Genomic DNA, 207,325 nt, shown 5'->3' on the forward strand with positions numbered 1-207,325 from the left:
CTGGGGCTCCTGCTCACAGAGCTCACAGGAGGGGACCGCTGGGCACTGCGGGTTCGTGTCATGGCCACGTTCCCCCCGCTGTCGGGGAAGTCCCGTGAGGGCCCCTCTCCGTGCAGCCGGCGGCCGAGGCACATTGATGCTGTCAGGCAGCCGCCACCGCGGTCCCTTCGCTGAACTGTCTCCTTTTCCCCAAATTGAAGCTCTGTCCCCATTAAACACTGACCCCTGTCCCCCTCCCCAGCCCCTGGCCACCCACACTCCCACTCTCTCTGTGAGTTTGAACATGCTAAGGACCTCATGTGAGTGCAGTCACAGTATTTGTTCTTTTATGTTTATTTTTAAGTAAGCTCTACACCCAACCCGGGACTCGAACTCGTGACCCCGAGATCAAGAGTTGCGTGCTCTACTGACTGAGCCAGCCAGGCGCCCCCAGTACTTGTTCTTCCAGCACTGGCTTATTGCCGTCAGCATGAGTCCTCAGAGTCCCCCATGTCGTAGCGCGGAGGCAGGTTTGTCTCCAGATCCGCCGCCTGGGCCCCGTCTCCGCTCCGGCCTCTAAGCCCCGGCCTCAGACCTTCGGCTCGGAGCTCTGCGAGGGCGCACGGTCTTCGCGTCCGCATTTCCTCCGCACACGCTCACGAGCACCTCCTGGGTGCCCGGCGCCGTCCTGGGCCTCCCTGCCCATCCTGTGCCCCCAGGGTCCTGTGCGCACATGCTGGGGACAGCCACGCTCCCCGCAGGGCGACGCCCTCCTCAGACCCTTCCAGGAAACTGGTTTCTGTCCTTTCACCGCGGAGAAGGAACCGATGGGTCTGGCAGGGACGTTCAGGCTGTCGGAAGCCGCACTGGTAGCTGCTCGGCTACTGATCTGCAGCGAGGAGTGTCCACTTTGTCCCCAGTCCGCCCTGGGGTGGAAAAGTACAGGAGGAGCCCCCGGAGGAGGGAATGAGAGAGGGGATGAGCTCGGTGGATTCCCGGACGGGGTTTCTGCGCTGGTGTCTGGGGGCCGGGAGCCCTGCCCCCAGCGCAGCACACCCCCAAAGGCGAGTTTGCCGTCGGGACAGCTGCACGGTTTGGTGCAGAGTGGGAAGGGGAACACGGGGCCAGAGCTGTAGGCCGTGGGCACAGGCTTGTGAAGGTTAGTCCATTTGCCGGGAAAACCAGTGGGCAAACGAGACTTTTATTTATTTTATGTACATGCATGTGTATTGTGGATTTATTTAGGACGCCTGGGTGGCTCACTTGATGAAGCGTCTGACTCTTCGTTTTGGTTCAGGTCATGATGACAGAGTCCGGGGATCAAGCCCCCTTTGGACTCCCAGCTCAGCAGGAGTCGGCTGGAGACCATCTCCCTCTCCCTCTGCTTCTCGCCCGCTCACGCTCTCACTCTCACGCGGAGCTCGCTCTCTGTCTCCCACAGTCAGTAAATACGAGAGAGCGGGACAGTGCGTGCAGGGGGAGGGGCGGAGGGAGACAGAATCTCCTTCCGACTTTGCTAAGTGAGGAGCCCAGTGTGGAGCCGGCCAGGGGCTCCACCTCTGGCCCCTTGAGATCATGACCCCAGCTGAAACCAAGAGTCAGATGCTCAACTGGCTGAGCCACCCAGGTGCCCCAAGATTTTTATTTTTTTTTTAAGATTTTTTTTAAAATTTATTTATTTGACAGAGAGAGATCACAAGGAGGCAGAGAGGCAGGCAGAGAGAGAGAGAGAGAGGAGGAAGCAGGATCCCCGCTGAGCAGAGAGCCCGATGCAGGACTCGATCCCAGACCCTGAGATCATGACCTGAGCCGAAGGCAGCGGCTTAACCCACTGAGCCACCCAGGCGCCCCCAAGATTTTTATTTTAGAAAGAAAGCACCACCCCAGTCTGTCCTGGATGCCTTCCCAAGCCTGGCTGCGGTGGTCGGGATGTCCACTCTGACGGGAACATGGCAGGACACCTCAGAGCCACCTGCCCGGACCCAGCTCCTGCACTGTGGACAGAAGGTGGGACCTCATGCCGGCACAGGGTCCCGCTGCATCTGGCAACCTCCAGAATCTGACCGTCTGGTCATGGAGGCGTCCAGCCCGGAGGACACAGTCCCTGTGGGGGCACAGTTGCGGCCGCCTTCGCCTCTGTCTTCCCTGCTCCCACCCCAGCCTCCATGAGCTGCCTGGGCTGCCTGGCACGGTGGACCTTGGCCATTAGAGGTGCTCGAGGGATGCAGCTGTGGCCCCTGGCCCCGTTACCAGTTACGGGAACAGGAAGCAGCTCTTGCTCTCTGCCAGGCTCCATTCTCAGAGCTTTATTTACGTGGAGTCGGGGCACCCCTGGAATCTCCGGAGGCATCCTGAGGGCCTCTCCACCGAGCCCAGGGCCCCTGGCCAGACCCTTCCATCCAGCTGCAGCGTGGAGTCAAGGCTGTGGGCGCGGGCTGGCTCAGGCAGCAGAGCATGCGACTCGGGCTCAGGGCTGTGTGTTCGAGGCCCACACTGGGCGTGGAGCTGACTCTAATAAGGGTGGGGGCGCCTAGGTGGCTCGGTTGGTTAGGCGGACGACTCAATCTCAGCTCAGGGCTTGATCTCAGCGTTGCGAGTTTGAGCCCCACGTTGGGCTCCATGCTGGGCGTGGAACCTACTTTAGAAAAAATTCTGGGGGCGTCTCTCTCTCTGCCTGCCTCTCTGCCTGCTTGTGATCTCTGTCAAATAAATAAATAAAGTCTTTAAAAAAATTTGCTGAAGAAACAACAATGTGTATATATATTACTAAAGTTAATTTCACTTGCTGTACTTTTTTTTACTGTGGCTACAACGCCACTTTTTATTTATTTATTTATTAAAAGATTTTATTTGTTTATTTATCTGACAGAGATCACAAGTAGGCAGAGAGGCAGGCAGAGAGAGGAGGAAGCAGGCTCCCCACTGAGCAGAGAGCCCGATGTGGAGCCCGATGTGGAGCCTGATGTGGAGCTCGATCCCAGGACCCCGAGATCATGACCTGAGCCGAAGGCAGAGGCTTTAACCCACTGAGCCACCCAAGCGCCCATATAAGGCCACTTTAAATGACACTGTGGCTCACAGGAGTTTCCCACTGGTCCATGCTGCTGAAGAGGGGCTGGGCCAGTGTGACCCGCACGGAGGGCCCTCACCCCAGAGAGCCCTCACCTGACACCAGGACTGAGCTGCGGGAGGGCATGGCCTAGCAGGGGAGCTCCTTTTGCCTGTCAGTGAACATTTCCGGAAGGAGTCCCCCACCCCAGCCCCTGGCACCTGCCAGTCTACTCTCAGTTTCTCCTAGGAGTTTCCTCCACGGGCATGGCCAACACAGGAAAAGCAGCTCTCGGCTCACCTTCCCGGAGCAGGCAAGGCAGCATCTGACCTATCTTGACTGTCTCCAAAACAACATCTGCCAGGACGAGGCGGCGACAGGGCACGTGCCAGGCTCTAGGACGGATCCACACTGAGAACCTTCCACCTCTCACTTCCCTCATCTATAGAATGAAGCGTCAGCAGTCTGCTTCCCGGAGACAGGCTGACCGTAGTGGGACTCCCAGATGTGTCCCTGGCCTGAGTCCTTGTGCCCAGGAGCATGCCCCCACCAGGCAACAGGGACTCTGCAGATGTAATTAAGGATGTTGGAATGAGATCATTCTAGATTTAGGAGGGGCCCAACATCCAATGACAAGTGTCCTTGGAAAGGAGAGGGAGATCTGTAGCACAGGTCCACGGAAGTCTCGTGACAAGGAGAGAGGCTGTGCTGATGTGTCTTTGAGCTGAGGGGCTCGTGGCACCACCAGGAGGTGAACGGGCCTGGAACGCTCCTCACTTCGAGCCTCAGAGGGCACCAGCTTGGTCTCCAAGGTCCGGCCTCCAGAACCGTGAGAGGAGAGACAGCTGTTGTTTGGGTCCCCCTGTCTGGCCATTTGTCACAGCAGCTCCTGCAGGCCTGCTCTGACGGGTTCCCGACTCAGAGCTAATGAGCGTGGCGGAAGGAGCTCCTGGCGTTTTGGAACAAGGTGGAGTTGACGTGTAGTCCTGGAAAAGGGGAACGAGATTTATGTCTGATGGGTCAGCAGCTTCTAGAAGGAATCAATAGATGAAAATTTCCACGAGCCCTGCCAGATCTCTTTCTGAATCTCGCCTCCAGAGCTGAGGACGTGGGGGAAATGCTTTAATCTTCTCGAGCCACTGAAGTGGGCCCTCGACTTTGGTCCAGCCACCGGCCTCCCCTCTCCTACCCTCAGTTTCTCCATCTGTAAAGTGGGATGGAGCTCGTGGAGAAAGGGTGTGAGCACACAGGACAAGGGTTGTCTGTGCAGAGCTTCTGTGTTCTGGAAGTGGACAGGGGCCCAGGCGCAGCCCAGCCAAGGGATGCTTGCCCGCAGACTCTCTGAAGGCTGGGGTTTTTCCTTTTTAGCCCGTTGGGGGGATCGATGCATTTGTGCATTTCCTTCCTTGGTGTCGACCTCGTCCCCCTTCGACCCCGCAGAACTGAGCCGAGCCTGGCAGAATTCGCCCCGGGATACCAAACGCATGCTGGGCTGACAGCCAGCCTTCTCTGCGGGCGGCTGGGCCTGGGTCTGCCTGGCTTGGCCTCCCCAGGCCTGGCCTGTACCTCTGCGCAGGGGACGGGCGCAGTGACCGCCTGGGTGGGCTGGGAGTCCCCTGCTCCCAGGCTGACCCTCGAAGCCCATCTTTGGCTGGCCGCCTGCCCCCAGGTCCCCTTTGTCCCGAGCATTTCTGGAGTCATGTGTCCTGGGCTCGGCCAACACAGAGACGATTCTGGTGGGAGGTCAGTGACCAGCTTCTTGCAAACATGACTGTGGACCCACCAGAGCATACGGGCACCAGGACATCTACTAAGAGAAGAAACTTGTGTGTACGGTGTTCATGGGCGCCTGGGTGGCTCGGGGGTTAAAGCTTCTGCCTTCGGCTCAGGTCGTGATCTCGGGGTCCTGGGATCGAGCCCCGCATCGGGCTCTCTGCTCAGCGGGGAGCCTGCTTCCCCCTCTCTCTCTGCCAGGCTCTCTGCTTATTTGTGATCTCTCTCTCTGTCAAATAAATCAATAAAATCTTTAAAAAGAAAAACAAACCAGTGTTCATAATTGCACTTCCTACGTAGACAGGCGTGACGGGCAGCCGGGAGCTGCGGGAGGGAACGAGGAAGCCAGCTCAGGGTGGGACACGGGCCCCAGGGAGCTTTAACAACCCGGTTGGGTGAGCCAGACCAGTGTTGGCGTGGACAGTCTGGTCTTGGAGGTGCCCTGCTGCACCCCCGCCCCTGGGATGCTGCCCCGGGGAATAGGGCTGAGTGAGCTCAGAGAGCCGCCTGCAGAGAGGACTGTGGCTGCCCCCAGCCTCCACTCCCGTTTTCCCCACCCTGCAGCAGCCCCTTCCCAGGGTGGGCCCCATCAGCTAAGTCGAGCAGTGCAGGCTGTGCTCCTGGCCAGGTGGGGGTCCCAGTGGGCTTCTGACCTGGGACACTGATTGATGGGTGGGGGATGGGAGGTTCCATCCTTCTGGTTTGAGGTGCAAAGGTGTGATGCTGGCACGGCGGTAGCAATTTCTGCTCCCACGAAGGGGGCCAGGCTGAGACTGGATAACATACCAGCTAGAGGCAGAGGCTAGAAAGCCACAGGACACAGAGCCCCCCACCCCCTTGGCAGGATCCAGAAGTTCAAGGCCCCCTGGGGAGGGGGGAGGCAGATGAAGACCAGGATTTCCATCGGGACCTGTGAAATCCACCTCCTGGGGTGTCCTCGTACCCCTTTTCATGCAGCTGAGCTCCACTTACTGAGAAGCTGCCTAGGCCCCGGGGAGAGGCAGGAGGTAGCAAAGGGATTACTGTGTGGTCTGTGCCCCAGAACGCTGAGCAGCGGGGAGGGACCTGGTCTGAGGACCAGGAAGAGCAGGGAGGAGACTGTGTCCTGCAGAGGGCGCACCTGGAGCCACGTGGTCCGCAGCTGTCAGGCACCCAGCGATTAAAGCCCCCCCCCCCCCAAGTCTCTTACTCGTAGAGGGGGATTGCAGCAGGGCCAGGAGCAGCCTGTGCTGATTCGGGGACAGACTTGGCACCTGCGTGGCTATTTTTGTCTGAAAACTGGAAGGTGCTCTCCATCTGCGCGTCTGAAGAGCCCCGTTCTGTCCCTGAGCAGATACTGCCCCTTCTGGAATCACAGTCATCGAAGGTGGAGACGGGGTGGCTAACATATTGTGGGGGCTTGGGCTCCAGAGTTCTGCAGAAGCAGAGCCTGTGGGGTACCTGTAAGCAAGAGAATCCTCTCTGGCAAGGCCTGGTGACCACCCTCTGGGGTGGCCTTCTGTGGGGAGTGCAGAGCTGAGGCCTGCAGGGTCCCTGGGAGAGGGACTGGGAGGCTGCCTGGAGGAGGTAGATAGGAGCAGAGCCGGGGGATGACCCAACACAGTGAGGCCCGTGAGTCCATCTGTGACCTTGGAGGCGAAGGGTACAGGGCAGCTGGGGCAATAGCCCAGGCTTTGGAACCTCCTGCTGTCCTTGGGCTCTGGGCCCCAGATAAAGAGCAGCCCCAGCCTGCCCCAGTGATGCAGTGGCCATAGGAGACTCCAACTTCTGGCTGAGCCCCTTTCCCCAGAAGGCTCCCCCAAGCCTCAGCCATTGGCACAGGGCCCCCCAGGGATTGGGGTGGAACCCAGGGCCAGTTCCTGCCCACAGACCCTCATGATGTTCCTAGGAGGCGGGTGGACGGGGTGATACCCCCACTTTTCAGGGGAACAGATGAGATTCCACCCTGGACAACTAGGGCTGTGGCCCGATCTTCTGATTCCAGCCAAGTGTGGGTCCTCACGGGTCCTAATTCAGGACAGAATTCGGTTCCATTCTCTTTCCTCTGCTGCCTCCTTTAACACGTTCTGTGCCCATCACCGCACCACGCCTCTCATCAAGATGAACCTCAGAGATCAGCCTCCCCTCCGCTGTGGCGGGGAGGAAGTTGCTGGGGTTGGGGCATCTGGGTGGCTCAGTCTTGAAGTGTCTGCCTTCAGGGGCATGTTCACTCGCATCTCCGACGGTGACACTGGCTGTCAGCGGAGCATCCTCACGTGATCTCTACGTGGTCTCCCCGGGTGCCTGCATGGGCTTCCTCCCAGCAGTGCGGGGACTGACTCCCAAGAGCAAGCTTCCCCAGAGAGCCAGTTGGAGACACTGTGTCACCTTTAACTGTGCCACTTCCACTGTACGCCAGCTTACCCAGAGTCAAGGAAGGGGACAGAGACTCCACCTCTCATGGGAGGCGTTTCCAAGTCGTGTTGTAAGAAGAATGTGTGGGATGGAAGATGTTGATGGACTTGGCCCTGTTTGGAAGATGTCGTCAGGCATGGGAGTGTCGGAGCCTTTGAGCGGTCCCCGCCGGAGGGCCCGTTCTAAGTCCGCCGACTGGTTCTCTGTCTTCTCTCCCAAGACAGTGGCTGGTGGAGCATGTAGTCCAACATTTTAAATGATGGCTTTGCAGGATGCCTTAGCAAGGGCTTTTGTACCTCAGGGGCTGGGCTGTCCCTGAGGAAATCTGTCCCTTCCTAATAGGAAGCTTCCAGGCTCCCAGCTACCATATGTGTCGTCCGGGGGTGGGAACCCTGCCCTGGCCGCTGAGAGGCAGCCCTCCGAGCCTCTCCCATTCCTACCCGCTTGGGAGCCTTGGGAGAGGAGGTGCTGACTATCCCCTGTGGCAGGACATCTCTTCTAGGATGTCCCATACAGCAAGCGGCCACATGCGGACTGCTTCTGCATCACTGCCGGGGCGGAAAACTGCCAGGTGCTTAGGGAAAAGGTCTGGAAGTCTCTGAGAAAATGAAACATATACCTCCCGGTGGCTAGTAGCTCCATTCTTAGTAATTCGCTCCAGAGAAATGAAAACGCGTGTTTCCCAGAGACTCAGACAAGGGAGCTCAGATCAGCTCTATTCTTTTTTTTTTTTTTTTTAAGATTTTATTTATTGGGGCACCTGGGTGGCTCAGTGGGGTAAAGCCTCTGCTTTCGGCTCAGGTCATGATTTCAGGGTCCTGGGGTCGAGCCCTGCATCCGGCTCTCTGCTCGGTGGGGAGTCTGCTTCCTCCTCTCTCTCTCTCTGCCTACTCGTGATCTCTGTCTATCAAATAAATAAAAAAAAAATTTTATTTATTTTAAAGAGAGAGAGAGATCACAAGAGAGGCAGGCAGAGAAAGAAGGGGAAGCAGGCTCCCCGCTGAGCAGAGAGCCCGATGCGGGGCTCCATCCCAGGACCCTGGGATCATGACCTGAGCTGAAGGCAGAGGCTTGAACCCACTGAGCCACCCAGGCGCCCGGGTCAGCTCTATTCTTGTTAACCAGAGCTGGACCATATACAGGGCGGGGCAGGACGGGTGGGCACAAACGCTGCAGGCTGAGTGACAGGGGCTGGGCCCAAAAGGCACACACTGTGGGATTCTCTTTCTGTAAAACGCCAGAGCAGGCAAAACTAAACTACAGAACAGAACAGTGACTGCGAAGGGGCGTGAGGGAGGGGTCAGCAGTCCACCTCCCAATAGGCTTCAGGGACACAGGTCAGCTGGATGGTAACTTTGGACGTGTGTGTTTCACACGCGCTCATCGTGGAAATGCTCCCCGAGAAACAGACGCCGGGCTCCATTCATGAGACGCACACGCCGGGTGTAGGGGTGGAGCAGGAGGGCTGGAGAAATCAGGGATGGGATAAACGGGGCGAGATGTTGACTGTAGTGCACAGTGTGCACTTTACGTATTTTTCTACACGTTTGAATATTTTCTAATAAAATGGGGGGGGATCCCCAAGGAGAATGTCTGTTTGCCACGACCTGTGACCTGTGCCTAATCCCAGGTGCCCAGCCCCCAGTGCTGGTTTCTCATCATGTCCATCACACTAGACCCCGTTGTTTCTGTAACAGACGCTCTGCCCTCTCCCAGGTGCGGGCATTACCCTTTTAGATGGTTGCGTAAAATGGCTCCGGTCTGGGCGCCTGGGGGGCTCAGTGGGTTAAGCCGCTGCCTTTGGCTCAGGTCATGATCTCAGGGTCCTGGGATCAAGTCCCGCATCGGGCTCTGCTCAGCAGGGAGCCTGCTTCCTCCTCTCTCTCTGCCTGCCTCTCTGCCTACTTGTGATCTCTGCCTGTCAAATAAATACATAAAATCTTAAAAAAAAAAAAAAAAAAGGCTCAGGTCTGCAGGCCACGTACTGTGGGAATCCAGCACGTTTTCTCATCTGCCTCGTGGTTCCGTGAGAGGGCATGTCATAGGCTAGTCTCCTGGGCACTGGGAGTGTCACAGCTCTGGTGCAGAGACACATTTGGGCTCCCCAGTGGGTGCTGAGTGTGCAAACACACACTCGGCCGTGGCGCTGCTTCTCGAGCAGGACCGCTGCCCTTCTTGCCTGCGTCGGAGCGTCGGTCCCCATCTGGAGACATCCTGGGCCCTGCACACAGGGCTGTGTGAGGGACTGGACCATCCAGGATAGCTTCCCGAACGGCCTGGTGTCCCCAGGGCCTGCCGGAAATGGGCTCCGGGCGCCAGGATGGCTGGGCCTCTCCGCAGGGCAGGGCAGGGCAGGGGTTCACAACAGTAAAGAGCTCCTGGCTGGGGCCAGGAATGGGCAGCCTCACTCCGGGGGAAACAGGCTGGCCAGGACTGCAGGAGGGCGGGGGCGAGTCAGCAGTGCCGTGGGTCTGGGTCATTCTCTCTGGGGACCCTGGGCACCCCTGGGCAGGCAGGCTTCCCCAAGCAGGACCCAGGCCTACCTTGCCCTACATTCTGAGAGAAATGGGAGCAGGAGAGGCTCGGGGCCCTCCTCCCTGCACCCAAAGTGCTGCCCTTCTCGCTGGCCTGGCCGCACCAGTCCCGGCAGCGTAATGTCCCCGCTGGGGCTCCAGCTCCTTAAAGGAAAAACACCCCGCAAATCCGGTAAAGGTTGTTTTCCGAAGCTGAGCCTCAGGACCAGAGAGGGTGTGACCTGGGCGGAGAGCGAGGCTGCCCAGCCCAGAGAAGCCCCGGCCCGGGGTTGCGGGGTTCTGGTCCCGATGCCAGGCCAGGCCGCCCCTCCCGCGCCGGGCGTGCCGGCCACCGTGTCTGAGCCTCGCGGAGACCTGAGGGTGGTCAGACTCAGCTTGGACCGGGGTGGGATGGGGGGCGGTGGTGGCGGCTCCCGTGCTGGAGGGGGCGTGGGGGGCGGTACTCAGGCTGGAGGGGGCGGGGGAGGCCCCCAGATCCGGGGTAAGTGTGGGGGCGTTCCCCGGGCTGGAGAGGGCGTGGGGGCGGTTTCCAAGCTGGAGGGGCGGGAGGTGGCTCAGTGCGGGAGGGGCATGGTGGGGCGGTGTCCTGGCTGAAGGGGTCCGTGGGAGAAGCTCCTAGGTCAGAAGTGTGCATGTGCAAAAACAGACACATAGATCAATGGAACAGAATAGAGAGCCCAGAAATAGACCCTCAACTCTATGGTCAACTAATCTTCGACAAAGCAGGAAAGAATGTCCAATGGAAAAAAGACAGCCTTTTCAATAAATGGTGCTGGGAAAATTGGACAGCCACATGCAGAAAAATGAAATTGGACCATTTCCTTACACCACACACAAAAATAGACTCAAAATGGATGAAGGACCTCAATGTACGAAAGGAATCCATCAAAATCCTTGAGGAGAACACGGGCAGCAACCTCTTCGACCTCTGCCGCAGCAACATCTTCCTAGGAACAACGCAAAAGGCAAGGGAAGCAAGGGAAAAAATGAACTACTGGGATTTCATCAAGATCAAAAGCTTTTGCACAGCAAAGGAAACAGTTAACAAAATCAAAAAACAACTGACAGAATGGGAGAAGATATTTGCAAACGACATATCAGATAAAGCACTAGTGTCCAGAATCTATAAAGAACTTAGCAAACTCAACACCCAAAGAACAAATAATCCAATCAAGAAATGGGCAGAAGACATGAACAGACATTTCTGCAAAGAAGACATCCAGATGGCGAACAGACACATGAAAAAGTGCTCCATATCACTCGGCATCAAGGAAATACAAATCAAAACCACAATGAGATATCACCTCACACCAGTCAGAATGGCTAAAATCAACAAGTCAGGAAATGACAGATGCTGGCGAGGATGCGGAGAAAGGGGAACCCTCCTACACTGTTGGTGGGAATGCAAGCTGGTGCAGCCACTCTGGAAAACAGCATGGAGGTTCCTCAAAATGTTGAAAATAGAACTGCCCTATGACCCAGCAATTGCACTATTGGGTATTTACCCTAAAGATACAAATGTAGTGATCCAAAGGGACACATGCACCCGAATGTTTATAGCAGCAATGTCCACAATAGCCAAACTATGGAAAGAACCTAGATGTCCATCAACAGATGAATGGATCAAGAAGATGTGGTATATATACACAATGGAATACTATGCAGCCATCAAAAGAAATGAAATCTTGCCATTTGCAACAACGTGGATGGAACTAGAGCGTATCATGCTTAGCGAAATAAGTCAAGCAGAGAAAGACAACTATCATATGATCTCCCTGATATGAGGAAGTGGTGATGCAACATGGAGGCTTAAATGGGTAGAAGAATAAATGAAACAAGATGGGATTGGGAGGGAGACAAACCATAAGTGACTCTTAATCTCACAAAACAAACTGAGGGTTGCCGGGGGGAGGGGGTTGGGGAGAAGGGGGTGGGATTATGGACATTGGGGAGGGTATGTGATTTGGTGAGTGCTGTGAAGTGTGTGAACCTGGTGATTCACAGACCTGGGGATAAAAATATATGTTTATAAAAAATATATGTTTATAAAAAATAAAAAATTAAAAAAAAAAAAAAAAAAAAAAGAAGTGTGCATGTGGGCGGTGCCCATGCTGAGGGGGCGAGGGGAGGCTCCCAGGTCAGGGGTGGGGGGGCGGTGCCGAAGCTGAAATGGGGCGGAACCGGGTGGGAGCGTCGGGGAGGAAGCACAGCGGACGCGGGAAGCTGGGGGGCACGGGCCACACAACCGGCGCGCACCCTGTTCCTTGCCTGTCTCTCCGGGGGTGCGCGGCCCCCCCCCCCCCCCCCCCCCCCCGTCTCTGGCCAAGACCGCCCGGAAAGGTCGCCCCCTCCGGATTGAGGACACTCATCCAAGAATGACTTCGCACCGCCCCACGCTGCAGGGTTCGGGGACTCCTTCCCCCCCACCCTCTCCTCCTTAGACCCTAATGGACTGGGGTATCCACTGGGCAGCAGACCCCTGGGGATCAAAGGGAAATCCCAGCATCCCACTCTCCTCCAAAGGGCTGCTCCTGGATAGAGACATCCACAGACAGTTAGAGCGAGAAGCAGGACCCCTCTCCATGCTTCAGCTGAGACCGAGGACTCACTGTGCCCTTCGTTCTGTGTCCGACCCGGTTTCCTCCCTACACTTCTATCACTGGGCTTCAGCAGCCGGGTCCTTCCCCGTTGCCATGTCAATGTCCTTTTTCCAAGAAATCCCCTGACCCCTGAGGATCTGAGCCACCCCCGCAGCATCTGAGCCAGTGCTGAGCTTTCCGTCTCAGCTCCACAGCTGCTGGCCATGTAGGGGTGTCTGTTCTCCCCCTGCCCAGCTTCACACCTGACACCAGTGGGATTCAGTAAATCTCGGGAATGGAGACTGTACACTCCTGAGTCATCTCTGACTCCCAGGAGTCTGGCGTGTGGCTGTTCTCACTCTTCCTTGACCAGGGGACTTCAGCCTTGGCTTCATCTGGGTCCTGTAGGCGCCTCCAAATCTGTACTCTGTAGAGCCCCAGCCCCAGTTTCAGTCTCCAGGCCGTCTGCTGATCTCTCTGCTTTCACAACTGGGAAATGAAAGGGTCGGAGAAGGAGGGGAGGAGGGCAGAGGACAAGGCCTCTACATTTGGGGAAAGCAGGAGGAAGGAGAGACAGAGACAGAGGAGGAGAAGGAGGTGGCCCACCCATGCAGGCTGCCTTTTTCAAAAGGGGAGAGCACTTAAGGGAGCAAGGAGGGAGCCTGCTCCAAAGGTCCAGTGCTGCCTTGTGGACGACAGCCCCACCCTCCAGGACCCTGGCTGACCCTATGGGACCCTGGCTAGCCCAGCAGGCTCTTGGTAACAAGGATGCTCAAGGCCACCAGGACTGTGCCAACCGGTGTGTGCTTCCCAGGGCCCCGGTCCTCTAGGTTTGTGGGGAGGACAGAGAATGGATTTGCCTCCCCGGAGTAGCCTTGCTGAGGCTTTCCAGCACAAAGGCTCTCCTCAGCTCTGCTAGTGCCCACATAGGAAGTGTAGAGTGGCTCCCTTCTGATTCCCAGAGCTGAGTTAATCCTTGGAAGCAGCAAGCAAACCAGGGAACCTCTGTAAATGGGGGTAGCAGTGCCACTCTCGGAGTTCCTGAGGATCAGAGGATTGAAAGCCGCTGAGAATGCCCAGGGCTGCCCAGCGATGGCGGGTGATTGTTAGTGTCAGTGTGCGACTCTGAGTGAGGACGGCCCGAAATGCCTGTGCCCCAGCCCGGTGCCCTGGACGATGGGTACATGACAGTATTTCCACGGGAGAAGTAGCAGGATCCTATTCAGGGGACCCGCAGAGGCGGTGGATGAATTGGCCTTTTTTCCCTGCTCCCCATCACTCCAGACTCAACCCTGCCTAAGGACCTTTGCCTGGAGTGATCTCCCTCGCGTTTAGCTCAGTTTAGGCCCCTTCCGGTCACTTAGGCGTTCACTCCGCCCCGCCCGTACCTTACTTTTCTCGGTGCAGCAGGCACTGCGAGCTGGCGCGGGATCCTACCTATCCTCTTTACCAGCACACCTTGGCTCTTATGGTGGGGATCACGGCTGCTCAACAAGTATTTGTTGAGACAATAAACGAGCGAGAGAATAATAAAGCCTAAACAGAGTGACAGCAGTGGGGGCGGAGAGGGATGACCACAGCAATTTGCAGGAGGCGTCAAGCATCTCCGGTTTCTGCGCGAGTGGAGGGGACAGTCGCTGAGTCCAGAGTCCTAGAGAAAGGCGCCTCCCTGCTCCTCTCTTCTCTAGGGCCCCTGTTGGCGGCCAGTGCCCAGCCCCTCGGGGCCTGTGAAGAGCCGGTGGCAGGCTCCTGCCGTGGGGCCAGATCACCAAGGGAGCGTGGGAAGGTGGTGTGGCTGCTTCCCCCTCGCCGCTCCCGGCTGGCCTTTCCGCGCTGACACCACAGCACCGATAGCACCGTGGTCGCGCCCCCTGACTCGCGGAGACTGTGTCCCTCCGGGGTCAGAACGGCCGCGGGGGCCGGGCTGGCCCGTTGGAAGAGCGCAGCGGTTGGGCAGCAAGTGCGCGGCCGAGGCCTCCGGGCGAACAGTGGCGCAGGGCCCCGCACCTGGCACGGCCGCAGCGCCCGGGGGGTGGTCGGGCGAGCTGCGCCGCGCCTTCCCCGGAGCCGGCCTGCGTGCCCCGGGCGGGCTGCTGAGTCAGGCCTGCCGCGCGGAGATGCAGCCGCCGAGGCCGGGCGCGCTCTCCGGCCTGCAAGGGCTGCCCTGCAGGCGGGGGCTGCGGCCCGGGCGCGGGCGCCACGCGCGGGGGGCGGCTGCGGGGCCGGCAGCTCTGCCCTGGCCAGGCCCTGGCGGGGCGGCTCGTGCGAGGCCCGAGTGGCCAGGGGAGCGCCTGGAGGCTCCTCTGGAGCCCTGATTCTCGAGGGTCCCGGGGCAGCGAGGGACCAACGAGATGCGCGCGGCCCGGGTCTCGACCCAGACTCGCTTTCCCGGAGGGGCCTGCGGGGTAGCCGGTCCCTCAGGGCCCCTCCTGCGGGCTCCCGGGAGTCGCACGCGCGAAGACCCGGCTTGGCACCCCGTGACCAGCCCTCGCGGGACGAGCGCGCAGGCGCGAGGGGCGCGGGCGCGGCTGTCCAGGACGGTGCCGCCCCGCCCCAGCGCCCCCTTCCTGCGCGTCCGCCGCGCGCCGCGCCCCGCCCCGCCCCCCGTCCGCGGCCGGTGACGTCACGGCGGCGCGCGGCATTGTGGGGCGGGAGCGCCGAGCCGGGGGAGGGTCGTCGAGACGCCATTTTCGGCGGCGGGAGCGGCGGAGCAGGAGCGGAGCGGAGCCGGCGGGCGCGGGGCGGCGGCTGCGGGGAGGAGCCGCAGGGGACAGCGCTCGCGGGCGGCCGAGGATGCTGCGGGGCGGCCGCGCCGGGGCCCCTCGTTCGTGACCGCGGCGTCGCGTCGGAGGCAGCCGAGGCGCGGGCCCCGCGCGGTCCTGCTCCGCGCACGCGCCCCGCGGCCCCCCGGAGCTGACAGCGCGAGCGCGCGGCCCCGCGGGAGCAGCACGGTGAGTCCTCGGCCCCGTGCCCGGCCGCGCCGCGGTCCCCGCCCGCCCGCTCCGACTGCAGTCGCCCGGCCCCGCCCGGGTCCTCCTCCGCAGCCGCCCGTCCCCCGCGGCGCGGCCCCTCCGAGACCGCGGCCCCGGCCCCTTCCCCAGCCCGGCCTCCGGCCTCCGGCCCCGGCCCCTGCGCGTGGACGGTCCCTTCGGCGCGTCCCCGGCCCCGCACCCGGGCTCGGCGGCTCGCGGGCACAGCGGCGGACCCCCGGCCGCGCGACTGGGGGGGGGGGGTCCGGCCGCCCCCGGGAGCGCGGCGCGCGGGGAGGGGCGGCCGGCCGGGTGGCTTTGTCCGAGTCCTCCCTCTTCCTTCCGGCCCCCGCCCTCTCCCGCGGCACCGCCCTGGGCGGGCGCGCCTGTCAGCTCGCGGGGACGGGCTGCGGGGCGGGCGGGGAGCGCGCGGGGTCCCTGGCGCGGGGCCGGCTTCCGAGCCTCCTCGGCGACCCCGGGCCTCCCGTTGCCAGACGCGGAACGCTTCGTCCGGGCTCCACCTGGGCCGGCGGCGGCCCCGGCGCGGTGGCCGACTCGGGGCGCCTCTGCGCGTGAACCCGACAGCGTGGGAAGAGTGGCCTCGGTGCCTGGGGGTCGGGGGTTGCTGAAGAACGTGAGGTTCGTGGCCCGGGCGGGTCCGCGCTGGCGCTGAGACAGCGCGTCGGGAATCCGCGTGGAGCGATTGGTGAGGAGTGCTTGAGAAACGTCTGCAGAAAGTGCGGCAACACGGGAAATCGGGGTACTCCGGTGACACTGGCACGTAGCCGGGCGGCTCCTGGATTCCCTGCTCTGGTTAGGTTCTGAGCGTTTCTGGCTACAGCGCGACTAAGCTATTGATCAGAGTCCTTGGCTCAGCACACACAGCACCAGTTGGGTGAGGACCCGGGGGGAAACTGGGGCAGGTTCTGAAGTCTCCCGATCTTGTTACCCTTCTGGATTTGCCTCTTCCAGGGGTTGGCAGCAAGCTTCCGCTAGGGTGGGAAAGGCGCTTTCATCGTTCTGTTTCCTACCTGTGTGTGAGCGCACAGCCAGACTAAAGACTGAACACTTCAGATTGTGGGGAGCTGCGTGTGGGAGGCCAGGCCCTCCTAAGAGCCGGTTTCTCCCTCTCAGAGAATGCAACATCATGGTGCAGTGGAGCCTGGCAGCCCTGGGGTGTTAGCCAGGCGGGCGGAGGGCCCGGGGTGGTAACTTCGCCGTGACCTGGCACATTGACCTGCCTGGAGGTCCAGCCTTCTGGAAACACTAGACAGCCCACCAGAAGGTGGAAGGGCCTGCATGGGAGTCAGGACAGTACGTCCAGGAAGGATGAGGGGGCCGATGCCACTGTGGAGGGGCAGATAGGCTCTTAAGTATTTTAAAATAGATGAAAGCTTAGCTGTAGTTATTTAAGATTATACATTTTGTGTTTTAATTTTTTAAAGATTTTTTATTTATTTCAAAGAGACAGAGATCGCAAATAGGCAAGAGAGGCAGGCAGAGAGAGAGGGGGAAGCAGGCTCCCCGCGGAGCAGAGAGCCCGATGCAGGACTCGATCCCAGGACCCTGAGACCACGACCTGGGCCGAAGGCAGCGGCTTAACCCACTGAACCACCCAGGCGCCCCTAAAATTATACGTTTTAAAAAACTATATATTTTTAAGCATGTTTCATAATGTTGATAATAGATAAGCCAGTGTGTAGGTTTCCATATGGGACTATAAAAGTCAAAAATTGATAAATTTGAAGGATTTATGTAACATGGACACATAAATATGATAAGAAACCAGAACTTTATATAACAAGGAAGTGATCTGTAATAACCCAAACAGACGTAGAGGCAGGTTTTAAGTGTCAAATTTCAGGACGTAGAATAAAAATGATTAGCATGTTCAGTGGTGAAAGCATGGTCTTAAGTGGCTGGCGGAGCTCCGGAGCTCATAGTCTGGTGGGAGAGAGGACGTGGTTGGGGACCGCAGGTGAGGTGAGATACTGTGCTGAGTGCCCTGAGAAGGTGGTTTTGGGTATGAGACACAAAGAAAAGAACAGTTGGCCCAATGTGAGGGGTGGGATTTGGTAGTGGCCATACTGGAGGACACAGGCCTTGAAGCGGTGCTGGCGTAGAGGGGACGGAATTTAGGAAGGGTGAGGGTGGGAAGGAAAAGCAGGGAAGGAAGGCAAGGAGGAGCGGGGGGTTCGTTTTTGTTTTTTTGTTTTTTTTTGTAAAGGATTGGCGCATTCTTGAGTGCGGGAACGGAGCTAGTATGGCAGGTGGCTTGAACCAAGTGAGACTCGATGAGAAGCCATTAGCCCTAGTAGGCCTGAGAGAGCTCCTGACTTAAGGGAGGGACGATAGGAACAGGGGTGCAGATGGACTAGAGAGGGCCTCACGAGTTATGGCAGCCTGACTTGGGAGTGACCAGTCTGGAGTAAGGGCAGGGCTGCAGTCCAGAAGAGATGGAGAGGCCGTGTTCACAGCCAGAGCGAGATGCTAGATCTAAGTTGGAGTGACGTGTCACTCCTCTGCTAAGTTTTGGCCGGTGTCCTAAAAGCACTCTGCCCCCATGTGTTCCCTCAGGTACACACGGCAGGCTCATCCCGAGCCTGCTCTTCTGCGGTCACTGGGTCCCTGCCTCCCCGTGCACCGTAGCACTTCTCACTACAGTATTCCTTATCGTTTTACTGTTGGTCTCTTTCACTTAACGCCCCTGATCTCCACCGGGGCAGGGGTTTTGTAAATGCTTAATAATGTTTATTGAACGAATGCATCTAGAATTCCTTCCCTTTCTCTAACTTGGGCGGCTCACTGGCTGGTGACACCCATCAAGATGGGGAAAACAGGAGGAGGGGGAGATGGTGAGCTTGGTTTTGGATAGATTAAGTCGGAAGTACTTTTGGGGTGCCCAGGTGGACCGGTAGGCAGTTGGAGATGGAGGTCTGGAGCTCAAGACAAATGTTTAGGCTGGAGATCAAGATTGGGGAGACCTCATCACCTTGTTGAAAGCCAGGGGCTCTTCCGAGAGCTTCTGACACGTAAAGACGGTCGAGTTGCCCTGTTTGCAGTTGGAGAAGGAGGTCGGTGTCAAATTGGCTAAGAGGTCAAGGAAAATTTGGATGGACAGAGCTCTTTGATTTGGCTTCTAGGAGGTTATTAGTGACTTTTTAAATTTTTCCTCAGAATATTACCTCCTAAGGCAGGCGTGCTAAGGCATCCTTCTGTCTTTCGGCCCTGCAGCCTCACAGTTAATATATTCTTCCCTCAAAATTAATTCAGAATTTACTTTTGTCTTAACTATTTTTAAAAAATGTACTTATTTTGGGACACCTGGTTGGCTCAGTCATTAGGTATCTACCTTTGTCTCAGGTCATGATCCCGGGGTCCTGGGATTGAGCCCCGCATCAGGCTCCCTGCTCAGCGGGAGGCCTGCTTCTCCCTCTCCCACTCCCCCTGCTTGTGCTCCCTCTCTTGCTGTGTCTCTCTGTCAAGTAAATAAATGAAATTAAAAAGGAAATAAAAATAAAGTACTTACTTTAATTGAAGTTCAGTTGACATACAAACAGCTGACGTCAAACAGCTGTGATGTCAGGCTTCTAATTTAGGTATTTCTGCTCGCACATTTCAAGCTGAACCACCTTGCTGTCGGGAATCGCAGTAACGCCAAGCTCCAGTTGCCTTCATCTGGGAAGTCCTTGGCCAGTTCTTCCGTTTCAGAAGCCCGGGTGATGCCGCGTGGCTGCGGTGACTCCGTGGGCTTGCGGTCTCACATGGACTGTTCCAGGCACCGCCTTGTCACTGCACTTGTGTTCCTCACCGAGGCTGGCTTAGAGGAGGTGATCGGTAAAAGCTGATTGAGCCTTCATTTCTGTGGTGAATCCACAATGGGGTGTTTTCTTAAATTTACTTACTCCACCTATTTTTTTTTTTTTTTTTTTTTTTTTAAAGATTTTATTTATTTATTTGACAGGCAGAAATCACAAGTAGACGGAGAGGCAGGCAGAGAGAGAGGAGGAAGCAGGCTCCCTGCTAAGCAGAGAGCCCGATGCGGGACTCGATCCCAGGACCCTGGGATCATGACCTGAGCCGAAGGCAGCGGCTCAACCCACTGAGCCACCCAGGCGCCCCTTACTCCACCTATTTAAAAAGGATTCGTATTAATCAAACAGGGGAGGAAATGTTAATTTCTATTCTTTTACAACTGTGGTAAAAATTAGGTATATTTACAGGGTTGTGCAGCAGATCTCTAGAACCTTTTCATCTTGCAAAACTGAAACTCTGTGTCCATTAAATAACAACTTCCTATCCTCTGCCCTACCCTAAACACAGTTCTACTTTCTGATTCAATGAATTTGTCTACTTTAGATACCTCATATAATTAGAATCATACAGTATTTGTCTTTTTTTTAAGCTTTTTTTTTTTTTTAAAGTAATCTCTGCACCCAACGTGGGGCTTGAACTCACAGTCCCAGAACGAAGAGTAGAGCATTTGATCTTTTGTGACTATTTTGATTTAGCATATTGTCCTCAAGGTTCACCCATAATTTCTATTCTTTTTAACTAAAATATTAAGTTCTAAAGCTTTTGTAGTATGAAATTTGTATTAGATTTTTCCTTATTATGGAACAGATTATTATAAATTTAGTGGCTTAAAACAGTCACATTTATTCCAGTTAACTGCGGGTGAGTGGCTCACGTGTCTACAATTGTGTGTTGGGCTGCCTTTGTCTTCCGAAGCTCATAGGGCTCTCGTAGGCTGTTGGGGTTGTGGCAGAATTCAGTTCTTCTGGTTGTAGGGTTGATGTCCTACTTTCCTTGTTTCCTGGCTGTCAGCTGGGGGCTCTCTCAGCTCCTTGAGGTGGCCTCCTCCATCTTCGAAGCCAGAGTGGAAAAGCTCCCACACCCTGAATTCCTCACGCTTTGAATCTCTGACTTCTTTTCTTTTGTGGTTTCTAGACCCAGATTTAAAAGTCTTATATGAAAAAAAAAAAAAAAAAAGGCTTATATGAGGGATGCCTGGGTTACTCAGTCAGAAGAGCATGAGACTTTTGTTCTTGGGGTCATGAGTTTGAGCCCCATGCTGGGTATAGAGATTACTTAAAAATAAAAATTAAAAAAAAAAACTTAAAAAATACGTAAAGGGGCATGTGGTTAGGTCAGGTCTACCAGGATAATCTTCCTGTCTGGTTTTAATTTTTTTTTAAAAGATTTTATTTATTTATTTGACAGAGATCACAAGTAGGCAGAGAGTCAGGCAGAGCAAGAGGAGGAAGCAGGCTCCCCGAAGATGAGAGAGTCCAACGCGGGGCTCCATCCCAGGACTCCGGGATCATAACCCTAGCCGAAGGCAGAGGCTTTACTCAGGCAGCCCTAATCTCCCTTCTTAAGGTCAAGTGATTTGGGGCCTTAATTACATCTGCTACAAAATCCCTTTACAGCAGTACCCAGAGGGACTTGATGAACTGGGAGACGTATGTACACAAGGGCCTAGGAATCTTGAGGGAGACGAGGCATCTGTGTACCACATCTCATTTTATTCTGTTCTTGGAACAAAACCATTTAAAAAAAAAAATTTACTTTATTTGTCAGAGAGAGAGAAAGAACACAAGCAGGGTTAGCGGCAGGCAGAGAGAGAAGCAGGCTTCCTGCTGAGCAAGGATCCCCATGCGGGGCTCCATCCCAGGACTCTAGGACCATGACCTGAGCCGAAGGCAGAGTCCTAAAGACTGAGCCACCCAGATGCCCCTGTTACGATATTATGTTAATTTGTTTCTCATTTTGAAATAAAAATGGTGCTTTTTAACTACATAATCAATACTCTCTATATTTATTTTTTATTTATTTATTTTTTAAAGATTTTTATTTATTTATTTGACAGAGAGAGATCACAAGTAGGCAGAGAGGCAGGCAGAGAGAAAGGAAGGGAAGCAGGCCCCCTGCTGAGCAGAGAGCCTGATGCGGGACTCGATCCCAGGGCCCTGAGATCACGACCTGAGTCAAAGGCAGCGGCTTAACCCACTGAGCCACCCAGGCGCCCTCTCTATATTTATTTTTTATTTTATTTTATCTTAGTAACATATAATGTATTATTTGCTTCAGGGGTCCAAGTCTGTGAATCGTTAGTCTTACACCATTCACAGCACTCTGCATAGCACAGACCCTCCCCAGTTCCATCACCCCGCCACCCTATCCCTCCCCTTACTCTCTGTCTTTATATTTTTTTGCCCCAGACTCCCATAACACCCTGTTTTGTAATCTGTTAGTCACACTGTCCGATGAAGGTGTTTTTCCTTTTTGTTGGCTCAACCAGTGACTTGTGATAGAGACATCTGCAGCGTTTGGGTTTACTCATTCAGGACTTGGGAAGAAGCATGTTCTCTGTTTTCATGTAGTTCCCTGTAGTTTGTCATGCTTAAAATTTGCATCTGAAGAGATGGGTCTGTGGGACAGATTGAATTACTTAGTCCACTGTCTGGCTATGGCCAGGAGCCGTTGCTCAGTCATGCAGTGGTGGGGGGGGTGTTAGGCACCTGATCAACTGTGGGGGACATGGCCGCCTTGAAAACTCTTTCCTTAGGTGCAGCATGGTCATTGACAAGCGAAGTGAACTCTCTTTGGGCTACTTGCACACGTCACACAGTAGTGTGGTTAGGTTATCGTGGAGTACATAGAGGTGGCTGGTTCAGAACAGCCGCACGCAGCTGCCTCCTGAGCCTGCCTGGGAAAGGGACCCAGGGAGTCCTGCCTGCCTTTATTCCTTGGGTTCTGCAAGGGCGTTGGCGACAGACTCCTCCGAGAGGCAAAGGCAAGCTTTTGTTTTATCCAGTGGGTTATAGTTTTAGGATGGAAACAGGTTCAGAATGGCTGGTGTACTTACGGAGTTTTTAGTATTAAAACATTTTGCCTTTTTTTCATGTGTGTGCAAAAAATATAAATTTATTGCTCCACAAGTGAACTCGTATTAAGTCGCATCAGTGTTTCTCTCAGTCATACTCAAACAACTCAGGATTTCCTAATCTTTTCATGTTCCTTTGGGCATGATTTAAGTTCCGGGAACACACAGAAGGAAGGTGTTTGGCATTCTCCACTGGCATCTGCTGAGAGTTACACCTTTTTTAAAAAAAATTTTTATTTAAATTCAATTTAGTTGGGACGCCTGGGTGGCTCAGTTGGTTAAGCAGCTGCCTTCGGCTCAGGTCATGATCCCAGCGTCCTGGGATCGGGTCCCAGAGTCCCACATCGGGCTCCTTGCTCCGCAGGGAGCCTGCTTCTCCCTCTGACTCTGCCTTCCACTTTGTCTGCCTGTGCTCGCTCTCACTCACTCTCTCTCTGACAAATAAATAAATAAAATCTTTAAAAAAAAATAAATTCAATTTAGTTAACAATTTAGTTAACATAACATATACTGTGTTACTAGTTTCAGGGATAGAATTTAGTGATTCATCAGTTGAATACACCTTCATAGATTTTTGTGATTTTTAGACCAGAATGATTCATTCATTCATTTTATTCTTGTGATTTAAGTTTAGAAGAGGAGATTAAAAAGGTGAGATTAGGTGAGGTTAGGTTTGAGGAAGATGAGACTGGAGGAGGTACAGAGGATGAGTTGTCGTATTTCCATTCTGGAGCTGCTTTTGTGGCCAGCCCTGGCTCTCTGCTGCTGCTGGCAGCTTGTGGTCCATAGATGAAGCTTCTGATCAGGACTGCCCTGATGGAGCACATCCTCCCTTGAGTAGAATTTTGTGATTCTTATTTGGGAAAGAGTAGACAGTGTATAGTTGGATAAGTATGTTTGTTATTATAACACAGTGTTATATTTAGAAAATAAAGTGACTCACTGTTGTAAGCCTACAAAGGGGTATAACATTTCTGTTTTTACCCAAAAATGTCATGATTTGAAAATGATTGAGACCCCCACCCTTTTTGGATTTGGCTTAAAATATGAACCTTAACTTTGTTCTGTAAACTGGGGAAGTGACACTCCTCCTCCATACTCTGTAGCCTTACCTGCTTTCACCAAAACAAAAACTAAACATCAGAAAATTCAAGAATTGGGGGCACCTGAGTGGCTCAGTGGGTTAAAGCCTCTGCCTTCGGCTCGGGTCATGATCCCAGGGTCCTGGGATCGAGCCCCGCATCGGGCTCTCTGCTCAGCCGGGAGCCTGCTTCCTCCCTCTCTGCCTGCCTCTCTGCCTACTTGTGATCTCTGTCTGTCAAATAAATAAATAAAATCTTTAAAAAAATAAATTCAGTAATTTTTTTTCACTTTTTTTTTAAAGATTTTATTTATTGTTTTGACAAAGAAAGATCACAAGTAGGCAGAGAGGCAGGCAGAGAGAGAGAGGCTTCCTGCTGAGCAAAGAGCCCGATGTGGGGCTTAATCCCAGGACCCTGAGATCATGACCTGAGCTGAAGGCAGAGGCTTAACCCCCTGAGCCACCCAGGTGCCGCCTTTCCACTTTTTTTTTTTTTAAAGTAATCCCTACACTCAATGTGGGGCTTGAACTCACAACACAAGATCAAGAGTCACGTGATTTTCCAACCAGCCAGGTGCCCCAGTTTAACTTCTTCTTAAGCAAGTAATATTCTTCTTTTGACTTTGCATTATGTGATTTTTGTTCTGGGGCACCTGGGTGGCTCAGTAGGTTCAGTGTCTGACTCTTGATTTCGGCTCAGGTTGTGATCTCAGGGTTGCGAGGTGGAGCTCTGCATCAGGCTCCGTGCCCCTCCCCCCCAATAAAATATGTATACCTGATTTTTGTTCTGAAACTTCAGAATCAAAAACATATGTATATTTTTACTTGTAATATTACCATTGGTCACTTTGCTTTTTAGTCTCATGTATTATATATTTGGAAATTTCTAAGTAAATTGAAGAGGGCTTGAGACTTTCATTTATCAGAATGGGAGCATAGGTTTAAAAAGATTGAGAAATGAAGTTTTCTGTGATTTCATGACAGAGGTAAAATAGATTATGTCCCAAAGTTGGGTTTTAGGTTTTGTTTTCTTTGGTGTGCATCATTAATTTAAAAAAAACAAAAAAACAAAAAAAACTTTTGCATCTGTTACTGAAATATTTATATATGAAAGAATTCATCAGGTTCCTGAAACCCCCAAAAGAAACCCTGTTAGCGGTCACTCGCCACCTTCTCTCCCTCCAGTCCTTGGCGCCTCTGATCTGCTTCCTGTCTCTGTGGACATTTCGTATCAATGGAATAATGTAATTTGTGGCCTTTTTTTTTCTTTTTTTTTTTTTAATAATTAAAAAAAAATTTTTATAAACCTATAATGTATTATTAGCCCCTAGGGTACAGGTCTGTGAATCGCCAGGTTTACACACTTCACAGCACTGACCATAGCACATACCCTCCCCAATGTCCATAACCCCACCACCCTCTCTCTATGCCCCTCCCCCTGGCAACCCTCAGGCCTTTTTTTTCCTTAAAAGATTTTATTTATTTACTTATTTTGAGAGAGAATGAGCAGGGGAGAGAGGGAGGGGGAGAAGCAGGCTCTCAGCTGAGCAGGGAGACTTGGGGCTTAATCCCAGGACTCTGGGATCATGATCCAAGCCAAAGGCAGACGCTTGACGGACTGAGCCACCCTGGAGCCCCGGTATGTGGCCTTCTGTGTCTGGCTTGGTTCACTTAAGTAAATGTTTGTGAGGTCCAGCCGTGTTGAAGTTTGTATCAGTATTTTGTTCCTTTTTTTTGTTTTTTAAGGCAAATACTATTCCACTGTATGGATAGACCACATTTTGTGTATCCATTTATCAGTTGATAGAATTTGGGTTATTTCCACATTGAATAATGCCAAAGTATTGGTGTAAAAGTTCTGTGGGGCACCTGGGTGGCTCAGTGGGTTAAGCCTCTGCCTTCGGCTCAGGTCATGGTCTCAGGGTCCTGGGATTGAACCCCGAATCGGGCTCTCTGCTCAGCGGGAGCATCTGCCCCCCCCCCCCCGCCTGCCTCACTGCCTACTTGTGATCTCTGTCAAATAAATAAATTAAATCTTTAAAAAATTTTTTAAATTTATTTTTATTTGTCGGAGAAAGAGCACAAGCAGGAGAAGCAGCAGAGCTCGGAGAGGGACAAGCAGGCTTCCCATTGAGCAGGGAGCCTGATGTGGGACTCGATCCCAACCCGAGCCAAAGGCAGACACTTAACCCACTGAGCTACCGAGGCATCCCTCTATCACATTCTTTAAAAAATTGAGATGGGGCGCCTGGGGGGCTCAGTCATTAAGCGTCCGCCTTCGGTTCAGGTCATGATGAGCTCCGTATCGGGCTCCCACCTCCTCGGGAAGCCTGCTTCTCCCTCTGCCTGCTGCTCCTCCTGCTTGTGTTCATTCTCCTGCTGTGTCTCTCTCTGTCAAATAAATAAAATTTTTTTAAAAAGATGAAAAATTAAAAAATAGAGATGCAAGTCATTTAATGTAGTAGTGACCATTTTAAAGTGTACAATTTAGTGCATTTTTTAGTATGTTCCTCTGTCGGGCAGCCATCACCACTAAACTAACTCCACATGTTCCCTAAAAAAAAAAAAAAAAACAGGGGCGCCTGGGTGGCTCAGTGGGTTTAGCCACTGCCTTCGGCGTAGGTCATGATCTCAGGGTCCTGGGATCGAGTCTCGAGTCCGCCTCTCTGCTCAGCAGGGAGCCTGCTTCCTCCTCTCTCTCTCTCTGCCTGCCTCTCTGCCTACTTGTGTGATCTCTGTCAAATAAACAAATAAAATCTTTAAAAAATATATATATGTATATATATGTATTAGTGTATATATATGTATGTATGTATACATATATATATTTTTTAAAGATTTTAGTTATTTGTTTAAGAGAGAGGGTGAGCAAGAGAGAACGGGAGCTGGGTGGGGGAGAGGCAGAGGGAGAAGCAGACCCTCTGTTGAGCAGGGAGCCCGGTGTGGGGCTTAATCCCAGGACCCTGGGATCATGACCTGAGCCAAAGGCAGATGCTTTACCGACTGAGCCACACAGGTGCCCCGTTATTTCTTTCTTTCTTTTTTTTTGGATTTTATTTATTTATTTGAGAGGCAGAGAGCACGTGTGTGTTTTCACACACTTGAACTGGGAAGGGGTTAGGGAAGAGGGAGAGGGCCAAGTAGACTCTTCCCAAGTGTGGCCCAGTCGGGGGTGTGGGGGCAGTCCCATGACCCCGGAATCACAACCTGAGCCAGAATCGAGTCAGCTGCTCAGCTGATTGAGCCACCCATGTGCCCCTCTTGTTTTTAATTTTTGAGAGGGGGGTAAGGTTTGGTAAAATTTGTCACACTGTTGAAAATTGTATTGCCTGTTAATTTTTTTTTTTTTTTTAAAGATTTTATTTGTGTATTTGACAGAGACACAGTGAGAGAGGGAACACAAGCAGGGGGAGTGGGAGAGGGAGAAGCAGGCTACCCGCCGAGCAGGGAGCCCGATGTGGGGCTCGATCCTAGAACCCTGGGATCCTGGGATCGAGTCCCGAGTCTGCCTCTCTGCTCAGCAGGGAGCCTGCTTCCCTCTCTCTCTCTCTGCCTGCCTCTCTGCCTACTTGTGATCTCTGTCAAATAAACAAATAAAATCTTTAAAAAAAAAAATATATATATGTATTTGTATATATATATGTATGTATGTATACATATATCTATTTTTTAAAGATTTTAGTTATTTATTTAAGAGAGACCTGAGCCGAAGGCAGAGGCTTGAACCCACTGAGCCGCCCAGGTGCCCCTGTTTAGATAGTCTTAACCGTTTATATTTTTAGACTCTATAAATGCAGGAGCTGAGCTATGTAGTAAATGATGATTACTTTTCCTATTTGACCTTTTGTTTTCCTTTGGAGCTAATTATCTTGTTTTCTTTCTTTCTTTTTTTTTTTTTTTTTAAAGATTTTATTTATTTAACAGACGGAGATCACAGGTAGGCAGAGAGGCAGGCAGAGAGGAGGAAGCAGGCTCCCTGTGGAGCAGAGAGCACGATGTGGGGCTCGATCCCAGGACCCTGGGATCATGACCTGAGCCGAAGGCAGAGGCTTTAACCCACTGAGCCACCCAGGCGCCCCAATTATCTTGTTTTCATTTCCTTTTTAAGTTGGTTCTAATCTGTCCTCGCCTACAGCACTTGTCCCTAGGTTGGTGCGAAGCTCTGTCTTCCCCACAGTGAACCTGTGCCCCATAGTCCATGTTTTCTCTCTCTTTATTGTCATGTTTTCTTCTCGACTTACCATTTTGCTTGCATTCATTTTCCTGAACCTGAGGGAGCATGAGAGGTAGAAGTTTTTGAGATCTGGTATGTCTAAAAATGTTACTCTCCTGTTCCTACAGTTGATTGAGGGTTTGGCTGGCTATGGAATTCTTTTTATTTTTTAAAAAATTTTATTTATTTAATAGAGCGATCACAAGTAGGCAGAGTCAGGCAGAGAGAGGGGGAGGCAGGCTCCCTGCTGAGCAGAGAGCGCAATGTGGGGTTCGATCCCAGGACCCCGAGATCATGACCTGAACCGAAGGCAGAGGATTAACCCACTGAACCACTCAGGCCCCCCTTGTTTTAAGATTTGGCTTATTTATTTTGGGAGAGGGTGTGTGCGTGCATGAGTGGGGCAAGGGGAGGGAGAGGGAGAAAGTCCCAAGCAGGCTCAGGTAAACCTGACTGGAGGGGGTGGTGATCCAAGGACCCTGATGTCACAACCTAAGCCAGAACCAGGAGCTGATGTTTAACTGACTGCGCCACCCTGGCATCCCTTGCTACTTCTCTTTAAACCTGCCCCAGCTGGTACAGCCACTCTGGAAAATACTGTGGGGTTTCCTCAAAAGTTGGAAATAGAGCTGCCCTACCACCCAGCAATTGTACTACTGGGTATTTAGCTAAAAGATACAGATATGGTGATCCGAAGGGACATGTGCACCCCAGTATGGATAGCAGCAGCGTCCACCATAGCCAAACTGGAGAGAGCCCAGATGTGCATGAATGAATGGATAAAGAAGATGTGGGGTGTGGACTATTACTCAGCCATCAGTAATTGAAATCTTGCCGTTTGCAACGATGTGGATGGAACTAGAGGGTATTATGCTGAGTGAAATAAGTCAACCAGAGAAAGACAGTTGTCATGTGACCTCATTCGTGTGGAATTTAAGAAACAAAACAGGATCATAGGGGAAGGGAGAAAAAAAATAAGGTGAAATTGGAATGGGAGACAAACTTTAAAAGGCACTTCATCACGGGAAGCAAATGAGAGTTGCTGGAGGGGAGCGGAGTGGGGCAAAAAGTATATAAAATTTCTCCTGTGCAGGGGGTGGGGCATAAAACCCTCTGCCCCTTCCCATTCTTTTCTTTTTTATAAACAAAACTCCCTCTCTTCCCTTCTTTACAGAGAGAGGACACTGACTGTTTCTATAGTTGATAGGATTTAATGTTTTTTAGTAGAGTTTTGAATTTTAATTCCAGTATAGTGAGCCAGTGTTCGGCTTCAGGCATCCGACGTGCTCACTGAACACTGCAGGGGCTCCGTACGGTGCGCTCCTTAGGCACGGGTTTGGTGCTTTGCCGCTCCTTTCCTGCATGGGCGTCTGTCTGTCTGTCCAGGCCTGCACCATGCGGTCGGCCAGGGCTCGGCGCCGTCCTGGGGATGTGACGTAGTGGGACGGGTACAAGATCGAGGCCTTGCCTTTCCGACAGGGCTTGCATTCAGGGCGCTACGAACGATACGTGACAGCACGCAGGACCTCGGGGAGTGCCCAGTGCTCTGAAGGGGGTCACGGTGACGCGCGTCTGAGTGACTTCAGTGCGTCGGTCTCCCGAGCCGCGTTCATGCTCACCGTGACCTTTTCTTCTGTTTAACTGAATTAGGGGGTTTAAGACCTATTAGTTTCAGCAGTCACGGGTGTGCTGACACTGTTTTATATGCCCCTTTCCTTTTTCTTCCTCATTTTATTATTTTAAAGCCAGTTCCAGACACTGGAATCTGGTGGCCTCTCGGCTAGTGGGACCCCGTAGGCTCACCTAGCCCGCGCCCTCCTCGCGCCTTTTCCTGCCCACGGCTCTGCTCGCGCTGCTCTCTTGCCGTGTTGCCGACGGACCTAGTCCTTCTCCTGCTTCTCTGGTTGTTCCCATGTTCCTTTGCTGGTTTTCTTCCTTCCAGCTGTGACCAGTTCTCAAGGCTTTGTCTGGTAAATATGTTACCAAGAATTTACTGCCCCTTCTACTTTTTTTTAAGGGGGAAAAAGCTTGCAGACATTCAGAGAACTCCTGTTTGCGGAGGCTTTGTGCTGTAGAAATGCCATTTGGGTGTTCTGGTGCTTTTTACTCTTCGGCATTAATTTCAAGTGTTGTCATTTCTCCCATTAAAAAGAACTCAGGTATAAGCCAGAAAAGTAATTAAATTGGTCTGCAGAGGGAAAAGAGGAACAGTACAGTATTTCAGCAAGTAACAGATACACACATTTATTATTCACCTATAAAAATGTTAATCTAAAAGTTTTCACACAGTGTATTTTATAGGAGGTGTAACATAAATGACACCTGTGATGAGATGCCTCATCTGTCTTCCTTCCTCTGTTCTAGAATGTACGACAACATGTCCACGATGGTGTATATAAAGGAAGACAAGTTGGAGAAGCTGACACAGGATGAGATTATTTCTAAGACAAAGCAAGTGATTCAGGGGCTGGAGGCTCTGAAGAACGAGCACAATTCCATCTTACAGAGTTTGCTGGAGACGCTGAAGTGTTTGAAGAAAGATGACGAAAGTAATCTGGTGGAAGAGAAATCAAACATGATCCGAAAGTCTCTGGAGATGTTGGAGCTTGGCCTGAGTGAGGCACAGGTATGAATGAAGTCGCCTCCGACAGGAGTAGGAACTTGACAGTCTGGAGAACGGAGATTTTGTTTTGAAATATACTTCTAGGATAACAGAGATCAGCTTGTACAGTATATAAATGATGATTGATTTGGGCATGTCTGAATTTTAAAGAGCAGAGCCAAAATAGAGGTAACCTTGCCATTTTGGATTTGATTTGGCTGCATGTATCCGAAAACGAAATCAGTGGCTTAAACATCGTAGACATAAAGAAATACCGAGGTGGGCTACGCCTGGAAGGGTTGTGTAGCTGCATGGTCGTTAGGGACATGCAGGCCTCTGCATTGCGGTGCACAGTCTTTTTTGTGGACTCAGCTGGAGCTCCAGCCACAGCCACCTGACCCCGTTCTAGGACGGGAAGGGTGTACGTCCTCCCTTTACTTCCTCCAGCTGGTGCACAACGCTGCGGACGGTTCACTGGCCACACCCGGTGGTGAGGAGCCTGGGGGATGTGCTCTGCCTACTTCAAGGTCCACGTTCTTAGGCCTGAGGGAGAAGGGAGAATGGATATTGACCAACAGCTAATAGTTTCTGCAGTTCTCCAAGACGAGATTGCTATATATATGACTAAACCTTTGTTTTTATCATGCGGGACATAGTGGTGAAAAAATTAGAAACATCTGGGGGGCGGGGCACAGTCGGTTGAGCATCCGGCTCTGGTTTCAGCTCCGGTTGTGATCTCATAGTGAGGTCAGTGAGGTCGAGCCCTGCCTCGTTGCGGGGAGTCTGCTTGAGAGTCTCCCTTTCCCTCACCCTTCCCCCTAAGATCAGTCAGTCCGAAAAGAAAAGAAGCCTTTTGTGGTAGCCCTGCCCCTTGATAATATGTGGTTCTGCCAGCATATTTTAGGCAAAAATCACACAGTGAAATTTGGCTTCTTTCTTCTTAGCTTTCCTCTTTTTTTTTTTTTAAAGATTGATTTATTTGAGCGAGTGCGCGCATCGTTGGGTGGGGCAGAGGGAGAGGAAGAGTATCTCGAGCAGATTCCATTGGAGGCGGGGAAGCCTCGATCCCAGGACCCTGAGATTATGATCTGAGCTGCGACCAAGAGTCAGACATTTAACCTGTTGCTTCCCCCAGGTGCCCCTTAGCTTTCCGCTTGTAAGCGATGAAAGCTGAATGGGGCTGCTGGGTCACTAGTTTCCATTTTCATGTAGAGAACACCGTTTGTCACAGGAACCGTCCAGACCCTGATTTTAGAGTTCTTCATCCAGACTGTGTGAAAGACCTCACTGTAGAATTTAACTTGGCTTGGTTATTGTGAGTGTATTAGAAGGCATTTTCTGTTACTGAAAAGTGATGTGAATATGGACTTTCTTTTCAGTTGGGCAGATACTCGAGTTAAGAAAAGGAGGAGGAAACAGCCTCACCTTCTGGAGTTTAGGTCAAAGGTAGGAGGATAGTAGAGGGCAGGGCAGTTGCGTTGTCTAAAGAGAGAACAGACTGGAGCCAACTTTGCCCAGGTGTTTCTGCTTGTGCACTTCCCAGGGGGCGTGCTGATGCCTCGGCAGGTCTGGTGCACCGCAGGCAGACCCCTGGGACAGTCACCGGATTTTGTGACGTGGCCCTAAGCTTAGAGATGTACCAGTGTGAACCTGATTAGGCGGCTAGCTAAAGATTTCTTCCCTTATCTTGGAACATCAAAGATTTGTCTGCATGCCCTTCCTTAGCTCTGTCACCCGCCCCTCCTGGAGGGACCGGCGCTCTGTACAGTGCGTGCTTGTGCATACACTCTTACATGGAGAAGCGCCTCTGAGAAATGATGTCGGGGCCACCTAGGTAGAAGGAAAGAACATACAGTCTTGTCAGAACATACAGTCTGTGTCCATCACTGGTCCATTTGAGATGCTGTCAAACAAAAGAACAGCATCTAGTTTCTGTAGATGTTCTGAGCATGTGATACTCTGATACTCTTTTTTTTTTTTTTTTCAAGATTTTATTTATTTGACAGAGATCACAAGCAGGCAGAGAGAGGGGGAAGCAGGCTCCCTGCTGAGCAGAGAGCCTGATGCGGGGCTCGATCCCAGGACCCTGGGACCATGACCTGAGTCGAAGACAGAGGTTTAACCCACTGTGCTGCCCAGGCGCCCAGCATGTGATATTCTTTACCGTGGCCTCCTCTGTAGCCTGAGACTGAGGGTGACAAGGAGAGTCATGGGCATTTGTACCTGTCTGTGTCAGAGCACATGTGCGCAGTAGAAGCGAGAGCTGCCGGCCCAGGATGCCTGCGTCGGCGGGGAGTGAGAAGCGTGGGAGGGATGCTGCAGGCTGTCAGCGTTTCTTTTTTTTTTTTTTAAATATTTTATTTATTTGACAGACAGAGATCACAAGTAGGCAGAGAGGCAGGCAGAGAGAGAGGGAGAAGCAGACTCTCCACTGAGCAGGGAGCCTGATGTGGGGCTCCATCCCAGGACCCTGAGATCATGACCTGAGTTGAAGGCAGAGGCTTAACCCACTGAGCCACCCAGGCGCCCCATTTTTTAAAAAAAATATTTTATTTATTTATTTGACAGAGATCACAAGTAGGCAGTGAGGCAGGCAGAGAGAGAGGGGGAAGCAGGATCTCTGCTGAGCAGAGAGCCTGATGTGGGGCTTCTGTCAGCATTTCTGTCTCCTCAGGTCATGATGGCTCTGTCTAACCACCTGAACGCTGTGGAGTCTGAGAAGCAGAAACTGCGCGCACAGGTTCGTCGGCTGTGCCAGGAGAATCAGTGGCTGCGGGACGAGCTGGCCAACACGCAGCAGAAGTTGCAGAAGAGTGAGCAGTCCGTGGCTCAGCTGGAGGAGGAGAAGAAGCACCTGGAGTTCATGAATCAGTTAAAGAAATACGATGACGACATCTCCCCATCCGTAAGTGGCTCCGTGGGGCGCAGCGCTGACAGCTGACCGTGTTGTCGGCTGCTTTAGTCCAGCTGTGTTTCCCTCCTCTGATGATTGCCTTGAGCCACCGGAGGTTATGGGTCTTGGGGCTTACTCCCTGGGCAGGTCACATGCTTTTCACAGGTGTGTTTTAGTGCGGTGGTCAGACATGTGCACACAACCTTGTACATGTAAGGCACGATGCAGAGAGGCACCTCATGAGTTTTCCCCGCTTGAGAACCCATTGGGTCTGGCTTCCAAGCTCATCACGATGCTGGAACTTTTCCTCAGGTCGGTGTGCATCGCATCCTGTTGTCTAGAATCCAGATTTGGGACTCCCCACCTGTAGCCGGTGGTGCTGTGGACACCTTTCTCTCTGAAACTCTTTCTTCCGCTGCCGGGACTCTCCCTGGCTCTCTTGCCGCCTCACTCACGCCTCCTCCGTGGCCTCTCTTGCCGACTTGCTGTGTGTTTGGAATATTCCGAAGGAGCTTGGCTTTCTCCTTTCTCCCTTGGCTCTCAGGCTGTTCTTCTCGGTCTTGTTTTCCATCTACCATTTATATCTGATTCAGGTAAAAAACCATGTTTTAAAGACAAATTTCGGAGTAATTTTAGATTCACAGAAAAATCGAAAAGATAGTAAAGAGAATTTCCATACGTGCTTCACCCAGACTCTCCTCCTGTTACGTCTCCCGTCGCCAGAGTGCGGGTGTTCATCAGCTCGGGCCATTGCGACGGAATACCACGGTTGCATGGCTTATTTCCACAGTTCCAAGGTCAGGATGTTGGCACAGTTGGGTTCTTGGTGAGGCCCTTTATCCTGGTTGTGTCCTCATGTGGCCTTCCTTGGTGCATGCAGAGAGAGGGAGGTATCTAGTGTTTTCTTTCCTTTTCGTTAAGGAGACTAGTCCTGTCGTGGTGGCCCCATCTCCGTGACTCCACCTGACCCACGTTACCTCCTAAAGGCCCGCCTCCACATGCCATCACCTGGAGGGCGAGGGCTTCCGTGTGTGGTTTTTGGGGGACACATTAACCCACAGCACCTTGCTTTATTAGCCCGACTCTAATTCTCCCTTGTTTTTGATTTAGAAGACGTATTGCTGTGGGAATAAGAATAAATGAGCTACAGATGGCAGCCCATGATTTCGCCTAGAATACTGTGTGATGTTGTAAGGTTTTGTTGAATCAGAGACTTTTAAAACTTGTTATTTTGAGAAAATACCGAGCTTGGAGAAGAGAGCTAACAGCTAATTCTGCCTTTCCTTTTGGGGTGTACCTGGATGATGGTTTCTTCTGAATGCATTGGAGTAGGCAGCACAGGTCATGGCACACTCCGCGGCTGCTGCTGGGCGCGTTTCCGTGGCATGGGGACGTGCTCATGTGCAGGCGGGGCCGGCTCTGGTCCGGAAGTTTCCCACGGGCATGGTGCTCGTCTGCACTGTGACCTCCTGCTCTCAGCAGAGCCGGTCATGGCCTTCATTCACCACGGCAGGAGCTGGTCCGTGACCCTGTGTGGCACTCAGCTGTCACGTCTCCTCGGCTGGCTTGCATCTGAAATGGGTCCTTTTCAGACAGAGAAAACAGTCTTTCTCTGCCTTTCACGGCACAGATGTTTTTGAAGAGTATACGAATCAGGTACTTCATGGGTTGTTCCTCAGTCTGGGTTTGTCTCCTGTCTCTCTGTGTTTAGATCATGCGTCCCAGACAGGAGTAGTATCAGGGTGAGTCTGTGTCCGTCTCCCGTGACCCCTTCCAGAGGCAAGGGAGGATGGTGCTGACTTTGCACTTGGTCAGGCTGTTGTCTGTTCGCTCCCATTGTGTCGTCGTGGGTTTTATCCCTGCACTAGCCGGGGATCTGTGGGGAGACTCGAGGCACAGACTTAAAGCCAGCAGGTTTCCGGGGCGCCTGGTGGCTTGGTTGGGTGTCTGATGATTCTTGCTTTTGGGTCAGGTCACGGCTCGGGATCTTAGGCAAGGGATCCAACCCTTCATCGGGCTCTGCACTGCTCGTGGAGCCTATGCAGGATTCTCTCTTTCTCTTCCAGTAAATAAATAAATAAAATCTTAAAAAAAGTAAAAGAAAGCTGGCAGGTTTTAGGTTGCTCTTGGGAGTTCTGTGGTGGTGGTGTGCAGGGAAGAGGGACCTGAGCCCTCCAGTTCTCTGGCGCTCCGCGGTGGGCCAGTTTAGTCTGTTTTTACATATTTGGTTTCCAAATAAAATTTATTTCAAGGAAGAGTTTCCCTGCAGTATTTGAACTTCTCAGAGTGTCGTGAAGAACCTGAGGGATAGAGACGCTGTCATGGTCGTCGGCTGCCCTGAGGCCTGCATCTCGGGTGTGAGTTCTAGTCTGGCAGGCTCTTTATTACTCTCTCCTAAATCTGTAGATAAGCCAAATTGTGGTTGATTCCATATTTGATTGACTTTATTTTTTAACGATTTTATTTATTTATTGAGAGAGAAGGAGAGACCGAGAGAGCATGAGCAGGGATGAGGGGCAGAGGGAGAAGCAGACCCCCTGCCAATCCAGGACTCTGGAATCATGACCCAAGCGGAAGGCAGTGTCCATCGACAGCCACCCAGACGTCCCTATATTTGATTTTTAAAACCGGTTATCCTTTCTGAGATTGTTTTGTTAAACTGATATTTGTATGAAGGATTTCTGGTGCAGGATTTGTAGTACCGGTAAGGCTGAAGTTCTCCCGGATTGCTTTTATAGGAGGACAAAGACACTGATTCCACCAAAGAACCTCTGGATGACCTTTTCCCAAATGACGACGACGATCCCGGGCAAGGAAGTAAGTTGGCGAGGGGGAGTGGTTACATGGCAGCCCGGACAAACAGAAGGTGGCTTGTCCTACCCCCATGTGATGGCCGTAATTAGTGGGCGTCCTGGTGCCGGTAGCTGCTTCCCAGAGGCACGTGCACACCAGTCACCCAGCGTTTCCCAAGACAACTTCAGGTGTTCTTACCGGGATGCAGTACATGTTGGACCAGCCCCTACGACGAACCTGGGGCCCAAACCAGCAGTTTGCGTGTAGTGTGTGCATTCTTGCAGAGGGAGACAGGCAGAGTTGGTTGGGTGCTGAGGGGAGCCTCCCTGTACTGTTGGGGCATCACACCACCCCTGACATGTGACTCGTGGCCCCCCGCCTGCCAGGGCAGCGCTGCACGGGTTTGTGCAGCGTGGGGGCTGGGCGTCCCCCGGGAGCAGAGCTAGGGAGGAGGGGTCTGACTGACGGTGTCGCCTGGCCCGTGTCCCTTGTGTGCAGTCCAGCAGCAGCACAGCAGTGCAGCGGCGGCCGCGCAGCAGGGCGGCTACGAGATCCCGGCGCGGCTGCGCACGCTCCACAACCTGGTCATCCAGTACGCCTCGCAGGGGCGCTACGAGGTGGCCGTGCCGCTCTGCAAGCAGGCCCTGGAGGACCTGGAGAAGACGTCCGGCCACGACCACCCGGATGTGGCCACCATGCTGAACATCCTGGCCTTGGTGTACAGGCTAGTACTCCTTCTCTACCCTTGTCTTCTCTACCCGCAGTATTTCTAATGAACGTGGAGGGTTTGAAATATGTTTCTGGAAACCTGTAGAAGCTTGCTTTGCTGGCTTCATTGGTCACGTCTCTTCACACTTGCCTTTTTCCGCCAGGTCCTGTGCACCACGTTTCTTTTGTCCAGAGTAGCCTTTCCACCTTTCGAGGGCTTTGTTAGCTCCTGCCCGTTCTGAGTCCCAGGTCGCACTTGCCCTTTGCCCCTGTTGTGCCCCCAGAGCCCTTAACCCTTCCCTTTTCTCTGGCACTTCTCACTGTGCTTGGCGTTGGGGTTCTTTGAATTTCGTTCTCTTCTCCCAGAACAGTGTCCCTGAAAGTTGGGGACCAGCTTGTGTCCTGTCCGCACTTCTCACCTCACGCCGGCGCGCCGCTTCTCCCCGGAGCCCTTGGTGAACACCTGGAAGGGAACCAAGGAGTTCGCCCTGTGGCGCAGGGCGTGATGTGGTAGAGGCTCGTGTGTGTCCCCCGGCGGAGCTCAGCTGCAGTGGGTCTGGACGGAGAAGGGAGTGGTTCTCCGCACAGCACGATCGGTTTGCTCTAGCCCTTCCAGTTTTGTGGGTAGGGATTAACACATTGGTGTTTCTTCACTGGTTTGATTGTCCCCATTCGACATTTTGGTCCCCCAAGTATGGGTCAGACTCGGCTGCTTCCCGTGAGGCCCTAGAGATGAATGAGTGGGTGGCTCCTGCCCTCGGAGAAAGCAGGAGCTTGAATTTCAAGTCAGGAGAATTCAGGTTCTGTCTCTGTTAGATGGCCACGAGACAGAGGATGTTGTCCACAGCCCTTAGCTATCCTGAGCCTAAGTTTTCTTGTATCTGAAATGGAGGCCGTTGTACTGTCCACTCAGAGGTCCAGGGGAGGACTGGGGGCATGTGACATGTGGGGTTGCCTGGCAGACGTGAGACGCTCACAGGACCTTCTCAGGGAACCGACGGCCTCGTGTTGAAGAGAGCCGCTTTACATTTGTGTGCAGTTGCAGGAGCAGAAGACCGGGTTCTGCTAATAGAAGGACACAGAAGTTTTCATGGAGCAGAAAGATTCCTTCCAGTTGAGGGGCTAGGGGAAGGATTAACGGAAGGGGGGGAGCCCCACTCGGCCGGGCCTTGGAGGTGTGCGGTGTTGAGTGTGTTTGGGGCTTACTCCTGAACCTCGCTGGCAAAGCTTGACGGCACCTGCAGGACAGCGGTAAGAGATGGGGCGGGGAGAAGCGGGGCCTGACCGTGGAGGTCCTGCGGGCAGTGTTGAGGGGTGCTGGTGGGGAGCAGTGGGCCCCTACTCGGGTGTCACCAGAGTCCCTTTGGCCTTGTGCGCAGGATGGCGTGGTGACTGGGGCCTGGAGGCAGGGCAGGACCCTCGGCGTATGGAGCTGGGTCTGAGCAGGCATGGGGGCGGTGCAGAGGGAGAGGACAGAGAGGGGCCCAGGGAGGGACACTGTTGCAGCCATTCATAGAGGTGAGTGATTTCTTCACGAAACAAAACACCACCAGAAAGCAAGCGGCCTTTCACAGCATGTCCGCAGCCCTGGCCGTGGTCAGCCGAGGTCTTCTGGGCAGCGTAGCGCGCTCTGGAGGGAAGTCCGGACCTTTCGGAGGTGCCCTGCCGGTAGACGTTGAGGTGGTTTGCGGATCTTCACTGTTACCATAGCGTAGGGACTCGGGGATTTATATTTAAAATCTTGACGGATGATGCCAAAAGTTTTTCAGATGTGTCTGCGCTGGGGCACTGGCTGGCTCAGTCAGGAGAACATCCGACTCCTGATCTCAGGGTCGTGAGTTCGAGCCCTGTTGGGCTACTTGTGAGTTCTACTCCTGTTGGGAGTAGAGGTTATTTCAAATAAATGAAGCTTAGAGCAGTTTTGTGTGTGGTAACATGAAAGCTTTTGGCCAACAATAGACATTACTATTATAAATGAATTAAATAAAAAAATGCATGTAGGGTTTCTGTTGTTGGTTGTAGGTGTGCCGGTTCCTCGTTTACAGTGTCAGGCAGCGGGAATTTCCGGGCCTCGCTGCAGTGTGGCGGTTTTTCCCCTTAGTGCTCTGGCCGAGGGGCTCTGTGAGTCAGAAGTCCAGAACAGGTGCATAAGCCGTCTGCGCGTTCACATTCAGGTTCGGGACTGCGCTCCAGGGCTGGCCTGTAACCTTCTCCGCTTTCTTGTGTTAGGGCACATTTAATTTTAACTCTTCGGGGGAAGAGCATAACATACTGATAAACGTCTTTAGAAGTTTTGTCTGAGATTTTGGATTTTTTGAGAATTGGTTCCTGCAATGGGTTAGCATCTACACAGTCTACGCCCGGTACCTGTGGCCAGACTCCTCAGGCTGGGGGCGGCCCCTTTCCCTCTCTTGGTCCAGCCGCGTTTCCCGGCCGGCGGCGAGGCTTGTCCGTGCCTCAGTAACGGGAAGCAGGGCCGGTGGTTGCCTTCGTGCTTCCCTGGTTGGATGTTTTTAGTCATTTGTGTTCTTCTGTGACTCTTCCATAATCTTGTGCATTTTTCTGTTAGGCGTTTCCCGCGTGCAGTGGTATACTTCTGTTTTCATTTTCAGTTTGAATTTCCTGGTCAGTTGAGTGCAGGCCCCTGCACCAGAGTTCCTGGGGCACGGCTGGTTTCTTTGTGTTCCGGCGGAGGGCGACGGTCGTTGTTTGGGGTCACGCCTGAGAACCAGTGCTATTGCTCTTGGAGTCATCTCGCTTTGGCTAATTAATTAATAGCCGCTGACATTTTAGGGCCTGCTACAGTTTGGAAAAGTGCTCGGTACCCCTTGCCTCTGTCAGCTTACACAGGCTTTTAGGTAGTTCTTGTTAACTGGTTTTAAGGGTCTCTAGTAGTTCTCGAGACTTTGTCATACCTGCTGATTTTCACAAAATATTTGAGCCACTTTGTCATGTGTTGTAGGGTATTGGGAGAAAACTACCTCTGTACCCTTGGCCAGAGTTAGCGTGCTTCAGAGGTTCTGGGGGTGCGCTGACCCTTTGCGTGTCCGTAGGGGAGTTTGGCTTCTGCAGGGCAAAGCCTTGCCGGGCAGCTCTTAGACACAGTTATGGAACACGTGTGCTGGTCTCACAGAGCGAATAACTTCGGTCACGTTGGAGGGCAGAGGCTGGGGCTGGGCTTTCTGCCTTACTGCAGTGAGGAGCCGCCTCCTTCCTCCTCCCTCAAGCAAACAGTGGGAAGGTGTGTACCAGATGAACACACTGGGAGATATTTATTTATTTATTACTATTTTTTATTTTATTTTTTCAGTGTTCCAAGATTTATTGTTTATGCACCACACCCAGTGTTCCATGTAATACGTACCCTTCTTAATACCCGTCACCAGGCTCCCCTCAACCCCCACCACTTCCCTTCCAAAACCCTGTTTGTTTCTCAGAGTCCACAGTCTCGCATGGTTCATCTCCCCGGGATGTATTTATTTTTAACAAGGTTTTTCATTGTACGCACAGCATATCATTAGCTTCTTAGAGCAACTCTGTGAGTTAGGTAAGACACTTTCCAGATGGGTTGACTGGGACTGTGGGAGGCTGCTTAATGTCCCAAGGCCTTGCAGGCCTTCGCTGGCAGAGCCTGGGATCGAACCCTGGGGTCAGTTCTGTCAGATAGCAGGTGAAGCTCTGCCCGGCCTTCTGGACCGGCTCCTGTACTCTGCAATACAGTGTTGTGGTGCGGGTCGTCCCCGAAATCTGGACGGGAGGGCCAGGTTCCAGAGCTAATTGGGTCTGATTCCAAGTTCCCGTTTATTGGTGGAGTCTCTTTCTTCTACACTGGTGGTATTTCTGATCCTTTTAATAGTGGACTTTTATTTTTTAAATAGCTCAAGTTTAACTTTTATTTCTGTAGTTGCAAAATTGCATTTTATTTATTTATTTATTTATTTATTTATTTAAAGGATTTTATTTATTTATTTGACAGAGAGAAATCACAAGTAGATGGAGAGGCAGGCAGAGAGAGAGAGAGGGAAGCAGGCTCTCCGCTGAGCAGAGAGCCTGATGCGGGACTCGATCCCAGGACTCTGAGATCATGACCTGAGCCGAAGGCAGAGGCTTAACCCACTGAGCCACCCAGGCGCCCCCAAAATTGCATTTTAAAAAAGACGTAAGTTATATCCAAAACACTTACTGTGTGCTTTTCAATGTAGAGACCAGAATAAATACAAAGATGCCGCTAATCTACTGAACGATGCCTTGGCCATCCGTGAGAAGACTTTGGGCAAAGATCATCCTGCGGTTTGTATATCTGGTTCTTTCCTTTTTATATTTAATTTTCCCTAATAGATTTTTTTTTTACCCAACTCATTTTAATATTAAACTCAACAGGGAAGGTTTAAGAGCTGCCCTTTGACTAGAGGTGCAGGTAGGAGTCCTCACTCACTCAGTCCCCGCGCTGAGCTCCGGCCCTGGAGGCTCTGACGCTCGGCCTTTGCCTGCGCACGTTAATCTGTTCATCACCACTACTTCCCATGGATCACGTACTCTTGTTTTTTTATCCGAAATCAAATTGCATGTACTTCTATAAATTTTTTTCTAAAGAATTTATATTTTTCTTAAAATCTGGCCAGATTTGCAAGCAGATCTGTGTTTGGGTTGGCTTTGTGGCTTCCAGTGAAATTAAAAAAAAAAAAAAAATCAAGATCATGATGGTGTTGATTGTTTAATTTGAGTGTCTCCGGTTCACTTAGTGTAACCTGTAGCGCGTTGTGAACTGCCCTTTGCTTCTCACTGAAGTCCTGTCCCCTCGCGCCGTGGAGAGCACGTCCCCGAGAGCGTGAGACTGAGGTCCTGCCGCTGCCGCTGCTTACCGGTCTCTGCTGGTCCCTCCGTTGGCAGGTGGCGGCGACTCTGAATAACCTTGCAGTGCTTTACGGCAAGAGAGGGAAGTACAAAGAGGCTGAACCGCTGTGTAAGAGAGCGCTGGAGATCCGAGAGAAGGTGCGGGCAAAGACGTGCACTCAAGTATTTCAGGTTTTGTGTTTTGAGGAATGACCCCTGTGGTACGTTGTGACTGACCATTTCCTGGAAGAAACTCACCTGGTAAAGGCTGAGGCAGACAGCCCACAAAACGCAGCTGGACGAGCCCACTCCGACTGGGGTTCAAAAGGAGTGAGAGGGTGTTCAGGGACACTGCGTGGTGCAGTCCCATAAGCGTCCGCTTCTTGGTTTTGGCTCAGGTCGTGATCTCGGGGTCGTGAGATCGAGCCCTGCATCGGGCTCTGTGCTCAGTCAGCTTGCGATTCTCTGCCCTTTCTGCTCGTGCGCACCCGTGCTGCTCTCTCGCTCTCAAAACAAATAAATAAATCTTTAAAAATAAATAAATAAAAGGATTGGGGGAGTGGGTTCAGTCTTTGTGCCTTGCCCGCCTGATGGGGCCTAGAAATAACTGCAGGAGGAGGAGCCCCTGAAGACTGGACGTGGAGGGCATTTACCATTTGATAGCGGGGCATGTACTTGTGGATAAGAAAAATACTGAAATTGAAAAATGAAGTCACCAAATATGCTTATAAAGCTTAAAAAAGTGAAGTGATTTTCAGAACTGAAGTTTGGCTGAGAAGTACAGATTCCATCGCCATCCTGGGTAGTCGTCCTGCGGCTGCAGCCTGTGCTAATTAGGTGTTGGGGAAACGTGGCCTGGTAATCTCAGCAGGCAGGGGGCTCTGGTATCAGTCCAGGCCATGAATGACCAAGGGTAGTATTTTAAATTGATATTCCTGTGGTTATTTACCAGTGATACTGCAAGGTCGTTTAATTTTTGGCCGTGTGGTGAAATTGGGAAAGGGGAACTAAAAGAGGCTCCTCATCAAATTACACAGGAGAACTTTTCTTATGCCACCATCTGCATGATACCTATGAATTAAAATGGTCAGATTTTGAGTGGCCTGGGGTAAAGTCGAAGAGAACATGGAAGTATCCAGTGGAGGATTATGAGCTCTGCTCCGTCATCTGCCAGCTTTATCCATGCGCAGCTGCTTTCGTTCACTCATTTAGTAATGCGTGCGGAGGGTTCTGGGTGGTGAGAGCTGGTGGGCGTGCTCCTTCCGTGGGGCTCGGCCGCACGGGCTTCGGGGTTAGAGCTCTGGAGTGTGCAGAGCAGGGGCTCCGGCAAGCCCAGGGTGTGCGGGTGCACCGGGGACGGCTTCCCGCAAGTGCTGAGTGTTGGAGCTGGTCTTACGTCAGTCCCCCAAGCAGGGAGGGGAAGGGCGTGCAGAGAGGCATGGGCGGGCAGCAGGCCACACTGGGAACATGGGTGAGGGCATGAGGCTGAGAGAACGAACGGCTTTTTCAAGGTAGTAGGGAGGTGGGTTAGTATTTATTCATCTGTGAGTCAACACTTTTCTAGGTACTGGGGTTACAGTGGTGTAGGAGATAGAATTTGTACTGTTGTGGCTTACATTACATTACACTGGGCAATGCCGGACTACACAGGTAAGTAAGATAGTTTCGGGTGGTGATACTTGCAAAGAAAGAACAACCAGGATGCCCGTGAGTTAACCTGGGTAGAGACGGGCTGAGACTCCCGTGAGCTGGTGGAAGGAGGTGTCCCCTCTGAGGGTTGAGCAGTTCGTGGGGGGGTAGCTGGGGGGCCTGGGAGAAGGGCACCAGGCATGTGGGGTGGGAGCTCCCGGAGCCCTGAAGGTGGGGTATGAAATAGGAGGGCTGTGGTTTGGGGTGGGTGCAGAGGACCTTCAGGTCTTAGTGGGAAGGGATATGTGGGCTGAATCTCGAGAGCTAGAGATTCCTTTTGAAGGTTTGCATGCATAGGAGAGCCTGGTGCACTAGCTCGGGTCAGAAAGGGCTCTTCCAGAACTTGGGGGTCATACCAATATAATCTTTATACAGCCATTTCCTAGTTTCAGGCCATGAGTTCTATTGGCACCTGTGCCAGCCCCCATGTGGGGTCACTGTAAGGATGAAAGGTTGAGAGTGTGTAGGGAAATCCGTACAGTCTCTTTACCCAACAAGAGTATGAGTTTTGGCTGTTTCTTTCTTTCTTTCTTCCTTTCTTTTCTTTTCTTTTTCTTTCTTTCTTTTTTTTTTTTAAAGATTTTATTCATTTATTTGACAGAGAGCCCAAGTAGAGGAAACAGGGGTAGAGGCAGAGGGAGAAACAGGCTCCCCACGGAGCAGGGAGCCCAACATGGGACTCCATCCCAAGACCTTGGGATCATGACCTGAGCTGAAGGCAGCCGCTTAATGACTGAGCCACCCAAGGCGCCCGTCTGGTTTCTTTGTGTATACTGCGGGACTGTGGGCACAGCCACGGTTGTGTTGAGAAAGGGTCCTTCTCCTGGGGGGTGGAGAACGGACTGGATGGCACTAAAACAAATCGATGTTCCTAACACACCCATTTTTCTTTGCAGGTTTTGGGAAAGGATCACCCCGACGTTGCCAAGCAGTTAAATAACTTGGCCTTACTGTGCCAGAATCAGGGCAAGTACGAGGAAGTAGAATATTATTATCAAAGAGCCCTGGAGATCTACCAAACAAAACTGGGGCCTGATGACCCCAATGTGGCCAAAACAAAAAATAACCTGGTATGTGGACAGCGGTGCCCTCTGTAGGTAGAGCCCCAAATGCTGGTTTTTTGATCTCTGAGCTTTGTGTCGTTTAACCTGTAGACAGGAATGTGTCTTCTCTACGAATGAAGTTACTAAGTACTTTATTTTATTTTAAGGCATCCTGCTATCTGAAGCAAGGAAAATTCAAGCAAGCAGAAACACTGTACAAAGAGATTCTCACTCGTGCACATGAAAGGGAGTTTGGCTCTGTAGATGGTAAGGACCCTGCTTTCGCTTCTGAGCAGACACGGTTGTTAGCGTGCATTAAAAATGGTGATTCCCAGCCGGAACTCGGTAATACTCAAGTCACCGTCTCATTTTCAAGGTAGAATTTAATTGAATTTTAGAAATGATTTTGCCGATAGCACTTAGAGGAGAGGATATGACACAGTCGGAGTGTCATGGGCTCATTGATTCGTTCATCTGCCATCCAGTGGACACGGCGGGGTCACCAGGTACTCAGTGGGTCGTGTGCCTTGTGGTCAGGGGTGATAGGCCAGCTACCCCCCGTCTTTCTGCGTTGCCCTCTCCGGAGTCCAGGCTTTGCTCTTGCACAACTCAGAGCACTAACCCCAGAAAACCTCTCTGGAGGCATCGGTGCTCTCTGGATTTACTGTGATTCTGGTTCTCCCGGCGCCAGCAGGGACAGTAGCATCAGCACCACGTGGGACCTGTTGGAAATGCAAATGGTTGACCCCATGCCAGGCCTGCTGGGTTATTGGACTGTCTCAAAGAGCCAAGGCCTGTCTCCGTATTCCTCAAAGTGCTATGGGTATTTAATATACAGTTTTGGGGTAAATATTTTAAAAGATTTAAAATGTTTCATGCAACAGTTTTATTTGTGTGTTAAGTAAGGCATTTATTTCCCTCTGCGTCAGGTGTTCCTTAAGGCGTTGGGAATGAGTGTTATTACTGGTGTGCAGGAAACCTGAGGCTGCACAGGGAAAGCGGTTTTGCTTAATAAATGTTTTCGTGTGTAGAGAGTTTCTAGAAACCACTTGGGAAAAGTCTTCGGAGTGTATTAGTTTTTTCCCCTCCTTCGCTAAGTGGAACAGTAGGTCCCTTTTACTCTCCGTGCACAGGAGGCCGCGGGCTCAGCGCAGGGGTCGTGGGCAGGGGCAGCAGCCTGCCTCCAGCTGCAGAGGCCGGTGCATTGTGTAGTGATTCCAGGGCATTTCCTTGATGCTTTTTAAAAAAAGCTCTGTTCTTGGGGGATACTTGTTTCCTTAAGATTTGCTGGCTTCTTTTCTAAAAACAAGCATAGAGTCCAGTTAAGTTCTAGTGAAAGCAGCTTTCCTGTGTTTGCCCTCCATACAGATGTCCCATGCAGGACACGAGGTGCAGATGTGTCCTGTTGCCGTCTGTGGGTGCCCTTCAGGCTCCCGGGCCTGCTGCTCATGGCGCGCCCACGCACCGGTGTCACTTGGGGTCCCCGCCCGTGCGCCCTTAGCTCGCTGCGGGCTGGCCGCCGTAGCGGTTTGCCTCGCTCAATAGCTCCGACTGCGCTCTGTGCTGTTCGTAGGCCTCAGGTACTGTTCGCTCTCCTAAAGCCGCTATTGGAATCAGGCTTCAGGTTTCTCCTGTGACGTGGCGAGTCCTGATCACACGAGGAGCCGTGGGCTTGGCCTCCCGAGAGGCAGTCTCAGTGTGGGAGCGCGTGTCATTTTCCCGACAGTCCGGGGAATTTCAGGAGTGAGGACGCGGTAGCTGAAGTGGCTTGTCCGAGGTCTGGTCGTCAGTGAGGACGGTGTGAGCTCCGGTTTCTTCCTCTGGAACTTGAGATCGGTGCTCGTGGTGGGAATCATGAAAGTTCACGCAGAGAGGGCACGTGAAAGTCACCCATGATTCCAGCACCCGGATAACCTTCTGACATTTGTAGTGTCTTTCTGTGCTGGTTGATTTATGTGCGTAAGCCATACTTCACTTACAGTCATGTTTACTTCTTCCTTCATACTTGGACCTCAGGCATTTTCCTTATAAAGAAAATTTGTCAGAAACTTCACTTTGAGCTTGCTTGTGCTCCATGGTGTGGGCACGCTGGTCGGTAGAGACTTACGGAGTGTCATGGTTAAGGTTCTTGAAAGTTAAGACGACTTTAAGAGAATATTGATCAGTATCTTTCTCCACTCTGCTCCCAGCATCTTACCCTTCGCTTAGCCCCTGTTTAATGCTGGCGTTCGGAAGTTCGGAGGCCCCCCAGCAGTGTGTGAGCATTTTAGGGGCCCCGGTGTATTTGTCCACTTCCTTGACAGCTGCCTGCCCTGTGTGGGTACATGGGATTGTGAGTCTATGTGTGTGTGTTCACGGCGCTGCACGTGGATGGCCATCTGCGTGTTTCTTCCGCCCTCATAGGCTCCACCATGAACTTCCTCTGTCCAGGTCCTAAAAAGTAGCGCCTAAGGAGGCTCACGTGAGAAATGAGAACTTGGCAGTCGCTGCAACTCGACAGCCTCTGCTCGTGGGCCCTGTCATGCTGCACTTTCATAGTACGGTATTTTTTCTCCCCTAGATGAAAATAAACCCATTTGGATGCACGCTGAAGAAAGAGAAGAATGCAAAGTAAGAATAAACTATTTTGAGAAGTTTACTAAATTGGTTATATTGTGTTTTAAGGTAAATATTCATTTGTTATGACTTAGGGAAAGCAAAAGGACGGGACATCTTTTGGAGAGTATGGCGGCTGGTACAAAGCCTGCAAAGTTGATAGGTACGTCTTTTTTTTCTTTATAAAAAATTATATTTATTGGGCGCCTGGGTGGCTCAGTGGGTTAAGCCGCTGCCTTCGGCTCGGGTCATGATCTCAGGGTCCTGGGATCGAGTCCCGCATCGGGCTCTCTGCTCAGCAGGGAGCCTGCTTCCTCCTCTCTCTCTGCCTGCCTCTCTGCCTACTTCTGATCTCTGTCTGTCAAATAAATACATAAAATCTAAAAAATTATATTTATTTTGTGGGGCGCCTGGGTGGCTCAGTTGGTAAAGCAACTACCTTCAGCTCAAGTCATGATCCTGGAGCCGAGAGACCTTGCTTGGCAGGGAGTCCTCTCTGACCCTCCCCCTTCCAGGTGGCTCGCTCTCATTTTTTCTCTCTCAAAGAAGTAAATCTGAAAAAAAATATAAAATTTTATATATTTTAGATTAGATAGAGCAAGAGCAAGCAAGCGAGCAGTGGGAGGGGCAGGCAAGGAGGGAAGGACAGGCAGACCCCATGCTGAGCGCAGAGCCTGACACAGGGCTCAGTCTCATGACCCCGAGCTCATGACCTGAGCTGAAATCAGGAGTTGGACACTCAGCCGACTGAGCCGCCCAGGCGCCCCAATAGGTATGTCCTTTGAACTAAACTGTCCTGGAAGGTGCTTGTGCTTTAAGATCACCTTGTAAATGACTGAACACGGAAAGGTCCTTCGGGTGGTACGTGTGCACAGTCTCCCACGTTCACAGATTCCAGTCAGGAAACCCGTAACTTCGTAACGAGGTCATGTACCTACACACAGCTCACTGCGATGTTGGTGAAATTCAGCTTCTGTCCAGTACCACGGCTCTGCTGCCATAGCGCAGGAGGAGGAGGTAACGAAGTAGGAAGCCAGTGTGCAGGGTGGCCTCGGAGCAGACTCTGGAGACGGCCGCATTCTGCAGGACTCCGCAGTCGCGTGTCTGGCACGTGGCAGACCCCCCTACTCCTGTCCTCGCAGCCCTTGGCACCTCTGGGGACTGTGTGGCTGCAGGGGGCAGGGTGAGACCCTCCCCTGCTGCCCTGTGAGCCTGTGCTGCCCGCACCTCTGTTTCGTCTCCCGACTGGAACGCCTTCCTGGCAGATTTTTCCCTCTCATAACTGTGACTTCCCCTAGAAGACCAGTCTGCCGGTCATCTGTTCCCGGAAAGTTCTCTGAACCCTCTTCTGGGTTCCCCATAGCACTTACCATAAGAACCAAAATTTATAGGCTTTGTATTTTCCACTGCTACGTAAATGTCTCAGAGACCTGGGGTATAGCTTCTTTATTTCGGTGCCGTAAGCGCTTGTTATGAACAAAGAGAACTGTGGAAGGACGCGTGTATGCAAAAAGCACACCTAGGTGTATTTTTAGGTTTATTTCTAGCTTTTTCTAAGATTGCTGTGAGGAGTGCAGCAGCGCCACATCCCCGTGCACACTGTTCGCTCTTCCTGTGCGTGGCACTCGCCTGCCTCCGACCCTTTGCACTTGTGCTGCTTCCCTTCTGCTTGTGGACAGGAGGGAGGTGCATAGCAGTGTCACACACCGTGTCCTCTTTACTGCCCGGCGACAGAGCAACTCTGCTCCAGGCCAGGCATGGTGGTCCTCAAACAGAGCCAGCACACACGCTTCTGTTGACGGGGCTGGTGGATGGTGAGAGCAGCTGTGGCCTGCAAAGAGCACATGAGCGTGTCGTGCTGGCTGCGGGGCTCAGCACAGCGGGCCCTGGCCCTGGCCCAGCGGAGGGTTCCACGGGAGTGTCGGGGGCAGCCCCACTGCTGAAAAGTAGGCAGGTGGTCCTTTGGGAGAGAAGAACTTTAAAGAGGGACACCTGGGTGGCTCAGTTAGTTAAGTATCCAGCTCTTGATCTCAGCTCAGCTCTTGATCTCAGGGTCTTGAGTTCAAGTCCTGAGTTGGGCTCCATGCTGGGCGTGGAGCCTGCTTCAAAGAAGAAAAAACAAACTTATGGAAATTTATAGTTTAAAAAAGTACTGTAGAAATTTAAAAAGTACTTCTCACAAACTTGTTTGTTAGTGCTTTAGATTTTGTGCGGTTAATAGTAGTTCTAAAACTTGTATTTAAGAAGTCTGTGTATCTTATGCTTTCTTACAGTCCAACTGTTACAACTACTTTGAAAAACCTTGGGGCACTTTACAGACGTCAAGGCAAGTTTGAAGCTGCAGAGACATTGGAAGAAGCTGCCATGAGGTCCCGTAAACAGGTCAGTGACCTGCCTTCTGTTCTTAACTCACATGTTGGGCCTTTGAGTGTAATGACTCTCTTTTATATGACTTGTCAAAGGCTTGATTTAGAAATAGAAAATATTTTAGCTTGTGCAAGGAAAGTTATATTGTTTAAAAGGCTTAACTGTGACACCAAAAGCACAAGCCGCAAAAGAAAAACTTGATCAGTTAGATTCATCACCATGAATTAGAAATGTTGGTGCACTTAGGACACAGGAAAGTGAAGGCCCCCACAGAAATGGGTGGGAGCATTTGCAGGTCACATCTGCTGAGGACCCAGTGCCCAGAATGTGTAAGACAGAAGGATCTCCTAGTTTAGAAGTGAGCGACGGAGCTGGATAGTCATTTCTCTGCTGACGGCACACAAATGCCCACAGGCGTGTGAAGAGATACTCTGCGTCCCTTGTCAGCAGGGACGTGCACATCCGACCGCTTCACAGCCGCCGCGGCGGGGATGGCGTGAGTCCAGAGCAGACAGGAAGTAGCAGGTGTGAGGGCAGGACGGAGCGGCGGGAGCCCCCGTGCGCCGCCGGCGGGGTGGGGTGTCGTGGGCTGGTGCGGTCACTGCACACTCAGCGGTCCGCTGCGAGGTCGGACTTGGGCTGAGGTGCCGTCTGTGGAAGCTCGGGAACGGCGTGCTCGCTGCCCCGTGCCCGGGAGGCTGCCGGGTAACCAGTGAATGCGTTACTCTGTGCGCGCGCGTGCGTGGCAGCGGATGAGGCTACCTAAAGGGGGGTTTGGTTTCGGTTTGTCTTCAGAGGATCGGAGAGGCAGGTGTGAGTTTTTCCCCTTCCTTAGTGGTATGTGTGTCGGTCGTTGTGTGCTTGTTCATGGCCAGTTCTGTCTGAGATTAGAATAGCCCATATATGCCCGAGAGATTTTTTTCTCTCTAAAGAATCTGTGCAGAGTGATGAGAGCAGACCCGGTAGCAACGCTGTCTCCGCCCGTGCCCCTTTCTTCAGGGCCGTCACCCTTCAGGGGTCCTCTGGCTCTGGAGGGCTGCGTGGGGGGAGAGCGCCCTGTGGCGTCGGCAGCCTCCTGGGGCCTGGCTGTGTGCGGGCCCTGCTAGGGAGGCCGGGTGGCGTAGGCCGTCCTGGTGCCCATCCTGGCCTGGGAGTGTGCCCACCACTCATCTTCAGGAGTCTTGCCAGTAATCCAGGCTTCGTTCTCAGGTGCCGGGATAGTGTGTATCAAATGAGCCAAGTCTGGGGTCATGAGTTGCAGGAATTTAAAGGAAGGGGTTGGCCATGCTTTCCCGGGAGTGCTGCCCTCGTGCCGGCTGCGGGGCCACGGTCTGCCTTACTGTCAGAGTCACAGTGGCACGGCGTCTGCTTGACGTGTGTGCCTGTTGGGGAGGAAACTGTGAAAGTCGGTACAGGTGTCACATTTGCAGGAGCTGCTGGGGTTAAAATCCCACTTAGAATAGGGAACGTGTTGCGTCTGGGTCTTTTGAACTAAAATGCATGTGGAGAACAGTCTTGGCCATGTTCGTGGTGCGGGAATGTTTTAGCCCAAGTGTGCACGGGGCCCTCCCTGCCGAAATGAGGCGAGGGCTTGCTGCTCTCCTCACTCCCTGGTGGGAGTGTGTCCCAGCATCCCACCGTGAGGCCTGGCAAGCAGAGAAGTGGAGGGAATTGCACGCTTGCACGCCTGCCTCCCTGGGCCTGTCGTGGATGTTCGCTGCCCTCGGGCACAGCCCCCCACTGCTCTGTCCACCAGGCCTGTCCTGGGCGCAGCATTTCAGACTTGTGTGCATCACTGCGTTCCCTTGTGAATACTTAAGTGTGCAGATCACTCACGGGGGCCCAGTATTTGCTTTTTTTTTTTTTTTTTTTTTAAAGATTTTATTTATTTATCAGAGTGAGAGAGGGGGAGAGAGCGAGCACAGGCAGACAGAGAGGCAGGCAGAGGCAGAGGGAGAAGCAGGCTCCCTGCTGAGCAAGAAGCCCGATGTGGGACTCGATCCCAGGACGCTGGGATCATGACCTGAGCCGAAGGCAGCGGCTTAACCAACTGAGCCACCCAGGCGTCCCTTCTTTTTTTTTTTTTTTTTTAATTTGAGGTAAGTTTTGTGAAGAGTGAAATGTCTTAAGTGTATATTTCTGAGAATCACTCTTCTGTGTGTAAGTGCTGTTTCTGGGTTGTTTCTTCCCCGGGAGAAGCTCAGCTGTCCTAGAGTCCTTCGTCAAGCTTCCTTCTAACGGCTCCAACCCTCCCCCTTGCCTGGCTCACAGGGTCTTGACAATGTTCACAAACAGAGAGTAGCCGAAGTGCTGAATGACCCTGAGAACATGGAGAAGCGGAGAAGCCGGGAGAGTCTGAACGTGGACGTGGTCAAGTACGAGAGCGGCCCTGACGGAGGGGAGGAAGTGAGTATGAGCGTAGAGTGGAACGGGGTAAGTACAGTACACAGCCGCCGGCCGGTCGCCGGGAGGCCGCCTGGCCCAGGCGCCCAGCAGGACTGCTGTCCTGCAGCTTCCTCTGGCTCACATGCTAGACACTGTCCTTTCCTCAAATTAAGTATGAATTAAGCTTTCTGTGAGTGCTTACCTTCTGCTAATAACGAAGTCTGTTACTTGTTTGAAGTGGTCATTTTCTTCTCCGTAGGGACCCATGAAAGCTGTTTGGCTTCACTTTGAGCGCTGAAATGCTGATTGAGTGTCCTGGTTACTTAGAGCCACAGTCCGTAACCTGGTTTTATTTTAATATTAGGGTTAATGTGGCAGAAAACTAACTTGCTTTTTTCACTTACCCATTTTCGTTGCTAACTCCAGTGCTCCTAATGTCACTGACCAGTGCTGTAGGTGTGTGAGAATTGCTTTAAATTCCTTAAGGGGAGGTCCTGTTTCAGACAGAGCTGGCCTCCAGATGAGAGCGGTTGGGGCGGCCGCTCTTCACGGCCCCCCTCGGTGCTGACCGCCGTGTTCCCGCTGAGGGTCCCGTGGCTCATCTGCCTGCACAGTCCTCTGCTAGAGGTTTTCGGATCCAGAACACGTGCCCGGGTTTGGAACATGTCACTCCTAGCCAAGCTCTACCTCTGGGTTTCGCTCGTTTGCCCTCGTGGAGGTTCTCGCCACGGCTGTTTGCCCAGTGGTCGCCAAAGAGTGTGTGGCCTCCCGGACATTGTTTCTAGCAGATGTTGGTCACACAGGGCAACGCTTTTGTATGTTGAGCTGGCGTCTTTGGAATTTTGCTTTTACCAGGGAGAGTTGAATGCAGGATTAGGTGCCCCATCAAAATGTTGTATTATTTTTCTTTGAAGTTGCAGTAGGTGCAGTTTGGTTAGGTAATTTTGCAGATGTTTTGCCAAATAGTAATCTTGGGCTTTCCTATACTCTTATCTTTTTGAAGGTATTTATTTGGGGGATTTTCTGTAGATGGAGTGGTTTGGTAAGGATACAATATTTTCTACATAATATTAGAGGCCAAAATTTTAGGGAGAGCGTCTTTTTGACTGTCTTTATCTGGCAGCTGCCTTGCTTTGGTGTTTCTGTGCCAAGACAACCAATCAGCATCTGCTTTTCTATTCCCCCAGTGGGCAGTAGTCTAACACATCAACGGCGGTGGCCAGGCCTCCTCTCTCCTGCGTCTGGCCACACTGTGTACTGTACTGCCCCTGTGATTCCTGTCGCCCTGCATGCCTCGCGTAGAGGGTCACATCCCTTCCCTGGTCTGCAGACGCCAGGCTGCAGGTTTTGGTTCTCTTGAATGAAGTTCTGGAGGAACTTTTTCTTGAGACAGTATTTCTAGGTCAATCCTGTCGTGCAGTCCCGTCATAAAATAATTTACAGTGCAGAGTTCTGTCTGAGACTTGGGTGAGGGAAAGCTGGTTTCCGCCCAGTGTGCAGGGCTGGTAGGCGGCTTCCTGTGGGCTTCCCGTGGGGCCTGCTGCCGGAATCACGGATGCAGAAGGCAGAAGCCATCCTTCCTCTGAGTGCATTCTTGGCCCTGCTTCCATTTCACATTTTCTGTCTCGCTTTGGACATGCTCACTTAGCACACTCACGCGGGGGTGTGGACACCTTTTTACTTGACTCTTGGACACTGGAGGCTCTGGGTCTTCTCCAGAGGCCATCGCAGGGCTTATTGGGGGGTGGGGGTGGTCCACGGGGTGAAAAAACGTAGATCCCAGATCTTAGGTCGTTCCGGACTTTCCTTGAGCCGCAGAAGGGGCCCTTTCTTCTCAGAGAGTCTGAGATCAAGCATCAGGTGACTCCGGAACTGCCTGGGGGTAGTGCCTGGGCTGCTGTGCTCACCGCCGGGCCCTGCAGCCCCTGCTCAGACCCGGCTCAGTCCAGCCTTCGCGGGAAGGCCTGGCTCGCAGGTTCTGAGGAGGTGGTGCTGAGCTCTCCCGACCTCAGGCCGGACTTTCATTTCCAGAGCGTACTGTGATGGTTTAAGAAGAGGTGATACAGGCAGTACGCACACCAGGACTTTTTTCAAGTCTGCCCGACAGAGGTGCAGATGTCTGCTGCTGAAGGAGCCCCGTGTGGATGCTGCCTTCAGCCTGGATGCCTGCACTGCGCCCCCATGTTAGACTTTGCCCCGGTGTGAGACTGAGCGACTCAGGCCCTCAGAGTGGGAGTCCGGCGTTCCCTGTGGTGATGAGGCACGTGGTTGAGAGCAGCGGCCACCCGCAGTCGTTTACCTGTGCACGGTTTGGGTGCCAGGCCGTCCAGACCAACTGGGAACAAACTGGGAGTTTAGGTGCCGAGGCTAGACCCATCTTCTGTAGTTTCGTATTTCAACCTGGTGTTCTCTAAAGGTGGCTTCACGGTTCTGCTGGTGCGTGTTATTCTAGGAACTTGTCACACTTACAGTGAGAAAGTGCCACCTAGATTGTATCTTATATTGGGGTTCTGCATTAGATTTTAAGTTTTTAAAAAAGGATTTCGGTGCCCTTTAAAAAGTTAACTGCTGCCGCAGGGAGAAGCCTTCTGTTGCCATGTGGGGCGGGCGCTCCTGCAGCGCGGGGACGGCCGTCCCGTTCTGTTGGCATAGCCGTGTGCAGGAGCCCGTGTATGTGAGTGAGTGTGGTTGGTCCCAGTATTCAGAAATAACATGAAAATCAGAGGGCAGTGTGGGCCAAGGTCGGGCAGTCTAGGTTCTGATTGTGCCCTACAGCTGCCAGGAGTCTGGGTCCGCACAGAATCCCGTGCTGTTAAAATGCCAGAGAAGTAAGGTTACCGAATATACTGTAATCATTCATGTGACATTTCTGGATCAAGTTTTTAGGGAAGTGCAGTTCTGTTAAGTACATACCATTAAGATGGTGATTAAAGGACTGGAAAACGTAACTGCCTCACGCTTATTTTTGTATAAAGAACACAGAGCTGAAAGTCATTGTCAAGATAAGTCTGAGTTCTCTCTTCTGGTCCCGTTAAAGATGCAAATGCTGTGTGCATAGGAATCCTATTTGGCCAGATTGGATTGCCTTTACTTTACCCGCTGTGCATATGGCTGCCGTCCCCTCTGAGGGCTGTGGCCACGTGCCTGGAGTCGGGGCCCCTCGAATGCGTGGGCTTCCTGCGCTGCACCATTGTGCAGCTGTCCCACGAGGGCCCCAGGAAGCATCACATCCTCCGTTCCGTCTTCTCCACTCTGTTCTGTTTCTGACTTGCCAGTTCCCAGCAGGGCCCTTCCGGAGGAGCCCGCCCCTCCTGCATGCATGGGAGCACTTGTTTTCCCAAAGATACTGACCTCATGCCCAAGATGACTGAGGAATGGGATAGTACAGACTGTTAATTAGAAATAGAGTTAGTTTTAAAAATGGTATTAGGAAGGGGCGCCTTCCTAAGCATCAGTCGGTTGAGCGTCTGCCTTTGGCTGGGGTGGTGATCCTCGGGCCTGGGATCGAGCCCTACATTGGGCTCCCTGCTCAGTGGGGAGCCTGCTTCTCCCTCTGCCTGCCTCTCTGCCTCTGCTTGTGATCTCTGTCAAATAAATAAATAAAATCTTTACTTTTACTAAATAAAATCTTTTGAAAAATTATATTAGGAAAACAACAGGAGTATAACAAAGAAAAAGAACAAAGAATTACTGCCTTTTGTTTCTTAGCTTATATGCTACAGTGTTCATTTCTGTTCAGAAACCCACTTCTTTGATGTTAAGTATTCTTTCCTGGCAATACAGAGAAGTAGACTGTTTTTGAAAGAGTTAGAATGCGGGAGACCTCCCAACTCTCCAGCTTTTACTGAACAGAAATCCACCCGGGGTTGGGGTGGGCTTTGGGGTGGGCTTCTGCTGTTGCTCCCACTGGTTCTGGAGGGTGAGTGCGCGGAGGGGGTGGGCAGCCTGCTCCCCCCCACCCCCGCCAGCCAGGTGCTGCCTCCCGAGCCCAGCTCCTGGGCGCCTGCTGCAGGGCGAGGGATGGGGCCGGGGAGGCCTGTGTGTGTCCCACATGAAGTGTTTCCGGAATCTGGTCGCTCCCCTGTAGTCTGCTGAGTGGCCTGGGAGGGATAAGGAGCACTGCCGTAGTGTAAGCGATGAATTCTGAAACGAACTGCAGGATTGTACTGTTTGCGGAATTAACAGTTAAATGTCCTTTCTCTGAAAGAGCAACAAGAACTTGTGTTTTCTTGTCCTCCCAACATTTGCGGGAAATTGGTAACAAATCTTATTTTTCCATTTTAAAGATGAGAAAAATGAAGCTCGGGCTGGTTAAATGATTTGCTGAGCGTCCCATGGTGAGTCAGAGTGGGTGGGGGCTCGGTCCCTGCAGGCCGGGGCTTCCGTACGGGACCACTGGGGTTCCGGTCTGCTGAGACCCGGGGTGCACTGCTGCCTGTGGAAATCCATTTTCTAGAATTAATCTTATTTTGGATAATTTGGATCAACTGCATGTTTAAAATGTGCTAAAGACTAAAGTCATTGGTTTTTTTCAAGTTTTTGAACTGTCTAAACGGTTAGAGCTCTTAAGAGAAAGTCCCCTCTGATGTCAGAACTCCACAAGAGTTCAGGGGTGTCAGAGGATTCCTGATGAAGTTAAAGGTTTGATGAACGGCCTCTTCTTATGTGCAGCCTTTATCTTTTGGTCACTGTTGATGTTTCTCAATATGGAATCTCCTTTCTGTACAGTTCCTGGACCTCGTGATAGTAAGTATCCTGGAGATTTCTAGCACAGTGCTAATCCACGCTCTGGGCACGGAGTGTTACTTTGATGACACGAGTGACTAGTCGTAAAAGGCAGCAGACGGCCCCAGTACCTCTTGGTCCTGGGCTGATAGAAGCAGGCGGAAGGTGATCCCGGATACTAAAGGGATGAGAAGCACTGCCGAGATCTGTGACCTAGAAATACTGTAAGCCGCGCTGCGTTCCGTGGGGGCTGGCTCTGTTCTCACAGCGGGCTCACTGGGCTCTCTCTCTCCGTTTCTGTCCGACAGGCCTAGCTGCCTCATGTGACGCTCACACTGTCTCCTGCATGACGGGCGGCTCCTCCAGCTTTCCTTCTCTCTCCAGTGCTGACTGCTGTGTTTAGCAATCCCCTAGGATTCTTGTCAGAGCGCCACCTCTCTGTGACTGGCCATTCCTTTCGGTGCTGCTGTCCTTTTTGGGGGGTTCCTTATCTCTGTATACATGTAGCTCTGCCAGATATGTACTTAGTAATTAATATCAACTGTGTTAATAAAAACCATTTACTGTGTGATACGTGAGTTTAAGAATTAAGAGCGATTAGTCGTTCACTTTGATCAAAGGTAGTTAGAAGTCTCCTGCAGGTGTTAATGCCGTGGCATGACAGTGACCGTGGAACTAGCTAGGCCGTAGGAATAGGGCATGTGCTGCTTCTGTTGCCCTCTGAGACCCGGCGGGGCTGCCCGTGCCCCGGGCTCTCCCCTTAGGATCTCGCTCAAGTAGCATTTGCTGTGTAGTCTCTGTGACATTTTGGCAATTTTGCTTTTCTCCACTAATCTTTAAGTGTTCAGTGATTTGTGTATTTGTGTCTTTCTAACTTCTAATAAACTCACTCCAACTGACCCGTGTCTTGGTGTCTGTCTGCCCGGTAGAACGTCTCACTCTCTCCGTGGAATGCGGCACTGCGTGGCTTCTTGAAGGAACGGGGCTGCTTTAATCTCACTGAGTGATTCATTCTGAGAATAAAAGTTGCTCATACACACAGTTTTTCAAACTCTGGTTCTTGGTTTTCATACCCAGATAGATACCGCCAGATGTTTCACTGAGTACCGGGGCCACTTAGATGAGAGCCGGACACCTGCAAGGTGTCGGGGGTTCAGTTATTATATGGAATGACTGTTTTATTTAATTTCTGACCACATTTACAGTCAACATTTAATAAAACTTTTTAAAAATGTACCAAAGGGGCGCCTGGCGGGCTCAGTCAGAAGAGCGTGTGGTTTTTGCTTTGTGGGGCTGTGAGGACAAGCCCCACTTCGGGTGTAGAGAATGCTCGCGTCCATGCCTCAGTAAACATGATGGAATGTACGGAAGAAGCAGTGCACCTAAGTGCTGCCTGTGCACGAAAGTGTTAAAAAAAGCTGTCTCTGTCAGCCCTCACTGGTGTGGGTCCAGTTCTGTTAAACGGGGACCAGATGCTTCTGTTTTTATTAAATGTGGAATTTGATTTGGGTGATCTTCCAAGAAGCAGCCTTAATTTCCTTGAGACCTTTTCCATGTGTGACCTTTTGTTTCAAAACAGCGATATGATTTTGGGGGATATTATTTTTTGTTTGAACTTCATGGTCAGAGGTTTTCGTGATCATTGGATTGTCTTGACTGAAATTTAAAGTGGGTAGATTTCTATTTAAAGTGTATTTACAAGACCTGGCAAACGTAATTTCTGTAGCAGCCGTATTGCCAGCAGGTCACAGACAAGTAGGCCAACCTGATGTGAGTTCGTGTTTGCATTCAGCTTTGCCTCTCAGGAGGCCAGGACGGGCCGTCTGCAGTCTCACATGTTTCACGTCTCTTTCAGGACGGCACGGGATCTTTAAAGCGCAGTGGCTCCTTTAGCAAACTCCGGGCTTCAATTAGACGCAGCAGTGAGAAGCTGGTTAGGAAGCTGAAGGGAGGAAGCTCTCGAGAGAGTGACCCAAAGAACCCCGGGTAACTATCCTCCTGCAGCCCCTGCTGACCGCCCCACCGCGCGGCGTCCCGCTGCTCCTCGCGTCCCCGCCCCGGGGCTGGAGCGGCTCCGGCCCGTGTCCTCGGGGCCCGCAGAGAAGCACCGCGCAGCTTCGGCGCCCAGGCTGGAAGGGCGGGCCTTCCCGGCCTGTGCGGTTCTGCGGTTTTGTTGCTGCGCGTTCAGAAGAGCCCCAGCATCGACCAGTGGGAGCTTTGTATGAAAACACGGAGCACGATCACTTGCTTACACTCGATAGCTGTTCCTTCTCTTTTTAAATTAGTGTTAGTGTAAATCCTTTAAAATTAGCTTTTAAAATCTTTTAAAAATCGTACCAGTAGCTGTGACTGTGTGAGACTCACCGGCATTACTGCAGGGAGAGGGATGGTGTTAAGCAGGATCGCAGTTGGAGGACTGGAGCGGAAGCGGTTCCTTTAGGAATCGGGAACAACAGCCCACATTTCCGTGTGTTTAAAGGAGGTAGACTCATGGGTCTTAGAGTCTCTTGAACAACAATATTGAAGTTGTCAAAGGAATTTGGTTCGGAATTCTGTTCTTTGCAAGATGCAGCAGAGTGTTAACAGTCTGCCCCGGTTTCTGGGTTATTTCTGGCATGAACAGCATCTTGTTTGGGATGCGTTTCTCAGAGGCACTCTTTTGTCAGCTGTTTTGTGAAACTCTGAATTCCTAAGTGGTGCCTCCTTTTTAAAGATGGAGTCTGAGTAAAACTCCGTTGTCCAAGTGACTCTACTTCCCCGTCCATGGGCAAGGAGTCTCCTGCTGCCGGACTGGGAAGTGGGGCCCCTTCGCACAGCGTGTCAGAGACTGGAGGTGAACAGGCTCTTCTAGCTGCCTGCCGGGGCATTCTGAGGGGCGTCTCATCTTGTTCTGGTCTCTGTCAGTGAGGGCCTACCTCCTGCACCCCTGGGCCCCCCCGTGCAGCCGTGTAGGCTCAGCCCCTGAGCTGGGGAGCAGAGGCCCTGGTCTGCTTTCCGCCCTGTGCCCCAGGTGTCTCTGCTGGGGACACACACATTTTTTTGATGGCACGTATGGCAGGACAAGGAATTTGATCTGAGTAGGTGGCTGTCACCCTGCTTCTCAAGGACGTTTCCAAGCCCGTTTCTGAAGAGGGAGTCTGTGAGCGCCACATGTTTGTTGCGAAACTGCCTGGGAGATGCAGTGTTGAAAGCCAGCCGGGGCTTCTGGAAGGACGTGGGGCTGAGCAGCAGACTGCCGTCCTGTCCTGCTCTCGGCACCAGAGCCGGCCGCCCGACGGATGAATGTGCATCCGGGAAAGGAAATTGCCTTTGGGATAAAGTGCTTGTTTTAAAATATTTACAGAACTAAATGGTAGGTCACTCTGCCCCGTTTTTGTTTTCTGGCCACGTAACAAGGATCCGAACAAACCGTTGAACAGTTGCGTAGCAAATGTCCGTGGACTGGATCTGATGTGCGGAAGTGCCCTGTCCCCGCGGTCCTCTCCATGCGCCATCGATTGGCTCCTTCAGGGCAGACACGCTGTGGCCCTTGGCGGATCTGGATGTTCTGAAGCTTTTTAAATGCAGAGTCCAGTTCTGGCACTAAGTCCGTGACCTGGCCCTTCCTCCCCACGTGACAGAGCTCAGTTCTGTGTCTCCCTCCTGTGCTGGCTTCTGTCTCGGCTGGGACGTATCCCTGCGAGCGCCCTCACAGCCTCATGGGGCTGGCCGCACGCGTGCGCGCACGTCGTCACGTGTAGTGCTGGAGGTGGTCCCTCACTGAACTTGATAAAAACGTCAATGGCTCTAGGAATTTTGTCCCATAAAATGCATAAAACTGAGTCCTCTGTCAAGGTGAGAGTGACTGTATTCACTGGACCAGTGGCTCTCAGACCTGAGCATCCGCGTCTCCGGCGGGGTCTGAGCAGACCGCCGGGGCCCCAGCCGTCAGTTCATGGTGCAGTGGGCCTGCACCCCCCACCCCTCACACCACTGACTTTTCTAGCAAGTTCCCAGCTCGTGCCAGCACTGCTGGTCCAAGACCACATTCTGAGAAGCCCCAAGTTGGTGTTCTTCCTGTTCTGTCCACGGTGGTGGTGGTGGGGGTGTGGATGGAGCTCGCTGTGCCGGGGGAGACTTGCGGCAAGGTCAGGTTGTCTTTACTTGCGTCTTGTAAGGAAAAGAGTGTGAGGAGGGGAGTCCTATGACTCTTAGAAAAAGTCCGTTGGCCACTTAATAAGAATTAAGTGTGCAAGTCGCCAGTGCGATTTGGTGTGAATTTTCCTTTGTTCTTGAGTAGTGCTGTGTAGAGGAAGCTTGTGCAGAATCCAGCCGCACTTACGTAGAATTCGTGGGGTTGTCGTGTTCGTGTTTGTCCTGGCTCGGGGATTTTGGGAGTGAATTTTACTTGAGGTTAAGTGAATTAAGGTCTTTGCTTTTGGTGGAGCTCATTCAGTGAGAACTCGGTAAGTACCTGCCGTTTTCCGGACGCGGTGCCCATGGTGTTGGCGGCCACTCGGTGGGGACCTGGGCCCTCGTGCCCATTCCCGGCACACTGACACGACTGGTCTTGCTGACCCTCACGCGCGCTCGAGCCTCACGGCCGCGCGTCAGCTCCCAGAGCACACGCTCGCACGCGCTGCTCGTGCCGAAGCCGCTTCACCGTTGCAGTTCCTGTTGCGGACGTTTGGAAAGATCCCCGAGCACCCGGTTCTTTTTTATCTTTCGAAGCGAAGGTGGTTTTCTGTTGGAGGGCGTGTCTGCTGGCGGTAGGCGGGAGTGGTAGCGTGGCTGGCCCCCATTGCGCTCAGGGGGTAGGTGATGTGCAGGATAGTTCATCAGGTGTTCTAAAGGTGTCAAGTAGGAGAAAAAGTTAATACACATTTAAATTACTAGATTTCCTTGAAGGTAAAGCCATGAAATTTGTTTCAAATTTTGAGTTGAAAGCAGAGGAATCCTAGCTTCTGAGTTTATTTGGCTAATAAAAAATTTTTCCTTTTAATATAAAAACATACAAAGTACACAAGCATGTAGATATGTATCAGATCTTAACGCTGAGCTTCAAGAGGTCTTTTACATGGTCCCTTAGGGTGAGCGGTGAGTTTGGGGGAAGCGCCAGGCTCCCTTCTTCAAACTGACCTGACGTGCCCGGCAGACTCAGGCTGAGCCAGAGGGCTGGACAGGCAGAGCTGCTCAGCTCCTCCGCGAGCCAGGTGTCACATGGGGACGTGTAACCACGTGTGGGGTTTACACACAGTGTTTCAGACAGTGTGTCGCTGAGACAGACACAGGGAAACTGCTTTTTCTCTACTGGGGTTTACATACGGATACACCTGGGGCGTCCATGTTAAGAACTGGACAGACACCCCAGCCCCAGTGAGATAAAGGCCCACGCTCCTTGAGGGATGGCTCCAGGGCCTCCCGCACGGTGACAGAGGCCTTGGAGGGGTGTCTTTGCTGTGTTTGCTGCTCTCGGTTGACTGACACGCTGGTTTGTCCTTTTGCATGTCCACTGACCTGTTCACAGCATGAAGCGGGCCAGTTCCCTGAATGTCCTTAACGTGGGTGGCAAGGCCGCTGAAGACCGTTTCCAAGTAAGGAGCCCTGCCCCACTCAGTGCCCTTGACTCCCTGGCCGAGGCTCGCTGGGCAGCCGCAGGCCCTTCCCGGCACCACTGCCACCTCCGACGGCCTCGGGGACACTTCAGTGTCTCTGGGTCTTAGAGACGTGGCATAATGACATTCCCGGATTCTGTGTTAATCTGATTACATGATTGTGGGAATGTGCGAGTCCTGAGCGTTCTCTGCATATTCACGCATTTGAATGGTCGAATTAAGCCAATTAAAATTTAAATATTCTGATAAAGTAGTATCAAAACTTGGCCACTCAGTGGGTATTATTAATTTGTATGATTTTTAGCCTCTGGTAAGTTTGTAACTAATTCATTGTCCAGTTAAGCTGTTGTTCAGTGTTTTAAAACTATTAGGCCTTTACTTAATGTAACTGATGTACTGTCACTTGCACACCAGTCTTGAGCACTCGTTCTGGTGTCCCAAGGCTTGCATGAAGCTGTCCCCTTCACATTTAAAACTGTGGCCCCTTCTTCTCTTCCGATGTTCCATTTCTTTCAACATCTGGTGTGACTGTCTGGCTGTGGCCAAGGGTGCTGAGCGGACCTGGCAGCCGAACTTCCGGCCGGGAGAGCCTTGTGGCGGAGCGGTTACTACTTGTCCACCAGTGACCAGAGTGCCTGGCCATTGCACCTCTTAGCAGCCCCGGTCCAGCTGTTCACCTCTCGGACACTTGCTGGCGGTCACAGGCCACCCTCCTCAGGCCCCGCACCTTAGGCACTGGCTGTTCCCAGGGTGCTTTCTGCCAGGCCCCCGGGCAGACGTGAGGTGCTGGTAGCGCTGGGCCGTGTGCCCGGAGCGCGCCCGCTCGTGAGAGCAGAAGGTGCGGTTGTCCCAGTGGTCCTGGGCTCATGTTTCCGTGTTGGCCCGTGCCCGGGAGCCGAGCAGACTCAGGAGTGGTCCTGCTGTGGTGCTCACACCCTGCGCCAGCACCCTTGCCCTCTGGAGTACGGGTGAAGTGTAATTTTTTCATTTGTTTTCTCACGCAGGAACGAAATCCTTGTCTGGCAGACTCGCGAGCTCTGAGTGCCAGCCACACTGACCTGGCCCACTGAGGGCCGAGGCAGAGCTAGCTAGAACCCCCGAGACTAAAGAAGCACTGAGGCCCGCGGGCTTTGCCATGCCCCTCCCCACTCAGCAGGGGCCCCCCAGCTCCGGGGTTGCTTCTTTTTCTAGCTAAGTGCTGTCGCCGTCTCTTGGAGGTTTGCCTTGAATTCTGTTAAGCTGTCGGCGCTGCTAGCGACCAAGAGGGGCCAAAGTGTGAGCGTGAGACCGGCCGGGCGTGGAGGCCCGCGGAGGCCCCGGCAGGTGGCTGCAGCTCGTTGGGAAGCGGCCGCTGCTCCCGGGACACTTGTACTCTCTGCCGCTACGCCAGGATCGGTTGTAAATGTTCACACTGTATTAAGGCTGTAAATTCAGACTCTGGAACCTCACGCTGCTCCCTTCTACACTGTGCATCTGATGGCCTCTGGCAGTGCCCCCAGGGTTCAGAGTGGCGCTCGGGAGCGGGAGAGATGGGGGCCGCCCTGATGGGTTTGGGTCTCGGCTGAGCCCCGCTCCCGCAGCGCAGCCACTCCACGCGCTCTGCCCAATGCGCCGTGGGCTCCTGCGCCCGGCCCTGCGGAGGCCATGTCCCCCTGCCAGCCCCTGAGCATCAAGCACACGGGGGCGTGGGTCTTTTTTCAAAAGGTGTTCTTTGTAGTGTTAAGTAGCACGGGGTAGGTTTTGACGGGAACGTGTCCCACGCTGCCCAGGGCGGCGTGAGGCTGCCTCGTAGGTTCAGAACATTCTGAGCAGATGACAGGGTTTGTGACTCCAGAGGGCAGCAGCGGTGAGCAGGGGGACGGGCGGGAGTGGGGAGATGCAGCCTGCAGGGGAGGGGGTCTGGGAGACGTGGTGCTTCCCGGTGACAAGCTGCAGCTTGTGACTTTAATGTTATGTGGGGTTACTGCCAGGACACGTGCTTTTGCCTGTCCCCAGGCACCACCTCCTCCTGAATCGCACTCTGCCTGGGTACGTGTGAGGGGTCTTCCTGGGGGTCCCCCGGTACTACACGTGTCCCTTGGGGGCTGCGGGCTGGGAACTTGCAGAGGGTCCCATCATTTAAGACCACAGGAGCACGTGGCCTTGCTCGTCAGTATGGTGTGGCCGTGTGCCTGTTCCTGCCCAGAGATCGGTGCTCTGTTCTGCCTACAGGTGCCCATGGGTCTGGCTGGGGGGCTTCCACGGCCGCCCCCTTTCCACAGCGCCCGACTCTCCGGTGTTGCAGCTTCTGGTGGGCCGGGAGTGCTCTCCAGGGTTGGTTTGCACGAGGGATGGGTTGTGAGATGCTCAAGCCAAGAGAACAGCAGTGCCGTGTCCTCGTGTCCCTTCGAGGCTCAGGGGCTGCTGGGGCATGATGTGATCAGTGGGGAGGGCCCTGGGAGCTGTCCTGTCCCCTCTGTCCGAAGGGCTCTTCTCAGGCCATGAAACTGATCTGGTGCATTGGAAGCTTAACCTGTTTCCCTTAGCAACACATGTGTCTGGAGAACATGGGGCCGAGAACAGGATTTAATGTCCTGCTCGCAGCAGGGGGGCCTTTGTTGAACCCTCCCCGCCTGGGAGCCCTCGGCCCTTGGTTCTCTGAGGGCCGACATTGCCTTGTGGGGCTGTGAGGAAACGTAGCCAGGGTGAGAGAAGCCAGCCGGCCTCCCAAAACACACGTCATCGAAACTTCCATGTCTCTGGGGTTGTCGTCTGCTTTCTGAACTTGTACCAAAACAGAATGAGCCTGGGCATCCCTACTTCGTGGATTCGAACATTCTTGAAGAGAGCAGCAGTGGGGGTGGCTGTCTCTCTTCCACAACATGTTCCTTTCCCAGTGAGGGGACCCTTAGAGTGCCAGCCAGCACCCACTCTACGTGCTTCCTGTGCAGTTCGGGCCCCTGGCCAGAGGACAGACAGGAGCCGGCCACCGTCTGCAGGGCCCCTCCCCGGCATGTCAGAGCTGGGGAGGCGGTGGGAGGCCTGGGTCTCCTGACCTTCCCGACTTCCCCACGGCAGCCGCCCTGGCAGCTTGTGGCGCTCCTGTCGTGTCTACAACATCGTAGGGAGTCTGTTATTTCCTGTTATTAAAAAATTCCTGTCATTTGTTTGTTCCGAAAGCTGCTAGAATATCATGTAAGAGAAATTCAGCGTTTGTGGTGACCTACCAATACCATCCTTTACGGTTTCCAGAATATGCGTCCATCACTGTAACTTTATAGGTGTTTCTGGAGGCACGTTGCGTAGATGAGGCTGGGTTCTGAGATGTCTCCGTCTGCCCTTCCTCCTGACCACCGCACCGTGTAGTCCTCAGACTCCCGAAAACTCGAGTGCGGTGAAGCAGCGACCAAGGGGGAGCTTCCGGTCAGCCGAGGGAGGCTCGTCAGTGCGTACCGGCATCCTGCGTGTGCCTGGGGCAGGCAGAAGGACGTGCACTGTTCCACGTTTATGGAGGGACCCCAGGTCTGCGAGGCCTGTGCGATGAGCTTGAGGAGAGCCTGGGACGGAGGGGACGGTGCAGGGCCCGGCCCGTCTGTGTCGCGGAGAGACGCGCTGCTGCCGGGGCGTCCCTCTGGGATGGGTGGGCAGGGGCCCCAGTACTGACGAGCGCGTGTGGTGTGCGCCCCCAGGGGGAGGCCCGTCTGGCACGTGTACCTACAGTCTTCGATCGTAGTTTTCTGTTTGTGTGATTTGCTTAGAAAATGATTTGGGATTGTTTCTATTTAATTACAAAAATAAAATGGTTTATTTCCTGTTATGAAGTTCCTGCACTTGTACAAAGGCTCTTTTATAAAACTGCAACCCTAAAAGGCCTTTCTCCTATTTACACCAGTCATTCCTGACCTTTTGAGGGCCACAGACTATTTTAAAAAAATGGGATAGAAAATACAAATGAATGTTTCTGCTCTAGAAAATGTCCAAACAGAGTCTGCCCAGTTCCAGGGACTTCTGCCTCCACCTCCAGTAATGGGTCAGGCACGCGCCTGTCTTCCCGCACTAGCCCAGGCGGATGATGGCCAAGTCACTTGACTGTTCTGTGCCTCAGTGACCCCAAGACCACCCCAGGGGCGGTGGGGAGGTCTTACTACCTAGGCCAGAGCCTGGTGGAGAGCGAGCTGTGGCGAAGGGGTCCAGGGCCCACCGTGGGGGGGCCTCGCCGGTGGCTCCTCCGTGTGCACTGCCTCCCTGCCGTGGTGGGGGTCGCCCACCCAGACCCGGTGACCCAGCAACGGGTGTGCCGAGTTCCCGTCAGGCCCTTGTGCCTGCAAAGCAGGGAGGGCTTGGCCAGCACCCGCCACTGATCTGGCCACGCACTCCATGGGCGCCGTGTCAGCAGGACTCGGTCCCCGGAGTCCCTCGCACTCCCTCTGCGTTGACTGTGTAGGAGCAGGATGAGGGGGGCAGGTGGGGGGCGAAGATCACCCTCAGGGTACGGTCCGGGCGGCCCGGCGCGGCGCCGCCCCCCTCCTCCGGCCGATGCCGGCTTGCCATCAGCCGCATCAGGAGCTGGTGGGACCAGGTCATTCCGAGAGCCGGGGAGACGCGCTCGTCCCAGGGGCTGAGATGGGACAGGCCCAGTCGTTACTCACAGAACCGTGGGGGACCCAGTCCTCTCCCGCTCCTCGGCACTGCCCTCCTGCGCCTCTCTGCTCACCTCTGTGGCCCGGGGGCCGCGCCCTGCTCCTCTGTGGCTTCTGTCACCTGGAACACGCAGACCGGGGTCAACGGCTGCAAAGACCCCGCTGCCCGCCGCCCCCCCCCCCCCCCCCCCCCGGCATCACCCCTAAACGACGGGCTGAGGCCGTCCGTGTGCAGTCTGGGGTGCGGTGAGGGCACCCACCTGGTTGATGCAGAGCACCGGGCTCCGGAAGGTGCAGCTTAGCCAGCGCAGGGCCCCGCCCAGCGCCTGCAGATGCCTAGCCCTGGGGACCGAGGCCGCGCTGTCAAACTCACAGCGGAACGGGGCTGCCACGGAGTCGATGACCACCAAACGGGCCATCCCCCGAGACAGCAGCACAGGCACCTTCTTCCTCACACACTCCAGCAGGGCGTCCTGCAAGCCGACGGTAGATGGTGTCACCGCCTTTGCCACCCATGTCTCCCCTTCTGCCCTGCGCCAAGGGGCCCCTCATGTCCGTCCCCTTCCACTTCTCAAGCCCCCATGGGGTCGACAGCCCCTGGGGCCATCACCGTGACTTGCCCTTCTCCCATGGCCCCATGCCAGGCACTGACCCTGGCTGGAGCCTCAGCGGAAGGTGGACTCGTGACCGCCACGGTCCTGGGGTCCTACTGCTGTCAGGCAGGTGTACGGGCAGCCCTGCCCCCTGCCCAGTGGAGGGAGCAGGGAGACAGTGGGGTGGGGCTGCCTCAACTGGGAAGACCCCTGGGCTGTGCCCAAGCAGGGGGGCAGGTGCAGAAGGCCCCCGCCAGCCCTGCCCATCCTCCGGGGCCTCAGGCCTGTCCCTTTGGGGCCACCTGCCCCGCTGGCTTGGACTCGGGGCCAGGTGCCAGGTGACCACACACTGGCAGTCCACCCCCGAGTGAAACCCCGTTCTCTGCTTCTGTCTCTAGGGCGTCCCCAGTAGAGCCTCTTTTTGTGGAAAATGACAGCAGCAGCAGTGGTCTCGAGGACGCCAGCGGTAATGTGAGTCCCCCCTTCCTGTCCCCACGGGTGCCCCAGCCTGTCCCGCATAGCAAAGGAGGGCCTACCAGCACCACCAGCCCCCCGCCAGGCGACACAGGGCAAGACGGTGGGAGCCTTTTGCTCTGAGCTGTTTCCGGAACCACACTCAGGCCACCATGGGTCTTGGTGGCCCTGATTGCGGTCTCCTCTCGCAGTGAAGCCACATCCGGCCTGGGAGACCCAGGACCCTGCTGCTTGTGTGCAGCCAGAGCCAGCCCTGTGACGGCCAGAGGACAGCCACCGAGGCTGGAGGGCCCTGGAGCTGGGAGCCTGCAGCACTAACCTCGTCTTCTGGGTCCCCGTGCCCTGGCGCACGCGGTCCTACTAATAACCGCGCTGCTCAGCGGGGTGCACGTCGCTTGCAAAGCCATGGCCACGCTCGGCCCCTACAGGATGACCGGGGGGGCATGGCCTCCCTCCTGGGCCGCGGTTCTGGGGAGACCCGCAGGCCAGCCGTGTCCTGACCCCCCGTGGAGGAGGCTGCAGCTGTGGGCCCCGTGGGCCACAGCGACCTGTGTTACTTCCCCAAGCTATGTGTGATATCCTTTATTGTAAATTTTTTAAAAATTAAAAGTTTATATGCCTTATCCTTTCTTTGCAATTTTTATAACAATCCTTAAATGGGGGGAAGGCCCACTGGGATCTGGGGGTTCCCTCCAGTCGTGTGGACGTCCGGGGCAGCGCTGCGCTCTGGAAGCCGGGCTACGTGGGGCGGCCGCATGCAGAGGCCGCCTTACTCTTTCTTGGTGTGCGGGTTCGGTCTTCCTGCCTTTCCTCACGAGCCTTCCCACTCCTGGCCCGCTCTCCACCAGCTAGAGGGCCACGTGGAAGCTGGCCAGGCCCCGAAGCAGCTCTCCCTGCCTGCTGGACCTGCCCTGAGCTCCTGGCCCTCGGCCCTCTCCCAGAGGCTCCCGCACTCTTATCTGTCCACAGGCAGGGCTGTGTCTCTTGGGGATGCTTCCAGATCTGCCCCCCACACCTGTGCTGTGGCCAGGGGGCAGTCAGCCATCCGAGGGGCTTGTTGGGGCTGGGGGCCTGCTAGGTCCTGGCCAGATTGGGGGGCTCCCGTGTCCTGACAGGGGGCTGTCCGCTCGGTCAGAGGGAGAAGTAAAACCCAACACAGACTGCTCTGGCTGGGACGGCTGGCCGTGGGTGTCGCGGGGTGGCCGGAGAGCAGAAGGCGGTGGGAGGGGGTCCACTGCAGCTGCGGCCTTTTCAAGGGGAAGGAGCACCGTGGCCAGGGGTGCGGGCCAGGGTCTGGAGGTGGCGTGCTGGGCGTCGTCGCTCATGGGCTGCCTCCCCCACTGCCTGTGGGTGGGGGACGAATCCTTCAGGTCAGCCCAGTCTGACCTGAATTTTGGGTACCCGACCACGTGGACTTACACGTGTGGCCCGTGGCAGGGGCCTCTCTGCTGACGGCTCCATGGGGTGGCTCTCGAGTGTGGCTCTCCCACTGGACTGACTTCCCCTCGGAACTTGGGGCCAGAGAGACACTCACCACGTCGGCCACATGCTCGATGAAGATCTGGTCGCCAAATTTCATCCTGTCGACCACGTCTCCCGGGACGTCCGTCCGCAGGCGCCGCTGCTGAGCAATGAGCTGCTGCAGACGCGGGTCGGGGAAGACGTCCTCTGTGCAGATGTACACGGCCCCTGGGGAGGCAAAGGGCCCCTCCTCTCGGTCACCTGCCCCCTGTCGACAAGATGCACCCCCAGGGCCCCCAGCCCATCTCGAGCGGAAGCGAGTGGGGCCTTTCGGCAATGCCTCCCTGCACGCAAGGGGGTGCTCGCTCTGAGGCCCCAGTCGGGGCTTCTCCCGCCATCCTGGGCCATACGGTGACAAGCCTGCCTGTGTGTGACCAGAAAAGCTGGTCGGCAAACCGCAGGCCCCATGCTCCCAACAGCCCAGACAACCGGAGGCATCAGCCCGGCCCGGGCCTGGATCCCCGCACAGGGAGCGCACCCCGAGACCACAATGAGAAAGAACGGGGGCCGTCCGGAGTCAGCCCGAGCGTTGGTGGGAACGGATTTTCAACCAAGGTCCCCGGCAGTTCAACGACAGAACAGTCTCTCCCACAAGTGGCGCTGGGACAGCCGGGTCACTGCCGTCGGAGGACGGGGTCAGACCCTCCTCTCGGCCTGCGTGGGGGCTGCCGACGCGCCCCGGTCTCCGAAGACGACACAGGGAAGCCTTCGCAACCCCGGCTTCTCGGATGTGACCCAACAGCGCCGGGGAGCAAAGGCAGAAACCGGGCCTGAGCAGCGCGGCCCCGTCACGGAAGCAAAGGGACGACGCACCCGGAGAGGACGGCGCCATACATCCCGCGCCCGGGAGGAGCCGGGCGGCCGCAAGGCGCAGAGTTCTCACGCTCACCACAAAGCCCGCCCCGAGTCGAAACCGGGCAAGGACCTGAGCAGACCTTTCTCCCCCGGAGCCGTGCGGAGGGCCGGCAGGCCTACGGGCACAGGCCGGACGTCCCGGTCACTGGAAATGCCAATCAGATCCACCGGGGGACGCCACCGCCTGCTCACGTCCCGCGTCGGCGAGGACAGCGCGTGAGGGGGCTGGCGCCCGTCCGGCAGCCCCTCACCTGCTCGGACACGGCACTCGCATGGGGCACAGACCGCGCGGTCCTGAGCACGCGTGTGCTCCCGAGAGCCGCGGACGCCCGTGCTCAGAGCAGCGGTGGCCACAGAAGCCCGGGCACATGGCGAGTGACACGTTCCGACAGAACCGTACACACGTCGCTCCGGGCGAAGGGAGCCCGGGGAGGCCACGACGCAGGAGTCCACGTCTGCGAGACGTCCTGAACCGGCGAGTCCCTGGGAGCGGGAAGCAGAGCTGGGGCTGCCAGTGGGCAGGGGGAGGCCTGTGAAATGGTCTAGAATCAGGCAGTCGTGACGGAAGCATGGCTTTGCGCATTCACTAAATGGCCCCGCCTTGTACGTTTAATTTTATGGTATGGGAACCTCGTCTCCACTTTTAAAACACGAAATGGCTGTGTCCGGTGGGTGGAGTGTTGGCCGCGCCCCCCAGGACCGCAGCGGACCTTTGTGGCCCTCACCTGCGTCGGTCCCTGCAGACCCGGGCAGGGGACCCGGCCGAGCCGGAGGACCCACAGCACATACACGCCCCACGTGTGCCTGACTTTTAACTCTGACGTAACCGTGTTTCGGCAGAATCTCAGGCCTGCGGACGGATGCGCGGCGGGATGAGAACCAGTCTGTCCGGAGCGAGCGCCTGACCGTCAGCCTCTCCTTAACCTCTCTGGGCACGGTCCCGACGGTACTTCAGCGGAAACGCTGCCTGGAGACGCGGCCGAGCCCCGACCCTGCCTGTCCCGCAGCCGCTGGGAGCGAGCACGCTGGCCCGTCCACGGGGAACAGGCCGGAGGGAGGTTCTGAGCAGAACCAAGTCTGTGTGCAGCCCCGAAGCCCCTTCACCCGCCTGGGCGTGTGGCTGGGAAAGGCACGGGGCCTCGCCATGCCGACCTCACCTGCGACAGGCCACGGCGGCTTCTCTGGGGTGGCCGCAGCACAAGGTGGCGGGCTGGGGGAGGGGGCTCCGTAAGTGCAGGATTCAAAAGTCTGCAGGACCTAAGCCATCCTTTACAAGATTAGGGCTTTCAGATCTCACTGGGTTAAAGGAGTTATTTTGTCAGGAAAATGGGCATCTTGGACCCAACCTTTAATGTTGGTAACCTCGGGGCTGCCTCGGGGGACATGCCTCTCTGAGACACCCGTGTGGGCGGCCCACGGCCCGGCATCTGACGGACGTCCCCAGAGCCGCCTCAGCCACCCAGCAGCGCAGCTCCCCACAGCCTCACGTCCTCCAGCTCTTGGTTTGTGGCGCGCCGGCTTGTCTGGCAGACGTGGGGGGCTCTGTGCCCTCTAAACCCCAGGGCAGCCCATGTGATGTGACACAGCTGTCACTGAGAGTCCCTGGGTGGCATGGTGGCGACGGAGTGAGACATCCCCGCCACCACCCCCCCCAGACCAGCAGTGGACTAGGCGGGCTTCTCCAGCAGCAGGGCCGCCTCAGGCCGGGCTTGGAGCAAGCGTACAGGCCACTGAGGGGCCATGCGGGGCCTGTCATGTCTCGGAACGGGGCACAGGCTCCGCTGTGGGACATCTTCGGGGCTCCGGCGCCAGGACGGGTGCAGGTCTGGGGACCCGCCCTCGCAGTGCCCTTGCCACACCCCCAACCCGGCCTGCACCAGATTCGGACCCAGCCTGGACACAGACGCCAACGGTAACTGCTCGCGTGACCCGTCTGGGAGAGCATGGGTCTGCAGGGACCCCGCCGGGGCAGAATGGCGCAGACCGTCGCGGAGTGAAGGAGACCAGGCTGGGAGGGCTCTGGGGTCCCGACTGCGTGGCCAGCCCTGCCTTCCACCCTCAGCCTGTCTGGGGCACAGCCCCCCACTGCGCCCGGGATTGGGGGGGCTCCCAGCTCGTTTCTGAGCAGACACAAGTCTGGAATCACCGCAGCGCTTTTGTGGGGTAAACGGACGACCCACTTCTGAGGCCAAGTGCATCTACCCAGCACTGGCGCCAGGCGCCTGCCCCTTAGGCCCTCTTGGGCTGCGCCCTCGCCCAGAGACGGAAGGACAAGAGTGACACACAAACACCCGGCTCTGGTGGGAGCAGCCGCTACACACGGTCAGAGGGCCCTGCCCGTGGCCAGGGGACCCTGCCCCGCACAGCTCACGGTGCTAACGGGCCATGAGAGAGACTGCAGACCGAGCGGCAGTGCCCCGTGGGGGCGCCCGCAGCCACGTGGACCGGCGCGTGTTCCCCGCGTGTGTTCCCAGCGCCAGAGGTCTGGCCCCAGCCGCGTCCCCAACCCACCACGTGGCAGCAGGGTGAGCATGGTGGTGTGGCTGGGAGGGACCCTGGAGTGTCGGGCGGCGAGGCGGCCATGTCGCATGCACCCTGGTGACCTCACGCTTGGTAAAAACAGTGTAGATCTGAGTGCTTGGGAGACCTGCGCAGCAGACTGAAAATGTCCCCCTGCCGCTTCGCTTGTGCACGTCACCGTGCCGCGAGCAGCGTGAGGGGCCCAGTCCCGCCCCACTCCCCTGGGGCTGCAGCCCGCACACGTGCCCCGGGAGTGCTGGAGTGAAACACCGCTTGCCGGGTCTCCGCCTCTGTGCCCAGCTGGCCGGCAGGCTGGTGGCGTGCGTGTGTGTACGAGCGTGTGTACGAGCGCATGTGTGAAGCCTGCTGGTGTGCATGTGTGTGTGAGTGCGTGTGTACGAGCGTGGGAGCGAGGGCCCAGGAAGCCTCGGGCCAGGCCCGCAGCCTGCGAGGGGACGGGGCCCAGCTGGAGTCAGCCCTGCGGGCCACCAGCGAGCAGGAACAGGTGAGCGGCCACTCGCAGAGCGGACAGGCTGCCGCGCCCGTGGCCCTGGGGCCCCCACTCTCCTGGCGGGTGCAGGAGGGCAGAACTGACAGCAGGCGTGAAGAGGAAGGCAGAAATTGGGAAGACCCCGGAGGCACGTCGGGCACAGGTTCCGCGGAGTGCAGTGTGGCCTCCCCAAGAGCGACTGGGCAGGGCCCCCCCCAAATTCCATCCCCCGCCTCGGCGGCGAGGGGCAGCCACTCACCGGACTCCAGGCCCCCGTGCCGCCGCGGGAACTGCACGGTCAGGCAGAGCTGCAGGGCCAGCTGGGTCTTCCCGGCGGAGCTGGGGCCGGCCAGCTCGGTGAGGCCGTCCGAGGGCAGGCCGCCGCGGAGAAGCCCGTCGAGCACGGGGCAGCCCAGGCTCAGGCGCTGGGACTGTGCAGGGCAGCTCTGGGTCTGCTGGTACAGATGCAGCGCTGGGAATGCAGGGGGGCCGCAGGGGTCGTCAGGCACCACGGGGTGGAAAGACAGGTGACCTCAGTCACATCGGGGGTGGGGGCAGGGTGCCGCGAGCAGGGAGGAGGTGGTCCTGGCCAGGAAGCTTCTAGCGGCAGTGTCCTGTGGCACCGGTAGGCTCTGGGCCCTGACTGCCCACTCCGCCCTGCTTCTCGCACCCCTGCGCCGGGTCCCATCTCTTCTGGCCCCAGAGCTGACTCTCCGAAGCGAGGGTGCCCAAGGCTCCCCCGTCCACCTGACAGGTCCCCACCCTGACGCCGTGACCCGGCCCGGCAGTCAGTCCTCCCCAGGCACCAGGGCAGAGCAGACACTCCGCGCCCACCTGTGGAGACGCCGCGGCCGCGCAGGCGTGAGGAGGCCGTTCTCAGCAGCTGCTGCACGTCGAGGCTGGACAGGCTGGTCAGTCTCTGCAAGTCTGGTCCGGAATAATGCAAAACCTCCTTTGCCGACTTCAGTTTGGCTGAAGTTACACAAATAAATTACAGGATGGGCTCAGACTACAGTCACACAAGGCAACACAGCAAGTTTCAGGACTCCACGGTCCTCCAAATCCGCGCACCTGACAGGCAGGTCCGTTGATCCACTCCCCGAGGCTCTGGGAGCCCCTGGGGAAAGTGTGATGACAACAAAGAAGACGGAGGGGACCTGGCGGGGGGGGGTCCCACGCCACAGCAGGAGAAGCAGGCGCCAGAGATGAGGGGCCTCTCCCCAGGGCCCAGCGCAGTGGCTGTCACCCAGTTCCCCGTCCCGGAAACATCTCTCAAGAAAGGGGGCTTCTGTGGCCAGGCGGGCCCGCAGGTGAGGCAAGGCCAGAGGATGATCCCAGGGCAGGGGGAGGACCGTGCGGAGGGAAGGGGGGCGGGAAGGAGAGCCGCAGCAGGTTCCAAACACGCAACCCTGGTGCCAGCCCACCGGCCGGCGGGACAAACCGCAAAGAAGCCGCGAGGCTTACAACGCCGGCGGCGACAGCTGGGTGCGGAGCGTTGCGGAGGGAGGGTGTCCGAATGGTCTGGTGTTTGGGCAGGAGAGCGGCTAAACGGCTTTTGAGCTTGGATAAATACAATACTTCACACTAGTAGAAAAAAGTACGCTGAAAATCTACCCAATTGAAGAAGCCAAAAATGGGAAGCGACCACAAAAAGCAGCAGCAAAGACAGCTCCGCGTACGGCAGGCCCAACCCCGCACCATCAGGAAGTACCGCAGGTAAGCACGCACCGACACTGCAGTTCAGACAGACGCATGGACTGCGTGAGGGAAAACAGAGCCAAACCACACACGGGCTCTGAAAAAACCAAGAGCCAAGGATGAAGAAACAGGACCGGGGACCGCGCCCGTGTAGGGCACCGCCACGCGCTGCGCCAGCCCCCACGTGTCCTTAGGCATCTGTGTCACACGACCAACAAGCACCCCGATGCTGCGGCTTCCCCGGCGAGCACCGCAGGGGCCGGCAGAGCTGGAAGAGATCCCAGGACCCCAGCTCGTGCAGGGTAGCCGGGTGGGTGCGCCGGGAGACCAGCAGAACGGCTGAGCTGTCCAGCCCTTGGAGCCTTCAACGACGAGGGCGGGTACGTGATGGACACACCGGACAATGAGGGAAAAGTCAGAAAGACAAACTCCAAAACAGCACTGGAGAAAAGCAGGCAACTAACACCTCTGGGGGCAAATCACAAAGACGGCGCAAGAAAGGAAACCGTCCGAGCCTCCCAGCAGCAGCTGCTCCGACCCCCGTCACAACCCTCATGGCCCAAACTGTACCAGCTGTGAGGGGAGGAGTGGAAGAAGCAGGGTCACAGCAAGCCAGTTGTCAACGGGACACACGCCCCGTGAGTAATCCTGGCCCTGACTGACTGAGCACAGCGACAGACACACGTCTAGAAACCCGGACGCAGGGACGCCTGGGTGGCTCAGTGGGTTAAGCGGCTGCCTGCGGCTCAGGTCATGATCCCAGCGTCCTGGGATGGAGTCCCACATCGGGCTCCTTGCTCCGCAGGGAGCCTGCTTCTCCCTCTGCCTCTGCCTGTGCTCGCTCTCTGCCCCTTCTCTCTCTCTGATAAATAAATAAATAAATCTTTAAAAAAAAAAGAAAGAAAGAAACCCGGACGCAAACACAGAAGAAATCTGTAACAGACTCGTAAGTGGTGTGCCGAGTTCCCTCTCACTTTTTAGACAATAAACATGTATTTCCTTTGATGAAAATAAAATTAACTTTAAAAAAGGCCCTCAGTGAAACACACACACACACACACACCTAAAACCCCGCAGCGCGCTCCAGCATCTGTGACTGATGAGGACCGGCTGTCTCGGGGAAGGGGACGTGGACAGGCACCCCGAGGACTTCTTTCATGTGCCCTGTGCATGCGGCCCTGCTCGCGTCTCATTCCGCTGCTCCATGCAAACATCGGGGACGCACCTTTCTTGACCGCGGCGATGATTCTGGGGTTCAGGTCCAGTTGATCCAAATCCATCTCAAGAGCTTGACCACAAAGTTGTGTAACTTCCCAGGGACACGAATTCCAATGCGCTCGCTGTCACCGCAAAGTGCCCGGAAACCGAGCACAGTGGAGTGAGGGTGGCCTGGGTGCGCGGTCCTCCGTGAGGCGGGCTCCCCGTCACTGTCGTAGGAGAACCACCGAGGGAAGTCCAAGGCAAAGCGTTTGTTCGAGCAACCACTTGGTAACTTAGAAACCAGGAATTCCAGGGGTGCCTGGGGGCCCAGTGGGTTAAGGCCTCTGCCCTCCGCTCAGGTTGTGATCTCAGGGTCCTGGGATCGAGCCCCGCGTCGGGATCTCTGCTCGGCGGGGAGCCTGCTTCCCCCTCTCTCTCCACCTGCTGCTCTGCCTACTTGTGATCTCTGTCAAATAAGTAAATAAAATAAAATAACCGTGAATTCCAACACACAGATGGAATTGTGTGATGGATGGATGTGTTTGAAGACGTGCCCCCAGGTCACCTGAGCCACACCATCCCCAGCAGGCCTGCTCCAGCCCCTGCAGACGGGTGAAATGAGCACGTGCTCCCGCCCCGAGGCCCGGCCGGGGGACCCGGTGTCCAGGCGAGCACCCCGCCTGGACCCACCTCTTCGCAGAGGAGGGCGCAGGCAGGTGGAGATCACGCGCGCTACGCTTGCGGGAGTGAAGTGTCTTCTGCGTTCTCCAGGTTCATCTCCCCCAAGTGTGTCTCCATGGAGGATCTGGAAAGAACCGGGAAAGTGAATGTTGAATCTTGTAGGATGCTTGCAAGTCGGAAGCTCCACAACCACCAAGCCGTTTCGGCAGAGGACAGTGGAAACTGTCCCGCCCGTCCCCTGGCCCAAGCCCTAAATGCCGCAGGGCAGAAGCCCGCCCCCTCCCCTGCGGGCGGCCCCACTCAGCCCGGGACCCCAGAGCAGTGAGGCTGAGAGTGCAGCAGGGCGTGCAGGAAGGCCAAGGCCCGCAGCCATGCAGGCTGAACCCAGTGTCGACGTCTACTAGCAAGGCCTCCGCCGAGGGGAAGGTCACTGGCCCTGGCAGTGCTTAGGGTGTGACGGACATAGGCATCACCACGTTGATTTTAGAGCTCCAAGAACCACGTCACTCACACTGTCCCATGTGCAGGCCACCCAGGGAAACAGGTCTGGCACCCACAACTGATGAAACGGTCAGGGATGGCCACGGAGCCTGACGCCCAGGTGTGACCTCACCCTGTGATCATGACCGTGGCCGCAGGAAGGCGCTCCCCGCTCGGGGGCCCACCCCGGCCTGCGGCAGCGCTCCAGGCCAGGGCTGAAATTAACATGGCGGACACTGGGGAGGACCCCGCAGAGCCCCCCCCCACCCCCCGTGGCCGCCAGGACCGCAAACTGGAGAAGGATGGTTGAGCCTCCGACGGAAAGAGGTGCCTGAACCCAGGGCCCCGGGGCCGGTTACCCACAGGGAGAGGCGATGGGGACTGCGACCAGCTCCAAGAGGCGCCCGAGTGTGGGGAAGGTGTGACGTTGGATTTCTAAGGACAGAAACAAGCAAGAGTCCCGGCTGCAGAAGCAGCAGTACGTTGTCAGAGGAGCTGCGGGCGCCCTCCCGGTGGGCAGGGAGACGAGCTTCAGGAGTCCCGAGGCCTGGGGGAAGGGGAGACCCAGGGAGGCACCACCCAGAACCACCTCCGGGTCAGCAGAACACCCGGACCAAACACCCAGCCTGTTGTTCCAAATTCTGGAGAAAGTGTGTGTCCTCCCCCAAAGCCGGGGAAGCCCAGGAGTGACCCGCAGCGGCAGGCGGGGTGGGCATCCGGTGTGAGCTGGGACGGCCGGCGGGAAGGCTCTAGCTGAGGCCGCCCGGGCCGCGCCTGGAGAGCCGCGAGGCTGGGATCCAGGCTGGGAGGGGCAGGGAGACAAGCCCGGGGCGCACAGCGCCTCAGCCTCGCGATGGGGGGCGCCGGCCAGCAGCGGACCACGGGGCTGGGGGGCGGGGGGGCCCGACGCCCGCCTCCCCGAGGGGCAGGGGCCGAGCCGTGTCCGGGCCCTGTGCTCCCCCGACGGCGGCTTCGCGCGCACTGCGGTTACTGCTTCTGGGGTCGGGGGGCACCACGGCCGCCGGCTGAGGGCACAGGGCTGGCCCGGCGAGCCGCGGTCGCATGAACGTTAGGGTCCGCGACCGCGGGGAGCCCTGCGGGGAGGCCGGTCCCCGGGCTCCCTCCCTCCCGCTTCCGGGCACTCAGGGGCAGCGGGTCCCACGCGCCGCTCGGCGAGCTCGGAGCTCGGAGCGGCCCCGCCGCACTCGGGCCGCGACTCGGGTGTCCAGCGCCGCCGGAGCCTGCAGGAAGGCGCGGCCGCGGGCCCCGAACCTGCTCCAGGGCCGCCCCGCGCCCCGCCCCGCGCGCCCCCCCGCGCCCCGCCGCGGGCCCCGCAGCCCCGCTCGCGAGCTTCGCCGGCGTGGACGACCCGCGACCCCGCCCGGGGCCCCGCTCGCCGCGCGCCCGCCCCGCACCGCGCCCCGGGGCCCGCCGCCCGCTCACCCCGCGCCGCGCTCGCCGCCTCGTGCCGCCCCGCCCCTCGCAACCTCCCTTTCCAATACGAGCCGGGCATCCCGCACCGGAATTGCCAATCAGAGAGGAAGCGGCGCTACGTCACAGACTAACGGACCAATCCAAAGTCTCAATCGTCCCAGGGGGCGGTGCGTGCTTGGCCGCGTCCTCCCTGCCGATTGGTGGCCGACCGCAGGGCTGGAGACCGCGCTGTGGGGCGGATCCCGGGCTCCGATTGGCCCGCGCTCCGGGCCGGGCGTGGCGATTGGACGCGGCCCTTGTCCTCCACGCGGGCAGGGCGGGGCTCCTGGCGGGGCGGGGGTCCGGGCGGCTGGCGAGAGCGGTGGCGGCGTCATGTCCTCCGAGGTGGCCGCGCGCCGCGACGCCAAGAAGCTGGTGCGCTCCCCCAGCGGCCTGCGCATGGTACCCGAGCACCGCGCCTTCGGCAGCCCCTTCGGCCTGGAGGAGCCGCAGTGGGTCCCGGACAAGGAGGTAGGTCGCCGCCGTCCGCCGGCTTCCCGCCCCGCGCCCGCGCCCGGGACCCCCCGCACCCGCGCTCCGCTCGCCCGGGACCCCCCGCACCCTCGCCCGGGATCCCCCGCACCGCGCCCGGGACCCCCCGCACCGCGCCCGCGCCCCCTTCCGAGCCCGAGGGCCCCCGCACCCGCGCCCGCGCGCCGGGACCCGCGTCCGCGTCCCTGCAGCCCGCACCGCCGCTCTGGCTCCTGCTGGCCTCCGGGCCCCCCCACGGCTGCCCTCGGCCCCCCGCGCTCCAGCCCTGCCGGGGCCTTGGGCACTGCGCCCTCCGCCTGGTTCCCTCTCGGGGCGCCCAGGCTCGCGCGCCCCCACCCCCCGCGCGGAGGGCGCCGGGCACGGGCAGCCGGTCCCGCCCGCTCCGGGCTCTGCCCACCCGCGAGGTCCCGCGGGGCTTCCGCTTGTTGGTTGAGCCGCTGAGCGGGGCCCGCGCTCCGCCGGGGGGTGGGGGACGGCGGCCAGGCCCCTGCGCGCCCTGCGGGGGCCCTTGCGCGGTGCGAGCGGAGCGCGGCGTTTGAGCAGGAGGCTCGGGTGACGCGGAGGGGGCGTCCCGGCTAGGGGACCGCACCTGCGTGGAGAGGCGGGAGCAGCTGTGGCGGGAGGGCGAGGCCGGGGGCGGCGCTGAGCTGTCCCCGTTGGCCGGGTGGGTGCGGCACCTTCGCGAGGCCGCTCGGTGTCCCCAAGCCGGCCGCTGTTGGTTCCCGGGGCCGGGGGACAGACGTCCGTGCGTCCGGTCAATCACAGGCCCCGGAGGAAAGCTGGCAGCCCCTGATTGTTGGGAGTGCGCAGAGTGACCCCTGCGCCTGGTCAGCCCCCAGCCCCCAGAGTCGCTGTCCGCCGCAGGCTGTCCGCGCAGGAGTCAACCAGCTGTCTGGTGTGGGAGGAGGGCAAGCCGCCGGAGCTGGGGAGGGGCCCGGTGCAGGGCCGCAGGGAGGAGGGCCAGCCTGGAGGTCAGGCCGCAGGGAGGAGGGCCAGCCTGGAGGTCAGCGGCCCTGCCTTGGGCCTCCCGGGCCTCCGCCCCTTGTTGCCCTGTGTGGGCGCGTTCTTTTCTCTCGTACCCTCCCTGCTCCTCCTCGGAACAGCATGTACCTTTGCTCGCAGGGCCTGCCTGGTTAGGGCTGCGGCAGGATGAAGTGTCCTGTCTCCGCTCATTCGGGAGTGCGAAAGTTACCGCGCTCCGGGAAGTCGAAGTAGCATGGCTGGAGGTGGGGACAGGCAGGTGACCCAACCTGCAGACGGGGGAATTGCTCGCTTCTGCAGTGGGGGAGGGGTGGTCGTGACCTGCCGGAGGCCAGACTCTGCACCTGTGCACACATCACCTGCGGCCAGATCACCGGGTGGTCGCCCATGTGTCACGGAGGTGAGGGAGTGTGTGGCTACAGGAGACATTCTGTCCCTGACCAACCCCCCGTGAATTCCAACAGCACCAATAGCCCCCCCCCCCCCCCCCCGCCATCGCTCAGGGACCTGGTGGCCGGCAGTGAGAGCCATCTGGACAGAAGCACTGTGGGCGGCCACACTGGTTAGCGGTGGGGTGACTGCTGTCCCCCAGGCTCTCTCCCGCAGTGTGCCATTTCCCAGAGACACCGCCTGTGTTTTCCTGCCTCTTGGCCACTGCTGACCACAAAGTGACAGGGGGGTCTTCTGGCGGGTGCACTGGGTGGGAACACTCGGATCCGGGGAGGTGTCTCTCCTTGAGCAGGAGGTTGGTTCCGGAGCTGAAAGGGTGGTGGGCGTCGCTCCAGAGCGCCCCCTGCCTCTCCTTTGTCCCTGGAAGAGTCAGGCCAGGCCCTGGAGGCCTTCCCCGCGGGTGCAGGGTGGGGGTGGGGGTGGGGGTGGGGGTTGTCTGAGTTTCAGGAAGTAGAGTTTGCAGCCTCCTGGGGCATGGTCCAAGAGTCCCGAGTGTTTAGCAGAGAGTGTTCTGGAGGAAAAGAAAGTTGGCATGGGGCACGCAGTGTGGGCTAGGAGCCTCCGGAAGCCTTGGGAAGGGGTGTGGCTGCTCCTGCTCGGCCACCAGTCCGGGGCCTGGCACTGTGGAAGGGACGCCCCCCCGCTGCGCACTGCCCGCTGCGCTTCTGGACCCCCTTTGTGTGCAGGGGGGCACAGCTTGCGGTGCCTGCGGTGAGAAACCGGTTTGTTTATCTGTGGTGGGTGGGGCTGGGGGTGGGGAGTTAGGACAGACGCGGCTGGAAGGTGTCCCGGTGTCCCGCAGACCCTCCGCTTCAGTCAGCATTGACGTGTCAGTGGGCGGCCCCCCAAGTGTCCTCGTGGCTCTGTTTTCCACTGGGTCACGCTGAGGCCAGTCCAGTCCACATCTCTTGTACTTTGTAGCTGCCTGAGCCCGTGCCAGGTGGTTAGCTTGGGCCGTGGGGACATCCTTTAAAAGTGCTAAAGATTTGGGGGGGGGGTGTATGCCGAGCACGCACAGAGAGATGGTCTGTAGCCCTCCGCTTCCCCCGGGGGCTCCTGCGAAATAACCGTCGCTGAACCCCGCTGGCGGGGGCTGGCAGGTTCGCGGGGGGCCTGGCAGCGGCCTCGGACTCGCGTGAACGGTGGTGGAGATGGGCTTGCGGTGGGCTCTGTGGCACGCGGCCGGAGGGATTGTCACCAGCAGACGGAGATGCTGAGTTTCACTCTTAAGACCCCTGCCTCCTGGCCCCCCCACTCCCCCCGCCCAGTCTTCAGCCCCGATAACCAGTGACGATGGCGGCTCTGTGTTCTCGTTCTGACGCGGGGGTTCTCTGTAGACACGGGAGCACGCGGGCGTCAGACAACCCCGAGCTAGGAGAGGTGGTGCTGGATGGGGCTGCTGGCGGCCCGGGAAGGAGCCGCGGCTGCGGCAGGGAGACCTCGGGGTCCATCAGTGTCTCAGGCCGGGTGGGAGGGACCCCAGATGGGCGGAGGCCCACGTGGAGATGCGGGTAGTGTGACCCGACATCAGGGGAAGCGTCACCCCGGGTCAGCCTGTCTCCAGCTCAGGGCGGGTCGTCTACGGGCCTGAAGGACAGACCGAGTGAGGTGAACGCGTCTGCTCTGATCGATGAGCCCCGACAGGTCAGCCGGTCAAGAACGGGGCAGAATGCGGTGAATTTGGGGTCCGTGTCCAGCCTTGTCACGGGTGATCGGGGGCAACCGGGTCATCCAAGTTACACGGCAGGAGCCTCTCTGTGGAAACTTACCCAGCAGTCAAGGTGGGGAGGGTGTTGACACTTGCTCTCCGGGACCCAGGGGGTGCCCCTAGACCCCCCAGGACCTCTCTGCCATTGGCAGGTGCTGACGGAAATGCCACAGTGCAGGGCCCCTGAGCGAGGGCTGCGGCTGGTGCTTCGGGGTGCGCTGCTGTCGGTAGCTCTGCCTGTCTTGCAGGAACCAATGGCAGTGGGGGTCCGGGTGGGGCTCACAGATGGGCTCTGTCCCCCAGGGGTGCGCTCATCTCCTGTGACACCTGCTGTTTGGCCTCTTTGGCCCCGTCATCTCGTTCCTGTGACCTCGTGTGTTCCCCACCCCTTTGGGCGGGGATTTAACTGTTTGCCGGTCCCTTGTTAGTTAAGCAGTTAAGTCTTTAAATGGGCCAATTTATATTTTAGGAGTTACGCTTTTGCTCTTTAGAAGGGATTATTATTATTATTATTATTTTAAAGATTTTATTTGTTTATTTGACAGAGATCACAAGTAGGCAGAGAGGCAGGCAGAGAGAGAGGGAGGAGGAAGCAGGCTCCCTGCTGAGCAGAGAGCCCGATGCGGGACTCGATCCCAGGACCCTGAGATCATGACCTGAGCCTCTGCCGAAGAGGCTTAACCCACTGAGCCACCCAGGCGCCCCTATTATTTTTTTTTAATTAAACATTTTCTTTTTAAGCAATGTCTACACCCAGCGTGAGGCCCAAACTCGTGACTCCAAGATCAGAGTCTCCGCTCTTCCTGCTGAGCCGGCCAGGCGCCCCTAGACAGGATTATCTTTCAATACGAGTATTCTAAATTTTATTTTCAGGATCTGTTTGCTTCTGAGGAACCTGAGACACGGTTGCAGTGTGAGGGTCGGAGGGTCTGGTCCTGGCGGCGGGTTGTGGGGGTCATGGGGTGTGGCGCGGCCGTCCCCCGGGGCCCTGGGGAGGGGGGCTGGCCCCTTCAGGCTCTTCTTGTGCAGTCGCCTTTGTTGACATCCTTCAGAGGCTCTAGCCCCGTATTTTCTACTCTGACGTGGAGGGGACCCCCTCTGTCACCTGTGTGCTGGGACTGCTTCTGGAGTGGCCCCTCGCACCTCTGGGGGCTCCTCCCGTGAGGGTCGGGCAGCGGGGCAGACCGCGGTAGCGGGACCCTGGGGTTCCCGAGACGCACCTGTTCCAGGGCCCGGGCTGCTCTTGGCTCCTGCGTCCGCCACGGGGCCACCCAACCTGCCAGGAGTCCGAGGCCCCAGAGCAGGTGCTGGGCTGGGAACTCCGGCCCCAGCCGCCCCGCCTCCGCGGTGCGCAGCGCCCCTCCAGAGGCCACCCCCTGCCACCCGCTTTCTCCATCCAGTCCGCTGGGTGAGAGGCCCTTGGGCTGAGCGCGGGGCCCCAGGAGGCCAGGCTGGAGTCTCCTGTTCCCCGGGCTGTCCCCGGGAGCGGGGGTCACGGTGGGCGGCCCATGCAAGGGCTCAGGCAGCACAGGGGGCTGTGGGCATGTGTGCACCGTGTGCATGACCCTCCCTTAGTCCCTCATGGGGGGCCTGCCCTGGAGATCCCACGTGTCGGAGCCTCAGCCCCCCCTGGTGGGGACCACGCGGGCCGGGGCCTGTGGAGGGGGGTGAGCCGCACGTGGTTTCCAGGGCCCCGGGCCGTGGATTCGCCTGGTCTAGTTCGGTGTCACTGCTGCGGGGCTGGGCTGGTGCCTGTCGTGTTGCTTGCTCTGGGGACAGTTTCTCAGACGGGGCATCTGGCGTTTGACCGTATATTTACTTTGGTCTCTTTGCCTGTTGCTTTCTTGATTTCATTTTCTTTAGATTAAATTATTCTGCTGATCGTTTTCAAAGTGTCTTTTCTGTTACGTGGTCAGCAAACTACCTTGTTTAAGGACCAGTTTTCTCAATCTCCTCGTTGCTTGTTTGGTGAACTTCTGTGTCACTTACATTGTTAAGGAGCACGTTTTAAATTCTCGATGTGATTTAGTTCAGAAGTTGGCCCTTCAACTTGCCGAACACCCCAGCCTTACGCTCCAGCCTTACTCGGAAGCATGAAGCGTGCCACGGAGGCAGTGGGGAGGGGGAGGGCGGCATAGGCTTCCCGGGGCGCCCTGGCCTCGGGCCTGGCAGGAGGCTTTCTCCGTGGATTCTGTGGCTGGCACTGGGGGGGCACGTAGAGCTCGCGCCCCGCCGCAGGTAGCCTTCCAGAACTCACAGAAGGGAGAGGCAGTGCCGGGGATGGGCAGACGCGGCCACGGTGCGGTGAGCAGCCGGCTCCCACTCAAAGCCACAGGGGACTCCGGAAGGTCAAGGTGGACCAAGACCTGTGTCCCAGTCCGGAAGGCAGCGTAAGGGCGAAGAGGAAGCGAGAGAATGTGAGTCATGGGATCTCAAAAGGCTCAGACGCCACTCCTGGTGCGGGGCTGTGGCTGCAGGGTCGCGTCTGGGAAGCACAAGGGCCCAGGCCCCTCCCGGAGCGGCTGCACGAAGCCGGCGCCACCGGACTCCGGAGCAACACAGATTGGCAGGACTGGAATCTCCCCGGAGCTGTTTGCCCGGCTTGGGGGAGGCCGGAGCCCAGAAGGACTCGCAGAGCAGGTGGGGGGGCGTGTTGAGCCTGGGGGTGGTGCGGGCTGGCGAGTGGCCCGGCTGCCCCTGTGGCTGAGGGCGTCTGAGCAGAGTGAAGACGGTCGGTGGGGACGAGGGAAGGCCCAGCTGGGCAGCACTGGCTGTCCCCGAGCTGGTCCCGCTGGGAAGCCCTCCCCCCTGCCTGGGGGGTGGGGGGTGGGGACTGTTGCCCTGTCACCGCCCTGCGGGGCTGAAGCTCCTCGGGGGGTGCGGGACCGGCTTTCCCACTGTGGGGAGCCGAGCTTCCTCCGCGCCCTGACTGCCCTTCGGTGCCTCTGGCAAAACCGGAACCAGCTCCGTGTTCGTGTGTGTTAACGGAGAGGCCTAAGCTCGTCCCCTGTCCTCGGTGCCCCTGCAGGGCCTCCTGTCCCGGGAGTGCAGGGTGGGGGGAGGCCTCCCCTCCGTGCCCAGCGCCCTGGTCTCTGCCCTTCTGGGGCGCCCGTTGCCCTGAGCCCCAGCCTGGCTGCTGTCGCTCCCTCTGGTGCCTGCCTCCGAGGAGCGTCCGGGAGCATCTGCAGGCCTGGCCGTGGCCGCGGCGAACCCCCTCCAGCCCGCACCGTCTCCCGTCCCGTGCGGCCTCTTCCGCGCACACGTGTGGCTGCGTGCGGGCCGCTGCCGGCCGGGCCTGCCCCTAACGTAGCCGCAGCGGCTGCTCCCGGCCGTGCGGTCTCGTGGTCCTGTGACACGATCCTTGCTTCCAGCACCAGGACGGCCCCAGTGGGGCCCTTTGGGTTCTGACCACTGCCCCGGCTCCAGCGCGCTCCAGGGTCCCCGAGATGCCATCTGAGCCATTCCCTGCCCGGAGCTGCTCGGGCTCAGACCTCACTCATGCCCTCGGTGTCCCCCCATGCGCCCCCACGGCCTGCGACTGGGGGGGTGGCACCCGGCCTGTGGGGCTCCTGAGCTGGTGGCCGAGCCTATCGCCCTGTCTCCGTCACGCTGGGCTGGGAGGGGCGGGAGGGGCACTGTCCGCGCCGCTCGGAGCTGCGGCCTCACACGCGGTCGTCTTCCCTCCAGTGCCCGAGGTGTATGCAGTGCGACGCCAAGTTTGACTTTCTCACCAGAAAGGTGAGCTGAGGCCACTGGGGGGGGGGGCCCAGGCCGGATGGCGCCACTGCCGGGGGTGGGGGGGGTGGGGGGGCCGCGTGTCCGCCTGAGGAGGGCGGACTGTGACTCGGCCGGGGCCGAGCGCAGCTGGCACACCCGTGTGACCGTGCCTGGTGCGGCCACACACGCGGGTCTTGCCCTCCGAGGGGTGTCCCTTCCGTGGAGGTGGGGTGCCCCAGTGGGTGGGCAAGTGGGACACAGCGGCCCTCAGGGCGACCTCATCGCTTGGTGCGGGGGCGGCCCTCCGCCTCCTCACCGCCGCCCTGTCCGCAGCACCACTGTCGCCGGTGTGGGAAGTGCTTCTGCGACAAGTGCTGCGGCCAGAAGGTGCCGCTGCGACGCATGTGCTTCGTGGACCCCGTGCGGCAGTGCGCCGAGTGCGCCCTCGTGTCCCACAAGGAGGCCGAGTTCTACGACAAGCAGCTCAAGGTGCTCCTGAGCGGTAAGCCGGGCCTGCGGGCCTCCTCCCGCCGCCCCTGCCCCCTGCCAGCGCAGCCGGGGCCTGGCCTGGGGGATGCAGCCCCCGGGAGAGGACGACAGTTCCTCAGAGCTTTGGGGGTGCACAGAGCCTCATCCGACCGCAGCGCCCCTGCTCCTCTCGGGCACAGCCCCAGCTGTGGTCTTCCTGGGGGCGCGCGCCGGGCCAGGAGGACGAGGTGTGGGAGGAGCCGCCGCGCTCTCACGTTCGTCCCTCCGCCCCCAGGAGCCACCTTCCTCGTGACCCTGGGAGATGCCGAGAAACCAGAGACGATGGTGTGCCGTCTGTCCGGCAACCAGAGGTAAGAGGCAGGGCGCCACTCGGCAGGGACCGCGCTGTCGCTGTGACCCCAGGTGACGTGCTTTGGCCGCTCTGCTCCCTAGGTACTTGCTTCTGGAAGGGGACAGCCGCCACGAGATTGAAATCGCGCGCATCTCGGCCGTGCAGGTCCTCACGGAAGGCTTCCAGGCCGGAGGTGAGCGCCGCGCGGGCGGGGAGGGCGGTGCGGCGTGCGGGTCCAGGTCTTGGGTCTCCTCCTCGGCCTGGCTGCGGATCCCGGGGACGCCCGCCCGGTGTCCTCCTGGGCTTGTGTTTAGTGTCTTCAGGAACCCGCCGGGTAAACGGGGCTGCCCGTGTCCGAGAACGAAGGAGACTCTGCTCGGACGCGCCCCGTTGTGTTGGCCTCGCGCCGGGGCTGAGGCTCCCGGCGCCGCTGGCGTCCCCCTCGTGCTCAGAAGGCCTGAGCGGCGGCTCGTTGGGAACCGGGACTTCTGCTCCTGTCAGGTGTCTGTGAAGTGAGATCCCCTTACGTTTCCTTGGGGAGCTTCCAGAGCCTTTCGGCCCCTCTGGATCTTTCCATCTCGCTCTGCACTTCGGTAGCGGCTTTCCGCGGGAGAGTCCGCGTCCGGCCGTGCAGCGTGCGGAGCGCCCGCGCCACTGACTCCCTCTCGCTGTTTTCTGATGGGCGCTCGTTCTCTCTCCTGCCTGCCTACCTACTTGGCGTAGAAAAAGACTCTCACGCTTACACCAGCCTCCTGGGGAGCCAGCCCGTCTCCGAAGGTCAGCCTCACGCTGCGCGCAGCTCTCCCCCGCAGCCCCGAGATCGCGCCCCGGGCTCTTATATGTGCACGCGGTGACACGTGCGTGTATACGCGCCGTCTTCCGAAATAAGATCTCGTTGGAGAGAGAGTGAGCGAGCGAGAGCATGTGGGTGGGGGGAGGGGCAGAGGGAGAGGAGGAAGCAGGCCCCCTGCCCAGCAAGGAGCCCGATGTGGGGCTCGATCCCAGGACCCCGGATCACGACGTGAGCCGAAGGCAGCCGCTGCTGTCAGTTGACTTGAGAGGGGTTGGGCCCAAGACGAGGGTGTGCGCCGCGTGAACGAAAGTATCCCAGTGGCAGGAATGTAGTTCGTCTGCTCCGTTTGACAATCCCAAGGGCGCAGCTTTCCCCAGTATTTCCCAGCCGTGCATCCCCAAGCTGACCAAGTCCGGGGCAGCGGGGCGCTGGGGGCGGCCTCCCTCCTGGATGTTCCTGTGCCTTCTCGGCCTGCTCTGTGCCTCTGTGCGAGCCCCCGAGTGGGCAGTGCTCCCTGCCTCTGCCCCACGCACAGGGTGTGACGCCAGCACCACCCCGGCTACCTGGGGCAGGTGGGAGCTGCAGACACCCAGGTACATAGGGCGGGGCGTGGAGAAGCTGGGCGGGGTGGGCAGCCCAGGTGCCCCTCTGCCTGCCTCCTGCTAGGGAGCCCGGGCTCAGGAACGTCCCTGGCCAGAGCCCCGCCCAGGCCAGGGAGAAGGCCGCCCCCTAGTGGCCTGCGGAAGCCTCGTCTTCCTTGCCAGGGCCCTGGGCCTTCTGGCAGTTTTGGGGGTGCAGTGAGCCCTGCTCTGCTGTTTTTTTTTTTTTTTTTAAGACTTTATTTATTTGACAGAGAGAGATCACAAGTAGGCAGAAAGAGAGGAGAAAGCAGGCTTCCTGCCAGCAGTTTTTTCAAAGCCGAGAACCCTGTCTTCCCTGGGGGTGGGTGGCGGGGGGTCACACTTCCCAGTGGGCGGCAGTCCGAGGAGCTGCGGGCAGTCGCCGTTCTTGGCTTTGCCACCTCCGCGGATTCTCACAAAGGGCAGGAGCAGCCAGAGGCGGCGGGAAGCAGCTGGGGCCGTGCACCACGGGAAGCTCACTTGCAAAAGCAGGTGGCAGCCAGAGCCATGGTTGGTGCCCCCCTCCCCCCCACAGAAGTGGGCACTCCCATAGGGGCCCGGTCGGGGACCGGCCTGGCGACACGCACAGACGGAACGGGGCTCATGAGAGGTTCGCTGAGGTGGCCAGGACAGTGCTTGACCGTTGCCATTGTCTGGTGGCCAGGCCCCCTCAGCTGTCCAGTGCCGTCCCCAGACCTGGAGGCAGGCGCTCAGGTCTACCCCGGGATCCGTGTCTGACGGAAGAAATCTTCCATGGGCCGGACTCCTGCTCAGAACGGAGTTCTCATCCTGCATCGCAAAGTAGAAAAGCCGTAGGTAGACTTCGCCTTGAGGCTTGGTGTGCGCGGGCTTCTCTGGTCGTGACTGAGCGTGCCGGCCTGTTCATGAGTGATGGGTCCTTGAGCTGCTGGCCTGGCCTGGAGGGGGCCGCTCCCAGCCGTGGCATCTTTGCAGGCGGTCACGCACGAGGGGGGTGTTGGCACTCCTCTGGGCCTTGCTGATGGCCCGTGTGCCGCGGCCGCGCGGGACTCGTACGCGCACGGGGCCAGCCAGTTGTGGGGGCTTCCCACCAGCAGGAGTCCCCACGTGGGACTGGCTGTCGCAGTTGTGTTTCACTGGGCTCAGTGACGTGGTATGATGTATCCCGGGCCCTGGAGGGCCAGTCTGGGAGATTTCTTCCCCATCCTGTGAATCTAGGGTCATCCACCAGGGGCCGCCGGTGCCAGCGTGAGGGGTGGGAGGCAGGCACGCGAGGCCAGCTGGAATCCTGGGTGGCTGGGGTTCCCCGTGGGCATTCTTACTTTGTCTCCCCTTTTCAGGAGGCAACGCACGGGCCACAGGCATGTCCCTGCAGTACACAGCACCAGGGGCGGAGGGCACGACCCAGCTGAAGCTGACGGCTGGGGAGGACGCCAGCACCAGCCGCAGGCAGTCGACAGCGTGGCTGGTGGCCATGCACAAGGTACTCGGGCCGAGGCAGGCAGGGGCGCGCGGGGGGCTGGACTGTTCTGCTTTGAGCCTGGGCCCACCTTTCCCCGAGGCGGCCCTGCCAGCCGGGGAGGGGGTGCCCACGCCCGCTCCAACCAGGCCCAGGCCCAAGCACGCTTCTTCTCTGGTCCCGTTTTAGGCCACCAAGCTCCTCTACGAGTCACGGGACCAGTAACCACGCAGCACGGCCCGTCAGCGTGGAACCGCAGAGCCTGCTCTCCACACGCGCAGGCAACTCACCCGCCACGGGCTGGGAAGCGCAGCCCGAGTGTCGGGGAAACGGGCGCTTGCTTAGCCGGTGCAGGTTCACAGTTTACTGATGCGCTGAATGGCCTCACGCTTTAGAGTTTGTCACCTTGTCCATACTTAACTGGAGGTGGGAGAGGTTGAGTCACACTACTGCCAAACTATTTTTAGCATACCTTAAACCATGTTTTTATGGGTGCCCGGGTTTACTAGAAGGTTCTGGTCCCTCAGTGGTCCCTGGCAGCACGAGGACACACGCTGCTTTCTAGGTGGCCCGAGCCCGATCATAGACCGCTCGCTTCCTGCATCACTAACCTGGGGCTACGAGCAAACCTTTGATACTCACGGAGCGGGAAGAACCAGCTTTGCTTTTTCTACTTTTCACTTACCATTTCACTTTATTAAAGTAATTGTACAACAATTTGTATATAAAGCTTATGATTAAAACCTATTTTGAAAATACAGATCGGGTCTCGCTTCACCATGTCCCAAAGCCCCCGCGCTTTCCCGCTGCCGCCCCATCGGGCTCCCGAACACAAGACTCGTAGCCGCCGGGGAGAGACAGGCTTTATTGGGCGTCGTTACAGGGCGGCCGCGGTGGGGGGCTCGCGGCGAGGTGGGGGTCCCAGTAGGGGGGTGGCAGCCCGGCACACAGTCCGTGCTTGAGGGGGCCTGGCTACAGCAGCGGCTCTACGGTTAAATTACACACAGGACTCATACGTGGAAAATAAAGCCTAAGGGCCTGGCTTTTAATGAGAAAAAAACATTTCCAATATTATTCTGGTAGTTTCGAATGGTCTAGTCAAAAAATACTTTTGGTATAGAAAAGTCTGTACGTACAGTTCCACCCGGAGTCTGGACTGGGCCAAGGTAATCACATCACGGCAGGCCCACACTGCCCCCCTGCTGTGCAGCCCCCACCCCCGACGGCTGCCCTACCCCGGCCCGTGGGCTGCTGCAGGGAAGGCCGTGCTGCGAGCAGAGGAGGGACAGTGCCATCTGGGGGCTCCTGATTGTTTGCCGCTTGGTATTAAGGGCTCTGGCGCCTGGGCCACGGTGGCCCGGTCCAGCACCATCGGCCTGCATGAGGGTGACTGACGCAATGCCCGGGACACACGCACCAAGCACCACCACTGACAGAAGTTTCCATACAGGGGCTCCTTTGGTAGGGGAAGGAAGAGATGTGCGTGGCGAGGGTGGGCAGGGCGGTGGGGTTGCCAGGACTTCCGGTGACAGGAGGGCAAGCTCGAGCAGAGGGCACGCCTCACTGTGGTCGCAAGTTTTCCCTGTTGGGGTGGGGGTGACACGGAACAAGGGACAGCCTTGGGGCCAAGTCAGTAAGAGGGTTCATCTTCATTGGCAACCAGCCGGGGATAAATTATAGGGCTGCTTATTGGCAAAAGGGACAGTTGTTTAGAAAGCTGGATATTTATTTGGATTTACAGTAATTGGCAAAATTCAGTCTTCTTGGAGGCAAAAGTACCTCTCCCAGTTACGGGCAAACTGAAGACAGGGCCTCACCCAGAAGCTGCGGGAACTTCACATCGCGGACGCCGTCTGCTAAAGTGAGCACCATTATCAACCGTGTCCGGCTTCAGCTTTCCTGGGGAAACGGCAGAGCTACCTTTCTGGCGGCCCATCGGCTGGCGAGCCCGGGCAGTGCTCCAACGGCAAGTTCAGGCCAGCGTGCGCTGTCGGGGTTTGATCCGCGGATACAACTGGGAATCAATGGGGACAGTCAGGACAAGGCCATGGTCCCACTGAGCAGGAAGGGGTGCCCAGAGGGCTGCAGGGCCGGCCACCACCCCAGGTCCCGACTCCCTTTATAAGCTGTGCCCCCGCCGAGGGCAGCCTCTCCCAGCACCGGGCACCACCGAGAACCCGCACTGCTGGCTAGAAGGCTCCCCGGTGTACTTCGGCACAAGGAAAGGTGCACCCGCCCGCCCAGCCAGGCATGTGGGCTGAGCGCAGGGGCACCTGCTCTGTCGCGGGGTGAAGGACAGTTATCAGCACCACGGACAGAGCAGCCGGCCCGCTCCCCACCCAGGGACGCTCCCACCCAGAGACGAGTCAGGACTGCAGACAGTTGTGGCGGGGCGGGGGGGGGGGGGGGGGTGCTGCTCGCCAAAGCTCCTGTGTCAGGGAGCTTTGTCTTCTTGTGGCTCCACGGTACCGACCCCCATGGCCCCCCCGGTGTGGGGTCCCCACCAGCCAGAGCCTCCTGCCGCCACTGCAGACTCGTCCACTAACACAGATGACACTGAGGGTGGCGAATGGCCATCTCTCCCCGTAGGATCTGCCCCCACATGGGACCCCAGAGGGGAAGAAGGGGACAGGACCCCCAGGCTGCCCCGGCCGACCGCAGGGCAGCGAGCGCACAGTGCTCACCCCCAGCAGGTTCCTGGGCACGTAGCCCTCCCGGTCCCCGAGGCGAGCCCACCACCACTCCGTCTCGCTCTCGTCCTTGCGCCGTAGGATGGTGATGGCGTCGCCCTCGTGGAAGGACAGCTCATCGCTGTTCTGGGCCTCGTAGCCCCACAGGGCGTACACCACTCCTTTGTTCATCACGCCTAGCTTCTCCTGCACCCCTGCGATGAGAGAGCAAGCAATTGGTCAGGGGGCGGCAGGGGCCCCCCTGCTCTCCCCACCCTGGCCCTGCGCGGCAGGAGTCTGGCTCCTGGAGCGCTGGGGCCTGAGGCAGAGGTATGCTGCTGGACGACGGGCTCCCTAAGGTTATCCTTACAAGTCCCACCGGGGACAATTTCCAAAAGTCAACTAAGCCGTTGCCTGACTGCCCCTGGGTATGGGGAGCCCCCACAGTGGCGGCCGCCGCTCCCCGCCTCCACACCACGGCCACCAAGCCGGCTCCTGCCTGGAGGACCCCTGAGAAGAGCTGGGGGTTGACGGCCCTGCCACCTGCCGCCGTGCTCCCCCTGGCATGGCTATTACTGCAGCTGGGGCCTCGGGAGCCTGGGGCCCACTTCCCTCTGTCACGGTGTCCCGAGGGTCAAGTGCAGGGCTAGGCCCAAAGGTTCTCGAGTTAGGTGTGGAGGAGATGACCCACAGGTGTTTAACCCCAGGGCAGAGCGCTGCTCCAGATCCCAAAGTCTGACCCCCTGCTCAAGTGGCTTACACCAGAACGAGGCTTGCTCCTCAAGCGGCACACTCGTCGCCCATCACCACAGGATGGGGACAGGGGCTCCCACCCTGAAGTGCCCTGGTGCGCCCCAGAAGCAGACAGATGGTTGCTGCCCAGCCCCCTGCACCCACCAGTGGCTCCGCCCAGGGGCCCGTCGACACAGAGGGAAGTGCTGTTTGTCTTAACAGTTGGGCAAGAATCTTTCCGAAAACGTGGATTTTCAAAGAGGTTTTTAGGAACGGGCGTAAGGGACAGCGTGACCTCCATTCTGACGAGACTGGTGACGGGGGCGGGGGGGGGGACTGCTCCCCAAGCGAAACAAGCTGCTCCCAGGCCAGCAGCAGCACGCGCACGCCGGCGCCGCGCCCCACGCACCGTACAGGAACTGGGAGCACTGCATGTAGCCTTCCTCCATCTCCTCACACTTGTCCGCGGCCGTTTCGATGTCGCTGATGGTGGAGGCAAAGATCGCGGCTCCGCTCTCCACCAGCTGTTTGCAGAGGTGGACGCTATTGCAGGAGGCGGCGCAGTGCAGCGGCGTCCTGGAACGGAGAGCGCGTGAGCCGCCGGCGGCCTCCAGTCCCACAGGTGTGTGGTCCCAGGGTGTGGCCTTGGCCATTTTCATGGCCTGGTGTCTCCTCACCCAACGTCCCAGACCGCACGTGTGCTGCCCAACAGGCCGGGCACTGAGCAGCCTGCGGAGCAGCCCACGACGTGCCCTGGGGCAGCGGGAATGCGCGGCGCAGGGCTGCCCGTGCCCTCGCGGGGCAGCGGCGCAAAGCCGTCAGCTGTATTTCGCCACAGTGTAAAAGGCCCAGGCGTTCAACCCCCCCAGACAGGTGCCTGACATTCACAGCCAAATCCACAGCCAAATCCACAGGAGACCCAGAGGCCAGCCCCGTGGCAGGAGGGCCCTGCAAGCCGCAACGCACATGTGCAACTGGAGCGGGCCTCGGTGCTTCCTTTCCGCCCGGGCGTCCGGCCGCAGAGTAACAACCTGCCCAACGCGCTGCCCGCGCCATCCATGATCCTGTCTGCCCAGAGCTCGGCGAGAACAGAGCCTCTCACCCGGGGACCCGGAGGGCAGCCAGGTGGGCGGCGGCCAGCCCCTTCCTGCCCCCACGCCTCCCCGGGGCCCGAATGCAGCCCAAGCGCCCCAGGGACCCTCACCAGCCATCGCTGTCGGCGGCGTTCACGTTGACCCCGAAGTCCAGCAGGAACCGGACGATGTGGTGGTGGCCGGCGCAGACGGCGTTGTGCAGCGGTGTGATCCCTTCGTCGTTGGGCTTGCTGGGGTCTTCCACCTACGGACACAGGGCGCTGTGAGCCCCGCGTCCTGGCACCCGGGACAGCCCAGCCTAAGGCTTCAGCCCAGCTCACCTCATAGATGATCCTTTGCACCAGGTCAAACTCCCCTTCCAGAGAAGCATCAAGGAGCAGCGCCAGCGGATTGAACCGGACCCTCAGCCCGTGCCCCGTCCGCTCCGAGTTTGGTTTCTTCAGGTTGGTCCGTTTGCTCTGCTGGGAAGGAAGCACACTTTTGATTTAAAAGTCACGCACCAAGGTGCCCAGCCCTGGTGGGAAGGAGGGACGGGGACGGAAGGCAGGGCCGGGGCACCCGGTGGCATGAGCAGCCCCTGGCGTTGAGAGGAGCGCCCACTCCCGGGGCCCAGCCGGCGCGGCTCCGGGGCAGAGCGGCTCAAGGGCCGGGGCCGGGGCCGGGGCCGGGCTTCTCAGAGGAGCCGTGCTGGCGAGTGTGGGGGGGTAACAGCCACGCTTGGGGGTCAGCAGCCCATTCCTCCCAATACAGCAGACTCCCACTCCCTCCTCTCTGCCTCAACACTGACCTCCCACCAGGGAGCCTGTCTAGAAGGTTCTCCTCCTGGCCTGCCCTTCAAATTCCAGCAGCAGCTTCCTGTCCTGGGGGAAATCTGGGTCCTCTAGGGAGAGCCCCGCCACCCTGCGTGCTTCTTCAGAGCCCCTCTGTGTACTGCTGTACTATCCCCCACCTTGGTCGCAGGGAGGGAAGGCATGAGGGTCTGGCAAGCCCCACCACCCCCAGCACTACGGCTAACACAGGCAGGTGTTCTACAAACACAGGCAAGCGGACTAGGAAGCCGCGGCCCTGGTCTAGGATGACACCCACCGTAGAGGCTCCTGGTGGGGGCATGGCGGGGGGCAGTGCTGGGGGGGCTTGGTCCTCCCCCGGCGAGGGGGCCTCGGCCCCAGGGCTAGGGACCTGCTCCGTCGGGGGGGCCGTGGCCACGTTGTTGTTGTCATCTTCGGCAGGTTCGGTCGTTTGGCGGGTGCTCTGGGGACAGATGAGGCCCTCCGGTTCGGGGGAAAGGAGCTCGTTGTCATTGGCGTCCGAAGACGGGGCTGGCTCAGCGAGGGGCGGGGCTGTGGGCTGGGCCGGGCTGGCCTCTCCCAGGTTCCCATTGGTGGCGTTTCCGTTGTCCACGTCGGCCAGCGTGCCCATGAAGTCCTGCGAGGGGCTAGGCTGGTAGAAAGGGGTGCCCTCCATGCCCCCCGCCAGGGTGTTGAAGCGCTGGTACAGCAGCTTCTGGATGTTGGGCCCGCCGGGGCCCTCAGGCTCGGTGATGGAGCTGCGCTTCTTCAGGGGCCGCGGCGCGTTGGCCAGCTTCCTGCGCAGGGCCTCCAGGTCGGCGTCGCTCTGGTAGCGCAGCGGCGAGTGCACAATGGGGGTGAGCTTGGTGGGGCTGAGCGGCCGCGGCAGGCTCTCCACGGCGCCTGTGCCCGCGCTGCCGTCTCCGGGCGGCGCGGGGCTGTCCTGCTCTGGCTCTTTCTCAGCGCTGTCTGAAGGTGGTTGGGACTGCAACGTGCTTGTGGCCGATGACCCGTGGAGAAACGGCAACGGCGACGGGGACGTCGAGCCCGAGGGCAGCACAGGTTTGCCATACACTGGAGGAGACACGGAGGGCGGGGGCCGCAAAGCTCCAGTGACTGCAGGGCCGTGGCGCGGCTATGGCCCATCGTCAACCCCCAGGAACCCTCTGATCACACAGCCCCCTCCCTCTGCGGACTCCTTCTGGAAGGCAGACCGTCCCTCTCGGTGGTTTCTACCGTTGGGCTTCCAGACTCTACGTTTTTTTCAAACAAAAAGAAGTGATTGCAGACCCGGCCTCCCCACTCCAAACCAACCCTCCTGGTTTCCTGGCCAAGGAGGAAGACACCATCCCCGAACACCATCTGCCCCTCAGGTGGTCTCGTGCCGCGGAACACAGGAAGGCTCTGCCTGCCAGCAGAGGAGTGGTCGAGAAGGGAGCCAGAGCCCCGCGACAGCAGAGCTTCTGCACAGTGAGCTTCCGCCAGGGCTCAGGTAGCCGGGCCCTCCCAGGAGTCTGGAAGCTGCGGCCCACGCCCAAGAACGTGTGACGAGGTCCAAGCCCAGCTGTGTCTCGTAAGACCCTGCTGTGCAGGTCACAGTCCCCACCTGCCCTAGGATGGGAGGGACTAGGCTCTGTTCTCTGCCCCTCACCACGGCCGGGCTCTTCTCCCCCACAGGCTCTACAGCAAGGCTCCACCAGCAGCAGACACACCCTTGCCTCGTGTCCAAGGGCTTGGCTCAGTCTCTGCCAGGTGGCCAGGAGGACCACATCAGGGCAGAGCCCCCACCAGGCCCTGGAAAGCACACGTTTCCAGGAAGCAGGAGAAAATGAAGCATTTCTGAGAGCCGGGCTTCCCAAGTACAGCAGGTGCTTCGAAAGGAAGGGAGAGCTTCCCACGTGAGCCCGCTGCAGAGCGGCCTGGCGCATGCCCTCCTCCACCCCAATCCCACATGGACATCTAAGGCCACACTGTACGCAAGAACCCAAGCTTTAATCCTAAATAGTGCGTGGTCGACACGTACGGCTATGGGTTGGCATTTTAAATCTAATATGTTGGCCCCAAGAGAAGAGTACGAACCCACCATACCTGCTTTCACAGACTTATTTAAGGTGCTGTGCGCTGCTGGCTGGTAATTCTTAGGAGGTGTAGCTTGCTGGAGGTACATGGAGTATATGGAACTTGAATTCACTGTCTGGGGTCCTTTCCTGGGGGACTGTGGCCTTGACCCTTTATCAGCCAGAAAGGGCCTAATAGCCACAGTCAGTGGGAGGTCAGGTTTGCTGTCTCCAGCTGGAAAGGCAGGCAGCCCCACCGGCGGGTACGTGGGACTCGGTGGCACAGAAATCCTCTGCTGGATCTGCTGTGAGGTGCCCGGCGGGGGGCCGGTGACTGCAGGGGGCAGCGGGCCAGGTTTCTGCCGACCAGGCAGGCCGGCGCTAGGCCTGGGCAAGCTGCCTTCCTTCCTCCTCTCCAGCGAGTTCGTGGAGCCTGGGCCCACAGGCGCAGGACTCGGGTACGTCCCATAGCTCGGAGGCGGCTGCTTGCCGACACCAGGGATTGGGGGTGGCACTTTACCCATCTCCATGCCCTAAATTTAGATGTTAAGAAGAAAAACAAAGTCACCCTTTGAAAAGTTAAGCATATTTCTATCCACAGTCACAAGAGGATACAAAGTAGGACTTGTAATCCTTCCAATCTGCATGTGACTGGGCACAGCCACGCTGCAGGACTCGGAGGTGGCAGGCCGGAAGCGCGCCGTCACAAGTACTTACACCGCACGCCGTGCAGGCCCCGAGCCTCCTCAGACTGGCTCGTGTTTAGACAAGGGTTAATTTGCCTCGTGAGACCCCTCACCCCTTATGTGAAGATGAAGGCCGAACGGGGACACAGTGAGGATCTTACTGGTGTTTTGTGATAAAGACAAACAGCCTACCAGCTTCTCTGTGGCTCCTAAAGTTGACAAGGGCGCCAGCTGGCTGGAAACGGCCCCCTGCTTGAGGGGGCCCTCCACGCTTGAGTCCTTCCAGTCTGCACCGGCAACCTGCGTGGGCTTTGCCGAAGAGCTGGAGTTTTGCTTCAGTGCTGGCCAGTTTCCATCATTGGCTTGAAGAGAACACAGCATTTGAGTACAACCCTTCCTGGGATTAGCTGAACTAATCTAAGAATAACCCCTTACCAGAAGCAAAGATCACCTTCTGGGTGACCACACTGGCCGGGAGTTTCACGAGCCAGTGGCAGAGCACCCCTCCCCGCACACGGGCGGGCACACGGCAAGCGGGAGGGTGGCGTGTGCTGGCCAGCATCGCTTTCACGTGCACAGAGACTCGATGGCTGTGCACGGGGCTGCTGCGACACTGGCGAGGGGCCAGGGGACCGTGGAAACTTCCTAGGTCCCTATATAAATACAGGTCAAATCTGCTGCATCAACACCAAAAAGTAAGCATCACCACTTACTTGTCCAACTTGACTTATAAAACCAATTACATACAGCAACTGAAAAATTTTGTCTTTTGACTTTTTAACAGGTTTGACCCGTACCACATACATGGTAAAAGAAAAATTTGCCTTTAATCTGTTAGAATAATTCAAGATCACAAGAAGCCGGTACAAGTTCCCACTGATTGGAGCAGCAAGCTATTATTCCATCGCAGTGATTGGAAAGCTAACAGAACCCATGTTTTAGGAAAGCCACTGAAAAGCTGTTTTTTTTCCCCTTAAACAAGCATTTTCCAAACTGAGAAAGGCTGCAGAAGCAATCCCTCCTAGCAGTCACAGTGACATACAGTAGTGGCAGCGTCTGCAGGGTCAGGTTATAGCCTCGGACTCGGGCTCCCGTTCGTCTCCAGTGCAGGCACTGGTGTGGGACTAGACCGAAGCGGAGAAACCCCAGCTGTCAGCCACATGGAACAGAGAGAAGTCAGAAGGGACTGTCTGGGGCCTTCTAACAGGAACAGCACCTCTTTCCTCACCCCACCCGCCAGCACGAGCAGGTGGGGACAAGGCAGAAGCAGCGGGAGATCACTCATCCTCAGAACAGGGCTGTGAGAAGAGCTGTGACTCACGAGACAGGAGGAGGAGAAGCTCCCGTGCACTCTGACCGCAGGTACGGACAGCGGCTCCTGTGCAGTGAGGGGGGCAGAGCCTCAGGGCGCCCTGTGGCACCCAGTCAGGGGTGCCCTCCTGTGGCTCCAGGCAGCAGGATCCAGAAAGTTCTGACCAGGCTGCAAGGGTGCTGGTGAGGCATTCCAAGGCCCCGGTCCAAACCACCCCCTTGCTCTGCGTGACCGGTCAGCCTCTTCCAGGCAAGAAGCACGTGCCCCTTCATGTCACGTACTTTAGAAGTGGGGATATGGGGGCGCCTGGGTGGCTCAGTAGGTTAAGCCTCTGCCTCAGCTCGGGACATGATCTCAGGGTCCTGGGATCAAGTCCCACATCAGGCTCTCTGCTCAGCAGGGAGCCTGCTTCCCCCCTCTCTCTGCCTGCCTCTCTGCCTACTCATGATCTCTGCCTGTCAAATAAATAAATAAAATCTTTAAAAAAAAAAAAAAAGGAAGAGAAATAGGGGCTATGTGTGCCAGAAGCACGCGGGTCACCACAGACACTCAGCGGTGGCCATGCTGGGCTGATGGGGAAACAAACAGCGCCCCAGCAGACTCAGGAGCAGGGGGACCAGCCCCGGGGTCTCAAGGAGAGCGGCCAGCCAGCTGTTTCTGAAATCCACAGCCATGGGAGGTTCTACGGAAATCAACCACAGAGGGACTGTGGATGGAACTGGGAGTTTCCTTCTTCAGGATGAGGCAGGGGTGCAAAAGCAAAACTCTGGTTTTCCTTCTTCCCTTCCTGTTTTCTGAAAATTTTGTCTTCCTTATAAAGGATTATAAAGGGACAGTTCCCTTCAAGCATGACTGGAGGTTCTTGTAAAGGAGCTACATCCAAAGTCTTTAACAACTCAGGAAATCATCTTAATTTCTTCCAAACCAAACTGACAATGCCTTGCTGTGCTGGCATCTGGCGAACCAGTCCTGAGGAAGAGCCGGTGTGTGAGGCCCAGCCCAAACCTCACACCTGCCTGTGGAAGGAGGTGCGTGCGGCATTTCCCTCAAATCTAGATGGGACGAGCAGACCTTCATCAGTTTGGAAAACAAATGATTGCTGGGTTAGCGGCATCAGAGAGGCCGGAGACCCCACGGGGCCGGCCAGCCGACATACGGTTTGCAAACGGGTCTGCAGAGCGCCCTGAGGAGCCGCAGTCAGGCCCGACGTCGAGGTCTGATACTGTCCACGAGCTGTTCACTTTGGGCTTCCCGTGGCCATCTGTGTGACACGGAACCACAAGGACAGTCGACAGTGTGAGTCCGAGTCCCCATGGGGAGACCGCTCCTCCCAGCTCCGCGCCTGGGCTGACCTTCCCCGGCGTGGGGGGCACAGCTCGTGTCCGGTCAACCTGCACAGCAGCGGAAAGACCTAGGCTGCGGCTAAACTTCTGAGGGACTCGTTCTCCAGGTTCCGTAAGGGTGTCTCCTCCAGGCAATCCCTGTGAGGTGGCCTGGCACACACCCCCAAAGAGCGGGGATCGGGAGGTGTCCTCGGCTCGGGAAGTGTTCAGAGGGGAGTCAGCAGCGAAGGAGCCGGCTGTGCTCACTATCCACCGTGGGAAACAAACAACCCTCCACTCCCACCACAGAGTGGTCCAAACTCCAAATCACGGCTTCCCCAGGAAAGCTGCCATTAGCACTTCGCACGGACCAGGCACTCTGAGTGGCCGCCGAGACACGGCCCCAGACAGAGCTGAGCCGGGGTGCGTGGCCCCTCCTGCCTGGGTCAGAACCAGCCCCGTGGCCCCCGCCAGCGTGGGAGAGCTGCTGAGACCGGGTGCCGGCCAGGAGGCCACGGGCACACTGAAGACTGCACAGATGCACTGACGACAGCCCCCAGCATAGCCCAGGACTAGCGTTCTGAGGGAAGGAGCGCCATCCTGTCGGGACCGCACCCCAAGATTCCGTGCGCTGCTGGGGAAGGCCAGAGCCCAGCAGCCAGACAGTCTCCCTGCAAACAAGTGCTAGTGCTACCTTCTTCTGAGAAAGGAGAGCAGACTCTCGCCAGGGAGCCCGACCTGCCCTTGGCTAGGAAGCAGTCCAGCAGGAGAGCTACACTAGCACAGTGCTGGTGCCGGTCATGCTGAGGGCCGACGCGACTGTCGGCTTCTGCATCGCTTATGACGGTGCTGAGCGGGGAAAGTGAGCGCAGCTCTCGTGCACTGTTCACGGACAGGCCACCCCTCTACCGGGGAGCGGCAGGTGTGCCTGGGGTGCGAGAGGATGCGGTCTGAAGTAATTCGTGTTTTGAAAAGCCACAGAGTAAAGACGTTTGGCTCAGTTTAGGGTCATATTATTACTAGGGTGGCACACAGCTCCCAAACCGGCCAGAAGACAAAGTGCCCTGGGGGAGACAGAGTGTGGGCGGAGCCCGGGGTGCACTGTGGGGACCTCCTCCGAGGTTGCTGACCTCCAGGGCTCTCCCCCAAGACGAGGACACAGGCCACTCACCGGATTTGGATCTTCCGTGGGCAGCGCTTGAGGCAATGGTGAGAGACTGGGGCTTTATGGGGTCCCCCGGGACAGAGTAGCTACCTGCGCTGGGCACCTGGATGTAAGGCCCCACCGCAGCCACCCTGCCAGGCGTGCCCAGCGGCGACTGTGGGGACGACGTGCCATTCACCCGGCTCAGCTGCAGAATAAGAAGAAACAAGAGTTAAGGTTTTAAGTAAAAAGAAATCACACGCCTACTGGGACAGTCTGCTCTCATGTGAACCACTCATTAAATCATGTGCCCAACTGAGGAAGCCCCGTCATCTGAGCCACCGGTATGTAGAATGGCCAAGTGCTAAAAGGAGGGCCACACCCCCGAGTCCCACACGAGTGAACCTCTCTGAGCCCCCCACTGTCTGTGAGCTAAGACAGACAGCAGCTGACAGCAGGGCAGCACGGCTTCCCAGGACATCTCCACGGAGCCCTCTCTACTGGGAGATACTCTCTGTCCCCTAGGTGGGCAGAGGCGTCGGTCACAGCCTGGGCTCTGAGCTGCCTTCAAATCCTGCTTTGCCACTCACTGTGCTGCCCTGGGCCAGTGCAATGGCTTCGCCTCTCTAACCCTCTGTGCCCCTGTCTGTAAAGTCGAGATATGGCTTCTTGTAAGGACTGAACAAGCCATGCTGGGCACAATGACCAGGCCTGGCACCTGGCAAGGCTTTGGCCAGCCCCGAAGACAATTCTGCCATTCTCAGCAAGGACACGGCGCTACAGCCAACAACAGTGATCACATGATGCTGACAACATGAGGGTCCATAACAGGGACTGACCCGGAGAGTCACTGACACCTCAGGGGCCCCCAAATAGGGGATCCTATTTGGATGAGAGATCCATAACCTCTTATGATTGCAAAATTCTGCATACATGAGCATGCATCATTTTGGGGAGAGGGTCCAGGACTTTCCCAACTGCCCAAAGGTGCCTAGGAACTTTGGGTGGAGATGCATGTATGCTGTGGCACCACCTTCTTCACAAAGATCACTTGCAGAGTCCCCTGGGAGGCAAGAAGGAACGTGTACCCAGCCGTCTGTGACACTCAACTTTATGTGTCAGCTTGCTGAGGCCACGATACCCAGAGGTTTGGGCAAATGTGTCTGGAGGTTGCTGTGAGGATATGCTTAGCTGAGACATTTACAGCGACAGACTCGAGGGAAGCGATCACTCTCCATGACGCAGGCCTTTGGTGAAGGGCCTTGGGAGACAAAGACTGAGGTGCTGGGACAAGGAGGGAACCGGGCCTGCAGGTGGCCCGCGGACGGGAGCAGTGGCACGTGTGGTCCCACGTGTCCAGGCTGCGGGTAGCAGGGGTGCGCCCTCTGTGAGCCCATCACTCCGACTCCATCTCCGCACCCACCCGGCCCTCTCCCCCTGCCCCCTTGTTCCGTTTCCCCAGCGCCCCGACTGCCAGAGTGCGCAGCCGAAGAGTGCCGGGTGAGCGGGCGTGGACAGCACACACACTTCCCCTCCCACGGCCTCGTTCTGCTCACCGAGACAAAAAGGAAAACCATTATTTGGAGAACAGAGTTACCCAGGTTACCCACTGACCCTCTGGTTAAAAACACGATCAGACTGATTTCAGAGAAGAGCTTTCACCTGTCACCACTGAATAGGACACTCAAACAAGGGGCAAGTGCCCTCCTCCGGCACCTCCTAATCAGCCCCCCAGCAGGCCCCTGCCCCCGGCTAAGCTCCAGAGCCCACATTCGCTTCCTGAGAGCTGCTTAGTGCCGCAGCGGCTGACAAGAGGCCACCTGTCACCCTGTGAAAGCACCGGTTATGGAGCGTGCGTGGGGAGCGATGCTCCGCTGACAGCCCGCCCCTTCCGATCCTGATGCCGCCCGTGGAAGGCAGGCCAGGTGCCACGTCCCGCCAGACTTGGCGCACAAGGGTCCCTTCTCCCACATGCTCTCGGGGTGCTCGTGCTCGCTCTAGTGCCGACAGTGATGGTAGGACGTGGGGGCACCCGGCCGGGTAAGGGGGTTGGGGGAAGGGGCCGCAGGCCTTGGGACTTGTGTGTTCTACTGAAGCTGCAGAAGCAGCGAGGTCACGGCCGGGAAGATTCCCGTGTTGCAGTGAAAACAGCAGAGAAGGAGAACAGTGTGAGTGACACCTTCCTACAGTTCCATTTCCAGTGAAAAATGACCTTGCTGTCCGTATCAAGCAAAAGACTAGAATCCTTAAAACTATCATCCTTGAAGAATCAGAGTAGGGTAGAAGGGACTTTCATATTTTCCTTCAAGTATTTCTGTACTGTCTTAATTTTTCAGAGTATTTATTACCTTTGAAATACCACATGAAAGTTTTTAAAAAACACTAGCCCTCAGTTTGTTTCCTATGATCAAGAGAGTCTTATGGGGGCACCTGGGTGGCTCAGTCGTAAGTGGCTGCTTCGGCTCAGGTCATGATCCCGGGCTCCTGGGATCGAGCCCCGCATCAGGCTCCCTGCTCAGCGGGAAGCCTGCTTCTCCCTCTCCCACTCTCCCTGCTTGTGTTCCCTCTCTTGCTGTGTCTCCCTCTGTCATAGAAACAAAATCTTTAAAAGGGGGGGGGGGCGGTGTCTTCTGGTTTGTTTCCCTCTCCGGTTTCATCTTCTTTCATTTTTTCCTCTCTTCCCCTATGATCCTCTGCTTCCTTTTTTCTTAAATTCCACAGATCACTGAGATCCTACGATAACTATCTTTCTCTGCTTGATGTATTTAGCTTAGCAGACGGAGGGCTGCTGGAGGGGAGAGGGGTAGAGGGATGAGGTAACTGGGTGATGGACACTGGGGAGGGCAGGTGTTATTATGAGTACTGGGTGTTACGTAAGACTGATGAATTACAGACCTATACCCCTGAAACAAATACATGTTAATTAACTGAATTTCAATTTAAGAAAACAAGCACTAATCCTTTACGTAGCACTTTGCTTGGAGGTTTACAAAGCCCTCCTACAGGCTTACTCTAACATCCCACATGTTAGAATAACATGCTGGGGCAGGCAGGACATACGAGTTTACAAGAAGGACACGTGTCTACACAGGTCAGGGAGTGTGCCCACATGGCACAGCGTACAGTGGCAGAGTGGGATAAGCTGGGGCTGCAATGCCAGAGCCACAACCCCTCCATGGAGGGGACAGAACTGCACAGGGCAGGGGGCGGGGGGCCGGGGAACACCAGCTGTGGCTGCAGACAGAGGCAGTTGGGATTCCACCCACCAGGAAACAAACGCGGCTTTGGAAGGAGAGCCTTTAGCTGCTGCCATTTTTATGTACGTTTCATCGGCTGTGGCAAACGGGGCCGCAAAATGCCATCCCAGTGAAGACGTGCCCCTGCACGTCCTAGTTCATCTCACACAAATATTTTCTCTCTCACATGCCTGGATTTTCTTCCCATAGAGACGCTCACGCAGCTCACTGATCCGCTTGTCCATCACGGCCACCTCCATGTTGCGTTTGTTCAAGAGCTCCTTCTGCTGCTGGAGCTTTGAAGTCTGTTCCTGGTTAAGCTGGTTACGAATCTGCAAATTATAAAATACAACTTTTATGATTTGTATTAAACAGTCATATGCTTATTCGCAGAGAAAGCAAAAGAAAAGGAAAGAAGAAAAAGCAACATCAGACACTTATGTGTATTTATGCACGTGTGTACGCCGTCGCCCACGCGCTGAGCAGCCTACAGGTACTGCACACATGGGGCCAGGACAGAGCTCTTCTGTCTCTGCAAATACACACGTTCTTGGGAGCACCTGGAGCAACTCGTGCCCGTGATGACTGCAGGAGACCCTGGGAATGGTGTGTCACGGACACCCCCCATCCCTGCCCCGGGCACATTCTCTAGGAATCCAAGCACAGGTGTGCGCCCCACTGCACACAGTCCACTGAACGAGCGCCTTAGGCGGAGGCAGCAGGAAATTCAGGGCGGACGACCTTGCTTGTCCACTGGGATGCACGGCTGTCAGGCTCGCGGGCCGCAGCCAGCACTTAAAAATGAAGCACAGGGGCGCCTGGGGGGCTCAGTGGGTTAAGCCTCTGCCTTTGGCTCGTGTCATGATCTCAGGGTCTTGGGATTGAGTCCCACATCGGGCTCTCTGCTCTGCGGGGAGTGTGCTTCCCTCTCTCTCTCTGCCTGCCTCTATCCCTACTTGTGATCTCTCTGTCAAATAAGTAAATAAAATCTTTAAAAATAAATAAAAATTAAAAAAAAGAAGAGCCACAGAAGGCATCAGCGTGCACCGTACACACAAGGTTAAGTCTTGTGAAGCATTCCCGGGTGCACATGTGTGCTAGAACACACATTTGCGTGTGTGCACCGGACTGGAGGCAGTGCACCGTGAGGTCCAAGTCGCAGTCAAAAAGCCTGGCAAATGGACACATATGAGTAAATTGACCACACCCATCACCCAAGATATCCTTAAAAACTGCCTTTTAACAATTGCTTAAAACATAAAAGAAGTCTTAAGTTCCTGTATTTTATTTCTCTGCATCTATGTTAGAGAACTTAACAGCAACAAAAGCAATTTTACTCTTTGTAATTTTATATATATATACATATATATATATTTTAAGATTTTATTTATTTGACAGACAAGTAGGCAGAGAGGCAGGCAGAGAGAGAGGGGGAAGCAGGCTCCCTGCTGAGCAGAGAGCCCGATGCGGGGCTCGATCCCAGCACCCTGGGATCACGACCCGAGCCAAAGGCAGAGGCTTTAACCCACTGAGCCACCCAGGCATCCTGTAATTATATATTTTCATTTCATAAAGTGATACAGTAACTTCTCTGGCAAGTGCTAATATAACTGCAAAACTTGTTTCTGGCTTCTGAATGCTTGTGTCCTCCCTAAAATTCGTGTGTTGTTCTAACATTTCAGGTGATCCCATGGGAGGTGGGGCCTTTGGGAGTGATCGGGCTGAGGTGAGGTCCTGAGGGCAGCGCCCCGTGATGGGATTAGCACCCTTTTAAGAAGAAGGAGAGAAACCAAGCTGTGGGCACACAGCGAGAAGCCAGGAAGCAGACTCTCACCAGGAACCCAATCTTGGGACTCCCAGCCCCTGCGGGCTGTGAAAAATCAACGTCTGTGCTTCAGTCCCCTGGGCTAGGAGGTCTGTCAGAGCAGCCCCAGCTGGGTGGGAGACAGCTATCTCACCAAGACGCAGTGCACCCAGAAACCCTGAATATCATCTAAAGCTTAGTTTTTTCTCTAGTTCGTTACAATGCCAATTAAGTTCTGTATTGAATTTCTGTACTGAAAACATGCTAGGTGGAAGATGCCTGTCACAAAAAATGACATATTGCATGGTTTCCTCACATGAAATTTCCAGAACAGGCAAATCCAGAGAGACAGAAAGATTCACAGTTGCTTAGGGGGTAGGGGTAGTGTGGTGATGGCAAAGAGGCACGTGGCTTCTTTTGGGGATGATGAAGATGTTCTAAAGCTGATCGTGGTGGTGGATGCAGAGCTCCAGTGAAGACACTAAAGCCCGCTTCCCAAGTACCCGGCATACGGACGAACTGTATGCCACGTGAATTATTTCTCAAAGTGGTTTTAAGGATTCCTTGTACTGAGTACAGTTTGTGCCTACTATTACCCTAGGATCCCTTCGCTTGTTTTCAGTTTCTGAGGCTTCCGCCCACACTGGGAAGAAAGCCTGAGAGATGTTTGACGTCACCGCTCCCCAGACCCAGCAGGTCACCTGGAGCTCCTGGCACAGTCTCTTCAGCTCCGCCGCCGCCGGTCCCGCCAGCCTGCCGCTGTACGCCGGGAGCCCGCTCAGCTTGCCTCTCTTTAAATCTTCCAGCTGCTGACTGAGCTGATCAACTCGTAAAATCGCAGTCTGCACTTCCTGCTTCTTCTCCTGGAACATGGCGCTGAACCTTTCTATCTCAGCAGCTACAATTTTCCAGCGATAAAGAATAAAAAACATCATTTAGTTGATACGCTTTGTTTTCGTATCATTCTGTCATTTTGGCTCTGGGATTTTGTCTTCATTTCTATACATTCAACTCAGCTCTACCATCATCTATGGCCAGACCTTGGGGGGAGAACTGTGATATGCAAAATCCAACACACTTTTCAACACGCCTCTGGAGCACAATGCGACTGCCCACTTGGCCGACTCCATGTGCACTGACGACCAGTCCAGAGGCTAGCCTGGCCAGGCCACTTAGGAATCTCAGTGCACCCACAGAACAAAGAAAAGACTTCATAAGGGCAGGAATCCAAGTCTGTCTTGCCTGTCGACATAACACAAAGTAGGCACTAACTGAATTGAGAAAACAACAAAAAATCTATACGCTCAGGAAAAAAAGTGAGCATTTGTATGGTTTATCTTACTACCCAGATGAAGGTTAAGCTGTTCAATTACAACAGACCTTCATAATGCGCGAGCTCTTGTGGCCCTGCAGCCCTAGTCCAGAGGGCAGCTAATAAATGACAAATGTTACCAAGGCCCTTCCCAGACCATTTAACCTAACTGGCCCCGTCCTTTTAGATGCAGGTAACAGAGCAAAGCTTCGGGGCACTTCCTATAGCAAGATCGGACACAGGTCTGTGTGAAAGTGTCCGGAGCTGGACTCTTTCATTTTATCCGTGCCCGAGTGTGGGTGCTGAGCAAGGCCGCGCAAGCGTACACAGATTGCCGTTCATAATTTTGCTGTAGTCTACTTGTCCTCTCATGGCACGAATTTTCTTCAGCTTATTTTCCTGGGCCTCGACTCGTTCTTTCAATTTCTGAAGCTTCTCGTTCTCAGAAATAGACTGCTGCTGGCGGCGTTCCTGCTGCTTTAGGAAGTGTAAACGCTGCTCCTAGCAAGAGAGGAAACAGGGAACGGTGAGAACTGAAGACACGGTCACCGTCGCACGTGAGAAAGGTCTGTGCGGCTCGCACCGGACCGCCCATCTGAATGAACGTTAGAGAAATGCCCTCGCCACCTTGCAAACACCAGCTCACACAGAACGGACAATGCTGGGCACACATCGGTGAGCAGTGGTGAGTGTGTGAAGATGTTTCCAGGTACCGTTGACCATGCACGTTGACCTACACCGCTCAGCTAACTCAGACGCTTCCTCAGAACATCTCCCAGCAGGAGAACGCCAAGCCTACGTGTCCCCTGCGTTCACACGACTTCCTCTCCTTCCTGGGTGGGAAGCCCTGTCCAGCCCTCGATTCCTGCGGTCAGGTTAACGTTTCCTGCTGCCAGAAAGCAGCTTCCCAAGGTCCTTTAGTTACCTCTGAAAGGAAATGGGCACTGACCAGCATAGAGTCTTGTATCGAAAACAGACAAGGAGATCGGTAAGGAAATAACCCTCTGATTTGCTGAATTAACAATGGACAGTTTGCCTTTTTATTTCCTTTTCAAATATTGCCCGTTTTCTTTAGAGATAGTTTCTTCAAAACTCATGGAGCACCCTACAGTCAAATAAGGACAGGACAGGACAGTCCTAAAATAAGAGTTGTGTAGTACTCTTCGATAGTCTTTCCGGATTCACGTGAAGACACACGTTGAGGGTAAGAGTCGACATGAAATACTCATGGTCCTACTCATATGCATAGAACAGACCTGAGTAAGGAGGGGACTAAGTGTGATGATGCAGGAGTGACAGGATTCTAAGTCAGGAAACACGTACCTGATATGTAAAACACACACTTGTGCTAGCATTAACTTGTAATTCACACTGCTGAAAATGCCCAAGAATCTTTTTATTAGTAATCCTCTTGGATCAATATTTGAAAAGGAAATAAAAAGGCAAACTAGAAAATGTTGTAATTGTGTAATACTATGTACATTTCACCTTAGAAATCTTGTTAACGGGATGAGATACTTCCCAATTTACTTAACTCTTGTCTTTAATTCTTGTAAATCCAAAAAACCTTGTAAGACAACTTCTAAAAACACGCCCAACTGATGCTGTTACATACCCACGAAACAGTGGCTAGTACAATGAAGTACATGTGGCTACCTGATAAGTGAGAACATTTGGCTTTCAGGTCAATCTCTCTCTGAGAAAGCGACACGAACCCAGGCAGAAATGTTTTCATACCCTCTTGGTGTCGCAGTTTTTCATAGCAGTTTCAGAACATTTGAGATCATTACAACATGAATATTCTCCAGCACGCACGAGTAACAGATCTGATTTTTTTAGTCCATGACAAGAAAAATTTCAAATCTGGTTATAGCATTTCACTGACAAATGCAGAGCTCAGTATATAAAAAAAGCATTAACTGCTTGGTATCATAATAAACCAAACAAAGTCCGTGCAGAGTGGCATGAGGGAAATCCTGGATAACCAACGGTCATTTTCTCAGGGGCCCCTGACCCGTGTCTTCACCCAAATTCCATCACCAGTTGGAGAACAAAGGTCAACCGTTTCCTACTCCGGGTTGTCTGAATAAGCGTGTGAAGGGTCTTGCTCTGATGCCCTCCCAACTTTCAGAAGCTACAACATTCAGTTCTCATTACAGAAGAGATCACAAAGACAGAAAGACATTATTTTCAGTACTTCCCATGACATGGTCCTACTTACAAGCGGAACCCACAAATGCAGGAACTCCAATCAAAAACAACCATTAAAGAACACCCTTTCTGAAAATTTCCCACCTCTGCTTTTATAACTCACCTTGGCAACCAACATTTGCTGCTGATTTTCAATTTGCTGCTGCTGCCTGGCCGCCATATCCTGGAGCTCGGAGAGGGTGAGCTCTACACGTGCGCTTCCAACCTACAGGGAACAAAACGCGCTCAGGCTGCAATGGAGGTTTACCTGCAGAGCTGCATAACCGCTCTTCTCTAGTGTCAGAACACATAACACATCAGGATCTTAGAACAGCTTTCCTTCTAGAAGTTAGGATAATACAAATTAATTGTACAGAAAAACTTTTCTTGCTTGTTCAGCTTTTATTAAATAGCAGCTTTTTAAAATATGCCAGATACTGTATTAAAAAGGGACCCAACTTGTGGGAACACAAACTGGTACAGCCACTGTGGAAAAGAGTATGGAGTTTCCTCAAAAAATGAAAAACAGAATCACCACTGGGGCACCTGGAGGGCTCCGTCAGTTAAGTGTCCCAACTCTTGACTTCCACTCAGGTCATGGTCTCAAAACTGTGAGCTTGAGCCTTGCATCAGACTCTGGGCTAAATATGGAGCCTGTTGAAGAGTCTCCCTCTCGGGCAACCCTCTTAGTCCTCTCCCTCCGTGGGAGCTTCATACTATCACTTTGCTAGCGCTCAATAAACCTTGCCCGCCACAAAAACAAAAGCAAACAAACAAACAGAAAAGATTCTCCCTCTGCCACTGCCTCTCCCTGGCCCCCATCTCATGCTCTCTTTCTAAGAAAATAAATAAAAAATAAAAATAGAACTACCATATGATCCATCCATCCATCCGTACGTACATACATACTATTTCACTACTGTGTAATCACCCAGAGAAAGTGAAAACACTAATTCAAAAAGATATATTGACCCCTATGTTTAAAGCAGTTTTATTTACAACAGCCAAGATACAGAAACAGCCTGAATGTCCATTGATAGAGGAACGCATAAAGCTGTAGTATACATATAATGAAATAGTACTCAGCTGTAAAAAAGAATGAAACTTTGCCATTTGCAACAACACGGATGGACTTAGAGAGTATAATGCTAAGTAAAATAAGTCAGAGAAAGACAAATATTATATGATTTCACTCATATGTGGAATTTAAGAAACAAAAGAACAAAGAACAAAAGAGACAAGCCCCAAACAGACTCTTAACTATAGAGAACAAACTGGCGGTTACCAGAGGGAAGGGGTAAACAGGTGATGGGGGAAGAGTGCAGTTACCCTGATGAGTGCTGGGTCATGAGCAGGACTGCTGAACCCCTATATCCACTTGAAGCTAACATAACACTATATGTTAATTATACTGGACTTTTTTTTTTTTTTTAAAGATTTTATTTATTTATTTGACAGACAGAGACAAGTAGGCAGAGGCAGGCAGAGAGAGAGGGGGAAGCAGGCTCCCTGCTGAGCAGAAAGCCCGATGCGGGGTCGATCCCAGGACTCCGAGATCATGACCTGAGCTGAAGGCAGAGGCTTAACCCACTGAGCCACCCAGGCGCCCTCTTTTCCTCTTTTTGGACTGATTATTTAAGGATATATTTGAATAAATGGGGATGTCAAATGTTTTGAGGAAACACAACCTACAAAGAGTGCAGGTGACTCCTGAGGACAAATGTCCTCTTCACCGCAGCCTGGTCTTGAGAAGCTGAAATATATGGAACATTCTAAAAATACAAATACCTCACTAAAAATGCCATATATACGGCTTAAAGCAAGGACTGACCCATTATTGACAGAATTGTATCTGTGAAGTGAATACACAAAGGTAAGATCTAGAGGAGTGGCAACTGATGGCACTGGACGGCATGTCCCTGTCCTCTGTTCACGATGACAAGCCATAACACCAGGCGTTTCTATCATGCTCATCCTGTGTCACACACCGGACTAGGTACCCTCCATTAATGAGCCTGCCATGAGCCTCACAGGGACACTCAGGGAAGCACTGCCGGAGGCCCAGGCCAGAGATGAGAGAACAAGCAGAGAGAAGCTGGCCCCATGCGTCACAGGTGTGACGGCCCGCGCGGCCGAGCAGGACGCGGGGCCCTTGTTCTCCACCAACAGGGCAGCATGCTCCTCTGGACCGCACACACTCCCTGCACGGAACTCCCCGCGTTACACACAGCGTATGGCCTGGTTTTAAACACGTCCGTGTGGGGACAGGAGGAGCCCTGCGCTGGGTGAGGCATCATGGGGGAAGGTGAAGGGACACGCATGGGGCACAGAACTGCGAGGGGCAGAGCTGCAGTCCCAGCCGCGCATCCCTTCTCCCAGCCCCTTCCGCGCTACCCGTGGGGGCGCCAGTCTGTCCCCAGACCACACCACTCTCTGCTTCCAGGTTCATCTGGCTCTCAGAACTCTTTCACCTTCCGCTCTTTGGTGACCCCCGTTCCGCTGACTCCAGGTCTCCCCATATCTTCAGATGTTCAAGCACGTTCTTGAAAAATGGAATCCGCATTTGTTCAACAATCTCCACTGGAACCCCCCGCCCCTTTTCAAGACCAGACACTGCAAACTGCCAAATACAGAGAGTTCCATTGGACGAGAAATTTGTTTATTCTACAAAAAAACAAAACAAAACAAAAAAACCAAAAAACCAACACCTGGCAGAACCATCAGAATGCCTGAACTTTGTTTTAACTCTAATAATAGGTTGCTAATTTCCACATACTAGATTTTCTAATCACTGTAACCGAAGGTATTTTTAGAAACCTCCAGAACTTTTACTTGTTAGAAGTATTTCTGACAAAAGAAAAGCTATGTCCATTCACCAACTCTTTCAATTTACATTAATTTCATAATTTTACAACTTAAAGAGTCTTTGGGCTCTCCTCCCTATGCCGGTGGCTTATAGTACAATGAAAAGATCACAAGGAGACATTCAAATGCTCGTGTTGTGTTGTTTATGGCAACACTAAACGGCTGTAATAATTCAGGAATATCTTCCATATATACTAATATACACAGTAATTTTTTTAAAAGAAGAGATTTTATTTATTTATTTGACACAGAGAGATCACAAGTAGGCAGAGACGCAGGCAGAGAGAGAGGAGGAAGCAGGCTCCCTGCTGAGCAGAGAGCCCGACCTGGGGCTTGATCCCAGGACCCTGAAACCATGACTTGAGCCGAAGGCAGAGGCTTTAACCCACTGAGCCACCCAGATGCCCCTATACACTGTTATTTAAAAATATTGTATTGAATAGATCTTACATACAGAAAACTACATACTGTACAGCTTAATGAATCCTTTCAAAGTGAACATCCCTGTGTAACTTTGTTTTCTCTTTTGTATTTCATTTTAATTCCAGTAACAATTAACAAAAAATAAGGACCTTTTCACAAATCCGCATGTCGTCCAGGGGCGGGTCTCTGGACGGCTCACTCTTCCCGCACACACGCTGCCCCGGCCAGCACCGGCCTGTGCGACTTCCCTGTCTTTCCAGTGGGTGAGAAAACCACCAGCCACCGTCAACTTGTAAGTCACCAAGTACGGAACACATAACCTGTTAGCATATATTCCCTTAACTGTCCAATGTGAATATTAAAAAAAAGAAGCTCCATTTCAGTTATTTAAGAAAACGAAAACCTCAGTGCAAATTCAATCCTTTGAATTTGGCTGATCACGGTGGCTTCTCTCCCGGCCAACTCGGGCCTCCTGGCGAGTTTCGACGCACTCGGGCTTCAAACCTGGGGCCGAATTCCCCGCTGCTTTCTCTTCGCAGCACGCAGCTCGAAGTCAGACAGCGCTCCCTGTGCTCACGGAGTCCGTCCCGTCCCGCACGAGGTCTCAGAGGGGACGTGCGGCCTCCGCGAGCGGCAGAAGCGGCGCGGGCAACGCGGCGCAGAGGGCGCCCCGGGCAGCCGCAGCACCCCCCCCCCCCCCCCCCCCCGGCGCCGTCCGTCCGCCCGCAGGGTCGCTACCCGGCCCGGCGCAGGCCCTCCCGCAGCACTGCACGTAGGCTCCGCACTCCGGGGAGAGCGTCCGTGTTCTCCCGCGCTCCCATCGCCCCCAACACACGTGGCCCCCCACCTCCCGGTCTAACGACCCCCGCCCCCGCCCCAACAAGAGCAGAGAAACACCGAGGCCTCCGCCGCCCCGCCCCCACGGTCGCTTCTCCGGTCCTGTCCGCGGTCTCCAAACTTCCACAATCTACTCACAAAATGATACATCGAGAGACTTACTGCTGTTACAATGCTTTTACACAAAATATTTTTTAAAAAGATCATTCGTTTATTTAACTGGGAGAGAGATCACAAGTAAGCAGAGCAGCAGGCAGGGGTGGGGGAGAAGCAGGCCCCTGCCGAGCGCCCTGAGAGCCCCACGCGGGACTCGATCCCAGGACCCCGGGGCCATGACGGGAGGTGAAGGCAGAGGCCCAACCCGCTGAGCCGCCCCGGCGCCCCCGCCAGTACGGACCTGATGGAAGGCTTCTCCCAGGGCTCCTCCTGGCCCGGCCCGCTGCGGGTCCCGCGCACCCGGCACCCAGTCACCGGCCCAGGGCCCGGCCCCAGCGCCGACGAGGACCACAGCCTGCTGACCGGAGTCGTAAACCGGCCGCCCCCGCCCTCACGGCCCTTCAAGGCTGTGCAGCCGGCGCAGCCCAGCCCCAAGAGCCGGAGCCCCGCGCGCCCACTGAGCCGGCCGGCGCCCCCGCCTCGCCCGGCCTTTCCCGCTTTCCCGCGAGCCACGGCAGGGCCGTGCGACGGGCTCCCGGGAGCTGGCGTCGTCCGGACGCGGCCCACGTGCCCCACAGGCCAGGACAAGGCGCGGCCCCCGCCACGCCGGACGGCGTCCGGGCCGCGGGGGCTCAGGTCAGAAGCAAGTGGAGCGCGGCTTCTCGCTGCTCGCGGGGAGCCTGCCCGACGGAGAAACGATCTCGCAACGGCAGCCATCAGGTCGCTCCTCGGATGGACCTCGAGCGCCAGCACCAGAGCCCAGTCCCCCTTATACTCACACGCGCGCCGCGACAGCTCCGTGCCCGTCCCCGCGCGCAAGGGCCCTGACCGGAGCGGCCGAGCCGGCGCGCCTTCCCCCTCGGCGACTGGCCGAGTCGTCCCCGGAACCGCGGGGCTGCAGATAAAAGGATTCTCTTAAAACCTCCCTTCCCGAAACAACGAACCCAAGCTAAGCCCTCTGTACATTATTCCCGACTTTACGAAAATTTCAAGTAAAGGCGTTATTTCACAACACTCCAAGTACCCAAACACAGGGGCACCTGGGCGGTCCAGCGTCTGCCTTCCGCTCATGACATGATCTTGGGGTCCTGGGCTTGAGCCCTGGTCGGGTCCCTGCTCAGTGGGGAGTCCCTCTCCCTGGCCCTCAGCCCTCCTCCTGCTCATCCTGTCTCAAATAAATCATCTTTTTTTTTTTATGAAGACTTTAAAAAAAAATTTATTTGACAGAGAGAGACACAGCCAGAGAGGGAACACAAGCAGGGGGAGCGGGAGAGGGAAAAGCAGCCTCCTATGGAGCAGGAAGCCTGACGGGGCCGATCTCAGTACCCTGTGATCATGACCTGAGCCAAAAGCAGAAGCTTAAGGACTCAGCCAGGCAGGCACCCCTCAAATAACCTTAAAAAAAAAAAAAAAAAAAAAAGCAAAAATAAAAACGTTTCATTTTTTATGGTCTTAAATTTAAGATATTAGCAACTTTAAAAAATTGATAAGCATACTCTAGTCCATTTCATACACAAAACTTCAAAAATATCCATACTGTATTCTGTCCCAAAATTGGGCTTAAAAAAAATCCATACTGAGAGGTAAACAAAATGAAATGACGAATAACTAGTTTAACAAATACACAGTGAAACCAATGTTTACTTTTACTTATTATTATGGGGGGCAGGGGAGAGGGAGAAGGAGAATCTGGAACACATTCCATGCCCAGCACAGAGGCCGACAGGGCTCAAATCAAGACCCTGAGATCATGACCTGAACCAGAATCAAGAGTTGGATGCTTGGGACGCCTGGGTGGCTCAGTTGGTTAAGCGGCTGCCTTCGGCTCAGGTCATGATCCCAGCATCCTGGGATCGAGTCCCACATCGGGCTCCTTGCTTGGCGGGGAGCCTGCTTCTCCCTCTGCCTCTGCCTGCCACTCTGTCTGTCTGTGCTTGCTCTCGCTTCTCTCTCTATGACAAATAAATAAATAAAATCTTCAAAAAAAAAAAAAAAAGAGTTGGATGCTTAACTGAGCCATCCAGGCGCCCCCATGTTCACTTTCTTATCAGCTTTACTGAGGTGCAGCTCTCGGGCAATAAAACGCACCCGTGTGAGGTACACCGCTGAATGAGTTTTGTCACCAGCTCGTCCCCTGCACTCCTCACACCACCAACCCCTCCCCGCGGCCCCGCAAGCACAGATGTGGGCCTGTCGTTGTGTCCTGACAGCCTCGTCTGTTTGCGGGGGAATTCCGCACAAACGGACCGTGCAGTGTGCTGCTGTGGGCCGGCTTCTCTCATCCCCAAGATGCTTCTGGTATCATCCGTGTTGCTATGCGCATCAGTAATTTGCTCCTTTTTACTGCTGGGTAGGATCCTGCTGTCTGGATAGACCACACTCTGCCAGTCCATTCACCTGTTAATGGGCATGTGGGTTGTTTCCGCTTTGGGATTGGGATGAAGAAAGCTGTCTTGAGTATTCATGTGCCGGTATCTATGTGGACAAGTGTTCTGGCTTCTCTTGGGTAACCAGCGTCAAGAAAGCAGAACAGGTGGGGTACGTGGTACTTTTGTGTTTGACTTACAGAAACTGCCACATTGTTTTCCAAACTGAAGCCTGCCATTTTATAACCCTACAGGCACATGGGAAGTTCTAGGTTCTCTACATCTTTACCCAACACTTGGTGGTATCAATGTTTACATTTCAATTATCCTCTTTTTAAACAAAAAAACCCCTTGGCAAAGAAAGTGTTCCATAAATGGCATTTAGATAAGTAATTTTATTTTTTAATTTTTTAGAAAGATTTTATTCATTTATTTGAGAGAGAGAAAGGGCACAAGCAGGGGGAGAGGCAGAGGGAAAAACAAACTCCCCGGTGAGCAGGGAGCCTGATGCTTAACTGACTGAGCCACCCACGCACCCCTAGATAAGTGATTTTATTTTATTTTATTTATTTATTTTTTTAAAGATTTTATTCATTTATTTGACAGAGAGAGATCACAAGTAGGCACGGAGGCAGGCAGAGAGAGGGGGGAAGCAGGCTCCCCGCTGAGCAGAGAGCCCGATGCGGGGTTCGATCCCAGGACCCTGAGATCATGACCTGAGCCAAAGGCGGAGGCCCAACCCACTGAGCCACCCAGGCACTCCTAGATAAGTGATTTTAAAAAGCATAAAAATGTCCATAATTTAATGTCCAAAAAAGTGATCAACACCAAACATACTGTGACCAGATTTTCAATAAATAAGCTAACAATAAATAAGACTAGTCAGAAGTTATGGGCACCTGGTTGGCTCAGTGGGTTAAAGCCTCTGCCTTCAGCTCAGGTCATGATCCCAGGGTCCTGGGATTGAGCCCGCATCGGGCTCTCTGCTCAGCAGGGAGCCTGCTTCCCCCTCTCTCTGCCTGCCTCTCTGCCTACTTGTGATCTCTCTCTGTCAAACAGATAAATAAAATCTTAAAAAAAAAAAAAAAAAAAGACTAGTCAGAAGCTAGATAAGGAAAGCGCCTGGGTGGCTCAGACGGTTAACTGTCTGCCTCCGCTCAGGTCCGGATCGGGCTCTCTGCTCTGGAGGGTGTCAGTCTCTCCCTCTGCCGTCCCCTTCTCTGTCTCTCATGAATAAACAAAACCTTAAAAAAAAAAAAAAAAGGTAGATAAGGAAAAGGGGCTTATTTCCCAGGCTAATACCGCGTTGGTGGTATAGTGGTGAGCATAGCTGCCTTCCCAGGCTAATACCTCATTTGTACTAAGCCATGGCTCCCGAAGCTACCATATGCCTGAAAAACAGGCTGTCACAACTAAGATATTCAGAAAGACTATGCCTCACTTGATAACTACGGTTGAAATCTCTGGATCACAAGTCAACAGGTAACATGCCTTTAATCAAAGGTATTCTTTTGTCTCTTCAGGTAATGTTATAAATAGAATTTTGAAACTGGTGATACAATAACCCAGGCATTAAAAACAAACAAACCACTGCGGACAATTACACGACACATGCACGTCTCCCGCCCCACGCCAGTCACACCGTGAAGACCTCGCTGTGTCTTCCCACACACCAGCAATGCAACCTGTCAACAGGTGCCTGGTGTCTTTTTCTAACACGTGCAAAAAACTTATCAGAGGCGGCAATTTTATTTATGGAAACAAAAGGACTCAATCACCTGGCACAGTGTCCCTTCTGTTAATGACTCTTCACACAGCAGTTCCTGAAAAATTATGCTTTTGCCAGACTTTTATTTTTCTGGTATAAATGATTTTCATTCAAAAACACACTAAACGCAAAAACAAAGCAAACAAAAAACCACACTAAATGCCCTCTAAAGAGATATTTTGACATTACAGTTTCAGGCAAACAGCCAATTTACTCAACCCAGCCGCTTGTCAGAGCAGAGGATGTGCCTTGCCCAGACGAGCCCCAGTGCTGTGCTGTGAGCACGTTCCAGGGGACAAAGGGTGGCCGTCTCCTCTGCCCTCTGGTCCGCTGCGCTCCTGGGTTAACTCTGTCGGTTTGAAGTGCTCTCTCATTTGGCTTGTGCTACCCTAATGATGCTTTCCCGTACTGCAACACTTAATTTAATATAAAATAATATTTTACTTCTTGTCCTTAGGAACTAGAAAGACCATACAGGATTTGGAAATGAGACTGTACCAAGCAATGGCTAAAGGAGACTCGTCCACTCTATGCCTTCTCTGGTCTGGTCACTCAGAAACACGACGTTACCAGCTGTGGTAACGTCATTTCTACCTGTGTATTCAGCGTCGTCTCCTCTCCCTCGCACACAGACCCGGGAGCCCTTCCTCACATTCTGGCGCGCCGCATCCCCGAGGCTGGGCAGATGCTGATCAGCGCCACGCCGTCTTCTGACTGGCATCACCCGCCTGGTGTGCTTCACTCGCCCCGGACCGCCACGTCTCGCTTGTCGCTAGAGAAAATACTGTGACTGGGTTTTCCCTTCCACCTGTCTCCTGACCCACTCGCCCCAGCAGCTGCACACGGTTCAGAGATCTTTCAAGACCCAAGCTGCTAGCTATTCCAGACGCACGTCTTACACACTGACAAAACGCCTGTAAGACAGGTCTTCGAAACACGGCTTCTGTTTGCTTTTCCTACAGTCTAGTCTTTGGTCTTCCCACGTAGCAGGGAACTCCTGGCTCCCTCCCTCCCCGCTTCCCGTAACTTTATTTTATTTATTTATTTAATTTAACAGAGAGAGATGACAGCAGGCAGAGAGGCAGGCAGAGAAAGAGAGAGAGGAAGCAGGCTCCCTGCTGAGCAGAGAGCCGGATGCGGGGCTCGATCCCAGGACCCTGGGATCATGACCTGAGCCGAAGGCAGCGGCTTAACCCACTGAGCCACCCAGGCGCCCCCCCTGTAACTTTATTTTTAAGCTCAGTTTGAGTGCAATCTCCCCCAAAGTTGAAAAACTGGTGAAGAAAATGATGTGAAAGGAAGAATTTACATCTCGAAGCCATTCCACAGAGGGACGCCTTCCCGTTCCCCACCGCCGCCACCTATGCCTCGAAGCCTTCTTCACCTCCTTTGGCCAGTACAACACACTCCACTACATGACACTTTAGTTTTCAAATGTATCTATGTGTTGCTTACTATTTATGTAAGAAAGTCTTCATTATTCAACTCATACACTGTACACTTGTGAAAACAATTTGGGAATCAAGAGCCCACGTTATTCATTCCAAGGCTATGTATTAGTTCTCTGTTGCTGCTAATAGATCACATCTAAATTCAGGGGCTTAAAACACAACAAATATTCATTATGGCTCACAGTTTCTGTGGATAAAGGATCAAGAAGCAGCTTGGCTGGGCAGTTCTGGCTTAAGATGTCTCATGATCCTGGGGCACCTGGATGGCTCATTTGGTTAAGTATCCGACTCTTGATGTCTGCTCGAGTCATGATCTCTGGGTTGTGAGATCAAGCCCTGCATCAGGCTCTGTGCTGGGCATAGAGCCTGCTTAAGATTCTCTCCCTCAGGGCGCCTGGGTGGCTCAGTCATTAAGCGTCTGCCTTTGGCTCAGGTCATGATCCCAGGGTCTGAGGCTCGAGCCCCGCATCAGGCTGCCTGCTCAATAGGAAGCCTGCTTCTCCCTCTTCCGCTCCCCTTGCTTGTGCTCCCTCTCTCACTGTGTATCTCTCTGTCAAATAAATAAATGAAATCTTGAAAAAAAAGAAAAAAAAAAAAAGATTTCTCATGAGGTTGAGCCGAATGTTAGGGCTTAAGGCTTGATGAGCTGGAGAATCTGATTCCAAGACGGCACACTCACGTGGCTACCAAGCAGACCTCTTCACAGAGCTGCTTGCTTGAGTGCACCCACAACATGGTGGCTGATGTCCCCCAAAGCAAACAGTCTAAGAGAGAGCGCCGGGGGAAGCTATCTTTAATGAATTAGCCTTAGAAGTTACATAGTATCACTTCCTCCAAATTCTGTTAGGAGCAAGTCATTATGTCTGTGAGAAGAGTGGAATTAGACTCCATCTTTGGAAGAGAGGCATTTTATTTTATTTTTAAAAAGATTTTGTTTATTGGGGCGCCTGGGTGGCTCAGTGGTTTAAGCCGCTGCCTTCGGCTCAGGTCATGATCTCAGGGTCCTGGGATCGAGTCCCGCATCGGGCTCTCTGCTCAGCGGGGAGCCTGCTTCCCTCTGTCTCTGTCTGCCTCTCCATCTACTTGTGATTTCTCTCTGTCAAATAAATAAATAAATAAAATCTTAAAAAAAAAAAAAGATTTTGTTTATTTATTTGACAGAGAAAGAGACAGCAAGAGAGGTGAACACAAGCAGGGGGAACGGGAGAGGGAGAAGCAGCCTCCCGGGGCTTGAGCAGAGAGCCCAATGTGGGGCTCGATCCCAGGACCCTGGAATCAAGACCTGAGCCGAAGACAGACACTTATTGACTGAGCCACCCAGGCACCCCGAAGAGAGGCATTTTTTTTTTAATTAATTAATTTATTTATTTGACAGAGAGAAATCACAAGTACACTGAGAGGCAGGCAGAGAGAGAGAGAGAAGGAAGCAGGCTCCCTGCTGAGCAGAGAGCCCGATGCGGGACTCGATCCCAGGACCCTGAGATCATGACCTGAGCCGAAGGCAGCGGCTCAACCCACCGAGCCACCCAGGCGCCCAAGAGAGGCATTTTAAAGAATCTGCAGACATATTTTTAAAACCGCCACATCCATTTACTGTAAAGTCTGACGAAGACTCTATCCATCTCTCATTCTGTTACTGGCTACTTGCAGGAGTTCAGTTGTTATTCCCAACAGCACTGTCACCTACAGAGACAGGGAATGTTTACGTTTATGGGCCTCTGTTTCAGAGAGCTAGCTAACAATGCAATCAGTAGAGGTTTTAACCATAAATGCTGCTTTCATCCTCAAGGACTAACCTAAATTCCTTGGCAGTCAGTCAACAGGAAAGACTAGTGGATTTTGTCAGCAACTAAACACCGACCGGCTACTGGGTCACCTCAGATGTTAGCCCTAATCCTGATGTGCTGACTTTAATACTCAACTAAGTAACTTCACCCTGGCTATAACAGACAAGAATGTCATTGTACTATTACTTGGGCAAAGAAAATTCCCCAAGCTTTCAAGTCGCGATGAGACGCCGTGCTGGCGCTCAACGGTCTGTCCTCTTTGCCCCTTTCTGCACTAGCTGACGCGGAGGCCACAGAGGCACCCTTGGAGGGCTCCAGCCCTCCAGCCCTGCTCTCTCTCAAAGGAGCCCCAGAGCCGCCATTCCCCGGGTCAGATTCACATTTTGATTTGTAGGCCAAACCAGCACTTCTCCCCAGCATGTCTAAAACCAAACTCCCCCTTCCCTCCGACCCCAGCTTCCTCCCTCAACGTCTTACTGTTATCAATGACCACATTTCCCCCAGGAACCTAAGCCTCACCGGTGACTTCAGCCTACGTGGCTGAAAACATAAGCCGTTGCTCAGCGCTCCTGATCGCTCTCATAGCCGGCTTTCCTCTCCACTCCAGAGCTGACACTTCCCACCTTCCTATTTTTTTTTTTTAATTTTATTTATTTATTTGTTAGAGAGGGAGAGAGCGAGCGAGCACAGGCAGACAGAGCGGCAGGCAGAGGGAGAAGCAGGCTCCCCACCAAGCAAGGAGCCTGATGTGGGACTCGATCCCAGGACACTGGGATCATGACCTGAGCCGAAGGCAGCTGCCCAACCCACTGAGCCACCCAGGCGCCCCCACCTTCCTCTTTTTGCCCACGTTATTCCTTCTGGCTGCAAAGCCCTTTCCCCCACTTCCTAAACTCTACCCATCCTTCCAGGCTCTGTGGCAATGCCATCTGCTTCCCGAAGCTTTTCCTGATCCTCTACAGATAATCTCTCCTGCAATTGTTCTGACCCTCAGGATCTGACATCACTTCCAGAGACGTGAGAGAACTCCTTCCTAATGAGTTCCAGATTCTACAGATGCAACCGCACGCAACGTGCACTCGCACGTCGTCTCGTTAACCCAAGCTGGTGGCTATTTTACTGACCGCTTACACAGTGCCTCCGGGGGAAGCTCCGCAGCCCCCCAGAGGAGAGAGCTGAGCTCCGGAACCGGTTGAGTGGCTCTCCCGAGCCCAGCGGTGCAGGAGCAGCAGCGCCAGCAGCTCAGCCCGGGTCTGCATCTCGTAGTGGATGCTGTCCCCTCACACGGGATGCGCTGGCCCCCGCTGCTCTCAGAACAGGCTCCAGCACATACACGGAGGACTGCCCCCACTACCAGCTGTCTAGTGTTTCAAAGGGCAAATGTTCTACCAGATGCCATCTGCTGATTAGTCTGAATTGGATGAAAATGCTGTTTTTAGGGGCACCTGGGTGGCTCAGTTGTTAAGCATCTGCCTTCGGCTCAGGTCATGATCCCGGGGTCCTGGGACTGAGCCCTGTGTCAGGCTCCCTGCTCAGTGGGGAGTCTGCTTCCCCCTCTCCCTTTTTTTTTTTTTTTTTTTTTAAGATTTTGTTTATTTATTTGACACACAGAGAGAGAGATCACAAGTAGGCAGAGAGGCAGGCAGAGATAGAGGGTGAAGCAAGCTCCCCGTTGAGCAGAGAGCCCGGTGCGGGGCTTGATCCCAGGACCCTGAGATCATGACCTGAGCCAAAGGCAGAGTTTTAACCCACTGAGCCACCCAGTCAGCCTCTCCCTCTCCTTGTGATCCTTCTCCCTGCTCATGCTCTGTCTCAAATTAATAATTTTTTTTTTCAAGAATGAATGAATTAAAACCTCCTTTCTTCTAAATTGTATTACAGACGTATGCCTTTTGAGCTTGTGTCTCCATGACCTTGAAATTCTTCTTTTCCGATATTTCCTTTGGAAGTCAGTCTCTCTCTGGGACTCCAGTTGTGAGTCTACTGTCAAGTATACATTCCACAGTGACCGCACAGGCCTCCCCGTCCCCAGTCTCACTGCCAGCCCCATGCCGGACACGGAACTCTCACACCAGCACCAGAGGCTCTCTCTAAAACACAGCTGGTCCTTTCCCTTGCTTACAACCCTGCAAGAGTAAGGCCAGGCTCAGCGCAGTGAGGATCCGGCCCCTCCCCTGACCAGTACAGATCAGCTCTAGTCCCGGCTCAGCATCACCCCCACCTTCCTCGTCCCCACATCTTGTTTTTCTTTTTAAAGATTTTATTTATTTATTTGACAGAGAGAGATCACAAGCAGGCAGAGAGGCAGGCAGAGAGAGAGGAGGAAGCAGGCTCCCTGGGCTCAGTCCCAGGACCCTGAGATCATGACCCCAGCGGGAGGCAGAGGCCCAACCCACTGGGCCGCCCAGGCGCCCTCCTCGTCCCCACATGTACCCTCCACTGTTACCAACGTGTTTTGCGCTCTCTGCTGCCCACAGCGCTTCACGCTCTTCCCCGTGTCCTAGCAGATGCCTCTGATCTCCAGCTCCCGGAAATCTCTCCTGAGAGCCACCTCAGGAAGTGAATCAGATCAAATCCGATTATTTCAGTGTCTTGTTCTACCTTTCCTGCACTTCTCAGGCTGTGCTGTGATTTGTTTACCCACCTATCTCTAAAAACACCCTTTCTTTCACTGTGGAATGTGAATCAGTCTTCAAGTAGCCACCACCGAACAATGTGCCTGTATGTCTTTGGTCTAAAACCAAAATAAATTGGATAGAGTTGTTTTAAAAAGAATAAAGAAAGAAATTTTAAGCCTCGGTAGTAGTTATCTGAGTGGGTTTTTTTTTAGTAATTCTTTAACCTGTGCATATTTCACACATTCTCTGTATATTTCACACTAAAATGGTAAAAAAATAATTAGATCAATCAGCCAGGATCCTTTCTGGTAATTTAACAAGATATTTGTTTAAAACTTTAACTAATGTTTTATTTTTTAATTTTTATTTGTTGGTATAACCGATTTTTTAAAGTACAACTGGGTTCTCAGTATGACGTCACTCCAAAAATGACAAACATGTCAAAAGTGAAACTCTGACAAAATAATTAGGATAAGATCTATTTATCCCCACATAATAGTCTAGATCCTTTAGTCATTTCTCTTTTTGCATATCTCACCACAGTTGGAAATGTTCAGGTTTGGAGAGCATTTTTACTTGCTTACTTAGCAAACAAAAGAAAACACCTGATAATGATATCAAGATAGATTATAAACATGGAGACTTATTTGTATCACAAGAAAATACTTAGTAAAATTGAGTCTAACATTTCATTATATTCTGGAGCTGCAAAATTTCAATTATTAAGCCTCACAAATAGGAGTCAATTAGTATCCAAAATACTCCCCAACCCCTGTAATAATACTATGATACGCTATTTTATCTGATAAAGTGAATTACTCTTATGATTAAAATTCACCCACAGGTGTGCCTGGGTGCTCAGTGGGTTAAACGGCTGCCTTTAGCTCAGGTCATGATCCCAGAGCCCACATTGGGCTCTCTGCTCAGCAAGGAGCCTGCTTCTCGCTCTCTCTCTCTGCCTGCCTCTCTGCCTACTTGTGATCTCTCTCTGACAAATAAAATCTTAAAAAAAAAAAAAAAAAACTTCCTCTCTTCTGTTTGAATAAAAAATAAATAAAATTCACCCATATAAAGTCAAAGTTTGGTTTGACCCACGTTTATACCCAAAGCAAGTGGCCAAGAACGATGAGGGCTGGAAAGACCGGGAGGAAACAGATGACACAGACAACACTAAGGGGAAAACCACCACATTCCCCATAAGAGCTACAAAGCAAAACACCATGGGAACTGCTGTTTCCCACAGTACAGCCCCCAAGACACACGGAACGATGCTCCTGATTGTAACATCTATGAGGCAAGATAAAACACAAACACCTACTTTTGAAAGCGCCACTGGGCTGCCACAATGGTAAGAAGTTCCGGGGGGGTACCCGAAGTTCTGGGTCACAAGAGAATGCTGCGGCTGGCTTGTGTCCTGTAGGTCTGTGCCTCTCCGGCCCTATCACCTCCTTGTGCCTGGTTCCCAGGTACACAGGCAACTGCTGGTCTACCTTCTGCTACTACTAGTCAGTTTACATTTCCTAGAGGATTTTTTTTTCTTTTTTAAGGGAAGAGGGTGATAAGGGCAGAGGGAGAGGGAGAGACAATCTTAAGCAGGCTCCAGTCTGGTAAGGGGCTTGATGTCACGACCCTGAGATCATGACCTGAGCCAAAATCAAGTCGGACACTTAACCGACTGAGCCACTCAGGCACCCTACGTGTCCTAGAGTTTTATACAGAGGGAATCAAGCAGTATGTACTCCATGGTCTGGCTTCTACCTTCCAGCATAATGATTCTGAGAGCCATCCATGTTGCCGTGTGTATCAGCGGCCCGCGCCTTGTCACTGCTCGGTAATATTTCATTATATGGATACATAATGCTTTTCATCCATTTACCTGTCACTAGACATTAAGGTTGTTTCCAGATTTTGGCTACCACAAACCAAACTGCTCTGAACACCCATGTACATGTCTGTATGGCTGGCTGCTTCCTTTTTGCTTCTGTAATTACTTTGGAATAGAACTGCTGGATTGCATAATAGATTCATGTTCAAGTTTAAAAAAATTTTCACTCATTCATTCATTTATTTTAGTCAAAGAATGAGCAGAGCGGGGGGAGGGGCAGAGGGAGAGGAGAGCACCAATCCTAAGCAGCTCCATGCCTAGCATGGAGAATGACGCGGGGCTCCATCCCAGGACCTTCAGTCATGACCTGAGCTGAAATCAAGACCAACTCAGGTGCCCTGATTCATATTCAAGTTTTAAAGAAATTTGTTACACTGTTTACCAGTTTTTTGGTTTTTTTTTACTAGATTGTACCATGTTATATTCTCAACAGCAGTATTTGAGAATTCTGGGCTCTCCACATCCTCACCAACACTTGTTAGGAAGGGTGGCTCAGTTGTTAAGCGTCTGCCTTCGGCTCAAGTCATGATCCCGGGGTCCCGGGATCGAGCCCCTAATCAGGCTCTCTGCTTGGCAGGAAGCCTGCTTCTCCCTCACCCGCTCCCCCTGCTTGTGTTCCCTCTCTTACTGTGTCTCTGTCAAATAAATAAATAAAATCTTTTAAAAAAAATGTAGACATTCTAATAGGTATACAGTGGTATCTCACGGTGGTTTTAACTTAAATTTCCCTAAAGATTAATGATGCTGAACACCTTTCCACGTACTTACTTAGCATACACACTTTCTCTCCAATGAAGCATCTATTCAAATCTTTTGCCTGTTTCTTTAAAAAATCAGCCTGCTTATTTTCTTGAGTTTTAAGACTTCTTTGTATATTCTGGGTATAAGTCCTTTGTCGGATACAGGATTTCCAAGTATTTCCTCCCAGACTGTGTCTTGTCTTTTCATAACAAATAAGATTTTAAAAGCACATTATATTTACTAAATAGCCAAATAAACAGAGCTAATGACAGGATTTACTAACTGAAAGATATATAAGAAACCATGCAAAACAGAGTACAAAGAGATAAAGTAAAAACATAAAAGAGAAATTAAGAGACAAGGAGAATAAAATGAAAGATATAGCATATGTCTAATAAGCACTCCAGAAGGCAAAAATAAAAAGAATGTAGAAAAAGAAATACCTGTACAGATAATTGCAGAGATTTTTTCAGACGTGCTGATAAATGCTGATTCTCAGAATTGGTAAATTCAACAAATCCCACAGGGGAAAGTTAAAGAAATCCACATCTCCTTCTTTCTTATAGTGGAGGATTATTTAATCCTAATTTCAGGGGCACCTGGATGGCTCAGTGGGTTAAAGCCTCTGCCTTAGGCTCAGGTCATGATCCCAGGGTCCCTGGGATCCTCCCTGCTCAGTGGGGAGCCTGCTTCTCCCTCTCTCTCTCTCTTTCTGCCTGCCTCTCTGCCTACTTGTGACTTCTGTCAAATAAATAAATAAAATCTTTTTAAAAAATCCTAATTTCATTAAACCCCAAACCACTAAACTACAGTAAAGGCATTTTGACAATGAATACTAGAAAATCATAGAAATGAACTAGCAGGAGAGGAGACCACAAAAATGTTTAGAGCTAAAAAGAAAACGAATGGGAAAGGCACTCGAGTGGGCCTGTGACCACCGCAAGCTGGAAGAGCTACGACTGGACGAGCCCTGGCACATCACAGAATATTTGTCTTGAGAACTGGCAACACCTTCTGATTCTAGAAGCAGCAGAATTCTACATATTTATTCTCCAGACACTTGAAACTTTACCTGATCTGGAGACAGGAGGCACAGCTGAGGGCAGGCACCGTATGTTAAACAGCATGACCAAGTCCCCATATTAGTAACAAATGCTTCAAGAAATAAACTCTCAGGGGCACCTGAGTGGCTCAGTGGGTTAAGCCGCTGCCTTCAGCTCAGGTCGTGATCTCAGGGTCCTGGGATCGAGCCCCGCATCGGGCTCTCTGCTCAGCAGGGAGCCTGCTTCCTCCTCTCTCTCTTTCTACCGGCCTCTCTGCCTGCTTGTCATCTCTCTCTGTCAAATAAATAAATAAAATCTTTTTAAAAATAAATAAATAAACTCTCACAGTTATGGCCAGTTGCTTTGACAAAGGTACCAAGACAATTCAATGGAGAAGGAATAGTCTTTTCTTTTCTTTTAATAATCTTTTTTTTTTTTTGAAGATTTTATCTATTTATTTGACAGACAGAGATTACAAGTAGGCAGAGAGGCAGGCAGAGAGAGGGGGAAGCAGGCTCCCTGCTGAGCAGAGAGCCCGATGTGGGGCTTGATCCCAGGACCCTGGAATCATGACCTGAGCCAAACGCAGAGGCTTTAACCCACTGAGCCACCCAGGCGCCCAGGGAATAGTCTTTTCACCAAATGCTGCAGGGATAAATAGATATTAAGAGGCAAGAGAATAAATCTGGATCCCTGCTTCATACGAAAACCAAAAATCAACTCACAATGGATCATAGCCCCAAACATTGAGAGCTACAACTATAAAGCTCTTAGAAGAAAGCAGAGGGGCCAGATTAACTGGCCTTGGCAGTTCACTGCGCAAGCAGGAATAAAGCAGGAATTGACTCATAGTTGAGTGTGGCTGGCCGAGAAAACAGGAAAAGCACTTCCAGGACACCTAAGGAAAACGGTGCCCTGCAGAAGCGTTTCCACGGCAGACCTGACACCACTCTCCTTACAGACTGGTTTGAATGGAAGCCCTGGGCTGTCCTCTGGGAACTCGGATTTGGGGAGGGTTCCCTCCATTCCCAGAAGTGATGAGAGAAGCTTGCTGAACCTGAACTTGTACACTTGGGGCTCCACTGAGCTGCACTGGCCAACAGCATGTCACACCTGTTGTCATAGCCGCTGTGGCAGACAGCACGCATGATTCCACTGTATGATTCATGTATGTATGATTCCACTGGGGAAGGCCTCTTGGAAGCTGATGCCTGGGGTCCTCAGACTTCACCCCACACGCCTTTGTGCTTCACTGAGCTCACCCTATAGCATGTCACTGCAGTCCAGCAGAGCTGTGAGTCCTGCATTGGGCTCTCTGCTCAGCGGAGAGCCTGCTTCCTTCTCTCTCTCTGCCTGCCTCTCTGCCTACTTGTGATCTCTGTCAAATAAATATACAAAATCTTAAAAACAAACAAACAAACAAACAAATAAACAAAACTGCTGAAACTAGGGGTGCTCCTGAGGACCCGTGCCGCAACTATATTCTAAGAGAAATCCATTTGCTCTTCGGTAGCATACGGTCAAGCCAGATTCCCAGAATTCTACTGGACAAGTACGTTCTGAATGCTTAGGACAGTGTGTGCATGTGACCCGGAGGCCCCCAAACCTGGCAAGGCAACACAGGCATTTGGGAGTTCTGCAGGCCTGCCCAGGCTCACTGCAGCAAAGTCCGGCCAGTGGCCGGGCATTTACTTCTTAGAAAACCTGACTTGTTGACCTGCAACTTTCGTAGAGCAGGACTTCCTGAACTTCTTGCCCCAGCAGCTGCTAATGGGCATGAATCACACCAGCTCAGCTTCCTTTCCTTTTCCAACCCACACCCGCCCTCCTCCCTCAGCTGCAGCTTGATCCAGTCCTTGCTGCTGGGGCCCACAAGCCAGGTTCGGCGCCATTTACCTAGGGTATATAAAGTGTTGGGAGAAAGATTTTTTTTTTTTAATTTTTTTTTTATTTTTTTTTAAAGATTTTATTTATTTATTTGTCAGAGAGAGAGTGAGTGAGAGCGAGCACAGGTAGACAGAGTGGAAGGAAGAGTCAGAGGGAGAAGCAGGCTCCCTGTGGAGCAAGGAGCCCGATGTGGGACTCGATCCCAGGACGCTGGGATCATGACCTGAGCCGAAGGCAGCTGCTTAACCAACTGAGCCACCCAGGCGTCCCGAGAAAGATTTTTTTTTTAATATTTTATTTATTTATTTGACAGAGATCACAAGTAGGCAGAGAGGGAGGCAGAGAGACAGGGGGAAGCAGGCTCCCCACTGAGCAGGGAGCCCGATGCAGGGCTCGATCCCAGGACCCTGAGACCATGACCTGAGCCGAAGGTAGAGGCCCAACCCACTGAGCCACCCAGGCGCCCCTTGAAAAATGTTTTTAGTATCTTATGAACTTTAAAAATGCACATAAAAGTGCCTTGTAGACATTAAGAACTTTACGAACATACTATATTACTGGGCTTAACAGGCAGATGTGTGCACCATAAAATATAGCAGCGTCTTTGATGTGATGCTTCCAGGGCAAAGTTATACCTCCTGACAGCTCTCTGCCCTCCTCTAATTAAAAACTCACATAAATGCTATAGGTACACTTTTAACTTTGGTTTCAGATTTCAGCTTTGTTGATCTTGAGATATAAGCATTACCTCCGTGTTAAGAAATAACTTCATCAGGGAAAGATCGCAGACGCCTCACATTTAAACATCAGAACTCGCTTTACAGGGGTGCCTGGGCGGTTCAGCTGAGGTGGCATCTGCCTTTGGCTCAGTCATGATCTCAGGCTCCCTCGGTCTGCCTCTCTCTCTCTTTCTGCCCCTCCTCGTTCATGCTCTCTCTTGCATATTTTCTATCCAATAAATAAATAAAATATCTTTCTTAAAAAAGAACTCACTTTATGACGGGCCTCCTCTCCTCCTGAGCCCCTTCCCGCACCCCCCCAGCACACGGCGCTGTCCTGTAACAATATACCCCTCGGGTCATGGGCAATCTTAGAACTCAAAGAATCTCCAAAATTCAGTTGGACAAGTAAGTTCTGAATGCTTAGGACAGTGTGTGCATGTGACCTGGAGGTCCCCAAACCTGGCAGGGCAACACAGAAGGGCATGTGGGGAGTTCTGGAGGCCTGCCCAGACTCACTGAATCAAAAGTCCCGCCAGTGGGGTGTGGGCCTTTTTTTTTCTTAAGACTTTCTGAAGCAGATATAACTGGCAGAACCCCACAGAGGCTCCCCTACATTTGGTGTGAACAAGCATGTCAGAAGGCAGGCAGGTGAACGGGATTTGTGGAACAGTCTTTAGACATTGGAGGCTAAGGAACGAGAATTCCTAATCTTTTTTCTTTTTTTTAACATTTTATTTATTTAGTTTTTAGAGAGAGAGAAAAAGAGAGAGAGAGTGCACAAGCAGTGGGAGCAGCAGACTCCCCGCTGAGCAGGGAGCCCGACTGAGCCACCAAGCTGTCCCAGGAGAATTCACAATCTGGACATCACAAATAGTTCTGAGTGGCACAAGCACTATGACATTGGAGCCAAAGAGAAGAAAGTATAACTTAGTGCGTCACTTGCCTATGCGGTGAATAATATCTGCAAAGTCTAAAAATTATAAACCCTACTAAATGGTTTTCAGGAGGCTTACTTAGTCAGATAACAGTACAGATATTATTAAACTTGACAACATAAAAGCACAGCTGAAAGAACTGGAAGGTAGGAGGGAAAGAGGAAGTGGAAAATGCAGGACGGGTGCTGACACCGGCTCTTACAAGGAGAGAGGCCTGGAGATCCGGTTCGAAGTTGATAGTATAAAGAAACAGAGATAGAAGGTTAACATTTAAAGTCTTAACAGTAGCCAATAAAAGAACTAAACTCACAGTTCAATAATACTAAGTTGGGAAGCAGAGAGGCAAAGTCACTTGCTCAAGTCGAGCTGGCGAGGAGACTGACTACGGGTCCTGCACGCTCCAGCCTCGGACTGTGCCAAGCCCTGTGCCGGGAAGTAACCTGCCCAACGTCACACACCTGCTTAGCAGCAGAGCCGGAAAAAGAAACTAGTTCTCGGGGCGCCTCTGTGGCTCAGTTGGTTAAGCGACCGCCTTTGGTTCAGGTCATGATCCTGGAGACACGGCATCAAGTCCTGCATCAGGCTCCCTGCTTGGCCAGGAGCCTGCTTCTCCTTCTGACCTTTCCCCTTCTCATGCTCTCTCACACTCTCTCTCCCTCAAATAAATGAAATCTTTAAAAGGAAAATAAGGAAAAAAAAAGAAACTAATTCTCTAGCCTAAAAATTATTTGGAAAAGTTATTCCTAAAATTTCCAGAAAAGACCATGTTGAAAATTTCTCTCATTCGCTCCTCGCTCATTCCTTCATTCCTGCTCATCCTTTCCTCGGACACACACACACACACACACACACACACACACACACGACACTTCTTAAAAAGAGCTTCTCTGCTGAGCCCACTTCCTCTCTTCCCCTCCACATCAGGCCTGTTCTCCGGAGCGACACCAGATGACAGAGCGAGTCCCCTCTGCTGGAGGCAACTATGAAGATTTCCACCCCCAGCCATTTTGTCTTTCAAGACCCGACAGAAGGATGAGGAGATCCACACCAGACACGGGGTGAGCCTGCCTGCTCATCTCTGAGTCTAGAGACGGAGACCACTGGCTTCTGGGGGCCGGACCATGGGCAAGAGCACCAAGCACAAGGTGAGCAGCTGCTGCGCCGGGACAGGCTGAGGCCACAGGCTGCGGAGGGTGCCGAGGCCGGGGCCAGGCCGGGGACCAGAGACCGGCCAGGGTGTGGACCAGACCGCAGACCGCCAGAACCACTCAGTGGCCTGCGGAACTTCACAGAAACTTGTGAAATACTCAACAGAAATGCCAATCTACCCCCAAAATAAGACTTCAAAAATAAATTATAACCCAGACTCATTAGTACCTATAAAAAGCAATTCCAAAATTTCACCTTGATTCGCTAGTACTTACGCCATTTTCTGTGCGTTTCTCTGCAGGAACATTTATTACATTCCTCTGAGTTCTCTGCTCTTGGGTCTGACGGCCGCCTGGAGAAATGAAAGGGCCAGACTTACTAAAAGGCTAGAAAGAGGACACCCTCCCATCTCTTCACTTACTTAATTATTTATGCGACACAAGCACAATATACCAGGTTAACAACTCAACCCTTGATACAGTTGAAAAAATGCTTTATAGTTAATTTTTATAAAGTTGTTTAAATGGAATTTCTTCTTCTATTTCAGAATCTTGAAATTGACCTATATCAAAAGATTTCTAACACTTAAAAACGGTCAAGATGGCAAGTTTTATATCACATGTATTTTACCACAACTAATTTTTATTAAACATTTTTAAAAGACTTTATTATAGTAGGGACTAAAACAGAACTTAAAATCCAGCAGTAAAAACATCGGTGCGCAGAGCTGGTCTTCACTGGCAGGCTCACAACTGACACGGGGCATCAACCCAAATCAGGCAGTCTTAAGAATTCTCCCCTGCTCCAAAAAAATTAAAATACTGCCCAAAAAGGCTTCAGACTTAAACTGTAGAAGCTATATGCCCTGTCGTAGTTTTTAAACAAAATGAAGTATGCAGCACACTTCATGTGCACCTGGTGACTCTGAAGTCACAGCAGCCGAAGCCTCTGATGTGTGCAGCGCCCACCCCAGCCCACTCATCTCTACAGCCATTACCTAATGTCATTGGAGAATTATCACACCTCATAGCCCGCCTTACTACCTGAAATCCCTGACTTCAAAGGCACATGAACTTCATGTTAAAAAGACAAAATAAAACACAGGGAAACACTTTTTTCCTCTTTCCTATTACTCTGAAACATCTGAAGAAAAATGCCATAATGGAAGTATGGCTTGCTTCACCTTAAAGCACACATTCTCAAAGCCAGTGATATTGTCCCCAAGGGGCAAAGACTGGTCCTTAGGGAACAGAAAATATCTTACTCTTTTGATGTACACAGCAAAGATGTGCAGTGCATAAACAAATACATGGTACATCGGAAAAAAGGGAGAGAAAATTCAAAAGGTGTTAAACAGATATGAGGGGCATGTCATGTGGCCGAGCACAGTCCTACAGCCACAACAGCCTCTTCACAGAGTCCAGTTTCCTGGTAGCAGGATTTATATTCTCTCTCTCTCTCTCTCTCTCTCACACACACACACACACACACACACACACACACACACAGCCACAGGTTTCCCTTGGAGTATGGCATCTGTCAGTTCACAAGGTAAATTAAATTCTTAGTTATTCTTGATATTTTTTTTAAAGATTTTATTTATTTATTTGACAGAGAGAAATCACAAGTAGGCAGAGAGGCAGGCAGAGAGAGAGAGAGGCAGAAGCAGGCTCCCTGCTGAGCAGAGAGCCCGATGCAGGACTCGATCCCAGGACCCTGAGATCACGACCTGAGCCAAACGCAGAGGCTTAACCACTGAGCCACCCAGGCGCCCTATTCTTGATATTTTTAAGGAATAAGGTATTCAGGTTAATTTAATATTCTAGAATGTCTTCCCCTTCCCAACAACAAGCTACCAAGAAGTTAGAGTACTACGAAACATCCAACATCAGAGTTTTACCAAGTGCTACTCCATCTCCATAGTAAGGATGGCCTTACTGTTTGGAGTCAGCAGACAGCGAACAGTAAGGGGTGACAGGTAGGACGAGAGCTTCTGGGGCACCAGCCCCACTGAACCCTTCACGAGAACACCTCACCAGCTGCAGTCATGACCCCATGCAGCGCGCAGAGGAGGACACGGGGCGGAGGACTAGGAAGTCACTTGCCCGTGACGCACACCAAGAAGTCAGCCTCGCCTCTGCCTCTAGCACGCCGGCTCCCGGGTCCCGCTTTATGCTCTGGCCATGGCCCTCACCGAGGCACTTTACACGCCAAGCTTGCTCCCCGAAGTGCAGACGGTGGCTGAAGTGAGTGTCCTCTATGCTCTCCTCTAGCTTCCAAATACAGAATCCTCCTCACTCTGGTGGGGGGCTCCTTCCCTTCTCAGGACGGGTCCTACAGTTCTACACAATAAACCTCCAATGTCATCCCCTTCAAATGCTATCAGTCAGTGACAACTGCCTTCCACTGGGCTCTGTGGGAAGCACAGAGGAATCATGTTCTTGGATCCTCAACTCTGGCTGTAAACCGGAGAAGCTCAGTGAACAAAAGAGGGAACAAAGCACCCTTAAAAAAAAAAAAGATTTACTTACTTGAGATGGTGGGGTGGTGGGGGCAGTAGGGAGAGGCAGAGGGAGAGAATCGTTAAAGCAGACTCTCCACGGAGAGTGGAGCCTGACGTGGGGCTCGAGCCCATGACCCAGGGGATCATGACCTGACTGGAATACAAGAGCCTGACACCCAACTGACTGAGCCACCCAGGCACCCCCCGAAGGACCCACCATCTTACTCCTCGGGCTCTGAGAGACAGGCGCAGTGTGCGTAAGCACAGGCAGAGGAAAGCCGGCAGAGGGGAGAGCACTGTGGGGTCTCTTGTGAGTCGGGGCCCACAGAACATGAAGGTGCGAGAAGGGACGTGACTGAAGGGAAAAGAAGGGACGAGGAGGTCAACGAGATGGTAGGGTCCTATTACAGATGCCATCTAAGCCAGGCTGAGGAGGGTCAAGCAGGGAGGCAGGGGCTTTACTGGAAGGTTCTACAAATCAGTGCAAGCTGTGATGAATCTGGTTCTTCGGTCCTCACGGACTGTCCCTAACAGTCTCCTTCCTGGGAGCTTCCTTCAGCCTGGTATCCTGCACGCTCCCTCCACATCCTGCTCGACCCCTCAAGGTCCCCAGTCTGCCTTTTGCAAACCCACAGCTCTGTGCTGACAGTGGTCCTCTAGGCATCGTGCAGCCCAGCAGCCCCTCCTCGCAGGATCTGCCGGGCCTGCTGTGTCAGCTCCGCAAGGCAGAGCAGCACTGCGCGGGGAGGCCGCGCCGAACTGGAAGGTCAGCACTGTCACCTTCCTTAGGGCTCTGAACAGTTCTCTTTAAGTATCCCTAACGCTTTCAAACATTATAAAGTGAGAATAAGATCTTCCTCTCAGCCCACCACCCAGGACATTAACAGTTATGCATACATATTATATCAGTAAAGGTAAAATACAAAACATTTAATTCAAGTATAGCTAAGTACGGGGCACCTGGCTGGCTCAGTCAGTTAACCGTCCGCCTTCAGCTTCGGTCATGATCCCAGGGTCCTGGGATTGAGCCCCGCATGGGGCTCCCTGCTCGGTGGGAAGCCTGCTTCTCCCTTTGCCTGCCATTCCCCATGCTCGTGCTGTCTCTCTCTGTCAAATAAATACATAAATCTTAAAAAAAAAACAAAAAACCAACAGCTAGGTACAGGAGGGGTAAAGTATTTGGAGAGCTCAGGCACAGAGCTAAAATACATTCTTGGCGCTAGAATAGCACGCAGCTGTCAGCTCATCTCGCCCTCCTCCCCAGGAGGCTTTTGTCCTGAGGAGCTGGACTCCTGTCTCAGGTACAGGGAGATGAAGAGCTGGACCTGGAGCCTGGCCTCCTGACTCCAGAAGACCGCGGACGGATGGAGGCAGAGCCAGAAGTCGTGAGACGCTGTCAAAAACAGCACCAGAACAATACTTACCACTATGGAAAGATGGGTTTTTTTTTTGTTGTTGTTGTTATTTTATTTATTTATTTTTTTAAGATTTTATTTATTTATTTGACAGACAGAGATCCCAAGTAGGCAGAGAGACAGGCAGAGAGAGAGAAGGATGTAGGCTCCCCACTGAGCAGAGAACCTGATGCAGGGCTGGATCCCAGGACCCTGGGATCATGACCCGAGCCGAAGGCAGAGGCCCTAACCCACTGAGCCACCCAGGCGCCCCTGGAAAGATGGTTTTAAAATAGCTAGTAGCTCATCCTAGGGGCAAAATGTCCTTTATGATAAAATATAAATAAAAGGGGATAATTTGCAATAAAGGAACCCTTTTACAAAAGGATGTCCCTGTTTATTTTTTTAAATACTAGAAGTAAGCTACAATCACAGTTAAATAACAAGTTAAAGGTCTCGTAATGTACAATGTATATATAGGCTTTTACAAAAAGATTCTCTTATTTTGTTTAAATTCTAATTCAAAAATAGGTAGCATATTGCCATGGTTTAAAATTCCAAAGGAGCACACGAGCGTACAATTAACTATTAGTCCTCCCTCCTCTGCAGCCTTCCCCTGCAGCTAGCCATGCGACCAGTTTCTTACGCTTCCAAAGACATTTTACCCAGGTACGAGCCAATACAGGCGCAGAGAATTAGGCTTCTGTCTCCGTCACACAGAAGGCGGCAACGGGCACGAGGGTTTGCACTGTGCTCACCTACTGACTTAGCTGTTCAGGAGATGGTGCGGGTCAGGGCAGAGCCCCTTCCTTACTTCGGGCAGAGCGGCAGCCGACCGCACGCACGCACCGCCTCCTCTTTAACCTGATGCCCACGACGCCCATGGCGGCCATCAGGCCACCGCTCCTGGCCGTGCTCCGAGAGCGGCCGTGCCCCTCAAGCAACGGTACGTCGGCCTTGTTTTGTATGTATGCAGGCGTAGCTTTAGGGTAAGTTCTCAGAAGTGAGACTGCGAGGCTAAAGGTTTGGTTCCCTTGGGAGTTTAACAAAGGTTGCTAACTTGCCTCTCCGCAGCAGCTGCCACCTGGCGCGACGGCAGGGTCACGGACCCCCACCCCCCGGTCCCCCCGCCAGCACCGCATTCGTCAATGCGCTCGTGCTCACCAGCGCAACGGGAGAAACAGATTCACTGTTTTCCCTACATTTCTTTCACTAGGAGTAAGGCTGAACATCCTTTCACATAACCTAGAGCCGGAGTGTATTTGCTTTTCTGTGAACTTTAAAAAAAAAACTGATTTTCCTTATCAATTTTTAGGAACTCATATATAAATGTAGTTAGCCCTGCATACGAGCTATAAATGCTGTTTCCCAGGTTATACTTTGTCTTTTGACTTTGCTTAGGGTAGTTATTGCCACACAGGTTTTCTTTTGGGGGGGTTCTTCTTTTCTCAATAATTTGGTTTTCTAGTCTTCTATAGCTTAGTGTTATACTTAGAAAGGTCTTGTTCAGGGGCACCTGGGTGGCTCAGTTGGTTAAGCAACTGCCTTCAGCTCAGGTCACGGTCACGGAGTCCCGGGATCGAGTCCCGCATCAGGCTCCCAACTCCATGGGGAGTCTGCTTCTCTCTCTGACCTTCTTGCCTCTCATGCTCTCTCTCACTGTCTCTCTCTCAAATAAATAAATAAAATCTTTAAAAAAAAAAAAAAAAGAAAGAAAGGTCTTGTTCACTCCAAGAATTAAAAAAAAAAACATTTCTTGGAATTTTTCTAATCCTTACATGGTTTTATTTATTCTTAAAATCTTGATATTTGATCTATCCAATATTTGTTAAAAGCAATAAAACAATGTCTTTAAACAGGAGGCCTCTTCACGTATCTGAGTCTATTGCCTGACCGGCCTGCAGCCCTGGGAATGAAGCGAGGCCGGGGCGGCCAGTGTGGAGCAGCTGCGGACGCGGGACGCCAACTCTCCCTCCTGCCACTTGTGAGTGAAGGGAAAACAAAGATGTAATTTATTTTAACATTTATTCCTATTTTATTTAAACAAACTACGGAAGGAGTTAACAAATGGGGAAAGCACTTCTCTACCTTGCTCAATGCTCTCGGTGGGGGAATCCTCGTGCCGAAGGAAAAACTTCACTTCTTCCCTGCGCGGCCCCCATTTCTGAAGATGTTCATACATCATGTGATCAAAGGGTATGGGACGCTCTAGAAAAAAAACACGTTTTACTTATTCCAGAAACAAAATGTATCCAACCACAAGTAAAAAATACAGATTTAAATAAGTGTATACACACACATTAGAACTCAAAGATATTGTAAGCATTACATTTTAACTTTAATGAAGTGAAAGCAGGAGTATGAGTTCCTGGGAAATAATTTAGGTAACACGTAAGCACAGGAAGTGTATATAAAAGCGATTTTTCAACATTAACAGAAAAATGGCCTCTATAATATTTATTTATCAGGAGGCACTGTGCCTCCCACTCTTCAAAGAAACACATTAACACAGTGGCTCAGCCTCACCATTCATTAAAGGGTTGTGTGCGGCGGTCAGACCCACGCAGGACGGACTGGGCACCTGCTGGCAGCTCAGGTACCAGTGTTGTGAGTGTGGCCAGCACCCACAGAGACCAAAACTTACCCAGTTGATAATAAAAATTAAATTCTACAGAATCAAATGCACTAATATACTTCAAATAGTAAAATAAAGCTAAAATCCCCCTCGCTCACAGAGCAGCGACACCCGTCACTCGAGAAGGGCACTAACAGCTGCTAAATGTCTGAGGCACCACTTCATAGGTTTCATGCCAGGCTGCTTAGAACTGCATCACGTGTACAAACAGAAGCCAAAAACCTGGGTTGTTACCTTTTTCTTAGTTATTTGAAGAACTATTTATATTTTGGATACTAATCCAGGGTTAGTTATATTGAAAATAGGCTTGTCTTTTAGTTTCGTTGGTGTCTTCTGTTAGAAGTTTAAAAATTTTAAATGTAAGTAATTATCAATCTCTTCTGATTTTGAAATTTTTTTGTACAATAAATCCTTTCTACTCCAAGGTCAAAAGTATAGTCCATATTTTTTTCCTACAAATTATAAAGTATTGCTTTTCATTGTCTTTATGGCACTGATCTGATTTTGTGTTTCATCCTTGAATCATCAATTGTCCCAGCATTATACGCTCCCTCGAGTCTGCTTCCCCTGGAGACGGGTGATCGCCACCTCCGGCCGGCTCAGGCCCCCTCGGCCCCGGTCTCTTCCGCTCTGCTCTGCTCTGTGGGCTGTCACTCCTCCTCCACGCAATGCCCGTCTTCACTGCCACTGCTCTATCACTGCGTCTGCCAGCTGAGGCCCCCTCACGTGGCTTATCTTTAAAACTAAACTGTCTTGGCTCTGCTTGGCCCTTTGCTCTCATATATCTTTTATTTTTATTTTTTATTTTTTTTTAAAGATTTTATTTATTAGAGGGAGAGAAAGAGAGCTAGTGAGAGAGAGCATGAGTAGGGAGGAGAGGGAGAAGCTCCCTGTGAGCTGGGAGGGAGGCCAATGCAGGGCTCGATCCCAGGATCCTGGGATCATGACCTGATCGGAAGGCAGACTGAGCCACCTAGGTGCTCCTATTTTATTTTTTAAAAAGATTTTATTTATTTATTTGACAGAGACAGAGATTACAAGTAGGCAGAGAGGCAGGCAGAGAGAGAGGGAGGAGACTCCCCACTGAGCAGGGAGCCCGATGAGGGGCTCAATCCCAGGATCCTGAGATCATGACCTGAGCCGAAGGCAGAGGCTTACCCCACTGAGCCACCCAGGTGCCCCCTCATCTATCTTTTAAAGGAGCTGCTTATCAAGTTCTTTTTTTAAATGTAGGCTTTTGACTGTAATCATATTCATTTATTTATAAATAAAACTTGGGGAGATCCAAAATCTCTATAAACTGAGTCTTCTAGGGGCGCCTGGGTGGCTCAGTGGGTTAAGCCTCTGCCTTCAGCTCAGGTCATGATCTCAGGGTCCTGGGATGGAGCCCCACATCGGGCTCCCTGCTCAGTGGAGAGTCTGCTTCTCCCTCTCTCTCTGCCTGCCTCTCTGCCTATTTGTGACTGCTCTGTCAAAAAACAAAAAACAGGGGTGCCTGGGTGGCTCAGTGGGTTGGGCCTCTGCCTTCGGCTCGGGTATGGTCTCGGGGTCCTGAGACCGAAGGCAGAGGCTTAACCCACTGAGCCACCCAGGTGCCCCTAAAGGTCTGTAAATCTTAATCTATTCCTTTGTACCTTACAGATTTTTTTTTGTCTACATAATATATAAAAATAACTTTCACTTTAGAATGACTGCCATCCTCTAGAAAAGTAGCCAAGACTGTACAGAGCTCACCTCACCCATTCCTTTTAATGCTAATATCTCAACTACAGTATCTTTGTCAAAACTAAGAAACTGATGCTGGTACATTACTGTTAACTAAATTCCAGGCTTTATCTGTATTCCATCAGTTTCTCCCCTGATGTCCTCTTTCTGTTCCAGGAACAGAACCAGAAAATGACACTGCATTTATTTGTCTGAAACCCTGGGTCTCTGCTGGTCAATGACAGTTCATTCATCCCCCTCCACCCTTTTTTTAATGGCCTTGACAGTTGTGAGGAGTTCTGGTCAGGTCATTTATAGGATGCCCCTCCTGCTGACTTGTCTAATGTTTCTCCTCCCGAGGTGAGACGGAGGGGACGGGCTGGGGGAGAACCCCACCGAGCTGAGGCACCTTCTCCTTTCACCACACCAGGGTGTGCGTGCCGTCCCCATGACCGGGATGGGTCCCGCAGCCCGTGATGCTGGGCTCGCCCACCGAGCTAAGGTGGTGCCTGCCAGGTCCCCCCCACCCCAACGACTACCCGGTTCTCCAGCAGGCAGTTGGCAAATGCTGAGTGCTGCGAAGTGTGGAGGGACGACTACGGCTGAGGACAACAGCCTCTCTCCAGAAACAGTCCCCCGACACTTCCTTACATGCCGACAACTGATTCGTAAGACCCATTATGTCCTCTAGCTCTGTAATAGCAAATGGGAGGGAATTTCTCATTCTGAAGAGTTTAATACCTCTAAATACCTATTAAACTCCTCACAATGGTCAAGTGTGGAGCTATCTCCACCCCCACTGTTTGTTGTTAACATTAACAAATGTGGTTTGGGTAGGTGAAAAGTAAATTGTAGTGTGAACTATTCATATTTTGGGGGTGATTTCTTTTTTCTTTTTAAGATTTTATTTACCTGACAGAGAGATACAGCAAGAGAGGGAACACGAGCAGGGGGAGTGGGAGAGGGAAAAGAAGGCCTCCTGCTGAACAGGGAGCCCGATGTGGGGCTCGATCCCAGGTCGATCATGGGATTGTGACCTGGGATCATGACCTGAGCCAAAGGCAGACATACAAGGACTGAGTTACCCAGGTGCCACTTTGGCGTAATTTCTTGCTTAATTATTAATTATACCTTTCTGTTTTGTATTTTATTAGAGTTTGCATTTTACAAACATTCCTGAAAGGCCAAAGCGGCAATTTTTGAAGCCAAGGACCCTGAGATCATGACCTGAGCTGAAGGCAGAGGTTTAACCCACTGAGCCACCCAGGTGCCCAAACAAGAGAAATTCTAAACGTAGGCCTACACTGAAGAGAAGTAAAAACATGTGCCCACATAAACACTTGCATGTGAATGTTCACAGCAGCATTCTCTCAACCAAAAAGTGGAAACTACCCCAACGTCCATCACCTGCTGATGGATAAATGAAACATGGTCTATCATACAATCGGTATTACCAAACCAAACAAAGAAATTAAGTACTGAGATGTGCTACAACATGGATGAACCTTGAAACTATTATGCTAAGGAAAAGGCAGCCCCAAAAGCCACATATTCCATGATTCCATATAGGAGGTACTAAGAATAGTCAAACACCGAGGGCAGCCAGCCATACAGTGGTTGCCAGTGCCTAGGGGAGGAAGGAAGGGAAAGGAACAGAGTTTGGCGATGGCTACACAACTTTCAAACAGTGATTTTTATGATGTGCGAATTTTATCTCAAGTTGAAGGGGAAAAAGGAAATACTGAAATATTCCCACTGCTGCTTGTGCTGGACATGAGGAAGGAAATCAGAAAGACCAGGGGCCCCCAGGCAGTGACCCGGCAGCATGACGGGACGACAACAGCACTGTTCACTGTCAACATGAGCGTATGGCTGCACGAGAAACCTTTCTCTAAATGCGCTCTGAGAAGTGGACTTTCTCTAAATCCACCCCGAGAAGTGGACTTTGAGACGGAGAGAGAACTTGACGGGCTGCAGCCTAATCAAACATGCACGGTGTGATGTATTGCTCTGCCCCAGACAAGTTCGACATTTCTCTGAAGGACCCTGCCACTCCCGGCAACGTAACATGTCTGCGCTGCTAACTCCCCCGTCCTGCACGCGCGGGCCAGCCGTATCTTGTTCCTCAAACATCAGGGCAAAGACAGAAACGGTCTCATCTCAGTTGAAGATGATATCTGTGTTTGCTTAGCTCAAGTTCTGCACACAATTATTTGCACAAAAAACCCAAGCACAAAGTAAACTTTAAAGAAGTAAATCAGTTTTCAAAGTAACATTTCTAGGGGCACCTGGGTGGCTCAGTGGGTTAAGCCTCTGCCTCTGGCTCAGGTCATGATATTAGGGTCCTGGGATCGAGCCTCCCATCAGGCTCTCTGCTCAGGGGTGGGGGGGGCTGCTTCCCCCGCTCTCTTTCTGCCTGACTCTCTGCCTACGTGTCATCTCTGTCAAATAAATAAATAAAATCTTTAAAAAAAAAGTAACACTTTTAATGTATACAGGCCTATAAAATATTTTTAAAATATTTCCTTTCTTTCTTTTAGAGAGAGAGAGCACATGAGAAGGCGGAGGAGCAGATGGAGAGGCAGAGAAATAGAATTTCCAGCAGACTCCTCACTGAGCACAGAGCCTGACATGGGGCTTGATCCCAGGACCCTGAGATCATGACTGGAGCAAAACCAAGAGTCTGACACTCAGCTGACTGAGCCACCCAGACACCCCTGAGGATTACTTTATAACAATTAAATCCAATTTTGTCCTAAGTCAGTTATTTAACAAATTTGTTGCTTCCATTTATGAATTAAAAATTTCAAAGAAAAGATTATTTTCAAGAAAAGTAAGCTAAGCTTCACTGCCCTTGTTTTAAATAATAAAGGCTCCCTACAACATCATGTTTGAGTGAAAGGGGAAGCCAAACTGCCCTTTGCATGTTACATAACAGTGTCTCACATAATGGGAATTTATGGTAAGATTTTCAGGCATTCTTGGATAAGGCAAAAATAAAATGAGTAGGAAACTTAACAAAAGGAAAAGCTGAAGTTTCTACCTCCACACCTAGTTCACAATAGAGCTGGCCCTGGGTGGGAGAGAAGCACAGGTACGGCAGGCTAATATGATAAGCTAGCCAACCTGACAGATTGTGATAGGCTGATCTGTGTCGCCCCACTAATTCATACACAGAACTCTTTTTAAAAAATTTTTTAGATTTTGTTTATTTGACAGATAGAGAGATCACAAGTAGGCAGAGAGACAGGCAAAGGTGGGGGTCGGGGGAAGCAGGCTCCCCGCTGAGCAGAGAGCCCCATGCGGTGCTCGATCCCAGGACCCTGAGATCATGACCTGAGCCGAAGGCAGAGGCTTAACCCACTGAGCCACCCAGGCGCCCCATATGCAGAACTTTTAACCCCAGAACTTCAGAATGCAATCCTTTGGAGACTGGATCTTTAAGGAGGTATTAAGTAAAAATGAGGTCACCAGGGTGGGCTTGATTCCAATGTGTCCTCATATGAAGAAGAGACTAGAAGAGATTAAGACACAGACATGCACAGAGGGAAGACAGAGAGAAGGTGGCATCTGTAAGCCAAAGAGAGAGGCTTCAAGAAAATCGTAGCCTATCAACACTCTGACCTCAGACCGGAGAATGAACGCCTGGTGTTTAAGTCCCCGAGGCCGTAGTACCGTGCTACGGCAGCGCTAGCAAACCACTCTACAGATCTGCAGAGACACTCCCTTCTCCAAAGCACAGACACCGCCAGTGGAGCATACACTTCTGGCGCACTGATCATACTCATACAAGACAAGCTGCAGATGTGAGAATTTTCATGCAAGGATTCTCTGAAACCTGAAAATTTCTGTAAGAGTTTCTCTAGGGTAAAAAGATAAGAGAATGGCTATTCTAAGTGCTTTCCCTCTTCCTCTGAATCTTACCCACCAGAAAGTATCTCTTTGAGACCCAGCTTTGCTGTCTGTTTTATTCAGTGATTTAAGAATTTACTGAGGGAAATATGAAGCCAACAGACAAGTTCCTGCCTTCAGGAACTGTAGTCCAATGAGAGATACAAAAACTACCGTGTTCTGTTCTGATAAATACTGTGACAGCATGGCAGCGCAGGAGAGGTACACTAACACCCGCTGAGACTCAAGGAAGGGAGGAGAAGCAAAGAACGAACAGAAGTTAGCGAGCAAAGGGAGCCAGAGCTAGACAATGACAAGCGCTTACACAAAAGCCAAGGCAAATACAGTGGCCAGCATGCCGGGACCCTCTGCTGTGAGGGTCATTACCTCCTTACCTCATTCCTGATGAGGTAAAATAACATGGTATGATTTCAGGCGGGCCTGGAGACAAGGACAGCACCAACCAAAAGACTCCTGTGAGAGGGACCAGCATTCTCAATGGCCAGGGACCTTCTGGGGCAATGATACTTGCTGAAGGAGATTATTCCCTCCCAGAGAAGGCAAAAGAGGGGGAGAGGGAGGTGAAGACTTAGAAGTGGTAACAAGTCACAATGAACAAGACTGCTAAGAGGCTGGGGAAGAAGCAACAGTGAGACAATGATCAGGCTCTCAGAGCAGTCCCCCAACAAACTGTCATTACTTAACTGTCCCGCCTCCCCATGGCCAGTTTCCCGTCACTGTTATCAGTGCTATCACTGATAACTGAGGACCTACCCTCCTACCTCTGGTTTAGTAATACTCCAACATTTATCAAAGTCAAATTCCTCTCACGGTGCCCTTAAATCTTTGCTCTGGGGGTACCTGGGTGACTCAGTCATTAAGCGTCTACCTTCAGCTCGGGTCATGATCCCAGGGTTCTGGGATCGAACCCCGAATCGTGTTCCCTGGTTGGTGGGAAGCCTGCTGCTCCCCCTCCCACTCCCCCTACTTCTGTTCCCTCTCTCACTGTGTCTGTCTCTCTCTCTCTCTCTGTGTCAAATAAATAAATAAATAAAATTAAAAAAATAATCTTTGCTCTGAATTCTAAGGATAACATTAAAAGCAAAGACTTTGGAATAAAATATTTAAAAATCATATACCCAACAAGGGATTTGTGTCTAGAATATATAAAGAACTCTTACTGGGGATGTATTGTACAGCATGGTGACTTTAGTTAATAATACTGTGATGCATATTTGAAAGTTGCTAAAAAAAATAGATCTTGAAAGTTCTCGTCATAAGAAAAAATTTTTTTGTAACTGTGTAGTGATGGGTGCTAATGAGACTTACTAAAGTGATCATTTCACAATATATACAAATATCATTAGGTATGTGAAATGAATATGTTATATTTCAATTATACCTCAATTAAAAACAAAAACTCTTATAACTCAATAATAAGACAACTCAATTGGGGCACCTGGGTGGCTCAGTCAGGTAAGTGTCTGCCTTTAGCTCAGGTCACGATTCCGGGGTCCTGGGATCGAGCCCCATATATCAGGGTCCTTGCTCAGTGGGGAGCCTGCTTCTCCCCTAACTGCTGCTCTGCCTGCTTGTGTTTGCCCTCTCCCTCTCTGTGTCAAGTAAATAAATAAAATCTTTAAAAAAAAAAAAAAAAAAGACAACTCAATTAAAAAACGGGCAAAGGATCTAAATAAATACTTTTCTAAAGAAGATATGCAAATGGCCAATAAGCACGTGAAAAGACACTACATATCATTCATTAGTCACTAGGGAAATGCAAATCAGAACCACAATGAGATACAGCTCACACCCACTGCATAACTCTGAGCGCACTGACATGACTGAATCGCACACTTTCCGTGGGTGAACAGTACGGTATGTGAATTTTATCTTAATAAAGCTACTTAAAAGAAGTGTAAGCCTTCAGCGATTGTTCCTAAGTCCCCTTTAAACTCTCACATTCGGATGCTCTCAGGATCACCCCAGACTCAGCGAGTTCCAGGTGATCATTCTTGTCCTCCGGAACTCAGACCCGTCCACAGCCACCACCTCTGTTTTCCTGCCCCAGGAATCCTCCGGTACTGAAGGTCTTTGTCAAGCTAGCTCTAGCTTCTTCCCTGCTGCCTACCTTCTCTCACCGCCAGTCCCTCAGCTACCTTAGAAGCACACGGTGCCTGTGTGCTTCTCTCCTCCTGCCTTCTCATCGCCTCCCTGCTGAGTAGGGCCTATCTGCATTCCACCTCTCCTTTAGAATCCAAGCTATTCTGCGGAAATTTTTGTATTCAGTATCGTATTATTTATGCTGATCTTCTCTGCCCAGCTTTCGAATAAGAGCCAGTAGAGTCAGCCCTCGAACAACACAGAGGTTAGGAGCGCTGACCCTGTGTGCAGTCAAAAATTCACATGTAGGGGCACCTGGAAGGCTCAGTGGGTTAAAGCCTCTGCCTTCGGCTCAGGTCATGATCCCAGGGTCCTGGGATCAAGCCCCACATCGGGCTCTCTGCTTGGCGGGGAGCCTGCTTCCTCTTCTCTCTCTCTCTGCCTGCCTCTCAGCCTACTTGTGATCTCTGTCAAATAAATAAATAAAATCTTAAAAAAAAAACTTCACAAGTAACTTTTGACTTCCTGAGAACTTAACTGCTAACAGCCTACTGTTGGACTGTTAGTCTTACTGATAACATAAACAGCTGATTCACACGTATTTTTTATGTTACAGGTATTACATACTGTGTTCTTATAGTAATAGCTAACTTCTTCATTTTTTTGGTATTTGCTATGTGGTTCATTTGCAAGTTTTTTCAAATTGTTGCAAATGTCCCCAAATTTTCCAATATATTTACTGAAAAAAAAAATCCACATATAAGGGGACCTGAGCAGTTCAAATCCGTGTTATTCAAGAATCAACTGTATTTGCTCTTCACAGTTTAATAAATATTTATCAAGGGCCTACTGTTTTAACAGGTTTTATATGGAGGGGAAAGAAAATAGTGTTTCGGGATGCCTGGGTGGCTCAGTCGTTGGGCGGCTGCCTTCCACTCGTGTCATGATCCCGGCATCCTGGGATCGAGTCCCGCATTGGGCTCCTAACTCAGCAGGGAGCCTGCTTCTCCCTCTGCCTCTGCCTGCCACTCTGCCTGTGCTCACTCTCTCTGACAAATAAATAAATAAAATCTTTAAAAAAAAAAAAGAAAGAAAGAAAATAGTGTTTCTGCCTTGAAGTGTCAGAGGGGAAAAGCTGATGAACAACTCGGTACATATGAAACATGACTGCACAGTCTCAGAGGACAGAGAACTCGTGTGACGGTGGTGAGATCAAGAAAGCTCTCACAGAAGAACTCCGTCTATTTTCCCTACTTATCGCAGACGGCACTAGTAAGGGTCCAATTATACATCTTTCACAAAACGCATCTAAAATCTTATCCCCAAGTAATGTGATTTTAATTAGTCAGTTCCTCATTACCACAGATAACTAAGAACCAGAAGCAAAATCTTGCATTTCATAAATATTAAATTTTATGTACATAGTCATCCCTACAGAGCTTAGTACATACCATTTCCCCTCCACACTTCAGCTAAATGGCAACTGCCTTCTCCAGGTTCCTTGCAAAATTCTACAACATCTCGACATGTTGTCTCTGGTGTTATAGGAACTTCTGTTAGAATCTGTTCGTTGTTGCTCAAGAACACGGTCAATATCATCTGTAAGAGAAAAGATCAACAGCTACAACTCTGAGTCATCATCACAGGGATTAGTCTGTAAATCTAAAGCGATCCCCTCTATCTCCCACTCCTCCCGCGTACACCAAAATGCCTACAGGATCAGTTTTTGGAAACAGGCTAATTCTAAAATTCATGGCTGGTTCAGCTGAAACAGCAGTGACTGTTGATCTCGGGGTTGTGAGTTCAAGCCCCACACTGGGTGTAAAGACTACCTACACAAATAAGAAATAAAGTTAAAATTTTAAAAATCATGTAGAAAAATTAAAATGTAAAACAAGTCAGGAATATTCCAAAAGAAAATAACATTAGAAGGAAACTAGCATTACCAGATACAATAAAGCCTCAAAACAGTACTGCAGAAGTAAATAAATATATCAATGGAACAAATATGAAGTCCAGAAACAGGAAATGGTAAATGATGAAGGAGATACCTCAGAATTGAGGAAGGAAAAAGACTGCAATGAGTGATGTCTGAAAAACTGATATTCCCATCTGGGGAAAAAAAACTGGATTCATACTGCATATCATTTACCAGCAAAGACTCATACAAGATCAAATATTTAAATATAAATAATAAATTTATAAAAGTTCTAGAATAAAATCAGGTAAATTCCTTTTTATAACCTTAGAGTACTGAAGCTCATTCTAGCTATAGCTCAAAAACCAGGCACTATAAAAAAGATGGATATATTCAAGCAAAAAAGACAAACTGAGAGAAAAACATCCGCAGCACATATTACAAATAACAGGCTAACCTCCTTAACATACAAAAGGCCCCTAAGGGGGGCCTGGGTGGCTCAGTGGTTTGTGTTTGGCTTGGGTCAGGATCTCAGGGTCCTGGGATCCAGCACAGCCCTGAGCCCTGCCCAGCGGAAAGCCTGAATCTCCCTCTCCCTCTGTCTCTGCCTACTTGTGCTCTCTCTGTCAAATAAATAAATAAAATCTTAAAAATAAATAAAGGTTCCTAAAAATTGGTAACAAAAAGACCAAATATCCAATTTATTTTTAAAAACTGGCTGAGGAAGAGACGCCTGGCTGATTCCACCAGTGGAGCCTGTAACTCTGGATCCTGGGGTCATGAGTTCAAGCCCCACATTAGGGATAGAGTCTACTTCAAAAAAAAAAAAATAAAAAGTTTAAAAAACTGTCTGGGGATATACAACAATATATCAGAATAAAATGCAAATGGTCCTTAAACATGAAAATACAGTATCATGCATTAAAAGAAACTGTCCAGGGCGCCTGGGTGGCTCAGTGGGTTAAGCCGCTGCATTTGGCTCAGGTCATGATCTCAGGGTCCTGGGATCGAGTCCCGCATCGGGCTCTCTGCTCAGCAGGGAGCCTGCTTTCTCCCCTCTCTCTCTCTGCCTGCCTCTCTGCCTACTTGTGATCTGTGTCAAATAAATAAATAAAATCTTAAAAAAAATAAATAAATAAATAAAAATAATAAAAAAAAAATAAAAGAAACTGTCCAACATTTAAAAAAAAAGATTTCATTTATTTATTTGAGAAACAGAATGAGCAAGAGAGCACGCAGGGTAGAAGGGCAGGAGGGAGAGAGAAGCAGACTCCCTGCTGAACAGGGAGCCTGACAGAAGGCTCGATCCCAGGACCCTGGGATCATCACCTGAGCCAAAGGCAGACGCTTAATGACTGAGCCACCCAGGCGACCAAGGATTTTTTTTTTAATCTTAAAAAAAAAAATCCTACCATTTTGATCTAAGATCTAAAGCAATCATAATGGAAGGGATTTCTTTAAAACACTACTCCTAAAATACAATTTAAACCAAAGATTTTCTTTAATCAGTATTATGAAATGTTTATTCTTTGCTCAAAGTCAGAAACAAAAGCTCCATTTGTCCCCAAATCCTCCTCTCACTTAAAATTTCAGCCATCAGTTAAGTATTTTAGTTCATTGTTCAAGTAGTTATTTTCTTAGCAGTGTCCTAAATTCCTAAATCTTGAAATTAAACATCTTTAGATTGATGGTCAGATGGTACGTAACCGAAACTGGTAACAGCTTTCAACTGGTTTCCTTGCCACCAACGTCCCCTCAGTCCAGCGGCTCCGCCAGTTCACTTTCTGAATGTAAATCTAATGAAGTCATCCCCTGGCTTAAAATACTCAGGAGCTCCATAAGGCTGAACAGCAGCCTTTCCCAGAGAAGTTTTTTTCTAGTATATAAACAGGAAACAGGTTTCTTTACTGAGCACTTAGGAGCCGAATGTTCATGTGAACCTGGACTTCTTCCCCCAGAGACTCTTCTGGGGCCTGGATTTCCTTGGAAAGCCCTCGGAGAAGGCCTCCAGACTACCGGCTGAGCTCCGGCTCCCAGCAGAGCAGAACCAGTTATACAAAACTTCCTGGCCTGCCCCTACACACGCTGAGCCTTGCTCTCTGAACTCCAGTCCAAGTTCTCTCCGGCTGCTGTCCCTGCCCGAGGGCCCCACCTGCTCGCCTGCAAACTCCAATTCACCCCCCAAAATTCAGTTCACAGGCCACCGCCTGTGCAAAACCTCCCGTCACCACCTCCTCTCCCTGAGGAGACGACCTCCGTCCTCTGAGTCCCCCTCACTCTCACACCTATCTTTATCGCATCACAGCATTACAGGTCTCCCCCTGCTCACCAGGCTCCAAGCGACCAACTTCGGGACCCGTCATTTCCTCGGGGCCTAAGCAGTACCCGAGCCTGGTGGTCGACACACGAATATCCGGCTGATTGCATGAACCACACGGAATACAAAGCCCCCGCCGCACCGGATGATGGGGGCACTGCGGCAGGTAACCCACAAGCTGCCTGTTCAGGAAGCAAGCACTGCCCCTGCAGCTCCTCTTGCATATTACACGTACATTTGAATTTTACAAGCAGTTAAACAGTTACTTCTGCTCACTAACCCATAAGAGGAAATGATTGAATTGGGGGCTTCTGAATACTGAAATAGGCGGACTGGAATCTATAGAATTTGGAATAAAACAGTAATTCCTGGATCCAGTACAAACAAGTCCAGAACTGAAGGGCCTTAATGCTTTCACAGTTGCAACAAAACTGGAATGCATTTTTGCTCTTGTTTACACATATTTTATACTTCTAATGATACATTCCGTCATTTCAGAGAAAATGGTTTTCAAGATCTAATAATAGATTTTCCTAAATCATGCTTTATAAATCAAAATTTTGAATTAGTGAAACTTTTTTTTTCTTTTTTCTACTACCTTCTCTTTAAATGCTAACACCACCGCTCACCGGCAAGCGGCCAAGTTCGTGCCCTGTTTCCCTCAGCTGCTCAGAGCATGGATTCCTCACCCCCGTGCCTGCTGCAGTGGCCGGTGCTGTGTTCGCAACACCACGAGGCAGGGAATGTTGACACCATCATTTGCTTCTGGAAGACAGCAAGACCTGGGATGGGCACAGACCACGGGCGCCACGCAGCTCCGCCAGCACGCGCAGGGCCGGGCTCACTTGCTCTGAGCAGCACCGTCCCCGACGATCACGCTGTCGGAGTGAAGGATGGGGCAACGCTATTTGGGGACACTTCTGAATTACGCCGACTTTTCAGCTCACAAGTAAGATCAACATGGTGGGGTGGGGGAGGGGAGGCTGAATGGCACAGTTAGGAGTCTGGACATTCAACTGTAAAGATTTTTTTTATTTATTTATTTGTAAGAGAGAGAGAGAGTGAGAGCAAGCACAGGCAGACAGAGTGGAAGGCAGAGTCAGAGGGAGAAGCAGGCTCCCTGCGGAGCAAGGAGCCCGATGTGGGACTCGATCCCAGGACGCTGGGATCATGACCTGAGCCGAAGGCAGCTGCTTAACCAACTGAGCCACCCAGGCGTCCCTGGACATTCAACTGTAAAAGCTAATTCATCCAAAAGTCACTAAGCATTACCTCAGCTTTTAAGCTTTCTGTTATAGTCTTTAGTAAACCCTATCTTTTCTAATCTTAGCAAAATTCATTTCCTCTAATCTCCAATTATTCAATCAAAGCTAATTTCATTATAATCATGACAGATTTAGAAGCTTTCCAGATAAAAGAAGCTGGCATTGATCTGGATGGTATAGACTTCCCTAAACCATCACCTAAAATTAAACTGAAAAGGCATGTGACTGCCATTATTCTAGCAAGATTTCCTTCACTTAAGAAACTAAACGTCTTGAGGCACCTGGGTTTTGGGTGGCTCAGTCCGTTAAGCGTCTGCCTTCCGCTCAGGTCATGATCCCGGGGTCCTGGGATCCAGCCCCAGCGGGCTCCCTGCTCAGCGGGGAGTCTGCTTCTCCCTCTGCCCTTCCCCTGCTCATGATCTCTCCCTCATCTGCTCTCGCTCTCTCTCAAACAACAATAACAACTAAATATCTCCAACAAAAATATATTTTATGGATCCTAGAAGCACATTTTGTTTTGTTTACATTTTAACGTCTCTGAAACCATAACATATCTTAGAACTGATACCTGTCACAATCTGACAGGTAGTGTTATTTTTTTCTCTTAATAATAACTATAAGACAGAAAGAAGAAACGCAATAGGATTGGGAAACTAAAGAAAACAAGTACAGAGAAAAAGAAGTTAAAGCTCATCCTTCCTGAAAGATGAATATGCTGAAAAGCAGAGATTTTGGGGGTGCCTCGGTGGCTCAGTGGGTTAAGTCTCTAGGTTCGACTCAGGTCATGGTCTCAGGGTTCTGGGATCGAGCCCCACATCGGGCTCTCTGCTCAGCAGGAAGACTGCTTCCCACCCCACCCCCACCCCACCTGCCGTTCCATCCCCTTGTGACCCCTCTCTCTGTCAAATAAATAAAATATGTAAGTTAAAAAAGAGAGAGAAACCTGCCAAGGTTTTCATACTGTGCGCTGTAACACACACGGCAGGTGAGGACCGGACACCGACACCTACTGGCCCCAACCACCCTTCAGCCCAGACCACGGCCCACAGACCCTGCACGCCCTGCTTCCCCTTCTCAATCACCCACACACGTCCGCCTCCTCTTGGAAGTTTTCCCGACACCAATGTTTGCCCTTCCTGAACCAACCTGAGCGAGAGCCTCCTATTCTGCTGACAGACTGCGGCTATTTCCAGTGCCGCATTCTTACACTACATAATGGGTATTTTCTTGATTACATCCTCTACTGGAACACTGTGACTCATGGGAGTGACTTGTAACCCACTGCCAGGTTTTGAAATCAAGCTGCATGTATATTTCTTTTCTCTCTCTTTTTAAAGATTTATTTATTTATTTATTTATTTGACGGACAGAGATCACAAGTAGGCAGAGAGAGAGGGGGAAGCAGGCTTCCCGCTGAGCAGAGAGCCCAATGCCGGGCTTGATCCCAGGTCCCTGGAATCATGACCTTAGCCAAAGGCAGAGGCTTAATCTACTGAGCCACCCAGGTGCCCCTTAATATTCTTTTTAATCAAAACCCCCAGAAATATGCATAAGGCCAGTGACGGCAGGACTCGTGTGCTGGCACTCAGAGCCCGAATACAACGGGGCCTCATGGACATGCTCAGTGAATGAGGACAGGCTGGCAGGCAGGTAACTGTACAACCGTCGTGAGTAATCTGAGAGGCCACTGCATCCTTTTCAAGAACACTGGAGCTACATAAAGAAAACCAACTAATCACTAATAATAACCACAAACTTACATATCTACATACATCTACATATATCCTTTAAAATGTTTACAAACTTGGTATTTAAAGGATGATCCTGGTCTAAGGAAATCAAACAAAGCACAAAGTAGGGATGTATAAGACATTATAAAACAGGAACTATCTGCAATATACATATGTATCAAATTATCACACTGTATACAATGTTATACAACGTTACATGTCCATTATACAATGATGCAATATTCTATGTCAATTTTATCTCAGTAAAGCTGGGGGAGAAATGATCCTTAAAAACAAAAAAGGAACTATCCTATAATGGAAAAGTCAGGTAATAACCAGTGTTGAGGATGTGGAGAAACTGAAACTCTCATGCACTAGTATGGGAATATAAACTGGTATAGCCATTTTGAGAAACTGTCTGTTCAGTTTAAAATGTTAAACACAGATCTATCAGATGACCCAGCAATTCCTCTCCTAGATATCTGTCTTAAGTGAATAAAAATATATGTCCATACAAAGGCCTGTGTGGAAACGTTTGTAAGCAGCATTATTCACAATAACCAAAAAAAAGTAAATAATCCAGGGGCACCTGGGTGGCTCAGTGAGTTAAAGCCTCTGCATTGAGCTCGGGTCATGATCTCGGGATCCTGGGATCAAGCCCGGCATTGGGCTCTCTGCTCAGCAGGGACCTGCTTCCCCCTCTCTCTCTGCCTGCCTGTCTACTTGTGATCTCTGTCAAATAAATAAATAAAATCTTTAAAAAAAAGAGTACACAATCCAAATGTCCATCAGCCAATAAACGTGGTATTATCGTACAATGGAATATTATTCAGCCATAAAAAGAAACAAAGTACTGACCTAACCAGGCTGCAAAATGGAGGGACCTTAATCGCATTATGCCTTATGAAAAAAACAATGCTTACACAAAAAAATCACACATTATATGATTCCATTTATGTGAAATCTCTGTAACAGGTAAATCCACAGAGTTAGAAGCTAGGTAAAATGGAGAGATTTTAAACAGGCACAAAATTTATTTTTAGGGCGACAGAAATGTTCTAAAATTAGACTGTGGTGATGGTGGTACAACTCTGTAAATTTACTACAGATCACTGAATTGTTCATTTTTATGGTATATAAATTATGCCGCCAAATAAAGGAAAATGTCAAAACTACAAACATCCAGAAAAGGAAATGGGAAATTCTACTTATGTGATAGAAAGAAGCCTGAAATAAATGAAATTCTGTCACTGGTTCTACCACTGCTTTTGCTGTGACTGCCTGCAGAATCACCCCCTCCTGCTTCTCTGGGCCATGGCTTCTCACCAGCAGCTCAGGAGACAATACGGATAGAATATACCCTTTAGAACGTTTCTCCGAATTTGCTGGCCCTCATCCACTCAGGTAAAACCTTAGATCCCTTAGCCCACCAACCCCACCTACTTTCATATCTAGTGGAAAAGGAATGCAGAGACAACAAAGATAACAGGAGGAATAAAATGACAAGAGCTATACAACAATGCAGCTACTGTAGGTTATAAATACCTCACCCAGGAGCTTACAAGTAAGTAGCTCATAAAGGTCGCAGAAAGCACCAGCTGGAGTCAGGGTAAAGGAACATCAGAAGACCCTTTCAAGTTTTCCAGTGGGCTATGTGCCCCAGTATGAGAATCAACCTTTGCTCCCTTCTGACCCTAACACTGTTCACCAATTCACCTGTTAAGAATCTCAGAAACAGGGGCATCTGGGTGGCTCAGTGGGTTGGGCCGCTGCCTTCGGCTCAGGTCATGATCTCAGGGTCCTGGGATCGAGTCCCGCATCGGGCTCTCTGCTCAGCAGGGAGCCTGCTTCCTTCTCTCTCTCTCTCTGCCTGCCTCTCAGTGTACTTGTAATTTCTCTCTGTCAAATAAATAAATAAAATCTTAAAAAAAAAAAAAAAAAGAATCTCAGAAACATTAGGGCTATAGAGAAAACTAAGTCTAAGACCTCCCCTTGAATGTCTCATCCCACTTCCCTAAATCAGCCTCTCAAAGACTGAAAAACACATGCGAGGGGTCCCTTGCCCACTCACAAAGAGGAAGGAACAGAAAATGAAACAGACCAGGGAGGTGCCCTTGACCCCCTGCTCTCTCACCCTCCACAAGCAACACATCAGTAAAACTGTGGACCCTAATTTTAAAGTATACCCAGACTCTGACTGCTCCTTTTTGTTGCGATAGATACATCACCTCCTTCAATGTCCTCAAGTGTTTTCCTACTTTTCTCAGAATAAGATCTAAAGTCCTAAATCCTGCCTCCAAGGTCCCACATGATCTGCATCATATACACACCACTTGGATCTTACCTCTCACCACACCTCCCCCTTCACTGCCCTATTCCAGCCACAGGGGAAGAACACATTTTCACTGTTCTTCCAACAGAGGAAGCCAATTCCTGCCTCAGGGCCTTTGTACTTGCTGTTCTCTACCTAGGCCATGCTTCCCCTCAGCTACTAGCATGGCTGTATGATTCTCTTCTTTCGGGCCTCGGCTCCAATGTCACCTTATCAGAGAAGCTTTCCCTAATCAATCTAACACAACACTATTCTATCACTCAGTCCCTTTCCTATCCTGCTTTTACTCTCCTTCCTAGCACTCACCACCACCTAAACTATGTTATATATTTATGTTCCACTGGAACACAAGCTGCCTGAGAACAGAAATTTTAGTTTACTGTGGCATCACTAGTGCCTGCAGCACTGCTCAGATCACAGTAGGCACTCAATAAACTTCTCCAATTATATATAAAGTGTTTTTCAATAGGTTGAGTTATGAAGGGTAGGCACCTGCCTTCTCATCAAGGTCTCTACAGAAAGAGGCTGACAACAGTTTACCGCTCTAATCAGTGAGTTAGTAGACATCAGAGAGAAGGAAAAAAACTTTGAAAAATGCTAGTATGAAGTCAAGAGCCTATACACACACGTGATACCGCCTTGGCAGATTTCACTCAAACCTGGAGAAGCAGCGGCGGCCCTCGTTCAAGCTTCCCTCTTACCACAAGGTGGCACTGCAGAGTATCAGGGAGTGACTTCCCTGACCCTCTCAGATTTGGGAGGAGTTAGATTACCTCCAAAGAAAACAGAGGAATAGTTCAATAAGATCATGTTAAGTTCAATTTCCAAAACTGGGATTTGCATTAGTTTGGGGAAAAAAAAAAAAAAAAAACCAGAATTGGCCTTTGGAGAGCAATGAAATTTTTTTTCTAATAAATGAGAAGTATAAAACTGCAAGGATACATATTTAACTCTCTTGAGAGGACAGATACATTTGAATATCTGAGTAGCATCTATTCAAAGTTAAATGTCCAGGGGCACCTGGGTGGCTCAGTTGGTTAAGAGGTTAAGGGCCCAACAGGGCAAGGACAGTATCAGCTCTAAGCTCCTGCTGATCAGTGTAGGATTCGTTGCCCAGAATGGCGGCTGCTTTACTGACACTGTCCATGTGGACATTAGGGAAGCAGAAAAACACAGATCTTCAAACCACAGGCTGTGACCCACTAGTAGGCCATAAGATCAATTAGTGCCTCAAGGGCCATTTTTGGTTTTTAATGAAATAGAACAGAACAGTACAAAACAGTGTTAAGAGAACAAAATGACAAGCCATGGACTGGGAGAAAATATTTACAAAATACATATCTGATAACGAGCTTACATCCTAAATATACAAAGAATCCTTATAACTTGATAATAAGAAAACAAATCAATCAAAATATGGACAAAAGAGGGGCGTCTGGGTGGCTCAGTGGGTTAAGCTCAGGGTCCTGGGATCGTGTCCGGCGTCAGGCTTTCTGCTCAGCAGGGAGCCTGCTTCCCACCCACCCCCCTCTCTGCCTGCCTCTCTGTCTACTTGTGATCTCTCTGTCAAATAAATAAATTTAAAAATCTTAAAAAAAAATATATGGACAAAAGAGCCTAAAAGATCAATTAAGACATACAGATGGCAAACAAGCAGAAAAGATGCTCAACGTCACGGATCACTAGGGAACTCCACATTCAAACAATAATGGCACCATGCACCTAACTAGAAAGGCTAAGCACTAAATGCCGTGAGGAGGCAGAACAAGAGCTCACTGGTGGGAATGTGAAATGATGCAGCCACTCTGGAAGGCGGCCTGGCCGTTTCTTACGGAACTAAACATACTCTTAACATATGATTTAGCAGTGGAGCTCCCTGGTGTTTACCCAAATGAGTTTGAAACTTACATACAAAAACCTACACAGGAACGTGTATAGCAGTTTTATTCATAACAGTCCAAAATTGGAAGCCACCAGGATGTCCTTCAGTAGGTGGATGGGTAAAGGAACAGTGGTTCATCCAGATGATGGAATATTACTGAGCAATAAAAAGAAATGAGGTATCAAATCACAAAAAGAAACAGAGGACTCTTAAATCATACTGCTAAGTGAAAACCACCAGTGTGAAAAGGCTACACACTGTACAGTTCCAACTATATGACAGTTCTGGAAGAGCAGAAACTATGGAAACAGTAAAAAGATCAGTGGTTGCCAGGGGTTTTGGGGACAGGGAGGGATGAATAAGCAGAGCATAAAGGGTTTCTAAGGCAGTGAAAATACTTCATATGTTATGGTAATGGCGGAGAGATAACATTAACATTTGTCCAAATCCACACAACTATATGATACAAAGAGTGAACTGCATGTGAACTATGGTCTTTAGTTAAAAATAATTTTTCAACATGAGTTCATCAATTGTAACAAATGTAGCACATTAATGCAAGATAGTAATAGCAGGGAAAACTTGGGCGCCTGGGTGTGTCAATTGAGCCTCTGCCTTCATCTCACGTCATGATCTCAGGGTCCTGCGATCGATCGAGCCCTCGTGAGGCTCAAACGGGAGTCTGCTTCTCCCACTCCCTCTTTCCCCCCCTCAGCTTGCGTTCTGTGCACATGCACTCTTTCAAATAAATAAATGCAAACTGTAAAAAAAAACCAATACAGGAAACTGCTGGGGCTCAATTTTTCTAAAACAAAACAAAACAAAACAAAACAACAACGAAGTCTATTAGCATAAAATACAAAGTCAAACAGTACACTACACACGGTAAGGTAAGTGTGGTCCCCTAAACTTCCAACTATATATATTTACACAGAGAGATGTGTGCGTGTGTGTGTGTGTGTAAGACTGGGTCATCTTATAAGAGGTACTGTTGGGTCATGGTCAAAGGTGGGTCAGAGTTGAAGAAGATTAAAAGATACTGCTCTCAGGGCCTCCCAACACCCAACTACATGAACACTCACTGTCCTACTGCCATCACCATTTATCGGTGCTTATTATCAGGCTCTGATATGCACTTCACACATTCTCAATTCTCACACCAACTCTGCAAGACAGACACCACCCTTCATTTTACAGAATAAGGCAACGAGGTGTGCAGAGGTTAAATAACTTATCCAAGATCACTGAGCTAATTAATACCAGGGTAAGAAGTGACCCTGGTCTGACTCTCAAGTTCTGCTCTGAACCACGACTTCAAACGGCTTGCTATAAAATACAGAAGGAAAGAGCAAATGTTTTCATAAATACCCTCCTACTTATAATATATTCCCCATTATTTATTTATTTTAAGATTTTATCTATTTATTTGACAGAGAGAAAGATCACAAGTAGACAGAGAGGCAGGCAGAGAGAGAGAGAGAGAGGAGGAAGCAGGCTCCCTGCTGAGCAGAGAGCCTGATGCGGGGCTCCATCCCAGGTCCTCGGGATCATGACCTGAGCTGAAGGCAGCGGCTTAACCCACTGAGCCACCCAGGCACCCCTACTCCCCATTATTTAATATTTTCTCAATTAACTATGTTTTACCTATTGTTTGTATTTGAAACTATCTGAAATGCAATTATTATATAAGGGAACCAGAACAAAGAATCATGCATTTTTTTTCCCTAATTAATCAACTAATTGTATTGAGTATCTGGTTAAAACCATGTAAATGTTCTAACTAAATTTTCTTAAGCTTTCAGAAGTTTAAATTAGGTATACCCTAAATTTTCAGAATACAATTTCTTCCATCTCTATATTGCTTTGTAAAGTTCAAGAAAATACATTCTTATATGTATTTCTTAAAACATATCTATCTACTCCTAGGTACATATCCAACAGAATTAAAAACTGTCTTACACAAAAACTTGAACAGGAATGTTTACAGTAGCTTTATTCACAACAGCCACACAGTGTAAACAGCCCAGAATGAAGAATGATTAAGCCAATGCGATGTAGTTATAGAATGGAACATTACTCGGGCATAAAACGGTATGCAGAGAGTGCTACAACATGCATCAACTTTAGAAATATAATGCCAAGTGGGTGCAACCATATACAAAAATCACACAGATGATTTCATTTACATGAGGTGTCCAGACTAGGCAACTCTACAGAGGCATAAAGGACAACTGTGTGCTTGCCTGGGGCTGGAGGGGGGGCAGTGAGAAATGGGCAGGGACTGCTAAGGGGTACAGACTTTCTTCTTTCTGAGGCAATGAAAATGTGCTCAAATCAGGCATGATGATGGCTACCTAATTCTGTGAGTGTATTAAAACCAATGAATTGTATACTTTAAAAGGGTGAATTTTAGGGACGCCTGGGTGGCTCAGTTGGTTAAGCAGCTGCCTTCGGCTCAGGTCATGATCCCAGCGTCCTGGGATCGAGGCCCACATCGGGCTCCTTGCTCGGCAGGGAGCCTGCTTCTCCCTCTGCCTCTGCCTGCCTCTCTGTCTGCCTGTGCTCGTTCTCCCCCCCCCCGCCCCGATAAATAAATAAAATCTTTAAATAAATAAATAAATAAAAGGGTAAATTTTATTGTATGTGAATTATGTATCAGTCTAGTTGCTATTTAAGGGGGGAAAACATATCTAGCTATGCCAATTATCCAACCTATATAACCTATACAATCAGTAAAATATTTTTACCAATGGAAATAACTTTAAATAAACACATTATCTCCCTGTATGATTTTTCTTTTCTTGACTAATAAACATTTATATTTGTATAAATCTTTTCAAATCAATATCAAAAGTACTAATTCTTTTGTTAATAGGGAAAAAAAAAGCTTAAAACAAAGATATTTAGCAAAATAAGGTCTCTAAAGAACACTTTAATATAATCATGTGTATAGATGTACCACAGTCAATTCTATTCATCTCATAATATAAAATCAGAATACAGATTACGAAGGAAACACAAGTCTAATAATACTCCTATCCTTTTACAAATAACTATCCATTTTCTCTTTCAGGTTTGAGCCAGCTCTTGAATCCCACGATCCTACTTTGAATTTGCTTATAATGCTCTGAGTTACCATTCTCGAAATGTTTCTTCTCATCTTAAGAAAACTAAGCAAAAGTGAAGTGTGGAAAACAAAAGTCCCACTGCCTAGAGATTATGCCATTTACAAAGGAAAAATACTTAAATAGATGTCCCTTGGGCTCTGTGGAATCTAAATCCAGGCAGTAATGACATGAGCCATGATAAGACGTCCTAATGAGACAAGACAGACCACCGTTGTCACAGCACAGTGAGATGGTAGATAAAGTTTCACCTAATTTGGTGAGTTCCAAGGAAGAAAAGTTCAGTGTTAGCACTGTTCAATAACAACTGTAACCAGAACCTAGAAATCACTATGAAAAGGACAACTAAACTTAATTTACTAATCTCTATATAAAGCTTGTCATAAAAAAGACTGCTGAAGCTTTGTTAACAACTTTAAAAAGTGAAACCTCAACATTTTAAGTTTTCACAATAAATGCCTTGCTCATATTTTATGTTTAGAAAAACTGCTTGTTGGAAGTAGGGTACACACACACAGCTACACATTTTCTTTTTTCAAATTCTACTAGTATTTTAAAATATTGTTTAAAAGCTTTACTTTTTGGGGCGCCTGGGTGGCTCAGTGGGTTAAGCCTCTGCCTTCAGCTCAGGTCATGATCCCAGGGTTCTGGGATCGAGCCCCACATCGGGCTCTCTGTTCAGCAGGGAGCCTGCTTCCTCCTCTCTCTCTGCCTGCCTCTCTACCTACTTGTGATCTCGGTCTGTCAAATAATAAATAAAATCTTAAAAAAAAAAAAAAGATTTATTTTTTCAGACACACACACACACACCCCCACACAGAGTGGAGGGGGAGAGAGAGAATTTCAAGCAGACTCCCTGGTGAGCACTGAGTCTGACATGGGGCTCATGTCATGACCCTGAGACCATGACCTAAGCTGAAATCAAGAGGTGAACACCTAACTGAGACACCCATGTGCCCCTCAAGTACTGACCTATTTTTTTTGTTTTGTTTTTAACTTATTTATTTGACAGAGAGAGAACAAGCAGGGGGAACAGCAGGCAGAAGGGAAGGGAGAAGAAGGTTCCCCGCAGAGCAGGGAGCCCTATGTGGGGCTCGATCCCAGGACCTTGGGATTATGATCTGAGCCAAAGGCAGACACTCAACCAACTGAGCCACCCAGGCGCCCCAGTACTGACCTATTTTAAAGTTTGTTTATCTATCTATCTATGTCATCTCTATACGCAATCTGGGGTTTGTACTCATGACCTGAGATCAAGAGTTGCATGCTCTTCTGACTGAGTCAGCCAGGCGCCGTAGTATTGACTATTTACTTACTTTATGTTCAATTAGCCAGCAGATGGTACACAAGTTTTTGATATTGACTTATTTTAGATGCTTAAAATGAGAATAAGGTTTATAACAAGATATTTAACATATAAGACTTCAACAATTTATTGATAATAAGAACAGCTATTATTTCCATGCTTACTATGTTCATGAACACACCATTTGTTTACCCATATTATATCATGCGATTCTCCCAACAGACCTAGAGATCAGGGTGCTAAGATGATCCTGCCGCTGCAGACAGAACAAAGGATTGCCCAAGGACACATGACTAAGAAGTGCCAGAATGTCTGACCCAGGAATGTCTGACTCCAAAGCTTAAGTTTCTACTCTAATAGTTCAAGAATAAAACAGTGCTAAAATTCATGAACACTTACACACACACACTTTTCAAGTTCTTCATCCTGATGAAAGTGTAGGAAACAATCTTTATCCAAAAGTTATCAGATAAGAACATAAACTCCAACTACTCTTTATAATGGAAGAATTCACTTCATACATATAATTTACATGTACCTTTGAAAAGCAAAACATTATTAAGTATGAACTTCAGGGTGAATTGTAGAGATTCATTGTAAAACCCAATATGAATGTACTCAACAGCCTGAACTGCCTCCAGGCCAAAAAAAAAAAAAAACACTTACTAAATAAAGGCTAAAAGGAAAGCTTTGATGCCTTGGCACTCATATGAATTCACCTCTTTTATGAACCTGGCATGGGTTCATAAAGATGTGGATCATGACGATTCACCTGAGGTTTGGGTCTGCTTAGATACCAGAAGAGCATTTACAAAAACATGAGGACAATTTGCAAAATTTCAACAGCATTCCTTTTGAAGACAGAATTGTGTATTCCATCACTCCCTAAAAACATCAGGCTGCGCAGGAGTTTTCTTATTACAGGACTATAATTTTTACCTTTCCAAACAATATCAACAACTTCTATTTTGGAGACTGACTCAATTTCTGAATGTTAATATTGTCAGGAAGTCACGCATTTTCAAAAAGGGAAAAGAATGAGCACTCTCTCAGCACCTACTAGACAATCATACACCATTTTTTTTCCCTAGATGGGGTGGGTGAGGCACTGGAGAAGAGAGAGAGTCTTAAGCAGGCTCCATGCTGGTCATGGATGTGGGACTCAATCTCACAACTGCGATAGTTTTCAGATGGCAATTCCCTCCCCTCCTCTCTGGGGCCCACACCTGGGCAAGTTTCCAGGGAGCACAGTTATTTTACATGCCCATCTCTCTTGCTGCTGTGGGCTCAATGAAGGAAAACACGACAGAAAATGTTTTTTATTCCACAAGTATCACGGAGCACCCACTTCATGCTGGAGATTCAGTGCTGACAAAGCAGACAGGGTTCCTGCACTTTGTGGGGGATCTGATTATAGTCTGGGGACGGAGACAAAATAAGTAGATCTAAAATATAGTATGGCTGTGATACACCCTATGAAGAAACAAAATAGCCAAAGGAGACAGGGAAAAGGACAATTTTAATAAGGTGTTAGAAAAGGCCTCCCTGAGGGTGAGGGAGTCCTAAGCCGGCAGAAAGCTGAAGGAAGAGCAATCAGGCAGAGGAAAGAGCGCACAAGCCCCAGGGCGGAAGGAATGCTCGGTAAGGTTCGGGATCGAGGGGTCAGCTTGGCTGGAGCAGAGAAATCAAAGTGAAGAGAGTGGAGGAGCACAGGTAAACTACTAATTAGGCTTTTGCTCAGAGGAAGAGCACAACGAGCTCAGAGAGCTGGAAGCTACCACGGGGCGTGTTTTACCATAACGACTCGCAGGCTCACCCTGGCTGCCCTGCTGACAACACGCGGAGGGGAAAGAGCACAGAACCAAGACGGCCGCTCGGGAGGCAAACGTCAGAATCCAGCAGACGGTGAGCATTGTGGAGGTGGTACAGAACAGGAGCTGGCGGACTGGCAAGGTGCTCTGACAAGATCTGCGGACAGAACGGATGTGGCCGGCAGGAGATAGAGGCTGCGCCACGGCAGGGAGGCCTGTGCCAGGTCAGCCACTCAGCGCTCCCATCAGGTCTGTCCGATAAAGCCCCTCTTTTCTAAGATGCTGAAAGCAAGAGTTGAGTTTTTGCCACTTGCAACCAAAATGACTTTAATTACTAAAATGATTATCATTTTACAAACGAGAAGCCTAAGGTAGAGAAAGGTTCCGTACTCATCAACTCGTCAAAAAAAGGAAAAAAATCGAAGTGTTAGTTTGATATTTGGTAAACCTGAAAATCAACTACTCAGAAAGATGAGAAGAAAGAGCAAGTGCTCGGCTCTCCTCCAAGGCACCAGAGTTGCCCGGTAGCGGAGACCGCCTTTGAACGCAGGTCTGACTGGCTCCGAAGCCCTGCTCGCTCCACCACACCGTGGGGCTCCCGGCCACGACCAGCTCCCCTCTAGCGGCAAGCAGGCACAGAGGGCTTAACCCTAAAACAGAAGCACCAGGGCAGGTGCGGAGGGAGGAAAGGTCAGCAAGAAGGTGACTTCAGGGCCAACACATCACCAGGCAGAAGCAGGGGTCTTCCGTTAGGAGAACGCCTCTCCGCTCCCCCCATCCCATAGGGTCAAGAACCACAACAGCTCCGTTTGGCAAACATGGGGGAGTCTCAGCTCCGGACCAAGTTGAAAGCTCTGGCTGTTTCTATCAAAGAGGAGGGAAAAAGGAGTTCAGGTTGACAGACCACCTTTACCCTCTGCCCATACCTCCACAGAACAATTTTCTTTCCCCTCTGATCTCAAAAACAGCCCATGTATTACTGTTGGCTGAGCACTCGGGATGTTCTCACAAGGATCCATATTTTAACACACAATAAAACAGTGTTTCTCTAAGGTAACATTCATATTAGTCCTACTAAAAGCAGAGATTTTAAGCTGCAAATCTGAGATGACAGTACATAAGGGCCTCATATTTTTTTCTTCCACAGTCACTAAAGTTGTTTGGGGAAAAAAGAAAAGATAGAAAATTTTTGTGGTAATCTGAGTTATTTTAGATTAAGTGACCACTTGCTTCTTAATCCTTTCGTAAGCATTCAACTAAAGGGGGCATGTTGAGAGATTCACATTTAAGGCATCATAAAGATCAGTCATCAAATCTTAGAGCCAGGGGCGCCTGGGTGGCTCAGTCGTTGAGCGTCTGTCTTTGGCTTGGGTCGTGATCCCAGGATCCTGGGATCGAGCCCCACATCAGGCTCCCTGCTTGGTGGGAAGCCTGCTTCTTCCTCTCTCACTACCCCCTGCTTGCGTTCCTGCTCTCTCTCTGTGTGTGTCAAATAAATAAATAAAATCTTAAAAAAAAAAAATCTTAGAGCCAGAAGGAACATCATCTAACCACCACTCTTTCCCATTTTACGGATGAGGAAGCAGAAGCCCAGGGAAGGAACTAATTTGTTAGGTTAATAAATCTTACGAGTAACAAAACCAAGACGGAAACCAGCTCTCCTGACTCTCAGCTCAGCAGGCTGCCTCCCTCTCTGCGCTTGATCTCACTCCACTGTTTGTTGTTGTCGTCATCATTACAGCGTTTACATGATGTTAAATGACAAGGTCTGAAAAATGTCCAGGAAGAAGTCATACAACATTCTCTCAAATCTAATTTCCTCCCTCTCTTATTTAAATACCTGATACCAATTCTGGGCACTAAAAAGGTTAGGAAAACGCCTAGAACTTATAAAATTGTAGAAATCAACTAAAATTAAGTCACAAAAGAAAACCATGAAATAAAATCAACACATAGGAATACATAATCAAATGCAAACTATAAATGGTAGCTGATCACAAAACAGACCTATAATACACCTTGAAAATATTACAAGAGGGCTCCTTAAATATCAATGAGATCCTGGAAAATGTAAGCTAAGTGACATGATTTTGTTAAAAATAATCTGGGCCACCTGGGTGGCTCAGTTGTTAAGCATCTGCCTTGGGCTCAGGTCATGCAAGCCCCACATCGGGCATCAGCTCCCTGCTCGGCACTCTCCCTCTCCCACTTTCCCTGCTTGTGCTCCCTCTCTTGCTGTGCCTCTGTCAAATAAATAAATAAAAATCTTTATAAACAGGGGTGCCTGGGTGGCTCAGTGGGTTAAGCCTCTGCCTTCAGCTCAGGTCATGATCTCAGGGTCTTGGGATCGAGCCCCACATCGGACTCTCTGCTCAGCAGGGAGCCTGCTTCCCCCTCTCTCTGCCTGCCTCTCTGCCTCTTTATGATCTTTCTCTGTCAAATAAATAAAATCTTAAAAAAAAAAAAAAACAACTTTATAAATAAATAAATAAGTCCAAGGACTCAACTGGGATGTAACTGAGGTAACCATATAAGTAAGAACCAAACATGGCCACTGAGTGAAAAAAGGAACTAATAAGACAGACAACCAGGACAACAGACAAAAACCAAGACCTTCCCTTGCATATCTGGATGTATAGGCACGCAACATAAGTCATTCCTAAGAAAAAGTACATTGTTTAATACACAACAAAATCCCAAGAGACAAGTACCACAAAGCAACAAATCTTTTAAAAATCAGGTCTAAAGAGGGCGCCTGGGTGGCTCAGGTCATGATCCCAGGATCCTGGGATAGAGGCCCACATGGAGCTCCCTGCTCGGCGGGAGGCCTGCTTCTCCCTCTCCCCCCCGCCCCCCCCCCCCCGTCTGTGTTCTCTCTCTCTCTGTATCTCTCTCTGTCAAATAAATAAAATCTTTAAAAAAAAATTGTAAAAAAATCAGATCTAAAGAGAAAATAAAACCCCACAGAATAGATTATTTTTCCCAGTAAGATTCATTCCAACTATCTATTTTACTGGCAAGATGAAAAGTAAACCTTGTAAGATGACCTACCAATTCTACCTCCAAAAAAAAAAAAAAAAAAAAAAGGATTGTCCTATCCTTCACCAAGAGGGTCAAGGAAAAGAACCATTTATGAGGGCCCCTGGGTGGCTCAGTGGGTTAAGCCGCTGCCTTCGGCTCAGGTCATGATCTCAGGGTCCCAGGGTCGAGTCCCGCATCGGGCTTTCTGCTCAGCAGGGAGCCTGCTTCTCTCTCTGTCTCTCTGCCTGCCTCTCCATCTACTTGTGATCTCTGTCAAATAAATAAATAAAATCTTTAAAAAAAAAAAAAAAAGAACCATTTATGACATGCAAGTGAAAGAGGCGGGTGCATTAACCCCATTTTACAAATGAAACAGGGTCCAAGAAAGGCTTGATAGCTTGCTCCACGTCTGATTCCAAACCCAGGGATGACTCCAAAAGCCTCCCACAGCACACTGCCCATGCATGAGAATCCCAGGTTTCTTCTGGAACAGGCATCACAACTTGGCAGGCCACCTCTCCCTGCCTTCAAGAAATGGAGGACTACGGTCTTATTCTCAAGGGAGCCTTAGGGAAGGGACGGACAGAGAGGGACTCACAGGCACTTAGTACACTCGTCCAGCTGCAGGTCTTGGCTCTTTCACCCAAGGACAGCAAGAGGTCATGGTTCACAACGACTCTGGTCCCCAGATGTGGGCTCCACAGGATAACCAAGATCCTACCCTGAGGAATCAACTGACCTTGGCAATTCAAACTGTAGAACGCAAATTTAACCTTCAAGGATTCTGCTGTCTTCTTCCTCGTTAGCTGCCCCGTCTACCAATAACAGTAATGGCACCTACTTCCCGACAGTATGTGTCAGAGCTCATGCATTCTCCATGCATATCATTCAAGCCTGCCAGAATCCTGGCAAGAGGTTTTGTTCTTTTTTAAATTATTTTTATTATTTTGGGGGTGGCAAATTAACATATAATTTTTTGTGAGTCTAACAATAGAGGAAATAAAAAATAGTCCTAATCACCTGCACTTGAAACAACTGGTATTTATCCCTTCAGATGTTTTCTACACCAGGAAACTCTTTTCTTCCGTTCTTACAGTAAGACCACAGTAAGCAGAATGTTGGGTTTTCAGCCAGCACTATATTCTGGGCATTTTCCCATAAGAATATACACAGTTCTACTTCACTCTTTTTTAAGGTTATATATTATTTTCTCTACATGGCTATAGCATAATTTATTTAGAGACAGGCATTGTTCCTTTCCTTTTACAAATGAGTAAACTCCCACAGGTTATATAACCTGCCTAAGGTCGTACAACCAGTGAGTTGTAGGCTCAGGGTCAAAACCAGGCCTGATGGGACAGTCTGCGTACTCACAGTCCTGCTCCACGGCCTGTTATGCGAGTTTCCATTAGCTGGACTATGAACCCCCTGTAGACAGCAAATCAATTTTTCTAAGTGTGTAGTGCCTAGCACTGTGTCAGCAAATAATAAAGGTTACTATTTGGTGTATAATTATCTGCTGAGTGTCACTTGTTTTGTACAATGTTAGCTTCCCTACTGTATCACTCAGATCCTTCACAGAGCCCTGGCATACAATGGGACACAACCGAACCTGTTGAAAGTACAGGCCCAACACCAGCAGAGAACTGCCCCCCACTCTCACCGTGGTCCCCTGGCCTCTCTCATTCTCAGAACTCATGTGCAACTCAGGCTCAGAGCCCACCTGCTCCTCTAGGAGCTTCCCTTTCATACGCCCTCTAACTCAGCTCTAAGCTCACATCGTGAGGAGTCAGCACTAGGGAAGTTACTTGTCTGACCCCTTCCTACTTTATAGTAACAGAGACAAGGCTTCAACCCACAAGAAACTGAAATTTTCGAAACAGAAGTCTAAAGCACTTCAGTGTAGATTATGCTAGGTATTACTGGGGGAGGGGAAAAGATATGAAAGCAGTGAAATTTTGCAAAGATCTACCTGTCAGTTTGAGTCTGGAAAAACTGAGAATCCTGAGTTTATAGTCTTGTCCTGTCTGACTCCACAGCAGTGCAGAATTTTGATCTTGGTAAACTCCAGCACCAGATTTCTCCTCTATTAGCCAATATCTCATAAACTGCTAGAAACAGGTTCTTCTATGTATCATTAGCCATAGAACTTCAGATTAGAAGACTTTAATAACAGTTTTTGCATAATAAAAAAGCAGGCAAAGTAAAAACAAAAGTTCATTTTTCCATTAAATTTAGTCATAGAACATAGCTACTTTGACTTTACTACCAAAAGCATGAGCACCTACTATTACTGCTACTATAAAAATACTCCATTTTTGGGGCACCTGGGTGGCTCAGTGGGTTGAGCCTCTGCCTTTGGCTCAGGTCATGATCTCAGGGTCCTCGGATTGAGCCCCATGTCCACAGGGAGCCTGCTTCTCCCTCCCCCTCTGCCTGCCTCTCTGCCTTCTTGTGATCTGTCAAATAAATAAAATCTTTAAAAAAATTAAAATATCCCATTTTCTCCTCCCAGTTACCCCATATAAGCTTTAGAATCTAATTACTAGCAACTCCCCAAAAGGAATATGAGACACCGGCTGGACCATATGGTATTTTCTATTAACAATGATATCTGAGGATTTAATTCGTGAGGCCAACAACCACATAAAGACATTAGAATTAGGCTCTCAGGTTGGCTTGTTTTACCATAAAACACTGCAGAAGAGGCACAAGAAGCCAAATCCCATCTTGTGAAGCAAAGTGCTACTTTGTAAAGAACACAAATTGGACACGTTTACAGAATCACTTATTCATTTAGCGCATTTTACATAGCCCAACCTGGCCCTGGGCCAAGCTCAGGGCACACATAGTCAACGTCTCCACTGTCACTGAACTTGGAGCTGAAAGACACAGACAGCAGGAAACTGCAGTGGGAAACTGTGGAGCGTCATGACATCCCACGGAAGGACCGCCTGATCCAGATGCCAGCGCCAGGACATACTTCCCAAAGGAAGCAACATGGAGGCTGAGACAAAGGAGTCTGCCGTGGAGAGGAGTGGCTAATGGATACAGGAGCCAGGATATGGGTAGACTGACTGTGTTCTAAATGGAGAGAATCTGCTTAACTGTCCCACTGACTGGGAAGGAAGATGAACACAGCGGTGATTAGGGAACCCCTCATCAGGCACTGTTTTCTTCTATGCCAGGAACTTGACATTTACATACCCAAACCATAATTTGGTTACATTTCCAGTTGTGCTTTACTCTAGAAGGCGATAAAGGACCTCCTCTTAAACGCCTTTGACTTTCTACATAACTATCTTCTCATATTTTGGTTTTACTTTTGTTACCCTTCCACTCTACTTACAAATAATAGCAATAAGGTAAAACTCTCAAAATAATCCAGTGTTGCAAAAGACCAAGGGGAGAAAAATTAGAACTAGGTAGTCTCCCCAGCCATAGTACGGTTCATGAAGGATCTTCAAGAGAATTTAATTATAACAGTACTAAACTCATCCCTTCACGTTTTCCTAATTGTAACTGCAATCCTAAGATTCTTTAATCATTGATGACACCATCTCTGTGGTTGTTAAGCATCCTCGATGTTGCAGCCAACAGGAAAGTTACTCAAAGACATCATTAGAAAGTATCCCCACCAAACTGCAATCACATTTTTTTCCTCACTGTGAAAGATGTTAAATGCCTATCTGAAGTTAAGCAGCCTCCAAAGCCAAGAACGTCTTTAAAATGTACTGCATCGAAATCATTGAACATTTTGGGGACAACAGCACACACCCATACGGCTTCACATATGCCAGGCACTGTCAGACGATCTTTGTACAGAACAGCTCACGTAGTGCTCACAAAGCCCGATGAGGTGGGTACTGCAACAACCCCAACTTTACAGATGAGGACACTGAGACACAGACACATTAAGGAACTCATGCAACATCACACAGGTAGGAAATATAGAGCCAGACGGTCTGCCCCCAAATCCATGCTCTCTAACTCCTGCACTATATTGCCTCTCAATAGTTCTTCAAATACAAAACCAAAAACTAGTAAATAAAAATTACAATGAAACACCAGCTACCTATAATCCTTGAGGTATGTTTTGAATGATGGCACTCTCTGAGTAACTGAGAGTCCAGTTCCTTTGAGGCCAAATCTGAAACCAAGCCTGTTCATGGAATGGCCACAACAGCCAGCCAAACACAGAGCTACTGAGAACTTTAAAAGGTGACTAGTCTGAGATGAAATGTGCTGGATGTATAAAATATGTTCTGAATTTGAGAGGCTCTGTATGAAAAAGGAATGTCAAGTATCTCACTAATAAGGTTTTAATATTAACTACACGCTTACATAATTTTGGATGTAGCGAGTAATATTTGTTTCTTTACACTTTTTGAACATGCTATTAGAAATTTAAAGAGCTTTTTTTTTTTTTTAAAGATTTTATTTATTCATTTGACAGAGAGAGATCACAAGTAGGCAGAGAGGCAGGCAGAGAGAGAGAGAGGAGGAAGCAGGCTCCCCGCTGAGCAGAGAACCCGATGCGGGACTCGATCCCAGGACCCTAAGATCATGACCTGAACCAAAGGCAGAGGCTTAACCCACTGAGCCACCCAGGCGCCCTATGCTATTAGAAATTTAAAAAACACCTTGTGGCTCCCATTATGTTTCTACTGGACAGAGCTCACGTAAAATGTACCCAGCCGCTGTCTACATCACTGGTATTATTTACTCTTTTCTTGATGACTCAGTCATCAGGAGGAACTTTAACCACCACCCTGTGTGTAATCTGTAATCTGTAATTGTGATCATCTTCGGTGTTGACGGAGGTCAGGCTGCCCACCCTCAGACCACAACCATAGGTTGTGCTTAAAGTGGGTCTTTTTGTGGTTCCCAGCAGACTGCCCGCAGCTGCACTCCCCCCAGATACAGATACCTCAGATACAGCGTCTGAAGACTGAGAAGCCAGGTGAATCTGGGTTGTGCAACACGAGTACAGGAGGGCCTAAAGAGGGTCTCCCACACACTGGCTTCAGTGCTAGATTCTTCCATGACTCTTTTGACTGAGCAGAGGCCCTTTTCTGCCTCAACTACCTGAGTCCTCCCATAGGCTCTACACACGTAGTACCAACTTGAACTTGAGTGAAGGACTTTACAACTCGGCTCAAAGTCCTGCAACAGTAGTTTCATCTTGAGAAGAGGAGTACGTTCTGGAGACAAGATGGTGGTGACGGTTGCTCAACACTGTCAATACACTTAATGCCACAGAACTGCATGCTTAAACATGGCTAAATTGGTAAATTTTATGTTATTATATTTTACCACAATTTTTAAAAACCCACAACAGTTTCATATCTTTCTTAGGATCAAGTTCAAACTCTTATGCAGGTCACACATGGCCCTCTGAATCTGACCTGTACCCACCTTTCTAGCCTCCCTCATTTCAACTGGCCTCATTCTCCAGGCCATCTCCCCCAACACATCACGCAGACTCAGATCTCAATGACTTGCACGCGTTCAACTCTCTACCTAAAGCCTTTCCCCATCATCTCTACCCCTCTCCCTCATCCTGGAAATTCCATGCAAACATCACCTCCTCTCTGGAAATTCCCCCGACATCCCAAGGTTGGGAGGACTCCTTTTGCTGCTGTGCTCTGCTGTACCCTGTGCTCCATCGCTCTTAACGATTTTTACCTTGTTGGAATGACACTTTTGTTTACATGACTGCTCCCCACTGGGAGCTCAAGGAGAGCAGGCCCATGCCTGGCCCTGGCACAGAACCAGCAATATAAGAACTGCCCTAAATGCCTGTTGAGGCCATTCAGTAAACAAGTACTTACTGAATGCTTAGGGGAGGCCCCATCCCAAGCACTGGGGCTACTGCAGTGGCAAAAGAAAACAAAACCCTGCCTGCATGAAGACATCCCACAAATGCCATAAATAAATGCCAGGGGGACATAAGTACTATAAAGAGAAATAAAGTAAAGGGAGGGGCATTTTATATGGGGTGGCCTGGAAGGTACCCTCTAAGTACAAACCAGAAAGAAGGGAGTAACTTCCAGCTCACTGGTAGAACACGAGTGAACTGAATTGTATCCTGGTTCTAAACTGTGGTCTAGAAAACAGAAGGTGGGGCGCCTGGGTGGCTCAGTGGGTTAAAGCCTCTGCCTTCGGCTCAGGTCATGATCCCAGGGTCCTGGGATCAAGCCCCATATTGAGCTCTCTGCTCGGCGGGGAGCCTGCTTCTTCTAATCTCTCTCTCTGACTACTTGTGATTTCTGTCTGTCAAGTAAATAAATAAAAATCTTAAAAAAAAAAATAGAAAACAGAAGGTACTGGAAAGAGAAGGTAAACTTTAATTTCCAAGAAAAGCAAGCCAATCATTCTCTCTGTCCTAGCAACTTGATAGATTTTGCCATTACTACCATGTTCTCTCAGCATGAAGAACATAAGCATTCCACCTTAATGGGATAAAATGCACTTAGGGTCCTTTTCTGACTGAATCCTGCCCACCGTGAAACTTTCTGGTTGCTAGAGAAAACTTAAGAGAACATTTACTGAGTACTTATTCTGTCTGTTAACAGAATGCTCTAAGCATTTGACAATCCTCACAATGGCTTTTTGAAACATCCTGTTATTAGACTCATTTTAAAGAGGAAAATAAGCATGAAGAGGTTAAATAATCTGTCGGAAGTCATGGACTAACAAGTGGCAAAGCCAGAATGTGAAACCTGGGCTCGAGAGTCTGAGATGATAACCACTAGGCTATCTGTTTCACATGTATTTCCTATCACAAAACACTCTTTGCTCCTACTGTCCGGTTTGTTTTCTTGTTAATCTTAAAACTGTCAAATTTTTCTTCATCTTTCTTCACATTTTGCCCAAACCTCATTCCTCATTTCCAGGTCCACCACAAAAATCTCTGTCTATATGTTGATCATTTGTGAGGTTGATTATTACTTACTAATTTTATTTTTCAAGACTGCCATTAGAAATGTAAACATAGCCTAGAGTAGAAAGCAGAATCCAAAGTATCAGTGCAAAGACAGCTCGTACTGCTACACCCAGTGTGCATGCGCATGGGAAGCTTTCCAGGTGCTGAGAGCACAAAGATGGAAGAGGTTAGGCCAGCCCCGGCCCGGGAAGCTCTGGCAGGCCCAGTGGGGACTTAGGGTGGGGCTGACTGACAAGTACAAGGCACGATATGTGTGGTATGCCACAGATGCCAGGCAGCGACCTAGAATGCCTAAACCACAGCATTAAAAACCACTTAATATTGGGCAAGTGATTTTTTTTTTTTTTTAACTGGGTGTGTTTATTTTACCCTAAGATCTAAGAGTAACCTCTTTCTCGGTACAGCAGGCCTCTCAAGCTCCAAACAACCAAAATAAAACTCAATGGTCCCCTTAAGCCCTGAAAACCTATCCCTTCTCAAGTGGCCTTTATCTTAAAGGAAAGACAAGCCTGGCTGCAGAAGCAATAAACCGGTTATCCTCAACACCAGCCGCTGGGCTTCCTTCCTGCCTCTCTCAACCGCACACACTCTCACACACACGCGCGCGCACAAGCAATCACACAGTCCATCAGATCTGTTTTACCTACTGACTGGATCATTCTCTTCTGCAGGTCAAAGCTGGTTTGCACCAACTGGTCTCCTAACCACTCTTCCTGCTTCCTTTTAATTTCCCTTACTCCACAGTCCACTCTCTGTGGCTTCAGAATTATCCCTCTTTCAAACAAATCTGATCACCCTATTCCACTTTTTATAAATGTTTGATGGTCTTTGATGACCCACAGGATCACATGTGAACCCCACTGTGTCACACACAACCCTCTTCACACGGGGTCCCATGCTACTCTCCTCATTACATCTTCTTTCATTCAACAAACTGTCACTGAACGCCAACTGTGCAATCAGTCCCTGGCACAGGCGCTGGTGGTAAGTGGCATAGAAAGAGGACAGCTTCTGCCCTCATGAACCTTACAGTCTAAGACAAGAAGAGACATTAAGCAGTCACAGGAACGAGTGTTTAACACTGCAACTACGGCAAGTACCACAAAGACACATCAGGCAAAGTGTTCTGAAGGAGGCAGTGGTGATGGTTGGACAACCTTATGATGATGCTAAAACCCCCTGAACTGTACAGGTTACAAGGTGAATTTATGGCATATAAATTATAGCTTAAAAGAAGACGATGCACTGGGTTGCATATCTCTATTGGTATATCTGGCCAATGCAGAGATGGTGAAAACTTCCCAGAAAAAACAAAACTTACCACGAATAACTACCATTTATAGAGCATCTACTACACAACAGGCCCCTTCCACTGCAATAATCAACCTGATCCTCCTGACAACCCTACAAAGTTGCTATTACCCTTGGTTTAAGAACCGAAGGTCCAGGTAACTTTACCCAAGTCAGAGAGCCAAATGGTGATGACAGAATCCACACTTAGGCCAACTGACACCAAGACCCACACTCCTACCTGCTACATTTAGGCAATGCCTACTACTCAGAACTATTTATGATATAAAAAATAAATCACTGTTTCATTTCCTTTGGTAGAAATTTATCATAACTCCTGTCTTTAAAATAGCCTATATGAGGGCTGCCTGGGTGGCTCAGTGGGTTAAGCGTCTGACTCTTGATTTCAGGTCATGATCTGAGGGTCTTGAGATCAAGCCCTGTGTCAGGGCCCTAGCTCAGCAGGGAGTCTGCTTGGGATTCTCTCCCCCTTCCCCCGCTCACACTCACTCTTTCTCAAATAAATGTCAAGAATTTTTAAAAAAAGAAGCCTAAATGAATAAACTGTAAAGTCCTACAAGATCCCCAACTCCCCCACCACCATCACCTTTCTGATTTTATCTCTCTCTCTCCCCCTCACACACTCTGCTCCAGCCACCTTTCCTTTCTCCAGTATGCTGGGTATGGTCCTACCACAGGGCCTTTACATCTGCCTGAGCTAGGATGATTACAATCATGACATATATTTTAAATCATGATTCTGGGGGCGCCTGGGTGGCTCAGTGGGTTAAAACCTCTGCCTTCGGCTCAGGTCATGATCCCAGGGTCCTGGGATCAAGCCCCACGTTGGGCTCTCTGCTCGGTGGGGAGCTTGCTTCCTCCTCTCTCTCTCTCTCTGTCTGCCTCTCTGCCTACTTGTGGTCTCTGTCTGTCAAATAAATTAAAAAAAATAATAATAATAATGCTTAATAAATAAATAAATAAATAAATCGTGATTCTGCCAAAACTTCAGTTAACATTTTCTGTAGCTATACTAACAACAGTACTAGCAAGATCCTGTACTGAACTATACACTAAGATTTTGAATGTCATTAATTTTTTTTTTTTAAGATTTTTTATTTGTTCATTTGACAGACAGAGATCACAAGTAGACAGAGAGGCAGGCAGAGAGAGAGAGAGGGAAGCAGGCTCCCTGCCGAGCAGAGAGCCCGATGCGGGACTCGATTCCAGGACCCTGGGATCATGACCTGAGCCGAAGGCAGCAGCTCAACCCACTGAGCCACCCAGGCGCCCCTGAATGTCATTAATTTTAAAACAACCTCATTTTCCCAGTCTTTTATTGTTCTACATGTCACCATGCAAAGATTTTTATTTTACAAAATCCAGTAACAGTAGATTTTGCTTACCAGTTAGTAAGAACAATCATACAGCTACATTTGCAGCAAAATAAAACAAAGCAATTAAGCCAAGAAAGTGTCACAATAGAATTTGATTACCACCATTCCTAAGATCATTTCCAGAACCACAGTTTGTAAAATAACTATGGCAACAACACTTCAGGGCACCAAAATACCACCGAATTTTGCTGCATTGCCCATCTGTGCAAACACACACAAAAATACATGTCCACAACCAGTTATATAACTTCAACACAATAACATGATGACAATTTAAGTTCCTGTCATGCTAAAAATCCAAAGTAACTCTTAAGCATATATATCGGCACAGACTATGCAAAGTGGATGCTAAGAACGGAAAATTTACATTTACATTCAAATAAGAATTGTCCCCAAACTCAAGACGATGGAAACTATCACTTTTTTTTTTTTAAGATTTTATTTATTTATTTGACAGACAGAGATCACAAGTAGGCAGAGAGGCAGGCAGAGAGAGATGAGGAGAGAAGCAGGCTCCCTGCTGAGCAGAGAGCCCAATGCGGGACTCGATCCCAGGCCCCTGGGATCATGACCTGAGCCGAAGGCAGACGCTTAACCCACTGAGCCACCCAGGCGCCCCTGAAACTATCACTTTTTATCAATAAGATTTACCTTGGTAACACCAAAGAAAAAAAAATCCCAAATAATCTCATTTAAAATGGGCAAAAGACATGAATAGACATTTCTCCAAAGACAGACAGCCAAGAGACACATGGAAAGATGCTCAGCATCACTTGGCATCAGGAAAATGCCAATCCGGACCACAATGAAATATCACCTCACACTGGTCAGTTGGCTAAAATCAAAAACACAAGAAACAACAAGTCTTGGTGAGGGTGTTAAGAACAGAAACCTTAAACACTGTCGGTAAGAATGTAAACTGGGCAGCCACTCTGGAAAACACTACAGAGTTTTCTCAAAAAATTAAAAATAGGGGCGCCTGGGTGGTTCAATGGGTTGGGCTGCTGCCTTCGGCTCAGGTCATGATCTCGGGGTCCTGGGATCAAGTCCCACATCGGGCTCTCTGCTCAGCAGGGAGCCTGCTTCCTCCTCTCTCTCTCTGCCTGCCTCTCTGTCTACTTGTGATCTCTCTCTGTCAAATAAATAAATAAAATCTTTAAAAAAAATTAAAAATAGAACATATGATTAAAAATTCTACTCCTGGGTATTTAACCAACGAATTCGAAAACACAAATTTGAAAAGATGCATGCACTCTTATGTTTACTGCAGCATTATCTGCCCATAGCCAAATTATGGAAGCAGCCCAAGTGACCATCAATAGATGAGTGAATAAAGAAGATGCTGTGTGTGTCTATATATATATAGACACACACACACACCCAATGGAATATTACTTAGCCAAAAAAAAACAAAAACAAAAACAAAAAAAGGAATCTTGCCCTTTGCAACAAATGGATGGAGCTAGAGTATATAATGCTAAGTGAAATAAGTCAAAGAAAGACAAATACTAAATGATTTTACTCATATGTAGAATTTAAGACACAAAACAAAAGAACAAAGAAAAAAAGAGACAAATCAAGAAACAGACTCTTAACTCTAGAGAGAACACGCGGATGGTCACCAGACTCAGGGGTGAGTAAAACGGGGAAAGAAGAGTATACTTATGCGAACACTGAGTAATGTGAGAATTGTTGACTCACTCACTGTACACCCGAAACTAATATAACACCGTATGTTAACTATACCAGAATTTTTTAAAAATTCACCTCAGGATTCTTTTAAATAGTAAGCTCTGTTTGAGCTGAGCATAACAGGAAAAATTTTGCCAAATTCAATTCACTAGCACCCCCCGCGAAGTGCTTGGACTACAACAAACTTCCCTAAGTGACTGGCACGAAGATTAGGAGCAAAGGCTTCGAGTCAGCTTGTTTTCAAACCTTGCTCTACTGCTTACCAGCTGGAGGACCTTAGCAAGTTTCTCTACCTCTTGAGCCTCAGTTCTCCATAAAAACAGTGATACCGCCACAAAACCTGTGACACAGGGCCTCAGCACCTAATGACAAATACCACAGCTACTCAAGAATCACCAGACTGAGCCGCAGGAAGCAGCCAGAGCTGCCACTTTACAGCTCCACTTTGCACTGCAGCCTTCAGAAGAGTCATCCACAAAGATGATTTTTAAGTTCAATAAAGCTGTAATAATACAAGCTTTTATTTTTTATTTTGTTTAGGTTTTACTTATTTATTTGACAGAGAAAGATCACAAGCAGGCAGAGAGGCAGGCAGAGAGAGAGGAGGAAGCAGGCTCCCTGCCAAGCAGAGAGCCCGATGCAGGACTCGATCCCAGGACCCTGGGATCATGACCTGAGCCAAAGGCAGCGGCTTAACCCACTGAGCCACCCAGGCGCCCCAATAATACAAGCTTTTAAATATACATCTTTGTATGACCAAGGCTTTGCTTTTCCTTTTATGAATTTCTGGGCAATCTAAAGGCTAGAATTATTTTAAATGACAATATTATGCCTATAATTTTTGATTTAGAGAAACTAGTTTTCTCTCTCTTGCAAAAATAAAATCTTAAAAAAAAAAAAAAAAAAAAAAGGGCACCTGGGTGGCTCAGCGGTTTGAGAGCTGCCTTCAGCTCTGGTCATGATCCCAGGGTGCTGGATCCAGTCCGGCATGGGGCTCCCTGCTCAGCCAGGAGTAGGCTTCTATCTCTGCCCCTCCCCCCAGCTGGTTCTCTCCCTTGGCAAAATAAAAACTTTTAAAAAAATAAAGAAAGAAACTAGAGTTAAAAAGAAAATCTTCTCCAGTCTTCAGGGTTTTGGCTACTGCATTAGGCTACACATTCAAGCCTATCAAGTGACTAAATTATTAATTCACAATAACAGTAAACACCTATGGAGCCCTTATCTGCTCTATGGTACAAAGGCACTTGGGCAGCGAACAAGCTTACTGTCAGGGCTGTCAAAACAAGTGTCTGGTTGCCTCAGCCTCTGATGCAGCCTGATTATTGCCCTTCATGAAAGTATCTGCTACGTATCATCAACCGCCGGGCCAACCATAAACAGCTGGGAATCACCAAGACCAACTCACTTCACAGGTGAGAAACTGAAGCCCAAACAAATTAAGTCCAGAGGTCACAAGGTTACTAACAAGTGGGGACGAGAACCTGAATCTCCCTACTTCTAATTGTATCGATTACAGGACAGCTGATGGGTTAAGCAAAGACAGACCTATTCTAGTACCTCAGGTATCTTTGTTCACAGCTGGGAAGAAAGCGAATACCCAAAATAAGTTTAATGAGAACTAAATGTTAAGTACAAACTCATTTAACCCCTAGCTGAAACAGCTCCCAGGACAGAAAGGAATGGAATCAGCTGGTCACACTACGTGGCGTCCACTGCAGGTAAGAAGTCACTACCAACATGACAGAAACACTACCAACAGAGTGCCTGTCGTATGAACAAAACATACTGTAGGGCGCCTGGGTGGCTCAGTGGGTTACGCGGCTGCCTTCAGCTCAGGTCATGATCCCAGGGTCCTGGGATCGAGTCCCGCATCGGGCTCCTCGCTCGGCAGGGAGCCTGCGTCTCCCTCTGCCTCTGCCTGCCTGTCTGCCTGTGCCTGCTCTCTCGCTCTCTGACAAATAAATAAATGAAATCTAAAAAACAACAAACAAACAAACAAAACCACACACTGTAGAATCACTGAACTTCCTTTACTCACGTTCACATTCCTTTGGAAGAGAAGAAAGTACCCTTAGCGCCATTCCCCGGATACATGTTTCGCCTCTGCACAGGAAGTTTTACCAGCTGCGAAGTGCTCTCTCTTTTGAAAAGAGAGTGACCAACTGCTGACCAATGAGCAAGGCAGTTTTCATACTTTCATGGTCTGAATCAGGCTATTTTTATTAATATTCTTATTTCTATCAAAGTTATTAAGGTGCGGCCTAAACGCTTTCAGGTCCGGATCTTAGGGAGGACCCAACGAGTAACCTTTAAACTACAGCCCACTTTCTTCTTGGGAAAACATTGTTAAAATGTCATCCCCTGGCAAAAAGGTGAATGACTATGGACATCAGAACGCAAAACTATTTTAATAAGGGAAAATTCCAAAATATAACTTTGTTTAAAAGTAGATAGTCCCAGGGGCACCTGGGTGGCTCAGTCTGTTAAGTGACTGACTCTTGATATCAGGGTCACAAGTTCAAGCCCCACACTGGGCTCCATGCTGGGCATGGAGCCCACTTAAAAGAAAAAAAAAAAGTAAATAGTCACAGAACTTCCCATAACAGGCAAATTGAAGTCCTCTACAAAGACTTTATTGTGTCAGATGAAAACGTGGCAGGATACTCCCATTTATTCCCAACAGCCGAGAGACTGGCTGCTACAGTAAACCATCTGATCAATTAAAAGTTACCACAGACAATACACACTAACTGCCAATTTGCAAATAACTAAAAGAAATATAAACCTACGTTGCCCAAGATGGTAGCCACTGACCGCATGTGGCTACTGAGTACTTGAAACATGCTCCTGTAAACTGACGTGTACTATAAATGTAAAGCTTCATCAGTTTCACACTGGATTTCAATGATTTAGTGTAGAAAAATAAAAAAGTAAAACACCACATTAGTAAATTTCTTCCTGTTGGTTACTTGTTAAAACAACACTTCTGATATAATGGCACGACTCAATAAAAGACATGACTAAAATATCATCTTCTTATGGAGTTCCTAGAAAATTTAAAATCACATTTGTGTGGATCCCATTACATTCCTATTAGGAAGTACTGCTCTACACAAAGTCTGCAAAATAGGATCTAACCTTCCTCTGAGGATTCCTCATGATGAGGAACACCAACCATACAGTAAAGAAAAATCTCATTTATATCTTGGATACACAGTTTAAGGCAGGACCAAGAAAGAATGGCATGTCCTTAGAACTGTATTAAATCTACGACCAGCCTCAACTGTGTTAATGGAGGAAGGACTCAATCCTCCAAGTAGAATTTTTTAGGGATCAAGAAGAAATACAGCCCCAAAGTCCACAAAAGAGACCAAGAGAAATACCATGTGTTTCCAGAAGGCATTTTAAAACAAAAGCAGCGTGCTTTCAATAGTTAATAGACTTGTTTGTTGTAACGTAGGATTTGATTACTTTGAGTATCATGAAGAAATCCCCCAACTGTAAGCAAACTTCTTAAAAAAGAAACGTGATAAAGACAGCCTAGAAACTAACGGAGCGCAGCAGAGCTAAGCGTCTGCGTGGACCGTGCGGAGGCGCAAGGCCCTTCCCACCCGGGCATCCGCACGCAAACGCCGCGCGGCGACGAGAGCCATCGGCGTCCACAGCCGCCCTTCCACACGGCCGCGGCCCACGCGCGGCCCACGGCGCGGCCCACGGCGCGTGATCTCAGCAGCACGGCTTTCCGGATCCAAGCCTCGGCTGCGCACGTGTACCAGCGAGGTTCGCATTAGAAACACGACTCGGAGCCGCATCCGCAATGAGGAACACCGCACGGCATCCGTGGACTCTCTGGGACCCGTGACCCTCGCGGATGCTCAGACGCCCTCGGGCGCCGGTTCGTTTTATTCCTGCTGCAGAGCGACTCCGGGCTTGAGACTGTGCCTTGCTCAAGGTCACACGCTAACAAGTCGCAGAAGCGGCGCTCGGCGCCCTCGGCCGCGCCCCGCCCGCCCGCCGCGACGAGACCGCGCGTCCAAACCCACGGGCCCCGATGCCGAAGAGGGATCTGAGGGTCAAGGCGGTCAGCGCTCCGGGCTCCGTGACACGACGTGCTGGACCGAGTCCGGAAGGGGGGCGACGCTACCAAGACAGGAAACGACTTGAAAGATGGGGGGGGGGGGTCTAATCTAAACGGCCTTGAGGGCGCGGCGCGCGGGAGCAGTGTCCAAGCAGAAAATGCGGGGGACGGCGCTTTCCGTCCGAGACGTGACTTCGCGCCGAGGAGGTCGCTTCGGGCCGGGGTCTGTCGCCGCGGCTGTACGCGCGTTCGAGGATTTCACTGCGACTGAAGGCGCTCAGGAAAGCGGGGCGTGCGCCGGACGCCGGGTCCCGCTCCCCGCCAGGCCTGGCGTCCGCCTCCCCGCAGCGCGGTCGGAAAGCCGGGAACGCGGCGCGCCCCGCGACCCGGACGGCAGGTGAAGGCAGGGCCCGGCCCACCGCGGCAGAGCGCGTCCTGGAGGACAGGACAAAGGCGGCGCCGCGGCCGACCCACCTCGCTCCACCTCCGGATCACAGCGACCGCGGCCGCCCCAGCCGCGCGCGAGGGGCTCCCAATGGCCCCCCGCGTCCCTCCGCTCGGTAAATTCCCCAATGCCACAGGATTCCCCACCCAGGGAAGCGCTGCGGAGATGCGTGGGGCGCCCGGCGTGGGAACGCCGCACGGGGAGTCCACGCCGCCCGCTCCGAACGCGAGCCCAGCGAACGGCAGGCGGGGGCCCGGGGGCGCCGCGAGACCCCGAAACCCCGCGGGCGCCAAACGACACCCCGCGTCGGGCCACCCGCCAGGACGGGCTTCCCCTCCGGGCAGCCCCCCGCTTCGGAGGGTCGCGGGAAGGGCCGAGCCGCGGCCGAGGGGGCGCCGGAGGCGGGGGACCCGTCGCGGTCCTCGCCGCGGCCCCGGCCGCCGACCCCGGCCCTGGGCCCCGGGTCCCCGCCCGGCCCGCGCTGACAGCCCCGGCGCCGCCCCAACCTGCCCGCCCGGGGGGCGCCGGGGCCGGGCGCGCCCGCCAGGCCACTTCCTTCCCCGCCCGCCCGGCCTCGCGCGGGCCCCGGGGGCGGGGAGCCGCGGGAGGAAGGAGGCTTGGCCGGCCGCCCGCGGAGGAAGCCGCCGCCGCCCGCACCCACCGGCATCATCTCGGCGCGGGTCCGCGGCGCCTCCGGCCGCCTGACAGGACGCTCGGCGCCGCGCCGCGCCCGCCGCTCCGGCCGTTCTCGCAGGCCGCGCGCCCGCCGCCGCGCTCTCGGGCCCTCAGCGGCGAGGCGGCGGCTGCGGCTGCGGCGGGCTGCGGAGCCTGACCGGCCCTGTCGCGGCCGCCGGCGCGCTGCGTCGCTGTCCCGGGAGCGGCCGCCGCCGCCGCCTCCGCCCGACCGCCTCGCGCCGCCGGCCCTCCGGCTCTCTCCTCAGCCCCCGCAGGCCCCGCCCCCAGCGCGTCGCCCCACACGGGGCCAGCGACCCCCTCCGATTGGCTGGGCGGGGGGCGGGGGGCGGGCCCGGGGGCGGGGCTTTCCGGCCCCGCCTGCCCAAAGCCGCTCTCGCGGCGGCCAGGTGAGAGCGCGCCCGTGCGCGTCCGCGCTCCCGAGGGCGGGCGCGCTGCGGACGCCTCGCTGCTGCCCCGCCCCGCGTGGAGGCCTGCGGGCTCCGGGCCGCGCGCGACCGAGAGCACGGGTTCTCCGAGACCTCGGGAAAGGGAAAACGGAGGCCGGAAGAGGGCAGGGCCCGGGCGCGGCTCCGCAGGGAGCCACGCCGGGCCTGGACTCGAACCTTGGGCTCCGGACGGCCGCCGGGGGCGGGGCGCATCCCGCGGCGACGGCGCGCGCCCGCGTCTGACCGCGGCCTGACCCCGGGCTCCCCGCGCCGGGCGCGGCTGTAGCCGGGGTCCGGATCCGAGGGGCGTGGCGCGCCCCCAACATCCACGTGACCCGGCCCCGCGGCGCTCGGGGTGGACCCGGGAGCCCGCCCTGCGCTCCGGTCCCCGGGGCCCCGCTCCCGCCGGCTTTCCGGGGCTCGCGCCCGCACTCCATATGCGGCCTTCACGCCCGCGATACCCCCGGCCTCGAACGCCTGTGCCCACCTGTGCCAGCGTCGGTGCTGCTCGAACGACCCGGCTTCGAGCCCAGGCCCCATCTGTAGGGCCCAGGTCTCTTCCTACAGCCTTGTCTCCCCTGACACCTCCTTCTGGCCTGAGCGCCTGAGGGACGGAGACCAGGGCCCCGTGTCCAGCGCCCGGCGCAGGGCATGGCACGCACCGTGTAGCAAAGGTCACAGAAAGGGCAGGTACCCTTTCTGTGCCCTCCAGGCTGTGCCAATCATTTGAACCCTGGCTGAGACGAGATTGTGCCTGACGCACTCCACGGCCAGCGCCGAAACTTCCACGAGCACCCTGAACACGGAGGTCTGCTTACGGCCCAAACACCAAAGGCCATCAACCCCCTTGCGATGGGCCCGGCTGCTTGGAGACGGCAGCAGGTCCCAGGGGCCATCCATCTGTAGCCTGTCCCTTCCTCTGCATCTTCTGAGAGCCCCAAGGCCGATGGGTGAGGCTGCGGGGGCAAGGAGGGAGGAGGTCAGGCAGTAAGAGCTGTCCCCTTCATGGGAAGCCGCCCCTGGTCCTCAGCGGCCACAGTGGTTGGTATTTAAGAGTGTAGAATTTCCAGTTAGACAAACAGCCTCTGCCACGCCCTCACTGCATGATCCTAGACAAGCTACATCTTCTCTCTGAATCTCAGTGTACCCATCCCTATAATGGGCCATTACAGAGATAATGGTGGCTGCCTCATGGGATTTGGAGAGGGTCAGACATGAGGTATGAAAAGCTCCTAGCACAGTTTGTGGTACGTGGTAAGTGCTCCATAAATAGTTTCCTGTAGTTACGCTATCATTAGCAAGCCGGCTTATTGTACCTATGTCCCTGGGAGAGGGACCGCCCAGGAAGTTTTAAACTTACACACGTGGGCAGTAATGGCTAGTGACACATCTCTTCTGGGACCAGGGTTTGGAGAGAGAAGAGAAAGCTCTGGGTAGTGGGAGGAAGTCAGGACCTGGATTCTAATCCCAGCTCTGCTTCTCACTCTGTGTGTGGTCCTAGGCAACTGGCACCCCGTCCTCTGAGGCTCCGTTTCTCTTTGTATAACCAGAGAGGGATGAGCTTCTGTGGTATCCAATGGCTTTCGAGCTCTGCCATGCTAATGTTCATAATCGTGGGGTGGGTGCTCGCCCACTAAGCCAGGTAAGGGGACGGGCTTTGCCAGAGCACTGCGAAAATGTGGCCCCTGCCTGGAGGTAGTCAAAGTGAGCCCAGTCTTCTGAGAAGGAAAGCCTAGCCATTGGGGTCCCACTCTTGCCTGTAGGACCCCTAGGTACAGAGAGCGGCACGTGCCCTGCCCCCATGCCAAGGCCCCATCTATCCTCTGGGCAGGCTGTTTAGTGACCCCATCCCTCAGAGGCTCCCCTCACAGTGCCCCGGAAGGCTGGGTCTCCTTCTCTCCACCCTGCTGCACCCGCCACGCACCCAGACCAAATGCGTCGGATGACTGCTCTGACCTCCAGCCCACATCATCCCCCACATGGACATAATTAGGTCATATGTACACACGCCTGCCCTATAAAGTTCTTCTGTCACCCAGACTCAAGTTCACAAGAGGCCCTTCAGGAACCACTCCTGATGGGGGGGGGGGGTATAGGCTTTAGTGTAATGTAAGAAGATGGGCAGGTTACACAGAGACGCACACAGCATATGTATGAGGGCTGACATTTGCTTGGCAACAATTGAACAAAAAGGGGAGGGCGAGGCGGGGAGGGACGGCGGAAACACACAGGCAAATTCCTGGTAAGTGCTGAATATGGGCGGTGGGCATATGGGGGGGGGTTGTATTTGTCCCTCTACCTGGTATGTTTGAAATACTTCAGAGTAAAAATGATTCAGTGCTCTTTAAAGCAAACACAAAGGCCATTCTGGGAGAAAAGCCGTATAGATTCATATCTGCATGAATGATTTTTTTTTTTTGAGATATTTATTTATTTATTTGATGGAGAGAGACACAGTGAGAGAGGGAACACAAGCAGGGGGAGTCGGAGAGAGAGAAGCAGGCTTCCAGCCCAGCAGGGAGCCCAATGCAGGGCTCAAGCCCAGGACCCTGGGAATATGACCTGAGCGGAAGTCAGATGCTTAACCACTGAGCCCCCCAGGCGCCCCTACATGAAGGATTCTTGAAGTAGAGGCTGTGGGTAGGAATAGGCACTGCACAAACAAGGGACAGAAATCTGAGCGAGACTTTTCACTGTTTTTAAAAAATAGACTTTATTTTTTTTATTTTATTTATTTTTTAGATTTTATTTATTTATTCGACAGAGAGAGATCACAGTAGGAGAGAGGAAGGGAAGAGATCACAGAGAGAGAGGGAAGCAGGCCCCCTGCTGAGCAGAGAGCCCGATGTGGGACTCGATCCCAGGACCCTGAGACCATGACCTGAGCCGAAGGCAGCGGCTTAACCACCTGAGCCACCCAGGCGCCCCAAAATAGACTTTATTTTTAGAACCATTTTAAATTTACAAAAAAATTTCAAAGATAATATAAACAGTTCTCATAGTCTCCCTCGCCTCCCTGTTTTCTGTCTCCTCAGCATCTTGCATGAGGATGGTATGCTGGTTACAACCAGCGGACCTAGGTCAATCCAGCAGAATAGCGGAAGTCCCTACTTCATTCAGATTTCCTTAGTCTTACGCAGTGTCCTTTGTTGCAGGACCCCATCCAAGATACCACATTACCCTTAGTCACCGTGTATCCCTAGGCTCCTCTGGGCTGTGACAGTTTCCCAGAGTTTCCTTGTTTTTTTAATGACCTTGACAGTTTTGAGGAGTGTAAGTTGGGTGTTTTGTAGAATATTCCTCATTTGAGATTTATCTAATGTTTTTTTTTTTAATATTTTATTTATTTATCTGACATGCAAAGATCACAAGGAGGCAGAAAGGCAGGCAAGTGGGGGGGGAAGCAGGCTCCCTGCCATGTAGAGAGCCTGATGTGGGACTCTATTCCAGGACCCTGAGATCACGACCTGAGTCGAAGGCAGAGGCTTAACCCACTGAGCCACCCAGGCGCCCTACCTAATGTTTTTCTTATCATTAGACTGAGCTTAGGGGATTCTTGTGAGAAGGCCACATGGGTAAAGTGCCATTTTCACCACATCCTACCAAGGGCACACACTATCAACATGATGCATCACCGTTCACGATCTTGATCTTCTGATCATTATTACTTTTTATGTTGGATTGTGGAACCGGATGAATATACCACGATTCAAAATTAAAACATAGGGCACCTGGGTGGCTCAGTGGGTTAAGCCGCTGCCTTCAGCTCAGGTCATGATCTCAGGGTCCTGGGATCGAGTCCCGCATCGGGCTCTCTGCTCTGTGGGGAGCCTGCTTCCTCCTCTCTCTCTCTCTCTCTCTGCCTGCCTCTCTGCCTACTTGTAATCTCTGTCTGTCAAATAAAATAAATAAAATCTTTTAAAAAATTAAAATATAAAGATCTTAAGACCTACATGAGTTTGCAGGGGCAGCCAAAATGAAAGATTACAGAATGGAGGGCTTAAACAACAGAAATTTATTTTCTCACCATCCTGGGGGCTGGAAGTCCCAGATCAAGGTGCAGGCAGGGTTGGGTTCTTCGAAGGTCTCTCTCCTTGCAGATGGCCATTCCCTTGCTGGCTCTTTTCTCATTGTGCTTACATCCCTGTTGTCTTTCCCTCTTCCTATAAGGACACCAGTCATATTGGAGTAGAGTTCACCCATATGTCCTCTCTTTAAACTTGAGTTCCTTTCCAAATAGTCGCATTGGGAGGTTATAGAAGGGTTAGGACTTCGACATATGAATCTTGGGGCAGGGGGTAGGGGCACAATCCAGTCTGTAACAAGACCCCTCAGTAGGGCCACAACCCACTTTTTCAAGTTAACCTCCCATGCCCCAGCACCTCCCAGCAGGGACTGTAGACCCCTGCCACCCCAAACCCTAGCCATTCCCTCCCCCAAGTCCTCGCACATCCGCCTTCCCGTGCCTGCAAAAGCGCTCTGTCCATTTCCTCCCAAGTGCTACTTGTTCTTGTCACAATTCAAATCCATCCTCCTCTTCAAGGTTTTCCCAGATCCCTCCAGGAGAGCTCATCTCAACCACCTTCTTCCAGACTGCTCAGTCCCACGTCACCTGTTACAACCTGCCACCTTAGAGCTGGCAACACACCTGTTTGGCCTATGGGTCAGTGCCCTCAGCTAACAGAGGTTGATTGGCTTTCTCCTGGGTGCCAAGCCCTGGTCCAGGCTGTGGGGACAGAAACTTGAGCAAGACAAACACGGTTCCTAAATCCCTGGAGCTTATATTCTCGTCAGGCGAGAAGGTGCTAAGCAAGAACAGAAAGAAAATAACTTCAAACACCGGTTACGTGTATTACAAAACCAGTAAAGTCAGAAAATGTGACTGCTTTTTCCAGAAGAAGGTGACATTTGAGTTGAGACCCAAACACTCAGGAGGTAGCCCTGCAGGGCTCCTCAGGAGGACCAGGTCAAGGAAGCGAAAGAGCAGGCGAGAAGGGCATGGACTTGGGCAACTCTTGGGGCGAGCACTGGGGGCTAAGGGTGGGGCCCGGAGAGTGAACGGAGATGAGGTCCAGTGGGGTTTGTGGGCCAGGAGTCTGGATTTTATATTAGTGGTTTTCCAGGGGAGTAGAGGGACCTGATTTAGGCTTTCCAATGCCCGGTGGCTACCATGGGGAGGGTGGCAAGATTGGAGGAGGGAGACCCCTTAGGAGAACCAAGGTGGAGGTGGCAGATTGGGGAAGGGAACTCCTTTCCGATGTGCTTTGAAGGGGGGTTCTTAGATAGGAAAGAAAGGAGGCGGGATGGCCCCGAAGCTTCGGCCCAGTGCCATTGGTTGGGGGGAGGTGGGGACCAGCCTGCCCCATGCCCACAGAGCTCCATGCACGCCTAGGGAACTGGCACTGGAAAGTCCAGTGCTGGGGTCCTCCTTTGCCACGCCGGCCCTGGGAAGGGCCACGCTTCGGGACCCCTTCCTCTGTCCAGCTGGGGCCACCCCACCTTGCTGTCTACTGAGCCCTCCTCCAACCAGACACTGGGCACGGCCTAGGCCTCTCTCCCGCTGGGCCGGCCAGCCCCGTTTCCCTCTGCACCCCAACCTGAGCCGCTCTCGCTGATTTAGCGGCTGGAGGGCCAGAAGGGGGTTTCCAAAGTGGAAATCACAGCGGCCGCCTCCCCGGTGGCTCCCCGCAGCCCTCAGGGCTCCCCACACCCTGCTAGAATAGTTAAAGCCCCGGGGGCTCGGGAGCTCCTGCTGCCCAGCCTGTTCCGCTTCCCTGCCAGACCCTCGCCCACCTCCCCCGACCCCGGGCCAACCCCTCCCGCTCGCGCTCCGCCCGCGGGCAGCCCGAGGTCTCCCGTCCTGCTCCCGCCCGGGGTGGAGGCGGGGGCGGCGCGGGGAGGCTCGGGCTCCACCCTCCCCGTTCCCGGGGAAACCTGTTTCCACGAGGGTTGGCGGCGAACCAGCCGCGGTTCCGTTTCTCTGGCGGCGCACGAAGTGACACTTCCGTCGTCAAGGCTGGAGGAGGACAGCCCGGCCAGCGGTCTGCGCTTCTCGGGGTTCGCGCGGCCGCGCGGGGTGTGGCGGCCACCGGGCCCCAGCGAGCGGCGGGCAGAGGGGGCGCCCGGCCTGCGGGGGGCCGCGGTCCGCCACCGGGGAACTGCGCCTGCACGCCCGGCCCCGCGCCCCGGCCGCCGCCCCCGCCGGGAGCTGGGGGGCCGCGGGCGGGGTCTCGGGAGCTGGGGAGCGGCGCCCGCGCCCACCCAGGCGAGTGGCCGCCGCCGGGGCCGAGCTGCCGGGTCACCGCCCCGGGGTGCGGGGTGCGGCCCGTGGGGGACACGGCAGTGGCTCGGCACCCGGGAGCCTCCACTCCTCCCTGCGGGGACTGCGCGAGGCAGGTCTCCCGGAAGCCCCGGGAGGGATCGCCACTCGTCCGCGGCCACCCAGGGGGAACCTAAGGTAGCGGGGGCGGAAACCGGAGCCCCGCGGGGGCCGCTGGCCGGGCGGCTGCACCCGGCGCGGGGCGCGCTCCTCCCCTCGGCGCTGCCGGCTCCGCCCCGGGCGGGCGGGGCGTCCTCGGAGGGACGGGGCTTCCCCGCGGCTAAGCCAGGTGCGTGTACGCGCGCGCGCACAGGCGTGCATACACACGCGTGCTGACGCGCACACACCCTGGTCCTGGTCTGAGGCCGGTTACACACGCATGCACACACACACACAAACACACACACACATACACACGTATGCGGACACGCCCGCACGCATGCACACTTGCAGATACAGACACACAAACACACACCCTGATCCTGGTCTGAGGCCAGGTACCTACACACACACACGCATACACATACACACATGTATGTGTGCACACACACTGTCACCCTGGTCCTCGTCTGAGGCCAGGTACACACACACACACACACACACACACACACACACACATCCTTGTCCTGGTCTGAGGCCTAAACCACATCTCCCCCTCCTCCTGGGATCCTCCTGGGGCTCTGATGGGAAGGAGAGGCCTTTGCTGTAGATTCATTGATTTCTGATCTTGAGGCTACCAAGTTGCATTCCCTGCCCGCACGGAGCTTGTTAGAGGTCTTGCCATAAAAGCAGTTTAGTCCTGGGTCTTTTGTTCTTCCCCGAGCATCCCACCCTAGGCGTGCCCTTCCCCCACTCCGCCATAATGGTTTTTTCCGAACGTCTTTCTGCGGGCTGCATCACCTCCTGGCAAGCCGCTACAGGGTGCCCTAAACGGCCCCCACCCCCTCACTGTGTTCTCCTATATTTCAGGTGCTTCCAGTTTCCACCATTATTCATGATGCTGTCACATCAGTCAGGGTCCCGTGGGAAAACAGATGGCTTCCGCAAATTAGGGAAATTCCGGGAGGGTTATTTACAAAGGGGGACTGCTTACAGAAGAGGGAGTAACGGAACCGTAGAGAGAGGGCAGGACTCCAGGACCAGCACAGGGGGACAGTTACCTCCCCCAGGGCTAGAGGGAAGTGGAAATGGAGATCTCCAGCAAAGGAATCCCCAAGAGGAGGCCTGACCTTGAGAGCAAGTGACCTGTCCAAGGCCCCCCACTGGGAAGAGCTGGGGTCTATTCCCTGCCCTCCCACCTAGAGGGTCTGTGGGCCTGTGGATGCAAGCAGTTCATGGTAATGGGCTCCCCAGTCAGGAATCCAAATTTGAAGCCCAGTTATCAGTTTAAATCTTGCACTCTGTCACACCTCCCACTGTTCTATGAACTTAGGATCCATTTTGCTATAATTCATTGGATATTTTGTAGCTAGAAGTTAACAAAATATGCTTTCACAGAGTACCTGTGAGCTTGGACTGTGAAGCTAGACCACCTGCTACTTAGTTCAGCTGTGTGATTTTGGCCAAGTTACACAATCTTTCTGTGCCTCACTCTGCTCCTCTGTAAAATGGGGATAACAGGGTCTACTGCAAGGATTTCTGCCTGGATTACAGGAAATGATCGCTGTGGCACACAGGAAGGGCAGGCGGGCATTTACTGTCCCCCTGTCCCGGGTTAGACATTGCTGGCAGGCTGGGAGGGTCCCTGATCCCTGCATGAGGCGCCACACTCAGCATCTACTGACATGTGGCCTTAGGAGCTCAGGCATGCCAGCATGACCTTGAAATGCCCACAGCTGAAAGACCGGCCGCATGGCAGTGTCTTCCCTCTCTCACTCGCCCACCTCAGCCTCCTCCACGCAGTCGTGAACACAAGCTAGAACAGGGCGATCTGTCCTTTTTTCCAGCAGCGGAGAAGCCAGCCGGCAGCGGGGCTGGCCTTCCCGGCATGTGGAGACAATGTGGCCGGTTACAGTGCTTTGTACTGGGGTGCCCGAGACAGTTATGGACAAGTTCAGGAAACCCCTCCAAGTGAACAGGGACGGCACCAGACAGACCTGCCAGTGCCCCCTGTGGGAAATGCCCACCTGTTATGTTAGCCTGCCTGGCTGAGCAAGGAGGGAGGGTCAGCCGATGGAGGTGTGCCGGATATGTGGAGGTCATGCAGGAGCCTTGCTGGAGAATGATGCTCTTGAAAGATGGGCGTGTCTGGGCCACAACGGAAATTAGCATGTGGCCGTGGGCGAACGTACAAGATACAGTCCCGCACTCCCTTCCCGGCTCCTCCCAAATGGGCTTCTAATGCTCTTTACGTGTAACTTAGTGATCAGAGTCAGAAAGGCCTGATTCAAATTCCAAGTCAAAATCCAAACATGCAAAAGTGGGGACAAAATGGGACAAAACACCCAGCTCTCTTTATGTTTAAAATGATAGTTGGGGGCACCTGGGTGGCTCAGTGGGTTAAGCCTCTGCCTTCGGCTCAGGTCATGATCTCAGGATCCTGGATCAAGCCCCACATCGGGCTCTCTGCTCAGCAGGGAGCCTGCTTACTCCTCTCTTTCTGCCTGCCTCTCTGCTACTTGTGATCTCTCTGTCAAATAAATAAATAAAATCTTTAAAAAAATGACAGTTGATCCTTGAAGGACGCGGAAGGAAGGGGCACTGACACCCTCATGTGGTTGATAATCTGCATGTGACTTTTGACTCCCCCAAAACAGAACTACTAGCTAACAGTTACTATTGCCCGGAAGCCTTACCAATAACATAAAATGTCAATTAACACATATTTTGTCTGTTGTATGTATTATATACTGTATTCCTACAGTTGAGAAAACACTTAAAGAAAATCCTAAGAGAGGATACGTTAACGGTACTATTCTGTATCTATCAAAAAAAATCCATAGAGGGAACTGCATATTTTAAACCTATATTGTTCAGGGGCGCCTGGGTGGCTCAGTGGGTTAAAGCCTCTGCCTTCGGCTCAGGTCATGATCCCAGGGTGCTGGGATCGAGCCCCGCATCGGGCTGTCTGCTCCGCGGAGAGCCTGCTTCCTCCTCTCTCTCTGCCTACTTCTGATCTCTTGTCTGTCAAATAAATAAATAAATAAATCCTTTTAAAATAAATAAATAAATAAAATGAAACTTGTATTGTTCAAAGGTCAACTATAATTCTTACTCTTTTTTTTTTTTTTTTTTAAGATTTTATTTATGTTGAGGGAGAGGAAGCAAGGACAAGCAGCAGGGCGGGGGGCAGAGGCAGAAGGAGAGAGAATGCTCAAGCCGACACCATGCTGAGCACGGAGGCCAACTCGGGGCTTGATCTCACAACCCCAAGATCAAGACCTGAACTGAAATCAAGAGTCAGATGCTTAACCAACTGAGCCACTCAGGCACCCCTGTAGTTCGTATGCTCATAGAAATAATCCATGGACTTGATTATTTTTTTAAGGTTCAGTTATTTATTTTAGAGAGAGAAAGAGCGAGGAAGAAATGGTGTGGGGAGGAGCAGAGGGAGAGGGAGAGAATCTCAAGCAGATTCCATGCCGACCACGGAGCCTGATCTGGGACTCTGTCTCAGGAGATTGAGACCCCGACCCTGAGACCAGGACCTGACCTGAGCTGAAATAAAGAGTAGGATGCTTAACCTACTGAGCCGCCCAGGTGCCCCTCCATGGTCTCGATTCTTTTTTTTTTTTTTTTTTTTAGTTTTTATTTATTTATTTATTTGACAGACAGAGATCACAAGCAGGCAGAGAGGCAAGCAGAGAGAGAGAGGAGGAAGCAAGCTCCCTGCTGAGCAGAGATCCCGATGTAGGACTCGATCCCAGGACCCTGAGATCATGACCTGTGCGGAAGGCAGCGGCTTAACCCACTAAGCCACCCAGGCGCCCCATGGTCTCGATTCCTAACCAGACAAATAGTTTGCAAATACTTCTGAGATAAAACAGCAGGTCCAGGCCCATCTCTGCCTCATGAGCCCTGAGGGCAATGCCTTCTACTCTCCCACCGTCTGTGTGCATGTGTGGTACCGTCATGTTTGTAAATATAATGCTCAGACAGTTGTTGCTTGACTTTCAGTTCTAGATACTCTTGGTGGGCTCTCTACTCTGATGGATGAGAATTTAGTCATCTTACTCACCTGCTCATGGACAAATTTTCCCAGTATGGTAAAGTTTTGAAGTCATCAGGGGCAAGTATGCCAACAATTGAAAAGAGGGCCTTAGCAGTAATTTCTTTTATTTTTTTAAAGAATTTATTTATTTGAGAGAGAGAAAGAGAACATGAGCGGGGGGAGGGGGGCAGAGGGAGAAGGAGAGGCAGGTTCCCTGCTGAGCAGGGACACCCCCCAACCCCCAATGTGGGGCTCAATCCCAGGATGCTGGGATCATGACCTGAGCTGAAGGCAGACGCTTAACCGACTGAGCCATCCAGGCTCCCCAGTAATTTCTTCGACATCAGCCTTAGTGACATTTTTCTTTCCAGGTATATCTCCCCAGACAAGGAAAATAAAAGCAAAAATAGGAACTTAGTACTACACCAACTAAAAAGCTTTTGCACAGAAAAAGAAACCATCTGCAAAACAAAAAGGCCACGTACAGAATGGGAGAGGATATTTGCAAATCATATATCTGATAAGGGGTTAATACCCAAAATACATGATGTACTTATGCAACTCAGCACCAAACAAACAAGCAGTTCAGTTAAAACAGGGCGGAAGACCTGAACAGACATTTTCCAGCGAAGACACACAGACGGCCAACAGAGCCATGGAGAGATGCTTGGCATCACTCAGCATCAGGTAGGGCAGATCAAAACCGCAACGAGATCTCACCTCACACCTATCAGAATGACTGGTATCAAAAAGGCAAGAGAGAACAAATGTTGGCAAGGATGTGGAGAAAAGAGAACCCTTGTGCAGGGTGCTTGGGTGGCTCAGTCGCTTAAGCGTCTGCCTTCGCCTCAGGTCATGATCCCAGGGTCCTGGGATCGAGTCCTGTCTCAGGCTCCCTAAAAGAGTGGGAAGTCTGCTTCTGTGTCTGCCCCACCCCCGACTTGTGCTTTTCTCTCTGGCATGCTCTCTCTCTCCCTCAAATAAATAAATAAAATCTTAAAAAAAAAAAAAGAAGAAGAAGAACCTTGGGGACTATTGGTGGGAATGTAAATTGGTGCAGCCACTGTAGAAAATATGGAGATTCCTCAAGAAAAATAAAAATACACTTACCATACGGCCCAGTAATTCTCCTATTTGGTATTTACCCAAAGAAAGTGAAACAGCATTTGAAAAGACAAACGCACCCCTGTGTTCACTGCAGCATTATTTACAACAGCCAAGATATGGAAGCAGCCCAAATGTCCATCGGTAGATGAACAGATAAAGAAGCTGTGGTAGGGGGCACCTGGGTGGCTCAGTGGGTTAAAGCCTCTGCCTTCAGCCCAGGTCATGATCCCAGGATCCTGGGATCGAGCCCCACATTGGGCTCTCTGCTTGGCAAGGAGCCTGCTTCCCCCTCTCTCTCTCTCTCTGCTTGCCTCTCTGCCTACTTGTGATCTCGCTCTGTCAAATAAATAAAATATTAAAAAGGAAGAAGAAGAAGCAGCAGTTGTGGTATATTTACATACAATGGAATATTACTCAGCCATGAAAAAAAATGGACTTGTGCCATTAATGACAACATGGATGGACCTGGGGAGATTTTGCTAAGTGGAATAAGTCAGTCAGAGAAAGAAAAATACCATATGATGTCACTTATGTGGAATCTAAGAAACAAAACAAAAAAGAGGGCCTTGGGAATATGTGAAGGTCTTTGGAAACAGGTAAGTTGGCACATGCCGCAGAAAAGCCCTCCCTTAGGGCTCGGGCAGCGCGGTGTGGGGCCGCTGCTCTGCTCTCCACGAGCAGCCCTTCTGCAGCAGCCGAGGGCAAGCAAGAGGAAGTTGCAAAGATGCTCCTTTATGTTACAACTTTTTTCTAAAAGCCCAAGTGCTGAATCTACATCAGTTCTGATCATGCATAATCCGTCCTTTTAATACTTTCATGAAGAGAAAATAGTGAAGCCAAGAGTCTCAGCTTTGAACGTGGTTAGAGCCGACAGTATAATATTCAGAGATTGCTGAACAGCTGCTCATTCCACACATTGTCCTACCCAGCTGTAAAACAAAGAAATCTGAGTAATATATAACCTAAAAAATAAAATTAGAAAAATAAATAACTTGCAGCTGCTGTTAAGAAATAAATAATGGAAAAAAAAAGAAATAAAGAAATAATGGGGCGCCTGGGTGGCTCAGTTGGTTGAGCGTCTGACCCTTGATTGGGGCTCAGGTCATGATCTCAGGGTTGTGGGATCGAGTCCTGCATCAGGCTCTGTGCTGAGCATGGAGCCTGCTTGGGATTCTCTCTCTCCCTCTCCCTCTGCCACTACCTGCCTCACCCACCTTGTGAGCTCACGCACTCTCTCTCTCTCTCCAGATAAAACCCTAACCAACCAAACAAACAAAAAAACACCATATTTTTCTTTTTTTCTTTTTTTTTTTTTTTTAAAGATTTTATTTATTTATTTGACAGAGAGAAATCACAAGTAGGCAGAGAGGCAGGCAGAGAGAGAGAGAGGAGGAAGCAGGCTCCCGGCTGAGCAGAGAGCCCCATGCGGGACTCGATCCCAGGACCCTGAGATCATGACCTGAGCTGAAGGTAGCCGCTTAACTGAGCCACCCAGGCGCCCCTTTAATTATTTTTTATAAACATATAATATATTTTTATCCCCAGGGGTACAGGTCTGTGAATCGCCAGGTTTACACACTTCACAGCAGTCACCATAGCACATACCCTCCCCAATGTCCATACCCTCACCCCCCTTCTCCAGATTATATTCTTATGGTCTATGAAACTGGTCTCTTATTTATATATTTTTTTAAGTTTTATTTAAACTTTTTAAGTCATCTCTGCACCCAGTGTGGTGCTTGAACTCAAAACCCTGAGATTAAGAGTCACACACTCTTCTGACTGAGCCAGCCAGGTGCCCCCAAACTGGTCTCTTTTAGAAGTGAAGGAACAGGACAAAGGCCCTTCCCAGATATAAAGTTAACACCCAGGGACGCCTGGGTGGTGCAGTCAGCGCAGCGTCTGCCTTCAGCTGAGGTCTTGATCTCAGGGTCCTGGGATCGAGCCCCACATCAGGCTCCTTACTTGGCAGGGAGCCTGTTTCTTCCTCTGCCTGCCACTTCCCCTCTGCTTCTGTTCTCTCTCTGACACATAAATAAATAAATAAATAAATAAGAAGTGAACATCTTCAAGGGTCAGTATCTCCAAGGAGGAAGCAGGAGCCTGAAGGCCAAGGAAGGCCCAGCTGGGATTTAGATGCTAATAGAGGGGAAATGACCCCAGTAATATTGTTATTAGTGTCATTTTTGTTTTTGTTAGGGACCTCGCTACAAAGTTCCCAGATGCACGGGGTGCCTGGGTGGCTCAGTGGGTTAAGCCTCTGCCTTCGGCTCGGGTCATGATTTCAGGGTCCTGGGATCGGCCCCGCATCGGGCTCTCTGCTCAGCGGGGAGCCTGCTCCCCCCCCCTCTCTACCTGCCTCTCTGCCTCCTTGTGATCTCTCTCTCTCCGTCAAATAAATAAATAAAATCTTAAAAAAAAAAAAAAAAAAAAGGGCGCCTGGGTGGCTCAGTGGGTTAAGCCGCTGCATTTGGCTCAGGTCATGATCTCAGGGTCCTGGGATCGAGTCCCGCATCGGGCTCTCTGCTCAGCAGGGAGCCTGCTTTCTCCCCTCTCTCTCTCTGCCTGCCTCTCTGCCTACTTGTGATCTGTGTCAAATAAATAAATAAAATCTTTAAAAAAAAAAAAAAACAAAACCAAAGTTCCCAGATGCAGAACATCACAGGATTTATAGGAAGAATATATAAGTAACTCTTATAACTCAGTAATAAGACCAACAACCCAATAAAAAGTGAGTAAAAAATGTGAAGAGATATTTCAACAGGGACACAGATGCCGCATAAGCACACGGAAGGTGGTCCTTCGTCAGCACCAGGGAGGTAGCATCACAGCCCTGCTGTCAAGGCTAAGCCCGGTGAGGCTGACCATGCCAGGTGCTGGTGCGCAGGCAGAGCATCTGGAACCTTCATATGCTGCTGGCGGGGACGCAAAAGGGTTTTGCCCCGTTGGAAAACCGTTTGGTATCTTCTTGTGGGATTTCACGTACCGGTGTGCACACACACACTCACGCACTATGAGAAGCGGTCTCAGTGACTTACCTTGAGAAATGCAAAGACGCATGCATCCAAACACCGGCATGTGAGTATTCATGTAACTTGAGTCACAAGAAGCCCGACCTTGAAATGACCCGGCCTCCCTTCCCGCGGTGAACGCAGTGGTTTGCTACGAAGCAGTAGGACTTCAGCCATAGGAGCAAAGGAACTGATTGACAGAGCAAAATGCATACATCTAAAATCAGCATCACGCTAAGCGAAGGCGGCAGACACATAGACTGTGCCCGGGTCCTTCCACTCAAATGACGTTCTGGAATGTTACAGGGGTGGAAATATCGCAGGGACAGAGAGTAGATCAGTAGTTGCTGGAAGATGAGGGGGTGGCCTGCAGTGCGGTACAAGGGAACTTCTCAGGGTGACAGAAATATTCCCTACCGTGGTTGGTTACATGACGAGTCACACTTTCCAAACTCATCAAATTATCCACTTCAAAAGGAAGATTTTGACTGTATATAAGTCATGCCCTAACTTCTTAAAAATGTTCCATAGATTTTTTAAAAAGATTTTGTTTATTTATTTGAGAGACCAAGCAAGAGAGCACAAGCAGGGGGAGCAGCAAGGGAGAAGCAGACCCCCCCCCCCCCCCCGCTGAGCAAGAAAACGGATGTGGGACTCCATCCCAGGACCCCAGGATCATAACCTGATCTTGACCTTAACAGACGGAACCACCCAGGTTCCACAGATTTTTGAGTCGTCTGTACCTAACCGTCTTTTCTCTGTGAGCCCTAGTATTTGGGTTCCTCTCAAGTCCGCTGGATGGCTGTTCTCCTGGGACGACTTCTCGCCCCTCTCCCGCCCAGGGTATCTGTTTCCTAAACCCTTTATCTTTCTCTTTCGTGAACTTGCATCTTCCGTATGGTGAAGCACATCTTTCAGTAGCTTCCTGAGACAAGGTGCATGGGGGAAAAATGTTGGGAGATGTTGCATCCCGAGTCTTGATTCAACTCTCACAACTGACGGACAGTTTGGCTGGGTGTCAGAGTCCAGGTTGGAGATCATCGACTCTCAGAATTTTTGAAAGCGTTGACCCCATCGTCGTCTTGTTTCTGGTAGTTGCTTGGAAGCAATTCTGCTTCCATATTTCATGCTTTGAAGATGACTTGCTTCTTTTCCTCTTTGGAAGCTTCTGGTTTCTTATCTGTATCCCTATTTCAAGATCAAGTGCCCCGACGTGGGTTTTTAATCTGTTACCTGTGCTGGTAATGGTGGGGATCTTTCATCAGTGTGTCTATATTCTTTGGTTCTGGGGGTTTCTCTTAAACTTCAATTATTTCATTTCTTCTGTTTTCTGGTTTTTGTTTTTTCATTTTTCTCCCCTTTGGGTAATTCCTGACGTTTCAGATCTCAGATATCCTGGTTTAGTCTTTTACTTTCCTGATCTGTTGTGCTCCCCTTGTTCCTATCTCTGTCTCTCGGGAGAACTCTTCAGCATCCTGAAATGCTGATCACAAGACCGTCTCGCCCCGTTTCGCAGCTTTAAATGCTGTTTGCAGATGCAGGACTCATTTACGTCCTCAGCCTGGACCTCCTCCCTCAACTCCGCCTTTCCTTCTCTGGACTCGCTCCTGGAATCTCCGCCTCCATATCTAAGGGGCATCTTGGCTTACTAAGGCCAGAAGGGGATCCCTGTGTTTTAAATCCCTCTGGTAGGTTGCTCTGCTCTGAGAGGTCAGCAGCCTCTCGAAAGAGAACCACATCCGGGGCGCCTGGGTGGCTCAGTGGGTTAAGCCGCTGCCTTCGGCTCGGGTCATGGTCTCAGGGTCCTGGGATCGAGTCCCGCATCGGGCTCTCTGCTCAGCGGGGAGCCTGCTTTCTCCTCTCTCTCTCTGCCTGCCTCTCTGCCTACTTGTGATCTCTCTCTGTCAAATAAATAAATAAATAATCTTTAAAAAAAAAAAAAAAAAAAAAAAAAAGAAAGAGAACCACATCCTTACCCACATATGTTACCTTATGCGGCAAAACAGACTCACGGGCGTGATTGACTTAAGGCTCTTGAGATGAGGAGTCTGTCTTGGACCCTCCAGGTGCTTCCTAAATGCCATCACAAAGGTCCTTATAAGACTGAGGGCTGGGTCCAGAGGCAGGCGTGGGGGTGACAGAATCCTGTCACTGGAAGTGATGCAAGGAGGGGTCATGAGCCAAAGAACACAGGTGGCCTCCAGAAGCTAGAAAAGACAAGGACACAGACTGCCCAGAAGGAACCAGCCCCACAGACACCCTGGCTGGAGGCCAGTGAGACTGATTTCAGACTTCTGGCCTCCAGAAAGGTCAGAGAATAAATGTGGGGTTTTTTTTTTTTTAAATTTTATTTATTTGACGGAGAGAGACAGATCACAAGTAGCCAGAGAGGCAGGCGGAGGGTTGGGGGAAAAAGCAGGCTCCCTGCTGAGCAGAGAGCCCGATGTGGGGCTCGATCCCAGGACCCTGAGATCATGACCTGAGCCAAAGGCAGAGGTTCAACCCACTGAGCCACCCAGACATCCCTACATGTGGGTTGTTTGAAACAAGCAAGTGTGTGGTAATTTGTCGGAGCGGTGTTGTAAACGGACATCCCGCACCCCAACATGGCTGTGGCCTCCCTCTACTCAGGGGAGGGCGCCCTCCCCCCAGCCCCGTCTTTCTGGCTGCTCAGGCCAGAACCTCAGGGTCACCTGTGAGTCATCACTCCTCGTCCCGGGTCCCAGGTCGGTCCACTAGGACATTTTTTCGGCTCTGCATTCAGCACCTCTCCAGAGTCTTACCTGTCTCGCCCCCCCTCCCCCCGCTGACACCGCAGGCCAGGGGCGCCGTGTGCCCCGTTCGGACCACTACGGGGGCTTCCACACCGACCCGCCTGCTTCTGCCTTCGCTGCGCGTTGACCACCCACCACCTGCCCTCCAGCCCATCCTCAGTCTGGCACTTGGCATGAACATCTGAAAATAAGCGGGACCGTTTCACTCCTCTCTCAGGACTCTCACGGGCTCTCCGTCTCACTCAGCCGAAGTCCCTCCACAGCCTCCAGGGCTGGCACGGGTTGCCGCCTCCCTCCTTACTCCCTCGTCCCCAGCAGCCCTCTCCCTTGCTTACTCTGCTCCAGCCACACTGGCTGCCTCGTTCAACTGTACCGGCCGTGTTCCTGCCTCAGGGCCCTTGCACTTGTCTCCCCTTTGCCTCCACAGAAGTCCTTCTCTCAGATTCCACCTGACCAGGGCTAGCTGCACAATTGTGGGGCTCATTGCGGAATGCAAACATAGGACTCATCATTCAAAGAGCTTAAAGAAAGCCTGTTCCTGGGGCGCCTGGGTGGCTCAGTGGGTTGGGCCGCTGCCTCTGGCTCAGGTCATGATCTCAGGGTCCTGGGATCGAGTCCCGAATTGGGCTCTCTGCTCAGCAGGGAGCCTGCTTCCTCCTCTCTCTCTCTCTCTGCCTGCCTCTCTGTCTACTTGTGATCTCTCTCTGTCAAATAAATAAATAAAATCTTTAAAAAAAAAAAAAAAAAGAAAGCCTGTTCCTAAGTGTACTAAAATAGAAAATATTTTTCCTTCCATGGTCTCGCTCTTGACCTGCCATGCTGTGGTGGTGGTGGTTTGTTGTTGTTGGTATTTAATATTGCCCTCTCTGGAGCACAGGGCTGCTTGCCATGAACGGAGATCCTGACAGATGCCCAGGGCCACACCCCCGGTGTGTGTACAAACCACGGGTGGCTGAGTGTGGTGTTAGGAAACCCAAGAGAACCCCAAGATCGGAACCTCCATGCAGGAAGCACACAGCACCTAGACTGGAAGTGGGTGAGAGGCTCGCCCCTGCCAAATCACCTGCAGAATGTGCTCTGTGGCGGCCAGCCCAGTGCGGGGACAGCCCCCTCCAGGGCCCGCCCTGGGATGCTGTGAAGTGTGCGTGCTGTCCCTCACCCTTCCTGTGCTCGTGCTCAGGGCCCCACTGGGGCCAGAGGGCGGCAGGGATTTCCGGGCTGGTGTGTGCACGAGGGTGTGATGCTGCCTGGAACAACAGTTGTTGGGGGGGGGGGGCAGTGCGTGGCCAGGAGGCAGGGCGACAGCCCGAAGGGAGATGACCTACACGGGTTCCAATCCCCCGATGTGTGCCCCATAATTCTGTTGGACTCACTTACAAAACACAAATTCTAAACTAAAACCATTAAGAGTTTCACGAGTTTGAGGGAAGGCTGCGTGCTCGGGCCCTGTCCCTGTCGGCATCTCCCCGCAGCTTCCTCAGACCGGCCAGCGCACCCTCGGGGCCAGCGCTGGACCCTCCTGGGCTCTGCGCCTCTGCCCTGTTGCCGCCCCTGCCCGCTGCCGCTGTAGCCCCTCACTGCTGGGGAGTTCTGGAAAGCTGCCACCCGTGGCCCCCCCACCGCCAGGCCAACCTCTCCCTTTCTCAGCCCTGCACTCCTCTGAATTTCGGATTTTCAGCCCTAAGGGCCAAGCTACTTTGCAGGCACCAGCCAGGCAGAACGGGCCTCTCAGAGGAAAGTGTCCTCTGCCTGCTGTTGAAAACGCCCAGAATCAGAGCAAACCGCCTGCGGCCGCCCAGCTGCTCTGTGGCCGCACCCAGCAGGGACGAGCTCAGCTGTTAAGATCCCAGAGGCTCCGGTTTGTGCTGCGGGGCTCGGCAGAGGGGCCCGGACTCACATCACGCCCTGAAGGGGTGGAGGGACACTGACCCAGAGGGGCTCCAGCACCGGCCTGCGTTCCAGACCCTGCCGGTCGGAAGCCTTCCCCGCACCTCCTGCTACCCCCTGACCTCCGCAAAGGCCGAGGGGGCTGGCCAGGTGACTGACGTGGCTCTGTGCTGTGCTGAGGGATTCTTCCTCCCGTGTCTGCCTGGCCGTGAGCCCCCCAAGGGCGCTTTTACACACATTATCCTTTCTCCTCGCCACAGTGCCCTAGGAAGGGAACACGGCTATCATCCCCATTTGACAGATGGGAAAAGCAAGGCCCAGAGAAGTTTGGCAACCTGCCGTCCCAGGTCCCGTGGCAGCAGTGGGCCTGGAGTCCCTGCTCCCCCAGGCTGCGTTCCTGGTGCTCCCACACCTGCAGGCCACCGTGACTGGCCCAGGGCCGAGCTGAACAGAGCGCCAGGCGGTGCCAGGTGGGAGGTGGGGCTGGGGGATAGCAGTCACGCCCGGGCCTGCAGGCACTGGCTCGGGGCCTGCTGGCCTTGAAAACAATCCATCTGAGCACCCGGCAGCCCCCGATCTCTCATCTCGGAAGGCCGTGCATCCCGTCCAACGCCTAGCTGTGGGAAGGGGGGTGGGCCAACTCCTCCAAGGCCCCCCTTAGGGCGGGGCCCCTGGGCCCTAACCCCTGCCTCTCCTGCCCATGCCCCACTGGACCAGGGCCAGCTCAGTCCTCACTGGGCAACAGTGCAGCCTGGGAAGTCTGGCTTTGCACGCACACCAAAGCGGTGTCTGGGCTGGGAGGTGCTGGCGCTCCTGGGCCTCCCTGCTGCCCCTTCAGAGTCCAACGTGGGAATGACCTGCCCGTGACCTGGGGGGTCCGATGTGCTGAGTGAGGCCTGTGTCCCTGCTCCCTATTGCCTCCGGCTCCCGATCCCCGGGACCCTCCATTCCAGGGCCTCCAGGCTCTGGGCCCGCCCCCTTGTCACCCCGTGTCTCCTTTGCTCCTGTTGGCACCTGACCCCAGGTGCCCCTGCTTCCTCTTCTGGTTAGTTAGAGTCCCACTCTGTCTCCGGGAATAGCCCAGATGCTCCCTCCTCCAGGATGCTTCTCTGACCCACCCACCTTCTCACCTGCTCTACCCTAGGCCTTTATCTTACTAAACCCTTGCAGCAACCAGGCACAGCCTCAGGGGTCCAGCCTTGCCCCCATATCCTGCTCCGACGCTCTGGACGGGGCAGAGGGAAGAGTGTGGGCAGGGCCGTACGTAGGGTCCTGTATTCCGGGACCTTCCCCTGGGCTTCACGGCAAGGGCTGTCCTGGACCCGCTGCCCCGAGGCTCTGGCTGGGCATGGCTGGCTGCCCAGGGCTGCAGGGAGGGGCCCACAGCCCTCTGCCCTCACTGGCCCCCCAAGGCTGAACCCCTACCCCTCCTTGGCTCAGGGCCACTCTACAGAGCTACTCATCAGCACTGAGTGACTCCCACCACTCCGACTCCCCAGTCTTGTTTGTGAATTGGAGGTACTGAGATTGACCTTAAGGTGCAGGCTTGTGCAAACCCGAGCTGCCCCGAGTCAGGCCTTTGTAGCTGCACGGGCTCCCGTCCTGGTGGCGAATACGGTAGCTGCTGCCAGTGGTAACTTACCCGTTCATCAGCCCCCCAGTAAGCAAAAGCCGGTGCTGGGCGGGGCGTGGAGATGGGCTGGGTGTGTGTGTGTCCGCACACATGTGCAGCAACCCCCGACTCTCCCTCATTTCAGCCTTCAAGGGCAACTCTCCCCACCAAACTCCCTCTTCTGTCTTCTCTGTTCCCACTGTCATGAGTGCCACTTTCTGACTCTACACGCCTCTCCCTCTCCCGTGTCTGCACCCCTCTGTGACCCCATCGGTCGACCAGGACTCCAGAAGTGTGGGGTGAGGAGGGAGGTGGAGAAGGATCCAGAAGTCCTCCAAGGCTACACAGGAAAGTGGGGCAACGTTGGGAGGCCTCAAGCCAAATGAGGGACCTTAAACCAGGTCTTTGGTTTGATCTCAGGTGGGGATCTGGGTTCCGGAAGGCTCCAAGAGCTGCAGTTACGGGTTAGTTTCAGGCCAGCAAGCAAGTGGGGCATCCTGGGGACACAGCTGCGTGCCATCTTGTGCCTGCCCCGACGAGCTCAGGTGTCCCGTTGGCAGCCTGAGTGGCCAGAGTTGGGGGGTGAGGCCACCGTGCACAAAGGACTTCTGGGAAGCTGAGCAGCACGACTTCTGCTGGGTCTCCAAGGAAAGCGCGGGGTCCCAAAGACCCGAGTCCCCAGCCCACCTCTTCCCCACCCAGCCGTGCTATAGACTCTCAGTCTACCCAGCCCAGACACCCACTGCCCCCCAGTCCATTCACAGAGAGCAGCGCCACTCACTGGCCTTCCTGTCCCCACCACACCCTTCGATGTGCTCACACAGCAACTTGCTGAAACCCGGATCTGATCGGGCTTCTGTCTCCCCGCTGCCTGGGGGGATCAGGTCCCCCTTTCCGTGGCATTCAAGGCCCTCCCTCTCTGCCCATGTCTGGGCTGCCTGGAGAGAGCAGAAAGGGGGTGTTCCCCAGGGTGGCGTGGCGGTGCTGAGCCTTGACCAGATGGGGGCAGCCGGTGCTCTGAACTGCTGAGCTGGGCCCAGCGGTCCTGGGCCTGGGCCTGGGTATGTGAGGACACGGGCGAGCGCATGTGGGTGTATCCAGGGAGAGTGTTGGGCAGGATATTCCTAAGAGCTTTTCCTGGTGGTAGGGGACCCACATCCCGAGCCGGGCTATTCCTCCGGCTCTCAGCAATCCTGATGGGCTCCTGAGGCTCACCTTCCCTCTCCCCTCAGTCCGAGGCCTCAGAGGACTAGCAGGATCCATGTGGCCTCGGTCAGAACAACTTGTGGGGCACCGAACAGGGCCTCTGGCCCCCACAGATGGAGTCTCAGGGTCTGGCGTAATTCCCAGCTCCGAGATGACAGGAGCCACTCAACTGGCCGCTCTCTTTCCACGGCCCGGGGCCCGGCCAGATCTGAGGCTAGAGGGGCTTGGCCAGCTCAGGCCGTGCTCTGCAGCTCAGAGACAGAGCCCTCTTCTAGCCTCGCCAACCCGGAAGGGATCCCCACCACTGATAGTGTCCTGGCGCTTTGGCCTTTGTCCACCAGACAAGAATGTGGGCCCCTCAGGGCGGAGGCTGCATTCCGGGTCCCCTTCTCGGCCCTCCTTGTCGCTGGGTGCTCCCCAGCTAGACCAAGCACACTCTCACATGCCTGTCACTGGCTCGGACCACCTGCTAGATGGGCCCTGGCACCATGTTCCCTGGGTGTGACCCCTGGGCACTGACTGGTTAGGTGCAGTCACCCATCACCAGAGCAGTGACCCCCTGGCGCGTGCTGGTCAGCCACGGTAGCCACTGTGAGGTCTGGCTGTCTTCTTGTCCCATGTCTGCAGCCCATCTGGCCTCCGGGGCTGGTGCTTCCTGTTTCACAGAGGGCATCAGGGGGAAGGGCCCTGAGCAGCCAGCCCTCTACCCCAGGTGCTGCCCTGTGAGCGGGGAGAGCATCATATCCTGGGGAGAAAGTGGCTCACTGGGGCCAGCAGACTCCTGCACCCTCTGCGGTTGTCCTGATGGACACACCCAGGTCCCAGGCTGGGACAAGGTCCAGCCTGCAGGCCTGTCCCCCCCGCCCAGGGTCTGCGACTGCCCTAGACAGGGAGAACGGCCTACTGGGGAAGCAGGCACTCCTGCTGGGCTGAGTGGGGTGTGGGTGCCCCAGGGACGGCTGAGGTCGGTGCAGACACAGGCTCAGTACCCGGTATCCCCAGGGGGACGCTCTGGGTTCACCCAGACCCATCAGCTGGGCAGCGGCCTGGGGGCCTGGCCT

At 52.3% G+C, this 207,325-nt stretch overlaps 4 protein-coding genes across 38 annotated transcripts; 2 read left to right on the forward strand and 2 right to left on the reverse strand.

Moving 5' to 3' along the window:
• Positions 1–14,971: 14,971 nt before the first annotated feature.
• Positions 14,972–67,996, forward strand: KLC1 (kinesin light chain 1). Of its 20 annotated transcripts, none has more exons than XM_059183248.1 (17): positions 14,975–15,259; positions 29,825–30,086; positions 32,737–32,967; positions 35,694–35,772; positions 36,247–36,472; positions 40,659–40,746; positions 41,347–41,448; positions 43,875–44,048; positions 44,189–44,288; positions 46,582–46,631; positions 46,712–46,779; positions 48,890–48,998; positions 51,255–51,416; positions 57,949–58,079; positions 61,600–61,666; positions 67,298–67,370; positions 67,565–67,996. In XM_059183248.1, the coding sequence occupies exons 2-16, from the start codon at positions 29,826–29,828 to the stop codon at positions 67,331–67,333; spliced, it is 1,884 nt and encodes a 627-aa protein (XP_059039231.1). In that variant the 5' UTR covers positions 14,975–15,259; position 29,825; the 3' UTR covers positions 67,334–67,370; positions 67,565–67,996. The 20 variants fall into 20 exon arrangements, 19 of the variants coding, with proteins under 19 accessions (XP_059039229.1, XP_059039232.1, XP_059039236.1 ...); XM_059183252.1 differs by having other exon boundaries at positions 51,255–51,389; XM_059183246.1 differs by lacking the exons at positions 67,298–67,370; positions 67,565–67,996 and adding an exon at positions 62,692–63,440 and having other exon boundaries at positions 14,972–15,259; positions 51,279–51,416.
• XRCC3 (X-ray repair cross complementing 3) lies at positions 63,467–79,618 on the reverse strand. Of its 7 annotated transcripts, XM_059183272.1 has the most exons (10): positions 78,262–78,640; positions 77,182–77,253; positions 76,348–76,462; positions 75,683–76,123; positions 73,594–73,731; positions 73,019–73,231; positions 68,908–69,062; positions 66,567–66,779; positions 66,381–66,427; positions 63,467–66,284 (listed from the first exon to the last, which is right to left on the reverse strand). In XM_059183272.1, exons 4-10 carry the CDS (start codon positions 75,735–75,737, stop codon positions 66,056–66,058), a joined length of 1,050 nt encoding a protein of 349 aa, XP_059039255.1. In that variant the 5' UTR covers positions 75,738–76,123; positions 76,348–76,462; positions 77,182–77,253; positions 78,262–78,640; the 3' UTR covers positions 63,467–66,055. The 7 variants fall into 7 exon arrangements, with proteins under 7 accessions (XP_059039255.1, XP_059039257.1, XP_059039256.1 ...); XM_059183274.1 differs by lacking the exons at positions 77,182–77,253; positions 78,262–78,640 and adding an exon at positions 79,373–79,618; XM_059183273.1 differs by lacking the exon at positions 77,182–77,253.
• ZFYVE21 (zinc finger FYVE-type containing 21) lies at positions 78,574–90,070 on the forward strand. 3 transcript variants are annotated; one of them, XM_059183276.1, is made up of 8 exons: positions 78,574–78,762; positions 85,610–85,660; positions 85,973–86,141; positions 86,403–86,478; positions 86,561–86,652; positions 87,183–87,236; positions 89,192–89,334; positions 89,500–90,070. In XM_059183276.1, the coding sequence occupies exons 1-8, from the start codon at positions 78,625–78,627 to the stop codon at positions 89,533–89,535; spliced, it is 759 nt and encodes a 252-aa protein (XP_059039259.1). In that variant the 5' UTR covers positions 78,574–78,624; the 3' UTR covers positions 89,536–90,070. The 3 variants fall into 3 exon arrangements, with proteins under 3 accessions (XP_059039259.1, XP_059039261.1, XP_059039260.1); XM_059183278.1 differs by lacking the exon at positions 87,183–87,236; XM_059183277.1 differs by lacking the exon at positions 85,610–85,660.
• Positions 90,071–90,521: 451 nt separating this feature from the next.
• Positions 90,522–188,985, reverse strand: PPP1R13B (protein phosphatase 1 regulatory subunit 13B). Of its 8 annotated transcripts, XR_009355925.1 has the most exons (20): positions 188,703–188,884; positions 188,226–188,361; positions 147,971–148,118; positions 138,275–138,394; positions 132,565–132,641; positions 109,781–109,882; positions 107,793–107,967; positions 106,856–107,052; positions 104,542–104,682; positions 101,142–101,322; positions 99,805–99,909; positions 97,529–97,698; positions 96,682–97,183; positions 94,892–95,667; positions 94,126–94,266; positions 93,916–94,049; positions 93,121–93,287; positions 91,995–92,194; positions 91,128–91,324; positions 90,522–90,892 (listed from the first exon to the last, which is right to left on the reverse strand). XR_009355925.1 is itself a non-coding variant. In XM_059183239.1 (19 exons), the coding sequence occupies exons 2-19, from the start codon at positions 188,304–188,306 to the stop codon at positions 91,283–91,285; spliced, it is 3,459 nt and encodes a 1,152-aa protein (XP_059039222.1). In that variant the 5' UTR covers positions 188,307–188,361; positions 188,847–188,985; the 3' UTR covers positions 90,997–91,282. The 8 variants fall into 8 exon arrangements, 7 of the variants coding, with proteins under 7 accessions (XP_059039222.1, XP_059039221.1, XP_059039220.1 ...); XM_059183239.1 differs by lacking the exon at positions 90,522–90,892 and having other exon boundaries at positions 90,997–91,324; positions 188,847–188,985; XM_059183238.1 differs by lacking the exon at positions 90,522–90,892 and having other exon boundaries at positions 90,997–91,324; positions 94,126–94,263.
• Positions 188,986–207,325: the final 18,340 nt, after the last annotated feature.

Source organism: Mustela lutreola, chromosome 7, assembly GCF_030435805.1.
Source record: "Mustela lutreola isolate mMusLut2 chromosome 7, mMusLut2.pri, whole genome shotgun sequence".
Lineage (NCBI taxonomy): Eukaryota > Metazoa > Chordata > Mammalia > Carnivora > Mustelidae > Mustela > Mustela lutreola.

Bases quoted from the DNA above. Each gene is read 5' to 3' on its own strand.
- KLC1 (XM_059183244.1), top strand. From the start codon at position 29,826: ATGTACGACAACATGTCCACGATGGTGTATATAAAGGAAGACAAGTTG. The intron at 40,747-41,346 runs GTTTGTATATCT...CTCCGTTGGCAG, and splicing joins TGGGCAAAGATCATCCTGCG to GTGGCGGCGACTCTGAATAA. The intron at 58,080-61,599 runs GTAACTATCCTC...ACCTGTTCACAG, and splicing joins AGTGACCCAAAGAACCCCGG to CATGAAGCGGGCCAGTTCCC.
- XRCC3 (XM_059183274.1), bottom strand. From the start codon at position 75,737: ATGGATTTGGATCAACTGGACCTGAACCCCAGAATCATCGCCGCGGTC. The intron at 69,063-73,018 runs GTGAGTGGCTGC...TTGCCTCCCCAG, and splicing joins GCACGGGGGCCTGGAGTCCG to GGGCCGTGTACATCTGCACA. The intron at 66,285-66,380 runs GTGAGCAGAGAG...GTCCCATCTCAG, and splicing joins GCGGCCCCCGGGCCACAGAG to CCCCTGGGACGAGCGCGTCT.
- ZFYVE21 (XM_059183276.1), top strand. From the start codon at position 78,625: ATGTCCTCCGAGGTGGCCGCGCGCCGCGACGCCAAGAAGCTGGTGCGC. The intron at 86,142-86,402 runs GTAAGCCGGGCC...CTCCGCCCCCAG, and splicing joins GCTCAAGGTGCTCCTGAGCG to GAGCCACCTTCCTCGTGACC. The intron at 89,335-89,499 runs GTACTCGGGCCG...GTCCCGTTTTAG, and splicing joins GGCTGGTGGCCATGCACAAG to GCCACCAAGCTCCTCTACGA.
- PPP1R13B (XM_059183237.1), bottom strand. From the start codon at position 188,728: ATGGATTTGAATTGTGACAAGAACAA. The intron at 109,883-132,564 runs GTAAGTACTAGC...TGTTCCCTGTAG, and splicing joins AGAAACGCACAGAAAATGGC to GTTGGAAGCGCACGTGTAGA. The intron at 97,184-97,528 runs GTAGGCTGTTTG...ATCTAAATTTAG, and splicing joins TAGGAGCCACAGAGAAGCTG to GGCATGGAGATGGGTAAAGT.